The sequence below is a fragment of the Crassostrea angulata genome, chromosome 8 (assembly GCF_025612915.1).
Source record: "Crassostrea angulata isolate pt1a10 chromosome 8, ASM2561291v2, whole genome shotgun sequence".
NCBI classification, from domain to species: domain Eukaryota; kingdom Metazoa; phylum Mollusca; class Bivalvia; order Ostreida; family Ostreidae; genus Magallana; species Magallana angulata.
Window position 1 is genome coordinate 47,394,951 of NC_069118.1, and position 288,358 is coordinate 47,683,308.

The following is a 288,358-nucleotide window of genomic DNA, read 5'->3' on the forward strand; positions in this document are numbered from 1 at the left end:
ATCATCCATGAAAGTTTTGTGCTTTGATCACTTATAGTTTCTGAGATCTCGTTTGTACAAAATGTGTTTCAAAAAAGCTACCTGAGATATTTGAGATATCTCACCGGAAGTCGAATTTTTTTGTTGAGTTAACATCGCATAGACAATCTATGCATAGATTTATACTTATATATTTATTTTATCGAAAATAAATTTTATGCGAAAAAATAGTTATTTTTGAAGTGCTTCCGGTGACGACCGGAAGTTACGACGAACAAAACAAAATAGTTTAAACACATCTACAACTATAGGTCTATCATCCCTCAAAGTTTGGAGGTTCAAGTCTTTATCGTTTCTGAGATCTCATTGTCCATAGCTTTTTGTCGCGGGACAGGAAACGGACGACAGGAAGTGAATTTTGAAAAAATGAAAAAAACGCCTAGAGATATTATCATTTTCTATCAGTCCTGAAAATTTCAACAAAATCCATCCCGCCATCTCTGAGAAATCTTGTGGACAAAAAAAGGAAAAAAAAAAATAATAATAATAATAAGAAACATTACAATCACTATAAGGTCTTCCGTTGGAAACGGAAGACCTTAAATATACATGTATCAATTTAACTGTAAGACCCAGGAAAGTCAGTTAAACTTGTTAAAAACATGATTTGTTTGAACCCTTCCGGTAAGAATCGGAAGTGACAGTTGACAAAATTAAACCCCTTAAACACATCCCCAATCAAATTTCTATCAATCATGAAAGTTTCGTGTATTAATTGCTTACAGTGACAAAAATTTCGCGGATATCAAATTTGTAAAAAGGAAAGCTACATAGAGACATTTGAGATATCTCACCGGAAGTAAAATTTATTTGCTAATTTAACATTATATAGATGACATATGTAAGATTGTAAACTGATATTTTCATTTTATGTAAAATCAATAAAATATGAAAAAAAAACAAATTTTTAAAGTGCTTCCGGTGACGACCGGAAATTACGCCGATCAAAACAAAATAGTGTATACACATGTACATACATAGGTCTATCATCCCACAAAGTTTGATTGTTCAAGTCGTCACCGTTTTTGAAATCTGTAGGAAACAAGGTTTTTTGTCTCGGGACAGGAAACGGACAAACGGAAGTGTTTAATGAAAATGACAGTTAGTATTTCTTAACCATTATACAACATGACTTTACTGGCTATCAACATATCTTATATTGTCAAACAAAAACAGTAAAACTCTTAACCAACTTGAATTGTTTGAACTCTTCCGGTGTTAACCGGAAGTGACGGTTGACAAAATGAGAGCGGTTAAACACATCTTCTATCAAATGTCTATCAGCCATGTAAGTTTTGTGTCTTGGTCACTTACAGTTTCTGAGATCTCGCCGAAATAATATTTGTTTAAAAATAGTATCTGAGATATTTGAGATATCTCGCCGGAAGTAATTGTTTTTTGTGTATTAATCATCGGATAGATGACATATGAAAGCGCTTATTCTTATATTTCAATTTTGTGTTAAAGAAATAAAATGCGTAAAAACATAATTTTTGAAGTGCTTCCGGTGACGACCGGAAGTTATGACGAACAAAACAAAATAGTTTAAACACATCTACAACTATAGGTCTATCATCCCTCAAAGTTTGGAGGTTCAAGTCTTTATTGTTTCTGAGATTTCATTGTCCATAGCTTTTTGTCGTGGGACAGGAAACGGACGACAGGAAGTGAATTTTGAAAAAACAAAAAAAAAAGCCTGGAGATATTATCAGTCTTTATCAGTTCTAAAAATTTCAAGAAAATCCATTCAGCCATCTCTGAGAAATCTGGTAAAACTTTTCAAAAACTTGATTTGTTTGAACTCTTCCTGTGTGGACCGGAAGTGACGGTCGACAAAATAAAAACGGTTAAACACATCTTCTATCAAATGTCTATCATCCCTGTAAGTTCCGTGTCTTGATCACTTTCAGTTTTTGAGATCTCGGGGTTCAAACATTTGTTTTAAAAAAGGCTACATGAGATATTTGAGATATCTCACCGGAAGTAGAATTTTTATGTTTAGTTAACATCGGAAAGATGCAATATGTAAGCATTTATACTTATATTTCAATTCTCCGAGAAATATATTAAATGCGTAAAAGCATAATTTTTAAAGAGCTTCCGGTGACGACCGGAAGTTACGACGAACAAAATAAAATAGTTTAAACACATCTACAACTATAGGTCTATCATCCCACAAAGTTTGGATGTTCAAGTCTTTATCGTTTCTGAGATCTCATTGTCCATAGCTTTTTGTCGCGGGACAGGAAACGGACGACAGGAAGTGAATTTTGAAAAAATGAAAAAAACGCCTAGAGATATTATCATTTCCTATCAGTCCTGAAAATTTCAAGAAAATCCATCCAGCCATCTCTGAGAAATCTTGTGGACAAAAAAAGGAAAAAAAAAAGAATAATAATAATAATAACTAGACTCTTGTTGCAAAAGCAACAAAAAGGTCTTCCGTTTTGATATAGAAGTATCAATTTAACTGTAAGACATTGCTTCTCTAACATAAATAAAAAATGGATACGAAAATTATTGTGAATGATAAAAATATCAAAATTGGGTGTACTTCCTGTGACGACCGGAAGTTACGCAGGATAAAACAAAATAGTGTTAACACATGTACATACATAGGTCTATCATCCTACACAGTTTGGTTGTTCAAGTCGTTACTGTTTTTGAGATCTCGTCGAAATCAGGGTTTTGGTCTCTGGACAGGAAACGGGCAAACGGAAGTGTTTAATTTAAATTGTATTCAATATTTCTTGTATACTTGCCTTTTGTACATTATTTTTCATTTATCTAACTAAAATATATCAAAGGAAAACAGTTAAACTGATAGACAGCTCTTTTTTTTAACTCTTCTGGTATGGACCGGAAGTGACGGAAGACAAAATGAAACCGGTTAAACACATCTTCAATCAAATGTCTATCATCTATGAAAGTTTCGTGTCTTGATCGCTTATAGTTTCTGATATCTCGCGGGTACAAAATGTGTTTTAAAAAAGCTACCTGAGATAATTGAGATATCTCACCGGAAGTAGAATTTTTTTGTTGATATTACATCGCAGAGATTTCCTATGAATAGATTTATTCTTATATATTTATTCTATTGACAAAAAAATTGATGCGTAAAAAAAATATTTTTTAAGTGCTTCCGGTGACGACCGGAAGTTAAGACGAACAAAACAAAAGTGTTTAAACACATCTACAGCTATAGGTCTATCATCCCACAAAGTTTGAATGTTTAAGTCTTTACCGTTTCTTAGATCTCGAGGTGACAAGCTTTTTCTCGCGGGACAGGAAACGGACGACCGGAAGTGAATTTAGAACATTTTTAATTACAATCCTCTTGATCTTTTTATTTTCTGTCATTCCTGAAAATTTTATAAAAATCCATCAAGACATCTCTGAGAAATTCACAAGAGAAAAAGGGGAAAAAAATAATAATAATAATAATAATAAAAAGAAACATTACAATCACTATAAGGTCTTCCGTTGGAAACGGAAGACCTTAATAATAATAAGAAACATTACAATCACTATAAGGTCTTCCGTTGGAAACGGAAGACCTTAAAAATCGTTACAAAATGTAATTATCACAGTGATGACGCAGCGGGGACCGCAGTATCTAACGTTGTGACAAGGACGCCATGTGACTATTTTTTTCTTATAAGCACTTTGAAAAAACATAAAAACATAAAAACAATAGAAGTATGTATTTGTGACCAATTAAATTTTTTACCAACGTCCAACACGTACACTTTAAAATCGTACCTGTTATATTACGGAAATATGTATAAAATTTATAACAAATTAAATCGCAAATAATTCAATTCTTTTTTTTCTAATTAGAAGACAGTATCATCAAGATTTCTTCGCACTTGTCGAAGTGCGACTGGAGATTAAACAGATCGGGATCGAAGTTTGCGCAATTCGTTTTAATATAAACAATCTGTAACACGTGAATTCGCTTCACGCAGGTACAATCGATAAAGCGTGTTGGTATGTATAACTTGTGCATGTCTTGTGTTTATTATACATGTACATAATAAGACCAAGATTTGAACTACTATTTTGCTACCACTGCCTGATTTTTATTATTTTTGTGCTTTATGAATAAGACGGCGTTGCAATACATGTATCTGCATACATTTACATTCACCGAGTATGATTCCCGCTATTTCTTACTTCTTCTACCTCTACTTCTCCCAGATTGCGGTCACCAACAATCACTGATGACACTGCCACTTTGTTGCGCATACCAATTTTTTGAAAATTTTTAAATGTTTGTGTGGTTTGGGGCATTTCAAATAGCTAGGATCTCACCAACCCCACCCCCCCCCCCCCCCAAAAAAAAAAATTTTAAAAAAACCCAACAAAACCCACAACAAAACATGCATAACATGCTTGCTTGAAATCTTTATTTCAAACTATGCATCATACGTACGCATGTAGTGTTACTGATTTTACAAAGTAAAATCAAGGTACTGGAAGTACCAGTATTGTAAAATTAACTGCTGAGTGCAAAATAAAAAACAAGCCTCTTAGCCAACTTTAAATGACATGATGTACTTTTTTATGCTGCACATGTAATATTGTAGGTCACAGGAGTTAACTTAGAGTTTCACAGTTGCCATGGATACCAGAGATAGCAATGTGTTACTTCCAAGAGAGAGTGCCAAATTGATCGCTAATAACAGTAAGGATGTTAAGATACATCCTGAAGGTGTAGACAAAATCGCCAATCATGTATGTATACTAACTACTAGTTTTAATTTTATAACTGTATATGAAAGCATGTGTTTCCTAGATCATCTGTCTTGAAGTTCTGGTCCTGCCGTCACAAAAATGTTCATATCACTCAACTCGGTCCTCAACTAGAATCCTTATAATTTATGAAAAGTGCATTAATTTGAGGTCAACTCAGACTTGAAGCTGAGTATTGACTTGAGGAAAGTTGGTGACGGTTGGGCCTGGTAACTTATTGTTTAATTCCATGATCAAGAAAACCTGTTTACAGCGCATACATGTATATGTATCACATCTTATGGTTGTTCTGGTTTTTCGTCTACAAAGCAACAAACTACATCAAAAAACCAGAGCACAGTTGTGTTGTCATCGTTGGAACCCACAGGTTTTCTATCCACTATGCTGTTGAAAGCAGTGTAACGGATAGAAAACCTGTGGGTTCCGACAATGTTTTGTTGTACAGTCAAATAGGAATTGATATATTAGTTGTCAACCAAATTTTTTAACAGACAGCGTTAGCATGTTAGCAAGTCTATCATTTATTTGAAGTTTGCAAGGCTTTTGATTTGTATTTGTACATGTACCTTACTGCAACGTGTAAGATACAATGTACAACCATAAAATGATATGATACATATACGAAAATGTACTGTAAAAAAGAGCTGAGTAAGGAATCTGACTTTAATCAGATATAAACATGTAATTTAATTTTGCCAAATGAAAGCTTTAAGATTTTTAAAATCATTATCAATTGGCAATCTTCGAGATGAAGTGTATCTGAACAACTTATCTTAATTAATAATTATTAATCAGATTGCATTATGGTATAGTAATGGAAACCATGCATGCAGCCTAACACTGACTGTCATTGAATTCTTTTATTTGAAAGTACTGAAGTGTATTTTTATTTGTTGGATCAGATGTATGAATGTGCAAAGAAGAACACATACAATCTACAATCCTGGCGAACAGAGCATGAATTAAATCCCCAAAGTCAAGACGAGTCAGCCCTTGATTGGTGAGTTTAAGGTCAGACGACATGTTCCTCGAGCATCTTTTTTGTATCTCCTTGCAAAAAAGAGTTTCATTCTCTTGGCCTTAAATTGTGATACATTTTTAGCTCACCTGAACCAAAGGTTCAAGTGAGCTTTTCTGATCACCCGTTGTCCGTCGTCCGTCCGTCCGTCCGTCCGTCTGTCTGTCTGTCCGTCCGTCTGTAATTTTTTCACATTTTCAACTTCTTCTCAAAAACCACTAGGCCAAATTTAACCAAATTTAATACAAAGCATCCTTATGGAAAGGGGGTTATAAATTGTTAAAATAAAGGGCACAGCCCATTTCAAAAGGGAGATAATTGCGAAACAGTAAGTATAGGGTGCATGTCTTTAAAAATCTTCTTCTCAAGAACCACTGCACCAGAAATGCCAATATTTACACAAAAGCTTGTATATATAGTGAAGATTCTAAATTGTAACAATCGTGACCCTCGGACCAAAACTGGGGCCCCAGGCGGGGTTCAAAGTTTAACATAGAAATACATAGGAAAATGTTTAAAAAATCTTCTTCTCAAGAACCACTGCACCAGAAATGCCAATATTTACACAAAAGCTTTTATATATATATAGTGAAGATTCTAAATTGTAACAATCGTGACCCTCGGACCAAAACTGGGGCCCCAGGCGGGGTTCAAAGTTTAACATAGAACTACATATGGAAAATGTTTAAAAAATCTTCTTCTCAAGAACCACTGCACCAGAAATGCCAATATTTACACAAAAGCTTTTATATATAGTGAAGATTCTAAATTGTTTAAATCGTGACCCTCGGACCAAAACTGGGGCCCAAGGTGGGGTTCAAAGTTTAACATAGAAATACATAGGAAAATGTTTAAAAAATCTTCTTCTCAAGAACCACTGCACCAGAAATGCCAATATTTACACATAAGCTTGTATACATAGTGAAGATTCTAAATTGTAAAAATCGTGACCCTCGGACCAAAAATGGGGCCCCAGGCGGGGTTCAAAGTTTAACATAGAAATACATAGGAAAATGTTTTAAAAATCTTCTTCTCAAGAACCACTACACCAGAAATGCCAATATTTACACAAAAGCTTGTATATATAGTGAAGATTCTAAATTGTAGCAATCGTGACCCTCGGACCAAAACTGGGGCCCCAGGCGGGGTTCAACGTTTAAAATAGAAATACCTTAGGAAAATGTTTTAAAAATCTTCTTCTCAAGAACCACTGCACCAGAAATGCCAATATTTACACAAAAGCTTTTATATATAATGAAGATTCTAAATTGTAGAAATCGTGACCCTCAGACCAAAACTGCAGCCCCAGGCGGGGTTCAAAGTTTAACATAGAACTACATATGAAAAATGTTTAAAAATTTTCTTCTCAAAAACCACTTCACCAAAAATGCCAATACATACACAAAAGGTTGTATATATAGTGAAGATTGTAAAAATTGTGACCCCCGAACAAAAAGTGGGGCCCCAGTAGGAAACATATATAGGAAAATGTTTTAAAATCTTCTTCTCAAGAACTATAGTGCAACTGTTTGGGATATTACTATGCATACATGTACATCCTTAAATAATGAAGATTCAAAAAATTGTAACTCCCGGACAATTGATGGGCACCAAGAGGGGGTTCAAAATTTAAACATTTTAAAAAACATAAAGGAAAAGTTTAAAAATTTTCTTCTCAAGAACTACAATGTTTTAGTTTGTGGAATTTCTATGCCTTCGCTTATGTAGATTCCTAATTGGTAAAATCGTGACCCCCGGACCAATACTGGGGCCCCAAGATGGGGTCAAAGTTTATTATAGAAATATAAAGGTAACATGTTAAAAAAATCTTCTTCTCGAGAACTACAATGCTTCAATTTGTGAGATAACTATCATGCATACAACCTTGGATAATGAAGGTTCAACAGTTTTAAAATAGTGACCCCTGGACTAATACTAGGGACCCAAGATGGGTTTAAAGTTAAATGTAGAAGTACCGGTATATATGGAAAATGTTTAAAAATCTTCTTTTCGAGAACTACAATGCATCAATTTGTCAGATAACTACGTAAGCACCCTCAAATGTGTAGATTCGAAATCATAAAAGCCATGACCTCAATCTGATACTGGGGCCCCAAGAGGTGTTCAAAGTTTAGCATAGAAATATAGAGGGAAAATATTGAAAGAACTATAATGCTTCAGCTTGTGAGATAACTATGCAAGCATCCTTAAATAATGTAGATTCCAAATAATTAAAACTTTAGCCCTTGACTAATACTGTGGCCCCAAGAGGGGTTCAAAGTTTAACATAGAAAGATAATGTTTTTAATAAGTTTTTCTCGAGAACTATAATGCTACAGTTTGTGAGATTACTATGCAAGGATCCTCAAATTGTGTAAACTCTAATGTAGTGGAACCAAGAGTTATCTTTCTTGATGTTCTTTACAGTCTGAGAGTTATTCCTCTTGAAGTGGAACTCTGCTACGTTCAGTTTTTCAGGTTGTGTACGTGCTGTCCCACCGCAGTGCTACACATTTTCATTCCTATGTTACTATTTATGTTGTTCAAGCCAACCATAAACCTCGGACCATAACTGGGTCCCCAGAAAGGGGTTCAATGTTTAAAATAGAAAAAGCATATGCTACGAAATGTAATGTTACAAGGAACTGCTGTTCAGGTGAGCGATGTGGCCCATGGGCCTCTTGTTGTTTTGTTTTATATATATTTCCTTTCTACACAGGGTATTTGTGGCTGACACTCTTAACTTCTCCTTCTGGTCTGATGACGAATCACAAAAGTATCGCATCAAGTTTAACGGCAAAGAATACACCGGATATTGGTCATGGTGTGCCGCCCTCAACAGAGCTTTGAAGGTCAGAGGCCATAGGTCAAGGTCAATGTTACAGTGTCCACATTCAGATTCATGCAAGTATAATAATCATCATAATTATGATATTTTATCCTTTTTTTTTAGAAATTAATGTAGAACAGTCCCAGCTTGTTATCGCAAACTCTACTGAATCTAACAATTTAAGATTTAGGTCATCTAAAAAATCAAAACAATGTTACTACATGTATATAGGGAAATGGTTTTCAATATCCTTGTATATTGGTATTCAAGATTTCTGAAATGCAGCGGTTTACTCTAAGAAGAGAGATTTTTCAACTAAAAATGATTTTGATTGCTTCCACCTCCCAATACATTTTACCGGTATACTATATGTAAGACTATTCAAGTCTTTGAATATTGTTTTTTGTTTTTTTTGTTTTTTTCTTTAAATCTTGCCCCATTTTGAAGTGGACAGGATGTTGATGAATATATTGTTTGGTAATTAAAAACACATTCAGGTTTACATATTGTCCAACTGATATCTTGAGAGTGTTTGCTTTGTCTTGATCCACAAACAAAAATAAAACATGACAATTGGATAATTCTTACAGATTCCAGGGTCAAAAGGTTAAACGTCACTATTTTAGTTATACTCTATGTTCACGTATTGTATGAAATTCATTTTACCTGATCGAGGGATGGGAGTTTTATACATTTGTCAAGCATTTCTTCTTTTTTGAAATTTCAGAATGATGTCAATATTACGGATGCCAACTTTTACGCTAACATAACTGAGAAAAAACTGGCTGAGATTCTTAAATCCGACTCGGACACGCCCATACCTCTACTGGAGGAGAGGGTGGCTGTACTGAGGGAAGCGGGGAAAGTCCTGTTAGAGGTAAATGAAAAGAGCAAATTAATGTATACATCAATTGAAAGATGTTTTTACACAACAGTAAATCTGGTTTTGAAATTCATTGAAATATAAAAAAGTGTGTAATTGATGTCAATGCCAAAATAATTAGTGGCAAATCAAGGATTTTTTTTTTGGGGGGGGGTGATTGTTGTTATTTTTATTTTGTTTTGTTTTTTGTAGAGTTTCTATACTTGTCTTGAAAATTATATTAGATCTAAACTATAAACTTAAGATATATTGTACATTAATAAAAATGTGGAGCACATAGCACAGTGATCATAGGCATAACGCCAGTAACCCAGAAGCTGCAGGTTCAAACCCTGCTGTGGTCTCTTGATGTTGTTAGCTGTGCCCATAGAGAAAAGGGCATTTTATTTACATTTGTCACTTCACCCAGCTGAAACTGGGTACCAGCATTTTATGGGAGTTGACCTGCAATGTACTGATGCCCCTGTCTTTGACTCCAGTGGGAGTCAGTTGCTCTCATCTGCTTAGCACCACAGAAACTGGGGATAAGCATTGGCCCTTTGCACCTCCATGGCTCTGAGAAGGATTTAACTGATTTAATTTTTTTTTAAATCAAACAAATTTTTTTTAATTGTTATCGGATTAAGCAAACTGTGAAATTTTCACCGTTATCATTTCAAACAAGATAAATATGTGCTAAAACAGGAGGTTTGTTTTTATCTTTTTTTTTTCAAATTAAATGATTTTTGTCTTTTATAGAAATATGAAGGAAAGTTTTTAAACTGCGTGAAGGCCTGTAACAAGAGTGCCCAATCTCTGCTTCAGCGAGTGGTCAGGGATTTCCCCTCATACAGGGATGAGGCAGATTACCAGGGAAAACGAGGTAGGAGGCGTTTTCTTTCCAAATAGATTAACCTCTCAAAACAGTGATGAATCTTAAGTTTATAATTTTTTTAAATATTATCACTCAGCAGGAACATACTGTAAACTCTTAATTAAACGCGAGAAATTTTTATCCACGTAAAATAGCTAGAAGCACCCCTCGCGGATTTTAAAATCTCGCCATTTTTTTTTTGTAAGAGTTTGGAACTATAAGAAATGTGGATAAATGATCAGCGTTCGCGATGTTATATTCTCACGATTTGATACAAAACAGTGGGATCGCGGAAACAAGTACTCACATAATATAAGGAATTTACAGTAATGTAAAATTTTGATTTAAAGGTGTATGTTCCAGCTTGTAATTTTTCTTTCTCTCAAGATTATGGACAGAAGGCCTGAAAACTATAGTCAGTCCGAAGATATTTATGCTGCACTTTTTGATGATTTTTGATAAAAATGCACATACCTGTGAGAAAAGTGGAATTAAAATTGATGAAAGAGAAAATGTCCCAGATATCTTTATCTTTATGCACTCATAAAAACTCACAGAAACGAAAACCGATTTCGTACAGAGATTTATAATGGGGAATGATTACGTCTTTTCTCTGTTCAGAAGTCACTCGGAACACCTTGCACAGTTTTTCAAAATTATCATCCAAGCTATTTCGTAGCTGATGCAATGCAAAATCCCAGTAGACTTTCTATTTTTAGCTGTGTTTTGAAACCTGACAAGCTAGAGGGGACATTTCAAAGGGGGAAATCATGGGATTTTTTCATACTATTGAATGAACATCGATTGAAACCAGAGGTATTTATAAACATAAAACAATTTAAGTAAATATGTGGCAAAATATCTGTGGACAAACTATAGTTTAAAACCAGGCTTCGGGGCCATAAAACGTAGACGTGCTCACTTTTGATCGCAGTCTCACTTTTCCACTATATGTTCCTTTTGTAAAAGTGAGACTTAGATCATAAGTAAGCTCGTCTAAGTTTTATGGCCCCGGGGCCTGATGCAGATTATTCCTATTAATCAGTATTCAATGACCTCTGTTTCTATACATGAAGATTATGAGTTAATTCATGTATGTAAGGCTGCAAAGCTTTTTGGATTTTTTTTCAAGTATCTTTCTACAAGAGGGCTCAGATTTTAGTAGCTGATATTTGGGCCTGCTTTGAAGGGAAGAGCTATGGGGAATTCCATGATATAGACACCATTACTATGTTTGCTGATTATAGGTAAATTTATTTAATGTTGAGTACTACACATGGAACATCAGCTGTTACATGAGATTCTTAATTTGAAATGTTTTAGAAACTGATTTTTTTCTTGAATATTATTGAAAGTAGCCTATATGTTTCATCTAGAATAATAGTTGAATTTATTATAGATTTATTTATTTTTTGATAAACTTATATTTCTTTACTTTTTATGCTACAGGTTAACAGCAATACACATGTGCAAAGTTGCATGATGGTTTTTTTATTCAAAAGTAATTTTCTTTTTTAAAGTTTGGTACAATATATTTCAGTTTAACGATATAATTCAGCTTGAAAAGCACTCTGCTTTCAACAGTTTATTTCTCATATTAATACATGACTCTAAATTAATACGTGCGCATTTGCCTTAAATTTCAATCTAGTAGTAAGCTTATTTGAACAATGTTATAGAGAGAACATGTATAGGCTATATTGCTTGCTGTTCAATTCTCTTCAAAGTATATACTTAATACTTCTTAAAACAAATTGTTCAATTTTGTCATTCACTAAACAAAATCATTATATATGTAACTCATCATTAACATCAATTACTTTCAATTATGGGCTTTAAGGCAGATCATTAAAAGACTATCTAAAGTTATCTGTATGGTTTAATCTGATCCATATGAACTAACAAAGAACGCATCAAAATAATATGTTCAAATGGTTAAGAATAATGCAATGAACTTGATTTTCTGGTTGTGACCTCAGACCTCGACCTTTGCTAAATATCAAAAACACTTCCGGTTTGGTTGAATGTCCCTCATAGCTTTTGGATTGTTTTGAGTTGCAGTTGGGAATGACATTCAGCTTACGGAAGAGAAAAATTAATATTTTAAACAATGTCGAGGACAAAATAAATAGCAAATTTAAAGTAGATCTATCGTAGAAACAATGCAGACAACAATATTCCAATGGCTCTGGCTGTTTTCTTAATACTGTAAATTCCTAATTAAACGCGAGGAATTAATATCCGCGTAAAATCGCGAGAAGCCCGTCTCGCGAATTATAAAATCTCGCTTTTTATTTTGGGAGACATGTAAACTACATGAAACTATGATGACATTTCGCCATTCGCGATTTTATGTTCTCGCGATTTGATGGTAAATCGTTGAATCGCGGAATTAAGTGCTCGCGTAAAATAAGGAATCTACAGTAATCATTTTAGCCATGTTAAGTGTTTTTGTTTTTAAACTATCCCCAAAGACTAATATCAATTCCCAAAAAATGCCATTCATATTAAGCACAGTCACACAGAAAAAAAAACAATTTTAATATGTTTTGAGGTTTTGTCAAGGGTAATTGATTTCAATCGTTCTTGTCTTCTTTTTTCTGTGCTTTTGATAATTGATTAAATGATATATCAGTTATGAAATGCTGAAAATTTCATATTATTTTATTTTAAAACTTTTTCAGGGTGAACACTTAGAAGTTTAGTTAAGTGTACATATAAAAGTGAATACTGTAGATATGTCAGAATGTAGATTTTTTTTTTTTTTGGCAAAAATAACAATTTTATTTACATTAAATAGTTTGATTCAGTGCTAAACATTACTTGTAATTATTTGCCAAAGTTATGGTTTAACAATATGGTTCAGGCTCTAGGGTGGGGCCAATATGGCCATATAGTAAAAATGTATTAAATATTAGAAATTCTTCTCTACTCCCATATATATTTCAATGAAGGTACTCATCTAAGTTTGCTTTTGTTAACATTCTGCATGATAACTTTTATTATGATATTTTACATTATTTTAATGCTTTTAAGAATTTTTGTACTTCATTTTGTGCATTTATTTACAATAGTGGAATTCTGCTTTGCTTATTGACTTTTATTTTTGCCAATACTGATAAAACAGTTATTCACCGACAGTGGTAGTACATGTATTTCAAAGAAAAATAATTATTGTTAAAAAAAACAACAACATGGAAACTCCTAAGGATTATTTTAATAGTAAATACTGAGAAATTTAACATGTAAGTTCAAGTGTTAGAATTTGCATATTACATGTATATATACCAGACATGTTAAATATTTTATACATCTAGTCAATTGTTTCTTTTCCCAGAATTCCTCAGGCATTGTATCATTTTGGAGCTTTGTCTTACAGTGAAGAGCTGATGAAATATCTAAAAGCAGGTTACTATTTTTCAATCATTTAAATCAACTAATGCATGTGCAAGTTTTAAATCTTGCAGTAACTAGATATACATGTATGTTTTATATGTGTATGAAAGTTTTATAATTAGGCCCCATTCTGCGGGTGACACATGTTGATCTGTCTGTCTTTTAAGATTTTTAGTCATGAGCATATCTTCTCTCTCATTAGCCCAATCTCATGCTTATTCTTCCCCCACAGAGTGCCTTGGGGTGTGCAGTGACTTTAAACTAAGTTTTTAGCATTGACTGGGTCATATGTTCTTTTCCTTTGTCTAATCAGACTCATTCATCACTACTAGATTGCCTTTGGTACTTCACCCAAAGAGTGCCTTTGGTCAAATGATGTTCAGTGACCATGAATGAAGTTTTTTAGGTCAAGGGTCAAGATTATATCAGGCCAGTCAAAAAATGATTGTTTAGAGGAAATATACTCTTTTCTTAGTTGTAGCTGACTCACACTTCCCTTAAACAGAGCTCAGAGTAAAGGGTGTGCAGTGACCTTGAACCGCGTGTTTAGGTCATACATGTATATGAAGGTCAACATATTTCTTTAAAGATTTTTTAGACCATTCAGTATTAAAATTGTTATATTATGTTACAGTTTGAATGTCAAATATAATGTAAATGTAATTTTATTAATCTGTGTTAATCTTTTATTAGAGGAAATGATGCAGACAGGGGATCGATATGAAGTAGAAATTCGTGGTTGCAGTATTTGGGCAACAGAGGTAGGCAAAATGGAATCCAGGGTTGTTTTACATGTAGCTCGACTGAGCTTATAAAACTCCCATTTGGCTTTTCTGATCACATTTCATTCAATGTCTGTTTGTCCATAAACTTTTCACCGTAAACGGCCTATCTGTAAAATTTTCACATTTTTTACTTCTTATCCAGAACCACTTGACCATTTTTAACCAAACTTGGCACAAAGCATACTTTTGTGAACAGAATTAATTTTATTTTTTCGATAATGGACCAGGCCCTATTTCGACAGGAGATGATTTAGAGTGTTGATAATTTTTTAGCAATATTCTTTGCTGAAAACCATGTGGAAGCACCTCAGTCCGTGTAGATTCAAGGATGTTAAAATCTACATCCCTAGTTGTAGGGTAGCTAGGGTCAAGTTTGAGGTTGAATTTGTACATAATACTTAATAAATAAAGATAAATTTTCAAAAAATTTTCATAAATCATTTGTCCCATCAAGCTGAAACTTGTGTGGAAGCATCCTCAGTCAGTGTAGATTCAAATTTGTTCTAATCATAACCAACGAACATAAGATAGGGACACAATGGGGGTTGAATTGCATATAGGATTTGATAGAGAATCTTCTTTTCATAAAACATTTGTCCAGGGAGCTTTAAACTTTATTGGAAGCATCCTCAGGTGGTATACATTTATTTAGGATGTTTAAGATAGGAATACATGTAATAAATGTAGTATGTTGACAAAAACTTGGAAGATCTTTAGACTAGTATACAAGGTCTACTCTATTAAGATATTTTGTTTTTAATACCATTAACCTGATTTGATCAGACTAATGGCTTTTGTTGCTTAATTAAGTGATGTGACCTCTGGACCTATTTTTTTTTTGTTAGACATTAATTATTGATTTGTAAATATATTTTCGGTGTTATAGAATGAATCCCTTGGTAGAAAAGATATGAAATTATAAAGTATTATTTTAGTCTGTATTATTATATTATACTGCCATTAAAATATAATTATAGAACTGAATTGTTTACATTACATTGCAAATGGTACTGGCAAAGACATTCATTTTTAATTAATCATTTATTTTTATTTCAATACTCCCAAAGTTAATTTGTGATTCATTTACAGATGAAAAACAACACATAATTTTACATGCTTATACTGTATCAGAGAACTAGATAAATACATTGAGATTTTTGTTGGCATACTTTGTCTTTCATTTTACAGATGGTTGCAGTAAAAACACGAGAATTAATAGAAAAAGACTCGTCACTGAAAGATGTCTTGATGAATTCTATCCTTATAGATCACTATCTATGGGATTTCAGACGTGACCATGCTGAGGAAATGCGGGATAATATCCCATTCCATCATATTCGATGCATTTACTACTGATTATTTTATTTGACTTATACATGTACTTTCAAAATAAAATAATTTTCATTCTAATGAAAAGAATGTGTGTGTTATTACGTACAATCTAATTATTACGTATATGGATCGGCGTATGTACATCCGTGCATCCATGCCAACCTCCCCCCTCTTTTCACAAAACTTGATATTTATATTTAATTAAGCATATGTTTTCGGTTTAGATGTGAGCTAAATGGATTGAACTGTTGAATTGAATGATGTGTTCTAAGATATACCACAGAATACGCGGCTGGCTAGTCGATACTTATATTGTAGTGAAGCTACTCCTTTTTATAAAACTTTTCACTTTCGGTGATCGGAACTTTAGGCCCGAAAAGCTTTAATTTTTCGTAAAAATTGTGTTTACTTGTATACATACCACGTGTATACGTTTATACATACTAGTTTTAAAAAAATGGTTTCAAAAGCAAAAAAAAAAAAAAAAATACAGTTGAAACACAAATAGTAAACCAAAGTTCATTATTAAATACGTCAGAATTCGTTGACTTAAGCACACCAGAATTCGTTGACTAATAATTTTGTTTCGTTTCTGCTAGCTTTGAAAAAAAAACCCACAATATACGGTGAATTGACGTTTCACAAAAGAATTTACGACCAAATCACTATTTGCTAGTTAATCAGACACGAACTAATCATTGTTTTATTCTAATTGCTGTAAAGTATATTTATGGATATCAAAAGTATCACCGCGTGAAATGTTCCCCTTGGACATTACACCTTTTCCCTATCACGGGCGTTGGGTGACACAGTTTATCTAAGTAATCCGTTAATTGAAATAACTCTTTATATTTACAATTCTATTATTGTAATCTAAATGTAATTTTTGGTCATGTCCAATGATTCGGCAGTTGGAGTGCGACGGTGAAGGCGCTCGTACCACCGACTCCCGACCTCGCGGAATATTGTCTTAAGTTTTCGGAGTTTTTAATAAATCTTATAAAACAGATACCGGCTTGTGCATTTTCCATGGGTCACAATTTGTGTTAGAATCCGGCCTATCAAAATTTTAGCTTGATACACGATCACATGAAATACTTTTCAGCTACAATGTGCATGTGAATTCCCCAAAAATGGATTTGCACCAGTGCTCGTATGGACCAGCGTGAACTACGCCCGTAAGTTGCCCAACGCAGTACTTCGTACATAAATAGAAAACATCAATGTATGACAAGGTGTGTTTATATTCATTCTTTAAGGCAGCATATATTTTACGTTCATGTAAACTCCGTTTCAGTCGTTCATATTTCTGGTCACGATCATGCTACATTGAAGAGCTACTAGTACCGCTGGCAAGCAGCCGTATGCCAAGCACAATCGTTCCCCTGTCGTCTGCAAGAGTTATGCTGAAAGAAGCATGAAACGTCATCATTTGGTCCGAGTACGCATGAGTTTTGATAACTTGGTGGATAGCACTGACCGTTAAAGCAAGGCCTCACCTAAAAGGGACAAAAGAAAATTTAAAAAGAATCATACGATTACAAGGCATTGCATTGTTATTTTCAACATTAATTACTTCTTCATGGTATGTTGATATATATTTTTTATTATTAAGGGGATCGAGGAGGGGGGTATAAAAATCCAGAAAAATATGTTGCACAATTTATTTTAGTTTAGGCTGTCCAAAGTTATTGCTTTCATCACTTTTTGATGATTTATAATTAAAATAAACAATCTTTCAACGATGTACATGCAAGGGAAAATTCAAGATTTCATCATTGATATACATCGTCTGTTTTACCCGGAAAATTTCACAGGAACGAAAACAAACATCGTGTACATACGGAGATTCAGAATGGGATTTTTTTTTCCATTCGGAAGTTCTCGTAACACCTTGCATAATTTTTAACATTATCATCCGGGACACTTTCATGTCTTTTGTAATGCAAAATTGGCGTAGAATTTCTATTTTTGGTTGTGTATCGAAACTTGAAAGGGTAAAGGGGATGTTTTAAAACAGAAACTAGTAATCTGGACTTTTCTAGTGATAATATGTAAATAAATTTTAGCGCAAAGGTATGTATGATTATCAAGATATTGCACAAAAGGTGGTGGAAGCAGAAACTTGGGATAGAGTATAGTAATATATTTACATCTACCAAGAATAATTTCCTCTATTTCTTATGAAAAATTATAGTTAATTCATAGCTCAATAGAAACAGCCGACTGAAATCTACACGCCCTATTTATCGATTGGTCGAAATCTACAGCGGCTGAAAGTGACAGCACTGAAATTGACACGCCCTGTTTATCGATTGGTCTAAACCTACAGCGACCCTAGTAAACTCTCGGACTGCCTAAAATAATCATGACGATGCCAGACTCAAAGTCTCAGTAGACGATTTGGCTGTTTCTTTTTTAGCTAAGTTAAACGTACTTTTGTACCTTAACAGTAATTAAGTGAATTGTACTAACTTTTCATAATCAGTCTATTAATTAGTTAAAGAAAGATTTTAATATAAACAATAAAATGCTTTCTTTGATGATTCATGCGGGGTATGAAGGTAGCGATCATTGCAGGAAAAAATTACATAACCCGCGAACGCGGGTTGTGTATTTTTCCTGCAATGTCGCTACCTTCACATCCCGAATGAATCACCAAAGAAAGCATTTTATTGTTTAAATGTAGACAGTGGCGTTCATATACATGTACGTCCCTGATGTTCATGTATATTATTTTGAAGATCCAGGATTCAAAATAAGTTTGACGATTTGAAGTCGTAATTTCATGTACATGTACATTTTCAATGACACAGAGAGAGGTGCAGAAAATCATCAGTCACGCCCTTAGCCTGTTTGAAAATTTAGCACATTGTATAACCTTATACATTTATCCGCAGATGATGTAAATTATGTCGTGCTATATACATGTAGATGTATATCATTAAGGGACTTACAACACAACCACAAGTTTGCTTATAATATCCCATTTCCAAAGCATCCTTTTGGTATGGAGTAAGTTGAGATGATTGGAAATTCCAGCTGCATAGATTTGTACTCCAGTATTGATTCCGAATGTCTCCTGGAAAAGGTCAATGTTTATACCAACAAACATTTTGTAATTCCTAAGAAATTGAAATCAGTTTCAAGTTTAATAATATGCCAGGCTCCTTAATCACCTGTTATGATGTATTCCTCCCCAATTCTGAAGTACGCCCCGCAAGCCGCCGAATCGGATGCTGTGTATATTCTCTGTACACTGGGTCGCCTATAATACTGCCCTCCGGGTCTCTATAAGAACAGTATTTTATAAAATTAGAGTTTTTGTGGATATGGTATAAAAACATCCGCCGTCGAGAAATCTTGTTTTGTAAAACCCGAGTCGTTTGTCGAGGCTGTTGTTTTTTTAAACAAAATTTCGAGACCATGCATATGCTGGAGGATTTACCTGCTTAAAAGTTTAAGTATGTGAAAAATTATTTGATGAGATACATATAGATCTACTAGTATATTTGATATAATTATAAAAAGAATTAGTGTAAGTGTTAATGATAATTTAACGTTTGTTATTTTAAAGGAGAAGTTATAACAATTTAATGATTTTGATAACAGTATATAACGATTGAAGGTTATGTTTCAGTTGCTTTTTTCCCGTCCCTTTTATTTGCGATAATTATACTTGTATACAGGAATAAAAGCCAAAAAATGCTAGATCTAACTGTTTCCAACAATTTATGAAGAAATGAAAGATTAGGCGTGGTTACATGTCGCTTCATTTCAACAACATTTAATTAGCAAGGAAGAAAACAGAATCTTTAATTACCGTATAATCCTGTATTATTCTAACTGTATAGGCGATGTCCATAGAATTCCTGTTGTCTCCTTCCCGCTTCAAAATCTTTGCTTTTATTACTATTGTTAAAAAGAGTATGAATAAATACATATTGTGCATAATCATAGCTATGATAAATTTAAAAAGCAAGTTTTTGTCGGTAAATTTTCTTAAGTAATATTCTTATGAAAAATCGATTTACACGTATGTTACAATTGTTCACTGTAGCTGGCACTAGCTAGATGAATTCTTCTAAAAGCTGCTAAATGTTCCAATGAACACTTTTACTTAGTGAACAGTGTTTACACTGAATGTAATTTTGATATAAATTTACATGCAGTACCAATCAGACCCAACCTAACACCAGAGCAGGCCCCAACTACATGTAAACCCCAGGCTTATTTTGGGGTTTACTTAAGGTCTGCTTTTTAAAAATTTGCGTCCACTCGGGGTTTACATTGAGTTTGTTCGGAGATTGTTTTTAGAGATGTATAAACCATGTTCTGTCATCTAAAAAATATCAGCAAGTGATATTTCTTTTTCGAACATAGTTACATTTAATGCGATAGAGTTTCAAATATCTTATAGAAAGTGGTTTTAGAGGATTTTCAATTTTTTTTTCTTAATCAAAAAATATTATGAATTGGAATTCATAGAGAAAAGAGACTTACCAAAACCTTGGCCTGACCCACAGAAATACGCCTGGGGATGTGTTGGTTCCGGATTGCACGTGCATGCTTCAGAGTAGGTGCATACAAAGATGATGGTCAGTACAACACACAGAATCACCGACTTAGTCATAGTGATAGTGTCACCTATAGCTAGCTATTGAACTGGGTGAACGTTTCCAAAAAATTGTGTTATTTATATATGTCAAGTATACTACCGGATGTTGAAATTAACACGAGAAAAAACATTCATTAATGTTAGGTCAATTACATGCATAAGTTTCATTTGTAGGGCATTTGTAGGACATTTGGAATTTTGAATGAAAGACATTCAATTTATAAATGCAATGATTACCTGAACATTTAATTTATATCATTTATTAGTTACAATTTTTTTAAAGAATCTGAAATGCAATTATTTTTGTTTGTGTAATGAAAAAAAATCATATTCCAAAAATATAGGCTTAAATTATAAACTTAAACATCCTTTCGAGTACTAATTAGATGTTTTGAGTACTAGTAGTGATAATTTAATTGTTAGTTTTTAAATTTCGAGTATTAGCTGAATTATAATTGCCCGTGAGTTAATTGTATATTCCAGCCAAGGCAGTTATAATGGAACAATGTGATTTACAAATTCAATTTCCATTCAATGTATAGCATTGCTTTTTAGCTCACCTTAACCGAGAGCTCAAGTGAGCTCGTCCATTGTCTGTAGTCGTTGTTGTCGTTATCATAATCATAATCCCCGGGGGTAGGATGGGGCCACAATAAGGGAATGAATTTTTATGCACAAATAAAGAGAGAAAATTTTTTGAAATGTTGTTCTCAAAAACTTTTTGGCCAAAAAAGCTGAAACTTGTGCGGAAGCATCTTCAGGTAGGGTAGATTAAAGTTTTTCAAATCATGAATCCGGGGGATAGGGCTGAGGTACAATGGGGGATCGATTTTTCTTTTAAAAATAGGAATACATATAGAAAAAAACCCCTCTAAAACTCTTCTGGAAAAGCATTCAGCCCAAAAGCTGAAACTTGTGTGAAAGCACAGGGTGTGCAAATTAAAGATTGATCAAATCACGGTTCCCTAAAGAAGGGTGGGGTCACATAGGAAGGGTGGGGATGAAATAGGAATAGAGAAAAATCTTCTCACAAATACAGAAAAAAACAAAAGGGGCTTGAATTTAAACATAAAAATATTTGGATAAAAATAGGAAGATATTTTTAAGTATTATGCAAGATCTACTGTACTTGGTTGTCAAGATATTTTGAATTTATTTCGATACTGCAATGCTGATTTGATCAGAGTCGGTGAGCAATGTGGCTCCTGGGCCTCTTGTTTATAACGTTAACTTTATTGCTTAATCAATAAAATGCTTCTTTTGGTGATAATATTTTACACAATAAATTGCATTTCTTTGGTATTCCATATGGTTATGTGTAGGTACTTATCATTGTAGAAAAAAATGCTTGCAAACATGTACGTATGTAACACACGTTTAGCGGGTTATGTGGTTATTTTTGAATTCCTGCAATGATCGCTTATTGTATTATTTAAATCACATACTAGCACAGTGTGTTTTGTTTTAGGCCTCTTTGTCTGTTTAACGAAGTACAAATCGTGTTTCATTAAAATCGCAATTAAATTTATGAAGCGTTACATTTACATTTAAGAATAAAACTGCCTTTAAAACAACCATCGTTCCATTCTTCGCTATTCATTTCATCAAAGTTATTCATAACTAGCTAGCTCGCAACTACTTGGGTTGGTAGTTTAAAAATGCATGCATCTGTAGCAACTTCTAAGAAAAAAAATCACAATTATAAGTTCTGATGAGTTCATCGTATTGACACCTGCAATCTTGTACAGTCCATGCATTTGACACAGTTGTGTGAATTAACATGCGGATGTTACTTAAAAAAACATTACCTTTACATGTCAACATGCACTTCAAGAAAGGTTAACAGAACGAATATATGCAAAAAAGCTGACTTTTGATTTGTTAAACCGTTGTCTAAATTTAAAGGGAATATATCAAAATCTTGTGACTTTTGTAACATCTAGACGTTTTAGTCACTTTGCGCGTTTAAATGCAAAAACAATACCTGAAAATGCACCGCATGTTACTACAATAAAAACAGGTCACTAGTTTTTACTTTTTCCCTTTCATTACATTATACGTTTACATTCGATTAATGTGCAATATCAATTAGTTTGCATGCATGTAAAGCTTTATCTATATGTTAATGTATATATTCTGAGTACATGCATATATCATGACATGTACATGTAAAAATAATACTCCGACAAGTAATAATACGTGTAATATCGATCAAGTAGCATGTGTATGCGTATTTTTCATCATTGGGGTTGTTACCCAATTCACACTAGTCTGGAAATGTAAAATGCATACATTAACATGTATAAAAGATAATAGGTGCATATATCAGCCCTAACCCCCCCCCCCCCCCCCCCCCGGTTTCGAAAAGGGGACGAGAGCGAAACAGTGATGGGACATATCAGCCCTACCCCCCCCCCCCCCCCCCCCCCATTTCGAAAAGAGGACGAGAGCGAAACAGTGATGGGACAGTAAAGACAGTACCTAAAATGGTAAATGATTTTCTCGTTTTGAAATAAGTAACTATCAAACGATTATTAATATCCACAAATTAATTAATGAATTACACAAATACAAGAATACTTGCGCGCGGACCTATAGCTATCCGTGAGTGCTTATAAAAAAACACATATATAAATATAATTTCTCATTGCCCCAACTTAACCACCCGAACTTCGTGTAGGAAGTGCCCTTAACACCCCCCCCCCCACACCACCACCACCACCACCACCCACCACCCATCACAACCATTGAAGGAGCACTCCTCTAGATCCACCAAGGAACCCGGAAATAAATATATTTATCGAGCTAGTTTTATATACTACTGTGAAGATATTATTTCCTGATTAAATTTAAAGAAAAAAGGATACCTGTCTGGTGACATTATATCAAATACAACAGGTAAATATAAAAATGACTATCAGAATAATTAAATCTAACCAACTGGTGATATTTCAACAGGTAATTATGAATATAAAAATAACTCTCAGATTAAGTAACATATTAATCAACACGGACTGACGGAAGGAAATCAGCCTGTCTATTTCATTTATCAGTTTATTATGAGTGATAATGATCTATAAATAGTTACATATAAGGATGTGAGACTGTACTACACTGTAGTGTATGTTATATATTATACCTATACTTACTCGCTATGAGGACGATAGCAAGTTTTAACTTAAATTGTCCTTCTCGACAGCAACTATTTTTCGCAGTGAGGGGAGAAATAAACTTGATATTTATTATGACTAAATCCACCATAGGCAGATAGCAAAAAACTATGGTATATCATGGGGGAAAAGGAGCATGTTTATTCATTGTAATTTTACATTGAAAAAATATACACAGTATAATAAATTGGAATTGGTTTGAGCCAACATTGGGGCATACATGAATGATCTCCAGCTTACCTATATGTACATGACATTTATACAAATGAATACATGTAGTTGCTACAGTTAAATGAGAAAGAAACAAGTATAAAGAATATGTGTTTTACTATTGTTTCAAGCTAAAAAAAAATGAGTCAATGACCTTTAACATTTGAACCAGTGCAGTATTGTGCAATTATTTCAGCATGTTCAGGTATCTGGAATGCCATGCAATGACTCAATAAAATCAAAGTACTGAAGTACTAACGCTAGTTGATTTTATTGATGATTATTTATTGTAAATCAATGATATGTTTTTAGGCATGGAAAGTAGTTTCTTAAGGTGGCTCTATACACCCACAGTTTATTCCAATTTTCAATAGAAGACCAAAAAACAAAATTAATCAAATATTAAAATGATGATAGGGATACTATGAATATTTTTAAAGAATTTTTAAATGTTTTTTCGCGTTTTTGTAAAATAATTTTTAAAAAGTTAACTATTAACAAATTAAGAGAATTTTTTTTTGTCATATGATGGATATTTCCTTTGGACACTTAAAAAAAATATAACACTTCTTAACATTAAAAAATTTTATTATTGCAATTTTTTTTAGTATTTCCCCAAAACATAAATTTTCATATTTTCTTACTCTGTTGACAAATCATCTGAAAAGGCTGCTTGATGTTATAAGAAAATGTATTTTAATAAATGTGACATAAAAATTTGAATGAAAATCAATGCAAATAAACACAAAAAATATTTTAAATTTATTTGGTATGAAAGTTCCTCAGGTAAGAGTTATCGTTCCTAAGTCCCAAGGCCCAAACACATTGGGGACTTTTCATTTCCGAGATGTAGAAAATTTCCTAAACATCATGTTGGAATGATAAATACATACATATTTCATTATAGGCCTATATAAGTAGGTATATTTGCTTTAATGCAAAACTAAGTCAAATAAATAAAGGAGAAAATTAACTAATAGGATTTATGTATCCCAACCTAAGAGAAATTCAAAGCCACCCTCCCATCCCCCTTAAGGTGGTAATTAGGAACACCTGTTGATATTAATGTGGATAAAAATATATTTTGATTGAAATACTTTCACTGGTTTAGAATTTTCTTTCACAATATTCAACCAAAAAATACGTTTTAGAAAATTTTGAAAAGTCAAAAATTTAATTGTCCTCAACGGGATTCGAACTCATGACCTACAGGTTAGTAGTGAACCCACTAAATCCACTGCGCCAGGCTGTAAGATGAAGGTGATGGGAAAGAAAGTATTCAAAAAATTATACTTGATTTTATTCTTTATTTCGATAAATAATACGACACAACGTGAAGGTGTCATATACCGCATTATTGTAAGTATTGAATTTTCCAATTATCAAGTTAAATCTATTCATATAACAAATTTTTCAAAAGAGCTGTCCCCACACAATTCGCCTCAGGTTAAATCAGCCAGCACCGGAAATGCATGATTCCTAGTGATGGGAAATCGGAAAAATTTCATAATCGATTATCGGAAATAATCGAAAGTGTATAATCGATTAAATAATCGAAAATTTTCAAATTATGTTGAATTGAATGAAACTCTGAACAAAAACTTGCGTCTTGCGTTGTATATACAGTAATATATACTTGTTTCAGTTGTTTGAAATTATTAAACATTTTTTCAAATAAATCAAATAATATATGTTAATAAAATTTATATATTATTACATGTATGCACACACAATCTTATTTACTGCACCTGGTTAGATAAAAGAAAAGTTAGAAACAAGTTCAAACTTCAAACAATTAACATATTAAACAATTTAAAATATAACAAATTAATTTGAAATTCAGAGTTCAAATTCTATTTCAAAAACATTAAACCAATTTAATATAACATTTAAACATCGTGACTAGAAAATTTACTACTGGCCGAGTCACAAGACATACATGTACCACTTCAATGTTTCACCAGAACATTTCAAGGTTTTTATTCAAGAAAATAAGCAAGTCAACAATCCAAAATACTTTAAAGTTTGTATTTGGATATGGAAATATTTCCTGAGTCATGTTATTGTTGGGATCTTGATTAGTGGCATTTGCCTCGTACCCGAAGCTTGCACATCGCGCCGCCATTTTGTTAATAAACCTATTTTCGTTTTGATGTTTGAAAAAGTCAAGTCGTACGAAGAATTTTCGTAACTTACGTTTGTATTAAATTTTTTTTAAAATAATCGATTATGAAAATCTTAATCGATCATCGACATCGGGAGACATTTAGCGACCGACTTTAGATTGTCGGCGATAATTGGCCCATCACTAATGATTCCAGATTTACTTTTTTGCGTACTGCGTCATCAAAAAGTGGTGTATAGAGCCACCTTAATGCTGTATTTGAATAATAACGCACATTATTTTTAATATGAATTATCGGACTTTTTCGAAAAGAATTCTAGATTAAAGATTGAAACCTCATAAATATAAATATCTAATGTTTAAAGATAAAACTAACTCCATCAAACTCTACAATGCATTATGTAGCAGTAATCATGGTAATCGAAACATTTCTGGGAAATTGTATCCAAGCAATATTGAACTAAGGTGCAGGAACACTTTTCAACAATAAAAATTATCTAAATTGTTTAAACCATATAAAATCTGACTATTTTCAAGGCATTTATAATTAAATTAGTTTCCTTGAAAAGCAATGCCTCAAAATATATTACATCAAATTTATGGATTATTTTCAAATAATAAGTCTTGTCAGCAGCGATGATTTGTGCTAAAGTCCAAATACTGTTTCACTTCAGGTTTACCAGAGTAACTGCATAGAAAGTTGATTTAAATCAATTCCCAAAAAACAAAAACAAAAAACTAACATCTGTTTTTTAATATATTTATGTTTGAATGTGTGACAGTTAGGGTGAGTGCCGCTGGAATTTATTCGCCAATTTTTTCTTGGTTAATTGTGTTATGTAACCAATGGCAACAGCTGCAGCTTACATGTACCATTAATTTAACCTGATGCTTGTTCCCAAACTGTTAACAAGTCAAAGGCACAATATTGACACTATGCTATTAATGCATGAATTAAAGTGCACATGTTAGGCTTGAAAGTTACTGAAAAAAGCCCCTCAGAACCCCTATTCCTCTCTGACATGACCCCCCAAAAAAATAACTGCTATGAGGATTATGCAATTACAAATAAATTTCTAATGATTATCTAAATCTTTTTTTGTAGAATAGAATGCCAAGTAAGATAAACAACCCTATTTCTGCTGAGGATACGCAACGAATAAAAAAGAATTGGATTTTTCTAAAATCAGAACTTGAGCAAGAAGCAATAAGGGATAATTTCATGGTGGAAGATATATGGGATTTGCCCGACTTCCAAGAAATAGATGCGGAGAAAACACCTCAAAAAAGAAATGAAGTTTTCTTGAAATTACTTTTGAGATCTGGACCAAGGGCGTATAAGATATTTATTGCAGCATTGAAAAATCACAATTCGTATCATATTGTAGAAAAGCTTGAGAGTACGGAGATCACAGAAAACAATCAGGCAGTATTAGGTAAGTTTACAAAATGAAATTTAATAAATGATTGAAAATTTGAAATGATTTTAGACAATGGATAACTGTACTGTTCTTGATATAGATTCGTTTTGTTCAGTATACAGTTTAGCTTAAAAAGGCCAAACATTTGGGAGTAGAACAAATTCAGATCATGAGAGAGAAAGGGGAAATAATGTGAAGTTAATTTATGCCTTAATTTGTTGAACTCTTTAATAAAATAATTTGATCTATATACATATTTAGGCCGCTTTAAGTCAGCTGGAGAGCAGTCAGACTTGAGGACTGATATACAGTAACCAAGAGCTAAGATTGTATGTCAAGAACTTGGTTTCTTTTACTTGTATATAAACTTTCCTGTCAATCTGTGCCAAATGTTTGTATAGAAAGTTGATGTCAATATAACCATTTGACAACATGCTCGGACAACGGAATTGAATGATGCATACCAATTTCTAAGTCATAATATTAACTGAAAATGAATAGACTTAAATAAATTTTGTAACAATAAGAATCGATATCCGAACATAAATATACCAAAACAAAATTATTATCCATTCCAAGGGTTTATGATGCATGGGTAGGTAAATTTCAATGTCACCATAGTGACTCAGGTAACTTATTGCAATCGTCTACTTCTGTCGTCGTGTGTCGTATGTTAACAATTTTACATTTTTAACTTCCTCTTGACAATACAAGGCCTATTAATACCATATTTAATATGAAGCATCTTTATGGTAAGAGGAATCTTAACTGTGAAATTCTAGCCCTATCGTCCTCAGGGTGTCATAGTTGGGGCCAAATATTAATGTTAAAAAAATGTCTTCTTTACTCCCAAACATTTGAGGAAAAAACTGAATGCATAGTTATAATGATGTCCATGAAGCTCTTTACCAAAATTGTGAAATTCAGGACCCGTGGAACAGGGGTTCAGGCCCTAGGGTGGCCATTATAGCCATATAGTGAAAATGTATTAAATCTTAGAAAATCTTCTTCTTACTTCACACATGTTGGGAAAAAATGGATGCCTGATTATAATGTCCATGAACTCCTCTACATAAATTGTGAAATTTATGGCCCCTGGGTCAGGGGTTCAGGCCCGAGGGCGGGTGTAGATGGCTATATAGTATGAATGCATATTAATATGTTAAAAAATCTTCATCTCTACTCCCACACATCTTTTTAAAAAAACCTGAATAAATATGTAGATCGGGAAACCCTCTACCAAAATTGTAAATTTCAAGTCCCTTGGGGAATGGGTTTTGCCAAAATGGTCACATAGTTTAAATGCTTATAATGTTTAAAAATCATCTTTTCTTCTCCCACACATCTGTAAGAAATCTAAATTGATTACATAATTTTGTAGACTAGGATGCCGTTGATCTACCAAGATTGTAAATTTCATGTCCCACAAGGTACATGTTGGAGTTCTAACTCGAGGGTGGGGCCAAAATGGTCAGATAGTGTTAATGCATTTATTATTAAAAAATTGTCTTCTTTACCAAAATGGTGAATTTTATGTCCCCCAAGGTAGGGATTTTGAATCTAGGGCGGAGCCAAAAGTCATATTTAATGTATAGGGAAGGGTTTCTTACTGCAGGGTGTGGCCCAAAGGGTCATGGAGGTGGTAATGTATATAATGTTTAAAAATGTCTACTAACACAGAAATAGAACTGACTGCATAATTTTATTTAGAAAAAATATTAAGCTTTCATCTCTAATTATATTTCATGTCACCTTCATGTAAGGCAAGGGTTATGACTTGGGAGGTATATTTCTTATTTGTTAATATTCTGCCCTGGAATTTCAATTAAAGAACAGTTAATAGAGTTATCTCCCTTTGCTTGTTCATAATGGACTTATCTTTCCTTGTATGTTCATATTTAGTAATTAATCATCAAAGATAATGTGATTAAGAAGTTGTAAATTCAGACGTAAAGATAAGTAAGCATATATATTTTGAAACGGCGATTGTATTTTATCACTAATGCACTATTACTGTCACATTTAGATACTAAAGAAGAACTATTTATACCTTAATCATGTTAATATACTTCTGATCACATTTTGTCTGTCCATCTGTCTGTAAACTTTTTACATTTCACCAATTTCAACCAAACTTGGCACAGAGCATTCTTAGGCAAAGGGAATTCAAAGTTGTAAAAATTTAGGATTACACTATTTTTCAAAGAGAGATAATTAGGAATTATTGAAAATTTTTGAGAACTTTTCAGAAATCTTCCTTTCAAGAACCATTTGGCCAGGAAAGCTGAAACCTGAAGCATCTCCAGGTAGTGTCAATTCAAAGTTATGAAAATCATGATCCCCAGTAGTAAGGTGGTGCTACAATAGGGGGGGGGGGGGTTGTCAAATTTTAATATAAGAATATATAGAACTAGACTCTTGTTGCAAAAACAACAAAAAGTCTTCTGTTTTTATATACATGTATCAATTTAACTGTAAGACATTGCTTTCTCACACAGAAAAATAGTGGATATGCTAATTATTGTGAATGAAATATCCAGACTTTACTTCCATGTAAAACAACGAGAATGGAAAAGAAATCAATTTTTGAAGTACTTTCTGTGACGACCGGAAGTAACGCCGAAAGAAACCAAACGTTTAACATTTTTACAATCCTAAGTCAATCTTTCCTCAAAGTTTGGTTGTTCACGTCTTTGCCAAATCTGCTATCTCGTTGAAACAATATATATTTGTCTCAGACCAGAAATGGACGAATAGAAGTGATTAATAAAAACAAAAGCTGGTATTTCTAGTAAATTTATCTAGCGTACATCACTGTTTATCAGGCTAGATGAAACACCCAAGAAAGTCAGTTAAACTTGTTAAAAACATGATTTGTTACAAAGGGTTCAGAGTTTGATGAAGGTTACTATCCCGTATATAAACGATTGTCTAGGTTCTTTTTGATAGCTGCAATCCTCAACATGTGATATGACTATAAAATCAACCAGGTAGAGAAGTATAGAAGTATAGAAGATAATAATCATAAAAATATCCAGGGGGAAAATGAATTTTTATTTATACAGGATCTACACGTATTATACATTGACCAGCTAGTTTGTATTATAACTCCAATAAGCTGATTTTATCATACCTATTGTTATTCAGGTGAGCGATGTGGCCCATGGGCCTCTTGTATAATTTAGAATGCTTTAGGAATGAATATCTAGTAATCAATTGAAAATTGAGGGTCAGTCATAGAGTTTTAAGCAAGATACAGGGCTCACAATTCTTTGTCATGTATACAAGGCTCGTGCATTGATTTTGTTTACACAGGGTCAATTTACCAGTAGAAATATTTTTTTAAGCTGATTTGTCTATCTTTTAGTTCATTTTTCGCAAAAATACAGTAAACTCGGTTATAGCGAAGTCCTAGAGACCGATGGATTTGCTTTGTTATATCCGTAATTCTTTATATTCGTATAACGAATTCTTAATAATAACTATAGCGAGTTCACTATATACATTTTTCTTAAACCAGACTTTATTTTTTGCTAATTGAGGCTTATTATGAAAATACATTCTTTTGATACCTTTACAAATCGAATTGTAAATTAAAGAATTTATATGAAAATAATAATAATTCAAACGATTATTTTTTTTAACTGTAAAGAAATTCGTTATAAAAGTCTTAAATTTTGTTAATATTCACTTCTACAGTACTCAAAATCAGTTCGCTATATCCATAAATTCGTTATATCCGAATTTGTTATAAACGTAAAATTTTGCAAAGATTTCATTAAAATTTATCGGGGACTAAATGAAAGATTTCAGGCAGAGAGGTGATCGTCATTATAATTTTAATTTTTTTAACTGCACAATCATACTTATTTAAATGCATATATATGAGATTCCATAACAGGTCTGTGAATGGGCTATGGTACTGAGGTGACCGTTAAGGCCTGTTGGCCTCTTGTTTGTTTCGTATTACACTGGGCGAAAAAGAGTATAATTTTTAAGTATAAGATATATTAAAATCAATAGTGTTTTTAAAATTTATGAATTTGAACATTATTTTTTTTTTTTTTTTTTTGTTTTTTTTTTTTTGCCATCAGATCATTTAACTAGTTTGACAGACAACCAGAAAACTCATGTTCTGACGGAAGCAACCCTGCTCAAATTCAACAAAGTTGTGGGTAGTGATATTGAAATATTCGGGAAAGCCTTACAATTGAAACAAGCAGACATTGATTCGACTCGAATGGAAAATTCACACTCAGTGGCCACCCAAATCCACAAGATTATACTCAAGTGGAGGAACAGAAATGGTAAAATGGCAACCTTAGGAACATTTACTAAGAGTTTGATGGACGCGGAGGCTGCAGGGGCTAGTGTTGATTGGGATGTTTTTGATCAAGGTGTGAAAGAAGTGACTTCTTAAAAACTCAGCAGGATCATGAATCCAAAAAAAAAAAAACAATAATTTGTGCAGAGTAACACATGGTCATCGACCATTGCTACTTTTTATGGCATTGAAAAACACTTTTATTCCTGTTTGAAATCACCCACAATTTCAACACTGGTACGGCACGATTTTGCTTCACTTCAAAATGCTTATATGCAGTGAGTTTGGAATTTGAATAAGGATAGAAAAAATGGTGCCTTCAGATAGAATTTATTTTAGGAATAAGAAATCATTCCTCAACATTTATGGAGAAATCATTGATGTCGGGCACTTGATCAAATCCAATAAAGCTCGTCGGAGATTGAATCATGTACGGACTGTGTTTGTTTCCCCACAAAAGTCAAAGAAAATTTTCGTGCTATAGCGACTATTTATTTTTTTTTCAATTAGAGAATGTACAATTAAAAGTTTACACAGAAAAAGACACTGAAAAGAGTAAAAAAAAATTCCTTGAAAGATTTTGTTAAATACTAGTACATGCATGATTATATCATTTTCTTATTTCAACAGCAAGAAACTTTAACAAGTTAATAAGTTGGTAGTGATAACTATGAAATTTAAAAAAATCAGAAAATTAATAATTCATTTAAACTTACTAAGTTTTGTTAACTCGTATCATTTTCCTGGAGAAAATATTTATTTTGCAAAATGTGTAAGTTCTTTCACTTTTTATCAATAACTTATAATATTTGATGAATCATAATTATTTCCTATATACACTTCAATGGACAGAAATAATGCAGTTAATAGATTCAGATTCATTAAAACAAAATTGATAGTAGAAATGTAAAAATTACTTCCTTATTGGACGCGTATTGTGTGTATGGTACATTTATGTACAAGTGCTATGCATATTTGAGTCCCATAACGTATAATATACAATTTTCCACTTGATTGCTATTTACATGTACCATGCTTACCATATACATAAATATTTACAATAATATTGTATTGTATTGTGGGCAATACTATTTATTCTAATTAATACATGTAAATCAAATTGGAGTAAAAATTTTACATGTAGATGGAAGGTTATGTTTTGTGTGAATGAAATTGTTAAAATGTTTGGAGGATTCTTTTTGTTGATGTTTTGTTCTAATCTGGCCCTCTTAATGGTTTTTTATTACCCCCGCAAACAAAGTTTGGGGGGTTTATTTGAATCGCCATGCCCGTCTGTCTGTCCATTTGGCTGTAGGCATAACATGTTGAACACCATCTGAAGATTTGCACCTGCAATTTTTATTTTAAGATCAGAAAAGATTTAATAATCTTATTAGTTTTCATTTTCCGTATCCTGTATATTGTACACTGATGTTGAAAAGTAAGGGAGTTAATCCTAGCAATGTTTGTTAATTAATTTATAGTAAACGCTCTAAAATATATTTAAATAAGAACATTCAGAATGAGTTTTTTTTTGTCTTTATTTCTTAATTTAATAATTATATGTTTAATAAGTATGCTATCAACTCAAAATGCAAATTAGTTGTTTGTAATTGATACATCCTTAGGACCTAAATTTTAATAAATATTTTATTTTGTTTTGAATACAGTTTCAAATAAACCAAAAGGTTCTATCATGATAGGGAATTATTTAATTCTGGTTGTAACACTTATTGGTTAAACAAATTCATATATATCCTATAACATACATAGCCTACGAAGATGCAAAACATATTAACCCGCTTGACGTTATGTTTAAGATTTGTTAAAAATTAACATCACTTTACTAAATTATGGGTCTTATATTCTGATTTTAGTTGTAAAAAAATTAAATTATAAGGAAAAGATTCCATTTATCACCTATGTTATACAAGTATAGCATAACTTTGGAAAGATTACGTTTTTTTATAAACTGCAAAGCGGTTTATATTAGCGTGAACTGTCCCAAGTTGTTATACTGTATAACATAGGCAGAAAAATTTATTCCTTAAATAATTTATATCATTTTTAACAAAGAAATGAATTATTTTGAATAATGACACGTAGAAGCTGTTCAAATTTAGTGGTCAAATAAATTGATCCTATAGGCCATTAATGTAAGTGAAATTCAAAATCATTGGTATGAATGTAGTGCTATTAATATTTATATACAAAAATAATGCAAATGTGATAAGGCAAAATGATATCAAAATGCAAGCTCATTCATAGTTCTATGGGATAAAATTTCTGAGAGTTGCATTGTACCATAAAAGAATAAGAAAATTTTAAGACAATTATATGCATCAGTCAAGACTCAAATTACAAACGTATTCAATTTAAGGTTATATTAAAAGGGGTATTTTACAGTAATGTGAATTTTGACTGTTTTATTCTTTGTTGACTAAAATTTTTCTTAACAAATATAGAATATTTTTTTTATATACGTGTCAAACCTAAATGAGTCAATTATATTTTTAAGTTACTTTAATCAAATTCATATTTGTCATCTTTTAAATAAGCATTGCTGGGGTGTAAGTCCCATTAGGACAAGTCTAGTTGAATGCTATTGTACAAATATATTCCAGGCTTTGGATATATTTATGCACATAATCCAAGAGTAAGTCCCTACTTTTTTGTTAAATAAATGCGTGGGGATTTTTTCTCTTCAAATTATTTGTATAGTATCTTGTAAAATTAAAAACAAAATTATATCACAACTGATTAATACTTTTTTTCACCAGAATTTTCTTCATATTTTTTTCAAAATTATTACGGAAATTGAGATATCTTGACATATTTGTGTAAAGTCAGGTTAAGGTGGTATGGGATATATCCATATTTTTACGAACTTTATATCGAAATACCCAATAAAAGAAAAATTATAAAATGTTTTCTTTCAAAATAGATGTATTGTTATATGTTTATGGGTTATAACGTTAACTATGAATCTGTATGTCATGAGTTTGAATCCTGCTTGGGCTTAATGTTTTTTTACATTTTCAAAAAGTTTTTAATCACTTTTTTGGGGTCAAATATTGTAAAATTTGGAAATTCTAAACCGGTAAAAGTATTTTGGTTATAATGTACTAGTATCCACATTAATATCGACAGATGTCCCATAACACCTTATATGGCTTATCTTTCTCTTTTAAACTTAGAGTTATACATTTATCAGTTGCACATTAATTGCTTAAAATGCAGAAAACTATTCAAGAATTAAGTTCTGTCATGGAATACGACACATCACGTGAATGCCGTCTAAATTTTTTAGATTTTTTAAAAAGCAAGCGTCAAAATTTAGACGGAAGGGTAACCTCTTTATCTTTAGATTCTTAGAATGATAAGATTGATCAGTTGATGCATCTTTGATCTTAACATATGATGTCCCAAAAAGTAAGTTTCTTTTTAATTTTATGTTTTGTTTTATGTATATGATCAAATTTTGAAATATATTAGAGGTTTACAATGTTTTTAAAGAGTAGTTTAAAAATAACATTAGAATCTATATAATGTTTTTACCTCACCCAAACTCGTGTAAGAAGCGCCGTTGACCCCCCCCCCCCCCCCCCCACACACACACACGATACACGCCTCTGGAATATCCCTTACCAGCCACTTCTAAATACAGTTCACATATTCCGGAAATAGATAAGTTAATCGGGTTTGTTTTGTATATTACTGAGAAGATGTCATTTCCAGCTTAAATTGAAAGTAGAAAAACGGATACTTGTTGATATAACAACAGGTAAATGTAGAAATAACTCTCAGAATGAGTTTATATAACCAAGAAGTTATTTTATTTAAGGAATAAGGAATCATTCTTTGAGTATTATGAGGTGATAATTTTGGTCGGGGTGTGATCAAATCCAATAAAGCCCGACGGGCTTTATGATACCGACCGAAATTATCGCCTCATATTATTCAGAGAATGATTCCTTATTACTTACATTTATAAAATTTTAAGCAATTGTACGATTAAATATTTAAATATAAATATGCAAATCCCGCTGGCGCCTCAATTTGGCGTCATTTGAAGTTATGGGTTATACAGTACAAAATCGACACGTAGTGTTATCACAGGCAAGACACTGGAAAATGTAAATATTTAACGTTATAACATGCCAATCAACATTGAAGCAAAGATAGTTATTCTGTTGGAAATCAACCCATTGTCTTTTTCATTATTTGAGGTAATTTAATAGTCTGTGAAAATGTAGTGATATGTACATTGTTTACTAATACATGAACCTGTGGAACATGTAAATGACCTCTGACCCTGGTCCACTGCCCACCCCAATACCTGGAGCTCCAGTGGCCAGTCCAGTCCCTTCCACTCACCAGTATACACCTACCTGTTTTGTCTTTGTGATGTTCCATGCATGATCCATATTTGTTCATCATAAGGTATTGCTTATATTGCCTTATGTACATGTACGGTGTAATGTTTACATAATATCGGTTTTACGACAACAGTTATACATGTATATATGTTTAAGGGTTTGGGATTTGTAACATTGTTCAAATGAAGACTGAAGTGTACCATGTAAATGTATGTTATATATCTATAAACGGGCTTTGAGGACGATAGCAAGTTTCTTGTCCCCCCTCAACAGCAATATTTTTAGCGAGGGTTTATATAAACTCGTTTTCATCCTCATATCAAGTAAAAAAATCTGTATTTTATTTTACCGAAGAAAACTTTATTTTTTGGCAATGCCTATTTTCTTGATGGTAACGTTAAACAAATTAGATCTAGTCGTCGGACTTTAAATTAAATATAGTAACACCCCTTTAACTAACTCGGATAATATCAGAGGTGTTCCGAGATTATAAACAAGGAAATTCGAATACTGCTGGTGCATAATTTTCATGACTTTGTACAATTAATTAATTATGAGCAGATAGCAAGGACACTAAATCACAGTAAGATAGAATAGCATGTTTATTTTCTGTTATTTTATATTTAAAAAATACACAGACGTTAGAAGTACATGTATAATAAATCGGTGTATCGGTTTGAGCAGAAATTTGCGCACATAACCTTATCTGTAAACTTAAGGATGTTTATACAAAAGAACACTATTTCTACAGATAAATGAAAAAGAAAGAAGTAAAAAGAATACGTGTATAACAATTATTTCATGCTTAAAAGAATGACTTTTAATATTTGAAGTAAGTTTGCCACCAGTGCATTCATATGCAACTATTTCAGCATGTTCAACTAAGTTGAGTGCCATGAATTGACTCAATGAAAAACAAAATCCACTAAACATCTGTCTAGCTTCTTACCTATTCACAACTCGCACACTATCAACACGATGCTAAATATATATTGTTGTATAAAATTAATCAACTTGCCTAATTATACAAGCCAATTATGGTGCATTAGTGAGTCTACTCAAGGTACAGAAAAAAACCTATGTATTATGTACCTCTCTCATGGTAAAAAAAATTCCCTCTCTTAGGATTATGCAATTTAAAAAAGATCTTTTTTTCTGATAACGTTAATCTTGTTTTGCAGACTAGTCAACAATGCCAAGTAAGATAAACAGCCCTATTTCTGCTGATGATGCTCAAAGAATAAAGAAGAATTGGGGATTTTTAAACAGAAATCTCGACCAAAATTCAATAAGGCGTGATTTCATGGACGAAGATGTATGGGATGAGCACGACTTCCATGAAATAGATGCGGAGAAAACACCTCAAAAACGAAATGAAGTTTTCTTGAAATTACTTTTGAGATCTGGACCAAGGGCATATAAGATATTTATTGCAGCATTGAAAAAGCAGAGTTTAGATTATATTGTAGAAAAGCTTGAAAGTACAAAGATCATACAATACACAGGGGTATGATAAACCTGTTTAAGGGTTATAGCGAAGTTTTATTGAGTCCCTGGTAAAATTCTTAATAAATCCTGGCAAAATGTTACGATTAAAACGAATTCGAATATAACGAATTTACGGATATAGCTAACTGATTTTGAATCCCGTAGAGAAGAATAGTGAAGAAATTTAACACTTTAATAAAAAAAAATTGCAGTTTAAAAAGGTTTGCATTACCATTTTGCGTAATAGTTTGAAAGAATTTATTTTCATATAATTTTTTCAATTCACAATCCAAGGTATCAAAGTAATGCATTTTTATTTTAAGCCTCAGTTAGCAAAAATTATAGTATGGGGAAAGAAAACATTTATATAGTGAATTCGCTATAAGTTTTATTACGGATTCATTATACAAATGTAAGGAAATACGTATATAACAAAGTAAATCCATTGGTCCCTAGGACTTCGCTTTAACCGAGTTTCAATATCTATCTATCTATCTATCTATCTATCTATCTATCTATCTATCTATCTATCTATCTATCTATCTATCTATCTATCCATAACAAATTACCCCTCTGAAGATTATGCAATTTTAAAAAAAATCCTCATTATCTTAATGTTGTTTTGTAGACTACAATGCAAAGTCAGATTGACCAACCTATTTCTGCTGAAGATGCACAACGAATAGAAAAGAATATGAGTTTTCTAACTCAACAACTCGCTCAAGACGAAATAAGGGATAATTTTATAGAGCAACTAATATGGGATGTGCCGCACTTCGAAGAAATAGATGGTGAAAATACACCTCAAAAAAGGAATGAAGTTTTTTTAAAATTACTTTTGAGATCTGGACCAAAGGCGTATGAGATATTTATTGCAGCATTGAAAAATCACAATTCGAATCATATTGTAAAAGAGCTTGTGAGTACGAAGATCACACAAAACAATCAGGCAGTATTAGGTAAGTTTATAAAAAGAAATATATGATTGAAATGATTTTAGATAATGAATACATGCACTGTTTTTTTTAATAGATTCATTTTGTTTAGTAAACGGTTAAGCTTGAAAAGTTTTAACAGTTAGCCATAGAATAAATTCAGATTATGAGAGAAAAAGGGGAAATAATTTAAAGTTATGCCTAAACTTGTTAACCTCTTTAATAAAATAAATTGATTTTGATAGATTATTGCATCATATTTCTTATATCACATCCTATAGTAACCCAAGGCCGCTGTTTATCAGCCGGAGAGCCATCAGGCGTAAGGGTTGATTTACACCAACCGAAGGCTGATATTGGATGTAATATAAAAATGCCATGTCATGATTTTTCCAAATAGAAAACATAAAAAAAACAATATAAAATTATGTGATCGATAATTATTGTCAACAAATCCGTCGATGTCTATCGCGTTTCTTTCCTGTAAATTTGCGTCAGCTGTTTGTGTACCAAGTTGACGTCGACGTAATGATTTGACCTGATGCTCGGACAACTGAATTGAACGACGCATTCCAATTTCTAAATGAAGTCTTAAAAACCGAACCTTTATGGAACAAATATGGCAGGAAAGGGGTGTTTAATCAATTTTATTATACATAGAGGGTGCGTTATCATTAAACACCCCAAGGGTGTTGATACATGGTTATGCAAATATTCGGTTTATATTGCAAGATATATATATATAAAATATAAAAAATATAAAAGAGCATATTTTTCTTCAAGATGTAATAAAATTAATTGTGTTTATTAAAATTATTAATTCCTTTATTTTTATCTTTTTATTTATTTTTTTTTTTTGTCATCATCAGATCATTTTGCAAGTTTGACAGACGAACGGAAAACCCACGTTCTGGTGAGCACAGACCTGCTTAAATTCAACAAAGTTGCGGGTAGTGATATTGAAATATTCGGAAAAGCCTTACAATTAAAACAAGCCGACATTGATGGGATTCGAATGGTAAATCCATTGTCGGTGCCCACCCAAGTCCACCAGATAATTCAGATGTGGATGAACAAAAATGGTAAATTGGCAACCTTAGGACGTTTTACAAAGAATCTGATGGATGCAGAGGCTGCAGGGGCTAGGATTTATTGGGATGAGTTTTATAAAGGTGTGGAACAAGTGACTTCTTTAAAATCATGAAGCAATAAAATGGTGATAAACAAGCACGAGTGCAGGGTAACATATATGCTCCAACTATTTTTTTTATTGCATTGAAAAACAATTTTGTTCCTGTTTGAAATCACCTTCAAATTTACTTCAGTTCAAAAGATCTAGTGCGTTGTGTTTGAAAGTTGAATAAAATTAGAAAAAAAGTTGCTGATGAATGAGAAATAATTCTTTTTATCTTTTATGGGAAGATCATTACAGTCGGGCATTCAATCACGATTAAATTAATCATTATGATTGAATTAATCATGTTCTGACTGTACTCCCCATTAAAGTTGAAGAGTTATTTCTTGTTACTTATATTTTTTCAATATTAAAATGTAATACTTGAATTTAATACACAGACAAAGAGTGAAAAAACACTGAAAAATATCAATATTTCCCTTGAACGATTTTGTTAAAATGCATGCATTATCATTTCAGTTTCTTTATTTTAACCCATTTTTTCACCTCTATAGAAACATGTTTTGATTTAAATTACATTTTCTACAAATTTCAAAACCGAATTTGCTTTCTATTAGTAGTATAGGCCATTTATTTATACTTTTATTGATATTTTAAATCAATAGCTTATTACATGTATATAAACACTCTGCTGGAAAAAACTTTATAGTTATATCTATTAATACAAAATTGATTGTAGAAAATTTTAAAATGATTTCGCTACTGTTTGTATTGTACATGTACAGTTGTATACAAGTGCTAAGCCCATTTGAGTCCCCAAAAGTATGATTCTTAAAAGATGCTGATTTGAATGGGATTTATCATGTTTACCATATACATATATTTACAATAATTTTGTATTGTTTTCAATATTTGTTGTTCTCTTAAAATATGTAAACAAATTTAGAGTAAAAATTTGCAATTGTACTTGTAATTATAATTGTTATAAAATTGAGGATTCGTTTTGTTGATGTTTTGTTATTATTTAAATAGTAAGTAATCATTGTTTGAGTATTATGAGATGATGACAGTTGCTCTCTGATGACCATAGTTCAGTTACTACATGTCCTAACTTCAACAAATGCATGGCTGGTGGATCTTTTGATACCAATGCACACTACAGTCTTGGATGGTGAAGTGTAGTGTAATGTTGACGGATGCAGGATAAGGTTATTTTTTATAGTGTATCATATGGTATTGTATCTTATGTTATTGAATCACTGATAAAATATAAAACATGTCTGATTCAATATCATATTGCATAAAACCAAATTGCATCAAATGATATGATTAGTTATTTAATACAATATCCTACGTGTATCATATGATACAATATCATATCATATAATACAAACTGATGTCAATAGATAAAATATATTGATAAGAAATCATATTTTTATTGCATGATTGTGAGGGAGATAGGAAGATTTATTCCTGCAGGGAAAATCATATTTCCCGAGGGCAACGTTATATCAGTAAACGTCATACAGTTTATTTTAAAAACAAAGTTTTGTAATTAAAACTTTTAAAAAGACGCGTCTCGTTTGACCTGATGATCCGAACCTGATCAAGTTACTGTTATAATAATATATATGTATTAAATGATATGCCCTCGGTCAATATGAATTTAACTGGGGAAAACATCTTCATATCTCCCTCATAATCATGCGATAATAATACATGATAATACATGATACTTGATACAATATCATATAATAAACTATCATATAATACAATATCACATATCGTATAATACAATACAATCATAGGATATATAATAGTAATATCATCATGTTATTATTATATTTTCTTATATCGCATATGAAATTGCTTTTAAGCATTGGATCCTTATTTTTTGAAAGATAAAGTCTCATAATGCAGCGGTGTGTGCATAAAAACTGAATAACAATTAAAAGTTGTCTGCAAATGTGAATTATACATAAAAATTACTGTATTATCATATGGGTAATTTCAAATCAATTGAAGAGCCACTGTAACAGCCACAAGCGTGATCTTTGATTTTCGCTTTTGACGTTGCACTTAACAGCGTTCAACGTTTGTGACATCACCATTTTTGGGAGTTGATTTTTAATCAACTCTTCTTTGCAGTTACTCTAGCAAACCGAAACTGAAACAGTGTGTGGACCTAATCACAAATCATCACCGCTGACAAGACTCAGTTCTTGAAAATAATCGTTTGATTTGACGTAATGTTTGTTGAAGCATTTTTTTTAATGAAACTTTTTTAGGAATACCTTAAAAATAGTCAGATTTTAAAGAGTACGAACAATTAAGATATTTTTTGCAGTCGTATGTATTCCTACGCCGCAGTTCAATATAGTCTCGTTTACCTTGTGTTTAAAAAAAACTAAATCAAGTCACTGACTACTGTAACTTTTAAAAAATCCAATAAAAACTCTGGTACGAAATATTTATTTACGCCTTTTAAAATTAGAAACAAATTGCATTGTGTTCTCAAAAATTAGCTCTACAATGGATAGATGAGCTACAAATATCGATGATATCACGGAGTTTCAAATAATTTTTCAGCTGGGTTGGAATGTGTATGGTATCAATAGCTGGAAATATCGTTGTATCTTTAGAACTTTTCCTTAAACGTTGTCTTATTGCTGACCTACACATCTGCTTCAAACTGACGGGTTCTTCAACATTAACGTCAATACGTTTCAGGTTTTCTCTGATGAATCGATTGTTTATGTCGGCGCTAGTTAAATGATACCCAGCCCCCAAAAACGTTTCCAATAAAGTACTAAACTGTACACAATCATTATTCGAGCGAAAACAATTGTGTCCACTAAACTGGAACCAAACATCACTGAGGTTATACATGTTTGGATCCACACCGTGCTGTAGAAGTAGGATTGCCGTGTCACATTTAAAATATGGTCCAGGAATATTTAAAGTCGTTGGGCGGTTGGCCTTAAAGACTCTCCCTCTCCTATGTGAAAAAGAACAATCGTGCATAAATCTGTATACATATATATGAAAACCATAAACGCAGTTAGTGCAATATAATTTTTTGGTAATGATTAAGCATTTTTAATTTGTTTCATAGAAAAGTTAAAATACCACGGTGTGGTGTAGTTAAATGTTACCAGATACTTGTTGGTGTGACTTCAAGTTGCGTCACACTCAGTTTTGATTGCTACGGCGAGCAAAAAAAGTAACCAGCTCTGACCACAAACTTTTTTTTACTTTTATCTCACCAAAGGTCGTGCTTTGCAAGCTTAGTCTAGTAGGGATGACAATTTAATGACATTGCCGTTTTTTTTTTCGTTACAATTATGTAAATATTAAAATTCATTTCAGAATTTTACGGACTACCATCGACTAGGTTGATGAGGCGAAGAAACCGCTGGGCTCCAAAATGTAGGTCTTATTATACACTGATGAAATTTGTGTACAAAATAGATCAACGAAGGTTTTGTGGGTTTTGTTTGTTATTTTAATCGTTCTTTCTCAGTCTTTTTATATGTGTCGCTTACTGAATTTAATTTTATCAAATTAAATCAAATGCTTAAGTTGATAAGATAGAATAAAACTCCGGAAAGGACTCATGAATACCTTAAGTACAACGTATCTAATTTGTTTTGCGTATTGCGCACCTTAAAGATGGGTCTGTACATTGTAATAAATATTTGAATTTCAGTAATCCGACACGATCACTAAAACACTTGTAAAAATCGCTATTGACGCCATCTTTAACTGCTCTACGTCATCAATGCATATTTTTATGGTACAAGTATTGGCTAAACTTGGTATGACTGAGACATACTAAATGTGCTTTTTAACATTACTTAACATTCACACAAATTTCCTTTTTACCTGACAATGTTTTAAAGATAGAATATAACCACCCCTGTGCTCTTGATTAGAAGTATTTTATCATAACAAATGTTAAACCACCCTCAAAATGTTCTGCATAACTCTTAGAATGTTCACAGTACTGTTTATGAAAAATTTAGGAAAATCAACTCTCCGCACTTTGGCATCCCTCCGAAAAAACGAAGTCGATGACATTGTCACTTTTGAATGATACATAAATCATCATGTAAGTATTATGTCTCAATTCGTTAGACAGTTCATTGTTGATTTTTTTTAAATCTATTGTATTTGCAAGAATGCCTTTTTCCATTATATTCAATTTAGAAACAAATTTTGAAGTGGTCCCTTTTAAAAATCTAAATCGATAATTTTAACTTAAGTAAAAATTTTATGAAAAAATCACCATTGTGAAATAAATTGGGTCCGTCGTCCTTAAGAGATCACATTTAACATAAATAATATATAGAAATAACAGCACAAAACAATCCAAATTATTTACCCATAAAACAGACAAGGTCCCCATCGTGTGGTGTTTAACTTTGCCCCGGCCTCTAGATAAAGTTCCACGAGAACTTGAAGAGACGCTTGCGGTCGACTACAGCTTTTAGCAGACCTGGAATAAGTTCCTTGGTTGATATCAAAGATACTGTATAGTTCGTTTACTGGTTCCTGGAGGTTCAAATACTGCTGACGACCTTTGAGACCATTTACATCCGCCCCTGTTTAATAAATCAAAGATATATTTTACTTGTAAAACGTTAAACAATTAACACCAAACAATAATGTATTAATGAAACAAAAATAATCTAGGAATGAATATGCAATTTTCTCTAAATTCATTTCATTTTATATTACGCATTTTATACATCTGAACAGACATAAAAAGACATTTTATCATAAATCCGGACAACTAACTTTATTGTGTTGATGAATATCATTGATGCAGTGAATAAATAAAACTATAGATAAAACAACATCAATTCTATGTTTCTTTACTAAGTAAGTAAAACTTTTAAAGTAAAATCTCTACCTGAATTGAACAATAATTTAACCATCTCAGCATCTCGCGCATTTGTTGCATAATACAATGGTGGAACGCCCTCTTCAGACGCAAATCGGTTTTCCTGGGGACATAGGTTAACATCTGCCCCAAGTTTTATAAGTGAAGTGGCCAGTTTCAAATCCCTATACCTGAAATTCAGTTAATTTGCATAACATGTATAAAAAAAAAAAACACCCGCGGAATACTCATATTTTGGAACTTTTTAATCACACAATGTGCAAGAACAGAACCAGATTAATTTTAAGGGAGTATTTGACGCTTGTTAATATTAATGTGAATTAAAGTACATTATAATTAAAATACTTCACCGGTTAAGAATTTTCAAATTTTTCAATATTTAACTAAAAAATACGTTTAAAATATTTAGGAAAAGGTATAAATTTTAAAATCACCAGAGGGATTTGAATTGATACGTAGTGAACCTGTTTAACCCCTGCTCTACGCTGTTAGCTGACAACTTTGGGAAAGAAACTATTCATAAAATCATACTTGATTTAATGCATATTTCGATAAATAATACGTCACGACATGAAAGTGTTCCATACCACCTTAATCATAATATTTTCAACTGTAGAAATAATCAAATCGCCATTTATGAGGTGAGCCTGTTTGTTCTATTTTGAAATCAACGTGATAAAGTGTACATTTGATGATGTATATTTAGAATGGGTTAAGGTCTGGACAGTGTGCACATTTACCGTAAGGTGTAGTATAACTATATTTTTAAACTATGGTTTACAAAAATAATTATCTTTTAGTAAGAGGGTCAATCAATAAATACGAAGACAATTGGGTTGTCTATCATAATTGTTTCATAAAAGTCATAACTTACAGATTATGTTATACAGCAACACATATTTTATAGATATATGTAGTTTCATTCCATTTTATGAAAAGGTATTTCCGTTAACCGATTTTAAAACCAACATGTTTTGTCACCACGGCGCACGGTAACGTTGAAAACACGAAGTCATGGTCACGCACGTACAGTTAAAAGAAATATCCAATCCTTATATCACCCTGAGTCTTCTGTGCTCTTCACCATACAATTTAAATCGGCACTATATCACTTGTCGTCTAATTTATTCACATTTGTTCGAAAATCATTCATGAGTTTGTTCCTCAAAGTTTTCTTCTTTTTTACCGCATGTCTCTTCGTTTACAGTAAGAAAATCCCTAAATGTCAGATGACGCTGTTTATTCTTTTGACAAAATATTTACAGATATTCTACTCTCTTCCGGTCTGTTTGAAGTCCAAAATACAGCTACCACAACCCAAGCAAAATATGTAAAAGTTAAAAACAAATGTGAAAATAACCTTATACTTATTTTTCAACCATTGAGCATTCCACAGTTTTTATCGGCTTTTTTTTCGAGTTAAATCCATACTGTTTATACTTTTCGTTGCGCCGTGACGTTCGGCGACGTTAACGTTTTTAATCAATTTTAAGGACGACTAAATGTCTTTTGTTACTTATATCTGTTCAACAAATCTACATATCCCGTCATTATTTGGTACAAAGTATATCATGACAATTCTTAATTTTAGGTTTCAATATTATTTGTTTTTAAGCCCAATTTATGGAGATATTACTTTCAACATAATATGGTTTTTTGTTGACAGAACACTAAGTTTGACCGTGCGCCGTGACCTAATTTTTGCAGGATTAGATTCTAAATAATTCTTAGAAATAAAGGAATATATAAACTTTTTTTTATTTCAAATGGTTGAAAAAAATTATTTAAATATGTCTACTTAATTTAGTAGTGATATGATGCTAAATAACATAGCTATGGCAAAAGTCTTCGTATTTTTTGATGGACCCTCGTAGATATTTGATGTATTTTGACTTTATTGTTTTTACACAATTTAAGTTCAGGTATCGTCTATTACAAAATGAACTCACATGCATGCTATAACAAGGGGAGTATATTCTTTTAGGACCTTTATTCCATTGTTCTCGGAACATCCATACATTCCTCGCATCTTCAAGGTAACTTCATTTTTAACAAGAGTGTCGACACATTTTAATCGCACTGTAAATAAAAGTAAAAACAAAATGTTCAGAAAAAAGTAGATATTGCTTCTTCAAAATATAATGTTTTCAAGATGTTTATATTGGCTTACTGTGTCTTGATACAAATTAATTTTGATGCTTATTCGGAGTTGTTAAAGTAAGCTTACCTGACTTCCAGGCGTAATTTAGTAAATCCTCTTCATTTTTACACACTGGTGGTTCACTCGAGAAATATTGCAAAATTTGTCCCATCTTCGAACAGCTAGTACATCAATCATGAAAATCTGTTTATAATCTAATAGTATAAAGCAAGCATAATATTATTATTTTGAGAATTAAAAATCCAAGCTCTTTTTAAATAAATGAAACACATATATAACTGTTTTAAATTTTTAACAATGCGATTTTTTTTTCTCAATTTTAAATGATCTATCTTGAAGTTTGCAGAAAGGGCCCCCCTTTTTTAACAATAAAAATATTCAAATTTTTTGACAAAAATATGTACATCAAGAACACGCTCTTAGTAAAAAAATATAACCTAACTTAGACGAAATCAGAATATTTTATTTCTAAAGTCATTGATGAAATGGGTTTCCATACAATTTAATCTTTCTCAGTGTTTACTGAATTTGATGTATGTAAACATGTTATTCAAAGCAGTTTCTGATTAATTAAGCTTGTAGATGAATGATTTTTGTTTCAGGAATGATTTTAGGTACAATATTTATTCTATAAAAATACATAATCATGTTTAAATACAAATACTTACCTGAAAACGCACCACAGGTGTGATGATTAGCTGTGTGTGTTTGTATACACCTTCACTTTATCATTGACTTGCCTATGTAAATCTCCGAAATGTGTCATACAAAAGTCAAGTCAGGTGACCGACAGGTTTCTATTTTTGGAAATGACAGCTTTTTCTTTGCATGCATGATCACAAACAAATAATCAAGTGATTAGATAAATGGAGGTCCGTGTTTGCTCCATGTTGGTATTTTGACCATCACAAACAAACCAAATCATCAACGTTTCGTTTTTTTTCCTATAATGACATTTTCCCAATTTTAACATTTACCTCGATGACATGCTCGATTGTGACAAAGCGGCGGGTGTGACTTGTCAACAGAGGATACTCACTCCTCCTAGGCACGTTATCCTACTTCTATCTTTTTAGAGGTCCGTGTTGCTCTGTTTTGAAATTGTATTTCGTTTTATGGATTTATGAGATGATTGACAGTTTGTTATTGTCTTGCCCACATCCTATATCAAGCACTAGAATTAAATCGTTAGCCATACCTTGAATTTTGTAAACAGATGTACGGCAGCCATGACTTGGTATAATATCCCTGTTATTTGTATGCTATAATACATTTATTTATACGAACCTAAGAATGGACCAGTCAAGATGCAAGACTTTACCCATATGCGAAGTGCCAAATGAATCTTAGTTTTTTGTCAATTTTTTTTCCAAAGCATATCAGCTTTCAGCTCAGGTGAGCTAAAACAAATGAGACCCAGGGAAAGATAATTAAATCATCGGTTTCTTTCACTCTACAGAACCTTTCAAAAATAATCAGGCATTTATCAAATTTGCATCACAGATTTACATAAATGTAGCGTTCCGTTCAAAAAAGCCGACTTTGACAAAATGACTGGTTTTAAACTTAAAGCAGCTCTTGACTCATCATCAACGTATCAAGATTAAATCATAAAACTTCACCCGTATCCATTGGGCGTGATAAAATTTTGATGTAATTAAAATGTTCAAATTTTTATCTAAATATTTTTATAATGGATAAAAATGTTAAACAGAGTAGGTGCAATGCCATACATTTAAAAAGACAGAAAACTATCAAATGTCATACTGTAAAGTTTTAGGCAAAATATACAAAGCATAATACTATTTGTTATATTAAAAAATATCCTGTTTTGTAAACACAGTTGCCAGATACAAAGTTCCATATTTAAAATAAATAAGACTTTGAAAACATTAGATAATATTAAACTATCAAACTGAAAAGATAGGTAACTTGCAAATGATAAAAAAAATCTAAATCAAATGAAGTGTTAACGAATATTAATACTTAGTAAACAACCGACGTAGCCAAAAACATTATACAAGCTCAGTTTACAAAACAAAGGTTTGTGGGCATCGTATCTCTATTGTACCTGGTTGTTCATGGCATTCAAATTCAGGTTACTCATAACAAGTACCTTAGAAACGCATTGTAAATAAATAATAATGGAAAAAAGGATGAAAATTTGTAAACTTAAACAATTCATATGGAGATCATGCTTCCTAAATCTAATACTTTCTAAAAGTTTGTGAGATTTTTGTATTTATTGTATTACAGTAAAACACGCTTATAACGAAGTCCCAGGGACGGGCAATAGTACTTTTTTAAAAGCGTAATTCGTTATATCCGTCAAGTTTACAACATGAAATAGAGACTTAGGGAATTAAATTCACTTTGCTGTAAGCGTCAATTCATTATAAGCGTGTTTGCTATAACCGTTTTTTACTGTATTGTATTTATACTTATTTATGTCCTTTGAAGATAAATTGCACTATGTTATACAGGACCACCTCGACAATGACCATCTAAGCTGTAAATGTCGATGATATCACGGAGTTTTAAGTAATCTCTCATTAATGTTGGAATATGTAAGGTACCAATGGCTGGAAATATCGTTGTATCCTTAGTACTCTTCCTTAAACGTTCTCTTATTGCTGATCTACACATCTGTTTCAAGCTGTTTGGTTCGGCAACATTTACACCAAAACGTCTCAGTTTTTCTCTGATGACTCGATTGCTGTGGTCAACACTTGTGAAATGATACCCAGCCGCCAAAAACGTCTCCAAAATAACGCTAAACTTGACACAACCACCGAAACACGAATAGCGAGTGTGTCTAGAAAATTGAAACCAGACATCGCTTATGTTATACATGTTTGGATCCACACCATGCTGTAGAAGTAGGATTGCACTATCACATTTGAATTTTAGACCAGGTGAAATACTCGATGTTTGGTGTATGGGTTTGAAGACTTTTCCTCTCCTATATATTTTGGAATAAAAACACGAATTAATCGTTACAAACGTTATAAATCTAAACCCCAAACACATTCAGAGTGTCTTATCTTTCATTAATAACTGCTCTCGTATGAGTGTAAACATGTTAAAGTTGTGTATTCAACACAAACATGCTTTGTCGAAGATTGGATCTCATAAGGTTACCTACGTATAAAATAAAGTATATGATCGATATAAGATAATAAAATTGCAATCCTCTTGAATCCTGTTCCATCATTTTTTGACATTGCCGTCCTCTAACAAATTAGAGGATTTAGTTCTTATTGTCATGATATCCATTTATCAATATAAAGAGTTTCGTTTGAAGAAAAGATGAAACCGTTGTGAAATGAATAATTTGTATGTAATGATTAAGCAGTTTTTAACACAAGAATAATTCTGAAATCTTGATCTGTTTAAATAAACAAGCATTCTTCGAGCATTGCACAAGAAATACGTGTCCCCTACTAACACCAACCCACGCCCTAATTTTAAAGCAATTGTATTTTGTGATAAATAGGTCTGGAGCAAATTATTTTTAAACGTACAAAACCAAAAAGTATTAAAAACCGAGTCTTTTTGAATGAATTTTTTCATCAACTTTGAATTCAGCTGTATGTTATAATCTTAGGATTCATTTTGGGTCCATTTGCGTAAAACAACACACCGGCGTACATGTGAACCTGACCATAGTTGCGAGAATTTTTCAAAAATAAATAACTTTAACACTTGTTAATAAAAAGGGAATCGTAGTTGAACTCAATGAATGAAAATGTCTGTTTAATGGAATGGTACAGATAGATTTGCACCATAAAATCTCATCCCGCCTCTCAATGCCTTACCTTCATTTATATGAACACTGATCGAGTCTATAACTAACCCGATCGTAAATGAGTGCTTATTTAAAATTGATAAGTAATACGTAAATACTTGAGGATAAAAGTAACAAAAGTCAAATGTTCTCTGAAGGGCACACATGAGGCTGCTCATTAAAACCAATTTAAAAAACTAATCAAAATGTAACTATAATCGGGCCATTATATATAAAATCATGCAAACAAAGCGAGGCCATAATTGGGGTAGGGATGACCAAGGGGTCGTGTGATGTCCTAGTTCACAAGGAACAACAATCTTTTTTGTTTCACTTCCGATGATGACTGGAAATGACAGACAACATTCCATGATTGTGTATTCAACAAATCATATAATATATAGATTTTCGTCACCGAAAGCAAGATTTTTGTCTTAACAAGATGGACGAGTGAAAAAAAATACGGTTGCCGCTAACTGCTAGGTAAGTGGGTTCCAGAGGTCTTGACTCCAAGGCCGGGCAAAGGTAGAGCTCCAAGATGGTGAATTTCCCTGTGCTGTATGTATATCTATTTCATTCTCTATGGGTAGATATATGTCAATTTGAGTGCTATTTCAATGTTTGTGCCTATGTCTTTTGAAGAACATCTATTTATGCATTTTCGTCACATTACATTTTAAAGAAAAAAAACTTGGCGAACGGAGGACCTTGATATTAAGAACTGAGCAAACAAAGAAAGTTTTCAAACTTGTTTGGAAATCGGAGTGGGGACAGAATGACTGACAAACTGTGATAAAGACGAAAGTCTCTCCCCCTTCTTTTTTTCGCATAATAAGAAAGAGGTGATATTTTAAGAATGTAATCTGTTATAAATACCCAAAAAACAGACAAGGTCCCCATCGCGTTGTGTTCAACTTTGCCCCGGCCTCAAAATAAAGTTCCAAGAAGTGTTGTGGGCGGTAACAACCTTTATTATACCGAGAATAAGTTCGACCAATGTGATCAAAGATACTGTACAATTCTTCCTCGGGTTCCTCAAGTTCGACACACTGTCGACTACCTTGAAATCCATTTACATTTGCCCCTATATATTCAACAAATATATAAGTTCATGACAAGAAATAACGTTGAATAACGAACCAAACAACCCAACCCCCCTTTTAAAACATTGTGTTCATTAATTGAGAATTTTAAAAAAATGATGAACATAGAATCAAGAAAAATCATTTGATTTGAACTTACGAACAACATATTATAAAACATGCATGGAGAAACATTTCATTACAAAACCAGACAAATTACTAATTGTAATGATGATATAGATCATTGATGAGATCTATAAAATAAAGATTGTCAAAAAAAACCATTCCTTTCTTTTATTTCATTTATATGTTAAACAAACAAAAAAGGGGGGAAAAACGAACTCTACCTGAGTTCAACAATAATTTGACTATCTCTGCATCTCCAACATTTGTTGCAAAATACAACGGTGGGACACTCTCTTCGGACGGAAATTGCATATCCCTAGGACGAACTTGTAAGTTTACGTCTGCGCCAATTTTTATAAGTTCAGCGGCTAGTTTTAATTCCCTATACCTGAAATTCAGTTGGAACATGTATTACAAACAGCTGTCCATCACGTCGTTACGTTATTTCAAAACTGTTCAAGCACAAAATAAACATAAATAAAATCTTTATAAATTTAATTAATTTTTTTGATTAATCATCTATGACATTATTTGACAAATGTCCCATTTATATAAATATATATATATATATATATATAGAGAGAGAGAGAGAGAGAGAGAGAGAGAGAGAGAGAGTAGGCTAACATATGCAAACTAACAATCTGTTATAAAATAAAAGGAAATAAAATTAATCCTTTCAGAGAAGATATGTGATATAATAGCATCTATATGCATGCTATATAGATGTCTTTATCTTATGAGGATATTGTTGTGTTCTTTTGGCCAAGACTCATCATTCTTAACGGGCTCAGTATACAAACCCTTTTCAAAATCAACCGGGGCTAAAAGGTAGCAAAAAGTTTAGCTCGTTCAAATTTAAAAAACAAAAATATTACAATCTTTTTAATTTAAAGTTTTCCAAAGACAATAGTCCAGCCACTATCATTAATGTATCGGATAAGTCCAACATGTTTTTAACCATCAGGCAATCAAAGGACGAACAATTTGGCAGAGTCTGAGAGGGGTAGCTTTTTGCATTGAAAATTCTTCCAGTTTTCTTTGTCTAAAAGGTATATGTTAGCCTTTTTGTCCATGAGGCCCTGAATTAATGGTCTATTATTCTGTCAATCTGATGGTAGCCCATTCACTAGATTTCAGTTCTCAGCAGTTATAAATAAAGCCACTAGGCCTAATGCGCTAGGATTGCATAACCATCGATACAAAGTACATTCTTTTCGGATGGGGGTTGCCACCGCTGCATATCAGCAAGGTTGCCATTCAGATTCTTTTAGAGAGGCAGGCAGATGGAAATCATAAATTTATAAATCCTACATTCGTTGCAATATTAAACAAGTTAGCTGTTAAACTTTCTGCTTTCAGATTCTGCTGTATGGTGTGTGGGGTCTTCCATTATTAAACATGTCTTTCCGGCAGCCATGCTTAGAACAGGAGGGATTAACTTGGGGTTGAAAAGATTGAAAATAAAAATATGGTGGCAAGGTTATGCCGGATTAAATTTCACCGACCTATCATTGTGGGGGTAATGATTTCGGCGACCTTGACTGGCTCCTCGCTGAGTTAATAGAACATATGTCCAAGAGCATAACCAGCCTACCAAAGACTAGGTTAGTTTGGTCGCAAATATTGCCACGCAAGTCTAATAGATATTCTTCAGACCTTGAAGCTATGAAGAGGACTCATAAACGCTTCAATGGGGCAACATCGTGTCAGATACAGGGCTTTGAGGGGGGGGGGCATATATTAAGCACCCAGATATTATTAGGAACATCAACCAGTTTTCGGGGTAATGGTAATGTGCATCTCAATCCTTTGGGTAACAACAAATTCTTGAGTGACATTCATTGAGACCTTGAATATTTCCGGAAAGGGCTTGAGACCGTATTTCCGGCCGCACGCCAATGAAGGGCTATTTCACATACAAACAATGCAATTTAATACTAAATAGGGTATCCCTAAAGCATTATAATCATAAATTTAATAGATGGGTTTTGGTCGTGGGTTAGTTGAATTTGGCTCCCCTTGTCGGGCAACCTTAAACCTTTAGTGTGCCCGTCCATTCAACTAATGTGACAAGTTTGTGTAAATAATTAACGAATATATTGTTCGCAGTTAACCCGGAACAATCAAATACTATTGATTTGATGCTGCTGTTCATTTTGTGCTTGTTGCTGCTGCTGCTACCATCTTACATTTTAATTGTAAATATTCACATGTTCAAACTGCTTTTATTGCCATGACCAAAAACGCCAAACAATAAAAATCTAATTACACAATTACTTGTGTTTGGTAATTTCTTCCATATAGATAATAGCATCTATATGCAAGTTAATTTTAAGACACAATTATTTGTGTTTGGTAATTCTTTCTATATAGATAATGTGGTTTTGTTTGTTTATGCACCATTTTGTTCCAGGCATTATATAGCGTACAATTAACTCACATGCAGGCTATAACTAAAGGAGTATATTCTTTGTAAATTTCCATTCCATTCTCCTCTGTATATCCAAACATTCTCGTCCATAAAGTGTCCTTATTTATGATAAGAGTGTCGACACTTTTTAATCCCACTGTAAAACAAAATCTTTAACATAAATCATATAAAATAAGAATATGAGCAAAATATTAAAGAATTTTTCTTATATGTAAAATTCGCCAATGATTGTGCATTATTATAGATCAACGTATTTTTCATTATTTTACTTACGAATTTTTTTTATTTGGTCAAATTTTCTTAAATTTACGGATAATAATCATAGAATTACTTTGTTTGCAATCAAAAAGCATTTTGGTTTTCATTTTTGTTTATGATTCAAGAAGTATTTATTCAATGATATTTGAATACAATGAAAACGAATTGAACGGGTACCATACCTGTACGTATTTTGTCTTACAGTCAAGGAACACTAAACAATGTTTTTGACAGAGTATAAGTCTGTAATACATGTACATATAGAACTTTGTCCAGTGTGAGATGTTTCTGTTTAACACCGTTTTTTCACAAAGTCGCTATTAAACATGAAAAATACAACGTTTGCTGTAATAAAATGATAATTGATGGAATGTGCTAATCCATGAGGTAACTGGTTTTTTTACTGATTAATTCAAAATATATTTTTTGAAATAATACTATGTGCTTCTTTTTTTTGACTTGCATTGGATGTATATGTAGCACTCGGACGAATGCGTCATAACAATGATTTAAATGAAATGAGATTATGACTCAGAGTTTACTCATTGGGTGTGTAAAGTTTGAGACATGCTGTTTATTATGGTACTTTAATTTTTATAACTGAAATGAATATAGAAATTCATAAGAATATAAATTTTGAAATGTTGTGGCCATCGTTTTTCATCAGTAAATAAATTAAATTGCAACTCTAACATGCATCTGTTTCTCACATTCATGTAATACTTGATTAAAAATATAGATCTTTGTATAACAATCTATATTTAACAGCAAAAAATCTAAATCAACCGAAAACGTGTTATGACACATGGGTGTATATACTGAAGAGATTCTGATCAGAAAATACATGTAACCCAGATAAGACATGTTTTGTTAAGTATTTATTTTTTAAATTGTATTTATTTTACAATATATCATACTAATAATTTAATTGTATTTAACATTATTTAAACCTCTGAGTTGAGGAGGATTCATGATTTGACGTCAGGGGCCGACAGTAAAAACCAGTGGGTCTGGGGTCAGCTCTGAGGTCCTATTTGATCGAGGGCAAAGCCTTGGTAGTGACAAAGGGGATGGAGCCCTTTAGCAGGTCATTAATTTTAGAGATTTTACAGGGTACAGATTAAAGTCTCGTAAGTAAACATTTGTACTTATTCTTTCATGATAAAAAAAAGATAATCAAAATTACGATTTGTTAAGAATTGCAACCAAGCCATCAGAAGCTGCTTCTGCCTTGATTAAATTCTAGAAACGTATCCTTTCATTTCTACATCTCTTTGATTAATAAATGGGTGTAAATTATATTTGTTTTAAGATTCCAATCTTTAAAACACTATCTGTTTGGTTAGATTTTCTTACCAATTTTAAAATGTAGATGATTTGAAAATATACTGCAAAGTGCAAATATATCAAAGAAAATCATCATAAATTGAATGAGGATCCTTAAACTTTGGTGGAACATTGTCATAACTAGTTATATCACTGTTTACTTTCACAGTAAACTTTGTAATAAAGAATAGTTTAGTGATAAGAAACGATGTAACATACTTACAATTCTACTGTGTAAGCTTTGATTACATTAAACAAGTTAATTAAGTCTCTTAACATTGGAAAACATACTATCACAATCGATCAATTGTCTTAAGTGGTTGATACATCATGTAATTCATTGTAGGAACTATGTTTTATAGGTTTTCTTTATATTACACAACTGGACACACAGGATTTCTATGTAGAAAAGGCTTTAGTTTCTGACAATGTCGATAGTAAGACCCACGATGCGTTTCATTTCGTTGGTATCTTAAATTTGAAAATTGAATCCGCCACTTTAAATTATAAAAATATTGCTGAGAAGGGAGCCACATAAGGGACATTGGACAAACTGAGCAAAAATGACGATACATTTTGCAGTGTTTTTTTTTTAAACCAAGCATTTAATTTGCACGTTTAGATTTTTGAAGTTATACTTGTACTCTACATGTCCGGATCTAGATGGAAGATCGTAATGAAAACAAATCCGAAACTCAGATATCCTCCCACCCCCCATCCGACAGAATATTCATACTTATTAATTCTGAATTCACAAATAACCATAAATAGGGATCAATCCCCCCTTGAAAACAAAACATTTCCTCTAAATCATACCCCTTAAAAGAAATATCCGGATCCACGCATGCTAAACACTTGCATGGTACAATGTACTTTAAAATGTAGAATTACAATTTGTTTGTCTTACGTGAGTTCCAGGCATAACTTATTAAAGTGTCCTCAAGTTCTGGTGGTTCACTTAGGAAATATTGCAAGATGTTTCCCATCTCCAAACTGCAAAACCACCAAGAAAGTTTGTTTGAAATCTATTTATCAATCAATTATTTTATTAATTTGAGATAATTTCAGTAAAGAAAAAAAACTGGAGCGCTTTTTTTAAAAAATAAGATAGAAATGCACACCTTTTATTCTTTAAAATTGTGTATTTTAGACTTATACATGATTGTACACTTGTCAGGTGATATCTCAGAATGAGTCAATAAATTCAATTAACTTCAACCAAAACGCTTGAAATTCTTTTAACTCGAATAATTTATTTTTCAAAAGTAAATCTTAATAGAGAGACATTTGAAAATTTCTACCCTTTCTCTCACGTAGTTAAAAAAAATTCAATATGTATATATCACACGTAAAACCGTATTTTTTTCAAAAACGGAAGATATCTTTCAATTTGATACACCTTTTGAATGGTCAATAATTTGTCTACTAATTTTAAAGGACAGTTCTTTTTATTAATAAATATCGCGCGCTTTATAAATAGAAATAACACGACCACCATTCTCTAACAAGTTTTCTGCGGGAATGGTAATGCAACTCTCAGGGATGAATGAGGAAAAATTCCTCTGATCAATAAGACGTCACAATAAGCAACATGATGTAATATTTCACTCAAGAAACCTTATATTAAGAAACTCGTGAAATTTTGTCACTGTCAAACAGATCTTATAATCTATATATCAGTTTAATCAAATTTGACCTTTCGCATAAAGGTCCAGTCAAGGTCACATTAATTTCCCTCAACTTAAAGGAAGATAAAAATGAATGTAGTTATCTGCAGTTATATAGACATCTGTTTAAGGTATGAAGTTTCTATTCTTCAATGAAATGAAAGAACATTAGAATGTCTATCAGCGTATACTAATTAATCGGAATAAACATTAAAACTTAAATGCTATTGCTTAGACCGCATTTTCTCTAATTTTCTTAAATTTTGAAGATATTTCTATTATTTTGATGCTCCCAATATTACAATATTTTTTATTGTTACACAAAAATCTATTTATAGAATGAGCGCTTAAAAGCTTATAAAAATGTAATTTGAAAGGCAAATCATATCTTAAAACATATTCTGAACCGCAAGTATCTTATCATTAGTTCATATTAGAAAAAAATTAATTTTATTGTTTTCAAAATGCTAAATAGACTCATGAATCTACAGCAATACTGTATTGCAAAAACATGATATTTTCCTACGCCAACGTTCCGTCAAAAATATTGTATTTAAAACTTTGATTACTATTTCTATGGCAAGTTGTATGATAGTTAAAAAAAAGAACGAAAAATATGATATTTTAATTTTCCTTCATCTTGATTTAAAAGAACATTAATTTTCATCAATTTTAATTTTGACATGTCGAAAACCAGAAAGACTCTTTCCTTTACTGTGAGGTTCTACCATGGCACGACAGCTTCAAAGAGCGACAGGAGCAGTAATAAAATTCGGTAATAAACATTCACTTGATATTAACATTCAGCATTGTTTTCATAAAAATAAACAATTTTTTTAAATGACAATAATATCGACGATTACTAAACTCGGAGTTGCCTCAACCTACCCGCGTATGTGTTAAAAAACTTCTATGACGCCACCCATTGTATTTAGTCAATGTTTATTTTCACTATTCAACCAGCAGGTGTTGGATATATAAATATCCAACTGATAGGGGTTGGATATTTTTAATATCCAACCGTCAATCAGTTGGATATTCAAAAATCCAACAGGGCTTTAAACAACAAAAACTGAAAAAAAAAATGTTGAATTGTGTATTTCCAATATAAATCCAAATTTATAAAACAGAGTTTTGTCATCCATAAATGTATATCCGATAAGCCACGAATAATTTTTTCATGAAATATCTCCTTTTCTTCATTTTGATAGATTCGGGATCACATATAAACCACTTTCATAAACTTTTAGACTTCCTCTTTGAACCTTGAACCATATCACTCCTTCTAATTACAATATAGGAAATATTGTCGCACTATGACTTCATAAGACTCTTATCAATTTTGTAGATAAATCATCGTCTGTTAATTGACGTCAAAATTCTGATTTTTCCTTTCTCCTTGCAAGTTTAAAATATCATTCAAACGGTATCCATGTCTTTCCAGGAACTGTGGATCTCTATATACATTGTACAAGTGTGTACTTTGCGTTAAAAAATTCATCTTCTAAATCTATGTCTGCTCAGTACAGCGGTATGGGTTTCTATAACATGCGCACCTGTTCACTCGTCCATGATTAAAAAGGTGTGTTTGGTTAGGCTATTGTGTATGGTATTGTTGGAATTTTACTTTTGTATGACACTACAGTTGGATATATGAATGGGTCAATGCTTCTTAGAGGCTCAAATGGGGGACTTTTTTTAAGTAAGATAAATAACTCGATAGTGTTGAATAGTTTAGAGAAAACATCCCTTCCTCGGGCCTTCGGCTCTCGGAGGGAATGTTTTCTCTAAACTATTCAACACCATTCCGTTATTTATCAATTACTTTAATAACTTTTATTTCTTGGGGTTTATGTTTGTCGGTATGAAAATTCCTCCTGGCTCGTAGGACGTTATTTCGTTGGTTGCAAGTTCGTGAGAATTTTAGTAAATATAAAACAAATGATTGTAAATACGTTTGTAGGGAGGATGTAAATATATGGGCAAGGGTTACCCACAAAAGTCACGAACATTGGTCCTCCACGAACAGTAATGATTCCACAGCATCAAAAACAAATTATTTTTCCGTCTGGAGATTTTTTTCTCGAACTATTGATAAAACGGGTTTCCATACAAATATGTTTGTATTAGATGAATGTAAAATGAACAATGATTTTAACTGATGACTTAACACGTCTTTTTAAGATTTTTTTGAGCAGATTCTTGTAAACGATAGTTTTTAAAAAATGAAAGTTTTCAAGAAAATTTAAAATAAAGCTTACATACTTACATGTTACTAAGCTCACAGGAGATGAAACTGAACATAGTTTTGTGCAGTATGATTCATTTGTTTATATAGTCTATTTCTGCAATGTGTCATACCAATTAAAAGTCAGGTGACAGTCAGCGAAATTCTATTTTTTGAAATGACAACTATTTCCCCACATGCATGACTACACATATAATATATGAATTTGTGTTTTATATCCATTGGAGAGCAAAGTTAAAGCAAAAATGTTACGTGCACCGAAATTCTCTCCATTTTTTTTTTATTCTTTTGTCCTTTCCTTTATTTTGATAAGTGTATAGCAGCCATGACAGAATAGTATTTCCTTTTATATCAACAAATTCAGTTTATACAAGCACCGAAAATTCACCGGAAGGTAAACCAGGATGATTTTAAGTAATGTGAAAATATTTCTAGTCAGTATAATATTTAGTTCATTTCTGGTAAGCTGAAAAATTTGCTAGAGACTCAGAGCAACCGCAAAGTATTTGCAACGGCGTTTTAAGGTAGAATAAAACATTTTTCTATTTGACGAGTTTATGTCTGCACCGCATAACCCGACCATTGTTTATGTACTGCCAAAAACAAAATATCAAATATTTGTCAATATTACTTTGTTCATTTTTTTTTTTAGAGAGAGAGAGAGAGAAACACGTGAAATTTAACGTATACTAATAGCACTTGATATAAAGGGGCTAGTCAGGAGGACATTTGATGATAATTGAATTACCAAAAACAAAAATCAAAAGTTATTCAAAAACTAAAACTTTTAGAGTCGTACACCCGATCATAACAAGAGTGAACAAAAAATACGTTTGATTACAATGAACTACAGCATGTGCATATTGTTGATCATACTGTAAACATTGGAAAAATGCATTTGAATTTATATTTAGTGGACAATTCCTAGATCTTCCCTTTTCACCTTTTCAGAGCTGGCTAGTTAAGAGATTTTTCGGATAAAATAAGCCTACATGTTAAACGGAAAATTTTTATAATTTTAAAAGATTCAATCTATTTCGTGTTTTTCAAAAAGTAACAAATGAGCTTGAATTTGGGATTCTTCTTTTCAAAGAAAAAAATGTACGTGAATTCATAAAAGTGTGGAAAGTAAACTATGAGCATATCTATGACAAGTGGCATTTTGGGGACTTTAAAACGACTTCTGCTTATCAAATATAGAAACATAAGTTCCTAACCATCTGCATCCTTTTTTTTGGGGGGGGGGGGGGGGCAATAGAGAGAGAGAGAATATTTAAAGATACTAGATACACTCTCCTATTCATCTTCAAGGAAAAGGATTTGATGTATTGGGGGGGGGGGTCGTATAGATTTTTGGGTCAATCTGTTGGGTTTTTTATTTTGTAATCCGTGGGGGGATAGGTAGAACCAAACAAACTTCTACCTTAACGTTAATTTTGTTTATATTACAACGGTTTTCAAATATGTTCACCTTCAAAATGGGGGACTCCAACACAATTCAATTTGCTTGATATATCAATTTTATAAACAAATTGTGTTATTCCATTATTTTAGATCTTGAAATCAATCACATGATAATGGTATTGAAGTTAGTGACTATTAACTTAACCAATAATAAGTGCAGGTCTATTTAAATATAATGTCAAACTTTATAGTTCGACGTACTGATAGGTCTTCAAAGAAATGGACAGGTAAATCCTAAATACATGAAAGCATTTATTCCTTTCTATAGAACATAAAGCCGCGCTCGAATCTACGCCCTCTACAATGATTATTATCCTTATCGCATATTATTGCATCCTTATTATTGGTAAATGGTACAATTCAACACACGAATTTTTGATTTGTTCTACTGTTTCTGTGATATAGCTTCATCATTTAAATTTGCACATTTATCTAACATTTGTTTAAACTGATGAAAATATATGCGCTAAATAAGGAGGATAAAATTCGTTAAGTGATCGATAACTCGAGCTAGGAAATACGGATTTCTTGATGGCTTTCATAACTAATTTCAATGTAATTTTATTCTTTGGATGATCTGTTCTTTGGAGGACACGCGACGCTTTGTAGAGATACTGAATGCTGACCTACAAACCCAGCAACTTATATTCGTGTGTGACGTATGTATTGATGTAGGACTTTATGCTGTTGTGTCTTTTTTGTTATAATTCAAATTAATATTTGATGTAATAAAAGTTCTGAATTAAAAACGGTCAAAGATATCAATCGGTTCGAAATTGCATTCAAGGTGCAATCCTTTTTTTTCTTTTTTTCTTGTGTTTTTTTTTTCAAAGACTTTACAAGTGCCGAATTAGTATGGCTAAGACTGCAACGGAGGAAAGGGAAAATGAAAGTCAACCCTTCTGGATCCACACTGTACTATGAGAACTTAAACTAAGATGTAAACGAATTTTAATTATCATTTATTGCCTTGAATTAATTAATGTATATATGTTATATCAATTTATATCATCAAGTCATCAAACACTGTACCTTTTCAAAAGCAAGGAAAGAAGAGATTAAGGTTCGATATATTCCTTGACGCTTTCTGAAATTGAAAACAAACCAAATTGTGTTCTTAACAATTAGCTCTTCAATAGATAGATAAGTTATTAATGTCGATGATATCATGGAGTTTTAAGTAATCTTTAAGTTGCGTTAGAATACGTAAGGTATCAATGGCTGGAAATATCGTTGTATCCTTAGTAATTTTCCTTTTACGTTCTCTTACTGCTGATCGACACATCCATCTGCTTCATGCTGCTAGGTTCTTCAACATTTACACCAAAACCTCTCAGTCCTTCTCTGAAGAACGATTGTTTATGTAGGCGCTAGTAAAACGATACCAAACCGCCAAAAACGTTCCTAATAAAGCGCTGAACTGAACAGTGAAAACTGGAACAAGACAAATACCAAGGTTATACATGTTTGGATCCACGCCGTGCTGTAGAAGTACGATTGCCGTGTCACATTTAAAAAATTGGTCCTGGGATATCTAAAAAGGTTGGCCTCAAAGACTCTCCCTCTCCTACATGTAAATGTTAAAAAAATAATCATGCGTAAATCCGTATAAATCAGTATAACCTTCAAACGCATTATGTGCGATATCTTTTTTATGATAACTTAGTATTTGCTATTTACCTCATTGATGAGTATAACGTTCACGGTGAAAAGTAGTGGTTAACCATTATCAAATACTTTTGATGTGACTTTTCTAATTGCTCACGTTCAATTTTGACAGCTACAGCGATAAAAAAACATTAACATCCTCCTGACCACAACCTTTTCAAATAGTCGAATCTGAATATCCCTGATTGACTGATCTATTGCAAATAAAAGAGATTGTCATATAAAATTGAATTTTAATGCTTAAATTTTGTTCTACACCTTTGATTATACACATGGAGATACACATTTCAAGTTACTGAATATTTTTTTAACAATAAGCTTATTATGTATGTGAAAAATTCTATAACTTCATCCACCCTTATAGAAATATATATTATACAAAAGACGAATAGGGCCACAAAAAAAATATCTTGTTATTACGACAAAAGATCTCGTAAAAAGGAGAAAAGATCTCCTAATTACGACTAAATTATCTCGTAATTACGAGAAAATATCTCATAATTACGAGTTCATTTTCTCGTTATTACGAGAAAATGAACTCGTAATAACGAGAAAAGATCTCCTTATAACGACTTAATTATTTCGTAATTACGAGAAAAGATCTCGTTTTTACGAGAGAAAAAATATATAAAATGGAGCGCTTTCGAAAAGTCCTCCAAGTCGACTGATTCACCATTTCAGTCTTCATTTTTCATTCTATTAACGTTGATTCAATTTTAATTAATTTTTAAATAACAACGGCCAATATTCATCAATTTTTAAAAATAAAATGAACGGATTTGACATTTTCTCTTATACGAGTAAGTGGAAAGAACTTCATTTAATTCTACTTTACAGTTTAAATCCCACTCCGAAGTAAATACCAGGCAGTCCTAGTGAAAACACCATTCTATTGCTACAGATGACATAAATTACTATATATATGTAGTTTCAATCATGGATACATGTATACAGGATTTCCTGTATATATATTGAATATAATTGATTTTGAATATTAACATTTTTGAGTCTGAAAACAAATAACGTGTATCCTTCTTATTAATAAATAGTTCGATTAAATTAATCAATCTGCTTTGCTCCTTTTTCTGAAAATTCTTTGAAACTGCTTGGTCCGATTTTATACCGAATCTTGTGTATGCATCTCAACGATGATTATACTAAGAATGTATATTATAAAAGAGATTGCAGTAGGTCATACACTTTACATTAAGAAAGTAAAAAAAATGAAACGCCATTTTGAATAGATCTTTTTTATAATAAAGAGATAATTAACTAATAATAACGAGATCTTTTCTCGTAATTACGAGATCATTTCTCGTAATGACGAAATTATTTACTCGTAATAACGAGATCTTTCTGCGTAATAACGAGATATGTTCTCGTTATTACGAGATAGTTAACTCGATTACGAGATAATTAACTCGTTATTACGAAAAAGATCTCGTAATTTAGAGAAAAATCTTGTTATTACGATATCTTTTCTCGTAATAACGAGATAATTTACTCGTTATAGCGAAATCTTTTCTCGTAATCACGAGATAATTTTTTTCTGTAACCCAATTCGTCTTTCCTAAATTTATCTAGAAATTTGGTCATATTCAAATACTCTCTCTCTCTCTCTCTCTCTCTCTCTCTTAATATTGAATATTATTAATGAGAAAAAAATCATTATATTTATTCTTAAAATCATTGATAAAATGGGTTTCCATACAAATATACACATTGTTTTCAATGTTTACTGTTTGATAAGTTTTTTTATTCAGAGCTTGTGTGGTGTTTGTAACACGAATGGTTTTAGGTAGACGTGTCTTATAAAGTACATAAGCATGTCTACATTTGAGTACTTAGTACTTACATAAAAATAAAATCACATAAGATGTCCACTGTGTGTGTTTGTGTCCACGTTCACTTAATAGCATATATGTTAATCTCGGAAATGTGTCATATCAAATTAGAGTCATGTGAAAATCGGCACGTTTCTATTTTTTTAAATGACAACTATTGCTTTGCATGCATGACCACAAAAAAAAATTGTGGATTTGTTAATCTTTGTGTGTTCGTATCCTAGTATGTCAAGCATCCACAAAAAAACGTTCTCGGCTAAGAAATCGTAGCCTTACCTTGTTTTTCGTAAATAAATGTAATGCAGTAATGACGTGGTGTAATTACCCTGTTAAAAATGTAATAGATTTATGGATGAACCTGGTGGGACGAAAGGCACTACCCACATGCCAAATGTAAATGCAAGCTCTCGTTTAATTGTATATTAAATCAATTAAATGTATTTGTCTGCAAACAGTTTTGAATAAAACCTGTAAGATACATGTATATCAAAGTTAAAACAAATGACGCTCAAAAGAAAACATATCAGGCCAAAATAAAATGATTGTTTGTTAGTTTGGTATTGCCTCCCGCCTAATTAGAATACCCCCGCTGATCAAATTTTATTCGCAAAAAATAAACTTTTTAATTGAAGAAAAATGACAAAAACAAAAAATCTAGCTTTAAATTTCTGTTTATTGAGATTTTTTAATCCAAATTTTAATTGGGTAAACTTCCAGTTTGAAATTAAAAAAAAAAAATGATCGGCGTGTGATATATCTTTGGCAAGCTCTCTAAATGTAATGCGTAAGCATTACAGTACATGCAATAAACATTATTAATAGTAGGATTTATTCCATCGTTTTGTTGATTTCTGAAATAGCAAGGCATGAATAAACTTTACTCTTAAAGGGCAAAATGTACTTCCGGTTGATATTCTTACGCATGAAAAGAAAAACAGAATTTTTATCATTATTTAAGTGTGTAGATGTTTTACTATAAAGGCAAAACATTAGAATACTCATTTTAAGTAAATATGAATATTTAAATAAAGATTTACATGAAGCTGTCACTGCATAGTAAATAAACTAGTGCAGGGCACAATGTGTGTGCAAATAGTAAAATTTGCCCGATACCTCATAGGGCCCATGACCGAAGCCGATCAAAAAAATCTGAATTAAATTAAGTGTTAACGAATTTTGATAACTAATATTCAATGCAAACAAAAACATACAATAAACAAGATATGTTTACGGTAGAACGATTTGTGAGCAACGTATCTCTCATGTATTTCATCATTAATGGCATTCAGATTTTAATTTTCCATAACAGGTACCTTAAAAACGCACTGTAAACAAACGCAATGGGAAACAAATTAAAATTCTAAAAACTACACAACTCAAACTGTGATTACGCTTCTTTATTGCAATCAACGGACTATATTTGGAATGGTCAAATATACCCCAACCCAATTTAAACCAAATTTTAAATTGTTTTGTATCAAAATCATATTGTGACGGGTATTACATTTTTTATGCATGGAGTACATAGTAGTTTGGCTTAACCATAATATGTATGCACTTCTGTCACTTATCAGTCGACTTACCTTAGTTCAATACCATTGTTTAAACAAAGAAGATTTTGAATGTATTTAGGACAAAGTGTTTAATATATTGTAAGTTGTTGGACATATTCTCAAATTTGTGTCTTTTTTACAGACCCAATTTTAAAAGCTAAAATTATCTTAAGACGAAAGTGTGAAGGTGCGAAGCCCAGAGTGTCAAGTTCGATGACAAAGGATAATTTGTATTTAATTGTTATATTAACAAATTCAGCAAATCGGTGGCATTAAACTGTCATTCAGTTAACAAACTAAATACAAAGTCGCTGAGAAAGCGTACTGTAAATCAATGTTAAATTAGAATATAATTATCTTCTTTTTTAAATTCAAGTGGAGACTTCGTAATATTATACATAAATATGTATGCTATGCAAATACTTGGAAATGTATAGTTTATTATAAAATACAAAATAGGGTATTTAAATCAGCCCACAACACTTTTCTTCAGGGGTCACTAAACGGAAACCAATCTGCTCTGCTACTCCCAGCAGCAAATCTATTATCAACATCTATGGCATAGGTCAGCAGAACTAGGTAATAAAAGTAAACGATTGATTTTTTTATGTTTAATGTCTGAAAGGTTCATATAATCTTGTTCTTATTTCAATAGATATACAGTCTCTTTGTAAGAGAATATAAAGAAAGTCTTTGTCACTGGCAGGTTGCAAATTTTTAAAGCTGGTGGGATTTTTTTAATGTCAATATGGTAATGGTGTTGATTTTCTTATCATAAAGCGCTGTAAGGTAAAATTGTGTGAATTCCTTAACTATTTGTAAATGTATCACATACTCGTGATTGATAAGTCGTGAAATACTATTATATGTAATATGTATCATTGTCATTTTTAAACAAACAAAAACAAAGATAGCATTTTGATTTAGGAAATATCATATTTATCCTTCTTTAACATTAATAATTTCCAATCGCAGTATTTCGTCCAAAAACTTCCTAAAAAGTGAAAATTAGTGAAAATATCATGATATATCACCATTCAATTCAATACTGTGTGTTTGATAGTCGCATACACAGCAAAATGTGCCACATACGTTTCACATACGTGTGTTAGACATACGTGATACATTCCATACGTTTTACGTATATGGATCCAACGTACGTTTTTCACATGAATTACATACATATCACATGTAAATTGCTTAAAATTAAATTACTTGAATATTTTTAATTTTTCAGTTCATTCTTGATATACTTCATTTTGCTGCTTGAATCACTTCAATTGATTACTCAGTGGATCTTTGAAACATTCATTTTGCATTTCCAGCTACTTGTTAATCTAAAATTAGTGTTACAGAAAAAAGACAGTTTCGAGATTAAAAATGAATTTAATTCCTTGACTGATTACATTTAGATTTATATCGTTGTCATTTTTCTGTGCTTTAGTAGTTTCTGGTAAAAAAACAAAGAATTTTACATTAAATTTCATTTTATGATAATTAAAGTAAAATTTACAAATGCCTCGGTTGCTTTTTTATTCAACAATATTGTTAAAGAATAACAGGATCCATTTAGATTTTATTGCAATACAACATGAAGAAAGTTTACAATTGTTAATAATTTTTTCTTTTATTTGCAAGCTCATAGAGAGAGAGAGGGAGAGAGAGAGAGAGAGAGAGAGAGAGAGAGAGAGAGAGAGAGAGAGAGAGGGGACAAAATAGAAGGTCAATCACATGTATTAATTTGACAAAATAAGTTTTTACCTCTAGTATATTCATCCTGATTTTTGTCCACCTTCAACTTCTTCCTTTTTAATGTTTTCCCATGACAATGCTTGTTTGAACTTCTTTCTAAAATATTAATACAAACTTAAGTACATACAATCATTAGAGTTTTTGAATACACGATAAAAAATATAATTCATACATGTAAGCGGAAAACAACGTATGCAGGTAAATATTTTTTTATGCAAATAAGCCTGAATCATTTGGGTGAAATGATATTCTAAAGTACACTTACACATAGTTTCACATAGTCCCTAGCAAAGAGAGAGTGTGTGTGCATGCATTGGGGGGGGGGGGGGGGCAACTCCTTGATAATTCACTTTTTATCTGAAAATTTAAGAAAAATCTTTGCTGCAACAAAAAAAAAATTAGAGGGGTATGGGGTTGGAGGGGGGGGGGTGACTGGATACATGTCTGTATTAATCCTTATCCTTATCTAAATTGAATTACCTTAATCTGTCACTAAATTAGCAACCACATTGCAACTGTCTTCCCCTGCGAGATGAAATTCATGATTTTAAGAACTTTAATGAACCGTTCATGAAGTTTCATGATGTATTCATGACTGGTTCATAACTGGTTCATAAAGGTGGTTCATGAATTTTATTCATGAATATATTCTTAAAATGTAATTCATGAACAAATAACGAATATACAAGAATACAGGAAATACCTGGTATTCAATAGTTCTAGGTATTGAACATTCGTGAATTTTCATGAAGTTCTAATTTACGAAATTTATAATTAATTTCAAATACTTTTATAAATAACATAGTTTTCTCTAGTATTCAGAACACTATCTTTTTTTTTTTTTAAATTATACATATTAAAATATTAATATTAAAACACAGTCTTCATGAACATTCATGAATATTCATGCAAACACCTATATAAATGTGGCATCTTTAATTTTGAAAAAGAAAGATGTGATATATTATAGTTACTTTATTTATTCAATTCTAAGAAACATGTAAATTCATTGACAACAGCGAAGGTCTCAGACATCATGATCAAATGGTCATTACTAGATCCTAAATTTGACGCTTAATTTCTTCATTGTTCAATTTATATTTTTTAAAAAAATGACATAATTTATTAGTGAATAATCAAGCTTTGCAGATGATACATTATGGCAATTTTATGTTGTTAAAAATCTTGTAAACTAAACTGAAAAAGTGAAATAATTTAAAACTTTGCATATTTCTTTGGAAAAAAGATTTAGAATACGTTGAATTCTAACTTGTTAGAAGTACATTGTATATCAAGTTTATTAAAGACGTGGTAGGTTGTCAGTCTATCATAGAAGCATAAATACACACAAGACGAAGTGCATCTGTTCCTGGGAGAACGACAGAGAAAATGTTCCGAGCACATTCGGTTGAAATTTGGAACCCGTCGAGTTTAGAACCTTTGCGGTTTCTTTGTAAAAGGCATTACTGTTGCACACATCTGAAAGCGATTCATTCTAAGAAGTTACAAATCCGTTATGTAAATATTCCGTTGAGAACTTCCAACAATTCATTTCTGATTAGCTGTTTAAACTCAGACAACTACCGTTACTACACTCCGAGTTTCGAGGAGTCCGCCATTGTTTATGAGGTGTCATGTCGATTCGCCTCCGTTACAAAAACACACTGAACTTCAATTTGTCAATTACTTAATGATAAGCAATAATGAAAATATTACTTTAAAACATTAATGCAAATTATAGAAATAAAGTATGAAAGAATATTTAATTGAGTGTAAATAATTTTTAAGTTCCAAAACCTTGAGGGTTCAAAAACGAAGGGGGTTGAAGTTTAAAAGACACAACTTGTGTAAACCGAACGATGTTAAATCGTACGTTTCTTCAATATCAAATATAATAATAAAAACTTAAGCATTTTATAATTAGTTTCATTTAAAGATATTTTTTGATTATTATTAACATATGTTAAAAAAATTATTTAACTAAATGAAAGAGTCTCAGAATACACAGTCAACGAGTTGTTTTGATTCTATTACGTCTCTTCCGCCCAGTGATTACGCGTTTTGAATGAAAGCAGACGGATCTTCAACATGAGCAATGGATTAATTAAGCATGGAACATGCTAGAAGATAATGCAGCAGATGTAGTTCAAAGTAATGGTATTAAAGGTAATATAGTATGTATACATGTATATTGAAATAACCTTTATGAGGGAGTCAAAACGTAAGATTAAGTTGTGTTCATTTTTTCAAACATTTCAAAATGGCGGTTTTTAATTTGTAGTGAAATTCTTTTTTGACTAACTTATAAGTTTTAACTACATAATTGATAATAAATTACACATTTGATATACCTAAATCGGTGCAATTACAAGGTAAAGTTATATGCTGATGTCATTTGAGTTAATACAAATTTTTTTTTACTCTAGAATTATGCAGTGAAACCAGAATATTAGACAGCCCTTAAGATAGTGATCATTGAACATAAATTTCAGTAAGTAAAAATAAATACTATTGCAAGTAATTGAAAATTTCTAATAGAATGGCCAATATCATTTACAAATTTGAAAACAGTTATAGTTTCATCGTAATAAATTAAAGAAGTATTTTATTCGAGTATATAGATACATTGAAATGGATTGAACAACAGGCATAATGCCTATTTATGTTTTCTCCTGAATTTTTCATCTTGTTTCATCTTGAGTTGTTTTATTTTTCTGCGATATCACTTTTTCTAGGGTAGGCACTCTCATTCTTAAGCTCTAGTGCAATTTCAGCATTATCATTTGATAAAAATATTTGAAATAAGAATTAAATGATATGATTGAATGATTAGTTGATGTTCCAGATGTTTTAAACGACAGGTCATAATTATACTACTATTTGTCATATTATTTTTGTACAGTACAGAGGTACAACTCTTCTGCCACCGAAGGGGCTATATGTGAAGCCTGAAGAATTGCCACCAAGAAATATTGTCACCAAGACACCCTGGGTTTGTAGAAAATAATCATTTAAAGAATGGAGCATTTTACCTACCATGCAGTAAATGCACATTGCAATAAATGGAATACAAGTGAAATCAACATGAGCAGAGGCAAGGAAGATGCAACAAAGGAAGATTTCATAAAGAACATATTGATAGTTATCAACTAGTAATCATATTCTAATGTCGCTTATATTTCAAATCATTGCATATTAATATGTCAATTCTAATATTGTAACATTCCTTTAATTTAGCTAATGAGTTAGTATTGATATCATTACCTGTTGTGTTTTAAAACAACTTTATCAAACTTGCTTATTATTTAAAGTGATAGTCAGCTAGTACATACGAATTATGTGATACTTAAGATATTGTCTCATTATTCTTCAATTTTTTATAATAAAGTATTTTATATTTGATTTTTTAGGAGATTTTACCTTTTTATATACAAAATGTAGAAGGTAGGAATAGTTCATGAATTTTATTTATGAATTATTCATGAATAAATTTCATAATGATATTCATGAACAGTTCATGAAGATTCATTAAACTTATTCATGAACAGTTCATGAAGATCCGATGAACTTATTATTGGACATTCATCAAATGATGAAGCTTCATGAATATAACTGTTCATGAATTATTCATGAAAAATTATATTCATGAATATTCATCAACATTTTTTCATGAACAAAAATTCATGACTTTAAAATGTCCAATAATAAGTTCATGGGATCCTCATGAACTGTTCATGAACATTTCATGAATATAATTCATGAATCATTCAAGGGAAAATCATGAATTGTTCATGATCATCTCGCAGGGGTTTGAACTCCGCGAAGATCTTTTGGATCCTGGATCAATCATTACAAAATCTTCAGGCTACATCAAAACCGATCTTTGAAACGTCTGTATTATATCAATTTGCTACAAAATATAATACATGCATTAGATAAATAGATATATCAAAATTTTACACTTACTTACTAAGAAATACAAATGTACATGTAGGTGTCATGCAACAGATTATCATTAATGATCATGAACACCCAGTGACTTCTACTTTTAATGAAGTATGTCATAGAAATCCATACCTTTGAGTTATTTATTAGGTTGGATTTGTATGGAAAAAAAAATTCCCAGCGGTGTTGATGACCCTTAAAAAATGTTTAAATTGTGAAATGCAATGGTATGTGTACTTACATTATGATTTTATCAATTCAAAGAGACATCTGTCATTGACTGTGTTAGCTAATTGATGTCCTCTTCCAGGGATACGTCAAGCAGCCAATGCATGCCTATAAAAAATTTCAATTACCATGCAATAAGAATACAACTTAATAGAGGCAATTCAATAATCATTTCACTAAGTTGCAATGGAAGACCTACTCGTTACTTTGCCTAGGCTTTGCTTTAGTTTTTCTCTACTTTAAAATATTTCAGTTTTCAAACGCGTCTTATCCAAGATCGACATATATTCTATGGGTCTTAATAGCGAGCGCAGCGAGGCGGCGCGAAGCGCCGCTCGCGTAGCGAGCTCCATAGACAACGTGTACGAACGGAGGAAATTCGAGTTGAAATCTGCACATTGTTCAAAGAAAATTTTGCGGACCCGCGTGAAAACGTTCTACTATCCCAGTGATCCTTTGCGGTGCATAGCAACTTGGCGGAACGGAAAGCGTTTCTAAGGAAAATTTATACCTGTAAATCGCATACATCATTTTCATTTAACAATAAAAAATCCCTTTAAAAACATGAAAGTAAACAACACATATGCTTACGTAAAAAAACTGTACCTATGACGTCATTTCCTTCCCCGAATTTGTCCGACAATTTACGAAAACTGTCGAGCGCAGAAAGTTAAGTATGACGTCACGGTGATCTCGCGTTTTATATTCCCGCGATACATTTAGAGGTGGATCAAGTATGGAACGCCATAGCTGACTTATGTGGCTATTTTATATGTGGATGGTGCTTTATTATATTATGCTGTGGTTATTTCATGTGAAGATGGTGCTTTATTATATGAAGATGGTGCTTTATTATATGAAGATGGTGCCTTATTATATGACGGTGGTGCTTTATTATATGAAGATGGTGCATTTTTATGTGAAGATGGTGCTTTATTATATGAAGATGGTGCTTTATTATGTGAAGGTGGTGCTTTATTTTATGAAGGTGGTGCTTTATTATATGAAGATGGTGCTTTTTTATATGATGGTGCTTTTTTATGTGATGGTGCTTTTTAATGTGAAGATGGTCACTCGGAACTTTATTTTTGAAGACTGAGTTAAACATTTATCATCTCGAAATTTTGAAACTAGAACAAAATTAATACAGTTAAAATCCATTTAATACACAATTGCTAGTTTCTCTTTTTTAGCATAATAAGTATTTATGTTACGAGATGAACTGTACGACTTAATCTCAACTGAATTGACAAATATGATTAATTGAATAATACAATATTTTGTCAGTATTTCTTGACATTTTACTTTTGCCTTTACCACTTATAAAAGGGCCTTCTTTGAGCTATATTTTAGTATAGTAGACCTTTCCCTTACTTTATCTTCAAGTCAAATCCTATCACCTAGGGCATCAGTCTGTTTAAAATCAGATCCTCAATCCGTTCCTTTATTTGTTTTGTTTTTTTTTATAATATTTTGTTTTGAAACACTCAGAATGTGAGCTCTTCCTCCAACTCACCACTTAGGTTAAAGAGGAACGGTCATCAATGACGAAGACCGACTGGGCGATGACAATAACAAAATCAAAGTACTGAAGAACTGACGAGAGTTGATTTTGTCGATGTTAATTTATTTTAAAATCAATGATATGTTATTTTGCATGACAAGTACATGTAGTTTCTAATTTGTATTTGAATTACGCACATTTTTTTAATATGAATTTTTGGATTTTTTCTACAAGAATGTCGAGAAACCCCCCATATGAATCATCTTAAATAAATTAATTCAATCAAACTATGTATCAGTAATAGAAATATTTCTCGAAAATTGTATGGATCCAAGCAATATTGAACTCTATAGTCTCGTTCAACCAAACGCTCGGCTGACACCGTAAATCTCCGACAAGCAAGGGAGACTCTCTGCTTGTCGGAGATTTACGGAGACAGTCGGGCGTCGAGTTGAACGAGACTATATTGAACTCTGGCGTAGGAATACATACGACTACAAAAAATATCTAAATTGTTCGTACCATTTAAAATCTGACTATTTTCAAGCTATTCATAAATAAGTTTCCTTGAAAAACAATGCTTTAGCATACATTACATCGAATTTATCAATTATGTTCAAGAACTAAGTCTTGTCAGCAGCGATGATTTATGATGAGGTCCATACACTGTTTCACTTTCGGTTTGTCTGAGTAACTGCATAGGAGAGTTGATTAAAATCAACTCCCAATTAAGAGCGGATCAAAGATCTTATTTTAATCAGAATGCTAGGACATAACCTTCGCTTAAACACAAATAATTATTAAATTCAATTTTCTGCTTTTAAGGATAACGTTACTAGGCTTTAATTCTTGTAATATTCCGTCATTATATAGTTTTCACTTAATAGATGTAAGTTCGGTTGGGGTAAAGTCGTACACAGCTAGATCTTCTCGATAGCTTATATACTAATCGTGCTAGAAAAAAGAGGAACTAGCAGTAGTGTATCAAATGGATTTTGATCGCATCAATTTTTTGTTTTACTTTCAATATTTCGAGATAATACATAAATAGTTAACCCAGTATTCAAAAATAAGAGGAGTTCCGAGTGACCACCTTCACATTAAAAAGCACCATCATATAAAAAAGCACCATCATATAATAAAGCACCATCTTCACAAAAAAAGCACCTTCACATAAAAAAGCATCATCACATAAAAAAGCACCATCTTCATATAATAAAGCACCATCTTCATATAATAAAGCACCATCTTCATAAACAAAATCACCACCTTCATATAATAAAGCACCATCTTCATATAAAAAAGCACCACCTTCATATAATAAAGCACCATCTTCATATAAAAAAGCACCATCTTCATATAATAAAGCACCATCTTCATATAATAAAGCACCACCTTCATATAATAAAGCACCATCTTCACATGAAATAACCACAGCATAATATAATAAAGCACCATCTTCACATGAAATAGGCACATAAGGCAGCTATGGCGTTCCATAATCAAGCATCTGTACTGAATGTAACGTGTAGGAAGTACACAGTAGCCTGAGTCACCGTTAATACTGATACTGCGCTCACTATTAACGGGAACTCTTTTGCTGATTAGTTTTGTTTTGATGATTTTTTTTTGCTGAGTAAATACACATGCAAGTTCCATGCTAAATTTATTGTCATATTGATCCAATCATTGTATACGTTAGGTAGGTGACAAAAATTTATTAAAAAAGAAAAGTCTATAATCATAATCATTATTAGATCTACGTGTAGCCACGTCATTTTGTAATGAATAAATAAAAGAAAAAAATTAAGTGTTAAAATATCTACATGTATTTGTTATACTTGCATATGTGGTCAAACCTTTCAATAATATTGGATATCACAAACTAAAAAAAGGGAGAGGGCACATGTCTACAACGCTTATATAGCGTACAAAAATTAAAAAGATTAAAAACAAAATTGATGTCACAGAGGAAAATTAAAACACCGGTAACAACAAGGAACAAAATGAGAAATAACACAGACACACAATTTATTGATTTTAATGATCATTATTAAAAGGTAAAGAAGAGATAAAAAATAAAAAAAACCGGCTTTGTGTTTATCAAAATATTTTAACAAGTCTGTTTAACATTTTATTAATGCTCAGTGGTAGTTTTTTGTTTAAGTGTTTAAACCTAGGAAGGGACCATTGGAATAAAAGTTTGATATCTTCCGGTTCCTTGCGGTGGTAAAAGTTTTCGAGACAAAGCCAAAGTTTTTTGGTTTGGTTAAGTCCACGGGTTGCATTTAACAATGATGACAGATGTGTGACTCCTTCTGCGCTCGCCCCAACGGTCACACCGTAAAACATATTAAGTATTGATTCATCTAAATTAACTAATTAAAACCAAATAGCTGCTTAGTTGTAGCTCTCTGGGAACCATCATTTTATCGTTATTAATTCAACCCGAATTTTCCCGGAGAACACAGTTACAGCTCCGTGCTACATGTTTACTCTTTTGACATCGGTAATTGTACGATGTAATTTTCAAATGCAAATAATAACAACGAATGCTTGACAATCATTACCTCTGCTAAATTCATCCTGCAGTTCGATCTTCTGCCTCCGTGACGTAAAAATGTGACGTATATTTTGTCATCGACAAAACTAAAACCGATTTCGTATTAATTCCGGATTTGTTATCGAATTAATTTTAAGGATAATTGTGTTTGCCTGGGGGAGGGGGATCCGAGGCATATTTGCGATAATTTTACTGTGTAAATTTCATTAACTTTCATTTTCGGGGGGGGGGGGGGGGGGGGAGTTGGGATCCCTTCGACCCCCCCCCCCCCGCCCCCTCCACGCATGCAGATAATTTTAATGTAAAGTTATTCAAATGCATGCCTTCACACATATATAAAACATGTATATTATTAACGCACGTGTTACATATGGTTTTTAGAACTCATGTTAACCATGTGTTTATTAACATATGTGTAACATATGGTTGAGATCTACATATGTAAAACATATGGTTCACATATGTTTAACATCTGTAAAATCTAACGTATGTTAAACATATGTGATGTTGAACGTAATGTTATCACACGTATGTTAACCATGCGTTTCTCAACATATGTGTAACGTACGGTTTGACTTCACATGTGTGTAACGTACAGACCCTGAAACGTGCTACTACACCTCTAAACGAACCGTACCGTTCCGTGCAAGAAACGAACCGTACCGTTCACAAAACGAAACGTACCGTTCACAAAGCGTACCGTACCGTTCACAAAACGAACCGTACCGTTCACAAAGCGAACCGTACCGTGCAAAAAGCGTGCAAGATAATTTATGCAAGACCCGCCTCCAAACGGACAAAAAAGCGTACCGTACCGTGCAATAAGCGTGCAACTTCCATATACGGCTTATTGACCTAATGTCTTTCGATGAATACGGACGGATATCATCGCTGACCAGATAAGTTCAATATTTTGCTAGATTTTTTATACGGATTAGATAACACATACAAAGATTTAAAACTGTTATTCTTATTAAAACAGTCACAAAAATATTTCCTTTCTTAGACCGTAATCATTTCTTTGTTTTTCGACAAAACTTGCATCGCCGATTTCTTAAACACTGTAAACTATTAACGTTCACACAAGTCGTGGTTATACTATTTTGATTGTTTTTATGAAATGTTTGAAACATTGGGTACAGACTGGAATTCTCAGGAGAGAGAGAGATCGTTACCGAGACGTTAAAAAAGTAGCGTATGTTTAGAAATAAATACACTATGACTAAACAAAGGTTGAAATTTATATAATTTTATATCCTTTTTAAATAAAAAAAAGAAAAGAATGTCGACTTAAGTTACGCAGACCCCAAAAATTGTCGGGGCTTTCAACGTGAAGTTGTGATCTGTAATCGTAAATGGGTATCTTTTAATTAATTTGTTCTTAGATAAATTCAAATTAATTTACCAAATATATTTATTAGTCAATTGATATATTATCAAAATTCAAATCAATTTAAGTCATGCGCTTTTTTTCTAAACAAATTAAATATATGTGATGTAGTGAATGACGACCACATATTACCGGTGACTCGAGTGATTTGTTCTTGAGCTATTTATGTACCAATAAATAAACAAAAAATCACTCATATGATAAATTGTAAATAAATACATGTACAAAATCTTAGTAAATTAAATGCAAGCATTGAACGGGAAAAAGTACACGCGTTCTATATTATTGATTTCAACTTTATTTCCTGCTTAGCTGGTAATGGCGTCGTGATTTCACATGAACAAAAATCACCCGTGCGAAACACGTGTACAGAAGCTGATCTTTGGTTCTATACACAATAGGTGTTATTGTCTTTCTTTGTTTTTTAGCAGTTAGTAACTCTGTATATTTGGACGCTTAAACAGGTGTACACGAGATGCCGGTATTCACACCTTTCCACGGACACGTGTTAGGTAGGTCATCACAATCTGTCGTGTGTATAGTCTGAATATATCTTACTTCTACTTTGTTAGTTTCATGGTTTTTCTTAATCTCTATAAAACAAAAGAACTGTCTGTAGAAATGGACACAAACAACTACACGTAAGACTATCGGCGCGTGGATCCGTAGAACAATTCAGCGACTCTATACATGCGGGATTTTCACATATTAACTTGCGATAAAAATATCATTTACTGGGTACATTAATGTACCAAAAAATGATTAATTACATCATAAATAGTTGAATGATATAACAAGTACATGTAAGCACAAACACAGCTCTTTTAAAATTTATTTTCAATCTAATATGCTGTGATGTGAAATAGCGTCGAAATTTTAACCGTCGAGATCAATCTATATGTACATCGTCCACTGTACAAACTAGTCATTGTGTTGAACTCGTTGTGAAAACCATGTGTCTAAAATAAATGAATTCAATTCATACAAATAAAAATCTAATAATTCCAAATGGTTTGCACACAATCACATACACCCTCAGATTGAGAGAGAGAGAGAGAGAGAGAGAGAGAGAGAGAGAGAGAGAGAGAGAGAGAGAGAGAGAGCTTGTGTTGTGTTTTGATTATAATACAATGTACTTTAATTAAAGTTTTATCACTGAACTTAATTATTTCGCTTTAGGTTGCTATAGTTGGTCATTTGACCGGGATTTTATCTCAGGACTCCACGTGCTTCGCCTGTCAATCAGTTGAAGTGTAACAGTACAGATCACGTCATGTGCCGCGTGCTACTTGGCTCCTCCTATATGGCTAGAAGAAATTTGTTTTATGTTATCTTAAATCCCTATTTAAAAGAGTGTTCTTATTCTAAATTATTCAAAATAATTTCTTTCCGATTTCATGAATATAATTCATGTACTGGCGATCAGAGTCGTTTTCCCTCGCTGTCGTATTATTTTTGTTACTACATAAATTCTTATATATCTATCACTTTTAAAATTCATTTGTTGATTACCGGGTATTTTTTCGTGTCCTGTTTACAACAAGTATGTGTGTAAAAAGGTAAATAAAATATGAACTGGTCAGTCAGCATTTGTAAAACGTTAGCTAAATCGCATGCACACAGTGAAGAGCGGACACTTGTTCAACAGAATGATAAATATCGCCATTATATATATAAAAGTTATTGACTTGTTGTGTATATCCAGTTGTGTACATATCGTAAGAGATATGTTACATGTTCATGTATAGTTTAACGGAAAATCAAAAACTAATAGTCATATTTTGACTATACACGCGATCTTAGTTCAGATAAGAGAAGCGATAACGGTTACATGTAGATATGATCTGTGTATACGAACAAGTGCAGAAAATCATAGAATCAATATTTAAATGAATAAAAATTCGTGTCAAAAAACTATATAACAGTTGAATTCAAGATTTCTTATCTGAAATTCATTGTTTGTCTTATCATTAATTTTACATCGTCTATTCACTAGAGCAATCGGCGATCGACAATAGTACTACAGTAATACGCAATAAAGAATGATTATACGAATTATGAATAATAACAACTAGCCGAGAATCAAGACAACGATAAACGAAACTAAAGAAATATCGGAATAAAGTCGGGGCAATTTTTCATAGCAATTTTAAATTGATTAGAAATATTTATTGACTTCAACTCAAATACATATATAGAAATAAAAACTTAAGATGCTTTGTAAAATTATCGACAGCTCGCTGAATTAACAAAAATATATCGGATTAAAGTCAAACACCAAAATATTATATATCATACCCAAATGTTTTAAAATTTGAAGCATTGTTTAATGTATCAAACAAAAACAACTTATAATTATTGAGAGAGTTAGCTCTCTTGGTTAATGTACATGTACTAATCCTTCTTCACAATGTAATTTTTGTATAGATCTTCTCTACACTGTAAACACAGTTTATCGAGAATAAAGTTCATTGTCATTGTTTCTCCGTTTTTGATACGTTGCGTGAAACGTATACTCAGTGACAACCGGGAAGCGGAGGTAATTTTAATTTTGATCAGTCTGTTATTATAAGTTTTTAAGTCTTCAGTGAACAAAAATATATCATACCTAAATGGAAACCGTTAGGCTCACTAGTAGGCTTTCTTAGTTAATAAATTTAAACAGAGTAGATATACGTTCATCTAATTTATAGCTATAAAAATGTAAGAAAGAAAATGAAATCATTTCTTTTATTAAATGCATTGAAACTATTAAGGTATTTGTTCAATTTCCCGCAATTTCCCGGTTTTAATGATCGCGGCGCCGTTCCAATATGTTTAAATATTTTTAAATTGTGTACATGATTTTTAAACTATCAATTCGATAACAAACAATATTACCAATTACCGGTGACGTATTTACTGCATGTGGCAATTGCAAATGATGTATACATATACTTGTACATACAATTGTGTGATGTACCAGGCCGGGTATGTGACATATTTTACCCATATACATATATTTAAATAATTAACCCCTATTTATGATCACCGGTACATTAATTAATTAGCCTCAAGATTTTACTCTTACTTACATTTATCGTTAATTTGTAGACGTAACATTTTTGAAACCCAGAGGTAGGAAATAATAATTTGAAAATGAATTACAAATGTAAATTAATTTTATTCACTAGACTTATCGTATACTCGTACATACTAAGATTCAACGCCTTTAGAAACCCTGACGTGCACCTAGGCACACGACACACCTGTTGTGTATATCTTGTATATCCTGTGTTAGTTCCAGGGGTTTTCTTAAGTTGGAAAAACAATAGACTTTAATTAGATACACACACACATGCACATGGGCACACAACACAACTGTTGTATATATCTTGTATATTCTGTGTTAGTTCCAGGGGTTTTCTTAAGTTGGACAAACAAAAGACTCTAATTAGATATACACAAACGAACAAAACTATGTCTAGACAAACAAAGCAGTAATATCCTGCTCGATATAACAAAGGCAGTTGAGAGTCTTTTCATCTTTAACATGTATCTAGCAGATCTAGAGTTAGACCTAGAAATAATGAAAATTGAAAAAAATACAAACCTTAATCCGATTATCAAATTAATTCATGCATTTTTGGTTCATTATCTTTATTTTGTTTAATAACCGGATGAACTGAGAGAGAGAGAGAGAGAGAGAGAGAGAGAGAGAGAGAGATTTATTTCACCGATTAATTTATAATAGGAAACAAACATGCTTTAATTAGTTTTAGGCACAGATTAAGATACAGAGACTGCGCTCACCCCTACAATAATTTTGAAACCCCCCAAAAATTATTAAGAATTTTATGACGGCAATCTGTGTCCATCGGAGCGGTGTTGATGATAGCGATCTGTGTTTAATGGAGTGACAATTAAAACCGCCTGAAATACCCCCTCCCCCTTCCTTGGAAATTATATTATCACTCGGATGACCCCCTCCCATCCCTATAAAAGAGCTTTTGCATTTAATAAATGTTTTTATTGTTCAGCTTGATCAAACTTGACTTAAAGGGAACTTAAAGATGGTTTAAAGACAAATTAAAGGGAGCGTAAATGCCACTTAAAGATGCTTAAAGGTGGCTTAAAGATGGCTTAAAGGTGAATTAAAGAAGTTTGGACATTAAGGACCTATAAGCTCAGCTTAAATGTGATTTAAAGGTGGCTTAAAGATGGTATATCCTTTAAGCCACCTTTACGCCACCTTTAAGGACTTGCTTAAAGATTGTTTTTCGCCCTGTGTATATCACATTGTCTCGAGTCATTCCGAAAATGTATCTATTTTATTATATAAAGATTACAAGCAGAATTGTCAAAAAATCATGTTTGGTAGCAAAATAAAACTATAATAGTACAGATTATATTTATCTACTCGAATGGAAATTTTGAATTTGCCAGCAGTGTGAATGCTTATCAATACTTTGTCAATATACCTGTGCATATTAAACTTTTAGATAGTTATACTCATATAATAAGAACGTATTCACTTAATATCAGTTATATTAGTTCATTGCGGTTCATTGTGATTCATTGTAGTTAAAAATCATCCCCCAAAATTAGGGATAGCGCGGGGTTTTGCCTTGAAAAATGATAATAGCAAATTATCAACCATCTCAAAAATCAATAAAACGAAATACAAATTCAAAGTAAAGCAACATTGACCTTAAAGAAGATAGAGGTAGGATAAGGTGCCTAGGAGGAGTAAACATCTTCTGCTGACCGGTCACACCCGCCGTGATAAAACGGAAAAGTCCGTAGACAATTAGGTAATTAAATATGGTTTAACAATTAGTATAAAAAATAGCCAGTCAGCATGCGCCCCAGTCGAAGATTGTATTTGGTGACAAGGTCGTTGTATCGACCATAGAACTTACGAAAAGATTACTTCAAACTAGACCGTTGATAGTCCTGTTTAACAACTTAATTGTCAGTAGCTTGCCTCGCCTTAAAAACTGTTCATACGACGAGCTTGCCCTTGTGTATTGAATTGGCTGAGAGACAAAACCATATGTGCAGATGGTGAAGTTTTACTACTACATAAGTAAGGAAATTTGACTATAGAAAAATTGAAGTAATCGCGTTTATTATAACGTTTTTTTATTAGGTTACCATCAATATCTCGCAAGCAGTGGACCAGGTTTCGTGCCCTTGCCCCAGAATCCAATCTACATCCGATTCCTATTCTGGAAGATTTTAAAGGAATGATATCACAGCTGAAATTAAACGCCTGACGCTCAATTCAGTTGCTTTGAATACAAGTAATACTTAATCAACTAGCCTTAAGGGTTTCGAGCAATTTAGATCGTCATATGAACTACGTCAATTTTGGCCTCCCCCCGTTTCACACATATCAATGTTTATTGCTCATCTGTCGCTAAAAGGTTTAGCGCACGCTACAATTTCATCATATATTTCAGGAATTGGTTTCAAATGCAAGTTATTGGGGGTTTCTGACAACACACAAAATTTTTTGATAAGAAAATTATTGGAGGGAATCAAAAGGTCAAAACATTCAAAAGATTGCAGACTCCCTATTACAAAACACATTTTTGAGAAACTTGTTAAAACAACATCTTTAGTATGTTCGTCAAATTTTGAGGCTATTCTTTTTTCAACGGCATTTTCAGTTGCTTATCATGCTTTTTTGGGAGTTGGGGAATTTACTTTAAGTCCAAACCAAACCAATCAAGTTATTGCCTTTGGTCATTTAAAATTTGTAACAAATCGAAACTCCACGGTAGATTACATAGAGCTTATAGTTCCTTTTTCTAAAACGGATCAAACTGGAAAAGGGGAATCCGTAATTTCGGAACCAACAAAAAATTATGTATGTCCTGTATTGTGGTTGACAAATTATATAGCTATGAGACCAAAGATAGGTGGTCAGTTATTTGTGCATTTAGATGGCAGTCCTCTCACAAGGTTCCAGTTTTGTTCAGTATTAAACAAGTCGCTTGAAGATGCTGGTTTTCCAAAATCTCTTTACAAATCTCATTCCTTCCGTATTGGGGTGGCGTCAGACAGTTTTTCGGACGGTCGTTCAGAATTGGAAAATAAAAAGCAAGGTAGATGGAGTTCCAATGCCTTTAAAAGCTACATTAGGATTAAGTAACTTTTGTTCATATATAGATCTATAAATATAAATATTCTATCTATATAGGTAGTGAAAAGGTTGTTTGGATTGTTGGTTCCTCACTAATTAAATGTGCGTTCTACTCCACAAAGAACTCCATAGATGTTGTTAATTTGGGATTAAGACGAAGAAATTACAGAGTTTTATGGCAAGGAAAATGAGGCATGAAATGGTTTGACCTTATTCCAAAAATTAGGCTTTTGTCAAGGTACGAATCCCCATCTGATATTTTGATTATCCATTGCGGTGCAAATGATATTTTTTGATAATATATGGCATTTTTATACTAGTATTTGAAGCATTTTTGTTTAGTTTGTTTATATTGTAAAGAAAAATTCATCTGCTTTAACATTACTATATAATTTAATAAAAATAAAATCTGTTTAATCTGTTTTAAGTTTTTAACATATTTTCTATTATTTTGAGAATGCAACCACGTAAGAAATCCCATTCCGTTGACAAAGGGACAGGGGAGTCAAGAGTAAAGCGTAGATCTGTTTACTCGGGAAAGGCCAGATTACCAGGCAAAAAGAAACCCCAGACTTCAAATGCCGAAAAATCTGGAGGACTATACTTCGACCACAACAATCAATGGATACAATCGCCTTTGATACGGATGGAGCCGCCACAGGTCTGGAACAAGTAGTGTCATAGGTGGCAGAGCGGATGTTGCCGGAAATAAATAAAAAGATAGAAACGATCATTTCTCAGCGGCTGGACACATCCATAGATGAAGGTACCAAAATCTCGTCTAATTCAGATTTATCTGTTTCGAGCGAAGTTATTTGTTTCGATACAATTGAACCACCTTCATGTTTATCTGGTTCACCGAGTATAATTAGTTTCCATGATGATCTAGCTATGCACATTCCACAGTTAGTTAAGCAAAAAATCATGAAAGGTGAATTCATTGAGCTGAATACACTCCTGAATAAGCAGGCATATTTTGACACACAAGAAAGTAGAGTTCTATTCATGAATGGGCAGCTTACTTTAAAACCTACAAATGTAACCAAAATTACTAGTATTGATGCTTGGTTAGATGCATTTTATATATATATATATATATATATATATATATATATATATATATATATATATATATATATATATATATATGAGTATTTATTTGTCATCACATGTCGATCAAACCCTCTGTCTCATCAAATACATGGCCAATGTCAAACTCGGTGCTAGCCGAGTTTCTGGGGGTTTAGGCTGGAGAGAATATGACCGACAATTTCGTTTAAAAAGAGCAAAAGACAACAATATTTCATGGGGGGAAATTGATCAAGAGTTATGGTTACTTTATATTACCCCCAAGAGCAATACTCAGTGTGTATATAAAAATACTCTGAGCAAACCAAAATTCTGTTATGAATACAACAACAAAGGTTTCTGCCGTGTTCAAAATTGTCAATATCAGCATCAATGTCTCAAGTGTCAAAGCAAACATCCTGCTATTCATTGTTCTGATAAGCAAGTTGTACATAAGTTACCAAGATCAAGAGCTTTTCAAGCGCCCCAGCCAATCTCATCAACTTTTCGCCAGTCAGGCAACAAATATCAAGCAAACTCCTTTCGTAAGAATAGGTTCAACTCCAGTTAAAGTTGACTTAATGTGCCCATATTTATCAGTATATCCAAACAAATCTATAGCTGATAAATTAAAAAACGGATTTAGATTTGGGTTTTACCTTCATTATTAGGGCCCTAGAATTTCTACGACCTGCACAAATTTATTTTCTGTTAAAGATTACCCAAAAGTTGTTAAAGAAAAAATTGATAAGGAAATTGCTTTGGGTCGTATAGCTGGCCCTTTTAATTATGAGCCATTAGGTAATTGAAGATTATCACCTATTGGTGTTGTTGCAAAGAAGGATGGAGGATGGCGTCTGATCCATCACCTATCTTATCCCTTTGATTATAGTGTTAATGATTTTATAGATACAGAAGATTGCTCAGTGCATTATACCTCTTTTGACGAGGTTGTAGATATGATAGCGAAACTTGGATCAGGAGCCTTTTTAGGGAAAATGGATGTTAAATCAGAATTTAGGCTACTTCCCGTTAACCCTTCAGACCACCAGTTACTTGGTTTCAAATTTAATAATGATTATTATTACGATATGTGTCTACCAATGGGCTGTTCTATTAGTTGTGCCTTGTGGGAACAATTTGCACATTTTATACAGTGGGTAGTTGAAGAAAAAACTGGAATTCACACTTTGAACCATTATTTAGATGACTTTATATTCGCTGGGAGTATATTTGAAATTTGTGATTTGTTAATGTCTTCATTTAAAAATACGTGCGATGAATTTTGCATCCCACTTGCAGAAGAAAAATCAGAAGGCCCTAAAACTGTTCTTACATTTTTGGGTATTGTTATCGATACAGATAAAATGGTTATCAGAATTCCAAACGAAAAAATAATCGTTTTGGAGAATTTACTACAAGTTATGTTACGGAAAACAAAAACTTCGCTTAGAGAATTACAATCTTTGGTAGGCACTCTAAATTTTTGTGCAAAAGCTATTCCATCAGCAATGGCCTTTAACAGAAGATTCTGTGATGCCATGTGTGGAATTAAACATCTTGGTCATTTTATTAGATTAACGCTGGGAATGAAATCAGACCTCCAAGTTTGGTTAGATTTTTTACACAATTTTAATGGTAAATTAAATTTTATGGATGTCAGTTGGTTATCAAATGACCAACTGCACCTCTACACTGATAGTACAGGCAATCATCAGTTAGGTTGCGGCGTATACTTTCATGGTCAATGGGCATATTTTAGTTGGCCTCAAAGTTGGATAGAGCAAAATATTATGTTAGATATAACATTTTTAGAGTTGGTGCCGATTGTCCTTGCCTTTTTCTTATTTAAAACTCAATTTCACGACAAAAAGATACTATTTCACACTGACAATAAGGCTTTGGTTTCTATTTTGAATAAGAAATCATCTAAATCACTCAGAGTTATGGAATTGGTTCGACCTTTAGTACTACATTCCATTGTGAACAATATTTATTTTAAAGCTTGTCACATTAATTAGACAATCTTCTTCTCTAATATCATATATATTTGTTAAAATCTAAATGCATGATAATGATATCCATGAAGCCCTCAACCTAAGTTGTGAAATTCATGACCCTTTGGTCAGTGGTTTAGGCTCTAGGGTGGGGCCAATATGGCCATATAGTAAAAATGTTTTACATCTTAGAAAATCTTCTACTCTACTCCCATATATTTTTGTTAAAAACTAAATGCATGGTTATGATGTTCATGAGGCGGCTCTTTACCTTAATTGCAAAATTCATGACCACCCGGTCAGGGGTTCAGGCTCTAGGGTGGAACCCAATATGGCCAAATTGTAAAAAAATGTTATAAATCTTAGAAAATCTGTATATCTACTATCAGTTATATTTGTTAAAAACTAAATGCATGGTTATGATGTTTATGAGGCGGTCCTCTACCTTAATTGCAAAATTCATGACCACCCGGTCAGGGGTTCAGGCTCTAGGGTGGGGCCAATATGACCAAATAGTAAAAAAATGTATTAAATCTTAGAAAATCTTTTTATCTACTATCATTTATATTTGTTAAAAGCTAAATGCATGGTTATGATGTCCATAAGGCCCCCTACTAAAATTGTGGATTCATGACCCCTCCGTCAGTTGTTCAGGCTCTAGGGTGGGGCGAATATGGCCAAATAGTAAAAATGTTTTAAATCTTAAAAAATCTTCTTCTCTACTCCCACACATGTGGGCAAAAAACTGAATACATGGTTATGATATCCACAATCTCCTTTACCTAAATTATGAAATTCATGGCCCCTGGGTCACGGGTTCAGGACATGAGGGGGGAGGCAATATGGCAATATAGTGTTAATGCATATAATGTTTAAAAATCTTCTCTATTTTCACACATCTGTATAAAAAGCTGACTAATACATATGTTTACCAGGAAGTCATCTACTGAAATTTTCATTTTCATGTCCCCTCAAGGATGGGTTTGGACTCTAGGGCAGGGCCGAAATGGATGTATAGATGTTAATGCATAGAACGTTAAAAAATTATCTTCTTTACTCCCACACACCTGAAAGGAAAACTGAATTCATGATTTTGTAGACCAGATCTTTTAGTTTTTCACAAAAATTATAGGTTGAAATGTGGTCGTCATTACAAATTTATAATTTTTCTACTCAAGTATGAAACCTGATTAATTAGATGCATATATGAGACTCCATGACAACTTTGTGTATGGGATAAATGCTACTCAGGTGACCGTTAAGGCCAATTGGCCTCTTGTTTCAAAATATCAATGAAATATCATATTTGATACTTGTCACAAAATATGATTTCATGGACAATTTCGAATGATAATATAATATGTACTATCTATATATAAATCATAAAGTGAAAACATGTATTTCAAAATCACTTTTCTGAATAATATAAATTAGTACCAATACGGCAAAATAAGTTTTGGGTTATAAAACTTGTGCCAGTTGTATCTTTTAGGAAAATCAATTAAGAGGCCGTGATTGAAGCAAAATACATATAAAAAGAGAACTGTTTTCTTCTGATAAATTTGATGATTGTTTCAAATTTTTTATCATTAAGGTTATTTGCTCTATTCATAATAATCTTAAAAGCATGCTAATAGCAAAAATAAAATACTGAAAAAATAAAATTGTTTTAAGAGCATTGATTTAAATAACAGGATCCGGTTGTATCAACGGTTCATTAAATTTAATGTGTTATTAAGCCTAATGAATCATTAAATTCTAAACAAATCATTAGTTAATAGTCACATTAAAGGTTGTTGTACAAAACCGTTATTAAAGGTTTGTAAGTTAACGCAGCATTAAAATATTAATGAGTCATTAAAGCTTTCTTATTCTTTTAATATTACCCATAATGCTATGCTCGTCAACTTCCGGGGCGTCTGCTTTGTTTGTAAACATTCTGGCAGGATGACAGACGCCGACGTCCAAACAAAGTCAGGTAGAAACAGGGGGAAAAATTTTTATACAAGCGAAGTTCAGCTACTTGCTGACCTGGTGGAAATAAATATCAACATAATTAATAGCAAATTTACGAATACCATCACTAACGAAAAAAAGAAGAAAGTATGGGAAAATATCACGTCACAAATTAATGCTTTGGGAATTTCAAATCGATCGATTAAAGAAATAAAAACAAAGTGGACTAATATGCAACAGACAGCAAAAAAAGAATTCAGTAGCAACAAACTGTCCCAGAGAAAGACGGATGGAGGCCCTTGCACAAAGCTTGTATGTAAGTAACGTTATTGTATTTTGTGTATATGTGTGTATCTCATTGAAGCAGTAAAATGAAGCAGCTACCGTTATGGATGGTCTTAATACAGTACATGTAACTCCGTAAACACATTACTATATATGAAAATGACTCAAATATTTTGGCATCTAAAACGAGTTTTCTTCCTTTGTTAAAGATTTGTTTACAGCAGTAGCGTAAAATCGCAAAGAAATGAGGAGCTAAAATTGAATTATGAAATTTCTAGAGAATTGTGTGGTATTTTAACTGTTCAAAATATTTATTGCTGTTTGCATTCAATTATTTCATATTTGGATAAGAGAAGAAAGGTTTGGTATAAATATAACCGTACATGTATTCACGGTACACTTACGATGTTGCTATTTGTAAGTCTGGTATCCTTATTTTTAATTATTCTATCTTTTTTAATTTAAAAAATGCAAATTTATCAAATGGAAATCTTTCTAAATTCTAGGTACCATATCACTTAATAAATTTATATATATAACAGTTATTTATCAAAATTTGGTTGACTATTAGAAATGCGTTACTGTAGTATTGTAATATAAAAAAAGGGGAAAAATTGACCAAAATCGTGACCTTACCCCTTCAATAAATTTCTATAAGTAGTAAAAGTAGTATTTGGGAGAAAAAAACCCCGTAAAACTACATGTATTCAGAAATGACAATAAATAACAACAATATTGCATAAGTTAAAATTCTTTCAAGTCTTCAGATACGTGGTTTATATATTGTTTATATTATTTAAATGTTTAACCTTTCACAACAAAATATACTGTAAAAATTACATCAAAATATTTACATTTTCCAGTGTCTTTGCCTGTGATAACACTACGTTTCGATTTTGTACTTTAAAAGCCAAAACTTCAAATAACGTATAATTGAGGCGCCAGCTGGGTTTGGTTATTTATATTTTATACTTAATCGAACAATGGCATAAAATTATATAAATAATATGTTTTACGGTGCTACCGTTCTGGCGAGCGCAGCAAGAATTACACATACCTGACATCATTGTCAACCTAGTGTTATTTAGGTATTAACGAACGTCAAAGAATTTTTGAGAGAGTATTGCTCTACTATAGTTTGTATGCCAAAGGTACTAATCTTAATGGTAATGAGGTTATGATACATACAGCGCCACCCCCTACCCCGGTCTTTGTTTGTAGGTGTGTAATTTCCCACTTTTAAATTTATGGTCTGACTATATGCAATACAGTGCTGCTATCCTGAAAGTTGACAAGGATATTAGGATAGGATAGGATGCAGGATGCACAATACAGGATAGAAATATAAAAATTAAGTTCTATCCTATCCTATCCTATCCTGCATCCTGTAGCCAATCAGATTCGAGTATAAATTTCAGAGTTATTTTCCGAAACGTAAATTGGCTAAACAATGTATTTTCAACGTCAATTTAAAACGTTTAACAAGTTAAACCATTTAAGAATAATTATTATATCAAGAACGCGGTGCATAACATAATGTCGGCGCTACATTTTTGTCAATTCGTACGCAAGTACGGAGTTACTGCGAAAATTCGTTGCAACATTTGACAACGTCAGACATATATTTCTGTATTTACTTCATTTAAAGTCTGCAAATTAATAAAAGCTTGAATTTATAAACGACTAATTTGGCATTTTAAAAGATAAACATGTATACAGGAATCAGATATTGATTCACGTTTAATATAATTTCTTCGAAGCCCAGTAACAGGGACGCATATTTTTGTCCGATATTAACCTGAACATATCGAATTAATAAATGTTAGCTAGCTATAAATGCTTAAGAATTTATACTTTAAAAATACCTCCGAGTGGTTTAAACTATAAACGATATAAACTTCCTAAAGGAATTACTTATTTTCAGATCGTGTTTACATTTATCGCCGAACGAATCGCTCGAATAATGAGAATGACGCTCAGTTGTATGTGATAAGAAAATAATTTGAAAAAAATATGTGACTAAACAGTTCCTCAATAAGTGCATCGAAGTTATTTATCTGTTTTTTATGCATAAATATAATTAAATCAAAAATCTAATCGCTTACCTGTTTGTTTACGTTATTGTGTCCATCTCGCGTACGATTTAATTTTACCGTAGCACAGGTAAGTAAGTTATCCCGCTCGATGAATATTTGGTTTTAAGATTTAATTATTCATTTTGAGTACTACATTAATTAATAAAATCATTTTATCATTAAATTTCGTTTCATTTAACTTGCATTCCTATATTTTGAAAGTATTGGATAGGATAGGATAGGATAGAGCTTATTTGCAGGATAGGATGCAGGATACAGGATATAGGATAGGATAGTTTTGTCAACTTTCACGATAGCAGCACTGTATCTACATAAATTTGTTAACTGTTCATTTTTTCATTTTATTCCTTTTTATTTAGTTCAAAATGTCCTATTGTTTATTTCCTTTCTACTCATATACTTACCTGCCTACTGTACATGCATGCACAATGACCTTAAAAATGTATTGATATGACAGTAAAGTATGGCTCTTGCTAGTATATATTTATATAATCTCTATATAAAAAAAATCAAAAACAAATCATATGTCAATGAGGCAGGTATCGAAGTTTATACTGAAATAGCTAGTACACTAATTACAGATGTTTGATCCACCTCTAAATTTATCGCGGGAAATATAGCGCGAGAGCACTAGGTGCGTTCAGAGTTCACTAGATTGTTACCAACGGCAAGTTCGGTCCCAAATGTCTATAAATGGTTTCCAATGGTAGCAATTGGTTACCAACGTTGACCATTGGTGTAGTTTCAATTTCAAATGAGGTCACCAATTCTACCAGCAGCCTAGAGCTTAGGCAAGTTTGGTAGGTGACGTCATTATGTTAATTCAACATGGCGGGTTATAAGATGCCTCTAGATACTGATGTAAATAAAGACTTTAGAATAAAATATATGCATATCTTATTGAATGAATATTTTGAAGACAATTTTAGACATCTGAGGGCTTATAAAACCCGCTTCTATACCCAGAAACATTGTTCATTATTTACGAGTTAAAAGTCGGCCATTTTTGGCATAGCACCACGGGTGAAAACATTAGAGAGCATTATGGGACGAAGACAAAAAATTTTGTTTGATGAACTGTAGGTTTAGCTCGTTCTTTTTCCCGTGCACACTGGGTCTTACTATTAGGAACAAGGAATCATTCTTTGAGTATTATAAGGTGATAATTTTGGTGGGGGCGTGATCAATAAAGCCTCACGCCTGACCAAAATTATCATCATTCCTTATTCTTTAATTAATTGTATGACCGGTAGGCTTCATAAAAAACCGGGAAATCTTCGTTCTTAGCATCTGTCATTGTGATCATTTATACATTTATACAAAGGTGGATAACTATAATAATTCGGTATCACTTTTTATGTTATATTTTATAAACAAAATCAAAGTGTAGACAAAATCTGAAAAAAAACGTGGAGTTCCATTTTTTGGTGTGACAAGTTAAATCAATATTCTTTAGTATCAGCAGTAAAAATTTCTATAGGATCCGCCACAAAAATGACGACATGTGTGACGTAATCAAGTTAAACAAAGGGAAGCCAGCCCTTGTTGTTGCTTGACAGAGGCTATATTGACAAACAGTATACATGTATGCCGAGGCTTATGGCAAAATCAGTTTTATTTGTCAGTGATGTACCTGTAACTCTGTAGAGAGAGCTTTTGATCTTTTGGTTTTGGGGCCGATAGTTAGATCAACCATATCAACAATTTGCTTTATGGATTCTTTACTGAACCGATATCTCCTCCGAATTTCCTCTTCACACATATTCTCGAGGGAAAAACGTTCCCGAAAAATTCTGTCGGATGAAACATCACGTTGGCCGCCATTGTTACTTAGCGTTATTAAGCGTTAATGAAGCCCCATTGGCATCATTAAAATGTGAGAATTTAATGAAGTTTTAATGAACCGATTCTTTCATTAAAAGTTTGATACAACGGAAATTAATGACTCATTAAATATATGGAGTTTAATAACGCTTTAATAAACCATTAAATATTGATACAACCGGATCCAGATCTTTAATAATTATTAAGTAAAAAATATCTTGTTACATATTATACAAAATATGTTTTGCGATCATTGCAGAAATAAATTACTTCACACGCTACTGTGGGTAATATAATTGAATTACAATATTGCCACTTAATTATCCCACATGAATCACGAAACATCAAAATTTGTTTTTAGATAAGTTTGCTGGATTTTTTAAATTAATGTGTTTTATTTCGAAAACTAACTCATTCACAAAATTATAAAGAAACACACAAATAGCGATAAGAAGCAAATCAAAACGTAAGGTCCCTTGGAAAGAGTTATCGTTCTTTTGTTTCACTGTACATGTATATGTACCCTAGGCTAGTGCTGATTAAACTAGTTCCTTGAATGACATACAGCGTCACGCAATCCCCGCCATCAAACTATTCAATCTTGCATAATTCTGGATAACAAGAGGCGATCCAGTGAGGTCAGACCAAGGTAAACTATAACCAATTGACAATTTTATTGTTAAATGGCCGTATAATGGCAAGTCAATTTTTTAATAATATCGATGCTAATAAAATTCTAACAATGCTAAAAAGAAAAGAGGAAATATCTAAAAAAAATGCATGACTTTAGTCTATCTATAAGTTTTGTACTACATAATGCAGTAACAAAAGTTTTTTCGTTTCAACAAAAACTGCGCATGCTGCAACATCTTTATATATATATATATATATATATATATATATATATATATATATATATATATATATATATATATATATATATATATATATATATATATTAAGGATGGTGTGGAGTTTTTTGCAACTGTGCCAACCATGAAACTGCAATTTTTGCAGTGATTCTTGACAAAAAGGTTGAACTCCAGTTTCAAAGTGACCTTGAAGAAATTTATTGGTATGGCACGTATGTCTTGTAGCCATTACATATGGTGAGGACAATTGTTCGGGGGATTTAATCCTTGGATTGTTATGCTTGTGATGAACCATGTCAGCTGTTTGAAACGTTTGCTATTCCAGGTGTCAGATTTTATTGTTTTGTTGTAAAAAGAGGGGAATTGATTTGATAAAACCTTGTAAAACAAAATATATATCGTATCTAACTCAGATTTGTTTTTTAGTTCATGCGAACAAAACATTTTACAACAGCTGCATTTAATTGGTCAAGGAAGTTAAAATACATGCCATTCATAAAGCTTCAGATGTAACCCAATTTTTTAGTTTCAAAACTTGTTTCAATGCCAAATATGTTTTGTGCTAGAGAAGATTGGGTTTAATATGTACCTATTGAGAAATGCGCGTGACTCTAAAAATAGCGATACCGACATTTGGCCTTCCCATATTATGTAAGTGTTGATTTACTGATTACGGTATTAAATTTCGACAGAGATAGTAAGTTAGTAAAAGTCGGAGTGAAATTAAAGACCATGGCGAGACAGACACCGAAAAAGGTGGTGATGATATCGGTGGGTCGGCAAAAACTCGTGAATTTTCTACAGAAATGCATTAAATGCGGTAACAATTTTCAAACAATTTTCATGCTGAAAACAGACAAGGAACATTTCACATTAGGTGTATTACAAAATTAAAACTAATTGACGTTATTGAAACTTATATGTATAAAGAAAAAACACTACATTTAATGCCATAATGATGCCAAATCAAGACGATTATAACTGCTCGACCGATTTATTTCCATTTTGAATTGTTTTCTGTTTTTTAAATATAGTCAATGAAATACACCTCATGATAAAATACCTTTACCTTTTCTCTTTAATTAAGATTAATAATTTGCGGTTAGTTAATATCTTAACGAAATCAAGTACTAACGGAGGCATAAAACTATTACTCTGTTGGTAATTGAAATCCACAGTTGCTGTACAACCGTTTTGTAAATAAATGTTAGATTAAAAAATTGTATTTATTCTTAGTTCTAGTAAGGACTTCGTAATACTATACAAAAAATATGTATTCTTAACAAAGACTTAGAATTGCATAGCATTTTTTCAAAAATCAAAATATGGATTTTTTATTGACCCCATAACTCTATTCTACAGAGATCACTAAACAGAAACCAATCTGCTCTGCTACTTCCGCCAGCAAATTTATTATCAATATCTATGGAATAGGTCAGCAGAACTAGGTAGTAAACGATCGATTTTTTAATGTTCCATGTCTGAAAGGTTTTTTTTATTATTTTCTTCTTATTTCAATATAATAATATATAAAATCGATATGTTAAGAGTTTAAAGTCTTCGATACTGGCATTTTTTTGTATGTATACCTAGTGGGATTTTTTTAAATGACGCTATATTGATTTTTCCTATCATAAAGTGCAATAAGGTTAAATTGTTAAATTGATGAATGATAAGTCGTGATTTATAATTATATGTAATATAATTCATTGTCATGACTAAATTGCAGTATTTCCTCAAATAATTTAAATAACATAAATATTAATGAAAATATAATAAAGTCATCATCCAATTAAATACTGTGTCTTTGATAGTCGTGCGTGTGTGTTTTTGTGCATGTCTTACTGCACAAACTATTTTTGCATTCATTTGTCATTCATAGATTGGAAAAGCCAATTCTATCGATATTTTTTTATCTATACCTTGTATGGTTGAAAAGAAATGCCAAAACACACAGAAAAAAGATAGTAAATGTAAAAAATATCCTATCGATTCGGAGCTTTGTGAAAAATGCAAAAAGCTATTTCAGAAGGGTAAGACTGACACACTAAATTTCTAAAAGTTGCATTGATAAGTTTAAGACTGCTACTGAATATGAAATAGGTCCACATTGGAGTATTTTAAGACAGTGTGTTCTATTAAGACATTATTACTTCAAATTGCAGTAACAGGATAAATGATGTTTGCTTTTAGCGTAATCAAGTTTAAACAGAAAGAACTATTTGGGGTACGGATGAAGAAAACAGAGGTGTAAGTGATTTGTGTTTGAAATAGTTTGTTTGAACTTGCTTAAAATGTGAGGCTAAAGGATGATTTAAAACAAAATCTATTATTCAAACTACACTAAAGTATTAGTATATTTACCATTCAAAGGCGGACAGAACTCATTAAAAGCCTTAATATATTTTTCAACCCCTCTAAACTCCGTTTGGCCATAGTGTTACGGTAAACCTAACACTAATGTCTAAATATTATATCTGTAGCATAAATGCATTAAACTATTATCATCAACCTTCGTTGTTGTTAGACATGTTTCTGTCTTTTTTCCTCTTGCTCCAAAAGGACATATATATATATATATATATATATATATATATATATATATATATATATATATATATATATATATATATATATATATATATATATATATATATATATATATATATATATATATTTATCACATGTTTATCCCAATATACGGTGGATATCACTCATGGGATAAATTTTTGATATTCCACTGTGTGTTCTTACGCCACGTGACGTCATAGTTAATCATTACGTAGGTTTAGACGGTTGATTGACGTAGAATGAAAAAGTAAATAATTAATTCAGTTGAGGGGTGTTGAGATGTAAATTTTAAACATTAAATGTTGTTTCAGTTATTTGTCATGAATTCATAAAAAAATGTTCGAAAATGAATGTATGTTTGTTATACTTCAAGGAACTTTTTTTCCATGCGTAACGTTGTTGACGTGTTGTAAATAATGTGTTGTGCGGCTCACAATCACAATTTTTACAGAAAAAGTTGGGATTAACAAAATACTTCTTAAAACATGTGATAAAAAGAATCTCTCATGATTTGCGATGGTATATGATTTTTATCCAACTCGTTGTGTGTTTTCTATCCCCTCGCCAAGGCTCGGGGATAGAAAACACACAACTCGTTGGATAAAAATCATATACCATCGCAAATCATGAGAGATCCTATATATAGTGTTGATATTTCATTTTTTACAGTGTTCAAGAAATCTGAATTATTGCTCATATTTTTAAACCATATTTGTCCAAGTTGTCTAAATGTATTTTCAAATGAACACTAAAACAGATGAAGGTCTCTGCAAGAGTAGCCTCTGTTTTAAAATTGTAAAAAGTTTCGTAAGATTGGCTTTTATCTTCAAAATAAAAAAAGGACTTCTATTTTGCCATTTCAGTATAATAATTAATGCAATCGTTACATTAAGGTATACGTTTACTCAGATTGAAAAAAAAATCCACTGATGATATTATGTGTTAATGACCTATCATGGTAGTGCTTTTTTTCACTTTCAAAAAAGTAGATCAATGACCTACTTTTTTAGATAATGGGCTATGGAATATTTTTTGAAAATTTAAGAAAAATTCCTTAAAAATTTACACTATGATTTAAATGTTTTTAATTGTAAAAATATTACATATTGCTTAACTCTTTTAAAAATGAAATACGGTTTTAAAATGACAGCGACACTAAACAGACACAAGAACTCTAATTTTCATTCACAATTTTTATAGATATTCCAGTCCGAATTTCCTCGATCAGTTTTCAAATTCTTACCTTTTTTATTCAATTTAACAAAACACTGAATGATGATAATACTAAAACATTTATAACATTAAACTAGGTTTAATGAAATTACATTGCATGCATTAAACTAACATACATGTAAGGTCAATGATCAGAATATTGAGATATGATGTCTTTTACCATTTGTAGCATTTTTCAATATTTTTTAAGTGTATGCCATTTAATTATCGAAGCAAAAAAAGGAAGATAAAACCAGCAGAAAATATGCAAAGTTATGCTGACTTAATTACAAATAAAATCGTAAATTTTAATATTACAGTACTACCAGATATATTTCTGTGCAAAACAAAATCTGAAAATGTTAGTCCAAATTTCCTCTGTTTTTCTATGAGTCCTTATCCAATAATAAAGAAAAAATATCGAATGACATCTCAATAATAATTCTTTTCATAAATCATAAATCATTATTCATTAATAAGTGTTTAGAACAATTTTACTCATGACATTGAACTTCAAAACAATCCGAATATAAGAACTCAAACCAAGAGTAAGAGCAAATTTAAATTAAAATGCTGAAAAAAAAATAAAATTGTTTTATGAGCATTGATTTAAATAAAAGATCTTTAATAATTATTAAGTAAAAAATATATTGTTACATATTGTACAAAATATGTTTTGCAATCATTGCAGAAATAAATTACTTCACACGCTACTGAGGGTCATGTAATTGATTTACAATATCGCCAATTAATTATCCCACATGAATCACGAAACAACAAAATTTGTTTTTAAATAAGTTTGCTGGATTTTTTAAAATAATGTGTTTTATTCGAAAACTAACTCATTCACAAAATTATAAAGAAACACACAAATAGCGATAAGAAGCAAATCAAAACGTAAGGTCCCTTGGAAAGAGTTATCGTTCTTTTTTTTCACTGTGCATGTACCCTAGTGCTGATTGAACTAGTTCCTTGAATGACATACAGCGTCACGCAATCCCCGCCATCAAACTATTCAATTTTGCCTAACTCTGGATAACGAGAGGCGATCCAGCGAGGACAGACCAAGGTAAACTATAACCAATTGACAATTTTATTGTTAAATGTCTGTATAATGGCAAGCTTTTTTTTTAATAATATCGATGCTAATAAAATTCTAACAATGCTAAAAAGAAAGGAGGAAATATTAAAAAAATGCACGACTTTAGTCTCTAAGTTTTGTACTACGCAATGCAGTAACAATAGTTTTTTCGTTTCAATAAAAACTGCTGCAACATCTTTATATATATATATATATATATATATAAAATTTGAAGAAGTTATTACAAACAAAATTAAGGATGGTGTGGAGTTTTTTGCAACTGTGACAACCATGAAACTGCAATTTTTGCAGTGATTCTTGACAAAAAGGTTGAACTCCAGTTTCAAAGTGACCTTGGAGAAATTTATTGGTATGGCACGTATGTCTTGTAGCAATTACATATGGTGAGGACAATTGTTTGGGGGATTTAATCCTTGGAGTGTTATGCTTGTGATGAACCATGTCAGCTGTTTGAAACGTTTGCTATTCCAGGTGTCAGATTTTATTGTTTTGTTGTAAAAAGAGGGGAATTGATTTGATAAAACTTTGTAAAACAAAATATATATTGTATCTAACTCAGTTTTGTTTTTTAGTCCATGCGAACAAAACATTTTACAACAGCTGCATTTAATTGGTCAAGGAAGTTAAAATACATGCCATTCATAAAGCTTCAGGGGTAACCCAATTTTTTAGTTTCAAAACTTGTTTCAATGCCAAATATGTTTTGTGCTAGAGAAGATTGGGTTTAATCTGTACCTATTGAGAAATGCGCGTGACTCTAAAAATAGCGATACCGACATTGGGCCTTCCCATATTATGTAAGTGTTGATTTACTGGTTACGGTATTAAATTTCGACAGAGATAGTAAGTTAGTAAAAGTCGGGGTGAAATTAAAGACCATGGCGAGACAGACACCGAAAAAGGTAGTGATGATATCGGTGGGTCGGCAAAAACTCGAGAATTTTCTACAGAAATGCATTAAATGCGGTAACAATTTTCAAACAATTTTCATGCTGAAAACAGACAAGGAACATTTCACATTAGGTGTATTACAAAATTAAAACTAATTGACGTTATTGAAACTTATATGTATAAAGAAAAAACACTACATTTAATGCCATAATGATGCCAAATCAAGACGATTATAACTGCTCGACCGATTTATTTCCATTTTGAATTGTTTTCTGTTTTTTAAATATAGTCAATGAAATACACCTCATGATAAAATACCTTTACCTTTTCTCTTTCATTAAGATTAATAATTTGCGGTTAGTTAATATCTTAACGAAATCAAGTACTAACGGAGGCATAAAATTATCACTCTGTTGGCAATTGAAATCCACAGTTGCTGTACAACCGTTTTGTAAATAAATGTTAGATTAAAAATTGTATTTATTCTTAATTCTGGTAAGGACTTCGTAGTACTATACAAAAAATATGTATTCTTAACGAAGACTTAGAATTGCATAGCATTTTTTTAAAAATCAAAATAGGGATTTTTTATTGACCTCATAACTCTATTCTACAGAGATCACTAAACGGAAACCAATCTGCTCTGCTACTTCCGCCAGCAAATTTATTATCAATATCTATGGAATAGGTCAGCAGAACTAGATAGTAAACGATTGATTTGTTCATGTTTCATGTCTGAAAGGGTTTTTTTTATTTTCTTCTTATTTCAATATAATAATATATAAAATCGATATGTTAAATGTAAGAGTTTAATGTCTTTGATACTGGCATTTTTTTGTATGTATACCTAGTGGGATTTTTTTAAAATGGCACTATATTGATTTTTCCTATTATAAAGTGCAGTAAGGTTACAATGTTAAATTGATGAATTATATTAAGACACTAGAGACGAGCTCGTTGCAAGCAACGATTAGGTTTTCCGTCGTAGCTGCGTCATACTTGTGACGTATTACAAAAAATTAATAGCTGACCATAGTACAATATTAGATGTGTAAACACTGAGAAACAAAGTATTATATTTCTGTGACCGCGTAGATTTTACGGTGATAGAAAATTCGTCTTGATCTGCATCGGTCGTGTGCAGTACGAACCGGGTGAGGGAATGTTGGCGTAAATTGTAAAAGGTATAAGGTTTTGGCGCGCTGTTGGCCGTAGGCTAAAACGAAGGGTAGGTTTGCCGTATTCCCGAAGGTCTACCAGTATACAGTTCCACAGAAATAAACAGGCAATTGATGCAGGATTCCACATTATTGGACTAGACTCAACGATGGCAACATTATAACAATTTAACAGACAGACATGTTACAAACAAGTCGGATATGGCCAGTAGTGGCCTCCGGACTCAAGACTCTGGGAGAGTCGGACGTGGCCGGGGCTGGCCGCCGTATTCCTGACTGCGCATTGACAATTGTACATAACTATTTATAAGAATCTTAACAATGAGTATAAATTGACAGGTAATGATATAAGTAAGCTGAGTGAAAGGTTCACAGATATAAAACAATTAAATAAACTCAATGGGTCTTTGATGTCCAAGAAATGAAAATCTGATAATTGCACAATGTTGTTTTAAGAGATTAACAGTCCTTGAGACATGACACTCTGTCTCTTTGAAATCACATATAAAGTCTGAAAAGTGTAAATCACTAAATAAAAAAATAACTTTATAAGAAATAAACTGTGAGAAAAAATAACGAAACAGATGTTGAATTTTACAAGTAAAGTAAAAAAAAAAATATAATTGAACAGTGCATTTTGCACGATGATACTACATGTTTATAAGCAAATACAGATCTTAACACGTTGTCTTTAGTTTGATTCGCCGCATTTTATTCACAGAGTGGGACTGTGGTTATGCCCGGTACGAAGGTAAAAAGACCATTGGCAAACGTTTTACACGCATTTTTATCGAACGCAAGCGCCAATGAATCTCTTAGTATATATGCGGAGATCCTGGAAATTTTACAGGGGGTTTTGAATAATGATTTTGTATTTCGAGTAGGGGGAACATGCGCGGATCAGAAAATTTTTCCGGGGTGGGGGTTGAAAAGTCAGACGGTTATTTGAGTTTGCCAAGGGATATCCGAGGCATATTTGGTAAGTTTATAATGTACACGTAATTGAAAGAAATTTCGCTGGGGGGGGGGGGGGGGGTCTGGAACCCTTCCCCTTCTAGATCCGCGCACGGAGAAGACCGATGCCGGTAATTTTACATCTTCGCTAGCCAAGTGTTTTCGGTCCACTCTGCTCCCAATAAACCCTTGGTGGATTTCATTACGAAAACTCGGTGACAAGCTCCGTTTTATGATTGGCTGCAGCTGCGAGTAACTGATCCAATCACAGTGCTGGTAAATATAAACTTTACAAGAATACACAAGTGTGATCTTTGGTAAAACATTCTGTGCTTTCAACAAGTTCAGACACAAGTTCCGAGTATAGTGCCTCCCCAACGATGGTCTAACCAGATTGTTTTAAAAACCTATATATTTTACTGTGATTGAACATAGTTCTACAAACTCGTCAAGGCTCGCGTGATAGCATGGGAAGTAAACATGGCGAATGTAGAAGTTGCCTATCCCGTTAGTATATACGTTAATTCCTGCTAATGATTATTACTTTTAAGGGTTCAATGAGCTGTGTTTTATTTAATTTCTTTGGTCCGCAATATTCACGACAACGATATCTGGTGTTTTCACATAAATCGGCGACTTTTTCACTCCTGGTACAGGAGTACCGAAACACTATGAATAAACATCCCGTGCTTTCCCTAGGTTATAACTTAGTAAATTCGTATTTAATAACATCGTTAATTACATGTATGTTCCGATATTCGGTAGTCAACATGTTTTCAAGTTGTATTGATGCCGCAGTGTGTATATAACCCGTTGTTTAATTCGATTAAAATGTAAATATGCAAGGGGCGCAACTCAAGTTGCAAACTCATCCAACAAATCTTGACAAGCAAAAAAATATAAAAAAAATGAATTTTCCAAAATTTTCAAAATTTCACTCATAATTTCATGATTTTCATACCATTTTTTACATGCTACCAAAATGGGGGGGGGGGGGGGGGGGCAACTCCATAATAATTCAATTTTTTTATGACAATTTTATAAAAATAGTTGCTTCGAGAAAAAGTGGGGAGTGGACATCTTTATGTCATATAACATGTGAAACTGATTTCATTCCACCCACAAGCTTGAAATAATGAAATAATTTTAATGAAAACAATATAAATAGACGTCATAAATCCCATATCAAACGACATATTACCACTTGATTCTGCGCGTCTTTTTAATGAATTTATAAACAGCGGCAAATTCCAAAATGTATTTTAAAAGGTAATGTTAGCTGCAAGTCTGTAGACCTTGTATGAAACATTTCGGTTGGTAGTCAATTTTTCCGGGATACAGACCGAGCGGTACATATATGCAGCTAAGGTAACTAAGAATGATTCCAATGAAATACTTTGTTGCGTAAGCTAGGCAAGCTTTTAAGAAAGCAATACTTATATTTGTTTAAAATATAACACCCAAATACCTCGTCTTACATTCGCTATTTGTAGAACAAGCAGAACCAGTATCAGTCTGACCGGCCTCACCATATACATTAATGGAATTTAATTGTCCTAGCATTGCATTGCTCTGCATGTAAACAATTTCTTTTAAAATTTAAACACTTAAAGTGTTCATCTATATGGCTACACATATCGTACACACGTGATTCAAAATAACCCAGACGGAAAACGGTAAAGAATTCAGTCATTGAGTCTACATTTTATAGAACTTGTAAAAAAACACATTGCGGGTCTGAATGTTTGTTGATATGTCAATCTATCAATATACAGTTTGTTAATTATTTTCGATTGCTAAGGCTACAGCGTATTTGATGAACATTGAACAACATTTTTTCCATGCCACTTTTTTCCATGGAAGATAGCGAATACAAGTATAAAGCATTTATAAGATTTATTTAATTACCTCTTTAGAATTGTGTATGGAATAAATAATTTATAAGCTGCTGCTGAAGGTTGTTTGGTATTTTCGTTTGTAGATGTTTTGCAAGTAAAAAAACCTGAAACGCGGGGCAAGTCATAATTAATATCCCTAATAACCGTAACTTAAAACTAGCGGCTTTGGATTCAAATATTATCGTATACGAATATTAAGTTCACTTTTTAAAATCATCTCCACGATGATAATTATATTATATCCATCGCAAATCAGTATTTTTTTGTTTTGCTTTAAAAGAATTGTTCTATCGGGAGCAATCCCGCGTTCGTATTAAATTGCCAGCGTACATTTGTCATGTCAGTAATACACATTGTGCTTTATAAGACGGCCGTGTATACGTATTGTAGAAAAGTTAAGTTTAATTACCATGCATTGGAACCATTTTATTAACACATCTCCCAGTACTGAAAAAATTCAAAATGTCTCTGTTACAGTAACACAGTGGGGCGTTAAACGTGTACGTCCAGCTCTACAAGCACATGCACTATCGTCAAGGCGACGGCCTGAATACAGCTAGCGACTCTCCTATCGATCGGTTACCTGAGTCTCGTAATGCATCTAAATATAGACAGGGGCACAGTTATGAAACAAACAACAAAAATTACGTCAAAGAGGTTCATCTTTATGAAATGAAAATGTACATATGAATAAAAACATTTGGGAATTTTATGTGGAATTATTTTTGCGCGCTACATGTATCAGTTAGTGCATTACAAGAAGCCCTTTCATAACCTCATAAACGTGCGCACCCCCACAAAAAATGGACCGAACTGACAACAATTGTTTCTGCAAAAATTGACTATAAATAACGAAAATATTATATATTGAATACTATAAAAGGATTCAAAATTAATTTCTTTACAACTTTGCTTCAATAATGCATTAGAAATTTTTATTCCTTTTTAAGTAATTGACAAGAAACTTTGGACGCCTCTAACTCCCTAATTATAAGGGCCAGCCCCTTTTTCGGTATACCGAATGAAAGGTCTGGGTAAGACCAAGAACTTTTAACATACATGTTATAACAAATTTTTATCAGGTAGAAAACTAACACGGAAAATACGTGAATTTTTTTGATTTTTTTTTCTTACCTTTGTTTCAACATCTATACCACCCCTTTTATTTGCATTTAAATAATAAATAAAATATATCTCGCACAAATTCAATGTATTAGCTTCCAAACTAGCCCATCTTTGAGACTCTGCCAGTCATCGTTAAAGCTAAACCCCCTGGACAAAAGAAGTCGTTAAATTTTACTTAAAGGGGAATAACTCAAAACCGGATGTGTATTTTCCTCAACTAAAATATGCAACGACAACATCACGCAGCATGTTATCAGTCCTGAAAATTTCAAAACAATCGGTGAACAAACGAGCGAGATATTTAGGATCAAAGTTGGCGTCTAGAAGAAAAAAAAAATAATAAGAAATTTGAAAATGTTTCAGAATAATAGTAAGGTTTTCCGCTCTCAGCGGAAAACCTTAATTATTACTTCAAACTGCAGTAACAGGATATATGATGTTTACCTTTAGCGTAATCAAGTTTCAACAGAAAGAATTTTTTGGGGTACGGATAAAGAAAACAGAGGTGTAAGTGATTTGTGTTTGAAATAGTTTGTTTGAACTTGCTTAAAATGTGAGGCTAAAGGATGATTTAAACAAAATCTATAATTCAAACTACACTAAAGTATTATTATATTTACCATTCAAAAGCGGACAGAACTCATTAAAAGCCTTAATATATTTTTCAACCCCTCTAAACTCTGTTTGTAGCATAAATGCATTAAACTAACATCATCAAGCTTCGTTGTTGTTAGAAATGTTTCTGTCTTTTTTTCCTCTTGCTCCAAAAGGACACACACACACACACACACACATATATATATATATATATATATATATATATATATATATATATATATATATATATATATATATATATATATATATATATATATAAATAGTATAAATCCACACACGTAGTATTATATGAAAAAAAATCACAACACCGAAATAAACTCAACTAGTTTCATTTTAAATCATCAGGAGTTTAACAACATGTTGCTAAGTTACACAAATACACATACATACGAATACATATTTCTTATTGTGACGTCATAAAACGCTAGTATTATGTTACGTTATGTAGCCGAATAGATTATGACGTCATAAAATAAAGATATACATTAAGTACGGGAAAATAAAATTCTCCATACAAATAATAGAAATATATAAAATGATTACGGGAAACAGTTTTTATCTGATACATTATATAATTATTAGGCATTTAAAACGGGTCTATATTTGTTGATAAACAGTTTTTCTTTTGCCTCACGTTCTTTTTCTGTGGTATCCCTCAGAAACTTGTAAAAAGGAAAAACGGTAAAATTAGGACTTTTATTCCTTGCACAGTTCCTTATATGTTCACTGACGGATGTACATTGGTATTTAGGTTCCCTGATTTGTTGTCGGTGCACGGTCATCCTGTGTCTCAAGGTGTCTCCTGTCTGACCGATATCATTTTCACCGCAACCAGCGCAACGTATGACATAGATAAGGTTTGAACTGGTGCATGACATGGAGGTTTTGATGGAAAAATCGCTTCCGGTTTTAAAATGAAATGTGGATCCTTCTGTCAGATATGGGCATGTACTACATCTGGGATTTTCGCATTTTTTGATGATGGGTGGTTCCTGGATTTTACTGGAAAACGATGCTCTGGTAAGAATACATTTAAGAGAAGGGCTTTGTCGTTTACTTTTGATGATATGTGAAGTATCTAGTATTTTCTTCATGTCTTGATCCTCCTCAAGGATAGGTAAGTTATTTCTAATGATGTTGAACACTTCTGGATTTCTAGGGTTGTGCGTAGAAACGTATGGTATAACATTTTTGACGGGTTTAATCTTAACTAAAAGAAGATCCTTTCGTGCATGGGATTTGGCTTTGTTAATTCCGTTTTGAATCAGTTGTGTGGGATAATTTCTTTGAAGTAGTAAATCTTGTAATTCTGTGAGACGAAAGTCTAAGATATCTGTATCGGAGATTTGTATTGAGGATTTGCGGGAAATCAAGATCAAAATGGATGTAAGTGAAAATGAACGTAATAATTTAGAAAAAATCCGCAGTGACACATCTGATATCAAGGATTTAATGCAAAATGTTGAGCAATTTAATCATGCTCAACATTACAAGCAGCTTACTATGACGACTCCATCAACAAGGGAGGACAGCAATTGTGATTTTGACACGGTATCATCCGAAACAACAAATGAACAGGACCCCAACGAAATGAATGCATTGTCGGAGAAACAACGACACTTACAGTTCTGGAATCAACAATTAAAATTCAGAAGGATAGCGTTCTGGAACATGATGAAAAACGCGGAGAAAGCAAAGATATACAATACTTGGCTTAATTCTGGACCAAAAACTATTCCCCGGAAATTGCAAATTCCTACAATAAGAGGGGAGCCCGAAAACCAGAGAGTAAGAAGAGAAAGGTTAGTACTGGAAGAATTTAAAGCAGAAATAGATTTACTACAAATGCGGGCAAAATACAATGAGGATAAATACCAGTCCATTGACAACAAAGTCAACTCATTCTTTAAAAATAAGACGTCAGTTTCAACTTCAAACATACTGACACGCATGTGGAGAGATGAATGTTTATATGAAGAACAGAAATCAATACAAAGATGGGAGAAATCAGAAACATGGCTACTCAAGTATGAGACACAGTTCAAACAAGAATACGAAGGCAAAAATCCTTTCATGAAAGCAGGAGATCCACAGTCAAAGAATAAAAGCAACCCAGAATCGAGAAATCACCAAGCTACGACAGATTGTATTCCAAACTACAGCAGCAACCCAAGCACAAACAGAAATCAAACACGCCCGAGTATTCCTTTCCATCAGCCACCTTTCAGACATAACAGGAAACAACGTAGAAATTATACTACACCTAGGAATTCTTTTTTAGGACATGGCCCCAGACAAAACCAAATAACATAACACAAAACAAAGAACCGGACCAAATACACGAACCAAAAGTGATAAATCTATCAAATCGAATTCTTTCTGACATTGAAATTAAAGTACTTGAAAAGGGATTAAAATTTACACCGACGCCTCGCTCAAAACATATAGAGGAAATTACCAATGATACAGATGCTTTTTGCAGAAGATTACGATTGGCTGAATTTTTCTTAGATACAGATAATGATGACGAATCTATTGTATCCAACAAAAGTGACTTTATGCCACCTAAAGGTAGGAACCAATATTTGGATAAATTTATTGATACAGTGAAAACGTTCCCTATAGAACAACTTAGCGGTAAAAATACCTTTAGGAACAACATAAACAAATTAGAGTGGGATGCAATTGAAAATTTAAAAAATGATGAAAGCATTATCATTAAAGAAGCAGACAAAGGGAGCGCTGTGGTCATAATGGATCGTGAATACTACAAATCATTATGCCTCTCTGTACTTGAAAATAGTACATACTATGAAAAACAACCATCATATGAAAGTAAGGAAGTCATGCAAAAACTAAAAACTATTATTAATGAATACGGACAACAACTGACAGTGAAGGAAACCAAATATTTGTTGTCATTTAACATTAAAACTAGTAACTTTTATGGTTTGCCTAAAATACACAAAAGCCAGACCATTAAGGACAAGTGCAAAGTTTCCGAATCTACTTACATCAACGTAACAAGTCCAGATGATCTCACTATTAGACCCATAGTTGCAGGACCCACGTGTGAAACCCACAGAATCAGTAACCTATTGGATATTCTATTGAAACCTTATATTTCCAAAGTTCATAGTTATATAAGAGACACTGTGGATTTTCTTAACACCATTCCTGAGAAAATCAACCCTCAATCAATTCTTGTTTCATTTGATGTCACCAACCTGTATTCCAATATTCCACATGATCTTGGACTTACTGCCATAGAGCATTGGATTGACAAATTTCCCAATCTTTAACATGACCGATTTTCCAAAGACTTCGTTTTAAAAAGTCTTCAACTTATATTGGAAAACAATTATATGCATTTCAATGATATTATTTACAAGCAAAAATTAGGCACAGCCATGGGAACCAAAGTTGCTCCAACTTATGCCACACTTGTCCTAGGCTATTTAGAAGAAAAACTATATTCAAACATTCAAGACAAATTTGGTCACGACTTTGAAACCTTCATAAGAAAGTCATGGAAACGTTATTTGGACGATTGTTTTATTATATGGGACAAAAGTGAAAATCAGTTAACTGAGTTTGTTAATATCCTCAACACTTTGAGCACTACTCTGAAATTCACTATGGAATGGGATAACAATATGCTACCCTTCCTTGACGTTATGGTACTTAAAATAGAAGACCGGATAATAACGGATGTTTTCTACAAAATAACGGATACTAAGCAATATCTTTTATTTGACTCGTCCCACCCTAGACACACTAGGAATAATATTCCTTACAATTTAGCAAGGCGTTTATGCACAATAATCTCCGATACAGATATCTTAGACTTTCGTCTCACAGAATTACAAGATTTACTACTTCAAAGAAATTATCCCACACAACTGATTCAAAACGGAATTAACAAAGCCAAATCCCATGCACGAAAGGATCTTCTTTTAGTTAAGATTAAACCCGTCAAAAATGTTATACCATACGTTTCTACGCACAACCCTAGAAATCCAGAAGTGTTCAACATCATTAGAAATAACCTACCTATCCTTGAGGAGGATCAAGACATGAAGAAAATACTAGATACTTCACATATCATCAAAAGTAAACGACAAAGCCCTTCTCTTAAATGTATTCTTACCAGAGCATCGTTTTCCAGTAAAATCCAGGAACCACCCATCATCAAAAAATGCGAAAATCCCAGATGTAGTACATGCCCATATCTGACAGAAGGATCCACATTTCATTTTAAAACCGGAAGCGATTTTTCCATCAAAACCTCCATGTCATGCACCAGTTCAAACCTTATCTATGTCATACGTTGCGCTGGTTGCGGTGAAAATTATATCGGTCAGACAGGAGACACCTTGAGACACAGGATGACCGTGCACCGACAACAAATCAGGGAACCTAAATACCAATGTACATCCGTCAGTGAACATATAAGGAACTGTGCAAGGAATAAAAGTCCTAATTTTACCGTTTTTCCTTTTTACAAGTTTCTGAGGGATACCACAGAAAAAGAACGTGAGGCAAAAGAAAAACTGTTTATCAACAAATATAGACCCGTTTTAAATGCCTAATAATTATATAATGTATCAGATAAAAACTGTTTCCCGTAATCATTTTATATATTTCTATTATTTGTATGGAGAATTTTATTTTCCCGTACTTAATGTATATCTTTATATTATGACGTCATAATCTATTCGGCTACATAACGTAACATAATACTAGCGTTTTATGACGTCACAATAAGAAATATGTATTCGTATGTATGTGTATTTGTGTAACTTAGCAACATGTTGTTAAACTCCTGATGATTTAAAATGAAACTAGTTGAGATTATTTCGGTGTTGTGATTTTTTTTCATATATATATATATATATATATATATATATATATATATATATATATATATATATATATATATATATATATATATATATATATATATAAAGTTATAGTTGATATTTCATTTTTTACAGTTTTCAAGAAATCTGAATTATTGCTCATATTTTTAAACAAATATGTCCAAGTTGTCTAAATGTATTTTCAAATGAACACTTAAGCTGATGAAGGTCTCTGCAAGAGTAGCCTTTGTTTTAAAATTGTAAACTGTTTCGTAAGATTGGCTTTTATCTTCAAAATAAAAAAAGGACTTCTATTTTGCCATTTCAGTATAATAATTAATGCAATTGTTACATTAAGGTATACGTTTACTCCGAATGAAAAAAAAAATAAATCCACTGATGACATTATGCGTTAAGGACACAGGACGAAAAACCACCTTTAAGCAAGTCCTTAAAGGTGGCTTAAAGGTGACTTAAAGGAGCTTAAAGGCTATACGACCTTTAAGCCGCCTTTAAGTCACCTTTAAGCAAGTGCTTATAGGTCCTTAATGTCCAAACTTCTTTAAGCCACCTTTAAGCCACCTTTAAGCATCTTTAAGTGGCATTTACGCTCTCTTTACACTGCCTTTACACTGTCTTTAAGTGGCCTTTAAGTCAATAGTGATCAAGCTGAACAATTAACACATATATTAAATGCAAAAGCTCTTTTATAGAGATGGAAGGGGGTCATCCGAGTGATAATATAATTTCCAAGGAGGGGGGGGGGTGTTCCAGGCGGTTTTAATCGTCGCTCCATTAAACACAGATCGCTACCATCAGCACCGCTCCGATGGACACAGATTGCTGTTATAATATTCTTTATAATTTTTTGGGGGTTTCAAAATTATTGTAGGGATGAGCGCAGTCTCTGTATCTTAATATGTGCATAAAACTAATGAAAGTATGTTTGTTTCCTATTATAAATTAATCGGTGAAAAAAATCTCTCTCTCTCTCTCTCTCTCTCTCTCTCTCTCTCTCTCTCTCTCTCTCTCTCTCTCTCTCTCTCTCAGTTCATCCGGTTATTAAACAAAATAAAGATAATGAACCAAAAATGCATGATTTAATTTGTTAATCGGTTTAAGGTTTGTATTTTTTTTTTCAATTTTCATTATTTCTAACTCTAGATCTGCTAGATACATGTTAAAGATGAAAAGACTCTCAACTGCCTTTGTTATATCGGGGAGGATATTACTGCTTTGTTTGTCTAGACATAGTTTTGTTCGTTTGTGTATATCTAATTAGAGTCTATTGTTTGTACAACTTAAGAAAACCCCTGGAACTAACACAGAATATACAAGATATACACAACAGTTGTGTCGTGTGCCCAGGTGCATGTTTGTGTATATCTAATTAAAGTCTATTGTTTGTCCAACTTAAGAAAACCCCTGGAACTAACACAGAATATACAAGATATACACAACAGGTGTGTCGTGTGCCCAGGTGCACGTCAGGGTTTCTAAAGGCGTTGAATTTTTATATGTACGAGTATACGATAAGTCTAGTGAATTAAAGTTAATTTACATTTGTAATTCATTTTCAAAGTATTATTTCCTAACTCTGGGTTTCAAAGATGTTACGTCTACAAATTAACGATACGTGTATGTAAGAGTAAAATCTTGAGGCTAATTAATTAATGTACCGGTGATCATAAATAGGGGTTGAATATTTAAATATATGTATAAGGGTAAATATGTCAAATATACCCGGCCTGGCACATCATACAATTGTATGTACAAGTCATTTGCAATTGCTACATGCAGTAAATACGTCACCGGTAATTGGTAATTTTGTTTGTTATAGAATTGATAGTTTATAAATCATGTACATACAATTACATGTAAATATTTAAACATATTGGAACGGCGCCGCGATCATGAAAACCGGGAAATTGCGGTAAATTGAACAAATACCCTAATAGTATCAATGCATTTAATAAAAGAAATGATTTCATTTTCTTTCTTACATTTTTATAGCTATAAATTAGATGAACGTATATCTACTCGGTTTAAATTTATTAACTACATGTCAGAAAGCCTACTATAGTGAACCTAACGGTTTCCATTTAGGTATAATATATTTTTGTTCACTGAAGACCAAGTTCCGTATTTCATTCTAAATACATGCATGCATGTAATTTATAAATTAGATATAATTGATTGTTACAAACTGAATGGTTTGTCAAAATCTTTTCAAGTAAACACATTCAATACAGTGATTCAATATCAACTGATATATAGGATATAAAAACGCTTATAAATATCTAAGTTGCCGTGGCGCAGAGGATGTGTGGTGATGCTAGTAAACTAAGGGTCCCGGGTTCAATTCTCGCCGTGGCCGGTTTTTTGTGTTTTTTTTTTTTCATTTTTCTTTCTAGAACAAAAACCGTTTTAATACCTTTTCTTTCATAAAGTTAATATATTTTGTTGGAAATTAAGCACAACATTGAATTAATTTTTTTTTTAATGGCTTAAAGGTGGCTTAAAGGTAGCTTAAAGGTGGCTTAAAGGTGGCTTAAAGAAGTTTGGACATTAAGGACCGATAAGTTGTCCTTAAAGGTGGCTTAAAGGTGACTTAAAGATAGTCTTTAAGCTGCCTTTAAGCCATCTTTACGCTTTCTTTAAGCCACCTTTAAGCAATACATATAGCTTAAAGGTAGCTTAAAGGTGGCTTAAAGATCGTCTTTAAGCTACCTTTAAACACCTTTAAGCTATCTTTAAGGAGGACTTAAAGATGGTCATTCATCCTGTGGGACCTATCATGGTAGTGCTTTTTTTCACTTTCAAAAAAGTAGATCAATGACCTACTTTTTTAGATATGGAATATTTTTTGAAAATTTAAGAAAAATCCCTAAAAAAGTTACACTGTGATTGAAATGTTCTTAATTGTGAAAATATTACAAATTGCTTAACTCTTTTAAAAATGAAATACGGTTTTAAAATGACAGCGACACTAAACAGACACAAAATTCCTAATTTTCATTCACAATTTTTATAGATATTCCAGTCCGAATTTCCTCGATCAGTTTTCAAATTCTTACCTTTTTTATTCAATTTAACAAAACACTGAATGATGATAATACTAAAACATTTATAATATTAAACTAGGTATAATGTAATAACATTGCATGCATTAAACTAACATAAGGTCAGTGATCAAAATATTGAGATATGGTGTCTTTTACCATTTGTAGCATTTTTCAATATTTCCTCTGTTTTTCTATGAGTCCTTATCCAATAATAAAGAAAAAATATCGAATGACATCTCAATAATAATTCTTTTCATAAATCATTATTCATAAATGAGTGTTTAGAACAATTTTTACCCATGACATTGAACTTTAAAACAATCCGAATATGAGAACTCAAACCAAGAGTAATAACAAAATTAAAATACTGGAAAAAAATAAAATTGTTTTAAGAGCATTGATTTACATAACAGATCTTTTATAATTATTAAGTAAAAAATATCTTGTTACATATAGTACAAAATATGTTTAGCAATCATTGCAGAAATAAATTACTTCACACGCTACTGTGGGTCATGTAATTGATTTACAATATTGCCACTTAATTATCCCACATGAATCACGAAACAACAAAATTTGTTTTTAAATAAGTTTGCTGGATTTGTTAAAATAATGTGTTTTATTTCGAAAACTAACTCATTCACAAAATTATAAAGAAACACAAAAATAGCAATACGAAGCAAATCAAAACGTAAGGTCCCTTGGAAAGAGTTATCCTTCTTTTGTTTCACTGTACGTGTATATGTACCCTAGGCTAGTGCTGATTAAACTAGTTCCTTGAATGACATACAGCGTCACGCAATCCCCGCCATCAAACTAATCAATTTTGCCTAACTCTTGATAACAAGAGGCGATCCAGTGAGGACAGACCAATGTAAACTATAACCAATTGACAATTTTATTGTTAAATGGCCGTATAAAGGCAAGTCTATATTTTAATAATATCGAAGTTAATAAAACTTTAACAATGCTAAAAAGAATTAAGAAAATTATATTTAAAAAATGCATGACTTTAGTCTATAAGTTTTGTACTACGCAATGCAGTAACAAAAGTTTTTTCGTTTCAACAAAAACTGCTGCAACATCAAACCACCATCCCGAGAAAGGAAAATTCAACGCTTCGATATTTGTATCTAATAAATTCATGCTCAACTTACGATTAAAATCTGTGTTTGCATTTCTATCAGCAACCTATGACAATGCTTTGTGAAGTTCTAGGAAGGATAACTCTATCTTCCTTGACCCCGATTTTATTTGAATTTTGTTTACATTTTCTCTCAGCTCGGTTTTTTTTTTCTTAGCCGACTTGGCTGAAGTACATGACTGACCCGGACTCATTTCAGACTTTTCCGTTCTTGTAATCCACAAATGCACGGTAAAGAATCGGTGTCTAATCACGTGCAATGAAAAACAGCATGAGAATGTGCATCAGTAAATCCAACGTGACATTCCAACATCTTAAATTGGCAACTCGCGACAAGAATTTGACCTGGCGTGTTTATTTCTTAGCCAAAGCTCTCCGGCCACATTGTTTTTATGCAGCACTGATTTTTTCTTAAATAAAATGAGGTCATTTAAACCAGTCAACTACGCATCCCAATATTATATAACCGCGCCCGCGTGGCTTAGATCCGCCGTGTTTACATTGTCGAAAGAGTATTCTATTGCGTCACATCACATTGATTCAATTGACATTTGATTAAATCTTTATCATTCATCTTTTAAAAGTCATTGTGGCTGAGTGGTTAGCTTACTGAGAATGCAAAGCTATGGGTCGCAGGCTCGACTCCCCCCCCCCGTCTCCCCACCACCCTTTTTTTTCCTTCAAATTTGTGAAACTGTAGTACAAGTCGAAAAGCACTCTGTCTTTTTGTTGAAGACAAAAACATATCTAGTTTATCATTAAGGTTATTTGATACATTTATAATAATCTTATAAGTATGTTAAAAGCAAAAATAAATTACTGACAAAAAAAACTAAAATTGTTTTTAGAGCATTGATTTAAATAACAGGTCTTAAATAAATATTTAGTAAAAAAAAATCTTGTTACATATTGTACAAAATATGCTTTGCAATTATCGCAGAAATAAATTACTTCACACGCTACTGCGGGTATTGTAATTGATTTACAATATCGCCACTTTATTATCCCACATGAATCACGAAACAACAAAATTTGTTTTTAAATAAGTTTGCTGGATTTTTTTTTAAATAAATGTGTTTTATTTCAAAAACTAACTCATTCACAAAATTATAAAGAAACACACAAATAGCGATAAGAAGCAAATCAAAACGTAAGGTCCCTTGGAAAGAGTTATCGTTCTTGTGTTTCACTGTACATGTACCGTAGTGCTGATTGAACTAGTTCCTTGAATGACATACAGCGTCACGCAATCCCCGCCATCAAACTATTCAATCTTGCATAACTCTGGATAACAAGGGGCGATCCAGTGAGGACAGACCAAGGTAAACTATAACCACGCGGGTAGGTTAAGGCAACTCCGAGTTTAATTATGATCAATTTAAAAAATGTTTATTTTTATGAAAACAGCGCGGGATATTAATACCAAGTGAAAAAGTTCACCAAGATATTATTTTTCTACTTCGGAATCGTCTCGATCTTTGAAGGTGCCGTGCCATGGTATCACGTAACAGTTAAAATAGATCACTTTTTTACCTTAACAAAAAAAAAAATTAACAAAAAATCAAAAAGTGTAACACTACCCCGAAGTTCATTTGTATGTTTGCTACAATAATTCGATTGACAATTAGTTCATGTTTATTAGTATTACGGCTAGAATCCTATTGTACATTGCATAAAATAAATATTGTAAATATTTATCGGAAACCCTCTCAACTTCTAAAATTTCATTGAAAATACTACGTATTTTTCGTTTAAAACAACAAAGCACACGATTCTTGCAGCACTTTTCAGGTAGTTTAGGTCATATACCGTTGATATTTACCAAAATCATCTTTCCTAATATCCGGGGTAGTGTTACACTTTTTTGTACACACTTACAGAGGAAAGGCTGGTCAAGCCATATAAATGTCAATCTGCTTACCTTATAACACTCGCTGATTAAACAAAAAATCCATGCCTGTATAATCCTGATTATATTCTGACACTCATCTAAATCTTAGGTATCTGTATTAAATAAGTCTTATTTCGGCATTGTTTACACTGCATTCCGATAATTTGTCTCCCGACATGAACTTCTCTTTTAAACATGCTTGTGACGTCATAAATGTTAATTATACGTAATAGAGAGAAATCGAAGATGTATTCAGTTAGAAGAGTTTCTAGTGATATTTTATGTCTGTAGTTTCTATAATTTAAACCAGAGATAAAGTTAAAATCGACATGTTTCTGAGTAAGATATGACATCATGCTGCTTATTGTGACGTCATATCGATCAGAGGAATTTGATCGCTGTTAGTTGCCTTATCATACCCGCGCAATTGACAATTTTATTGTTAAATGGCTGTATAATGGCAAGTCTATTTTTTAATAATATCGGCGTTAAAAAAATTCTAACGATGCTAAAAATAAAGTAGGAAATTATAAAAGAAAAAAAAACACGCATGACTTTAGTCTATAAGTTTTGTACTACGCAATGCAGTAACAATAGTTTTTTTGTTTCAACAAAAACTGCTGCAACATCTTTCTTTGGCCTATTGATTATATATATATATATATATATATATATATATATATATATATATATATATATATATATATATATATATATATATATATATATATATATATATATATATAGTTTATTTGAACAAGTTTTACCAAACAAAATTAAGGATGGTGTGGAGTGTTGCTACTGTGACAACCATGAAACTGCAATTTTTGCAGTGATTCTTGACAAAAAAGTTGAACTCCAGTTTCAAAGTGACCTTGGAGAAATTTATTGGTATGACACGAGTGTCTTGTAGCCATTACATACGGTAAGGACAATTGTTCGGGGGATTTAATCCTTGGATCGTTATGGTTGTGGTGAACCATGTCAGCTGTTCGAAACGTTTGCTATTACAGGTGTCAGATTTTATTGTTTTGTGGTAAAAAGAGGGGAACTGATTTGATAAAACCCTGTAAAACAAAATATATATCGTATTTAACTCAGTTTTGTTTTTTTAGTTCATGCGAACAAAACATTTTACAACAGCTGCATTTAATTGTTCAAGGAAGTTAAAATACATGCCATTGATAGAGCTTCAGAGGTAACCCAATTTTTTAGTTTCAAAACTTGTTTCAATGCCAAATATGTTTTGTGCTAGAGAAAATTGGGTTCAATCAGTACCTATTATCGTGATATTTTCCAAACACAAATATCTTTCTTTAGCACATACCTTGTTGAGAAATGCGCGTGACTCTAAAAATAGCGATGCCGACATTGGGCCTTCCCGTATTATGTAAGTGTTGCTTTACTGGTTACGGTATTAAATTTTGACAGAGTTAGTTAGTTAGTTAAAGTCGAAGTGAAATTAAAGACGATGACGAGCCAGACACCGAAAAAGGTGGTGATGATATCGGTGTGTCGGCAAAAATCGAGAAATTTCTACAAAAATGCAAGAAAAGCGGTAACAATTTTCCAACCATTTTCATACAGAAAAGAACATTCCACATTAAGTGTTTTACAAAATTAAAACTAATTGACGTTATTGAAACTTACCAAAGAATTTATCAAAAAAAAGCAACCGACAATCACACAGTTTTTGTCTCTCGTGAAGTGAAAGTAACACGTGTTTAAGATTGTACGCGTACATATTGTAATTATTTCATGGTCATTTACATGAATACGCTGTAAGTATGTTACTTTTCAACATAGTTTAAATAAATCATACGTATTTATTTAATTATTACTTGTTTATAATCGTTATTTGAAATGTAAAGTCACCTTGGAAAAAAAGCAACACTAACTACAAAACCTAAGCGCTTTCATTGTTAAAAATCTTCAGACGTCTGAAGATTTTTAACAATGAAAGCGCTTATGTTTTGCAGCACTAACTGCTAAACATAAGCGCTTTCATTGTTAAAAATTTTCAGACGTCTGAAGATTTTTAACAACGAAAGCGCTTATGTTTTGCAGTTTGTGTTGCTTTTTTTCTTTTATTATATTTTTACCGGACACTGAGAAAATACTTTTGTGATATATATATATATATATATATATATATATATATATATATATATATATATATATATATATATATATATATATATATATATATATATATATATATATATATATATATAAGAAGCACTTACAAACCAACAACACTCTTTATCTATAATATCGGATCAAAAGATACACGGTTGTGAGATGAGATATAAAAAAGCACTAAAAATAACCAACGACACAAACAATAAAGTAAAATATTGTCAAATTTTCGGGACGACCCGTCCCTTCTTCAGGACAACAAAATAAAAACTACATATGAAAGAAGAAAAACATCTTCAAAACTAGCACTAAACTAAAAACTAAATAATATATAAAAACTAAAAAATGTGTAAACATTGGATCGAAACGTGGCAGCTACATCTTTGTATTTAAAGGGTACCTGCAGTGCCGGTCAATTTTTGATATAATGAAGATATATGTCTAAAAACATCATTCTGAAAATTGTACAGCGATTGCATAAGTAGTCTTTGAGATATTTGGGGAAAACCCGATTTCACACCTGAACGAGTTTTGAATCAAGCCGATTTGGCGCGAGATGAACTGTGACGTCACGGGGTCAACGCGACTGTATGAGAAACAGGAATATCGTATGAAAACTGTTCGTTTTCTTGCATTGTTTTATTGATATATGAACATTTTTTTCTGTTGTTTTATTTCCTTTTCAACCCTGGATGACTAAAAATGCTGTTGTTTGAGTTTAAACCCGTTTTTTATCGAACAAAAATGCCGAATTCGGAAAATTGTTTGCTTCATGAATTGAGTCAAATGTGTAACACATTTTGCATATAAATCCACAGCATATCTAGCAACATGGCAATTAATCAAACTTTTGTTTTAAGAAACATGTTTTTTTTAATATTGTCATTCTTTCCAGTGATTTTTCCGTGACATTATAAACTGATTATTAATATTGATAATACATATTTCGTAAAAGGTAACGCGGGGTCTTTTCCTCGTATAAGGCATAAAATTACAAATGATTTCGCCCGATTATTCAATAATAATGATATAGGACTAATAACAATCAAAATAGTATGCATTCTTTAACAAAAAACACGGGATTATAAACGGATCAAGGCGAAAGTCCAAGATAGGTGCATGATTAAGTCTGTCTCGTATTCTTTTAAAAATACGATATACCGGTAATAGAATTTCATTTTACATTTATTTACTTCCTTTGTCAAAATGTTCAAGTTTATTCAGATTTCATAATGATTCGCTATCAGTATAACAATTTAAGTAATGTGGAGTTAAAGCGTTAATTAAATTGCTGACCATAGCGCTCGAAAGAAAGTTGTACTTGATTAAATAAGAAATTAAGACCAACGTAAATGTAATTACTTCCGAATAATTACTTGATCACATAAAAAAGGTTTAAATTGCTGAATTGTAAATTTGGTCATTATTTCGGTGATTAGATAAGTAACAATAAAGGCATTTACCTCGAACATTAGTATTACTATTTGATAGTCTTTAATCACTGATTGACGGACTATATACATGTATTAGCTTACGAATGCTTGATTCACACAATCTAATTTATTTTTCTTTTTTATTGTTTAACAATTGAGTAGCTAATTATACACAATTCAATTTACCAGTCCAGACGTGTCAAACCCTCTCTTTGTTCACCAGCCTCGTGTACCATGTGTATACATAACCCAGATATACAATACGTGTGTCTGGAGCAGTGGCTTCGTTAGTTTACCTGTTTACCTGTGTCATTGTCTCGGATCACTCGTGTGTGAAAGGATATTATGTAATCAAAGAATGAATATTGAAAATAAATCTGCCCATGCAAGCGTTTTACGATATCGTATTGATCGGTAAAAGGGCGACGAGAATAACAAATTTTAAAATCCTTTAAAAATAAATCTGACTGTAATAAAATAATTACGGATACAAATTTCTAAATCTACAATACTTTAAATAACTAGATACGTCAAAACATCAGACCTATATTAATCATTTTGGCTGAAAAATCGAATTTAATTTGTAAAGCTTTGTAAAGAAATGTCCCTCCTGTTGACCTCGTGACGTCACTTCCGCTGATGCCTCGTTATCGCCTAATTCTGTTTTCTCTTGATTAGATTTCCCAAAGCAGGTAAAAATAGCCACTTTGAAGAGGCGTGTCTCCGTTATTTTTGCATCGATTTCGATGTGGTTTTTTGCATTAAATTTTGGTAATTAAACTCTTTGACATATGTTTCACATTGACTTGGCTGAAGGTACACTTTAAGATTTAAAGCCCGAGAGAAATTTCCCGTCCGACGCAGCGGACGGTCTGTGAAGAAGTGCTACAAGATAACGCGACCGAATTAATTTGCTAATTGGGGGTTGCTGTTAATTAAGTTGTACTAATAAGAGAATTGTAGTGAAGGTTTGTAGGGAAGATAGGCTCTGTATTTAACAAAATTTTACTTTATTGTTCGTGTCGTTGGTTATTTTTAGTGCTTTTATATATATATTTTTTGGATTATATATATATATATATATATATATATATATATATATATATATATATATATATATATATATATATATATATATATATATATATATATATATATAATCCAAAAAGAGTGAAAGGTGATATCAAACAGTATAAATAATCCCAAGAAAAAGAAAAAAAAACATTGCTTTCTATTGAACTGAGTTTAGTTCTCTTCTATACTTAATTCTCTGACCTAATTTATGGGCGGCGCCATATTACGATCACGTGATTTACCGCCATTACGGTGCTAACGACGGTAAACAAGTGTCATATTTACTACATCGACTTTGTCTCGTTTTGTGTGTGTGGAACATCACTGTGATGGACAAAAAGAATTGTAAATATATATTTAAACCTCATTTAATTCACGTTCTGTTTGTTTTTGGTCTTTCTGTGTTTGTACTTTTGTTTATTACACAGTAAAATTTGGATCCGTACACAGGGCGAAAAACCATCTTTAAGCAAGTCCTTAAAGGTGGCTTAAAGGTGACTTAAAGGAGTTTAAAGGCTATACAACCTTTAAGCCGCCTTTAAGTCACATTTAAGCAAGTGCTTATAGGTCCTTAATGTCCAAACTTCTTTAAGCCACCTTTAAGCCACCTTTAAGCATCTTTAAGTGGCATTTACGCTCTCTTTACACTGCCTTTACACTGTCTTTAAGTGGCCTTTAAGTCAATATTGATCAAGCTGAACAATAAAAACATATATTAAATGCAAATTTAAAGCTCTTTTATAGGGATGCGAGGGGGTCATCCGAGTGATAATATAATTTTCAAGGAGGGGGGGGGTGTTCCAGGCGGTTTTAATCGTCGCTCCATTAAACACAGATCGCTATCATCAGCACTGCTCCGATGGACACAGATTGCCGTTATAAAATTCTTTATAATTTTTGGGGGGTTTCAAAATTATTGAAGGGATGAGCGCAGTCTCTGTATCTTAATATGTGCATAAAACTAATTAAAGTATGTTTGTTTCCTATTATAAATTAATCGGTGAAAAAATCTCAATATCTCTCTCTCTCTCTCTCTCTCTCTCTCTCTCTCTCTCTCTCAGTTCATCCGGTTATTAAATAAAATAAAGATAATGAACCAAAAAATGCATGATTTAATTTGATAATCGGTTTAAAGTTTGTAATTTTTTTCAATTTTCATTATTTCTAACTCTAGATTTGCTAGATACATGTTAAAGATGAAAAGACTCTCAACTGCCTTTGTTATATCGGGCAGGATATTACTGCTTTGTTTGTCTAGACATAGTTTTGTTCGTTTGTGTATATCTAATTAGAGTCTATTGTTTGTCCAACTTAAGAAAACCCCTGGAACTAACACAGAATATACAAGATATACACAACAGTTGTGTCGTGTGCCCAGGTGCATGTTAGTGTATATCTAATTAAAGTCTATTGTTTGTCCACTTAAGAAAACCCCTGGAACTAACACAGAATATACAAGATATACACAACAGTTGTGTCGTGTGCCCAGGTGCACGTCGGGGTTTCTAAAGGCGTTGAATCTTAGTATGTACGAGTAAACGATAAGTCTAGTGAATAAAAGTTAATTTACATTTGTAATTCATTTTCAAAGTATTATTTCCTAGCTCTGGGTTTCAAAAATGTTACGTCTACAAATTAACGATACATGTATGTAAGAGTAAAATCTTGAGGCTAATTAATTACTGTACCGGTGATCATAAATAGGGGTTGATTATTTAAATATATGTATAAGGGTAAATATGTCAAATATACCCGGCCTGGCACATCATACAATTGTATGTACAAGTCATTTGCAATTGCCACATGCAGGAAATACATCACCGGTAATTGGTAATTTTGTTTGTTATAGAATTGATAGTTTAAAAATCATGTACATACAATTACATGTAAATATTTAAACATATTGGAACGGCGCCGCGATCATGAAAACCGGGAAATTGCGGGAAATTGAACAAATACCCTAATAGTATCAATGCATTTCATAAGAGATATGATTTCAATTTCTTTCTTACATTTTTATAGCTATAAATTAGATGAACGTATATCTACTCGGTTTAAATTTATTAACTAAGAAAGCCTACTATAGTGAACCTAACGGTTTCCATTTAGGTATAATATATTTTTGTTCACCGAAGACCAAGTTCCGTATTTCATTCTAAATACATGCATGCATGTAATTCATAAATTAGATATAATTGATTGTTACAAACTGAATGGTTTGTCAAAATCTTTTCAAGTAAACACATTCAATACAGTGATTCAATATCCACTGATATATAGGATATAAAAACGCTCATATATATGTAAGTTGCCGTGGCGCAGAGGAAGTGTGGTGATTCTAGTAAACTAAGGGTCTCGGGTTCAAATCTCGCCGTGGCCGGTTCTTTTTTTTTTTTTTGTTTTTTTTTTCATAATTTTCTTTCTAGAACAAAAACCGTTTTAATACCTTTTCTTTTATAAAGTTAATACATTTTGTTGGAAATTAAGCACAATATTAGCACATCTGCAGGAAAAACAAGTAACCCAAAAGATGTGCATCATGGAAATCATGATTTTGATTATTCAAAACCAATCAATATTGCTGATATTCAGTGTCAGCCTTGTAGAGATGTTTATAGAAAATATGTTCATCTGTCTGAAAACAAAATTGATGAAGTCTGTCTCAATACTAAGGAACAAAATTCTGACTTGTGGTTTGATAGTCGCAAGGTTAGAATTCCAGCATCTGTGGCTAACAAAGTACCAAAAAACAAGCAAAGCAAATCCACAAAATTTTGTTACGAACCATTTATATCCTAGATTCAAGGGCAACAATGCAACACAACATGGAAAAGTATCAGAACCAACAGCCAAAGAAATCTTTGAAAAGAAATCTTATTTAGAAGTTAAAAATTGTGGCATTGTTATAAATAAAGATTGACTGTTTCTGTCTGCAAGTCCTGATGGCACAAGTGATGATGATATGCTTTTAGAGATAAAATGTCCAGTAAAATCAATTGATGAACTTTAAAACAACAAAAGTTATGACATTTGTAAAGAAAATGATACTATCACTGTTAATAAGTCATGCAGAAATGAATATTATACAGAAATACAAATGCAACTTAGAAGGAAATGAACGTGCAAATATTTTACATGGTTTGCAAAAAATGGGGAATCGGTGTGCATTGATGTACAATATACCAAACTTTTGTTTCAAATATTTTACAAAGAATCAGAGCATTTTATTTCAATCATTTTCTTGTTAGAATTGTTGATGATTTCTCACAAGGCATATTTGTTTTTAGTGAGAAGTATGAAAAATTATGTTCAACTTTGTGAAAACAAAAATAAACAGTCTTTACACTTGTACATAATTTCTTGTTATCGTCAGGAAAGAGCAATGAAGTAGCAAAAAAGTAAAATGTAAAAATTCTACACTATGCATGAGCACCTCTAATCTTTAATAAGCTGAGGTCTCAAATTACAAAGAGCACCCACTACCTTCACTACTTTGTTTATTTTTTTGACTGACTTTATCGAAATAATGCTGTTCAAAATTCTGTAAGATTTAATTCTACGAATTGCCCTTTCAACATGAATGCTCACTGATGCTATTCTACGAGATTCGACAACTTCTTTTTCACTAAGCTGCTTTCTACCTCGTAAAAATGAAGGAATGTTAAGCCCAACATGTAAACTGAATAGCTCCTCACCTATTGTGAATCCCCTGTCAGCCATTACTTCATCATTTGGATTCAAATAGTTGTAAAAACCTGATTTTTTTAGTGATAAACCTATCACTTGCTCTGCCCCATACCACCTTGACAAAAACATGATGTAACCATTTGGTGCAATACAAACAAGAAAGTTTAATGTGTTTTGTGACTGCTGTAAGTTGCAGTCCTGGCTTTCAGGGACAATGGCCTCTGAAGGTACACTTCTGTACAATCTATGATACATGTAGTTTAAGGATATGTGTTCCTAAAAGAAGTTGGTAGATATCTCTGAATAATGTCCTTTGGCAACCACATTATCGAATCTTTCAACTGAACAGCTAGGATATATTATCCACGAATTAAAGATTCTACTAGCAAGCTGATGGGAAATTCCGAATCTTTTCCCCAAGTCTTGGAACTGTAACCCTAAACGCAATCTAACTAACGTTAACAAAACTTGTTCATCGATGGACAATAAATAAGGTAAATCGTTGCCATGTACCCTCATTATATCTAATAAAGTAGAGTATACTGTCAGTGATAACCCCGTATAAAACACTGAATCTTTCTCTGTCAAAATTTTGAAAGATGCAAGTTCACGTGTTGTTTGAGTACCTACAGTATTAGATGTTAATTGTAAACAATATAAGTGGTTATGCAATGAATCAATTGTCTGAGTTGTTGCATCTGATTTTGGTCGGTAGGCAACACAAGACACACCATACTGATGAACAATAACAGGTGGTATCTGGGTAGAAGCTGTTGCTGCTGAGGGAGTATTGACTTTCATGTCTGTGGCTTCTGCTTCATCTCCTCCTATGCATATAAGCCCACTTTCTTCGTCCTGCTCCTGCTCATCCTCCTGATTAGACATGTTCCTTACCAGTTTTCTCCTACCTTGCTTTATCTATTTAAAAATCATACATAGTAATATATCATATATATCTGAACACATATTGTGTTTTACATACCCGAGGATGATCCTGCATCCATAGTTAACTTCAATAATGTCCCACACAATCATTGTACCCGCCCGCAGGCAATCACTGGTCAACTCAAAATAGCTTCATGTAAGTTCAAACTGCTATTTAATATGACAGTTTGAAAATACTTAACTATTCTAATAATAGTCATAGTAATAAGTGAATCACATTAACTGCAAGTATCTCATTCTGAAAGTAGAATTAAACAAAATTCAAACTAAAATTTATGACAAACATGTAATTTTTTGCACCCTAACCTCTTTGTGATATCCCATACATGTATGTAATTGTGGGTCAGGGTTCAGTTTGGCTGGACACCCATCAAGGAAATGAATTGAACAGACCTGTTAACATTAAAAGATAAAATTATAATTAACCCTGATGAAAACTGTGAAGATGCACATATATCATATTTATACATAAACATGTATGTTAATGAAAACTTTATACGTCTACATATATAAAAGAACACATGTGGTATTTAGACATGCGTAGTGGTCAACATATATTGCATATTCAGCTGTTATTATCGAAGATGTAATTCAGATATGAAATTAATAAGATCAATCTAAAAATTAAAAGACAATAACTGATAAAATGCAACATGATAGATATACTTGATCCTTTTTTCCAGGTTGATAATTCTTTCTATTGATAGCTTTGAGCCATCGCAATCTGGCATCCACTTGCGCTGGAATGCAAAACATCCTGAAAGGCGCTTGACAGGGACAATCTTCGTGTCTTTTCCCGTGCTCAGAGCATTCCTCCATCTTCCATCTATACAACTTTCTCTGATTATTGGTACAGGTGAAGACAACACAATGTCTTCCTACTCCTTTTTCATACGGCATCGTATCAATCGAATGTTTACCGTAAGCACCGTAATGGCGGTCGACGATAGCTCCACCTTCCGTCTAAGGGCGATAACTGCGTTAATCTTACGTAATGGAATTATGTATAATGCCATTCACTAAGTAAAATGCGATAATTCTATTTTTCTTTTAATTATCTGTATTAACGTAACGGAAAATGTATTTCTTTTATTTTCAGTTTTTAGCACAGCGACCGTTGAAGATGCCGTTGTTTTCACGAAGAAAATTTCCAGACATAGTAAGAAAAAGCCATCATTATCATTGTGTATAGGAAATTATTGTTTACATGGTTTAATGTATGTAACTTACACACCCAAAACCTCATGGAGCTCATAACAATAGCTAACAGTCTTTATTTTACAAAAATATGAAGCATGCAGTACTTTCAAATCATATTGTTTGCATAACTCGAATTTTATTTAGCATTTTAGAATATCAATCATAATTTAAACATAAATTAAAAAAAACACCGCTGCAATCATGAAATTGAATAATCACCCAACTTATCTTTTGATTGATTTTTAAATGTTACCTTTATTTAAGATTTTTTTTAATATAAATATATATGTGTACAAGGGCTTTTATAGAATGGTTTCCATTTATTGATAAAATTAAATTAATCATGAATCTCTCAATGCTACTAAGCTACTTAGTATTATATTAAAGTCTTTCGTTTCCATTGAAGTATCTTATTGCTATAATTCAACGTTCCTTTATTATTTTGGTCCTACATTACGTTCAAAAGTCAAACTTAACAGTTATTGATTTGGGTTATTTTATCTATTGTAATAATTTTTCTCTCTCACGTTTTCTGCAAAACGCTTCAGCCGATTTCCATGAAACTATTTTGACGCTTTGCTTATTTGCAATATTTTTCAAAAAGTAATACAGGTAGAGCTTTCAAAGAATTCATACATACAGTGTTTTTCACATTTTAGAGCGTCTGGTGATACTTTCCGTTGTCACTGGAGAGTAAAAAACCCTATCTTTGTATTTTTGTTTTTTATTATTTTGTAAAGTTATTTCTAAATAAAATATAGTTATTTGTTTTATAATCGACCTACGCAATCTCCAGATTTTGGGCGTCAACGTCCCGAAGACAGAGTTCTTGTAGTGTAATGTTGAGTTGAGTACTTGTACCTAAGTGACTCGGGCTCATTCATTTTTTTTACTGAATTGTATTTCAGTTTGAGAATTTATCTCTGAAGTGTTGGGATTGACTATTGTCCATTTTAATTTTATTGAAAAAAAAAAATTATAATTCACTTTGTATGTCTAAAGAATCCTTAGAGAGCGTTAAATGGAATTTGAAAAAGTGTTAAGAAATGATAGAAAAAACAGCTATCCTGATAGTCTTTTGTAGGGTGCATTCAAACGGAAGACTCCTTCTTGCTCGCAACGGGATCGCGTTTAGTTACATGTATCATAATTATTTGTTTTCATACTAATTGTATGACCATAATTAATCACCTAATTGTCTGCGGACTTTTCCGTTTTTTCCCGATAACGACAAAGAGCACACGGCGGATGTGACCGATCAGCAGAGGACCATCCCCCCTCCTAGGCACCTGATCCTACTTCTATATTTTTGGAGGTCCGTGTTGCTCTGCTTTAAATCTGTGTTTCGTTTTATGGGTTTTTTGAGGTGATGTACGATTTGTTATTGATGCATTGAAGTCTTCCGTTCTAAACAGAAGACCTTCTTGTTTTGCTTTGTTTTTCTCCAATTTTTTTTCTGTCACTTTTTCTTCAAAATACATAAGCTGATTTCAATAAACATTTTGGTCGTCATTTCTGGTCCCGAAATATTGATGGTTTTATCGTTTTGCTTCTTAATGATTTTTTATTTCACAAAATATTAAATATATAAATTTAGTGATTTAAATTGTCTTTAGCTGCAATGGCCGTCGCATATCCGACCATCCACTGTCACTTATGGTCTTTAACGGAAGGAAACATTATCTCTTTTTAATGTTTAGAGCAATGCTTGTTGCGCAGCACAAGTTGGTTTTTCGTTCGTATTCAAAGTTAAAGTTTTATGCTCTCCTCGAAATTTTAATTCAATATTGTTCTAACAGGCATTCTTACAAAACAAATGATTGTTGGTATTACTTAACAAATCTACATACATTCTGATACGAAACTAGAACTGTCCTATGGGAATACAAGTTTATCCATTAAAAAGATTGGTGATCTAGCGTTGTAGCTATCATAAACATAAAATAGATTTCTAAACCATTTGTATCTTAGGCGATTGCTTATCAATAGGAGGGCACAGTGGTGTACTGGAATTTGGGTTGGGTCTCAATTTAGAATTGCAAATCTAGAGTGGGCTTCACATTGGTAATGGCTGAGCTCATTCACTGTGCTTAAATCATTCTGTCTCTACTGAAATTTCAATTTTGAAGTGAAATTATAAAGATCAGTAGAACCATTGGTACAACAGCTCTGTAGTAATCCTATCTTAGGTTGTTTTCCAAGCTTGAAGGGAGTGAACATAGAGCTCGTTGTTTATTATAATTGTAGAAATAACTTGGCCTTATAAGACCTAAGCTAATGTTAGTTTTTTACATTTACAATAAAACACGAAATTTCAGATCATGTGCAGATGATAAAATGAAATTCACATGGTACACTTTATCTACAGCAGTACAGTATTCCCAAAATCCCTTATCATGAAGTCGCGCAGGCGTGTTCCAGTAAGAAAGACTTACGTAGTTGCTAGCGCTCGAGCTCGCTAGCAAATATCTCCACAAGGCTAAATTCAAATGGGACAAACAATTGAATCTAATAATAACGGTTGCTACACGTGAATATAAAAAAAAACAGAATTGTAAAAGAAATCACAGGAGTCGGCGATTTTATCAATTTGTTGTAAATGAATGAGAAACAAGCAAAATCCTACGAGTGAGCTTTGCGAGCGTAGCGAGCGAAGCGACAGGATGGCAACGAGTTTTCTAGAATTTCTTTATTTCGATATCCAACTGATATTGAACACCAGACATCAACTCCGTGGTGTTATTTTATCAATCCCTCGCATTTATTTCCCTAAAATTATCCTTTAAAATCATTTTAAATCCATTTCTGCACATCTCGATCTTAAACAGCGGCCATTGCCAATTTCGTGTGACGTCACACTCAGAGTTGAAAATATTTCATTCATAAAATTGAAAGATGCGTTATTAAGACAAAAATAATTAAGTGCATTGATGCTTTCGTTTTAAAATAATCAAATAAACAGTAGCATAATTCAAAATTTTACCTTATACTATGTTAAATCCAACATTCTTGTTTGAAATGTAAGGGAGGGAATCCAGTGCTTGCCTTTGCGGGGAATTCAAAAACAGATATGGAAATCGTTTTGATCGGATGATTTTAAGACACCTATAAAGTGACACACTTTTGGAAAGTCTCTCTAGTAAGCGGATTTCCTTTCTTTTTATCGCACAATAACATATCATCTTAAAACACATGAGAAAAGAACAAATGTTGACAAGTCCAGTGAGTGTGACGTCACATGAAATTGGCAATGGCCGCTGTTTAAGATCGAGATGTGCAAAAATGGATTTAAAATGATTTTGATGGATAATTTTAGGGAAATAAATGCAAGGAATTGATAAAATTATACCACAGAGTTGATGTCTGGTGTTCAATATCATTTGGATAGCGAAATAAAGAAATTCTAGAAAACTCGTTGCCATCCTGTCGCTTCGCTCGCTACGCTCACGAAGCTCACTGGTAGGATTTGTGCCTGTTTCTCATTTATTTTCCAGAAATTGATAAAATCGCCGACTCCTGTGAAGAAATTTAGTAAACTGTTAACAAAGACAAAAGTCAAAAATTGTCAGAACTTCACTGTTAATCCATATGTAATACTTTAACAAATGTCTGTATCTCTTGATATTCTTTTATTTAATTGTTTTAAAGAGAAAAAATTGAGTGACAGTACCCACTCCCTTTTTTTGTAAATGAAAAAGACCGAGCAATGCTCCTCTATGAATAAAATTTGGTATATGTTTTTTATTAGGTCTTAACAGATGTTATTAGTTGTGTCAAATTTCCCTCACTTTTTCCAGTCGTATATGCAACACAATAATAAAAAATCGATCCCATATAGGTCTGTGATGTATTAGAGCAGCTTGTTAAACTTAGATGTACTCCAAAAATATTACCATAATTAGCATATGTAAAGATATGTAAAAAGGTGAATTTAATAATATAAACAACAATATTGTGAAATTGCAAAAACACTTTAGTCATATCCAAAACATGGCTCAGATAACCCCCCCCCCCCCTCGGGACAAATGAATTCAGCCACACTTGTCTTAGATTTTCTTATTAGTTCCTACGAATATATCATTGACAAACAAAAAGGTTGCATTGTCGGTTGATAGAAAACTTATAAAACATTAATTAAGTTAAGAAATAAAGACAAAAACCTCCATCTGGATGTATTAATATAAGTATATTCTAGAGTGTTTACTATCAATTATTTATTAAAATCTTTTAAGAATTACCTCCCGTACTTTTCAACATCAATGTACAATATATGGGATAAGGAAATTTAAAATTGTCATAAAATCATTAAATTTTGGGTTTTTTTTTATAAAACGTGCTGTCGCACATCTTCAGATGGTGTTCAACATAAGTGCATTTTCAGACTGCTCCATGTAGTATTGAAAAATTACATAGGGGGACACAATTGCGTCTACAAACAGACGGACAGACAGACAGACAGACAGACAGACAGACAGACGGACGGACAGGATACGTCTTAAATACCCTCTTAACTTTGTTTGCGGGGGTTTAATAACAAAAAACTTCAAATTCAAATGCTTGCCAAAACAACTAATAATTTCAAATAACTGCAGGTAACTTTAGCAGTTTAAGCGAATCAGTTGTGGTATGATTTATTTTCACCACAAACATGAAGTGAAACTATTTTTGTGATCGGCTTCAGCCGATCACTATTGTGTCCATATGAGGCATCCGGCAAATGCTTCCACGTGCGCACACATTCCGCTTGCATAAGTAGTTCTTATAAAAACTTGAAGCTTTGGTTTAGTATTTTTATAACATTTTACTCAGTTTTATTTCAATTCATGTACCTTAAGAGATGCAAACATACATTAAATGCAGTTCGACCTGTTAATTCAAGAATGCACATTTTGTCTAACGCGTAAGAATTTTAATCGAAATTCATTCAGTAATGCAGTTGACCCCGATGAACTGACTTCGATCACAAGAAGATGCTCCATGAACTGACCTCGATCTATTGATGTTGCATAATAGTAGCTAGGAAGACGGCTTGATTTATAAACAAGGTTACGTTATAATGCGACCTCAATTGCAAGTTATGATGGCATTCAATGTTTTTCAGTGGCATTAAATTATTTTAATACAACTCTTTCTTAAAGTGTATACGTGTTAATGCTCTTTGTAGAGCCCTACTTAGAATTCTGAAGAAGAAAATACATTAACATTAAATAATTACTTTAAAAATATAAAACTAAACAAGGAGTTTACGAACGTCTTTACCAAAATTTATTTCAAAATTAAATTTGTTGACGGTTTATAATAATGAAATTATGGTGTACAGATTCAAAATATTCTATATCTTGTAAAAATACAGTACTTTTTTAATTATTTTACATCAAACTGATCATGTTGATTGCTTCTAGCTATCTATTTATCATTATTGCCGATAATTCCTTTAAAAGGAATACTTGTTGAACTACTACAGCGTTAAAATATTAAGATAACAATATTTTTTTGATCGGGGTTCCTATTGTATGGAACATCCGATTTTGAAATGCCTGTTCCTTATACTTCAGGCTTAGCCTAAAAAATATTTAATATCTTTTTTTAACTCAAAATTGAACAATAATTTTAGATAACCTCATATGCATATTTTTTTGAGATAGTTAAAAAGCGAAACTGTTTTTTATTATCCCAATAACTATCTGGAAAAATTAAAGGCACGCCTATTGAGTACTCAAGTATTCAGGGGATATTGTTGGCACTCAAATAAAGGGGGCGCGTACATTTACCGTAATTCCAACGTTAAACATTCGGACGAAAGACCTTATCGTAACTCTTAACGGGATTGCCTCTAGTTCTTTTTTAATTTCATTATGAGCTTTAGGAAAAAAGACATTTTCTTAGTTTCTGAAACTAATTTTTTCTATAACAATTTCTTGACAATAATTCTTTAATAATAAGTTCAACTAGAATGCAAAAAATGTCATCTAATAAATAGGTCATAACTACATTATATGATTGTATAATTATCTGCTTGATCTAACAAGTTAAATTTTGTATATACCAGGGTTGTTTGATATATATTGTGTATGATATCACAATAACCATTCGACTCAAATAATGAAACGAAGATTAATCGTTTCAGAGTATTTCCGTGGTTTTAGATACATAATTTTAATATCTGAATCCACTTTGTAAATGCGTCACGGTGTGCCGAAGCAGATGGACATTTTTTAAAAGGCACTGACTGATAGTTATCCCAAGAGCTTTTCGGGGCTTCTAACGACGACCAGATAAGAACGCTTTAAGGTAAGGTTTGCGGTTACAGGGAGATAACTCACACATTTTCATTGTGACGTTACACCAACTACCCTTTATTTCAGTTATGACGTCATAATTGATTTCAGTTTTTTTTTTATTTTGCGGGGTTTTTTAGTTTCAATGAAAAAATAAGAGGACACAAGCATTTTATCAATTTCCACGAAAACGAAATCCGCATTATATGGTTTTGAATAGTGTTTTAGAAACATCAGATTACACATATTCTAAGATACGTTTTTCCTGAAATCGGTGGACTTGGAAAGGTTTCAAATTAGATGTTTTCGTTTACATAATAGTAGTCCAAAATTAAGACTTTTTATGCATTTTATTCTATTTTTAGATAGTTCATCAGAAATTAATAAAAGTGAATCATGATATTGATAGTGATATTATTTTCGAACATTTTAAGCATAAATAACCCCCATAACAGTTACATATAAAATGTACATATTTTGACGAAATTGTTTACATTTCATCTAAATGAAAATTGGAAATCATGAACTTTGACCTTTTGTAGTTATAAAACGGGACGGGCAAAATTCATTTGAATTTCATGAGAAAAAAGACTTTAGTATAGTGAACAAAATGGTATATAACTTTGGTACAACCTCTAAAAAATGCAAGCCGCAAACCTTACCTTAAGTTTATAAAAAAAGACGTTTGTGGCCGGATCTGGAGAGTATGGTAGGTCTAGCAACACAGTTACCCTCGCCGACTTAAACAACTACTTCGCAAGCTTAAATACTAGTATATGGGCGTCTTTACGGTGATGTTTCTTTATATGGCTCTGGAATTGAAACGACTAATTAGATACAAGAAGAATATGCAAACAAGTACCATCTTTGTACTTATGATTCTTTAAAATTGACATCTTCAGGCCCTCTGCCATGTTAGCCATAGTTCATTTCTGTTTTCTTACTGGTTTGAATTAGTGGACCAAAGTTCCTCACCAATAACACCTTTTGAAAATTGTCTTCGATTAAATTTGGGAAACACTGAAGCGTTTTAGTTATCTGTCACAAACTTTGGTTTTCATCATTCATAATGTATTGGGAAATATGCCTTATATTGGTTATTGTGTGGCTGTGTGAACCACTCACATTCAAAATTGAATATCGCATCTGAAGTGGCCAGATTCAAAATCCGTATAAAGTTAAAATAACGTTTATTATTATATTTAATAAAAATGATGCTATTGATATTGATTAATGATGAATATTATTGGCAAGCTAAAAGTGTTTGGATGCATGTGTAAACTAAGTTCTTATATATAGACTTATCAACCACAGCCTTTTTTTCATTGTGTCTTCAGCACTTGTAGTTTTCTTACCTATACGACTTTTTGTTTTCCTTCATTTTCATTTAACTAAAGTCATGTAAATGATATATTAAATCTTCCTATCAAGCTTAAAATTTGGAAGTATAAAAAACGATGAGAAATGTAGACCTAACGGAAAATCTTTTCAAAAAGCTTGGTCACTGTATTCTAACGTTGAAGCGAGGGGTAGTGTCAAAAATTGTTCTGATATTTGAAAAGGCATTGCGTTGATAAAGCAAATCTTCATCTCACGTGTAGTAAACACCACACATATGAGATAAATTAAAAATAATGCAAGGTAAAATACATGTACATGTATTTAACATCAACTCTAGACTCCGATATCAATCCGACGGCCAAAGGTCAGTAGGTTTTTTTGATACACATATGATGTGATCCAAATTTTGACATGCACCGTAGCTTTATTATACATTTCATTATACAACTCTTTTTTTTTTTACTTATTTAGGTCTTTCGTTATCAACGCAAGAATTTCTTGTTATTACATTCTTCCCTTATTAATGATGTCTTCTGGTTCCAACGTAAAACCTTATTATCGCTTTGTTTCTTTTTATTAAGGTCTTCTGTTTCCAACGGAAGACCTTATTGTTTTCGTACTGTTTCTTCTTATTATTTTTTCCACAAATTTTGTGCACGCGATTTATCAGAAACTATTCGGCCGATTTCAACCATTTTTTCACATATGATTGCCAGAGGTAGTATTTCTAGACTTTTTTGAAATTTTAAAATCATCACTTCCGGTACCGAGTTACCGCCGATTTTTTAATTTTTTTACGACCTATTTTGTGCAGAGCTGATCTCAGAATCTATCAGAGGTATAAATTCGAAATTTTCAGGAGCGGTAGACTATAGTTTGAAGTTGTGCACTATTATGTTGTTTTACGCCACTGGTGATTACTTGGAGTTCGCAAGGGCGCAAAAATTGCTTAGAAGTTTTGAAATTTTTTTCTCCTTTTTTTTGTCTAAAAGATTTCTCAGAGATGGCTAAATAGATGTTCTTGAAATTTGCAGGGATGATAGAAAATGATAATATCGCGAAGTTTTATTATCATTTTTTTTTCAAACTTCGTTTCCTGCAGTCCGTTTCCTGTCCCGCGGCAAAAAGCTTGTGACGTGGAGATCTCAAGAACGATAAGAACGTGAGCATTCAGGCTTTGTAGGATTATAGACCAATAATTGTAGATTTCTTTAAATTGTTTTGTGTTGTTCGTAGTAACTTCCGGTTGTCACCGGAAGCATTTCAAAAAAAAAAATTACGCATTTAACTTTTTTGAACATAGATTTGAAATATAAGTAAAAATCAACACACTAGTCGTCGATCTGATTTTAAATAAAAAAAAAAAACATTCAACTTCCGGTGAGATATCTCAAATATTTCAGATAGCCTTATTTAAAGAAATGTTTTACCCGCGAGATCTCAGAGAGTGCAAGTGATTAAGACATTAAACTTACAGTGATGATAGACATCTGTTAGAAAATGTGTTTAACTGCTTTCATTTTGTCAATCGTTACTTCCGGTTTTCACTGGAAAGTTTTGAATAGATCTAATTGTTTCAAATTCTAAACTGTTTTTGTTTGACAATTTAAATAAAATTGATAAACAATATAGTATATTTGTCTAATGTTCAGAAAATAACTAACTTTTATTTTCACTGAGCACTTTTGTTTGTCCGTTTTCTGTCAAAAGACAAAAAACAATGACTCCACGAGATCTCAAAAACAGTGACGACTTGAACAACCAAATTGTGTTGGATAATAGCCCTTAGTATGTTTCTGTGCTTACATTATTTTGTTTGATTCATCGTCAACAGAAGCACTTAAGTTTTTCTTTCCTTATTTTTTTTTACATGGAATAATATATATCAGTATACAATCTTATCTATATTACATTGTAACTATACAATGTTATTAACACGACATATTCTACTTCCGGTGAGATATATGACATATCTTAGGTAGCTTTCATTTTTACAAATTTGATACCCGTGAGATATTTAGTCACTGTAAGCGATTGAGACACGAACCTTTAATGAATGTTAAACAATTGATTGAAAATGTGTTTAACGGGTTTTATTTTGTTAACCGTCACTTCCGGTTCTGAATGAAGAGTTCAAACAATTCATGTTTCATTTAGCCTGACAATTAATGATGTACACTAGGCAAGTGTGCCAGCTTTTATTTCCATTAATCAGTTCCGTTCGTCCGTTTTTGGTCCCGAGACAAAAAACCTAGTTTCAACAAGATTTCAAATTTGGCAGAGAGTATCGATATTTCATTGTATCATATAAAACAAATCGGACAGAAGACCTACTCGTTACTCGTAACGAGACCTAGTCAATAATAACTTTTTCAAAATATACCCAGCCGATTTTGTTGTCGTTTTCAGATCTTACTCTCTTGATAAAATGTGTTCAAACAATTTTTAAAAACCCTTTTTTTTTCTTTTTTTCCCGTCACTTCCAATCACGAGATATTACAAATTTTATGTCTTTGCTTGTTCACAACTTTTCTCAGAAAGCGTCGAAGATAGAGCTTATAAATTTTTAGTGATGGTAGTAAGTCTTTAGCCGCAGTTCCTTTTCATATCAAAACATCCGCCTCACGTCCAGTTGTCACCGCAAAGACTCAAAAACATAAGTTTTCAACATTTTGGTAACTTTAGTCTCTCTGCTGACATATTGTAATTGGTCTTTGTCATTCGTCGTGTAAAGCACGTTAACCATTTTTAAATTGTATCTTCTTCGAAGCTACATTACCAAGTGCTACAATTTTTCTTGTGAAGCATCTCTATGGTAAAGTAATGGAAGATAAATCGCGTTTGACTTTAACATAAAAATTGTCTTCTGTACTACTGCTGATACGAAATAAAAACTGACTGCCTATTAAGAAAGAAAACAAAGTTATCTTACATATTTCATGCCCCTATGTAGGGATTTAAATCTAGGACGGGGCCAATGCACTCACTTATTTAGAAGATAAAGAAGGAAAATGTCAATCAAAGTTAAGACATGTGGAAGCATTCGGAAAGAAAACAGGGGGGGGTTAGAACATTGAATGTAGTTTTTCCCCTTGTTTCTTCATAAATAAGTTATCTTCCTTTGCTTGCTTATATTTTTAATTAACCTTTGATTATAATGTAACAAATATGTTGTATGATCTGAAGAGTTATGCAAGTATTTTTATACCACAGCAAACGAAGTTTGGGGGGTATATATGAATCACTTTATCCTTCTGCCTGTTCGTCCGTCCGTCCATCAGTCTGTCTGTATAAAATTCGTGCCCGGTCCATATCTTTCTTATGAAGAAACATTCAATTTGGTAGTTCTTACTTCAAACAATTATTGCTTACGAACTGAGTGTGTCATTACATTGGGTTAAGATCATTTAGGGCAAGGTCACTGGCAGGAATAGTACAAAATTCGTGTCCATTCAATATCCCTCCTATGGATAAACATTGTAATTACTTCACACAAGGATTGCTTATGATCTGAGTTTGTGTCATAACTTTAACCAAGGTCATTTGGGCAAGGACACGTCACTGACAAGAAAAGATCAAAATTTGTGTCCGTTATATATTTATTTGTGGAAACATTAGAAGTTGTTCTTTCACAAATAGATTCTTTATGACATTACGTTGTGTCATGACTTTGACCCAAGATCATTTGGACAAGTTTAAGATCATTGTTTAAAAATTCTTAATTCCTGTCTTTGGCATGACTTTTATTGATGGAAATTATTGGAAGGTAAAATTTGATACAAAGCTTGCTCGTGTCAGGTCACATTAAATTAACTGTAAGTTATATTATCATCCCCGCCCGCCCCTGTGAAAATAGCCCACCCCAATGTATTTTATTTCAGGCAAAAAAATCGGGCTCGATATACCAGAAATCGAATTATTTGATAACTGCTTAGCATGTCGATTATCGCATAATTTCATACTAATTATTATCATAAAGATGCAAATACTTTCATGCATTTACCTTTAAATTGAAATAAAATGAAAATTAATGAGTAAAAATTGTTAGAAAAGAATTTAAAATGGTGTACTCGTCTAAGCATTATCAATTTGTAAAAAAAAAGTTGTTATTAATAGAACATGGATGATACAATATATAGCATACATCATTATCTGTTATAGAAAAATACTTGATATGATTTTTTCTTAGCGGGGGGAGGGGTGAGGAGTGTATTCTATGTGAGCTTGCCAGAGTTCCTCTAGTTATTCATTAGTTTTCCTTGAAATCGGAAGTACAGTACCGTCGAGACCCAACCTTACCTCTAACTCAACCCTGGGTTTATTGTTTGGGTTTACTCCGGGTTGACTAGAGGGGGGGGGGGGGGGCAGAGTAAACCTAAAGAGTAAACCCAGAGTAAACCTGAAGTAAACCCAGAGTGGACACAGAGAGTAAACCCCGATCAGAAGTATACCCCTGGAAGCAGACGCTACATGTGTATTCAGAATATATAAGGGGCAGGAATTACGGACTGTAAGATGGTAAGATAAAATACAGGTCTGCTTCACACTTCAGTGTGTAAAGTTGACCCCAAAAACATTTCTCAAATAAACACAAAGTAAACCCCGATGAACCCAAAGTAAACCCCGAGTGGGCCTAAATATTTCAAAAAGTAAACCAGGAGTAAACCCAAAGTAAAGCAAGAACTCAGGGTTTAATTGGGGTGCATCTGGGGTTAAGTTGGGTCTGATCGGTACTGTAGTTCAAATTCTTTGAAATTTTTTCAATAACAAATTAATACAATACAGCATTGTTGTAAAATATATTTTGCAAAATAAAAAGTCTGAAATTCGTTTTTAAATAAGACAATGCAATGCAGAGATGCCAAGCTTTAAAAATAAATTTTTCAGGCAATTTTGATTCCTGTGATCTTAGTTAAGAGAACTTTTAGATTCAGTTATCCCTTTACAAAAACCAATTCGATGCTTTTTAATGCCTTTAATTATTCGGATTATTTTGTAAACTCGTTTTTGATATCGTTTGAATTTTTGTTAATTCTTTCTAAGGATATTTTTTTCTAAATTATTTTTGTTCTGTTCCATACATACTAATGTTGACATTGATGAATTCAGTTATCATAAATTTTATTTACATGCATACTCACCCACAAGTATTATTTACATTAATTTTTCAATATAAGTGTTAATGGTTACTTTGCTTAAAATAACAAACAAACAAAAACAAATAATAATGAGAAGAATAGTAATAATCATATCATAAACTAATCTAAAATATTTTTCCATGTAAACCACAGTCTTAAAAATTGTGCAGCTTTTGATTTTGGATAGTAGCATATTTTTCTGTACGATATTTTATTTTTAAGTGCCTGAGAAATCCAAAACAATTTTGCATCTTATTTTGCATTAAGGATATAAAAATGTACTGTTTAACATATAAAATTATGAAATTTATAACCCTATTATTGTTTGACATAGGAGCTAACCAAGACTGATATTCGAAGCATTAAAACAAACTCTTTCAGTAGTCTTTTGGTATATATGAAGACTTAAATCACTCTAAAGTGTTTGTACTTTATCACAAAAAAGAAAACATGTATTATTATTTCAACGTTTGTCATACAAAAACCACAGCAATCAGAAGTTTTAATTTTAATTTTCTTTAAGTATTTTCCAACAGGAACAATTATATGCAAAATTTGAAATTGTAACCATTTTGCAGAAAAATAACAAGTGGTTTTTCAACAAATTTAAAAAAAAAACATCATGTACTGATATTGTGTATACTCCATATGGCATAAGCTCTGCCTCCTGCTTGCTGATTGAGGTTGGAATAACCTCATTTTTATCAAACAAAAATTAGAAAAGATTATTGAATATTTTTCAGAAGATATGAGAGGTTCAAAAAATAAATATTTACATACGGATTAGGAAGTCTTTTTAAAGAAGACATATCTATCAACCATGATTTCAAATATTTTGAAATAGCTGTTACAATGCAATTGTATTGCATCACACAACTGTCAGCTAGATTGTATGTGTTTTTAAAAAATCCAAAGTCTAAAAGATTACAATCATCATCCAAAAAATATTGCACAACCTTTATTCCCTTTTCATACCAGGATTTTAAAAAAAAACTGGTTTGTTATTCACTTTTATATTAGAGTTATATCACACTGGAATGTAATGAAATTTGTTTTTAAAATGCGGAGAGTAAGTAGAAGATTTCATATAACAGGTCCAAGCAATTAAAACATCTTTCCAAAAGGCGTTATTTTCTTTTAACAAACAATCAAACACAAAACTATCTCCAAATACAATTTCTGTAAAATATCATCTCCTTTGAGAAGAACATAGAAAATATCCATCCATGGTTTATGTGAACAAATTAACCTTTTAATCCATGTACATGTTGAACCAATCCACACAATTTTTGACTTAGATCCATTAATTTTAAGTCCTGAAAAACTGGAATAAAAATTTATCGTTTTTAATGCTCCGACCAAGGAATTTGGTGAACCATGAAGGGCTAACAAAGTGTCGTCTGCATACTGTGATATTTTATGTTCTTTATTATTTACGAAAATGACCCCAATATCATTGTTTTGTTTTGTAAGAATTAAAAGGATTTCTGCACATATAACGAATAAATATGGAGCAACAGGATATCCTTGTATACAACCCCTTTGTATGTCAAATTGTTCTGATAAAAAACCACTTTGTAAAATGCAGGCACGGAAACTTGTGTTTTATCCACTGAATAATATATTCTCCAAAACCAAAATTATTTAAAACTTCATAAATAAACGACCATGACCATGATGAGTCAAAGGCTTTTTCGAAATCAATGAGGACCAAAAGACGTTTAATTTCATGTATCTTATCAGAGCACAAACAAAGCGAGTATTTTAAGGGGCTACAAGTACAATATTGTCATCCTATATATCTTAAAAAGGAGATATCCTTTTTTAAATCACAATTCACAATGAATTCCTGCAAAATTCACACTTTATATCAGATACTAGCGATGTTTTAAAGACTGTTTGGCATAGTTTTTGACCAATCATACTTTTTGTAGAAATATCACGGCTTATGTATGTATTTGGTTACGTTGTAAGTTTTAAGGTATTTTTTAATCATCTGAAAAGATTTACATGTAACACCTTAACACAATATATCTCAATATTCTATTCAATCAAAATCATTATCCCTTAAATCATGTTTATTCTAACATGACGTGGTTGGAAGTCCACGTTAAAAATAACGCGTGTTCTATTTTCACGTCATTAAAAACACAAGGCTTCTTACACGTCAATTAAGGCACGGTAATATTAGACACAATATGGGCGATGTATTTTCCTCAAAGTTTTGATTTCATTGTCGTGGATTCTGTTCTAAGACAGTAAGATAATTTTTCGTCAAGAAGAATGTGCTACGGTTCGCTCCGTGCTGCCCATTCTTCATGATGAAGATTTCTCTTCATATGATCTTACTATTGCTTAAATGCATTGTGCTGTATCTAAGGTAAAATGTTCATGCTATGACGTCATGCCTCAAACTATCTCATGTAATTAGGATATCAGCCCCGTACATATGAATAAAAATCATTCAAACGAGCAAATTTAAATAGCACACAATTATGAATGTTTTTTTCATTTCGTACGGTTGAAATAATATAAAGCTTTTGAGACAGCCCCACAAATGACGTAATTGATCTTGCAACGTTTTTGAAATTGGATTATTGTGATCTTGCGCAATATGATTTAATCCGTTTTCTCAAAGATAAATGTAATTGTCTATTTCTGATAATTTTTTGTATCTAAAGCTGTTTTTCTTAAAGATTAATCACTTAAAATACGAATACTAAAGACTTAAGTAGTGAAGCAACGACATGCACAAAGTTGCAAATATTAAAAATGGTATGAACATAGTTTTTGTTCCCTATGTTTAACAATAAACATACCATTGAAATAGGCAAAGGAAAAATATCCAATATTTTTTCATTTGTTTCATCTTTTGTTATCTTAGACTCAAGAACGAAAAAGAAATCTTAGATAGATCTATACTTCAAATATTGACATATCCACGTTTTTTGGAAGTAACCAGGGCACCTCGAAAAAAAAAACATCATTCTAGGTACATTTATGTGAACTGTAATTCAAAATCCCCGAATACTTTGTATTATTGGCCCTGTATTGAAACACGACAATATGGAGGGGAATATTGAGGCTATTTAAAGAGCATAGTTTGGACCTGAAGAATTATGAACATTAAAACTGATGTGCTGCATTAATATATTTGGTAAAAAGTAAAGTATGCATTGTCTCGATCAAGAAAAAGTTGTTTCAGCACCTGCATATGGACGTATGGAATTTTTGTCTCTTAGTTTATCCGATATGCAAGGGTATGCTCTACATATAAACAGTTTCTAGGACGAGGCAAGCTACCGACAAAGAAGTGAATAAAACAAGATTTGAAGCAATCTCTTTTAAAGGCATCATATTGTAAGTTCTAAAGTCGATACAACGACCTCGTCAGCAAAAACAGTCTTCCGCTAGGCCAAGAGCTAACTGACGATTTTCATACTTATGCCGTTATTAATCATCAAATTGTCTAGTGATTTTTTCCCAATTACGACAAAGAGCACACAGCGAATGTAACCAGTCAGCAGAGAATGTTCATTACTTCATCGCATTTGATAATTCCTATAAATTGTTATGGTCCGTGTTTGCTCTGCAACTGTTTTGTAAATTCCATTTAAAGTTTTTTATTTTGAACACTGTTCGTTATCACCACATTTTATTAAAACAGTTACTTAACTAGGTGTAAAAAATATTACTTTTGAATACACGTCTTCGGAGGTTTTATAATTAATAAAAAAAAAATTCTTGCATAAAACAGAACCAGAGCGTTCTGTTTTCGTTGTGTTGTTAATTGCAACCAGAATTAACTTATTGATAGCTTATGTAATTTACAGTTTACGATATTACAAATCTATGTGTTTCAGTGCTTTATTAAATATAAATCTTCCGCAAAATCCATTGAAAACTATTTTTGCATATAGATAAAATGATATGGAATCTTCGAAAACTAAGTCACGGAAACCTTAATTAAAGCTAGGGGTTGCGTAACAAATAAGTCAAAATTAAATCTGAACGGAAGTATTCGCTAAAATTTGATAAAGCGAAAAATGTCAAATTGGTATATTACACTATACATCTGATACATGTATAAATTAAGCAATACAACTGTTTGAAAATTAATAAATCTATTTAATTGACTTCTTTTTTTTCAGAAAGTAGACAATGTAGATGAAAAAACTCTATGCGATGTACTCACAGACCATAAAGACTTCAAGCTTTCCAATGAACAAAAAAGGGGTTATTTCGAAGTTCGAAATAACATTAATTGCACTCTTAAAAACCGTGCCAACAACGTTAAAGTGGTTATCTATATTGATAATGCGTACATTCAAATCATCGCAGGCAAAGCAGAAAACCATATAAATATCTATATAAACAGTGACGCCTCCGTTAAAAAAGAATGGGTAAGTTGAAAAGAATCATTAATCTGTTATAGTTTGTAAGTTTTGGTAGACTTTAAAGATTTCGATTCTTACTCATGTAGGTAATATTTCTGCATACTATACAATTGATAAAATTTCATATATGGAAAATTTTACGTCTCTTCCATGCACCATAAAATAAGGGAATGTAAACAATTTTTAAGCAGTTAGCGTATACGCTTAACGCTTTTTATCATGTAACCAAAACCCAGAAGCTTCTCGAAAAATCAAAGTACTGAGAGTTAGAAATGCTAGACTGTTTTGGCATATGAATAAGAATGACAAATTATCTCCATTTTAATTAAGTAAAATGAGTGTACAGTTTAATGAAGTTGTGTGTTGTATTGACTTTTGGGTTGGGTAATAAAACGATGTTTTTAAAAACAACGATTTCTTCATTTACAGAACTAGTACTTTGAAAGAAAACATATCTAAAGAAGGAATCTTTTTAGTAGAATATTTATTTAAACTAGATACGATCTCGTTACGAGTAACGAGTACATGTAGGTCTTCCGTTCAATTTTCAAACGATAAGATCAAAATATCAATGACATTTCAGAATTCCCTCTCAACCCCTCCCTTTTAGATAATGTATACGATTGTCAATTTCCTTTATAATACTTAACAAAGTGTTTTGCTTTTTCACATACAGCACCTTAAAGATTTAAGATTTTAGTTCCCTAAAATATCTATTTCTGCCGTCAAAAGGTGTGGCAATAAGTTAAACAAACTGATATTTTTACAATCAACAACTTTGCTTTTATAATTTTTTACAAAATCTTGATCGTTTTTAAGTTAGGTGTAAGAGATTTTACGAGTGTCTTGGCCCCTAAATGAAGGGACCAGTCCCGTTTACTTGAGTTCATTCAAAAGGTTTCACAACTACTAACATTTTTGTTCTTACACCTATCTTAAACTGTTGTTCATTTTGTAGATACAAATGATTGAATATTTTAGGGGGCAGCTTTTAGATCCTTAATGGGGACATTTAATTGGTGTTTCAATTAGTGGAATCGATCAGTATCATCAATACAGACATTTTCTGTTTTACAGTGCTTAAAAAAATATGTCTCCTACTCTAGATATCATGTTTGTTTTAAAGTTATTTGTAATAGAGTTCACGAGTAGCTTGACCCCTAATTTAAGGGGCCAGCCCCTTTTTCATGATGTCTTTGAAAAGGTCTTAAAAATACTAACATTTTTTGTTCTTACACCCATCTAAAATTGTTGATCATTTTTGAGATACAAATGTTAGAATATTTTAGGGGCCAGGCCTCTAGATCCTTAATGGGGATAGACATTTGTGTTTTGATTAATGAAATCGCCAATTATCATCAATGCAGGCATTTTTTCTCTACAATGCTAAACAAAATATGTCTCCTTCTCTAGATATATTACGTCAAAGTTTAAATACTTTGGCCCCTCAAAATCCCCAATTACGTAATAAATGGGCGTGGCATTGATTTTACCTGATGGATAGTATTACGATCAATAACTTTGTTTTTATAATGCATTACAAAATCTTGTTTGTTTTTAAGTTATTTGTAACAGAGTTCACGAGAAGCTTGACCCCTAATTAAAGGGGCCAGTCCCTTTTCCATGATGTCTTTAAAAAGATCTTAAGAATACTAACATTTTTTGTTCTTACACCCATCTAAAATTGTTGATCATTTTTGAGATACAAATGATTTTTAGGAAACATCCATCTAGATCCTTAATGGGGACAGACATTGGTGTTTTGATTAATGAAATCGATTAGAATTATCAATGCAAACATTTTCTCTTCTACAATGATTAACAAAATATGTCTCCTTCTCTAGATATATTGCGTCAAAGTTTAGGTACTTTGGTCCCTCAAAATCCCTAATTACGTAATCAATGGGCGTGGCAATGATTTTACCTGATAGATATTGTTACGATCAACAACTTTGCTTCTATAATGCATTACAAAATCTTTATCGTATTTAAGTTATTTGTAATAGAGTTTACTAGTGTCTTGGCCTCTAATTTAAGGGGCCAGCCCCTATTTCTTGGTTTTGTTAAAAAGAACTTTTAATTCTCTACTTCTTTTATTGTATATGTCTTCAGAAAATATCAACTCATAAAAAGATACAGATCAAAACGTATGAAAATTTTGATTCAAAATTCGTATCCATTTTTCGAGCCCAAGTGAGCTCCTAAACTTTGCTCCACTGGCGTAAAAAAACTGTATTGTGCACAATTTCAAACAATGGTCTACCTATCCTGAAAATGTTATATTCACATCTCTGATAGTCTCTGAGTTTATGTCTGAACAAAATTGGTTCTATAATTTACAAAATCGGCCGTAAATGGGAACCGGAAGTGACGATTTCAAAATTTCAAAAAAGTTTTAAAATTATGAACACTGGCAATCATCTGTGAAAAAATGGTCGAAATCGACCGAATAGTTTTCGAGAAATCGCGTGCACAAAATTCGTGGGGAAAAATAATAATAACTAGACACGATCTCGTTGCGAGCAACGAGGAGGTCTTCCGTCCGATTTTTAGAAGAGGAAATGACCTTGCCTTTTATCTTCATCAACGAAACATCAAGAAATGCAGATGTGATCTAAAAGAGCGATGGATGAAGGATTATACACCCCGTTGGATTCCTAATTTGAAGGACCAGCCCCATTTTATTTCATAATAAATAAGAGATTGTTTGACCTAATAACAGGCCTAATGACCTGTAATAAAAAGAAACCAAAGAAAAAAAAAGAAGGTGTTTCCTTTGTAAACGGAAGACCCTAATAACAATAAGAAAAGAAGGGTGTTCCGCTGAAGACGGAAGACCTTAATAATAAAAGACTGTTTTTGTTTAAATCTTAATTGAAGAGTGTTTCTTGACTTGTACTAAAGTCCAACAACCCTTTTATGTTGAATAGTTTAGTTAGAAAAGAAATAAAAAGGAGAGAAAGTAATAGAGAGAAAGAAAAAATCTTGGCTCCGGCGAGATTAGAACACACAACCTTTGCAGGTGTCTCAAAACATGGCTGACGCGAAATAATTCCCTAATTTGTCTTTGAATTTGGGGCGTTTCCGCCCGGGAGAGGAGCTGAGTTTTGTATGAGATTAAAAACAACGTGTAAGAAGTCTGACTATTCATGTTTGGTAACAGTGCGAGGTCATTTGAAATATTGATGCGTGTTTGTGTCTGGAGGGGGTTGAAAAGACCCGAGCTTGATTTTCGTCTTAAATAAATCGAAAATAAAATTTTGAGGTGTGGATGTCGGATTCGGTTAACAAAAATTAGGGGAAGTCCTAAAACAATGACTGATGCATTTTACCCATGTATTTAAGTGTTGAGATTTTTTCTCGTATCGTTTATTATTATGTTTGAGTGTTTTATTCAGCAGGATTGATAAAATCTTAAATTAGAAATAACGAAATCAGTAACACGTAAATTTATTCAGTAAAAATTTAATGACAGTAATTTCCACAGTTCTTACATTTATAAGTAGTTCACACGCTATCGTAGATACAGACAATTAAATTAGGTTGAAAATAAAAGTTCAAGATGAAAGATCCAGTAAATTAAGGCCTGCAAAACTAAATGATTTTGTGAATAGGAAGGGGGGGGGGGTCGGTGCGTGTACAGTGTGTAAATTTAATTTCCACGTATAGGCAATAAGCGCCGTTAAATCTCAGGAATTTCGTCTTAATTGTTCAATCTGCTGCATATTTGACAGACAATAAAAATGGGGTCAGAGGTTCATTTTCACGAATTTTCATTAGGATAGAGTGAAGGGCTTGGGAGTTAGAATTTTTTTACAGTACATGTCAAACACAACAAATGAAACTCAAATGCCAAAAACTTCATAACTCTGTAAATAATGAACGAATTGGTCTGGTAATTAGTACAGTAATCTAGAATGGTACTTAGTTGAAATTAAAGGTCCAAGATCAAAGATCAAGTAAATACGGGCCCTAAAAACTAAATGATTTTATGAATTGGGAGGGGGGGGGGTCGGTCGGTGACTTCTATATTAAACGTAGAATATTAAATTCTAAATATCACATATTGCAATATGTGATATTAAATAAAATACATATGTTAAAACAATGTATCAGCGTTGTTTGAAAGATGTAACTATTGATTTCTTTTTTACATCTGTTTATTTTTAGGCTCGAACACTCATAAACGGGTGGTCAGTTTTCAAATCTTGTCACAGTCACCTGATCGTGTGTATAGTTACGAGGATAAACTTCGGAGGTTTTTCTAAATCCCAGACAGGCAACAGATTTGTATCAGTAACTATATAGACATGCACAAAAAAGGAAAAAGTACACCATCGTTTATAAAAGTGACTTTTTAGCGTTGACTTCCAATCAGTAAGAAGACAATCATTATTAAACAATGAATTTCAAATTATTTGAATCCATAGACATTGTCCCGTAACTTGAAATAAATACATGTATAATTTTTGGACGCCAATGAACATTTAGCCTCTATCCAATTTACTGCATGTTACCTGTACTTAGTTCTTATGTACTTTAGAGAGAGAGAGAGAGAGAGAGAGAGAGAGAGAGAGAGAGAGAGAGAGAGTTTTTAGGGAAGCAGTATATCAGCAACGTATGTCAATTAACGCATGCATACATGCAACCGTGTATCTTTATATGTGAACAAATACTAATCAGTCCTCCTTTTAAAGCCATGTAGGATAACGTTTGTGCATTGCTAAATGTTGTGTACATACAGTCATTGAGATGGCGGCATTTCTTTGATGCCGGCAAAGCCACCCAGTGAACTCTATTGCGGTCGTACTGCAGGGGCGCTTCGGCGGCATGTCATTGATGCCGGCGATGCGAACTGCTTACAAAAACGAGCTCTATATTTGTACTAAAAAGCTGTTATTATTTTTATTTATGATAACAATAAAACGGAAAACAATCATCATTTTAAAGATAAAATCGTTAAACAAATCAAAATTAGGGAAAAAAAAATAATCGGCACCCGGGGACGCGGACTCTCGCTTCAGAACTTTTCAGCTCAAAATCTCGGGAACGCTTGGATCAATTTTAAAACGAATTTCATATTCTGAAGTGTTTTAAGTGTCTCTATCGAATAAAAACATAAAAAAAAGTCAAATCGAAAAATTAAAAACAGTAAAGTTTTTCATTTCCTTCCGGTGACAACCGGAAGTGACGGTGGACGTTCGGATATGCACAGGGCACTGCGGCCGTTCACTCACTACCTTCTCTAAAAAATTGAAGGTTCTATCGTAAATACGTTTTGAGAAAAATTGTGAACAAGCAAAAACGTAAAATCGTTAATATCTCAGTACCGGAAGTGACGACCAAAAAAAGCCTGTGTACTTTTTTTACAAATTTTGTCATGAATAAGATCTGAAAATTTCATGAAAATTAATTGAAGCATTTTTGAGAAAACGTAACAGAAAAAACCCAATAATAACTAGACGCTTGTTGCGAGCAACAAGAGGTCTTCCGTTTAAAAACATCTTTAAAGGGCTATTGGGATAGGTTTTTTTTTTTCATTTCTCAACACTTTCTCAAATTCCAGTAAGCCTCTTTAAGGATTTCAACAGACATATCTTCATATTGGGAAAAGGCGATGTTACTGTGATTTTTGATAAAATTCAAACAAAAATAAGTCCATTATTTAAGAGACACATTTTGAATCAAAGCACAATTAAGAAAGAAAAAAGAGTCGGCACTCGATGATTGAACCAATGCCGCTTAGAAAAAAGTCTACTACACTAATGTGGATCGATTTTTGAACAAAAATACATATTCTGCATTTATTAAAGCGTCTGCATTTTAATATGGCAGAAAAAGTTAAAAACAAGAACAAATAAAAAAAAATGCTTCTGCTTTCTTCCGGTGTCGACCGGAAGTGACTTCCGGAAGTGACGGCAGATGTTCTGAATAACGAAGTGCACTGCAGCTGAAGAATACAAATCATCACTGGAATTTTGATACAGAGAGAGAAGCTAGGTAGTAAGATTACTGAATTTAAAATCCAATTATATTCCCAAAAATTGACTTACATTGCCTGACATTTACTGTACATTAACTTACCTCACTGTACCTTTCACTGACTACCACTGTACCCCACTATACAGTCCTTCTGAAGCACTGTTCCCTCACTGTTTGGCACTGTACAGAGACCTGACCAGCACTGTACCCCACTGTACCATTGATTTGAAAATTAAAATCTTTCTCAAAATCTTCAGTACGATTTTTTCTTTGATATTCACTTTTCTAATATATGTATAGCATTAACATTAGGTACATGGAGAAGAGTGCATCAGGTCGTTAAATTTATTTAATGTTTTATTATTTACTAATTTTCATCGTTTTTAAATGTTAGGTTACAAAATAATGATATTTTCTCTAAAACATTTTCCCTATCTATATAAAAGATGAAAATCTAAATTTTGCATGCTGAACCTGGTTTTTAAAAAGTGCATGAATTTCATATAATTAATATGTTAATTTTGTAAACTGGCGGTCATAAACATATAAAAACACATCTCCCTCACCAGCAAGGATACAAAACAAAGATTGCAGAACATTAACTGACAAGATTGGAAATATACAGCTCACGTCACCTGTTACAGTGAAAACATTTGAAATGGGCGGGAAAAAATTGACGCGGACGTCTGAGAAAACACTGGATTGAAACTGTTGTTATAAGAAGCGTATTTTCAATCCACCTTAGCATTTTTAACTTGCTATTATAGTTAAAAAAACATTATTTCATCAATAATAGTCATTTTATTTATTCAATAATAATCGGATACCCATCCGAGAGAGATTATACGCAGGGCAAAGCATATTGTCCGATGACTTATCAAAAGTCTGAAACCAAGTGGGGGCGATTTTAAAGCAGGGTTTATTCCCAGGGGAGAATTATTAAATCAAATTCCGATTTAATAAATAAACACATATATTATACTCATATAACAATTTTCGCTAGGCTAATTTATACGGATGTGCACGTTCATTGTTTATCTAGCTATACACTGATTGATTCAAAAGTTTTTTATGGCGTCAGTTACTCAGACCAGTAATGCCCTGTTTTTATTGGGCCAGCAGTTCCCTGTAAATATGGTTTCCTATTTCACACTCTCACAAGAACAAGATAAAAATAATTAAAGACTATGTACACGCATTGTAAATATACTGCTGACACAACGACTTAATGACTCGGGGCCGGCCTCAAATTTTAGCACGAGAGAGAGAGAGAGAGAGAGAGAGAGAGAGAGAGAGAGAGAGAGAGAGAGAGAGAGAGAGAGAGAGATGAGTTATTCAAAAATCGATTCGGTAAAGAAATTGGAATTTTTTTTATCTGCTTCTTTGATGCATCGATTATTTTTCTTTTTGTCTCAAGTTTATCTTTGCCGACTAACACTGTGTGTTGAAAAAATCTGTTAAGTCGGAAAATAAAATAACATACATCTAACAAAAGTAGCATGGTTAATTATCCCCTCTTTTCCCGAATCATCTCGATACCCCAGTGTTATGTCTAAACGATCAGTGTTAAGCAATCGGTTAATAAGATAGGAAATTTATGAATTTTTGACCCCGCTGCTCTATCACTAAACCCGCTTTTGGGTGAACATGTACATGTTTGTAGACTTTTGTAAATACATGTAAATATAAACTTTATAAGACTGATTGTAAATGATTATAATCCCAATCCACCCTGCCGTAACGATTTTTTTTAAATCAAAAGTGAGCTAGATGCTGTCATTAGACAGTAATACCCGCATCATGTGTTTGCCCCTAAATAACACTGTTTTGTACCAGTTTAATTAAAAATGAAGGCTATATGCAAGCTCTGGTAATACAATTAAAATTTATACTTTGCATAACTGAAGGATGAGATCCCTTCCCATATGATAATACACATCGTGACATGAGCAGCACTTTATGTGCAATTTGGGGTAGAACTGTTTGCAGTGAATTTTCAGTTAATCAATAATCTTAACATTTTATGTCATAGAAAGTATAAGTCATAGAAATATAATGGTCTACATACGCGGGGGTGTTAAGGAAGCATATGGAATCTGAGTTACATGTAATTCCGTGAAATCACAAATCTTAGTTATTATGTACATATTCAAATATATAAGCAACAAAACGTAGACAAAAACAAATAAAAAATACTCAAAGACAATTTTTGCCAGAAATTAGTTTGTATTACGTAGATTTACACATTGATGACGTCATGACTAAAAGTTGAATGTCGTGTGAATTTGATCGGAACGCATTGTAAACATATTCAAAATATAACTAATCTAAGAACTCTAATTAAGTATTATAGTGTGATTTAGTGAGAATTGAACATAAGGATGCTGGGGGAGATGTTAGTTTTATCAATCATTCGCTAAAAGGTATGTAAATTTGCTTTTATTTCTCGGCCAGGCTTTCCTCTGTCGTTGTTTACGATATAAAAATCCAACTAGAACAACACTACCCCGTGTATGTTGAACTTGAAATTTTATACGTATCGTTAGTTTGATCAATGCTTAAATTGAAAAGTGCTGCTAGAATCCCATGTTGTGTGTTGTTTAAATGCAATTTGCCGTTTTCCGTGCAAACTTTATAAAAGTTGGGAAGGTTTTACGAGAACCGGATGAATAACTTTTTAATAAGGAAAACCATAGGATTCTAGCAGCGGTTTTGATTAAATTGAGATGTTTTGCCTTCACGTGGTATGTTTATTTTATTTTGGAAACCGCGGGGTAGTGTTGTTCTATCTCATTTTATGTTAAGGAATATACGTAAGCTATTTATAGTTGTCACGTGATAATGCACCAATGTGGCAGTGATGTACTACCCGATTTTATTGCACTGACATCTATTTTAAAGGATAATACTAAGTTTTTGATCTTATTCAAAATAATTACTTAATTTCACGATTTTGAATACAACAGTCAAAATAAGACGGCAAATTGCCCATATGCTTCCTTAACACCCCCGCGTAATTATTACAAACAAAATTAAAAATTAAAATATGCCCCCTCCCCGTGGCGGTTGCCGGTTTTAGATTTGCTTCTGTGTGCCTACATGAACATCATCGTGTGCACAGATTTAGAGAAGGGGTGGGAGTGAGGGGTCCAGACCCCCCCCCCCTCCCCATGAAAATTCATTTATATCAATTGTAAAATTACCAAAAATACACCTTGGACCCCAATGCTCTTACAGACATGTCAACGCTCAAACCCATTGCGCTTCAATGTTAGGTAACATTATTTGGGAGGTAAATATTTAATCAATATTTAATATACTTTATTGTTTATCTCAATAGAAAGTGTACATGTACATCGCAATATGCAGGTGTCCTGCACCACCTTAAAGCTGTTATTTACCTAATAAAATAGTGCAAGTGGATTTGAAGAATAGGTCATAAAAATACATGCATGCTACAGATTAGATGGGTTCACGTGTATATATGCATGGGTGTTGCTAAAACCGCGGAACGGAAAACTGAACGGAAAGCGGAACGGAAGGGAGAACGAAAAATCTTATCTAATGTTATTTACTTCATAGATTTGTTAATCATACTAAAACGATATACTTTATGTACCTTTTTAATTTTTTTGAAAGATTAGCAATATTAGATTATTTATTCAAGAATATTTATTTCCTCAAAATTAACAGTACATGCATTGACCACTATATTCTGTCCCAAAATATCTTCGATTCACTTTTTGCTGTATATTTATATATACCCAAGGGTTCAAGCAATTCTCTTTTAGAAGCATTTAACATTCTCATTATTCTTTCTTTAAAACGTCCTCTCCAGCTTATCAGCTTGTATAAATACACGGCTAAAAATAAAGAAGTCTACGGGGTTTTGCATTTCAACAGACCCGGATGATAGTGTTGAAAAATTGTGCAAGGTCTTTTGAGTGACTTCCAAATGGAGAAAAGATGTCAACATTTTCCATTATCAATCGTCCAAATGTGCTGCATGAATATTTTGGGATCGACAGACTATAGTCCCATGATAGTCCCAATATATAATCGGAAAATCAAACCAGGCAACGTCTAGAGCTCTCTATTCGGATCATATGTATAATTATAGCTTCTGGAATAAACAACTGCTTAATATTGCAAACGTAAACAAAATTGCATTGCTAAAAATACTAGTTTCACAAATTACTAGTTTCACAAATGACCGGGTATTTAAATGTTTACTGTATTTTAATTGTTAATGTCGTCAGTCCTCCGGTTTTTTCTTCTTCTATCTCAATGATACTGTATCGTCTGTATGATAAAAGATCATCTAGAACACCGAAAATTCAATTTTGATGTAAGTATATACATGTACATCATATTTGAAATATAAAAATACTCAAAACACGCATAAAACGCTTTCACGAACTGCGTTCGTTACGCTGACATGCCAGCAATACCATATTAGAAAAATAAGTAAAAATGTATAGCTAATTTGCTCGTTTAATCATGTAAATGTTTCACAATTCGTATACATTTGATTTTTCCGTTTCCGTACTCAACTAAAGCCGAATGAATACAATGCTATAATTGATAGACATTCATATGAATATTAATAAGATAACATCATGTTGATAATCATTCATTAGATATAAATAAAAGATACAAAGTAAATCGTTTCTGGCCAGTCTATACCCTTTTTTAGCGATAAACGTGATGATATTTTCCATTCCGTTCCGCTTTCCGTTCCGTTTTCCGTTCCGCGTTTTAGCAACACCCATACACACATGTCTGTGTTTTCCGTATGCAGAAATGGATTAGTTAAGATCAGCTAAAGGAATTCATTATTGTGTTTTAATTGGATTATCACTATGATGTTGACCAATTTACGTAAGCATAATACATGTAGTAGCAGTAGCACAATATAATGAGATGCCAGCATACATATATATGTTAAATATTCTACTTTCACTTTCTAAATGTGATCTTCCTTTGACAGCATACTGTATCATCATCTTTTAATATTTACATAAGCTTATCATCGTTATCTATCCTATCGCATTTGTAAAGTTTCTGTCATTTTAGTTGCAAAAGTTATTTTTTTCATTTGTCAGACTGCATGCACTATTGAGTTGACCCCATATTGACCCTGTATAAACAATTTCTTATTAAATTTGTGTAGTACATGTAAGTAGGTGTAGACACTTATCATTTTTATATGAGTTATAAGAGGAAGGAAGGAGTATTTCTTTCTTAATGTATTATAATGCATCAAATACAATGTAGGTCATGACCTTATGGGACTGTTCTGACCCCACGAAATAGGAAAATACAAAATATCTTCTAATGTCATTATGATGCATCAAATGGTGCAAAGTACATTAATGGCCCCCAGGTGTTGTCTTTAACCCCCTCCCCCCCCCCCCCCTCCGCCTTTATGAAATAGGAAATGATATGATACACTGTATATTTTGTTAACTTCTGAGATCTGAGATCCTCATCCCTAAACCATATAATTTTTTTTTGCTCTTTGTGTCATTGCGCGTAAAATTGTATGTAGATTATGCACCCTTTGAGACACCCTGACATTTTAGAACTAGAAATAATAATGTATTTTATCTTATTCATATGTTGTACAGTAGTGTTTGATCCATGTGGGTAAATCCTAGCCTATTGATGTCACTGCTTTGTTTAGGAGACTTTACAATTGCCCCAAATAGGCGAATACACATGGAAGTGATGCATATAACATTTTGTTTATAAATCTTAAAATTTGAATTAAGCAATTTCCAAAATGTTAATGTGAATCACGAGAGAAAAAGCAATCAAGAAATGATTTAAAATTTGCTACTGTCCACATGTAAGAATGTATTAAGAAGACTGAATCTTTATAACCAGGTTAGATTGAGGGGGGGGGGGGGGTGAATGTGGAGTATAAACATTTATAATTTGAATCATTTATTGTTATTAATTTTAACTTGTCAATGAATACTACTTATTGATTCCAAGGTAGAAATATGACCTCTGATCATATCTCAATAGATCATTTGTCAATTATGCAAGGTGTAATATAATTTTTTTAAGAATAACATTTTTTACCAGTTTATAAAAGTTTTTAGACACCCAAATTATATTTTGATTTTAATAGATCATTTGACAAGGGAGGGGGGAGGGAGAACAATTTATATTTGAGTTTGTTTGGGAGTGGGGGTTCCAAGTCATATATTTGACAATTTTTAATGTAATTTAAAATAAGACTAAGCCATACTACAGTCATGAACATGAATAGTATAGAACAAAACACAAACTAATACATGTACATGTATATATACATAGAAAGTATTACAAAACAGATGATTGATCTATATCTGGGTTCTTAAATTGAATCATATATCATGTACATATTATATTATTGTTTATTTGTTCAAGGCATTTAAGATGGTGTGTAGGTCATGATCCCAAGTGCTCTTCCTGAAATCATTAAAAATCATAAAAACCATTGAGATCCCCACTTTAATCCAAAGATATTATTCCTGCTTAGGTCATGCAGGCGCATCAGATCATTATGGCATGTAAGTCATGACCCTAAGGGGTCATCCTGACCCCGTTAGAATCAGAAATTGTCAATTATCTTTAAATTATTGATGTTTGATGATCCTATCTCTATTTAATCTTTATTATGAAGTCTCCCGAATGAAATTTGGAGACTTATTGTTTTTGTACGGTTCTTAATACATGTATTATTATTCTTCATCTTCTTTTTCTTCTTTCCTGCTCTGAACTTGTTTCTCAGAGATGGCTGAAATTGGACAAAACTCTAGGATATGATAGGCCTGCATATCTAGTTGTGCACCCTGGTTTGATTTTTCTCATTTTGGGTTAGACAACCACTTTTTGGGGGAGGGGGTGTCAAAAGGGTGTGGGGTCTAACAATTGAACCTTGTAGGGAGAATCGTAGACTCTATTGTTAATGGTAACTTGAAAACAGACAAAGATAATAATATAGGGTTTTCATAATCATATATTTGCTGTTACTGGCAATATATAGGATTTATTAGATCTGACCCCTGGGGTCATCCCCACCCCCAGGAATTTGAAATTACCATTTATCTCAGAAACTGTTATAATCATGACCCCTTAACCATATATATATTTATGTTTCTGATGTCAAGGAGCATCAAATGTTATGTAGGTCATGGGCCCTGTGGGTGGTCCTGACCCCCTCAAACAGCAAGTCCCTTAATATCTTCAAAACAGTTGAGATCCCCACCCTTAAACCATATATATTCTTGTCCCTTGTGTCAAGGGGCATCAAACGGTTTGTAGGTCATGGGCCCCGGGGGTGGTCATGACCCCCCTTGAACAGAAAGTGCACGAATATCTCGAAAACGGTTGAGATCCCCACCCCTTAACCATATATATTCTTGATCCTTAAAGGGCATCAAAAGGTATGTACCGGTAGGTAATGGGCCTTAGGGTTAAATTTAATTTTTTAAAACCGTAATGCACATCTATGGAACAATTCCTATCATATCCCAAGATATGATGTGTCTATCCATTAAATCATAAAAGGAGTTCTAGGATCTATGTTTTTTTTGAAGTGATAAACGTCAATTTTCTGCTACTTTTTGACTCCCTGGATGAAATTTAAATTTTGAAAACCTTACTGCACATCTATAGAACAGTCCCTATCATATCCCAAGATATGATTGTCTATCCATTAAATCATAAGAGGAGCTCTTGGATCAATGTTTGTTTTTTTAGTGTAAACGTCAATTTTCTGCTACTATTTGACTCCCTGGATGAAATTTAAATTTTTAAAACCTTATTGCACATCTATAGGACAGCCCCAATTATATCCCTAGAGATGACGAAGCTACTCCAAAAGTTATAAGAGGAGTTCTGGGAACCATATTTTTTTTTTGCCAAAAAACGTCATTTTTTGTTGCCCACTGATCCCCTTAGTAAAAACAAAAATTCTGGAACCTGATCACGCCTCAATATGACACCCCCAATCATATTCTAGAAGATCATTTGGCTACTGCAAAAAAAAATGACGTTTTTGAAACCAGTTTTTTGAAAAAAAAACAAAACAAAAAAAAAAAACGTCATTTTTTAGCCAATAAATGACCCCCAGGACAAAATTGAAAATTCCGAAACCTTATTGCGCATCCTTAGGATACCCTAAAACATATTCCAAAAGATGATTTGTCTACTGTTGAAAATGTAGGAGTTCGAGGAAGATAGTTTTTTGTGAAAAAACGTCATTTTTTACCAATTATTTGACCCCCAGGACTAACAGAATTTTTTAAAACCTTTTTACAAAACAACATGATAACCCATATCAAACTCCAAGAGTTCAGTTTGCTGGTTTATAAGATGTAAGAGCAGTTTGAAAAAGTAAAACGTGACAGACGGACGGACGGACGGACAGACGGACGGACGGACGGAACAGGGTAACAACAATATACCCGAACTTTCTTTAGAAAGTGCGGGTATAATAATCAGACTCTTTGTTTTAACAGTGTATTTCAACGATCGGTGTTTACTTCTGTTAATAACTAGGTCCAAACACAGATACACGGGTGATCAGTTTTCACACCGTATCGCAGTCACCCGGTCGTCAGAGAGAGAGAGAGAGAGAGAGAGAGAGAGAGAGAGAGAGAGAGAGAGAGATTTCATAGTGTTTTATAGTGTTCAATATATAAGTAAGATATGTCAATAAACGCATATATACATGCATACGTGTACATCTATATTATTATGTAAATAAATACTAATCTGTCCTCCTTTTAAAGCCATGAAGAATAACGCGGGTACATTGCTAAATGTTGTTGTGCATACAGTCATGGAGATGGCGGCATTTCTTTGATGCCGGCAAAGATACCCAGTGAACTCTAATGCGGTCGTACAGCAGGGGCGCTTCAGCGGCATGTCTTTGATGCCGGCGATGCGACGATTCACTCTAAGATTGTGACGTATTGGCATATAATTAGGTGTTTGTTGAAATCTAACCCTGTGATTTTCTACCGGTGGCAATTCTTCACAATATTGCGATGCAAAATATTGAGCTTGATTTTGGTCTTGGGATTCAAAACATTTTAGATCAATAACTTTCTAATTGTGTTTTGATATTCTCTTTTAAATTTTGAATTTGTGTTAACAAATGTTCGTAATTTTCCAACGTTGTACTCTGACTTGGTTAAAAATTTTCAGCTTAAATAGCAATTTTCCTCAATTGTTTAATTGAATTAGGATTTTGGGTAACAACATACGTTCTTATCTCAGATCTTAAACCATTCATTGCAACCAAAAGTAAAATATTGTCTGGAATATTGTTAATAGTTCCTTTCTTAATAAGTCTTGTCAAAAAATCTTCAACAGGTTCTGTTTTATCTTGTTTCAATTGTAAAATTGACAAATCCAAATAATTTTTTTATTCTCTAAATCTTTCCTGAAAAAGAGATGTTAGTAACGTTGGGTTATTTTTATGTTCATACGGTAAGGAATCATACCATACTTTGGCATGACTTTCTAAATAAAACGGAAACGCGTTAACCTTCTTGGAATCAGGTAAATCATGAAGTTTGGCCCACTGCGTAAAACTTTGTAACCATGCTTTGACATCTTGAGTACCATCTCCATTAAATTTTTCTAATTTGATAATTGAAGACATTTTAAAAGGTAGACAAAAAGAGTTTCTACCTGCTGTTTGCACTGTTCATAGTTTTCATAGATACATATTCCTAGCTGATGCGAGGGAGGTTCTCCAGTGCGTTTTTAATGTCTGGGACTTGGAGTGCGTCCGGAGCGATGTATCCGGCCGCGTTAATATGCTGTAGGCGTTGATTACGTCCAGGGAATCGCTTCGGTCCCGGGTGTTTGAAAAGGCTTCCGGGCGTCGTTTGCGTCCTGGGAATGATCAGACAATGTTGTGGAGGCGGTGTTGCTCTACGTTCGTGGCCCGATCGTGTTCGTTGGGTCGTTGATGGCTAGGACAAGTTGGAAACCCGGATTCCACCACTATATCATAACGTCCATTTCTATATCATAATTCCTCCAGTCTATTTTATAAAATTCGACTTGGGTTTATATGGACTGTTATGATATTTAATTTATTTAGATCCTTGAGATCTTTGTTCCGACATCCCCACACTTGGCGGGTGCCCTAGCCAAGGGTTTTCCAGAATGTCTCCTCCTCTACATGGGGAGTAGCCCGAGTCCCAGTCTGTATAAAAGAGGAGGCAGAAAGACAGCTTCCAGATGACTACTCTTTTATTAATTTAATATGACATTTTAACAATAAATATCAATATTAATTACAATGAAATTTATCAACATTAATATTTATTACAAAAATCTCTGAAAATAAAATATTAGTTGATTTCTGACCCGGCGTCGACAGGCTCATCACTGGACTTAATAACATATTTCTCCATGAACATAAATAAACATACGCTATCTATCTAACACATGCGCGGCTATGTTAAGGCTGCCCGATTAATTTCACAGCGATATGTAGAAAGTCACTTGTCTGTACTTCATAAGATATGACGTCATAGTTAACTTTGACGTCACGATCTGCATTCCTTTCGATCGTTCTTAGGGAATGTATCGTAACGTAATAAGTGATATTCATTGTGCATAATAAAACTGCTTCATTCCTTTACATAGACACTGTTGTAAATACTAGTGATACTAAATTCAATATCACCGATATGGAGTATAAAAAAATCAACAGTTTTAAAGCTTCGTAATATGTAAATAACTATTCATAAACTAATGGTTTTGAGACTCCCCATGCTACGTGTAATCTAATGAATGGTGATATGTATGTGCATATAAATAAGGGCTTGGCACAAGTGAAAGATAAAAACAATCTTAGTATATTTTACGTGAAATCGGGAGAGAAAATAAGTACCACTTTGAATCTTGCTGGGGGAAACCTATCGATTGACCCGATTTTGTGTAAATCGAGCCTTAAAGGTAAATATGTGCCTAATTTCGATGGCGGTGCGAAATGTTTTGACAATATTTGAAATAAACGAAATATTTATATGAACCCCCAGCAAGAACTGCAAAATACATTACTTATCGAAGGATTTTTCATAAAAATATTTTTGATTTAATGTCATTATTCATTTGTGGCGATGCGATTTTTATAGATTATTTACCGTGTTAGACTGCACCCGTCACGTGCTTAAGAAAAATATATGACGTCACAAAAATACATCAAATATAGTGTTGGATGCCACTGTTAACTTATGTAATAAAAGTTTAAAGAAACTCACTCGGTTAAAGCATTTTTCGATAATTAAAATAGTATCATTTTTCGATATATATTTAGCTTCGGACAGCCTTAACATAGCCGCGTGTACTTTAACCAATTTCTATAGAATTTCCGTTATGATAAGCGTCTGAATTATGCAAACTGCTTTTAGAAACGAGCTCTAAATGTGTACTAAAAAAACTGTTATTTATTTTATTTATGATAAAAATAAAACGGAAAAACAATAAAAACCATCATTTTAAAGATATAATCGTTAAACAAAACAAAATTAGGGGGAAAAAACCGGCCCTCGCAGACGGAACCCGGGTCACCTGGGCACAAGTCTAACACTCTAACGACTGAGCTACGCGGACTCTCGCTTCAGAACTTTTGAGCTCAAAATTTCGGATATTCTTGGATCGATTTTAAAACGAATTTCATATTCTGAAGTGTTTCAAGCGTCTCTATTGAATAAAATTCAAGTTTAAAAAATTGGTTTTTCATTTCATTCTGGTGACGACCGGAAGTGACGGCGGACGTTCGGATAGGCGAAGGGCACTGCGGCCGTTCATTTCCTACCATCTCTGATAATTTGAAGGTTCTATTTTAAATACGTTTTGAGAAAAATCGTGAACAAGCAAAAACGTAAAAAAAATTATTATCTCGGTACCGGAAGTGACGACCAAAAAAAGCTCGTGTAATTTTCTTACAAATACATGTACTGTCATAAATAAGATTTGAAGGTTTCATGAAAATGGGCATTTTTTGAGAGAACGTGACAGAAAAAAACCAATAATAACTAGACACGATCTCGTTGCGAGCAACGAGGAGGTCTTCCGTCCGATTTTTAGAAGAGGAAATGACCTTGTCTTTTATTTTCATTAACGAAACATATCAGGAAATGCAGATGTGATCTAAAAGAGCGATGGATGAAGGATTATCCACCCTGTAGGATCCCAAATTTGAAGGACCAGTCCCATTTTATTTCATATTAAATAAGAGGTCTTTTGAATTAATAACAGGTCTAATAACCTGTAATAAAAAGAAACCGAATTAAAAAAAAGAGGGTCTTCCTTTGTAAACGGAAGACCCTAATAACAATAAGAATAGAAGGGTCTTCCGCTAAAGACGGAAGACCCTAATAATAAAAGACTGTTTTTGTCTAAATCTTAATTGAAGAGTGTTTTTCAACTTGTACTACAGTCCAACAACCCTTTTATGTTGAATAGTTTAGTTAGAAAATTAAATAAAAAGGAGAGAAAGAAATAGATAGAAAGAACAAATCTTGGTTCCGGCGAGATTAGAACACACAGCCTTTGCAGGTGTCTCAAAACATGGCTGACGCAAAATAATTCCCGAATTTGTGTTTGAATTTGGGGCGTTTCCGCCCGGGAGAAGAGCTGAGTTTTTGTATGAGATGAAAAACAACGTGTAAGATGTCTGACTATTTAGGTTTGGTAACAGTGTGAGGTCATTTGAAATATTGATGCGTGTTTGTGTCTGGAGGGGGATGAAAAGACCCGAGCTTGATTTTCGTCGTAAATAAATCGAAAATAGAATTTTGAGGTCTGGATCTCGGATTCGGTAAAAACAATTTGGGGAAGTCCTAAAACAATGACTGATGCATTTTACCCATGTATTTCGATGTTGAGAATTTTATTTTCGTGCCGTTTACTTTTATGTTTGACTGTTTTAATTCAGCAGGATTGATAAAATCGTTATAAATGTAGAAATAACGAAATCAGTAACACGTAAAAATTTGATGACAGTAATTGCCACAGTTCTAACATTCATAAGTAGTTCACACACTATCGTAGATACAGACTAAACGGAAAACAAAAAATATACATACAACAGAAATATTACGCGGCTGCTTACACAACTTGTACTGTGTAAATTTTAAGTCCCCGTACAGGCTATACTCGCCGTTTGATCTCAGGAATTTCTTCTTAATTGTTCAATCCGGTGCATATTTGGCAGACAATAAGAATGGGGTCCGAGGTACATTTACATAAAATTTCATTAGGATTGAGTGAGGGGCTCGGGAGTTAGAATTTTTTTCTACAGTATATGTCAAGCACGCCAATCGAAACTCAAATGCCCAAAAATTCATAACTCTCTTAAAAAGGAACGAATAGGTCTGGTCATTAGTACAGTAATCTAGAATTGAACTCGGTTGAAAATAAAGGTTCAAGATGAAAGGTCCAGTAAAATTAGGCCAGAAAAAACTAAATAATTTTGTGAATAGGAAGGGGGGGTCGGTGCGTGTACAGTGTGTAAATTTCATTTCCACGTTTAGGCAATAAGCGCCGTTTAATCTCAGGAATTTTGTCTTAATTGTTCAATCCGCTGCATATTTGACAGACAATAAGAATGGGGTCCGAGGTTTATTTTCAAGAATTTTCATTAGGATTGAGCGAAGGGCTTGGGAGTTAGAATTTTTTTTTACAATGCATGATGAACACGACAATTGAAACTCAAATGCCAAAAACTTCATAACTCTGTTAATAATGAACGAATGGGTCTGGTAATTAGTACAGTAATCTAAATTGGTACTTAGTTGAAATTAAAGGCCCAAGATCAAAGATCAAGTAAAATCGGGCCAGAAAAACTAAATGATTTTATGAATTGGGGGGGGGGGGGGGTGGTCGGTGACTTCTATATTAAACGTAGAATATTAAATTCTAAATATCACATATTACACAATTTCTAAACTAAATACATATGTTAGAACCATGTATAAGCGCTGTATAAGCCATTGTACCATTGATTTAAAAAATCTCAGAATCTTATTTATGATTTTTTCTTTGATATTTACTTTTCTTCTAATATATGTATAACATTAACGTAAGGTACATGGAGAAGAATGCAACAGGTCAAAACGTTTGAAATGGGCGGGAACAAATTGACGCGGACGTCTGAGAAAACACTGGATTGAAACTGTTGTTATAAGAAGCGTATTTTCAATCCACCTTAGCATTTTTAATTTGCTATATATGTTAATAGAAAAACATTTTATTTCATCAATAATAGTGATTTTATTTCATCAACAGTAATCGGATCCCCATCCGAGAGAGATTATACGCAGGGCAAAGCATATTGTCCGATGACTCGTCAAAAGTCTGAAACCAAGTGGGGGCGATTTTGAAACGGGGTTTAAACTTTATTCCCAAGGGAGAATAATTAATTCAAATTCCGATTTAATAAATTAATACATATATTATACCCAGATAAAAGTTTTCGCTAGGCTAATTTATACGGATATGCACATTCATTGTTTATCTAGCTATAATGAGAGAGAGAGAAGAGAGAAAGAGAGAGAGAGAGAGATGAGTTAATAAAAATCGATTCGGTAAAGAAATTGTTAATTTTTCTATCTGCTTCTTTGATACATCGAGTATTTTTCTTTTTGTCTCAAGTTTATCTTTGCCGACTAACACTGTGTGATAAAAAAATTCTGCAAAGTCGGAAAATAATACATCTAACAAATGTAGCATAGTTAATTATCCCCTCTTTTCCCGAATCCACTCAATACCCCAGTGTTATTTCTAAACGACCAGTGTTAAACAATCAGTTAATAACAGGAAATTTATGAATTTTTTACCCCGATACTTAATCACTAATCCCGCTTTAGGGCGAACATGTACATGTTTGTAGACTTTTGTAAATAAATATAAACTTTATAAGACTGATTGTAAGTGATTATAATCCCAATCCACCCTGCCGTAATGATTTTAATAAATCAAAAGTGAATAATCAGACTCTTTGTTTTAACAGTGTATTTCAACGATCAGTGTTTACATCTGTTTATACATAGACCCAAACACAGATACACCGGAGGTCAGTTTTCACACAGTATCGCAGTCACCCGGTTGTCAGAGTAAGAGAGAGAGAGAGAGATTTCATAGTGTGTTATAGTGTTCAGGATATCAATATATAAGCAACATATGTCAATAAACGCATGTATACATGCATGCGTGTATCTATATAATTATGTGAATAAATAATCATCAGTCCTCCTTTTAAAGCCATGTAGAATATCGTTGGTGCATTGCTAAATTTTGTGTGCATACAATCATGGAGATGGCGGCATTTCTTTGATGCCGGCAAAGCGACCCAGTGAACTCTAATGCGGTCGACCTGCAGGGGCGCTTCGGCGGCATGTCTTTGATGCCGGCGATGCGACGAGCGTCTGAATTAAGCAAACTGCTGACAGAAACGAGAACTATATTAGAACTAAAAAAGCTGTTATTTTTTTTATTTATGATAAAAACAAAACGGAAAACAATAAAAACCACCATTTTAAAGATAAAATCGTTAAAGAAAACAAAATTAGGGAAGAAAAAATAATCGGGTCCAACACTCTAACGACTAAGCTACGCAGACTCTCGCTTCAGAACTTTTGAGCTCAAAATCCCAGGAATGCTTTGATCGATATTAAAACTTCGTATTCTGAAGTGTTTTAGGCGTCTCTATCGAATAAAAACATAAATAAAATTCAAGTTTAAAAAAATGAAAAATGAAGGTTTTTCATTTCCTTTCGGTGACGACCGGAAGTGACGGCAGACGTTCGGATTGCAAAGGGCACTGCGGTTGTTCACTCTCTACCATCTCTGAAAATTTGAAGGTTCTATCTTAAATACTTTTTGATAAAAATCGTGAACAAGCAAAAACGTAAAATCTTTAATATCTCGGTACCGGAAGTAAATACCAAAAAAAGCTCGTGTAATGTTCTTACAAATTTTGTCATGAATAAGATATGAAAGTTTCATGAAAATCGGCTGAAGCATTTTTGAGAAAACGTGACAGAAAAAAAAAACAATAATAATAATAGTGAAAAAGAAACAAAGCAATAACAAGAAGGTATTCCGTTGGAAACGGAAGACCTTAATAATAGTGAAAGAGAAAGAAAGCAATAACAAGAAGACAGTACGAAAACTATAAGGTCTTCCGTTGGAAACGGAAGACCTTAATAAAATCGTTTGTGGGTTCTGTTTTCATTAAAATTAGATTCATTATCAAAATAACGGTGATTATTTGATAAGAATATGCATACAAGATGATGCATACTACACTTTTGTTGTAAAATTCTAAATATTTTTTTTTTCTAAAGAAATGTGACTATTGTGTGATTGCCAGCACAGATTGATGATTCAGGGAACTGAATGTTAACTGAAAGATCTGGAAAGATGACTAAATGGCAGAACTATGCAATTCAGTCATCTTTCGGTTACATTTCATCAACATTCAGTTACATTTCAGTCACTTTTCAGTTAATTAATATAAATAGTAGAGATACTTCCTGTGCTGTCATAGACAACCGTTTCCAGCTCATATGTTATAAAATACGATTATTGGTGGTTATTTAAGATATAATATCCCTCTGCTAGAAATTTTACCATATATTTTTTTAAAAGTTTCATAAATATTTTTATGAAAGTCAGTATCAATAGATTCAAATAAAGCAAACGTGAAGTACAGGTAATGAAACGCTGTTGGATTTTTCAACAAGTATTCCTTTTAAAGGAATGATCGGTAATAATGATATATTGATAGCTAGAAGCAATTAATATGATCAGTTTGATGTAAAATAATTAAAAAAAGTGCTGTATTTTTACAAAATAAAGAATATGTTGAATCTGTACACTATAATGTCATCATTATAAACCATCAACAAATTTAATTTTAAAATAAATTTGCGGAAAGCCGTTCGTAAACTCCGTCTATAAAGTTTTATATTTTTAACGTAATTGTTAAATGTAAATGTATCTTCCTCTTCAGAATACTGAGTAGGGTTCTTCAAAGAGCATTAACACGTAAACAAAGAAAGAGTTGTATTAAAATAATTTAATGCGACTGAAAAACATTGAATGCCATCATAACTTTTGAGATCGCATTATAACGTAACCTTGTTAATAAATCAAGCTGTCTTCCCAGCTACTATTATGCAACATCAATAGATCGAGGTCAGTTCATGGAGCATCTTCTTATGGTTGAGGTCAGTTCATCGAGGTCAACTGCATTACTGAATGAATCTTTCGATCGAAATTCTGACGCGTGAGACAAAATGTGCATTCTTGAATTATCAGGCCGAACTGTATTTGATGTATGTTTGCATCTTTTAAGGTAAATGAATTGAAATAAAACTGAGTAAATTGTTATATAAATACTAAACTAAACTTCAAGTTTTCATAAGAACTACTTATGCAAGCAGAATGTGTGCGCACGTGGAAGCATTTGCCGGATGCCTCATATGGACACAACAGTGATGGGCTGAAGCCGATCACAAAAATTAATAACTTGTATGATCATGATATGAAGAAAAATAGACATAGTGAATTGAAACAGCAAAATTTTACCATCGCACCATAAAATTAAAAATATTAACTGCACATGTATATGAAAATAATGTATAGTTATATACATTGCCAATTCATATTACAAAACATGATAAAGCGTTGCTTTTTAGTTCAGATTAGCACTTTGTTGTTTAGGTTTGAAACAAAAATTTCTTTAATCAACAAGAGTTATATTTCTTTATCATAACGTATTGAAGGTTTTACAAACATGTTACATACAATACATGATAAATTGCAACCGTTTCTAGCTAACCCGATAGGTTTTCTGTTTTTAAATTTGGATAAGAAAATAGTACATGTAAATGGATCCGTTTGTTTTAGAAATGCTAAAAATGTAAACCAGTTGCGAGAGCATTTTGTTAAAACACAAAAAAGGAGATCAAATGCGTGATCTTCCAGTAATTGGTATGATCTCAATATATTGTTATGTTTGCAATTGTCTTGGTCACGTTTCTCTCAATTATAAATTATTAACCTTCGTGAACGAGCTATAAATAGAGAGAGAGAGAGAGAGAGAGAGAGAGAGAGAGAGAGAGAGAGAGCAAAATTTTATCTAAAATTATCTAACCTAAAACATCAAAAGTTTGCGTTCAGTTCGTTTCGCTTAAATTTTCTTTTTTATAATTGAATATTAAAAAAATCTCGCCTTCCAACATAAATTGGCCCAGCACTGCCTCCATTATTGCTACATGGCTTAATAATTGTGAGTTTGAGTTAACAGAAACAAACATAATACGTAATGTGTTGATTTGTAATTGATGAATTATTTACAAGAGAATAATTCCATAGAAAATATTTTAAAATTATCACTTACTTTTACCCTCACTCACACACTCATTCTCGATCAAAAACTAAATGCTCAAATCTCCCCCCCCCCCCACCCTCCCAACTCCCCCAAACAATTCTTCTTGACAAATAATAGACAGTTGTGTAGAATTGTCAAACACACTTAGACGGTAACGTTTATATTATTTATGTTGCCAAGAACACGTCTTATCTTCTAGTCCTATAACTATAATGTTCCACTAAGCTCAACCATCGATATCTTGATACGGACGCCTGAGCTGGCGGTTCCAAAACGACATTCACAAGTCCACCTGGATCACTATTTCTGTGGCTGTAGTCCTAGAGCTGATTATGGTGTGGCGTGGCCTATCGGATCCACTCATGTGCTACATCATGCTCATCAACCGCTGTCACAACGCTACAAAGTCAACACGAATAAATCAACTGTATCAATACGTTCCATATATATAAATCCATGTAGGCAATAACCATAGGAAATATTGTTATATAGAGAATAACACATACCCTTTTCCATATCACAGCCTGTATCAGCCCGAAACTCCAATATCAGCCCGAGGACCGAAGGTCCGAAGGATGCTATTGGTCGAGGATTGATACAGGCTGTGATATGGAAAAAGGGAACTGTGGTTTCATCAATATTCGTTGAATACTAATTTTCGTGGATTTCGTTGTTTTAAAGTTAATCCACGAAATTAAATGTTCATTGAAATGCAATCTCAACAAACATTTTGTATTGATAGGATCATTGGCCACGAAATTACGTATCCTTGAAACTGTGTTTTTAAGAAAATCCAGGAAAATTGATACCCACGAAAATTAATGAAACCACAGTATCTATTATTATATTTATTACATACTTAGTGATAAAAAAAACATCAACTTGACCAAACTGATTTTAAATATTATTTGAAAATAGTATGTACATTTATTGAATAAATATGTGATCTTAATGTTTTAACAAACATGAAGGTAAAGAACCTGAATTTCCTCAGATGTAAAAAATTAACTGCTCCAAAATATTTGCTAGCATTTAAAGTTTTCAACTGCACTTACAGATGTTGATGCAACAAATATTTTATTTTTCGTCTGTAAACAATTACAAATGCTAAAACGAAAAAAGGAGAGGAGTTCTGCAAGGGATGTAATACGGATCCATATCAGCACTATAGCTAATAACCTGTATTAGTCTCGGAGGCTGATACGAGTTTTATGATGCCATCTGTATCACATATGCACAAAAACTGTATTTATTACTAAGTATGTAATAGATTAATATAGTACATAATATTTTATAGTTCTCTATATGCTTTAAAGGGGAATGGTCACCATTTTGGTCAAATATTGTTTCTCCGATTTAAATGTTTACAATGCTTCAGTAAGGCATTTTTAATATGCAACCAAAATTTGAGTGTCATTTGTTGAGTTATGATATAAGCGAGTTACAGAGCTTACAATTCTTTGCTCTGTAAACAAATGTTTACATTTTGAATGTTGAAGTGGAACTTACAGTTTTAGACCAAAAAATTGTGTTAAAAGTCAGGGACTGTTTGTTTATGCATAAAATGAATAAGAAGATAGACAAATCAGTTTCAAAAAGATGTTTACTGATATATTTAACAAATGTAAACAAAAACAGGGCACGAGCCTTGTTTACATTACAAAGAGTTTTGAGCCCTGTATCTTGCTTATAACTCATTGATTGACTATAAAAATTCATTTGATCATTAAAAATGCATACCAAAAGCATTGTTTATGATAAAAACAGAAAAATAGGATTTGACCAAAATCGTGACCATGCCCCTTTAATATACTGATATTTAATTAAAAAAAAAACTACGTCTACGTATAAAGTGTATTGAACAAATACGTATCGTTCATATATCTAAATTCATTAAAAGTTGGGCTATCATGAAGCAGATACCTTATTTTACTAAACTGAAGTGCTGTTGCATCACGGCTACAAAAAATATTCAAAATTATAACAGAAAATAGATATTTATCCCGAGAGGCAATATTAAGACTTATTTTTTTTTTTTCAGAGAGAAGAAAATGACGATTTAGAGTATGAAATAGTAAGTCTTACTTATATTAATTTTTAGATTAATATCTCGAAAGTAAAGGGTTGTTCAATTAAGAATAATCAAGAGGCACAAGATACCGGGCAATGTCATCCGATTCTGCTTATATACTTTATGTGTAGTGCTCTTAGAGTCTTGATCTATATGTAAGCTCGTCTGTAATGAAATTTAAAGAAAATGTGCTTTGTAACATTTATAAAAACATCATCTTAAATGGTTAATATAGAATATGTAATGTTCTTAATAAGTTATATTCATTACTTTATTAAGATGCTTTTTTATTATGTGTATACAGTCATTTATATTCTGACGTTCTATAAAAACTGAATTGCTTATTTCATTCTCATTACTAGTGAAAAATGATTATTTTTATAATCCAATGATTTTGGGCATTTTCCGTTATCACCAAATGTCATTTAAAACTTTTCATTTCATATCAAATACCATGTCAGTGTTTTGGGGAAAATACCCTTGTTCCTAAAGTGCGTAGTGCGTAAAACATTTACTTCGAATATGATAAGCTAGTGTATGAAAAGCTACTGGTCGAAAAAGTAATAAGGATCCCACCCTCGAGATAAAATCGAACGACAACACACCTAATGCTACGTTACAAAAGTTGATAAACGGAAAGGGGTATGTAAAAACAATCGAATATTGCCAAAAAGGAATATATATATATATATATATATATATATATATATATATATATATATATATATATATATATATATATATATATATATATATATATATATATATACACAAATGATAAACGTATACCATATACTTACATGCATACTGATTTAAAGGCAATATGATTGACTATGATATATATATATATATATATATATATATATATATATATATATATATATATATATATATATATATATATATATACACACACACAAATGATAAACGTATACCATATACTTACATGCATACTGATTTAAAGGCAGTATGATTTACTATGATCTTATTTTAGCGATTACAAAATAACCATGAGTTATGAGTCATTGACAATACAAGAATTCTTCCGAAATGTAATTAAAGTCGATTAAAAGTAATGTTTTTTTAAACAATTAAATAATCATGTTTAAGCAAAACATATTTATTGATAAATATTCATGGATTTCAATTAATAATTCTAAACTAGTGTATATCAAGTTTTTTTAAATCAGAAAGCAGACATTTTAATAGACACTACAAATTAAAGCATTTTTCAATATTTCATCACTTTCAAACATTTGAATGTTCCAACATTGGTAATTTCAAACCGCCAAATTATCCCACGGGTATTAATCTACACCATGCATGTGCAAACATAAACTAATAACGTCGAATTTACAAAATTGTTCTCATTTATAATATTTACAATAAGACGAGGCTACGCTCACCGAACACACACTCTCTCTCTCTCTCTCTCTCTCTCTCTCTCTCTCTCTCTCTCTCGTTGATATTGAATGCCATTGGTGAAAAAGATCAAATGGTCATTGGCCGTACGGTGCATTTTTTATGTTGATGGTAACGAAACTATCATAATACTTTCCACTTATATTGAAACCTTTATCTCTTCTCTCATGTTCAAATACTTTATACTTGATTAGAACCACTAGTATGCAGTAATATGGTTGATGTTTAAAACCATGCATTTATTTTTTATGTCGTAGAAAGTACACACATTTTTATTTTCCTTCATCCATGACCACGGCAAGGTGTGAAAGTTGGCCACCTCTGTATATGTTTTTTAACCTCAGAATAAACAGATGTACATGTTAACAGCCGATATACATTGTCAAAATTAATACATACTTTACAAGGCCTGAAAGGGGCATGGTCACGATTTTGGTCAAAATTTATTTTCTGTTTTTGTTATTTGCAATGCTTTAGGAATGCATTTGTAATGATTACCCAAAATTTTACAGTCGGTTGTAAAGTTATAAGCAAGATACAGTGCACACAAGTTTTTGTCATGTAAACAAAGCTCGTGTCCTGTTTTTGTTTACATATGTTCAATATACGACTAAAAATCTTTTTCAACCTGATATATCTATTTGCTTATTCATTCTGAGCATAAACAAACAGTTCCTAACGTTTAAAACATTCATTTTAGGTCTAAAACTGGCATTTTCTTTTCAACTTTCAAAATGTAAACAAAAACTTTATTTACATAGCAAAGAATTGTAAGCTCTGTAACTCGCTTATGACTCAACAAATGACACTTAAAGTGTAGCTGCTTATTTACAATGCCTTACTGAAGCATTGTTAACAATAAAATCGGCAAAAATAATTTTTGACCAAAATCGTGACCATGCCCTTTTAATATATCAAACATCTGAAAGATAATCAATGAAAATTTAAGGATCCTAGATCCTTCATCTGTCGTCGTAATTTTATACATAACATGAATTTTGTTATAAATTACGCCAAACGATGGGCCAAATGTGTATAAATCTTTGGCACCCTATCAGAATGGGTTAAACAGGTTGGGCACACTTACCGCATTGAGGAATGAGTACGCTAAACGGGAACTATTCCCCGTTTCAGTATTTAAAAAAAACTCCCCCAAATGCGGGATTTTCTCGATGTATGCCAAATAAATAAAAATCCCACTTATGTGAAAAAAAAAAAAGAAAGCGCATGAGAAATGCAATGTGGTGCAAAAGTACTTTATACAACTGACCTTAGAGTCCTCCACACCTGCAAACGAATATAAGACGAACTCGTGAAAATCGTGAGTATTCTTGCATTGGTCGTATATTTTCCATTGAAAGTTTGCTTTTACTGCCTAAAATCCCCAAAATGTCAGAGTTTTTTGTTCAATGAGTTGACACAACTTGACCATGCAAGAAAAAAATTATAAATGAATGCAGATATTGTTGTTTATTTTGTATTAAATATTTTAATATCGGGAAGATCATGAAAACGGATTTGAACATACTTTATTATGTAATTACACAAAAGGATTGGAAACAAGTTCTTACAACATACATGTTCCTCTCCTATTGATAATACATACAATATACACAATTATCATTTTGATATTACATGTTACTTATAGTTATTAACTTTATAATGGTAATATTCATAAATATGCATATACAAAGTATTTGCAAATATAATATTAGTGTTGACATACAGTATGAAATAGCATAAACAAGAAAAATTAGTTATTAAATCTTCCAGACTCTTTAATAAAGTTTTGAACTGCTGAAAAAATAAAGCAGTTTGTATTATAAGAAAAATTGTCACTATCCCAAAGAAGCAAAGGTGAATTAATTAAGATTGTTTCTTCAAACCTATGAAAAAGTAGGTCAAATAGATTGTTTTTAGCATTTACATAATTCTTGCACACAAAGAAAAGATAATAAACATCCTCCTTTTGACAACAAATACAATTCAATAATGTTTGTTCTGTAAAGATCATAATTCAAAATACAACCGTGTCTCAATTTGGCATGCAAAATATTGATAGTGCGTTTACCGAATGAAAAATATTTCGGAGGTTAAGGAATATTTTCAGTAATATTTATCTTGAAAATGTTGAGAGACATTGCTTCAATAACTACTAAATTGAGTGAATTCAATTTTTGAACAGTGTCGGGTACAAAAGATTTTTTTTATAAAACTCTAATCTGCTGATTGGACCAATATAATTTTCACTATTACTTGTGTGATATATTTTGAAACGTTTTTGGTTACAGGAGGAATAATGTTGCTCAAATACTCACTACAACACAGGTACTTGATTTGTATGAATTTTAAACATAGTTATTAATTTAGTTTTATTATGTCGACTGACAAGAGGTTCCCAGCCAGTTTCTGTGTAGAGAGATTCTGTAGATACTAAAATGGGTAACACAGTAACTATCCTTGCAGCACTTAATTGAACATTTTCTAATATCTCCATGTCAAACATATTACAACCGTCCCATACTACAGAAGCATATTCAAGAACTGGTCTAATAAATATGATATACATTTTTGATAAATTTGTTCTACCTAGAGTAAACTTTAGTTTTTTCAAGTCCTAATTTTTTATGCACTATTTACTATATTATTAATATATTGAGACCAACTTAAGTCGTTAGAAAAAAGTAATCCAAGATGTCTGTGTGTTGAAACAAAGTCCACTTGACACCCTTGAAAAAATAATCTTGGAAATTCTTCTACATGTTTCTTTGTGAAAAAAACAGCTTTTCTTTTGGACGGATTAAATTTCAATAACCACTTGTCAGACCAGTCGCTGAGAATTTTCAAATCATGGTTCAATACAATTTCAATGTTTTTAGTATATAAATCACAATGTTGTAATGGGTTATCATTAGCATAAAGTCTACAGAATGATAACATATTCGTTGCAAAGTATATCAAAATCATGGACTTATGTATTAAGATAAGCTACCTTGTTTCATACTGCGAATGTTCAGATGTTAAATGTCGATGATATTGGCCATAATAGGCCCCGGGTTGACCTCAATATCACCGCAAAGTAGTAAAAGAAACATGGAAAATTGGTAATGAAATTAAAATAAAGTGAAAAACTGTTGACATACGAAAAAAGCATGTGAACGTTTTAAATGTTAACATTGGCAAAATATATTTGTGTTCAAAAATAAAACAATGAAAAACAACTTTTTTAAATACACAACCATTTGAGAAATAATAACTGCCGATTGCGGCTCGGTATTGTTCTAGTGTGTTACCCATTGTCGTACATAAAATCAGTCATAATGAACTGTTTACAAGGGTTACCGCAATCGGGGGGGGGGGGGGATGGGGGGTGATTATATAAACCAGTCAGAAAGCGATACATAATTGAAAAATGAGCATATAAGTGAAAGGTGACAATTGCGTACTAATTGTTAATGGTTAATAAGAAAAAAGAATACAAAAAACCAAAGTGATGGTGTTTTACCAACATGACAAAAGAAATATATACAGAACAGGCCGAACAAGTTGGGTGCAAGTTGATAGTTCATCCACAAAAAATGGGGACGGAAAAAGAAAAAAAATAAAGATTATACAGAACAAAGCGACATACATAATAAACGCTATGCAGAGTTGAGGTGAGATCATAGGGTGAATTCATTTTTTGGTTATGTAATTCATGAATTACTTGTTTGAGACCATAAATACTAGGTTAATACATGCATATGTTAACAGACAACACTGAGAAACACACGCACTTGACAACACTGTCAGTCAGGGAACTGAATGACATGCAAAAATCTTATTTTGGTTTTGAGAAGCTCGACAGCTGCAGCGACCTCCCTAGCTACAAGCTCTTCAATCTCCTCTCTCAATGTTGCTTTGACAGCTCTTGCTATACGTATTATGTCTTCTTCCCCCAGTACCATTTGAGTATTCGGCAATAGGGGATGGACGGTAGTATAATCTGAGTAGTGTATATGGTTTTCAGGGTTTGCGGGGTTTGCAGGGGTAGAACTATTTATTGGTAGCTTTGAGTTCATAGATTAATCAGCCTCGGGGTTGATTTCAGGACTCAGTAGCGAAGACTTAGATGTTTCCCTTTTTTCTTGGGCGTTCTTACCCCATCCGAAAAAGACCTGGATGTACATGTATCACTAAGATGACGTTTATTATCGGTATTGTTTACAGCTTTGTTTTTGTTGGCCATTGTAACACTGATATATGAAAAAATTCACAAATCAAATCACGATCAAGAATTTCACAATTTCTGGATACAGTCAGTTATCAAGAATGTTGTGAAGTGATGTTATTAATTGGATTTACGAGGGTTGTCCCAAAATAGCGTAGACAAATGGCGTTATTCAGTTAATCGAAGACAAAGGAAGATGAAATTTGTGCCACAAGAAATTTGCATTCATATGATGTTTTAAAACAAAATATTCTTTGAGATTAAATAAGTGAAATGAAAGCATGTTAGATTAGAAATTCGACATGCGGCGCAATGTCAGAAACAAAACGTTAAAATCAACATAATGGAAAGAAAATTGCGAAGAAAAGTACTTTTCAAATGAAAAAATTCAAATAAAACATACATTAATTTTTGATAATAATTGTATTATTTACCCAGAAAATTTTTCGGCTATAACAAAACTTTTAAATATTTTATAGCGCGTTTTGTGACAAGTCGAAAAATTAACTCGTAATAAAATGACGATGTAAGCGTTTAAGGGGGCGCAGCAGTGACTGATACAATTTTATAAAGACCATGAAATAAAAAATCCTAATTGCTTTGGAAGTAAATAAAATTAACAAAATCGACTAGAAATGCGTTGTGTGAATAAGTAGTTTAACAACATTGAAAATATTTGAACAAGTATGTTGACAATAAGTGGAAAAAAGAAACCCCGAACAATATCAATGGTCGTCAAAATGCTGAACGACACATTTCGGCAAAACGGACGGTAGACAACTAGTAATACAGGGCAAAGTTTGGAGCCGACAGATCGTTTGTTCTTAGAAATATTTTTTAAAAAACCACAAAACTAGCAATATTGAATGTGCACTCGGGGTACATGTTCAACGATAATATTTTTTCTAAGACATTTTCGGAAATAAAACCTAAATGTTATCGTAAACGAAGTGGAGGGTTTAGCAACAACGTAAAACTGGAAATTTTCGACGTCACACATCGCGCCGCCTGACAAAACTTGTTGTTACTAATTATTCATTTTCTCGAGAAATAAATAAAGTACAGATTTAAAATTTTCAGTGTTGTTTCTCAAAGGGTCATTGAAGAAAACAAGAAGTCTAATGAAATTGCAGTGAACATATTATAAATTATGTGTCCTGTCTACATTATTTTGGGACAACCCTCGTATTTATTCGTTAGTATTAAACGTGACAAGTGGTGAGGGGTAACTTAAAGTTACTACCCACCTGAGTTGTGTCTTGAATAGCCTAGCAGACCGGGGACGTCTGTACTATTCCAGGTTCTGTTCACAACTGAGGAACGTTCAATCAACTGATCAGAATACTGAACCCGATCCTCATTACATGTACTACAGTACTACATTCCTCTCATTTGAATAAAATCTTACCGTATGGCACAAATAAGAATTTCCGACTTAATGCCAAAATCAAATGTCGTATATTACACATATTACACATTTATTTACAACTAAAAATCACTATACACAATTATAAAATCAACACAATCTTCCTAGACATTCCTTAAAGTCCTCTAATAAAATGTCATTTCCCTTGTCAGACAAATGAATTCCATCTCCCCTAAACAATGATTTATTTTTCCAATAAATTGTATTCTGTCCTACTACCTTCCCTCCCTTTTCTTCAATGAATGTTCCTACTTCTTTACTAATATGGATTTTCTTTTATCCCTCCAAGCCATCAATTCAAAACCCCAAAATCTCCTGGATAAAACTTCCGAAAAAATCAAAATTGTATTTCCAAATTTTTCAGTAAACAAACTTATATCAGTTTTCGTTTTTCTTGATAAGAGGTAGTGAACTCCAAAAAGAAATATCATTAGATCCAAAGTGAATAAAAATGATATCAGGACTATTGTCCTTTGTTAGAGAAGTAACAGTTTCGACAAGGGGTAACCATTTCATTCCTCTGATTCCATGCCAAGTAATATGAGCATTGTTTAGACCAAGATCTGAGGAATTTAGCATTGTTTCTCTCTGATGTGCCCAATAAATAAATGAAGAACCCACAATAAGTATTCTCTTGTTTTTCTGAAGATTGCTATTTTTCAAATGAACTGTATGAATTTTATTCATGTCTATAAGAATGCTCAGTATTTTCCAATGGAATATACTTGTGAAATTTTGAGCTTGGTATGGCATTTTTGTTAATGAGAAATTTTGTTTTGTCTCGTTTAAATAATATAAGATTTGTTCAAAGTCATCCTCTTGCCAGATTGCTCCATGAGAGGACATGAATCGTTCATTAGTGTTGATGAAAGATAGTGTTTTGACCATGTCAAACTTGGCCAAAAAAATAGATATCTCTTCAATCCATTTTTGACCATGAATGTTAATATCATATCTGCAATCTGTGGAATCATCAAAATGTTCTTTTTCCAAATGTAATCTTAGAAACATTTCTTCGCCAAACCCTAGTTCACATTTCCCGCAAGATGTTCTAGGATAAATAAACCAAGGAATATGTTCTTGAATGACATGTCTTCTTACATATGTAAACCTTGAACTACATACAGGACACTTTTTCCCTTTTTACCTAATGTAGAACCTTTATATGGTCTGGGAGACAATCTTCATAATCTGGTTCAAAGTGACTCTCCTCTAAATCAGACATTTCTAAAAGAATTGTAATTTACTGTAACTTAACACTAGTTAATTAATATAAAGTATGAGTGTGCAACAAGAAAGCATAATGCCTTTTTTTTTAATATAATTAAGATAAAAACAAATAATTCATGGAATATGTTATTCACATGCAGAGATATTAATTTAATCCTGTACGAAATCCGCCAAGTATTTGGGTCTCTGTCTTGTTCTTTTTCCTCTTGTTATTTCTTGATTTGTTCTGTCTGCAGAATTAGAGTCTGAACAAGCATTGAAAAGTTTGATAATATCAGAAACTTTATCTTCAGACTCCAAAGCTGCATTTAAAGATCCCTCACTAGTCTTTTATACTTTGTCATTATCATCAAAAAATTTATTTCTGATTCTTTTAACCCAGCCGGGATAATCCAGATCTTGACAAAGTTTGATGCGGTCATGATGTACAACAGTTTCTCTATTTCTCTTATCAATGATCATAAATAAGACAGGTAATTTGACTTCAGTTACAATGTATGGACCTTTCCAAGGTGATCTTACTTTTGAACTTTGACCTACTTTTGTAGCTGAATCTATTCTAAGAACAACATCCCTTATATTATATGTATTTTGATACAATTTTGTGTCATAATAGCGTTTTTGTCTGTTTTGAGCTTTGACAATATTATCACGTGCAATTTGATGACATTCTGTTAAGTTTGTTCTTAGGTCCAGCATATACTCAGGAGCTTCTTTCTCTGGAATGTTTAAGTCACATGTATCTATTATTCTTAACTTGACCTGTTCTCCTATTTTGCCATTAATGATGTTATTTTTACCTGCTCCTTTTAGTATAATATCTTTCTGAAGTAGGGGCTTTTTAAACTATCAAACAGTTCATAATTCATGACAGTTACTTGGGCAGCAGTATCTATAACAGCATTGATTGTTTTGTTGTTTACTGTACAGGGAACATAGAGAGTGTTTTAATGTGTTTTTGTTCTTTAAAGGTTTTTTTCTATGGTTTTAAATTTTACTATAGGAGGAGGCCTACCTGATGTATCTGAGTAGGTTGAAGAATGGCCTACATCTCCAACCGGTTGAAGTTTAAAGGCTTTGTCTGAGGTGACGGTGACCTATTCCTAGCTGCAATAATATATAAAAAAAATCGGAGAGGGCTACATTATTGCAGCTAACCTATTCCTAGACTGAAATGGTAAACAACTACTTTTACTGATAGGGCATTCTCTCGCAAAGTGCCCTTCTTGGATACACTTTTAACAAGCTTGTTTTCTAGGACTGCTAGAAGGAAATCTTAACATTCTTGTATTTTCTCTACTGTTTGATCGAGATCTGTTTGTTCTAAGAATTTGAAGAATATCATGAATATTGTTTTTCATTTCCCTGTTATCTTCTTCAATTCTTTTGACCCTTGATTCTAATTTGAAGAGTCTTCTCTGACCAGTGAATTGATTTGATGCTTGTTTTGTATTGTAAACAGCCCTAACTTTGTTTATGTTTTCATCATCATCCTCACTCTCACTTTCAGAACTCTCAAACGTCACCCTTCTTGTCTCAGACTTTCCCACACCTAGTATTAGTTTGTGGTTTGTGACTGCAGTTTTCATGTAATTTGTTGCCATAATTAGTGTAAGTGGGTTCTTGTCCATGGCAATGAGGGCAGCTTTTTTGTTATAACAACTGTGATCCTTCAGTTGTTATTCTTTAGACTTTTGAATCATAAGTCAGTTAGAGTTTTATGATATTTATTAAGCACTGTAATCGTATAGTGGTATAAAAGCAATAAATCAATATATAATCAATCTGCTATCAGTCTAAAATCCATCTCCTCATTATTAATCAAGTCAAAAGTATAAAAATCAGTAAAATAAAATAAGCAATTGTTAGTACATCCTTTCGGGTCACAGTTCATAAGTGACTTATAACGAAGTCCATTGTTAAAGGTTAATTACAATTAAGAGTCTTGCATCCGTTGACCGCTTTCCAAAGTCCAATCATCATCGAGAGTTTTATTCTTCCTGGTCATTCCGCTAACACCACGAGTTCTAATTACGCAGTTGTCCCTTTCGGTCAATGACCTTTAACATTGTTCACTATACACTTATATCGTATCGAGTGCACAACAAGCTAATGACTAATTAACGTAAAGCAGAATACAATCATAAAATTATATTTCATATATACGGCTATCTGGTTACACAACCTCTCAAGAACGCATCTATGGTCACGGTTTGACGGCAGTTTTCTGGTGTGTCTGGGTAACCATCAGTGGTCATCTCCAGAACTTTGTCTGCAAACTCTTCAACTGTCTCCTCAGAACCTTGTTTGACATCTTGCAGTTGTCTGATAATGTGGGGAAGATCTTTTTTCCCAAACCGTTCATCAAGCTTTGCACTTAGCTTTTTGAAACTGTTCTAGTCTGATATTGGTCTAGAGCTGAAATATTTCAAAGCTTTGTCTCTGAGGCATTCAATCAATTTGTCCAGCTTTTGTTCTTCGAATCATTTATACCGGGATGAAATATGGTTGAACTGTGTGAAGAAAGGTTTCCAGTGATTTTTTCCGTCAAATTCTGACATATTTGGTGGACTATGACCCTTTGACTGAAGCGTATCTGCACATCCAGTTGGGTTTGATGATGCTTTCCAATACACCCCCTGTGGTGCCAACTTGTCGACTTCCCTGTTGATCTTTTCATCTTCGAGTTGTTTTAGCTTATTTTCTAACTGTTGCATTTTGTTTATCCACATACTGTCTTGGTCAACTAGTCTTTGCTTCATGAGTGCAAGTTCATCGTCCTTAACAGTCATTGTTTTACTTATTGTCTTTACATAATGAGATTTTGTATTTTCTAATTCTGTTAGAAATTTTTATTGTAATATATTCAGTCGTTCTTCATGTTCTAATGTCAAAGTCTTTTCTAAAGAATCTAATTGTTTTTGTTTAACAGTAATGTCTTTTTCAGATTGTGCAATTTGAATGTCCCTTCTTTCTCTATCTTTTGCTTGTCTAAGAATTTATGCTTGTAACTTAGATACCTGACTTGACAGATCTTCAACATTCAAGTGTTATTTTTCTTATTGTTTCACTCTCTCTCTCTGGAAACTATCACACCCTCACTCACAAGGGAATCCCAGATTGTGCTCGGAACTGTTGACATTGTTTTTTGGTCTTCTAATGACAAAGAGCCCCTATCATCTCTCAACTTAACAATAGCCTCAGCCCTTTTCTCTCTAATGTTTGGAATTGATTTTAATTTTGCCAAATTGCCATTGATTATGTCTACAGGGTTTGAACTACTCGTCAACTTATTTGATTAATGAACACCAATAAAGACAGAAGAAATAGACGTGTTGTTGACTTCTTTATCAGAAAATCCGACAGCCAAATCTCGAGTGAATTTTGTTTTTAAATTTGTTATCAGAAAATCCGACAACAAAATATGTAATTTGTATGAAAAATATACGAAATGAAAGAAAACTCCAAATGACAGAAATCAAAACAAATATTTTAATATACGAATTCACAAAGAACAAATATTTGGCGCGAAATCCAAAAACACAAATACACTTCACCGATCGAATAGTCCTGCCGTCAACGATAATGTTGTGAAGTGATGTAAGTAAATGGATTTATTTGTTCGTTAGCATTAAACGGGACAAGTGGTGAGGGGTAACTTTCACAGTTAGTTAGATTGTAATATACAGTTACGTGTTTGATAAATCGATTTCAGTGACCGACGACTGAACTTTGAGTAGTGGTCAGTACGAAGACAAAGACATGGTCTCTTTGAAGTGAACTATTTCATTTCTTCAATGTTTGCTAATTTTTGAGAGAATTTTTGGTTCAACTTAATTATACATAAAAAGTCGGTGTCTTTTTCACAATCACCCTATATCACGCACTTATGAAATCTGTGAAAATTTACAGGTTTTTTAAGAGCTTTAACAAAATCAAACCAAACTTCAGCACCATGAAAACTACGGAAGCTTGTACCAGCAATGCTTTTAACACATATCGTAAACTACAATTTAAAAGAAAGTGATATAAAACTAAGTTTAATTAGAAGAAACTTCAATTTAAAACCAAACAATGATTAAGAAAATTATTGTTCCATATGTTAATAAAAAATGAAAAAAATACTGAACGAAAAAATCTATGTACGACTGAACATGTGTACAGAATAACCAGATTAATATCCATAGAGGCTTCAGTAAGAAATTTGCGGTATAGATTTTGTTTGTTACTGGATTTCACTGAAACGCAGCTGTGAATGTTAAGAATTGAAGCAGATACATAGTAAATGGGTCCTTGTTGATATTAAAATGTAAAAATATTCTCGAACTTATTGTTCAGTTTAAAGAAAACAAGACGTGAATTGAAAAAATGTCAAAATCCCACATTTGCTGTTGTGTCCATATGAGGCATCCGGCAAATGCTTCCACGTGCGCATATATTCCGCTTGCATAAGTAGATCTTATAAAAATTTGAAGCTTTGTTTTAGTATTTATATAACATTTTACTCAGTTTTATTTCAATTCATTTACCTTAAGAGATGCAAACATGCATACATTAAATACAGTTCGACCTGTTAATTAAAGAATGCACATTTTGTCTCACGCGTCCGAATTTCGATCGAAAGATTCATTCAGTAATGCAGTTGACCTCGATGAACTGACCTCGATCATAAGAAAAATGATGCTCTATGAACTGACCTCGATCTATTGTTGTTGCATATGGTAGACTGATTTATAACAAGGTTACGTTATAATGCGACCTCAATAGCAAGTTATGATTGCATTCAATGTTTTTCAGTATCATTAAACTATTTTAATACAACTCTTTCTTTGTATACGTGTTAATGCTCTTTGAAGAGCCCTACCTAGTATTCTGAAGAAGAAGAAGAAGAAGAAGAAGAAGAAGAAGAAGAAGAAGAAGAAGAAGAAGAAAAAGAAGATACATTAACATTTGATAATTACGTTAAAAATATAAAACTAGACAAGAAGTTTACGAACGGCTTTCCCCAAATGTATTTCAAATTAAATTTGTTGACGGTTTATAATGATGAAATTATGGTGTACAGATTCAAAATACTCTATATTTTGTAAAATACAGTACTTTTTAAATTATTTTACATCAAACTGATCATGTTGATTGCTTCTAGCTATCTATATATCATTATTGCCGATCATTCCTTTAAAAGGAATACTTGTTATTTCTGAAACGGGGAATAGTTCCTGTTTAGCGTATTCATTCCTCAATAGGGTAATTGTGCCCAACCTGTTAAAAGCATCAGATGCATATTAAAATTTCGGATCTAACGACTGAGGGGTCAAATGAACATCATATAGCCTTCAGTTTTCAATAAAGCAGAACTGAGAAAAGAACTAAATAGATTGCACGACCTGTATGTATTGGTCCCTGCTGATAACATGAAGTAATCGCTCCAAATCGAGATTTAGCGATTCTGTAGGTCAAAATGGGTCAAAATGGGTCATGTTCATCTTTTCACAGCGCATGAAATGAATTTTTATAATAATCTGTTTAATTTCTTTTACAAAGCAGTTTTTTATAATGAATTCTTGGACTTTTCCAACAAGAATTTCGAGAAAACCCCATATGAATCATGTTGTGTAATATCTAAAGATAGACTTAATTCAAAACAATTAAACTACGTAACAGTTATCGAAATATTTCTGAATAATTGTTTTGATGTAAGCAATATTAAACATTTATCTCGTTCAACCAGACGCTAGGATTTCTCCGTCGATCTCCGATAAGCAAGAGAGACGCCCTGCTTGTCGGAGATTTACAGGGACTACAGAGCGTCTGGTTGAAGGTGACTTTATTGTACTTTGGCATATGAATAAATAGGACTACACTAAATATCTAAATTGCTGGTATTATTTAGAATCTGACTATGATGAAGGTATTTATAAATAAGTTTCCTTGAAAAACAATGCTTCATAATACATTTCATCGAGTTTATCGATTAATTTCAAGAACTAAATTTTGTCAGCGGTGATGATTTATTCTTATGTCCAAACACTGTTTAGTTTACGGTTTGCCAGAGTAACTGCATAGGAGAGTTGCTTAAAATCAACTTCCAAAACGGCCGACGGCTTAAGAGGCAAATATGGGATTATTCGGGCGATTATCGGCAGTTCATCATCCATTGCCTTCGCCGATATCGACATCGTTTTAGGGCGGCTTACCAATTTTGTGTCTGTCGGGTAAAGTTTTAATTTTTCGGGGTCGCTGGTCGATTCCTTCAATTAAAACAGTCGTTGACTGGTCCGTCGAGCCACCTTCGATCATCTCCCGACCATCGCCAGACAGTTTGATTTATTACCTAATCAAAGGAATTTTGATGTTTTATTACCAATTAAATATTTGCGTCTATTTTGAACTGCCGGTCATTTGACTGCGCTCTATTGGTCCGCCGGTCAATAGATTGCAATTTATTGGACCGGCAATGTATTTCAGAACGCTGGTATGTTAATGTTACATCCTTTCGATAGTTCTCAGGGAATGTATATTCCTTTACATAGACGTTGTTTTTTGGTACTTTGTGAAACCAAATTCAATGTTATCAAAATGGAGTATCAAATAATCAACAGCCTCAAAGCCTCAAATAAGGTAAAAGACTATTTAAAATCTAATGGGTTTAAGACCCCACTACGTTGTGTAAACTAATATTAAATTGAGATGCTGCCATGCGTGCAACAGGTTCTGTGCATGTAAAAGATGAAAAAAAATCTAAGTATATTGCATAATGGCACGAAAACCATCTGCAATATGCAAATTGTAAACCCCAAAAACTAAATAATAATTTTCAATTGATTAAATGCGGTAAACAAGCATATGAAGCCTTTCCATACAAAGGATATGTACTGAACTACGATAGTTTAACCTTATAAAAAAGTACCTGAATACCATTGGGATAAGAAACACTTTAATTCTCTCAAAGAAATTTTCTAGAAAAAAGGTGCGTATTATTGGCAAATTACTCTACATGTTAAGCGCAAGACTTGCCATTTAATAATTTTGTAATGAAAAATATAAATGCAAATGTGTTCAGAATGTTTCTTTATCGTTGCGAATATATATATATATATATATATATATATATATATATATATATATATATATATATATATATATATATATATATATATATATATATATATATATATATATATATATATATAAACCCAGAGGTGTTTGAATGAAAGTTCACGAGACTTCGCCGAGATTTGTGAAATTTCGAGCGGAAGTATAAGTGTTCAGATAATATTCTCAAAATACGTAAGTACTGGTCGTTTTTCATATCATTCCCTACTTTGATTTATGTTTAAACGAGTAGTGGTATATATGGTGCTCTACAACACACTTTATAGTTATATAGTAAGACCCGCCCAGTTTACTATATATTCTTACCAATTATGCTAATAAGATGAAACGCTTTTTCTATATATTAATACCAAAGGCTCACAATAGTCCCGCCCACTCAGAAAGGCTTACACTATATATTTATACCAAAGGCTTACAGGAGACTCCGCCCTCTTGGAAGGCTCACCCACGTCACCCACAATCCCGCCCACTTAGAAAGGCTTACACTATATATTTATACCAAAGGCTTACAGGAGACTCCGCCCTCTTGGAAGGCTCACCCACGTCACCCACAATTTATAGTTATGCGTCTTTAGACTCCGTCATCTCGGAAGATTCACCCTAGGTTTACTCTATATAGGTATACTAAAGGCTCACGATAGTCTCCGCCCACTCAGAAAAATATTCTATTTATTTATATAAAAGGCTTATAATAGTGTAACCCTTTAGAAAGCATTCATAAATAGATACTATATGTCAATTTATCATTTAAAATCATGGAACCAGAGAGTGACGACATGCGTAAATTAGCTCCTGGGACCATTCAATATAAATGGCAAGTGATAATCTACTCTTCTGTAAACCAAGATGATAAATGTTCTGTGTTGTTGGAATCTGAATGGTTTAACAAGAAATCTGATTGTATGTTAAACTATGAAGAAAACATGAAGAAAGGATATGATATCGTCGATTGTTTTTCTTCAAAAGAAGTAATTGTCAGGAGAAAAATTTTGACCTAAATACATATTTTTAAGCTAATGAAACTTAGTCAACCATGTCGCTTACACATACAGTATTAATGTTTAGATTTTTTTTGTGATGATTCATTATGCTGACATTTCACAAGATGGATAAAGAAAACAGGTATTTTAAATTATTTAACCAGCTTTGCATTGAACAATTATGGCAAAATATAAGCGAGCTATCTTCAGAGAGATGTAATGGATGTGAAATTGACCACCCATCTCAAACTGAACATTCATGTTTAATGGACTCTAAATATATCAAACTAATTTTATACTTTGAATTGGCTTTCACCAAGCTGGACCCAGAGAAAATTTATAGTGATTTGCTGGAAAAATATAAATGTGATCAACAAGAACTCATAATTTTTTGGAATAACATGAATGTCTACGCTAGTACGGACATATGGAAGCAGTTTTTGTTCACAAATTTGGAAAACGACGCTAAAGACTACAGTTTTTAAAAATGACTGAGAAAGAAAAGTTTTTAGAACAGTACTATTATGATATTTCTAATCCAGCAGCTTACACCACACCATCCAAACTTTATGACGCTTTGAAATCAAACAAAGAGTTTAAATTTAGTAAATATTTTATTAAAAAATGGTTACAAAAACAAGACGCCTATACATTACAGCGACAAGTTCGACGACCGACTAGAGTTCCAAACATTAGAGTTAGTGGACGGAATGTACAATGGAGCATGGATCTTATGGATGTGCAGAACCTGTCAAAAGAAAATGATGATATTAAGTACTTACTAATTTTGATTGACACTCTTTCTAAATATTTACGTGTGGTGGCGTTACGTCAAAAAAGTGCAAAAGATGTATTAAACGCCATAAAATTGGTATTTGAATCTGGAGTAAAAAGTAATTCTATTAGAAGTGATCGTGGAGGAGAATTCAAAAACCGTTTACTACAAAAGTTTTTAAAAGAAAAAGGAGTACGACTTTTTTTTGCCAATCAAAATTCAAAGGCGTCAATAGCAGAACGAGTTATACGAACAATACGGGGACGGTTGTTTAGATATTTTCAAAAAAACAGAACTTACCGATATATAGATGTCCTTCCAGATATTGTTGAAAATTATAATTCAACACCACACAGGAGTCTTGGAGGATTAGCACCTAAGGAAGTCACTTCTGACAACGAAGCAGATGTTTGGGCTCAACTCTATTTAAAAAAGAAAAATCAAAACAAAAGTGTTAACCCAGTAAAAAAAGAAAGAAACAGGAAAAACATTAAGTTTAGGTTTAAAGTAAACGACCTGGTGAGATTATCCCATTTGAAGCATATTTTTCGTAGAGGTTACAACCAACAATTTACAGGAGAAATTTTTAAAATTGCAAAACGATTTCACATGCAGGGTATACCACTGTACAAAGTAAAAGACTTTAATGATGAAATAATCGAAGGTGATTTTTATGAAAATGATTTGCAAAAAGTGCACAAAGAAGAAGACAGTTTATGGCTAGTGGAGAAGTTAATCAAAAAAAGGAAAAGAAAAGGAGAAACTGAATGGTTTGTGAAATTCCAGTCTTGGCCTGATAAATTTAATCAGTGGGTGAAGGAGTCTGACATCGTAGACGTAAGCAAAAAATAATGGAGAAGTTCATATTTGCAAAATCTTCTGATTCTAGCGAATATTTTCCAGACAACAAGTACTATGATTTTAAGATACATCTTGATAGATCAATAAATTTACAAGGCTATTGGAAAGTTGGAATAACTGAATTCTTTACAACGGCAAGTCCGACAAAGAGAAGCATGGACAAAAATTCAAAACCCATTACCACATTTAACAGAAAACCAGTTTATGTGTACACAAACATTTGCAGCTTTTCGAGTGTTCACGGACAAGAACAACCTTTATTGCGAATCATTCATGCGGATGCTTCGTACGGATGGAATGATAAATTTGATTCGGTTTATTATTTTCCTGTCAGAGTTCCAGAGATATCCGATATACATATATATTTAAAGGATGACACTGGATCACCAGCGACATTTATTGACTCAGACGTTTGGGTTACACTGCATATGCATAGATATCCTTTCTGAATATGGATTCTACTGGAAAATTATATGTACCAGACGCACAAAAGTGGACAAATTTTTACACACAGATAAGCAAGGGGAACGTGAATCCTTACACAGATTATACCATGAAAGGTTACCAACGTGGAGGTGGTTTAAGAAACAATACATCTCCATATATGGTATCCATTGACAAATACGCTAAACAGTCACTTGAAGGAGAGGTAAAACCTAAAATACAGATGACATCACCTTCAGAACAGGTGGTTGAACAAGCTAAAAGTGAAATAATTAGAGAAACGACCAAAAAGCGTAAACATCAGAAGAAACATTCCAGTGAGAAATCGACACGCAAAGGAGGAGAACGCCCTGAGAAGAAGAAAAAAATTGTTAAGCTTAATTCAGACGTTTTTGGAGTTTATTAAAACAAAATGTCAGTGTTATCAGTGGAAACGTTCAGGGAAGCAATGCCAAGTCAACTTTCTCTTTTTGATATGCCACCCACACAAACAGCAGTGGAAAACATTTACTTTCAAGATGTACGACCTATATCTCAGATTTCAGACAGTTCGCCAATTGAATTTCAATTATCAGCTCAAAATGGGATGGACTACATTGACCTTAAGAGAACTCGGATTTACATCAAACTAAAGGTCATGAATGGAGATAGTGCATTACAAGCTGCAGATATAGTTGGTCCAGTTAACTTGTTACTGCAGTCATTGTTCAGTCAAGTTGATGTTTCTATGCAAAACAAACCAACAACCAGTTCCGGTGCGCATTATCCATACTTGAGCATGCTAAATTCTCTAATTCACTATGAGACTGATGCCAAAAACTCGCAATTAACCTCACAATTGTGGGAAAGCGATCATCCAGGGGAATTTGATGATGTCGATGCAAAGTCTGGTCGAAATAGTGGTCTTTTAAAACGTGCTGCTTTCATCAAGAGTAGTAAAAGTATTGATCTAGAGGGACCTATAATGCATGAATTGTTCCAGATGGATAGATATATCTTAAATCAAGTAGGTATATCTCTAAAATTCTATCAATCTCGACCGGAATTTTGCCTCTTATCGACAACTGCAGCAGGCAAAAATTACAAAATCAAGTTAGAAGATGTCATATTGCGTGTATGCAAATGCAAGATCAATCCAGCAGTTATACTAAGTCATGCAAAAATGCTGGAAAAGACAACTGCCAAATATCCCTACAAAAAAAGCATTGTGAAGATGTACAATCTTGCCCAAGGTCTTCACAACATATCTTTAGAAAACCTATTTTCTGGGACAAGGCCGGATCGACTTTACATCGCTTTTGTATCTTCAAAAGCAGTAGCTGGAGACTTTACTAAAAATCCATTTAATTTTCAACATTTCGACATCAGACAAATTGGCCTTTATAACGATGGAAACCCGGTGGGTAATAGTCCAGTGAAGCTCAAATTTGATACAGCAAATGGTGATAGCATTGCATCTGCTTTCGTCATGATGTTTGATAACAGCGGGAAATGGCTGTATGATGGAGGAAATGCGATATCTAGAAAGCAATTTGCTGAGGGAGGGAATGTAATCTTTTGTTTTGATCTAGAGCCAACATTTGAACAAGGTGAATACCTCACATTACTTAAACAGGGAAACGTTCGTCTTGAAGTGCAGTTCGGGAAAGCACTGACCGAGACAGTGACGGCCATAGTTTGGGGGCAATACTCTGGTCTCTTTGAAATTAACCAAGCAAGAGACATAATAATGAACTGAGCAATGACAGCACTTACAAGTCCTCAGTTGGAGTGTATGATCACGTGTGATCTATTGATGAAATCTGACATTGTTGGCGTTGTTCCGTCTGATCGGATCACTAGACTCCAAGCTAATCAAGGATTAATTGTTAATACAGATCCTCATAACCGTGAAGGCCATCATTGGATAGCTGTATACAACGTGAATAATGAACGCATTGAAATCTTTGATAGTCTTAATAACAAGATGTTGCAAAAACATAAAAATTTCAAACATTTAGCTGATCATGTTCCTATAATCATAAACAACAGAGACATTCAATGTACAGATTCATATCTATGCGGCTATTATTGTATTTGCTTTCTATTTTTCAAAGTTAGACATATGTCTTTTGAAGAGTTTTTGAGTTTGTTTTCAAACACATGTAAAGTGAATGATGCCATTGTACTTGAATTTGTGAAGCGTAAATATTCTTTATGTTTGACTAACCATATGTAACGTCTTTATTTAATCGTATCAAAATAAAATAGATTATATTATAAATTAGTGTTTTTATTCTGAGTATTTAGTTGTTGTGAATCCTTTGACGATGGCAAGTTCTGAAATGGAAAATATAGCTAAGTTTAAAGCTAACAGTAATATCATTGTAAGTGGGCAATCTCATGCTGGAAAAACTACATTTGTTTTCTCTCTAATGAAGAATCTTGCTGTGTTTGAATCCAACATTCAGCACATTCTTTATGCGTATGGAATGTGGCAGCCATTGTTTGAACAAATGGAAATGGGATTAAAAAACATTACATTTTTTCACGGTATTCCAGACAAAAACGTTTTAGAGAGTTTCTCAAAGGACTATTCTAACATTCTGTTGGTGCTTGATGATGTTATGAGTCAAGGAACAAGCAGTCCAGAGGTGATGAATTTATTTACTACGTACTCACATCACATGGGAATAACTGTATTATTTCTCTTGCAAAACATTTTCCCGCCTGGAAAATGCATGCGAACTATATCGTTAAATGCTCACTACATAATTCTTTTTAAAAATAATAGAGATGAACAGCAAGTCAGAACATTAGGAAGACAAATATTTCCCAGCCAATCGAATTACTTTATGGATGCCTATAAGAAGGCAACGGGAAGAGCACATTCTTATTTGTGCATTACACTTTATCCTGGTACTGACGATAAACACAGGTTATCTACTAATATTCTTCCAAACGAAGAGACTGTATATTACCTTCCTATGTAGAGGGATGACTACCCAAGTTAAAAAGCATTTAGACTATTTAAAACTTTTAACTTCAACTCACGTCAAGCAAAGGAGACAGTTAATCAATACTATTTCAGACGAGCAGTTATCTGTGCTATCGGAAGCCATATTTAACGTGTTAAAAGGAGTGTGTCCACTGTCTAACGTTAACAAGAACAAACTTAGTAAAAATAAAACGATTTTACGGAAATTAGTTGATCCAAAACTTAGCAGGAAATTTAAAAAATCAAACCTTAAAAAGGTTCAAAACTTAATTCCAGAGCTGCTTAGACCAGTTATTCAATATTTTGCACACAATGGCAAAGGAAGTGGTAATGGTCCCACGAGAAAAGTACACCAAATTGATGGAAATTTACGAGAAAAAGGTGCAAAATCAGAGTGAGGAGGATCATATTCAGAGCAAAGGAACCATTAACCTAAATATTACTGACAAAAAAGATGAAACTCCAATTGAGGCGAATAATACCACTATTGAAGAGGGAAATTCTTTAAAGGACAATGACCTAAATCTTTTATCCAACACAACGGAGTCGAAAGAAACGCGATCCAACCCAGATGTCATATCACCCTCAAGTGACACGAAAGACGATGTAATCTTAGTAAGCAATCAAACGCAATTAAACAACTCACCTGACGTCAGTCCAGATTTCGGTGTATATAAATCCATTTCAAAGATTACTAAGGCTCGCAAACGATCTGAGAAGAGAAGAAAAATTACTCGAAAAACCTGGTTAAAACTTTGATAACTTCAGATATGGAAGAGGAAGAAAAAACTCACAGATGTCTTGAATGTCGTAAAAGTTATAAAAGAAAATCGGATCTAAACAGGCACATTAGATCGAAAAGAGCAAAATACACATGTTCGGTATGTAACCATGTATTCAACAGGAAGGACAATTTTTTTACTCACCAGCGACGGTTTCACAATAATATGCCATCCCGTCCTGATAGATGGAATTTCAACGTATCGCCTTCAACATCACATCAAATAGGTGGAGGTTCTGAATTGACTGAAACAGACTCTCAAAAACAATTAAGGAATGAGGATCAAGCTGAAAACAATCATGAAATTGTACGTGCTTTGAATGGTTCTGTTAATTCCATTAAAATATACCCAAGAGATGTGGAAAAATTTGACATGCTTGTATTTTATGGTAATATTAAGGAGAAAGTTCAGGACATACTTGTATCATCAACCCCACTCCGTAAAGGAATTAAATGGTATTTAATGACTCGAGTAGAATTTTCTCGTGAAAAAGAAGGTGTGTATGAAACTGCCAAGCCTCATTTTCGAAGCCTTACTTATGCTCACTTGTTTGCGGAAGATTTTAATATACACCATTTAAACGAAGCGTTTCAAAAAATGTTTACTTCTAAAGAAGAATTCATTATGAAAGGTTCAGATTGGGTTTTATCCAAAGTTCTCTACGTTGAAGTATGTTTTGTCCATTACTTACCTCTAAAAGGCGGAAGTTACATTGCAGCACCACCCAGATTGCAACATAGCAAATCTTTAGTTAACATTAAAAATCGAGATCAGAAATGTTTTCTTTACTCGATTTTAGCAAAACTTTACCCTGCAAGACATAACCCGTCAAGAGTAAGCAATTATCATCAATACGCTGAAAGACTTAACATGAAAGGGATACATTATCCAGTTAAATTGTCGCAGATAGAAAAATTTGAAAACCAAAATCAAGTGTCGGTTAATGTTTTTGGATACGAGGATCGAGAGATATTCCCAATGCGAATAACAAAAAAGAAAAAAACATCACACGTAGATCTTCTTTATTTAAAAAACAAGGATCAGGTTCACTACTGTTTGATAAAAAATCTCAACCGATTTTTGTATCGAACGTCTGGAGAGATTTATTGCCATTCAAAACATTATTGTCCATATTGTTTACATGGATTCGTTAAACGACACACGTTAAACAAACACGTTGACTTTTGTATGGCTCTCGGAGAACAAAAAATTGAGATGCCTGTACCAGGAGAAAATGATGTTTTACAGTTCACCGAAATTGCAAAGCAGTTAAAAGTTCCATTTACAATATATGCCGATTTCGAAACATACGTGAAACCCATTCAGACCTGTGATCTCGATCCAAATTCATCACATACTATCAATTTGTCAGAATTCGAACCTTGTAGTTTTGCATATCAAGTGATATCCAGCGACATTAGATATACCAAAAAACCAGTCTTATATCGCGGAGAAAATGTAGTAGAAACATTTTTGAACATGATTTTAAAAGAAGAGGAAGAAATACTTAAGTTACTAAAACGAATAGAGCCCATGGAAATAAGCGATGCAATAGAAAAACAATTTGAAGAGGCTACAAGTTGTCACATATGTGGTTTAGCATTTAGTAGAAATTCAACCAAAGTAAGAAACCATGATCACGTGAGTGGAAAAGTGTTTGGAATTGCACATCGCGACTGTAACTTACAATTTAAACAGGTAGAATTTATCCCAATTATTCTGCATAACTTGAGAGGCTTCGATGGACATTTAATCATGCAGAAATTAGGTCTATTCAAGAATAAAAAGCTTAGTGTCATTGCCAATTCAAACGAGAGATATGTGACTTTTAGCTTAGGTAGCTTGCGGTTTATTGATTCATTCCAATTTCTATCATCTTCCTTGGATACATTAGTACAAAACCTCAAATCAAGTGGAGACATACATTTTAAATACTTTAGCAGACATTTCAAAACCCAAAAAGAAAAGACATTGCTTTTAAGGAAAGGTGTTTACCCATACTCTTTTGTTACCGATGCATCAAAATTTATGACAAAACAATTGCCTCCAAAATCATCATTTTACAATTCTCTAAGCAAAACTGACATATCCGATGAAGAATACAAACATGCACAGCTAGTATGGAATGAAATGAGTATGACAACAATGGGCGACTATCATGATTTGTACCTATTATGCGATGTCCTTTTATTAGCTGATGTTTTTGAAAGGTTTAGAGAAGTATCAATAGAGAGCTTTAATCTAGATCCGGCACAATATTTTACATTGGCGGGAATGTGTTGGAGTGCCTGTTTAAAAATGACAAAGGTAGAATTGGAACTACTGACAGATATTGATCAATACCAAATGATTGAAAAAGGTATACGAGGAGGTGTAGCCATGATGACAACTCGACATGCCGAGGCTAACAATCCATACATACCAGAAACTTTTGATGAAAATAAGCCAAGAGAGTATTTAGGCTACTTTGACATGAACAATCTTTACGGGGGTGCTATGCTAGAACCGTTACCTGTTGGAGACTTTGGTTGGTTGACTGACAATGAAATATCCCAACTCGACGTAATGAATATTCACAAAAATAGTGACATTGGTTATATTCTAGAAGTCACTTTAAGCTATCCAGAAAATCTGCATGATCTTCATTCAGACTTACCATTAGCGCCGGAATCTATAACAGTGTACGTTGACGACTTATCTCCATATTGTCGAGAGGAGTTTCAAAAAATAAACAATAAAACAAAAGGAGTTGTTTCAAAAAAATTAATACCAACTCTTCGCAAAAAAGAGAAGTATGTGCTCCACTATCGCAATCTACAATTTTACCTTAAAGAAGGACTTGTGCTAGATCAAATTCATAGAGTCATTCGCTTCAAACAAAATGCATGGCTCAAACCCTACATTGAATATAACACCAACAAAAGACGACAAGCCAAGAGTGATTTCGAAGTGAAATTGTACAAAGACTACAACAACATAGTGTTCGGGTAAATAATTTTAAATACAAAAACAATTTCGTTTAAATTTAATAAAATAATTAATCATTCTTCTAATAATTTGTTTTCTCCTTTCTTTTTAGGAAAACAATGGAAAATATACGAAATAGGATGAACTTCAAATTAGTGAATACCAAAAAGGGCTTACTAAAAATGGTAGCCAAACCAAGCTTTGAAAATTTTACAATTTTTAACAAACATTTGGTTGGTGTAAAAAACAAGAAGGTTAAACTGCTACTTAACAAACCAATCTACACAGGAATGACTGTTTTAGACCTCTCCAAACTATTCATGTATCAATTTCATTATGGATATGTCAAAAAACAGTATGGTGACAGGGCAACTTTGCTGATGACTGATACTGACTCCTTGTTTTACAAGTTTCAAACGGAAGATTTGTATCAAGACATGGTTCAAAATAAAGAGTTATTTGATACATCCAACTACCCACAGAACCATTTCCTTTATAGCGAGACAAACAAGAAAGTAGTTGGGAAAATGAAAGACGAAACCGGTGGTGTGTATTAATTTTATTCACGTGGAATGATGATTGTTCTTATATACTTTAAACGTTTGAACTAATACTTTTGTCATAATTATGTTTGCAGGGTATCCCGTAAAAGAATTTGTGGGACTGAGAGCTAAAATGTATTCATTTTTGATTCACGACGAGAAAGAAACGCAGATAAAAAAGGCAAAGGGAATTACCAAAGCTATCGTCGCCAAGGAATTAACCCATCTTCATTACAAGAATTGTCTTTTTGAACAACAACGATGTCGACATAAGATGCAGAACATTCGTAGTGACAATCATATCTTATATCTAAAATCTATCAATAAAATATCATTGTCGCCTTTCGATGATAAACGATGGTGGTTAGCTCCATTTGGAGTCGACAGCTTCTCCTATGGACATTATAAAATTTACAAATGAGGAAACAAACGAAATGTCTAGTTGAGTTCTACTTTAATTTGAAATGCATGGACACTGTATTATATAATTATAATTGACTAATTTGTATATAATTATAAATGCTTATTTATAAAGAAAGAATGATATATAGTTTACTGAACATATATATAATTCATTATGTCAAATGCTTTTTTTAATTTAATATTAAATGATTAAGATTTTCATGAAAAATCATTCTTTCTTTTAAAAACCATAAACGTTACATTGCTTACTTATTAAAATTATTAAACTAAATAGTGTTGAATTTTATAAATGAGTTTAACGCTGATGGTTTTTTTTTCAAATTTCAAAATTCAGTAATATAACAAATCGACAATGTCATAAAAACTTTGGAAGTATACCTAAAATGCTTATGCATGGAGACAATGTTTCACCGTTATACTTTTTACATAGTTTTGCATGCTTTCACATTGCTCTTTTAATTTCATGAACTCGTTAAAATGATAGTTGGATTGGTTAAAAAGTTCGGTGGTGTGAAAGAGAATTTTTTCAAAGTCTTGAAATTCTGTCAATGACATCTTTACTTTCCCACAACTGTTACAGTTCTACAATTTAACAAAATTGACAACGATAAAAAATTAATATTTGAAGACAATTTTCGATAAAATATTTACATTCAAACTGTCTAATAATCTCTTTCTTACTAGTAGTAGTACAGTTCAATATTATATAGATTATAAATAAATCGTTTTACACAATTAATGAAACTTTTCTATATGGAGAAAGACTGTTTGAAAGGTGCATGTTTAAATTTCCCTGTGTGATTCATACCAGTAACAAATTATTAACGCGTGCAATAATTCTGTTAGAAAAGTTTCATTTTACAGATTACATATGAATAATATATATTATCTAAAAATAACAATGCCCCGGATTTCTTTTTTCTTTATCTCTTTAGAACTCATCATCTCCGTCTAAATCCACCACTCGCTTCTTTTTGCGTGGTGTCATCACAAGCTATTGATTGAAGAAAACACTCCCCATTGTACCCTGATATATCCTAATAGGAAAATTAATCGAATGTAAGGACTGTGATACTTACCAGTTCCGGGCTAGGTGGTCCTTGATTGGACTTCCTGATTTCATCCACCGCTTTATTTATTGTGAAGTATTGATTGTTCATAGTTTCAAAAACGTCGTCTGGGAGTGACACCTGTTTACCGTTGTTGTTGTCTAGAACGTTAAACGAAAGACAACTCTTTAATATATTAATCCAGTATTGCCGTTGTAAATTTACGTTACTTAATTCAAAATATCACTTACCCTGCAAATGCAAATACACCTTCCCTTTGTAGTAGGACAGTTGGATGGCATACTGTCCTCTGGCATATCTTGTAGACTCTTTCAGCACAAACTGTACATTCCCGTTGCTCTTTTCTTCTTTTTCAAATGACTGCATCTTAGTGTGAGTAAATTAATCGCAATAACCCCGCAAGATGAAAATTGTGAAAATGTACCCTCTTTATATAAGTATATGAACATGAACTGTCCCTGAACTTTTTTTTGTGTGTTTACTAAAAATTTTGGAAAACAGTAGTGAAACCATTGCATGAACTATCACCCCACCAGCAAACTTTATTTCCCACCCTCTAAAAGAGGAAATTATAAGTTGTTCACCTTTAGTTTAAAAAAAGGCATAGTGTTACAAGATGCTTACTTGGTCATTTTGTGAAGTAAACAACATTTTTGAAGTAAACAATATAATTATAGTTCGATCACGACTTCAGAAGATCTCATCACGAACCTTCTCCTGCAATGCTGCTTTTCTTACATCAACAACGGGACAAAAGACATCACCGAACACTCACATCAACACACCCAGAGTTAAAAGATAGCATAAATAGTCTATTTACTATACACACTATACACAGGAGTAGATTAAGTTCTTGTAGACCGCAATCTCTACTTAATTTCGTGGGAATAGTTTTATTTTACATACATTTATCAACATGTGATCTACACCAATAGGTATTTTTTATGAATCAAACACTGATATAGTTCACTGCTTTAGAAGACCTCATCATGAACTTCTTGCAAACAATGACGCTAAAAGAAGACTCCTGAAATTACATCAACAGCGGGACCAAAAATCCTCAAAGATCACTCACATCAACAGCGAAATTTTGTTGTAAAAAAATAAGTAATAAACTAATGATGATAATAACATTAAATATAATTTTTCAACCTTAAATACAACATCCCATCTAATGGTCTCATGTGTATACGACCGTAAGCCTAAATCCCCCCCCCCCTTTTCCACATGATCGTAAAAGACACATTTTAAATGTTAAATATTCAGTATAATATATGGTAAAAGCAATTAAATAGAGACAGTTTTGATGACTTAATGATTTATATAAGGTGATACATTTCCTGAAACTCGTTAAGCTACTCCTACTTTATTTTTAATGCATTGATTTTAATTGTAATTGATTGTATATAAGCTAACCCATTTAGCAGTATACATCGGGCTCGACATTCAAATTATTCCTAATAATGCGAAGCGCGCCTTGATTCGGAAGTATCATGATCATGCGGTTTTTCAAATTGTGGATTCTTTTGCTGTTCAGATGGGTGTGCTGTACTAAAGCTGTCTTTTACTTTAACGCATGTGATTCAGATGGAAATTGTGACTGGTATCCAAACAGCGTATACTCCGGATGTGTGGATTGGATTATTTTACATTTTTCCTATTTTGACCTCTCATCATCGTTAGATCTAACGTGCTCAACAGTTCAACAGATACAGATAGAGTCTAGCGACTGTAGCTGTGACAGTCTTAGGAGAGTGCTGAAAGGAGATCACCTTCCCGAACTAATCATAGGACGCTCTGTGTGTGTAAGTTCAAATTCATGTACTTTTCTAACCTATTCGATAAGTACCTCCAGCGTGTTAAGAAACCTCACAATTGCATTTAATGAAATGTTAACACCTAGCACTTCTATTTGCTGATATTTATTTATTTATTATTTTTGTTGTTGTTGTTTGCAGGTACCCATAACCGTCTCCAGAGAGTCATCGACCTTGATGGCGACTACGAGCAGACCTGCCGCTGGGGGTCATGAATCACAGGTAGATTGTTATCTCATACAATGGATATTTTCTGTACATTCATACAATAAATTTTCTGTATATTTACATGAACTATGAGCTGTTCCCAACAGTTAAACACTGAATGTACATTGTTTGAGTATGAAACCAAAACATATCCAGTTTGTTGTTATATACATGAACTTTATTTATTATTGTTGTTGTTGTTTGCAGGTGCCCATAACAAGCTCAAGAGAGTCATCGACCTTGATGGTGACTAAGATCGAACCTACCGCTGGGGGTCATGAATCGCAGGTACATTGTTATCACATACAATGGATATTTTCTGTACGAGAAACATACCTACTTTGTTGTTATATACATGAACTCATATACAGATGGTTATCGACCATGGATAAACTGACTACTTAGAACATACATAGCAAATTAAAGATAGCTTGAAAATATGCTTCAAATAAATTTGATATGCATTATAAGAAATTATTATTTATATTATTATTACTAAATACAATAATTTGTAAAGATGGAGATTTCAACACTTTGATACAGAACTCTAATTTTTAACAGAAATCCACACCCTTCACTCCTCTCACCAGCCCCTCGGTCACAGGATCAACAGAAAAGGTACTTCAAATTGTTTCACATAAAATCAAAGTTTTCATAGATGATGCTTTAAAGTTTAATATACCACAGTAAGTTTTAAATGGATTGATATGAAATCTGAAAAAGACTTCTCATGGATCCAGCACCTTTTAGTAATGAATGTTTATTTTTAGCTGCTGTTGACTACACATCAATCATCTAAAGACTCGAATGCCGATGGAGGTACCCCTGTGATGACCATTCTCATAAGTAAATACTTATCTATTTCTTCTTTTTGTTTGTCTCTATTTACATTATTTTTAACACTGACTATTCTGAGATTGTGTCATATCCAAAAAAATCAAAATCAGCCTCTAAGAAGTTCAATATATACTGGATCCAGAACAAACATTTCACTTGATTCTTTTGATTCTGAAGGTTATTTAAGACCACACACAGACATTGATAGCATGTATGAAGACATTGTGTAATTTTTGTTCTCAGTAAACTAATTTGTGTAGTTACAACTTTTAACCTTATAATCATAAACATCCAATAGATGTTATTAAGATAGTTCTTCCAATTCTTTTTCCAGTTGTCTGCACAGCATTGATTGTCTCCTTAATACTGATATTATTTATAATTACTTTATTATGGCTTAAAAAGAAAAGACAAGTTAATTTGTTATATTCAAACCCTTGTGATCAATTTGAGATGGAAATTAGAGACAGTCATTCATGAACAGAAATAAAATTCATTAAAATTGAAGGACATCTGACAATATGTGTTTATATTTCAAAATATATATGGTGACCGGGTTATATATAGGATATATAACTCTATGTTATTTTCTCTGCTTTCAGTAGTATCAATCTGCTTGAGTAGTCTATCAATTGGCAGCTTCTGCATTTATCTCATCTGCATGCTTAAAAAACATATAATTAGGACAAGACTTCAGCAAGCACATTTTGCCGATGTAGAGGAGCAGTTCAATGCACAAGAATTGAGAAATGAAAGTTTATCTGATGTAGAGGAGCATTTCAATGCACAAGAATTGAGAAATGAAAGTTTATTGTGACTTTGTGTGTATTCTTTGTAGGCGTAGTTGGCTTTCTCGCATATGTAAACAGACAACTTGACATAATAAGAAGAACACTTTTAGGTGTACATGATGTATTAAGTAGAATTTCTTTATCAGTCGAACTTTTCCTGGGAAAAATAATAGCCATGCTGCAACAAGTGCACCTCCATAATCAAGATCGTGTAAATGAAACTGTAAATAAACAAACACAGGAACTTGATAATCAAAGAAGATATCCAGTTAGAATTAGGAAAAAGACAGATTTTTATGGGGTGGCTAAATAATTTCTTATCACTTGATATACCAAAGGCGTTTAAGTTTTTACTTCAGATTTCAAGGTAACATGTGTAACTATTTTTTAAAAAAAGAAGGGGTGAGGGTGATAGTTAAATGTATTATTTACTATTACTATAAATAATCCTTTACATATTGAGTAGAGTATTTTTCTTTATTTTCAGTTGTCATTGTTGTGTTCATCACTTGCTTGGGTTTCATTTTTATATATTGCCGTTATGAAAATTACAAACGTCAGCAAAGAAACTTGAGGTTAAATTGCTTATATTATTACATAGAGGACCCAACAGAATTACAAAATTACATGGAAAGAAACAATCTAGGCTTTGGTGAAGAGGTTACTACTTCTCTTTAATGTGTCCTACTTCTCTGTGATGTGCTTTTAGAGATTTACATAGAAAATATGAAGCTTAAAAAATCGCATGACTTCTTTGCTTTAAATGTATTCATAGTCATAGCATATCATTCCTTTTAGATGTCAAAATAGGGAATGACATAAGTTGTATGCTCGCTTTGCTTAAAATATAAGCATAGATCATTGCACATCATTTCTTCTAATTTTAATTTTTTTTGTCTGCTTGCTGGTTACACATTTTATTGGTAAAAGTAACAATAATGTCATTTTGATTTATTATTGATTTTATCTGAAAATGTTACTGTTGACTAATTTAAGAATCATTTGATGTACATTATTGATTTATAACTGATTTGTTTACTTTTTTGGTGTTTACAATTTAAGCTGTGATTTTTAAATTTGTTATTGTCTCCTTTTACAAGATATATGCCATTTAATTATATATTGTACAAATTATGTACATTGTATTTTTCAAATAGTCGTGTTTTTTTATTTTATTTTAAGCTGACATGGTATGTTAAATGTTAACTGATGTTTTTTCTTTACTTCAAACAGTTTTATATGTGATTTATGTTGGTTTTTTTTAACTCCTTTACAAAGAAATGTGCCAAATTATTCCAATCATATTTTAATAGTTGTGTATATATTGTGATTTTTATTGATTTTATTATTTTAGTTGACATGGTATGTTAACAAAATGATTACTAAATAAATGTTTAAATGATATATTCTGTATTTTGAATTCTTGGACATGTTAAATACCTTCTGCATTATTAATAGGACATTTCCTTAACAAGAAAAAAAAAAAAAGTCAAAAAAAAACTATTTCCACAAAGTCATAAGGGTCATAGACCTTTTGGTAGAGAGACAATCCTGTGTTTTTGAAATATGTACTTCGAACCTGATGTATATTGATCCAATCATGCATTCCCGAATCGCTGGATTGTTTAAGTTAGTTAAATATTAAACAAAAACATGCGGGGATCCAGATATTTTTTTCCAACGGGGAGGGCAGGGGTCCGAGGCATATTTGCGATAATTTTTACTAAATAAATTTTCATTTTCCAGGGGGGGGGGGTGTTGGTTGGAGCTCCCGACCACCCCTCCCCCCCTCCCTCTAGATCCTCGCATGAAAAAGACATTGTTCAATTTATTCATAAAATAGAAAGGTCATGACCGGGAATTACCAATCTGATAAAAAAGGCTTAATGGAGGCATTTGATACACTGACGTATGAAGACGTGCAACCAACTCAAATCTTCACATGAGAAAATCTGTTGGATCTGGACTAGTGTCCTATCTCCCACAGAGTTGTTATGGAGTTTCGTCTCGGGGTGTGAGGGGTGAGACAATTATTTAAGAGGTCTTTAGGAAAGATTGACCAGGTATTGACTATCTGATAAAAAAAAGGCTTATAGGAATAAAGAAATTATTTGTGAGAAACAACAAATAGGTAACATATAAAACTTGGTGAGGAAATTATTTAATAAAAGTCTTCGGAAAAAATATGACTGAGGTATTGACTATCTGATAAAAAAGTAAGGTAATTAGGTTAGGGTATTGAATATTTTTTACCTATAAAGGTGTACAATGGCCAACAAGGTTCTTGACATCATATAAACTGTCATTGACTGACAAAGAAATTTTTATATTGAAAAACAATAAATAGGTAACATATAATACTTGGTGAGGAAATTATTTAATAAAGATCTTTGGGGGGAAAAAAAAAACATAACTGGGGTAATGGCCATCTGGTTTAAAAAGTAAGGTAATTAGGGTATTGAATATTTTTACCTATAAAGGTGTACAATGACCAACAAGGTTCTTAACATCATATTAGCTGTCCTTGACTGGTCATTGACTGACAAATGGATGTGGATATGTGAGAATAAAGTTTTTCATTCAAAATACATTTTCATTGTTGAAAGTATATAAAAGTAAACATTTTCAACAAGTTGTTGAATTTCCAAAATTCTTCCCATAAGCATTAAAGTCGTAATTAGGAGTCTACGATTGCATTTATATATACTAAGAGAATATGGATTATTACAGAAATTCTGCCGATGAAGAAGTCATTTGTCCGTATGACAAAACTCATGTCATTAGAAAAGGAAGACTGTCACGTCATCTACTTAAATGTGCAAGAAATAACAAAGCTCTTCTAAAAAACTTTACATCTTGTGAATTTAACCACAGTCACAAAATTAAAAGAGGTGATGGTAGTGACCATTACAAATATTGTAAAGAAAAACAGATTCATGAAGGTTGGTTCGAGCGGGATAATATGTGTACCAAAAAAGGTGATACCTCTCTCCCAAAATACAAGGATATTCAGATAGATGGTGAGAATTGGGATGAGGAATTGGAACCTTTCCCTGGAGAAAAGTACTATGGTTTCATTGCGGACATAAAGAAGCAAAATTAAAACATTATGTCTATTTGAATTATGTTCATACTACTTGTGTATATAGTGAATATATATTTAGTATTTGTGGATGGACTTTATTTTGTGCAGAGTTATCTCTCTTTGATCAGCGTTACACTCGTATAGCTTGAACTTCACAAGGATAGAGAGATTTCGAATTTTTCGTGGTGAGAAGTACTACGGACCAATTCCAGAATAAAGTGCCTTTAATTTGATCATTTTCTTCTTGGTGATATGTGTAGCTACATGTATATGTAATATATATTTCGTTTATATTGCTATTTTTTTTTTTTTTTTTTTTTTTTTTTTTTTAACCGATGATTGAAATCATCAAGGTTGACGGAGTTAACTGATCTTGGAAATTTGCTAAGAGTTATCATTCTTTGTAAGTGGCTTCGAGATAGGGTGGAGATTCTTCTAAAGAGTGTATCCTTTTATATAAATAACTAGAATATCCTTCTGAGTGGGCGGAGACTATTGTGAGCCTTTAGTATAACTATATAGAGTAAGCCTAGGGTGAGCCTTCCGAGAGGGCGGAGTCTCCTATAAGCCTTTGGTATAAATATATAGTGTAAGCCTTTCTGAGTGGGTGGGACTATTGTGAGCCTTTGGTATTAATATATAGAAAAAAGCCTTTCATCTTATTAGCATAATTGGTAAGAATATATAGTAAACTGGGCGGGTCTTACGATATAACTATAAAGTGTGTTGTAGAGCACCATATATACCACTACTTAAACGTGAAAATCTTTTAAGGTGTATACATGTTTTTTCACCATCTAGCAGTTATTTAAATTAAACGATGATTTTCAGAACAGAGTTATTGTTCGTGTTCAACCACGTGTATAGTGGTTGAAAATATAAACATTGAGTTGCTTAATAAAACCATAGCCTTGTTTGATGCTTGTTGTGTGCAATACCATGTTTTAAAAAAAAATAATGGGTGCCTTTTCTGCATAAAAACCTAGGATATCGAGCCATTTTCGAGGAACATTCTGCATAAAATAGTATAGTCTGTTTCACTATTTATGCTATTACAAAGTCAGGCGCGGATCGAAAATAAACGGGATCTCTACTAAGCATGTTAATTGTTGCAACAGCAGGAAAAAAAGCCTATTTGTTTGCATTGTCACATCTACATGTATTTCTAGAACACATTTTATCCACTGATCGATGAAGATAAAGTTTAAAATCAATAAACCTCTAGATTTTATATTTGACTACAAGTAACTATAGATTCTATGAAATAGATTATAAATACGATGCACAATTTTTACTGCGAAACTGAAAGGGTCAAACAAAACCACGTGGTTTAAACTTTGAATGACAATAACATTCGCAGGGTTGTTAGGAGGGATTGGAATAGTCTCAGAAACTTGAATTCTGGCACACCTGATATATTTATTTCTAAACAGATTAAACCTGCCAAATTATGTTTTCAAAATTTTCTTTTTGATATTTATTTCAGCATTCATCCTTTCTAAGAAATATATTCTCAGAAGGTTTACTTTTTCTAAACTTGCTTTGAGAAATTCTTGACAAATTGTCTGTCCTAATATATCCAAATCAATATCTGCTTTCCCATACACAATTATTATCAATTATTATCTCCCTTCCATCTGGAGAACTTGGATCAACATGTGTTTCTTGAACTTCTACCCCCAACATTTCATCTAATTCTTTCGTAATGATTGAAGAGGGGCTCATATCCCTGTGATTTCTGTTGTGTATAACTATTACATAACACTGTCTGTCTGTGGCAGCATCGGTACCCTGTCCACGTGCCGTGAGAAATCTTATCAAATGTTGAGAAACCTTCTCTCTCTCTCTCTCTCTCTCTCTCTCTCTCTCTCTCTCTCTCTCTCTCTCTCTCTCTCTCTCTCTCTCTCTCTCTCTCTCTCTCTCTCTCCTAAATCAAAATATAAAAATTTTACGAAATTTGAAAATTAAAACTTTCGTTATCTTAACATGGCTAGAGGAAGAAATGTATCATATATCGTGTAAAAAGTTTTTTTTTACTTATATGCACACAAACACACATATTATCTGTTATATGATTCCTAAAATGATTCAAAGTTAACATTTATTCAAATAATAATCACATTTTAACCATTTTGAAAAGTACAAATACTAGATGTATATATAAAATTAACTGTAGCTGTGTTCTAAATTACTATCCCCATTCCTGATTATAGTCTGTTTGTTAATTGTATTTTAATCGAGTGTAAAGTATATCATTAAGAGGTTATTTCATAGAAGTATTTTGTAAACATTTTGTTATAAATACGCAAAAGAATTTTTTTTTAATTTTAATTGAAAAACAAATTTTCATTCGTTTGAAATTAAATTATTATATCAAGAAAATTTCGCTGTTTGTAAGAACAGACTATATACTTATTTAGCGGACCCCAAGTCACACTAATTGCTGCAGGACACCCACCCCGACGGCAACCACCCAAATTCTGTATACACATACTGTATACGTAACGTTACGCAATTCCCCGTCCTCGGTTGGTCAACTGACACTGCGAAATTTTAACATGTGATGGATTCCCCAGAAATAAATGATCATTCATACTTTTAAATACCAGGTTTTGAACGACCAACATAAATTTTGGGCGACCCACTGAACATCATACTTTTGCCAAAACGGATAGGAATAAGTCAGCTTTTAAATACGAACGATTTTAACATTGACATTTTCTAATACTGACTGAACCTTATATATTTTACAAAAATTGATAAACAAGTTCTACAGCTTATATTCGTATATCTTTCGTTGGCACAGATGTTAGCGCGAGGGGTCATTGATGTGGGAGGAAGCCGGAGTGCCCGAAAAAAGAAACCACTTGTCCAAGCGGGCGACCCCTATACCCATTCACATTACATCTATCTACATGTATTTTGTTATTCATTAAACGAATTCTATAAACGTATTTAATAAGAGATATTACCAAGTGTAAGGCATGTTTTGAAGGTAAGAATTAATTATGAAAGATTGTAAATGAACCCATTTAGTATCCCCTTTCCTGTGGCTAAATTGGATATTTTGGTGAAATGTTTATAAATAAATTAAATTAATTGATAACCGATAATTGTCAGCGTTGAATGTTCCAAAATGAAACTATATGTAACGCTATCGAGTATGCAATTTTTAATTATTCATTCAAGACCAGTTCACTGGTATTTGAGGTATAAAAAAGTATAATTATACAAATGTATACAAAAACAGTCAAGGATCACATGTACAGTAGGAGTAATAATAATAAAAAAAAAGTTAAGTTTACAATACAGTAGGTTGTTAAAGTTGGTTTCTGGAAGAACAAACTTTGAACATTTTCTTAATAAATCTTGTCAAGTTTTTTAGTTTTTCTACATTAAAAGTATTCATGAACTCGTTAAATTTTATAATATTTGGGTTTTCATAATCATATCTCTTGGACAAAAATGTGTTTCTATCGTTTACAAAATGTGTACATTCTAAAATATAATGAAATTCATCCCCAATACTATTAGAGTCACACAATGTACATTTTCTTAAATTTTGTTTCAATATTATGCCATCTACCTGTTTCTATGGGTAATCGATGATTACATGTTCGTAATTTTGTAAACATGATCCGTAGATCTGTGGGTAAAATCAACAAGTACATTTCTAAATGGAAATTTGTTTTAAAACTTCTATAATAAATACATTTTGGTGTGTTATCTACTATACTTCTCCAATCTTGTGTAAACTGATTTTGTAATATTTCTTTAACTATTGACTTAAGCCAGTTATAACTACATATTGTTTGATTTTCCCATATATAAGACAACCCGCACGAGTTGAGTATATCATACACACATTTTATCCATGTATATATAAAACTTTTGTAACATCGATAAAAATATCAATAGATTACATTAGTGAGTTTACAATCGTGAGCTGTCAAAACTTTTGCCCAGTACATTATCATTTTAATTTTAACAAAGAGTGACAGCGGTTACCTTCCAGTTTCTCAATACACCATACAATTTGGAGTACTAGGTTTAAGATTAAGAATAAATTTCAAAAATGTCATATGTACCTTTTCGATAATATCTAAGTTTTAGTAACCCAACACTTCGCACTAGTAAAGTAAAATTGGGTTAATGACCTTGTCAAATAGGTCTTATTGACAATTAATTATTTGGTTAAAAAACGTATTTTTCGTAAAACACCATATAATGCTTTTGAATAAATGATGGTCTTTGTTTTGGCTATATTGACATTAAGTTTCCGTATATCACAGTCATTTGCATACACATCTTATGACTTTTTAAAATCAGACGCAAATTCAGATATCAAGAGAGTGTCATCAGCATAGCAAAGTAAACAGTTTCAACATAGCAAATAAGTCATCCTGTATTTGAAGAGAAGGACAAGTAAAACCCTCTATCTGGTTTCTTAATAAATAATCTTCCAAATCGTTAACAAAAAGAGAAAATAAAAATGGTGACAAATTTTCTTCTTGTTTTACACCTATGTTACACATAAAAAAAATCTGATAAATATTGACCAATTTTACCTTTGATTTAATACCCTTACATATTGATGATAAATCTCAAACATTTTCCATCTATATACAAAATAGTATACAAAATTCTGTATCTAATTTAGCATAATTACACGTTCCTTTTATTCCCCCATTTTTTTAATAATAATAAATTGTAACAATCAACTTCATTTATAAAATAAAGGAATATGAATTAATATTCATTGATACCCACGATCACATTTCCCATATGAGAAGAACCTGGGAGAGGTAACTCGCGTTAAAAACAAGAACAGTTTTCACCTGAGACTTGTTTCACGGTACCGCGACGGTGTGGATAAAGTGAGAAGCTGTACCGCGAGGATGCGCGGTTTTACCTGAGTTACCTGTGCTAAACCGCGATCAATTTCACACCATGAGGACTCGCGGTAAATACGCGAACCGCGTTGGCTGTAGTGTAGGTATCATTACAGCTAAAATATGGTACATGAATCATTGATAAGTTAATGTTGATCGGGTTAATTGTTCATTAAGTACATGTATATTCTTGCTTAAATGGGATTTATTTCTGTATCATTTGGAAAATTAAAATTCATCGGTGAATGAATCAGATAACAGAGCTCATTTCAAGTTTATTGTGGTTCGTTGAGAGTATAAACGAAATCTGGTTGGGATATCAGTGGGTTCACTGGGTAATCAATCAGTGAAATAACGCCGCGTAGTTGAAATTCAATTCATTTACGTAACATATTGGTATATAAAATTCAATAAGTCTATCAATTATGAACATACTAAGTATCATTGGGTTTTTGCAAAGTTCATTAGGTTATCATTGGGGTTCATCGGAGTATCATTGGGGTATCATTGGGGTTCACTGGGGTAAAAAGACGCGCCTAGAACATAATATGTTTCTGTAGCAGCTCTGACTCGTATCCAATTTAATTCACTAGTGTCAAGTGTGAATAGTTTTTGACGTATAATAGTTTCAAGTAGAACTGCTCGGTCAAACATCTTCTGATCGTTTAGACTGGGTATATGGCAAAAATAAATACGCTGCAAAAGGCTTGATAACTGGGCACAAATGCAGTTTGGGGATTTTTTTCATTTAGTAAATGCAGGCACACTATTCATATTTTTTATGAAAGGGTAAAACAGAATATCGTCTAAGAAGCCAACTTGTCATGTCTTTAAACTAGGATAAGGTAGACAGTTACGTCTGCAAACTGCAGATTTAAAAGATAACAGTTTGTGAAAATATAGTCATCAATACGCAAATTCCTTTTTGGGGGACTATGTTCGAAAAGTAGCATCATTGGCCAATGCGTTTAGACCTCAAAGTATGCTTAAACGATAGAAAAATACCGCTATTAAACGGAGAACGTTTTGTTAAACAGGTAGAAGAGTATCAAAATGGCAAGAATTGATGCTGAAAAATAATTACGTACGTGTATTTTTAATGTTTACACTTGCAAATATGTTCCCTTATAAAAACAATTTGCGCAATCCGCTGTTATTCCTGCATAACATCAACCTGGGTTAAGATCTCGAGGTAAAAGAACCACATGAATAATCTGGTTCTTCACTACCTTTTTTATATACTCAAAATAAGCAACTTACGTTAAAACAGTCCTAATATCGTATGAAAACACATATATTAGGCTTAAAGAAACGCTCGATCAACAATAACAGCATGGTCAATTCGACCAATTCCGAGTAACACAAATTACATCACAACACCGGCTTACAATTCCCGTAACATTATGTATATATCGGTCGACATCGTAACAAAGCGTCACTGAAAACTGCATTGGAATTGTTCAAGATTTGCCAGTAAGCTATCGAACTTGCAACTAAGCAAATTAGGCTGTACATTATCTTTATTAGATATTTCTATAAGAATTGTTATTATAGATTGAATGAGATTGTCGAGGTTATAATTCTATATTGTGTTACTAGTTGAATGTTAACTGTTTATTTATTTATTCACTCATTTTCGTCGATATAGTCCTATTTTGAATATACTGATGGTTGAAAAGTAAGGCATTTAAAGTGGATATGAAATGTGAAACACTTATTGTGATGACAAAGTAATAAATAGAGTACTTTTTAAGGAGTGTATCTTCAGATAACAGACGAGGGGGCTTTTGTCCCCCGAGTCTGATATCTGAAGATGCACGAGTTAAAAGTTACTCTATATGTTTTGTATCATTGTTTGCGAGCTTTCCCTTTGATGTCAGCTATTCATTTTTTCTTGATACAGTACAGTTTTATGTGGTGTATCTGTGATAGATCACACTCCATAATTTCTGATAGATCACACTCCATAATTTCTGATCACACTTTATTCATAAAATAAAATCAAGAAAAAATAACAAATTTGTATTTATTATTTACAAACTCATGTGCTTCATGAAGTTTAACAGAACAGTTACTAAATGTTTAAAACGAGATGTAAACATTATTACAATTGATCATTGTTTTCCCTGTTCACACAGCCACTCAAGGCTTAAAATGAAAAACACAATTATTAAAAATGGATTTTGGAACGGCGGCTCTTGTTACCATACTGTCGGACTGCGGATTCAAATTTTCCTTCCTGTTATTTTCAGACTCACTCATTTCAACCATAGTTGTTTCACATTTCATTTTCTTCACGTTGGGAGGATTCAAAACTTCGGATACACGCTCTTGCAGTGCCGAATTAGACCGCTTGTATTTTCTAACTGCTACTTCTGACCTGTGACCTGTTCGAGACATAATTTCCTGCTCATCGATTCCAGCTTGGTATAATTAGGTGGCACAGGTCCTCTTGCCTCAGTGATTGGTGAAATTTCCCTCCAGTCCCGCGTTACCTGCGATTTCCTTCATTAGTCCCTTGAGTTTGTTGACCCCCAGTACTTGTTCGCCATAGCGCACACAGACATTACCGGAAACGGCTAAGGGCCGGCGGTAGAAAGGTCCCTCATTACTGAGAGCGTCAAGATAGGTACGATAGAAATTGGCAAGGCATCGTTCACCTGAAAATTAAATAAAAAAGTTGAATGTTTCTATTCATAATTGTCTCTACATCAATAGAAAAAAAATATATATAACCAGAACCTTTGTAAAGTGAGATAATTATTGTAAAAACTACAAAAATAACGACAATTTGCCTTCTTGGCAGTAATGTTTCAAGTCTTTGTTGGATAGCTGCAGATGTTTTAGTCCTCCTTTGTATGTTTTACATGATCTTCCCGTAAGTCGAATAAATTTTCCTTGCTCATCTTGTCCAATTTCAAACTGGGAGCACTCTAAATTCCGGTGTTCGTCAAACGCCCTCAGACCGAATATCTTGTAGTTATAAAAGAACACTGTATACTGTAGAGCTTGAGAAGAGTGTAACCCGAATACTCCACTATTCCAGATTTTTTCCTCATCTTCCGGCAATATCGGATCAGCTTGTCGTACTTTGGTACCTAAGCCCTTTGATAATAACTCCTTCATGCGCGCATCTAAACCTTTCCGGAAAACGGCAAACCGGTGGTCATGTTCATCTAGAAAATTCATATTATGGATATTTTTCTCTCGCAAATGACGTAGTAATCCGCATACAATGAAATATAGAGTACGCGGGGGGGGGGGGGGTATTTACTGCCATCCTGTTTACGTACCTCCAACACAAAGCGTTGTAACCAGTAATTCAGCATTTCTGCGTTCATTTCTTTCATGCAGGGTACATTTTCCCGCGATTCGCGCCATTTATTAAACATTTCAACAGACCATTTCGTATTCCTCCGAGTATTAGGATTTGACTGAGATTCAATCAGCTGCTGCAAATCATTATCGGACACGGCTTCAGCAAATCTCCGATTCTGAAACTCTTTAACACAAAAAAAAGTTTCTGTTTTCATGTCAGCATCATTTTGTTCCAATGCATTCTCCCGGGAAAAAAATCCTAAGTCAAAATCTATAGTTTCAAAGTCCATGTTTGTTGTATCTTCATCCCCGAGATGCATATCAATAGATTGTGAAATGTTAAGGTTTTCGAATTGGTCTAAGGAATTTTCCATCATAATTTCGGTTTCTACCGAGTCCAAAATCTGCGATAGCATAAAATCGCAGCCGTCATCCATTGCGTTCTTACTTGAAAGGCCGAGGTAGATAGAACTTTCAAGAAATACAGCGCGCTTAACTTCTCGAATCACATGCTCTTATTTCATTGGTTGATAAAATTATGACTTTCGGCAAACCTCGACCGAGTCCGTAGCCTACATCAAAGTTAGATAAGGAACGAATCAGTCGAGGTCTGCCGAATGAAAATGTTGATAGATCACGGGTAACTCAGTGCAATGAGAACATACAAGAATCACGCGCTATTTACGTGAAATTTGATAGATCATAGGTAACTCAGTGCTCGAGAACAATGATACAAAACATATAAAGTAACTTTTTTAACTCGGGCATCTTCAGATATCAGACTCGGGGGACAAGCCCCCTCGTCTGTTATCTAAAGATACACTCGTTAAAAAGTACTCTATATATAACTTGTATCATTGTTTTCAATGCACTGGGTTACCCATGATCTATCAAAATTTTATTATGTACCATTTTATATGATCAATGAAAAAAGAGCATGTGATTCTAGAAGTTTTGTGCACTACATTTTAGGAAAGTTCCATCTACCTCGCCCTTTTAAACCAGATTGTGATTTTATGCTCTCGCAATTCTTGGATAGTTGTGTATTTCATTTTGAGCCATTAGCGGATGTATAAGCAGTTAAAACATGATCAGTTTTCTTTAATGATTTTAATAGCTGCTTAAAACATTTCACAGAAACTGTTATGTTCTTTGAACTTCATGAACAGAAGCACATGAATTTGTAAATGATAAATAAAATTACCTTATTTTTTGCTACTCTTTTTATTTAAAGTGTGATCTGTCAGAAAAAATAAAAAGTATGATATATCACAGATACAACACATAAAACTGTTGTGTATCAAGAAAAAAAGAATTGCTGACATCAAAGAAAAAGCTCACAAACAATGATACAATTCATACATAAATACCCCGTGCATTGCCCTTTTGAATTGATTGCACATCACTTCATACATAAACGGTATCTAATTTTCATTCGTAAGGCAATTTTTATTGAGAACAATGGGCTGAGAAATTTAGCTCATGGAAAAAGCGTACACAGGAAAAATGTTCAAATGCATGTGTAAAATAGGTGTATAATTTTACATATGTTTTGCACATATAATGCATGTGTATAACACAATATTATGTTTAACATATATATAAGATAATGTGTGTTCAATACATGTTTCAAACAACATAATTATGTTAAATATATTCTGTAACGTACACTTAAAAAAATGTTTGATTTATTATTCATTTTCATGGCTTTCACCTATCTTTATGCATTTATTAGTAAATACATGTAAAAACAAAATTTATATTTAACAAACTTTTCCCGACTAACTTACAGAAAAATTATTACTTAACCAATTCCGGATTTAAATCTTGATTGGTTATAATTTTGTCGTTTGCAATCATACGTCATTTTTTTATGTCACGGATGCAGAAGATGTTGAATTTGCAGATTCGGTTTGAGGCTAAAGGTAAGATTTGTCAACCACTCCTATTTATTTATTTGTATTGTAAAATTATATAAATATTGCTGGTAGAAACCTAGTCATTTTACAACGCGTAAAGAAGCTCAGGCCTTTTGTTCTCCAGGAAAATTCGGGTTGAAAACAAGAAACCTGTATTGTCGATCGATGCTAATCCAATCTTCTTACAGATGAAATTGATGAAAGTTTTTTAGATGAAATGTATAGGCAAATACGGTGATTTGATGTATAATTATATAGGCCTACACATAAAGGTATTTGTTATACCCCTGTAAAACAGTACTATATATAACTCTATACGAAAAAAATAAAGTATTTTGACTATTGAACTGGAACTGTTAGATTGGAACTGTTAAAATCGACTGTTAATAAAAGGCTGTTGACCAGTGACGTCACATTCCGCGAAAACATGTTATTAATTAGAAGAGATAAAACAAAACAGTTGTTGACTGTGTCCCTAGCAACAGTTGATCTGTCGGCCTTGGGCAACAGTTTGCGAGCCGGTCCGACAGATCAACTGTCGCCCTCGACACTAGTCAAGAACTGTATATTATACTACATCTGCTATATGTAAACGGTAGGTCTGTCGGTAAACATTTTCCACAAAGCTACATCTCGGCAGCTTTAGCTGGCAAAAAGTAGATTTATAGACAGAAAACAACGCTTGAAAATTAAGCCAACATTAAATATATGTTTATAAAATACATTTTTATTTAGATCAGACACATTTCAATCTTGAAAAGTGAAAGTAAAAAAAAACTATACTCTGTCCCGAGTTTTTGCTTCCACCACTTTTGCTTGATATTTCGATAATCATAAATACCTTTGTGCTAAAACTACGTTCATCCACTAATATAAAAAATGTCCAGATTATTTGTTTTGAAACGCCCCCTCTACAGCTTCAGGTTTCAATACACATCCAAAAATTGAAAGGGGATTTTGCATAGCATCAGCCATTATGAAGCCATTATGAAGCCCGGATGATAACGTTTGAAATTTGCGCGAGGTATCCCGATGTAAACATCCCGATGTAAACATTTCCCGTAAAAAATTTCTTTCTCGTTTCTGTGAACTTTTATGAATGAAAAATGATGATTGTTCAATGAAGATCGATATCTTGGATATTTCCCTTTTATCGATTTCAACTGTATTTCTTTCACAGGCCTAGGTATGTGTATTTTTATTAAAAATCATAGAAAAGTGATGGAACCAATAACATGGGACAGACGATAGAGTAAAGCTCGTTGTAAAGTAACGAGTAGGCATTCCATAAAACTTAAAGCTGCAAGTCGAAAGTTTTATATAATTTTGTTGTTTTGTTGTTGAAATATCAACACTGAAAATTCAATTGATTTTTTAAATGTTCCTTATTATGCAACAAGTTGCTAAAATGTTCAGTCGGTAACTTAATATAATACTATATATTAAGTGAGTTCTTATTGTATGCTAATTAACACACTTTATTTTCAGACAGGTCACGGAAGAGTTCAAGACATAAACTAACCCAATGAATAGCAAGATATGTCTCTCTAAACTGTTTATGCAATTGTAAGTATTATAAGGAAAAATCAGTTTTTTATCTTCAACACTGTTGCTTGACTTTCTTTTGAAAGTATTCATGATTTAAATTTTTGTAGAGGAAAATCATTGAAATTTTCATATCAATTCTAAATGTCATGTTTTTTAATGTTTTTTTTTATTAAACAAGCAATACTATACCTGCAATGTACTATGATATGCAACTTAATGTATACATACAACTATTGTGTGAAATTTCTTTTTTGTAGAAAATGGCTATAGTACAAAGTCTACCAATATCAAAGTCCCAAGATATACGGCAATATATTTTTCAAGATCTAGACATTCTTCTTGAGTTCATAGATAATTCTACTCTGCGGCTGTTATAAACGTGACAAATTATAGTAATTAAATCTAAATAAGAGTTCTGACTGTATTGTTAACATTAAGAATTTTTATATATTGAATTTTAAGTGTTGAAAATCAATCTTTTACAAATAATTCAGGTTAAATTGAAACAAATATTATGTTCATTTTCCTTCTCAAAATTATCTATTTTATGGCGATTTAAAAACCTCTGTCAATTGTATTAAGTTTGTATTTCCATTTTAGAAAGAAGTCCACACATGCATTGCTCAGGTCAATGCATTGAAAAGGAGGAAGTTATATCAACAGAGAGATGGCTAGATTTTAGGTTAGTTTGCCAGTTCTGTTGCAAAAAATATGTGCAATATCAGAATTCTGTTAAAGCTGATTGGTTTCCACTGATGGCTGCATGTTTGTTTCATTTTTTCTTATTTCAGACTTCTTAATACTGCTGTTAGTTTTTAACAATGAACAGCACTTGTAACAATGATTGTATAACATGTACATGTCCTCGCAAAACAACATTAGAATTACATATGAAGTTATGTACACACAATTCTGAAAATCTGGATGTTTCAGTATTTTTATAGTTGTAATAATGGTAATTCTAGGGTGTACAGCAATGGCAACTCTTACATTTGTTTACAATGGCTGATTTAAACAGATATTTTTTTTTTTAATATTGAAAGTCTGATGATTGTTTTTCTTAGCTGTTCCACTTAACAATGGACATTCAGGCCCTCTCCCTTGATGGCATGTGCAGTTATTTGTACAGGCAATTCATTACACCAAGAAAGAGTCCTGTGGACACTAGGAGGAAGAAGGTGACAGTAGCACTTTGTAAGTCTGATTTGTAATATCATGTGTATGATATACTAATATTAATAAAAATCAACAATACTAAACATCTTAAAAGTGTCGGATCTAATGTATAGATACTATAATTGGCTAACGACTCAAACGATTGAACTTAGGATGCAACCAGTCTCTTCTTTGGACATAATTATGTACAAATAAAGTGCGTCATGTACATGTGTATAATTATATATAACTATTTATTGAATTATACTTAATGAAAGAATTTTGTTTATGTTTTCTGTATTCTTTCAGTGGGCATTCTTAACAACAAAAAGGTTCTGGCCAGAGTTAAAAGATGAGAATTATAATATTATATACACATGGTTGTATAGTAATAACTACATGTATGCAAGTTCTGCTACAGAAATACATGTACTTAAATCAAAATGAAAATTTGATTCTCAAATGACAATTTAATTTATATCTTCAATCTATGAAATATACCATGACTATATTAGTTTGAGATTTGTTCCTGTCACCAGAGTTATATGCATCAATAAAAAAAGATCCCAAACATCTTGGAGCTTCGGCAGGAAAACGAAGAAAGAACATCAAGAGTTAACAAGAGGTAAGTTAAAAAGATTTGTTGTGATTTCTCTCTTTTACAATAGTAACACATATTCTGACCTAGATTACTTATCTAATATATTTCTGTATGGAGTCTAGTTTTAGATCTATATAATGTAAGTTCAGTGGATAGTGTAACAAGTATATCATGCAAAACAGAGACATGGAAAATAATAACTAATGGTGTTAAATTTGAAATAGAATCAATACATATGTACGAGGGTTGTCCCAAAATAATGTAGACAGGACACATAATTTATAATCTGTTCACTGCAATTTCATAAGACTTCTGTGTTTTCTTCAATGACCCTTTGGCAAACAATGCTGAAAAGTTCAAATCTGTACTTTATTATTTCTCGAGAAAATGAATAATTAGTAACAACAAGTTTTGTCAGGTGGCGCAATGTGCGACGTCGAAAATTTCCAGTTTTACGTTGTTGCTAAACCCTCCACATCGTTCACGATAACATTTACGTTTTATTTCCGAAAATGTCTTAGAAAAAATATTATCTTTGAACATGTACTCTGCGTGCACATTCAATATATATTTCTAGTTTTGTTTTGTTTTTAAATATTTTCTAAGTACAAACGATCTGTCGGCTCCAAACTTGCCCTGAATTACTTGTTGTCTAACGTCCGTCTTACCAAAATGTGTCGTTCAACATTTTGACGTCCATTGATATCGTTCGGGGTTTCTTTTTTCCACTTATTGTCATCATACTTGTTCAAATATTTTCAATGTTGTTCAACTGCTTATTCACAAAACGCATTTCTCATCGATTTTGTTAATTTCATTTACTTCCAAAGCCGCTTGGGATTTATTTCATGGTCTTTACAATATTGAATCAGTTACTGCTGCGCCGCCTTAAACGCTGACAACGTCATTTTATTACCTGTTAACTTTTCAACTTGTCACAAAACGCGCTATATTGAGTAAATGAAAGAATTATTATCAAATATTAGTGTATGTTTTATTTGAATTTTTTCATTCGAAAAGTACTTTTCCGCCCAATTTTCAATTCATTATGTTGATTTTAACCTTTTGTTTTTAACATTGCGCCGCATGTCGAATTTCTGATCTAACATGCTTTCATTTCACTTATTTAATCTCAAATGATATTCAATTTTAAAACATTATTTGAATGCAAATCTCTTGAACCCTTTGTGGCACAAATTTCATCTTCCTTTGTTTTCGATTAACTGAATAACGCCACTTGTCTACGCTATTTTGGGACAACCCTCGTATGTGTTATTTTTCTTTTTATTTACAGGAACAAAAAAGAGAGAAATGAATTGTTACTTGGCGATGAAGAATAAACTCATGAGAACAAATTGATCAAGTTTTTGTTATTAATCTATCTTTATATACCTGGTATGCATTTGCAATAGTTCTACTGATGATCTATTCATTGATATCAAGGAATAGTGTGCAATATAAAGTACACTGTACTTGATACTCTTTTTTTTTTTTTAAAAAGCTTAAGTAAAGATGTACCTTTATTAATTGAAATCTGCTGACAAAAATTTATATATGAATTTCAAATATATAGAATGCAACACATATATTACACATACAGAATATGTGTTTTACACATATAAAATATACTGTGTTTAATTTCACACATGTTTAACGCATATTAAACACATCTTAAACATGTGTGAAATTAAACACTTTACATTTGTGTGCTCTTTTTATGTGTTTTACACATGTAAAATATATGTTTAACACATATTGCACACATGTGGACATTTTTCCTGTGTACATGATTTCTCCAGAATAAGTCAAGTTTGTTTTTGTCGCTCAGTAAATTCGTTACACAAGGCCATGCTATGCGTATAAACAGTTTTTAAGTACTTCAGTACATTGATTTTTTATTCTCTATAAAAACAATCGTCTGTGTATGTTTTTAACAGAGGATAAATGGAATAAATAAACGCGAAAAATGTTAATCAGTCATGAAATTTACACTTTGTTATGCTAAATACTGTGGTCTCATCAATATTTTTTAGATACCAATTTTTAGTGGATTTTGTTGTTTAGTTGTTCCACGAAATTAAATGTTCATTGAAGTGCAATTTTTATTAATATTTTGTATTGATAAGGTCATTGGCCACGAATTTACGTATCCTTGAAACTGTGATTTTCACTTTAACCACAAAAATTGATGTCCCTGAATATCAATGAAACTACAGTATCGATTACATATCTACAAAATCTTATATATTATAATAGCAAACAAAAACACATTTAATTACTTTATAGTTAACTCAAAATCATTAAAAAGTAGAATAGTCCAACTCACACTTTGCAAAAGTTGTTCCCCTTTGCGGGGTCAACCCAAAGGTCAAAAGGGAAAAAACAACTTTTCCCTTCTCTATGCGACCAAACAGTTGCTTGCATTATAAACAGTTTCCTAGGCGAGGCAAGCTCCTGACAAACAAGTTGATAAAACAGGACTACCTGTTCTATGGTTCTACGGTCGATACAACGACCTTGATAGCAAATACAATCTTCCAATGGTTCGCATGCTGACTGACGTTTTTCATACTTACCTAATTGCCTACGGATTTTCCCGTTTTTCCGATTACGACAAAGAGCACACGGCAGGTGTGACCGGTCAGAAAAGGTTGCGCACTCCTCCATGGCACATGACCTTATCTTTAATTTTATTAGAGGTCCGTGTTTGCTCTGCTCCTGTTTTGTATTTTTCCTTTAGACTTTTGATTTTGATCACTATTCGTTAACACCACATGTCATCTATCTTAAGCTCATATTACATGTGATTGAGACAGTTAACTGAAAGAAAAATATATTGCCTTCAACTTGCTAATCTAATATAATTATCATCTTAGTGTAATCATTTGGGTCGATATCAGATGTCAAAATCGGAATTAAGTGTTTACATCATGACAGATATGATAGCACTCTATATTAAATGTCATGTGTAAATTTTTGTACGACATTTCAAGCAAAGTTTAAAATCCGCCAACCTCAATGTACATATGCTGTCCTTAGCTTAAACCAGGGTAAATGGATAACTAAGTATCAAATAATTCATATATTTAAGAGTCTAAAAAATCAATAGATCTCAATAGAAGCGGGATAATTGAGATAACCCTTTGCCGAGATATTGATATACCCCTGTATAAAAGTACATCACTTGCAATTTAATTATAAATTAATTTTTAATCTTCTAGTATTTTACACTCATTGCATAAGATTTAAGAAAAACGCAATTCCTTTTTCTGATTTCAGGATGTAGAAAAACTTAACGCAAAAAGTGTGCATGATGAAATGCAAAAGTTCACTCACAAATTCGAAGGAGCTGAAAAGCAGAAGCAGGGCTTCTACAATGTTCGAGAAAAAATTAATGGCCTTGTCGGATTTTTTTCGGACAATATACGTTTATCATTAATCGTCGACGATATTCTTCCCAAACCAATCGTTTTCAAGGCTGGAAAAGAGGAAAACCAACTTTGCATTTTCATCAAAAGCGATGGGACACTATATTGGGAGTGGGAAAAGAGAACGTGGAAAAAAAAAATTTTTGATTTCTTCAGACATGTATTTTCTTCAGAGACTTTTCATAGAATTGCACAGGACCTCATCAGGATATTTGCCCCACGTGTTGTTGTTGGTGGTTAACAAAGTTTGACAGGTTTATTGATCGATTTGAATGCAAAAATGTAAGATAAAAAAATAATGTGAGATGAAATTGCTTTAAGTTTTAAGGACTGTTTGATTTATCTACAACAGTGGGGAATATTTTAAAGAAGTGAGTTGTTTTCTATGTACTTTTGCGTGGCTTAGGTTAAAAAGATGTTACCTCTTTTATTGACCAAACTGCGCTCGAAAAATTTGCTTTGCCATCGATATTTCACCTAATAAAGCACTTTTTTATTAACAACATACAAGGTAAACAATCGATTGATAAAAAATGAAAAACTTTTTTTTATCTCACAACCATTTTATGCAAAGCAAAATTTACTAGTAAGAACTAATAATTAGAATGAAAATAAATATTGAAAAAGTTTTACAAATGATTAAGCAAGATAGACATTTCTACAATGCTTCATTGTATTGTACTTTAAATTGCTCAATTATTCATGTTGTCGGTCACCTGAGGCCCTTGGGTGACCTATTGCAATAGGTTTTCTTCCGTCGTCGTGCGTCGTCAGTTGTCTGTCGTCCGTTGACATATTTACATTTAAAACATTTTTGAAACTACAAGACCAACTTTTACCATTTGTTTTTCTTTGAAACACTCATAGGATAAGTAAAATATAAATATAAATTTATGAGCTTAAAACCCCCGGACCTCACAGACAGCAACAAATAGGGAATAAAAAAAAACCCAAAAGTATATTTATGATGTCCATGCAGTCCTCTGTCAATATTGTGAAAGTCATTGCCCCTTGGTCAAGAATTCATCATATCCTAGGGCGGAGCAAATATGACCATATAGTTCGTAACTTTCCATTAGTGACGACGTGATATTGATCGGCGAGTAATTATTCTCATCGCTTGAATTGTTTTGTTGCAAATGTATCAATACTGTGAACTTTACTGACTTTCCAGTTCACACAGTTTAAACTGCTAATCGTTATACGTTCTAAAGCATGATAAGAACTATATATGATATGAGTTAAATTTGGCCCCCATAAATCGCCAATTTCAAAGTGTTTCGGGTACAATGAAATGGCATGGTTTTTTTTTAGAAGAATTGATATAAAATATATTTTTCACCTATCATTTAATTTATTTGCACTTACCGAGAGTATCTGACGTCAGAAGTGACGCTATTTCTATAATTCAATCGAAATTAGTCAAAAATGGACATTGTTCTTATCTTTTTACGAATGGGAAATAATGAGCACATGCTTGAATAAAAAAAAATTGTCAATTACTAATCTTGGGTAGATGTATTTCTGATTAAGATATTTTGTTTGTTCAAGAATGTGCTCTATGTTTTCTGAAAGAAGAACTGCTTGAAAACATGTCGTTGTATGCAAAAAGGCGGGATTATGTCATATTTCTAAATTGTGGGTACTTGAATCAAAATTAACATTATGTAAAAACATCACATATATATGTGTACAAAGAAAACAAAGAATTACAGTAAAATGATAATGTTCTTTTTTTGGGGGGGGGGTTAGGGACATAACATATATATAGTCCTTTCTAACTTTTACAAGAATGACGTTGACGTCAGTCAGTTGAATACATTTGATCCATTTTAACAAGAGCGTGGACTTTGGGTAGTTGTGTCAAACAGCAATGTGACGTAGGCCTGACTATTTCATTGCTGGCCACTCAGCCATTGCTCTTTGAAATCAACAAGATTTGTCTGGCTTCTGAGCCAAGACTACGCAATCGGTGCATATTTTGCTTGAAATTGCGTCATTTTTAACTTGTTTTGACGCAAGAAATAGATAGCTAGGTCCAACCAAAAGTCCACGGTCTTGTTATAATGGTTCTAAGTTGGATTTATTTCCTGAAAATTTCCTAACATAATTTTTTTTTATATCATTAGAATTAGTTGTTATTAGTAGTATTAGTATTTTATTATCATTATGCTTGTCCCTATGTTTCAATTATCCAGAATACACAGTTATTATAATTTAGCTTCAGTATAGAGAATTTGTATTACGCAAGCTAAATAATTAACTTACTTGTACTGTACAAACAACTTTCAATATTTTCTTTTTGCTCTCGGAATTAATGAGTGAAACTATGTTAGACAAATCATCGGAATGCAGTGTAAACAATGCCGAAATAAGACTTATTTCATACTGATACACAAGATTTAGATGAATGTCTGTTTGGATATAATCAGGATAATACGGGAATAGATATTTTGTTTCATTAGCGAGGGTTATAATGTAAGCAGACAGACATTTGTGTGGCTTTGCCGGCCTTTCCTCTGTCAGTGTGTACAAAAAAGGCAAATGTATAACACTACCCTGGATATTATGAAAGTTGAATTCAGCATGTAACAAAAGCATATTACCAAAACTACTTGAAAAGTGCTGCTAGAATCCTGTGCTGTTGTCAATAAAAAACACACAGTATTTTCAATGAAATTGAAGAAGTCGAGGGGGTTTCCGATAAATAATGACAATATTTATTTTTTGTGATCAGCAGTAGGATTCTAGCAGTAATACTAATAAACATGAACTACACAGCAAAATGTGCCACATACGTTTCACATACGTTAAACATGTGTGATACGTATGTGACCTCACGTACGTTTAACGTGATTTAAGTACCACGTGTGTTTAACGTACGTTAATGAACATATGTGAAACGTATGTTACACGTGTGTTAGACATACGTGATACAGTCCATACGTTTTACGTATGTGGATCCAACGTACGTTTTTCACATGAATTACATACATATCACATGTAAATTGCTTAAAATTAAATTACTTGAATATTTTCAATTTTTCAGTTCATTCATGATATACTTCATCTTGCTGCTTGAATCACTTCAATTGATTACTCAGTAACTTCAGTGGATCTTTGGAAACATTCATTTTGCATTTCCAGCTACTTGTTAATCTAAAATTAGAGTTACAGAAAAAAGACAGTTTCGAGATTAAAAATGAATTTAATTCCTTGAATGATTACATTTAGATTTATATTGTTGTCATTCTTCTGTGCTTTAATAGTTTCTGGAAAAAAACAAAGAATTTACCATTAAATTTCATTTTATGATAAAGTAAAATTTACAAATGCCTCGGTTGCTTTTTTATTCAAAAATATTGTTAAAGAATAATAGGATCCATTTAGATTATATTGCAAATACATTACAACATGAAGAAAGTTTACAATTGTTAATAATTTTTTCTTTTATTTGCAAGCTCTCAGAGAGAGAGAGGGGGGGGGGGCAAATAGAAGGTCAATCACAAGACAAAATAATTTTTTACCTCTAGTATATTCATCCTGATTTTTGTCCACCTCCAATTCCTTCCTTTTTAATGTTTTCCCATGACAATGCTTGTTTGAACTTCTTTCTAAAATATTAATATAAACTTAAGTACATACAACCATTTAAATACATGATAAAAAATATAATTTATACATGTAAAAGGGGGGGGGGGGGGGGTGACTGGATACATGCCTGCATTAATCCTTATCTAAATTGAATTACCTTAATCTGTCACTAAATTAGCAACCACATTGCAACTGTCTGAACTTCGCGAAGAACATTTGGATCCTGGATCATTCATTACAAAATCTTCAGGCTACATCAAAACAGATCTTTGAAACTTCTGTATCATATCCATTTGCTACAAATTATAATACATGCATTAGATAAATAGATATATCAAAATTTTACACTTACTTACTAAGAAATACAAATGTAGGTGTCATGCAACAGATTATTATTAATGATCCTGAACACCCAGTGACTTCTACTTTTTTCAAAAAACAGTCAATGACAATGTCATAGAAATCCATACCATTGAGTTATTTATTAGGTTGAATTTGTATGGAAAAATTTTTCCCAGCGGTGTTGATGACCCTTAAAAAATGGTTGAAAAACTGTGAAATGCAACGGTATGTATACTTACATTATTCAAAGAGACATCTGTCATTGACCGTTAGCTAGTTGATGTCCTCTTCCAGGGATATGTCAAGCAGCCAATGCATACCTATAAAAATGTTTCAATTACCATGCAATAAGAATACAACTTAATAGAGGCAATTCAGTAACCATTTCACTTAGTTGCAATGGAAGACCTTCTCGTTACTTTGCATAGGCTTTGCTCTAGGTTTTCTCTACTTTCAATATTTCAGTTTTCAAATGCGTCTTATCCAAGATCGACATATATTTTATGGGTTTTAATAAGTATTGATTCTTCTAAATTAACTAAACCAAATAGCTGCTTAGTTGTAGCTCTCTGGGGAAACCTCATTTTTATCGTCATTAATTCAACCCGAATTTTCCCGGAGAACACAGTTACAGCTCCGTTCTACATGTTTACTCTTTTGCCATCAGTAATTGTACGATATAATTTTCAAATGCAAGTAAATAAAAACGAATGCTTGACAATCATTACCTCTGCTAAATTCATCCTGCATGTTCGATCTGCTGCCCCCGTGACGTAAAAATGTGACGTATGTTTTGTCATCGACAAAACTAAAACCGATTTCGTATTAATTCCGGATTCCTTATCGAATTAATTTTAAGAAGACACGTGGATTCTGTTAATGAAACAACTTCATTTATGCATAACTACATAAAAAATTTAAACCAATAAACATGCACAGTAGCAAGGCTTTTCTTCACACATGCATTCATTTCAGAGACAAGAGTGATAAAGCAACATGTACATGCAGATCATGCGCGGATCAAGAAATGTTTCCGGGGGGGGGGGGGGGGTCCGAGGATAAATGTGTTTTCCCGAGGGGAAGGATCCGAGGTATATTTGCGATAATTTTACTGTGTAAATTTCATTAACTTTCCACGCATGCAGATAATTTGTCAAGTTATTCAAATGCATGCCTTCACACATATGTAAAACATATATTATTAACGCACGTGTAACATATGGTTTTTAGAACTCATGTTAACCATGTGTTTATTAACATATGTGTAACATGTGGTTGAGATTTACATATGTAAAACATATGGTTCACATACGTTTAACATATGTAAAATCTAACGTATGTTAAACATATTTGATGTTGAACGTATGTTATCACACGTATGTTAACCATGCGTTTCTCAACATATGTGTAACATACGGTTTGACTTCACATGAGTGTCACATATGTTTAACGTATGTTGTACATGTGTTAAGTTCAAACATATGTGAAACGTATGTGGCACAATTAGCTGTGTAATTGCCGATCGAATTATTGTATCATACATACAAATGAGCTTCGGGGTAATGTTACACTCTTTGATTTTTTGTTAAGGTAAAATAGTTATCTATTTTTAACTGTCACGTGATACCATGGCGAGGCAGCTTCAAAGATCGACTACATTCTGAAGTATAAAGATAATATCATCGCGAACACATTCACTTGATATTAACATTCAGCACTCGTTTCATAAAAATAAACAATTTTTATATTAATCATAATATCGACGGTCATTACAGTCGGAGTTGCCTTTAACTATCCGCGGGTTAAATGGGTAAAATGCACGCACGCATGCATACACATACCACAACAACATATACTTTATTTTGCTATGATATACATGTACATCTGAAAATCCTTATTTAGTCCTTCTTTTCCACTTCAATTATCCCTTTTCACTTTTTAAAGTTTACAGAAACGAAAACAAATTTCTTACGGAGATTTTTATTGGGAAATGTTTACATCTTTTCTCCATTCGGAAGTACTCGGGACACCTCGCGCAATTTTTTAACGTTATCATCAGGCTTCGTTATGGCTGATGCAATGCAAAATCCCCGGAAGCAAAAACTCGGGACAGAGTAAAGTGACCTTGGGCTAAGTGTTCACATCGTAGAACAGAGCCAACGTAGCTAGACAGTAAAAATGTGTTAATTCTTAGACATTCTTCTCTACTCCCATATATATTTGAGAAACCCTAATGCGTGGTTATGATTTACATTAAGATCTCTACCTAAATTGTGAAATTAATGACCCCAGGATCCAGACCGTTAGGTAAGGCCAACATGACCAATTAATAAAAACACTGTATAATATTTTCATTACTTACGAGTTTTTTTAACATATATTCTTAAATCTAAGGGTATTAATCAAAAAAGTACTTTCTTTTCTATTAAAAATAATTATGGTTTGGAAAATTGCTCATTTTGAAGCATTTATTTCCTTCGAACGACTGAAAAATATTTTGAGAAACCTGTTCATATACTGAAAAAAATTGTATGATTTAAGAAGTATTATATTCCATTATTTTTTAATACAATTAAAATGAATTGAACAGGTATCATACCTGTACGTATTTTGCCTCAGAGTCAAGGAACACTAAACAATGTTTTTTAATACCACAAGTCTGTCACACATGTATAACTTTGTCTAGAGTGAGATTTTTCTGATTAGCACTGTGTTTTACAAAGTCGCTATAAAACATATAAAATACAAAGTTTGCTGTAACAAAATGGTAATTGATGGAATGTGCACTAATCCATTAAATAATTGTTTTGCTTTACCGATTACAATTTGAAATATTTTTATTGAAATAATACTAGTACTTTGTGCTTTATTTTTTTACTTGCAATATTTGTTTATGTAGCACACGGACGGTGGTGTCATAACAATGATCTAAATAAAATGAGATTATGACTGAGAGTTTATTTACTATTTGTGTTAAATTTGAGACATGATGTTTTGATGGTACATTTATTATTATGATCGGAATGAAAATAAAAATTAATAAAAATATATAATTTGAAATGGTGCGGCCGTCGTTTTTCATCAGTTTATAAATTACTGTAAACGTTTTATTTTTGGCGTGTACGATATTTGGTAAAATAAGTCTTTAAACAACTTTTTTGAATTTGATTTGAATTAGCGTATTCCTGAAAGTGACTATTCTTATACAAACATGTGCATGGCATTTACCGCTGTACTTGATTTAGCGGAAGCTGCATTCCGCCAAAAGCGCTAAATAGAATACACAGCCAAATGTAGTACGTTTACAGTAAATGACAACTGTTTCCTGCATGAGTTTTGCACATAATACTTGATTAAAAATATACTAGACTTTGACCCGTGCGTGCACGGGTTGACATTGCATATCGGACATTTACAAAATAGGTACATCGACACACCTTATTGTTGACATTTACATAACAAAGCTATAAGCCTACAATAATGCTATTAATTTCACTATACTTTCTTTAGTTTGAATAACATAACTGTGTCTCGGGAAAGGCCCTCCCTTATACCCGTAAAGTAGTAGAAAATTGCAGAATCGCTCCAAAGCGATTTAGGAGAAAGTGAATGAATGATGTTGCCTTGAAAATAACAATCAAATACATCACAACAAACCTTTATGAGACTGCAAATACCTTTCAACTAAAAATTTTAATCCATAGAATGGAAGAATTCAACACCTTTTCACCAACGTACACGTATATTCTTTGTAAAACTGGGTCTGTAGGACATTATTCATTTTTACGATAAAACATATTTTATCTTTACTCTCCTAACAAATATAATGTAACTTTTTGCATGTAATCAAATAAGTTTTGTCATCACGAAGATGAAAGTAAGTACCTAGTTGAAATGAATATTATATATAATTTATATGAACAGAATATATAGCAAACGTCCAATGAAAATTTACCCGTATTTGTATTATCATTTCTGAGTTTATACATGCAGATGTGATATTGTGGAAACATAAACTAAAGATCCCGTTAGCGTGAATGTATTGGGCAAGCGCAAGATTGTAAAATCAAAAGAATCCAGGTTATTTCCGAGATTTTTTGAGGAATTTTCGTAGATTATTAATTAGCGAAGCTTAACTGAGAAAAAATAAAAACAAATTGGTAATCTTCAAGTACCAATGATGTTTAAAATATATAAAACAAAAGACAGTATTCTTCCGATTTCTCGGTATTAAAAACTTAAAAATTCGAGTCTCTTGTTTTAATATAGTAGTATAGATATTTTAATTTTCTGTTGTTTAGGTATATATTAGGAACAACCAAAAATTAAATCGACCGAAAACGTGTTATGAAAAATTGGATAAACATACTGCAGAGATTCTGATCGAAAAATAACGTGTATTTTTTTTAATTTTATTCATTCTACAAGATGTCATACTAATAATTTAATTAAATTCAACCTTATTTATACCTCCGAGTTGAGGAGGTTCAGTGATTTAACGTTGCCACTACCATGAGATGAGGTCCCTACCAGCTCATGAATTTTAGCGATTTTACAGGATAAAGATTTTAGTCCCGTAAATACTCTTTCTTTTCATGATAACACAATAAAAAAAATTCGATTTGTTACATGTTGGAAATGCAGCAAAGCCATCAGAATTTTCTGCCTAAATAAAATTCTAGAAGCGTATCCTTTCATTTCTACATCTCTTTGATTAATAAATGGATGTAAATTATATTCATTTTAAGATTCCAATGTTTTAAACACTGTCTATTTGGTTAGATTTTCTTACCAATTATAAAATGTTCATGATTTCATGCACTACATAATCTGTGCAAAGGACTATATTTGGTATGGTCAAATATTTGTCCCCAATTTTAACCATTTTTAAAATAGTATTGTATACAAATCAAATCTTCATAAATCAGTGTACACAGAATGCCTATCATTTTAATCTTGGTTTAAGTCATCATTGATTTTACTCATTTGCTGTTTATCTATGACGTCACCTATAAATGACCCAATTCCCGCAAATTTTAAACTGCAGTAAAACACGGTTATTGCAAACACCCTTATAATGAATTGACGCTTTTAGCGAAGTGATTTTCATTCCCCATGACTATATAATAAGTTGTAAACTTGACGGATATAACGAATTTCGCTTATAACGAAGTAAAGTCGCCCGTTCCTGGCACTTCGTTATAAGGGTGTTTTACTGATTTACCACTTTGACTAAATGCAAAACATTGGATAAAGCTGTAATGAAAATATTGTCATTTTTTCTTTATATTGTGCATTCGGAAGTACAGAGGGCAGGTCAGTTCAAATAATATTTGAACATATGTTTTTCAAACTAGAAAATGACACTTGACCAAGCCTGCGCTTGATGTTCCCAGTTTAAAAAAAAACATCGGAAAACACCCACAGTTTGCTATAAAACATCAATTTATCAGAATAAGACAATCTTCATGACCTCCTTTCTACATTATAACGTCACTGTGGTGATAATCTTTTACACACTTGTTTTCGATATGATTTTAATAATTTTCCACCTTGTTTGAACAGCTCTTTATAAAACTTTAATTTTGGGAGCGAAAAATGCATAACAACGCACATAGTCCTTTATCAAAGAAAATATTTATTATAAATATAATAATTTATATATTGAATGAAGAACCTTAAACCTTGGTAGAGCATTCATTTGTCATTACTTATTATATTATTGTTTACTCTCACAGTGAACTGTGTAATGAAGAATAGTTAAGTGATAAGAAACGATGTAACATACTTCTATGTATACATACAAATCAACTGAGCAAGCTTTGATTACATTAAACAAGTTAATTAAGTTTCTTAACCTTGGAAAACATATTATCACAATCAATCAATTATCTTAACGAGGCTGGGTCTAATTTGTTCTACACTAGATTTTTGAATGAAATTTTTTACATGAATTTCTACTGAAATAATTATTATTTTAAGATAAAAAAAAATAAGACATTTACCATACCGTTTATTTAACGGGTCATCTCAAAGTTGTTTATTTATAACATAGGACCCTATGGGATTTTGCTTGAAATGTATAAAGAACTATATATGATACTAGTTAAAGTTGGCCCTCATAATTCGCCATTTTTTAAAGTGTTTCGGGTACATTAAAATGTTACGTTAATTTTTAGAAGAGTTGATACAAAATATATTCTTCACATTTTTATTTGATTTATTTGCACTCACTTGCAGTATATGACGTGGGAAGTGACGCTATTTCTATAATTCAATCAGAATCAGTCAAAAATTGCCGTTTTTCTCATCTTTTTACGAATGGGAAATATAGAGCGCATATATATATATATATATATATATATATATATATATATATATATATATATATATATATATATATATATATATATATATATATATATATATATATATATATGCGCTCTATATTTCCCATTCGTATCTGTACAAAGAAAACAAAGAATTAAAGTAAAATGAGTTAGGGGGCCATTTTAGGCCCATACCATATATAGTTCTTTGAAATGTATCAAGGAGTCTTATCAAGGTTGTTTTTTTATGCCCAAATTCCCAGATTTGTCAGATAATGGCTACTTTTTATTTGACAAAGGCGGAAACGGTGATCTTTATAGTATTATTAAAACATTCAGACATATTTAAGTAATAAATAAATATATAACATCACATATTAAGGGACATTAATATAAAATTCACAGGTACTTTTTTTAAATATATGAATTAAAGCCCAATCTTACCCATGGGGACCATGATTTGAACATACGTGAATTAACACTATCTGAGGATGCTTCCACACATGTTTTAGCTAGTCTGGCCTATTGGTTTTTGAGAAGTAAATTTTTAAGGTTTAACTCTATAAATTCTTATGTAAAGCTTTCACACCCCCACCCCTTGTGGCCCCATTTTTCCCAATGGGGACCATGATTTGAACAAACTTGAATCTACACTATCTGGGATGCTTCCACACAAGTTGCAGCTTTTCTGTCTAATTGTTTTTTAAAAAGCTAATTTAGAACGTTTAATTCTATTTATATACTCATATGTAAATCTTTGACCTCCCCATTGTGGCCCCACCTTATCCCCAGGGACCATTATTTGAACAAAATTGAATCTACACTATCTGAGGATGCTTCCATATCTTTTCTGGCCTTATGGTTTTTTAGCAGAAGATTTTTTTAAAATATCACCAAATTTTCAATAAATCCTAATCATTTCACCTTAAAAAAAAAACATGCCCCTTTATTTTATAAATCTTGAATTCCCTTTACCAAATGATGCTTTGTGCCAAGTTTGGTTGAAATTGGCCAAGTGGTTCAGGAGACGAAGTTGAAAATGTAAAAGGTTTACAGGCAGACAGACGGACAGACGGACGGACGAGCGGACACCGGACAAAAAGTGATCAGAAAAGCTTTCAGCTCAGGTGAGCTAAAAATTAAAGGTACTAGATAAACCCTCCTATTCATCTTCAAGGATAAGGATATGATGTATTTTGTTTTGTTTTGTTTTGTTGGGGGTTTTTTTCGGTTGTTTTTTTTTGTTTTGTTTTTATTTTTTTTTGGGGGGGGGGGAGTCGTATAGGTTTTTGGGTCAATCTGTTGTTTGTTTATTTTCTAATTCGTGGGGGGGGGGGGGGGTAGGTTTAACTAAACAAACTTCTACCTTAACGTTTATTTTGTTTATATTACCACGTGTTCTTTTCACATATGATCCCCTTAAGAGTGGGGGACTCCTACAACATTTAACTTTCTGTATGTAAGTTTAAAAACAGTAGTAGGGCCAACCCCCTCTCCCCTCATGGCCTCTCCCTCCTGATGATATGTGCCTGATATATCAATTTTATAAACAAAAATGTGTTATTCCATTACTTTAGATCTTGAAGTCATATGATTATGGTATTGAAGTTAGTGACTATTGAAATATTTGAATAAAAGCATTTAAAAAAGTAGGTTTCGCCAATAATAAGCTCAGGTCTACTTAAATATAATATCACACTTTGTAGATCGACGTACTGATAGATCTTCAAAGAAATTGACAGGCAAATCCTAAATACACGAAAGCATTTATTCCTTTCTAGAGAACATAAAGCCGCGCTCGAATCTACGCGCTCTACAATGATTGCATCCTAATTATTGGTATATGGTACAATTTAACACATGAATTTTTTAATTGATCGAAGATTTTTTTAATTTGGGGTCGTGTCTTTTTTAAAGACTTTATAGGTGCCGAATTGGTACGGCTGAGACTGCAACGGAGAAAAAAGGCAAATGAAAGTAAACCTTTTTGAAATTGAAAACAAATCAAACTGTGTTCTAAACAATTAGCTCTACAATAGATAGACGAGTTGTTAATGTCGATATCATGGAGTTTTAAGTAATCTTTAAGTTGTGTTGGACAACGTAAGGTATCAATCGCTGGAAAAAATCTTTGTAACCTCAGTATTTTTCCTATTACGTTCTCTTATTGCTGATCGACACATCTGTTTCAAGCTGCTTAAGGTTCTTCAATATTTACACCAAAACGTCTCAGTTCTTCTCTGATGACTCGATTGTTTATGTCGGGGCTAGTAAAATTAAACCCAGACGCAAAAAAGTTCCTTATAAAGCGCTTAACTGTACACAGTCATTATTCGAGCAAAATCAACTGTATCCAGAAAAGTGGAACAAGACATCACTGACGTTATACATGGTTGAATACACGCCGTGCTGTAGAAGTGGGATTGCCCTGTCACATTTAGAATATGGTCAAGGAATATCTTGAGTCATTGGGATGTTGGCCTGTACAAATTGAGCGTGTTTTACTTTTAAAAATGATATTAGTCTGTTCTAATTTCAATCGTAACGTCGAGCTAATTAGTACGTTTTTGACATAGGTGCATTGTGACGTGCAAACCAGGATACATAAATTTGAAGAAAAAAAATTATCCAATCAAATGCCGCGTAACAACTAGAATTAATATACATGTATTCATCGATATCCATTCGTCTCTCTCTCTCTCTCTCTCTCTCTCTCTCTCTCTCTCTCTCTCTCTCTCTCTCACACACACACACACACACACACACACACACACACACACACACACACACACACACACACACACACACACACACAACATGTACAAATAAAATGCTCGGTATTGTTTTTCAGTCAGTACATTTGTGTTTATTGATAAAACCGTTGTAAAGAAATCATTTTTTACGATTCTTATGAACAAGATGTCGGCAATATAATACAATAATGAAATGTGTACAATGTCTATAATAGATCAACATCATGTACATTTACAAATAATTCTTTCTCAGTCTTTCTATATATGTGTCGTTTTCTGAAATGTATTTCATTAAACATAATAAATTACATGTACTAAACAATCTCCGATCCTCAGAAAAGTTTGACAACTTTACATAATCCGGAACTTTTTTATTCGAACCATATATATGTTTTAAATATAGATAAATTTATTTAGCATTGTAGTATTCATCTTGCGCTCATCACAGGGCGAAAAACCATCTTTAAGCAAGTCCTTAAAGGTGGCTTAAAGGTGACTTAAAGGAGCTTAAAGGCTATACAACCTTTAAGCCGCCTTTAAGTCACCTTTAAGCAAGTGCTTATAGGTCCTTAATGTCCAAACTTCTTTAAGCCACCTTTAAGCCACCTTTAAGCATCTGTAAGTGGCATTTACGCTCTCTTTACACTGCCTTTACACTGTCTTTAAGTGGCCTTTAAGTCAATATTGATCAAGCTGAACAATAAAAACATATATTAAATGCAAAAGCTCTTTTATAGAGATGGGAGGGGGTCATCCGAGTGATAATATAATTTCCAAGGAAGGGAGGGGGGGGTGTTCCAGGCGGTTTTAATCGTCGCTCCATTAAACGCTATCATCAGCACCGCTCCGATGGACACAGATTGCCGTTATAAAATTCTTTATAATTTTTTGGGGGTTTCAAAATTATTGTAGGGATGAGCGCAGTCTCTGTATCTTAATATGTGCATAAAGCTAATGAAAGTATGTTTGTTTTCTATTATAAATTAATCGGTGAAAAAATCTCTCTCTCTCTCTCTCTCTCTCTCTCTCTCTCTCTCTCTCTCTCTCTCAGTTCATCCGGTTATTAAACAAAATAAAGATAATGAACCAAAAATGCATGATTTAATTTGTTAATCGGTTTAAGGTTTGTATTTTTTTTTTTCAATTTTCATTATTTCTAACTCTAGATCTGCTAGATACATGTTAAAGATGAAAAGACTCTCAACTGCCTTTGTTATATCGGGCAGGATATTACTGCTTTGTTTGTCTAGACATAGTTTTGTTCGTTTGTGTATATCTAATTAGAGTCTATTGTTTGTCCAACTTAAGAAAACCCTTGGAACTAACACAGAATATACAAGATATACACAACAGTTGTGTCGTGTGCCCAGGTGCATGTTTGTGTATATCTAATTAAAGTCTATTGTTTGTCCAACTTAAGAAAACCCCTGGAACTAACACAGAATATACAAGATATACACAACAGGTGTGTCGTGTGCCCAGGTGCACGCCAGGGTTTCTAAAGGCGTTGAATCTCAGTATGTACGAGTATACGATAAGTCTAGTGAATAAAAGTTAATTTACATTTGTAATTCATTTTCAAAGTATTATTTCCTAGCTCTGGGTTTCAAAGATGTTACGTCTACAAATTAACGATACATGTATGTAAGAGTAAAATCTTGAGGCTCATTAATTAATGTACTGGTGATCATAAATAGGGGTTGATTATTTAAATATATGTATAAGGGTAAATATGTCAAATATACCCGGCCTGGCACATCATACAATTGTATGTACAAGTCATTTGCAATTGCCACATGCAGTAAATACGTCACCGGTAATTGGTAATTTTGTTTGTTATAGAATTGATAGTTTATAAATCATGTACATACAATTACATGTAAATATTTAAACATATTGGAACGGCGCCGCGATCATGAAAACCGGGAAATTGCGGGAAATTGAACAAATACCCTAATAGTATCAATGCATTTAATAAAAGAAATGATTTCATTTTCTTTCTTACATTTTTATAGCTATAAATAAGATGAACGTATATCTACTCGGTTTAAATTTATTAACTACTATAGTGAACCTAACGGTTTCCATTTAGGTATAATATATTTTTGTTCACTGAAGACCAAGTTCCGTATTTCATTCTAAATACATGCATGCATGTAATTTATAAATTAGATATAAGTGATTATTACAAACTGAATGGTTTGTCAAAATCTTTTCAAGTAAACACATTCAATACAGTGATTCAATATCCACTGATATATAGGATATAAAAACGCTCTTACATATGTCAAGTGCCGTGGCGCAGAGGATGTGTGGTAATGCTAGTAAACTATGGGTCCCGGGTTCAATTCTCGCCGTGGCCGTTTTTTTTTTTTCATTTTTTTTTTCATTTTTCTTTCTAGAACAAAAACCGTTTGAATACCTTTTCTTTCATAAAGTTAATACATTTTGTTGGAAATTAAGCACAATATTGAATTAATTTTTTTAATGGCTTAAAGGTGGCTTAAAGGTAGCTTAAAGGTGGCTTAAAGGTGGCTTAAAGAAGTTTGGACATTAAGGACCTATAAGTTGTCCTTAAAGGTGGCTTAAAGGTGGCTTAAAGATAGTCTTTAAGCTGCCTTTAAGCCATCTTTACGCTTTCTTTAAGCCACCTTTAAGCAATACATATAGCTTAAAGGTAGCTTAAAGGTGGCTTAAAGATCGTCTTTAAGCTACCTTTAAACACCTTTAAGCTATCTTTAAGGAGGACTTAAAGATGGTCATTCATCCTGTGCATGATTGCAACGACCTGCTTGGCTTAGTGGCCCCACGGAGACCTAGTACCTAAAGGGAGTTCGAGCCACTGATGCACCCGTACAACCTATTTTCGTCTTTTTAATTTGATCTCAACTTGTATATTTATTCCATTATATTTATCTTGGCAAAAATTGCATTAACTTCGTAAAATGCATAGATACCATAAAAAATTTCATTTTATTTTATTTGATTTATAAAGGTTGAAGGATAAATGACATGTCTATGATGCAAAAAATACTTTGAGGCTGAGGATCGGATAACCTTAATTTAATTTGATAAAATAACATTCACTTTTTAAAATTCTCTCTTGTATACCAAAAAAAGATCTCATTCAAGAGGGGCTTCTTCGACCTTCACACTTTTGCCTATAGGGTGAAGATGCGAGAGTGAAATGTTGCAAAGGCGTAAGTGCGACGTTGCGAAGGCGATAGAGGGAACGAAGGTACGAAGATGCGAGGGCGAAGAGGCGAGGGCGAAAATGCGAAGTTGCAAAGGCGACTGAGTTATACTAGCTACTATCGCTCCTTCGCATTCGCATTCTTTGCAATCTTGCCATCGCTTCTTCGCCTTAGCGTTTTATTCTCTTTCTTGGTCGACAACATAATTATATTTGATGCTGGTATCGAACTCGCCCGAGGTTTGCTGAATGTTATCGGATGTTATTACTATGCATGCGCAGGGTAATTTGGCGGCCACTCTGCTTATGGAAGTTCATTAAATATTAAATATTTTATTGGGTTATATGACAAAACTTTTTACCAGTGCTGGCTAAGCCTTATTATTATGTAATCTATGCATATGCTATGCAATGCCCGCCATAATAGATGTGTACCATGCTTTAAAAAAAGAAACATTTGAATTTATTTATTGGACAAAGTGTTTAGATTTTAATTTATTAGAAATATTTTCTCATAATTATGTTGTTTTGTTTTTTTGTTGTTGTTTTTTTTTTTTTGGGGGGGGGGGGGGGGTTGCAGGCGCAATTTTAATAGCTAAAATTATCTTTAAACGATAAAGAACGTTGCATACGCACATAGCGAAGGCAGAAGTGCGAAAGCGGGAGTGCGAAGTTGCAAAGGCAAATGAGCGTTTACAGTATCATTCCTTCGCCTTCATATCTTTGCGGTTCGCAGTCGCATCTTTGCACTTTCGCACCGTTGCCTTCGCATCATCGCATTTTTGCCTTCGCAACTCGCACTTTCGCTCCTTCGCCCTAAAGGCGAAAGTGCGAAATTCAAAGTGGCCCCATTACGGACACCATACATAACTGTGAAATTCAGATTATTTTCTCAATAAACAGACAAAGTCCCCATCGAGTTAAATTGTTTTCAATTTTTCCCCAGCCTCCAGATAAAGTTCGACTAAGGTCTGAAAAGACGCTTGCAGCCGATCACAGTTCACACAAACCGGGGATAAGTTCTTACGACATCAAAGATACTGTACAATTCTCCTCAGTTCCTGAAGATTCAAACACTGTCGACGACCTTTAAGACTATCAACAACCGGCCCTGATGTATAAAATAATGTTAGCGTTATTCAAAAAACAACATTAATCAAACACAAAGCAATAATGGAATTATGAAGTTAGGATATTGATAGAACAAATATGCAATTCCTCAAAATACAACATTGATCTTATCTGGAAAAAAAAACACAATGAAAGGCATAACAAATAAAATTGCTTATGTTATATTATGTTACATTATTGTTCATGTACAATTTAGGTAAAAATATATATTACTGATCACAGGCGTGCTAAGATTAAGGTAGTATATTCTTTCTGAACTGTTATTCCACCCTTCTTTGCAAACAACGGAAACCAAACCCATGATAACCAAGTATAATCTATACACACAAAAATCTACGTTAATTCTGATTAACAAGGAAAGTTCATATGTTTGGTTACTTCTAAAAGCTACCTTTAAGCTTAATTAGATCACATAACAAAATTATCAAATATTAAACAATGAAAAATATTTATTTTTCTGTCAAGAAAGTTACATGCCTCCTCATGATCATCCATTTATTACGTGATTTTGACAGCTAAATTTAGTTTATCATACAAAAATTTATGAGTGTCTCACTTCCATAATTGTTAAAGTTTCACGAAGGATATAGTTTTTTCAGTAAAGCATAAATGTGTCCTATATACAAATACAAACAAAAGAAGAAGAAGAAAAAAAAGAGCGTGTGGGCATGTATATTTTACTTCCTCAACAATGACGTAGGCCAATGAGTTTTCCATATAAATCTTTATTTAGTTCTTGTATACAGTTAGTTATCCGATTTAAACATGCAAAAGTAAGGTTATTGTGAATGACAAACGTATTACACTGACATGATACATGTATACATTTCAAATTAAGTTAAGCATATTCTAAATTAAGACGGATATATAATTCTAGTAAGCAAAATATAACGATCACCTGATTTCCCGCAGACATGCGCATTTGGGGTCGCTTTTACTCTGCCTTCATCAATATTCATGAAAAGGAAAAACTTTCCAAAGGAGAAAACAAATGAAAATTTATATCTTTGTTATGGGATGGAATTCACCATTGTAATTCAAAGAATGAAGGTAACTTTTATAAGGAGACAAACACATGCGTTTTCATTGTGATTCAAACGTGACGCAAATTATAGCGTGAATAGCATTAAGGGTTTATAAAGTGCATTTTCAAATACTAGATTGTCCTTAAAAAATGGAGCAATATGCAACAAAATGATTTCTAATGAACATATTTGCCTACAATAAACACAAGAAAATCAGCAAAATGATCATTCAATGACGAAAAACCATAATCGATGGACCTTGAAGAGGAGTCGTGCCCTAAAAGTTAAAAAGTTAAAAATCAGAAAAATCATATTAAGAAGCCGAAACGCTCTTTGGATTTATAATAACAATATCATTTTATAACGTGGTCTAGAGTGTCGGGTCTTAATAAATTAACACCAAGTTTGGTTGATTGATGTCTTTTATTTCAAAATTCACATAGCACAGAACTGTGGGCACATCATCTTACTATGATCTTTCTTGTATAATCGTCATACGTTTGTTTTGTTTTCTTAATTCACTTAAAACATTTGGAATGCTACAGACCATACTAACGAGGCCGGGTCTAATTTGTTCTGCCCTAGCTTTTCCAATTAATTTTTTTACATGAATTTCTACTGATATAATTAGATAAAATTTGAGATTAAAAAAAAATAAGACAATTACAACAACGTTTGTTTAAAGGGTCATCTCAAAGTTTGTTAATTTTTAACATAGGACTTTATGAGATTTTGAAGTTTATCAATTTGGCACATTTTTTACATTTTTTTACAACTTCTGCCCTAGGGATTTCTTTTTCTGTTCTACATATTAAAGTTATTGCTAAATGGAATCAAATGGTCAAATAAAAAAAAAAAATTCTAATAGTAAAATATATAATAAAATCAATTGGGTTTTTAAAAATTATGAATTTCTTTTTACTTATTTATTAATTTTTTGTCATCATCAGATCATTTAGCAAGTCTGACAGACAACCAGAAAACTCATGTTCTGACGGATACAAACCTGCTCAAATTCAACAAAGTTGTGGGTACTGGTATTGTTATATTTGGGTCAGTTTTGCAGCTGAGACAAGCCGACATCGATGGGATTCGAATGGTAAATCTATTCTCGGTGTCTACCCAAGTCCTCGAGATAATTCAGATGTGGAAGAACAAAAATGGTAAAATGGCAGCATAAGGACGTTTTACAAAGAGTTTGATGGATGCACAGGTTGCAGGGGCTAGTATTTATTGGGATGTTTTTGATCAAGGTGTGAAAGAAGTTACTTCTTAAAAATCATGAAGCAATAAAAAGGTGATAAACAAGTATGAGTGCAGGGTAACAAGATATGCTCCAGCTATTTTTTTTTTGGCATTGAAAAATTTGAAATCACCCATAAATTTTCTCCAGATCAAATGATTTTGTGCAATGCAATGTGTTTGTAAGTTGAATAAAAATAGAAAAAAAAAGTTGTTGATGAATGAGAAATAATTCTTTATCTTTTATGGGGAGATCATTATAGTCGGACATTCGATCACATCCACTTATGCTCGGGGGGCTTTACGATTGATTTAATTATTATGATTGATTTATCATTATGATTGATTTAATCATTACGATTGAATTCATCATTACGATTGAATTAATCATTATGATTGATTTAATCATTACGATTGAATTAATCATTTTGATTGAATTAATCATTATGATTGTCAATCATTATGATTGAGTTAATCATTGTGATTGAATTAATCATTATGATTGAATTAATCATGTACTGACCGTACTCTCCGTTAAAGTTGAAGAATTATTTCTTGTTACTTATATTTTTCCATTATGAAATGTAAAATTTGAAATTTACACGATTGAATTAATCATTATGATTGATTTAATCATTACGATTGAATTAATCATTTTGATTGAATTAATCATTATGATTGTCAATCATTATGATTGAGTTAATCATTGTGATTGAATTAATCATTATGATTGAATTAATCATGTACTGACCGTACTCTCCGTTAAAGTTGAAGAATTATTTCTTGTTACTTATATTTTTCCATTATGAAATGTAATTTTTAAAATTTGAAATTTACACAGAGTGAAAAACACTGAAAAATATAAATATTTTTCCTGAAGGATTTTGTTAAAATGCATGCATTCTCATTTCAGGTTTTTTATTTTTTATTTTAGCCCTTTTTTCACCTCGATAGAAAACATGTATTGATTTAAATTACCTTTTCTTCAAATTTCAAAACCTTATTCACTTTCTAATAGTAGAATAGGCCATCTATTTATACTTTTATTAATATTTTCAATCAATAGCTTATTACATGTATATACACACTCTGCTCGAAAAAAACAACTTTATAGTTATATCTATTAAGACAAAATTGATTGTAGAAAATATTAAAATGATTTCGTATTGTTTTTAATATTTGTTGTTCTCTTAAAATATGTAAACAAATTTATAGAGTAAAAATTTGCAATTGTACTTGTAGTTTGTTATAAAATAGAGGATTCGTTTTGTTGATGTTTTGTTATTATTTAAATAATAAGAAATCATTGTTTGAGTATTATGAGATAATGACAATTGCTCATCGATAACCAAATTTCAGTTACTGTCCTAATTTCAACAAATGCATGGCTGGTGGATCTTTTGATACCAATACACACCACAGTCTTGGATGGTGAACTGAAGTGTATAGGTGACGGATGCAGAATTAGGGTTTTTTATAGTGTATCATACATGTATGGTATTGTATCTTATGTTATTGATTCACTGATAAAATATAAAACATGTCTGATTCAATATCATATTGCATAAAAACAAATTGCATCAGATGATATGATTAGTTATTTAATACAATATCCTACATGTATCATATGATACAATGTCATATCATATAATACAAAATGATATCAGTAGATAAAATAAATTGATAAGAAATAATATTTTTATTGCATGATTGTGAGGGAGATAAAGATTTATTCCCGCAGGGAAAATCATATTTCCCGAGGGCAACGTTAAATCAGTAAACGTCATACAGTTTAGTTTAAAAACAAAGTTTTGTAATTAAAACTTTTTAAAAGACGCGTCTCGTTTGACCTGGTGATCCGCGCCTGGCAACTCGAAGTGATTTGACCCTTTGGATCAAGTTACTGTTACAGTTACAATAATAAATATGTATTATATGATATGCCCTCGGTCAATATGATTTTAACTGGGGAAAACATCTTCATATCTCCCTCATAATCATGCAATAATAATACATGATACTTGATACCATATCATATGATAAACCATCATATTATACAATAACAGATATCGTATGATACACTACAATCATGTATGATAGGATATATCATACTAATATCATCATTAGTGTTATATTTTCTTATATATAATATGAAATTGCGTTTAAGCATTGGATCCTTATTTTTTGAAAGATAAAGTCCCATAACTGCAGCGGTGTGTGCATAAAAACTGAATAACAAGCGTTGTCTGCAAATGTGAATAATACATAAAATTACTGTATTATCATATGGGTAAGTTCAAATTAATTGAAGAGCCACTGTAACAGCCACAAACATGATCTTTAATTGTCGCTTTTGATGTTGCACTTAACAGCGTTAAACGTTTGTGACATCACCATTTTTCTATATTCTTTCATTTTTTTTTTCTTTCAGAGATTTTTTGATTTTACAAGTTGTTGCATGTAAATGGTATGGATTTCAACTACAAACTACAACGAGGAGAGTAGAGGGGCAGGGGGGGGGGGGGGGTAGGGCAATGCAAATAAAACTGCTTGTGGACCTTGTGTTTTAAAAACTAAATCAAGTCACTGACTACTGTAACTTTTAAGAAATCCAATAAAAAAACTCAGGTACGAGATATTTATTTACGCCTTTTGAAATTAGAAACAAATTGCATTGCGTTCTCAAAAATTAGCTCTACAATGGATAGATGAGCTACAAATGTCGATGATATCACGGAGTTTTAAATCATTACCTCTGCTAAATTCATCCTGCATGTTCGATCTGCTGCCTCCGTGACGTAAAAATGTGACGTATGTTTTGTCATCGACAAAACTAAAACCGATTTCGTATTAATTCCGGATTCCTTATCGAATTAATTTTAAGAAGACACGTGGATTCTGTTAATGAAACAACTTCATTTATGCATAACTACATAAAAAATTTAAACCAATAAACATGCACAGTAGCAAGGCTTTTCTTCACACATGCATTCATTTCAGAGACAAGAGTGATAAAGCAACATGTACATGCAGATCATGCGCGGATCAAGAAATGTTTCCGGGGGGGGGGGGGGGGGTCCGAGGATAAATGTGTTTTCCCGAGGGGAAGGATCCGAGGTATATTTGCGATAATTTTACTGTGTAAATTTCATTAACTTTCCACGCATGCAGATAATTTGTCAAGTTATTCAAATGCATGCCTTCACACATATGTAAAACATATATTATTAACTCACGTGTAACATATGGTTTTTAGAACTCATGTTAACCATGTGTTTATTAACATATGTGTAACATGTGGTTGAGATTTACATATGTAAAACATATGGTTCACATACGTTTAACATATGTAAAATCTAACGTATGTAAAACATATTTGATGTTGAACGTATGTTATCACACGTATGTTAACCATGCGTTTCTCAACATATGTGTAACATACGGTTTGACTTCACATGAGTGTCACATATGTTTAACGTATGTTGTACATGTGTTAAGTTCAAACATATGTGAAACGTATGTGGCACAATTAGCTGTGTAATTGCCGATCGAATTATTGTATCATACATACAAATGAGCTTCGGGGTAATGTTACACTCTTTGATTTTTTGTTAAGGTAAAATAGTTATCTATTTTTAACTGTCACGTGATACCATGGCGAGGCAGCTTCAAAGATCGACTACATTCTGAAGTATAAAGATAATATCATCGCGAACACATTCACTTGATATTAACATTCAGCACTCGTTTCATAAAAATAAACAATTTTTATATTAATCATAATATCGACGGTCATTACAGTCGGAGTTGCCTTTACCTATCCGCGGGTTAAATGGGTAAAATGCACGCACGCATGCATACACATACCACAACAACATATACTTTATTTTGCTATGATATACATGTACATCTGAAAATCCTTATTTAGTCCTTCTTTTCCACTTCAATTATCCCTTTTCACTTTTTAAAGTTTACAGAAACGAAAACAAATTTCTTACGGAGATTTTTATTGGGAAATGTTTACATCTTTTCTCCATTCGGAAGTACTCGGGACACCTCGCGCAATTTTTTAACGTTATCATCAGGCTTCGTTATGGCTGATGCAATGCAAAATCCCCGGAAGCAAAAACTCGGGACAGAGTAAAGTGACCTTGGGCTAAGTGTTCACATCGTAGAACAGAGCCAACGTAGCTAGACAGTAAAAATGTGTTAATTCTTAGACATTCTTCTCTACTCCCATATATATTTGAGAAACCCTAATGCGTGGTTATGATTTACATTAAGATCTCTACCTAAATTGTGAAATTAATGACCCCAGGATCCAGACCGTTAGGTAAGGCCAACATGACCAATTAATAAAAACACTGTATAATATTTTCATTACTTACGAGTTTTTTTAACATATATTCTTAAATCTAAGGGTATTAATCAAAAAAGTACTTTCTTTTCTATTAAAAATAATTATGGTTTGGAAAATTGCTCATTTTGAAGCATTTATTTCCTTCGAACGACTGAAAAATATTTTGAGAAACCTGTTCATATACTGAAAAAAATTGTATGATTTAAGAAGTATTATATTCCATTATTTTTTAATACAATTAAAATGAATTGAACAGGTATCATACCTGTACGTATTTTGCCTCAGAGTCAAGGAACACTAAACAATGTTTTTTAATACCACAAGTCTGTCACACATGTATAACTTTGTCTAGAGTGAGATTTTTCTGATTAGCACTGTGTTTTACAAAGTCGCTATAAAACATATAAAATACAAAGTTTGCTGTAACAAAATGGTAATTGATGGAATGTGCACTAATCCATTAAATAATTGTTTTGCTTTACCGATTACAATTTGAAATATTTTTATTGAAATAATACTAGTACTTTGTGCTTTATTTTTTTACTTGCAATATTTGTTTATGTAGCACACGGACGGTGGTGTCATAACAATGATCTAAATAAAATGAGATTATGACTGAGAGTTTATTTACTATTTGTGTTAAATTTGAGACATGATGTTTTGATGGTACATTTATTATTATGATCGGAATGAAAATAAAAATTAATAAAAATATATAATTTGAAATGGTGCGGCCGTCGTTTTTCATCAGTTTATAAATTACTGTAAACGTTTTATTTTTGGCGTGTACGATATTTGGTAAAATAAGTCTTTAAACAACTTTTTTGAATTTGATTTGAATTAGCGTATTCCTGAAAGTGACTATTCTTATACAAACATGTGCATGGCATTTACCGCTGTACTTGATTTAGCGGAAGCTGCATTCCGCCAAAAGCGCTAAATAGAATACACAGCCAAATGTAGTACGTTTACAGTAAATGACAACTGTTTCCTGCATGAGTTTTGCACATAATACTTGATTAAAAATATACTAGACTTTGACCCGTGCGTGCACGGGTTGACATTGCATATCGGACATTTACAAAATAGGTACATCGACACACCTTATTGTTGACATTTACATAACAAAGCTATAAGCCTACAATAATGCTATTAATTTCACTATACTTTCTTTAGTTTGAATAACATAACTGTGTCTCGGGAAAGGCCCTCCCTTATACCCGTAAAGTAGTAGAAAATTGCAGAATCGCTCCAAAGCGATTTAGGAGAAAGTGAATGAATGATGTTGCCTTGAAAATAACAATCAAATACATCACAACAAACCTTTATGAGACTGCAAATACCTTTCAACTAAAAATTTTAATCCATAGAATGGAAGAATTCAACACCTTTTCACCAACGTACACGTATATTCTTTGTAAAACTGGGTCTGTAGGACATTATTCATTTTTACGATAAAACATATTTTATCTTTACTCTCCTAACAAATATAATGTAACTTTTTGCATGTAATCAAATAAGTTTTGTCATCACGAAGATGAAAGTAAGTACCTAGTTGAAATGAATATTATATATAATTTATATGAACAGAATATATAGCAAACGTCCAATGAAAATTTACCCGTATTTGTATTATCATTTCTGAGTTTATACATGCAGATGTGATATTGTGGAAACATAAACTAAAGATCCCGTTAGCGTGAATGTATTGGGCAAGCGCAAGATTGTAAAATCAAAAGAATCCAGGTTATTTCCGAGATTTTTTGAGGAATTTTCGTAGATTATTAATTAGCGAAGCTTAACTGAGAAAAAATAAAAACAAATTGGTAATCTTCAAGTACCAATGATGTTTAAAATATATAAAACAAAAGACAGTATTCTTCCGATTTCTCGGTATTAAAAACTTAAAAGTTCGAGTCTCTTGTTTTAATATAGTAGTATAGATATTTTAATTTTCTGTTGTTTAGGTATATATTAGGAACAACCAAAAATTAAATCGACCGAAAACGTGTTATGAAAAATTGGATAAACATACTGCAGAGATTCTGATCGAAAAATAACGTGTATTTTTTTTAATTTTATTCATTCTACAAGATGTCATACTAATAATTTAATTAAATTCAACCTTATTTATACCTCCGAGTTGAGGAGGTTCAGTGATTTAACGTTGCCACTACCATGAGATGAGGTCCCTACCAGCTCATGAATTTTAGCGATTTTACAGGATAAAGATTTTAGTCCCGTAAATACTCTTTCTTTTCATGATAACACAATAAAAAAAATTCGATTTGTTACATGTTGGAAATGCAGCAAAGCCATCAGAATTTTCTGCCTAAATAAAATTCTAGAAGCGTATCCTTTCATTTCTACATCTCTTTGATTAATAAATGGATGTAAATTATATTCATTTTAAGATTCCAATGTTTTAAACACTGTCTATTTGGTTAGATTTTCTTACCAATTATAAAATGTTCATGATTTCATGCACTACATAATCTGTGCAAAGGACTATATTTGGTATGGTCAAATATTTGTCCCCAATTTTAACCATTTTTAAAATAGTATTGTATACAAATCAAATCTTCATAAATCAGTGTACACAGAATGCCTATCATTTTAATCTTGGTTTAAGTCATCATTGATTTTACTCATTTGCTGTTTATCTATGACGTCACCTATAAATGACCCAATTCCCGCAAATTTTAAACTGCAGTAAAACACGGTTATTGCAAACACCCTTATAATGAATTGACGCTTTTAGCGAAGTGATTTTCATTCCCCATGACTATATAATAAGTTGTAAACTTGACGGATATAACGAATTTCGCTTATAACGAAGTAAAGTCGCCCGTTCCTGGCACTTCGTTATAAGGGTGTTTTACTGATTTACCACTTTGACTAAATGCAAAACATTGGATAAAGCTGTAATGAAAATATTGTCATTTTTTCTTTATATTGTGCATTCGGAAGTACAGAGGGCAGGTCAGTTCAAATAATATTTGAACATATGTTTTTCAAACTAGAAAATGACACTTGACCAAGCCTGCGCTTGATGTTTCCCAGTTTAAAAAAAAACATCGGAAAACACCCACAGTTTGCTATAAAACATCAATTTATCAGAATAAGACAATCTTCATGACCTCCTTTCTACATTATAACGTCACTGTGGTGATAATCTTTTACACACTTGTTTTCGATATGATTTTAATAATTTTCCACCTTGTTTGAACAGCTCTTTATAAAACTTTAATTTTGGGAGCGAAAAATGCATAACAACGCACATAGTCCTTTATCAAAGAAAATATTTATTATAAATATAATAATTTATATATTGAATGAAGAACCTTAAACCTTGGTAGAGCATTCATTTGTCATTACTTATTATATTATTGTTTACTCTCACAGTGAACTGTGTAATGAAGAATAGTTAAGTGATAAGAAACGATGTAACATACTTCTATGTATACATACAAATCAACTGAGCAAGCTTTGATTACATTAAACAAGTTAATTAAGTTTCTTAACCTTGGAAAACATATTATCACAATCAATCAATTATCTTAACGAGGCTGGGTCTAATTTGTTCTACACTAGATTTTTGAATGAAATTTTTTACATGAATTTCTACTGAAATAATTATTATTTTAAGATAAAAAAAAATAAGACATTTACCATACCGTTTATTTAACGGGTCATCTCAAAGTTGTTTATTTATAACATAGGACCCTATGGGATTTTGCTTGAAATGTATAAAGAACTATATATGATACTAGTTAAAGTTGGCCCTCATAATTCGCCATTTTTTAAAGTGTTTCGGGTACATTAAAATGTTACGTTAATTTTTAGAAGAGTTGATACAAAATATATTCTTCACATTTTTATTTGATTTATTTGCACTCACTTGCAGTATATGACGTGGGAAGTGACGCTATTTCTATAATTCAATCAGAATCAGTCAAAAATTGCCGTTTTTCTCATCTTTTTACGAATGGGAAATATAGAGCGCATATATATATATATATATATATATATATATATATATATATATATATGCGCTCTATATTTCCCATTCGTATCTGTACAAAGAAAACAAAGAATTAAAGTAAAATGAGTTAGGGGGCCATTTTAGGCCCATACCATATATAGTTCTTTGAAATGTATCAAGGAGTCTTATCAAGGTTGTTTTTTTATGCCCAAATTCCCAGATTTGTCAGATAATGGCTACTTTTTATTTGACAAAGGCGGAAACGGTGATCTTTATAGTATTATTAAAACATTCAGACATATTTAAGTAATAAATAAATATATAACATCACATATTAAGGGACATTAATATAAAATTCACAGGTACTTTTTTTAAATATATGAATTAAAGCCCAATCTTACCCATGGGGACCATGATTTGAACATACGTGAATTAACACTATCTGAGGATGCTTCCACACATGTTTTAGCTAGTCTGGCCTATTGGTTTTTGAGAAGTAAATTTTTAAGGTTTAACTCTATAAATTCTTATGTAAAGCTTTCACACCCCCACCCCTTGTGGCCCCATTTTTCCCAATGGGGACCATGATTTGAACAAACTTGAATCTACACTATCTGGGATGCTTCCACACAAGTTGCAGCTTTTCTGTCTAATTGTTTTTTAAAAAGCTAATTTAGAACGTTTAATTCTATTTATATACTCATATGTAAATCTTTGACCTCCCCATTGTGGCCCCACCTTATCCCCAGGGACCATTATTTGAACAAAATTGAATCTACACTATCTGAGGATGCTTCCATATCTTTTCTGGCCTTATGGTTTTTTAGCAGAAGATTTTTTTAAAATATCACCAAATTTTCAATAAATCCTAATCATTTCACCTTAAAAAAAAACATGCCCCTTTATTTTATAAATCTTGAATTCCCTTTACCAAATGATGCTTTGTGCCAAGTTTGGTTGAAATTGGCCAAGTGGTTCAGGAGACGAAGTTGAAAATGTAAAAGGTTTACAGGCAGACAGACGGACAGACGGACGGACGAGCGGACACCGGACAAAAAGTGATCAGAAAAGCTTTCAGCTCAGGTGAGCTAAAAATTAAAGGTACTAGATAAACCCTCCTATTCATCTTCAAGGATAAGGATATGATGTATTTTGTTTTGTTTTGTTTTGTTGGGGGTTTTTTTCGGTTGTTTTTTTTTGTTTTGTTTTTATTTTTTTGGGGGGGGGGGGGGGGAGTCGTATAGGTTTTTGGGTCAATCTGTTGTTTGTTTATTTTCTAATTCGTGGGGGGGGGTAGGTTTAACTAAACAAACTTCTACCTTAACGTTTATTTTGTTTATATTACCACGTGTTCTTTTCACATATGATCCCCTTAAGAGTGGGGGACTCCTACAACATTTAACTTTCTGTATGTAAGTTTAAAAACAGTAGTAGGGCCAACCCCCTCTCCCCTCATGGCCTCTCCCTCCTGATGATATGTGCCTGATATATCAATTTTATAAACAAAAATGTGTTATTCCATTACTTTAGATCTTGAAGTCATATGATTATGGTATTGAAGTTAGTGACTATTGAAATATTTGAATAAAAGCATTTAAAAAAGTAGGTTTCGCCAATAATAAGCTCAGGTCTACTTAAATATAATATCACACTTTGTAGATCGACGTACTGATAGATCTTCAAAGAAATTGACAGGCAAATCCTAAATACACGAAAGCATTTATTCCTTTCTAGAGAACATAAAGCCGCGCTCGAATCTACGCGCTCTACAATGATTGCATCCTAATTATTGGTATATGGTACAATTTAACACATGAATTTTTTAATTGATCGAAGATTTTTTTAATTTGGGGTCGTGTCTTTTTTAAAGACTTTATAGGTGCCGAATTGGTACGGCTGAGACTGCAACGGAGAAAAAAGGCAAATGAAAGTAAACCTTTTTGAAATTGAAAACAAATCAAACTGTGTTCTAAACAATTAGCTCTACAATAGATAGACGAGTTGTTAATGTCGATATCATGGAGTTTTAAGTAATCTTTAAGTTGTGTTGGACAACGTAAGGTATCAATCGCTGGAAAAAATCTTTGTAACCTCAGTATTTTTCCTATTACGTTCTCTTATTGCTGATCGACACATCTGTTTCAAGCTGCTTAAGGTTCTTCAATATTTACACCAAAACGTCTCAGTTCTTCTCTGATGACTCGATTGTTTATGTCGGGGCTAGTAAAATTAAACCCAGACGCAAAAAAGTTCCTTATAAAGCGCTTAACTGTACACAGTCATTATTCGAGCAAAATCAACTGTATCCAGAAAAGTGGAACAAGACATCACTGACGTTATACATGGTTGAATACACGCCGTGCTGTAGAAGTGGGATTGCCCTGTCACATTTAGAATATGGTCAAGGAATATCTTGAGTCATTGGGATGTTGGCCTGTACAAATTGAGCGTGTTTTACTTTTAAAAATGATATTAGTCTGTTCTAATTTCAATCGTAACGTCGAGCTAATTAGTACGTTTTTGACATAGGTGCATTGTGACGTGCAAACCAGGATACATAAATTTGAAGAAAAAAAATTATCCAATCAAATGCCGCGTAACAACTAGAATTAATATACATGTATTCATCGATATCCATTCGTCTCTCTCTCTCTCTCTCTCTCTCTCTCTCTCTCTCTCTCTCTCTCACACACACACACACACACACACACACACACACACACACACACACACACACACACACACACACACACACAACATGTACAAATAAAATGCTCGGTATTGTTTTTCAGTCAGTACATTTGTGTTTATTGATAAAACCGTTGTAAAGAAATCATTTTTTACGATTCTTATGAACAAGATGTCGGCAATATAATACAATAATGAAATGTGTACAATGTCTATAATAGATCAACATCATGTACATTTACAAATAATTCTTTCTCAGTCTTTCTATATATGTGTCGTTTTCTGAAATGTATTTCATTAAACATAATAAATTACATGTACTAAACAATCTCCGATCCTCAGAAAAGTTTGACAACTTTACATAATCCGGAACTTTTTTATTCGAACCATATATATGTTTTAAATATAGATAAATTTATTTAGCATTGTAGTATTCATCTTGCGCTCATCACAGGGCGAAAAACCATCTTTAAGCAAGTCCTTAAAGGTGGCTTAAAGGTGACTTAAAGGAGCTTAAAGGCTATACAACCTTTAAGCCGCCTTTAAGTCACCTTTAAGCAAGTGCTTATAGGTCCTTAATGTCCAAACTTCTTTAAGCCACCTTTAAGCCACCTTTAAGCATCTGTAAGTGGCATTTACGCTCTCTTTACACTGCCTTTACACTGTCTTTAAGTGGCCTTTAAGTCAATATTGATCAAGCTGAACAATAAAAACATATATTAAATGCAAAAGCTCTTTTATAGAGATGGGAGGGGGTCATCCGAGTGATAATATAATTTCCAAGGAAGGGAGGGGGGGGGTGTTCCAGGCGGTTTTAATCGTCGCTCCATTAAACGCTATCATCAGCACCGCTCCGATGGACACAGATTGCCGTTATAAAATTCTTTATAATTTTTTGGGGGTTTCAAAATTATTGTAGGGATGAGCGCAGTCTCTGTATCTTAATATGTGCATAAAGCTAATGAAAGTATGTTTGTTTTCTATTATAAATTAATCTGTGAAAAAATCTCTCTCTCTCTCTCTCTCTCTCTCTCTCTCTCTCTCTCTCAGTTCATCCGGTTATTAAACAAAATAAAGATAATGAACCAAAAATGCATGATTTAATTTGTTAATCGGTTTAAGGTTTGTATTTTTTTTTTTCAATTTTCATTATTTCTAACTCTAGATCTGCTAGATACATGTTAAAGATGAAAAGACTCTCAACTGCCTTTGTTATATCGGGCAGGATATTACTGCTTTGTTTGTCTAGACATAGTTTTGTTCGTTTGTGTATATCTAATTAGAGTCTATTGTTTGTCCAACTTAAGAAAACCCTTGGAACTAACACAGAATATACAAGATATACACAACAGTTGTGTCGTGTGCCCAGGTGCATGTTTGTGTATATCTAATTAAAGTCTATTGTTTGTCCAACTTAAGAAAACCCCTGGAACTAACACAGAATATACAAGATATACACAACAGGTGTGTCGTGTGCCCAGGTGCACGCCAGGGTTTCTAAAGGCGTTGAATCTCAGTATGTACGAGTATACGATAAGTCTAGTGAATAAAAGTTAATTTACATTTGTAATTCATTTTCAAAGTATTATTTCCTAGCTCTGGGTTTCAAAGATGTTACGTCTACAAATTAACGATACATGTATGTAAGAGTAAAATCTTGAGGCTCATTAATTAATGTACTGGTGATCATAAATAGGGGTTGATTATTTAAATATATGTATAAGGGTAAATATGTCAAATATACCCGGCCTGGCACATCATACAATTGTATGTACAAGTCATTTGCAATTGCCACATGCAGTAAATACGTCACCGGTAATTGGTAATTTTGTTTGTTATAGAATTGATAGTTTATAAATCATGTACATACAATTACATGTAAATATTTAAACATATTGGAACGGCGCCGCGATCATGAAAACCGGGAAATTGCGTGAAATTGAACAAATACCCTAATAGTATCAATGCATTTAATAAAAGAAATGATTTCATTTTCTTTCTTACATTTTTATAGCTATAAATAAGATGAACGTATATCTACTCGGTTTAAATTTATTAACTACTATAGTGAACCTAACGGTTTCCATTTAGGTATAATATATTTTTGTTCACTGAAGACCAAGTTCCGTATTTCATTCTAAATACATGCATGCATGTAATTTATAAATTAGATATAAGTGATTATTACAAACTGAATGGTTTGTCAAAATCTTTTCAAGTAAACACATTCAATACAGTGATTCAATATCCACTGATATATAGGATATAAAAACGCTCTTACATATGTCAAGTGCCGTGGCGCAGAGGATGTGTGGTAATGCTAGTAAACTATGGGTCCCGGGTTCAATTCTCGCCGTGGCCGTTTTTTTTTTTCATTTTTTTTTTCATTTTTCTTTCTAGAACAAAAACCGTTTGAATACCTTTTCTTTCATAAAGTTAATACATTTTGTTGGAAATTAAGCACAATATTGAATTAATTTTTTTAATGGCTTAAAGGTGGCTTAAAGGTAGCTTAAAGGTGGCTTAAAGGTGGCTTAAAGAAGTTTGGACATTAAGGACCTATAAGTTGTCCTTAAAGGTGGCTTAAAGGTGGCTTAAAGATAGTCTTTAAGCTGCCTTTAAGCCATCTTTACGCTTTCTTTAAGCCACCTTTAAGCAATACATATAGCTTAAAGGTAGCTTAAAGGTGGCTTAAAGATCGTCTTTAAGCTACCTTTAAACACCTTTAAGCTATCTTTAAGGAGGACTTAAAGATGGTCATTCATCCTGTGCATGATTGCAACGACCTGCTTGGCTTAGTGGCCCCACGGAGACCTAGTACCTAAAGGGAGTTCGAGCCACTGATGCACCCGTACAACCTATTTTCGTCTTTTTAATTTGATCTCAACTTGTATATTTATTCCATTATATTTATCTTGGCAAAAATTGCATTAACTTCGTAAAATGCATAGATACCATAAAAAATTTCATTTTATTTTATTTGATTTATAAAGGTTGAAGGATAAATGACATGTCTATGATGCAAAAAATACTTTGAGGCTGAGGATCGGATAACCTTAATTTAATTTGATAAAATAACATTCACTTTTTAAAATTCTCTCTTGTATACCAAAAAAAGATCTCATTCAAGAGGGGCTTCTTCGACCTTCACACTTTTGCCTATAGGGTGAAGATGCGAGAGTGAAATGTTGCAAAGGCGTAAGTGCGACGTTGCGAAGGCGATAGAGGGAACGAAGGTACGAAGATGCGAGGGCGAAGAGGCGAGGGCGAAAATGCGAAGTTGCAAAGGCGACTGAGTTATACTAGCTACTATCGCTCCTTCGCATTCGCATTCTTTGCAATCTTGCCATCGCTTCTTCGCCTTAGCGTTTTATTCTCTTTCTTGGTCGACAACATAATTATATTTGATGCTGGTATCGAACTCGCCCGAGGTTTGCTGAATGTTATCGGATGTTATTACTATGCATGCGCAGGGTAATTTGGCGGCCACTCTGCTTATGGAAGTTCATTAAATATTAAATATTTTATTGGGTTATATGACAAAACTTTTTACCAGTGCTGGCTAAGCCTTATTATTATGTAATCTATGCATATGCTATGCAATGCCCGCCATAATAGATGTGTACCATGCTTTAAAAAAAGAAACATTTGAATTTATTTATTGGACAAAGTGTTTAGATTTTAATTTATTAGAAATATTTTCTCATAATTATGTTGTTTTGTTTTTTTGTTGTTGTTTTTTTTTTTTTTTTTTTTGGGGGGGGGGGTTGCAGGCGCAATTTTAATAGCTAAAATTATCTTTAAACGATAAAGAACGTTGCATACGCACATAGCGAAGGCAGAAGTGCGAAAGCGGGAGTGCGAAGTTGCAAAGGCAAATGAGCGTTTACAGTATCATTCCTTCGCCTTCATATCTTTGCGGTTCGCAGTCGCATCTTTGCACTTTCGCACCGTTGCCTTCGCATCATCGCATTTTTGCCTTCGCAACTCGCACTTTCGCTCCTTCGCCCTAAAGGCGAAAGTGCGAAATTCAAAGTGGCCCCATTACGGACACCATACATAACTGTGAAATTCAGATTATTTTCTCAATAAACAGACAAAGTCCCCATCGAGTTAAATTGTTTTCAATTTTTCCCCAGCCTCCAGATAAAGTTCGACTAAGGTCTGAAAAGACGCTTGCAGCCGATCACAGTTCACACAAACCGGGGATAAGTTCTTACGACATCAAAGATACTGTACAATTCTCCTCAGTTCCTGAAGATTCAAACACTGTCGACGACCTTTAAGACTATCAACAACCGGCCCTGATGTATAAAATAATGTTAGCGTTATTCAAAAAACAACATTAATCAAACACAAAGCAATAATGGAATTATGAAGTTAGGATATTGATAGAACAAATATGCAATTCCTCAAAATACAACATTGATCTTATCTGGAAAAAAAAACACAATGAAAGGCATAACAAATAAAATTGCTTATGTTATATTATGTTACATTATTGTTCATGTACAATTTAGGTAAAAATATATATTACTGATCACAGGCGTGCTAAGATTAAGGTAGTATATTCTTTCTGAACTGTTATTCCACCCTTCTTTGCAAACAACGGAAACCAAACCCATGATAACCAAGTATAATCTATACACACAAAAATCTACGTTAATTCTGATTAACAAGGAAAGTTCATATGTTTGGTTACTTCTAAAAGCTACCTTTAAGCTTAATTAGATCACATAACAAAATTATCAAATATTAAACAATGAAAAATATTTATTTTTCTGTCAAGAAAGTTACATGCCTCCTCATGATCATCCATTTATTACGTGATTTTGACAGCTAAATTTAGTTTATCATACAAAAATTTATGAGTGTCTCACTTCCATAATTGTTAAAGTTTCACGAAGGATATAGTTTTTTCAGTAAAGCATAAATGTGTCCTATATACAAATACAAACAAAAGAAGAAGAAGAAAAAAAAGAGCGTGTGGGCATGTATATTTTACTTCCTCAACAATGACGTAGGCCAATGAGTTTTCCATATAAATCTTTATTTAGTTCTTGTATACAGTTAGTTATCCGATTTAAACATGCAAAAGTAAGGTTATTGTGAATGACAAACGTATTACACTGACATGATACATGTATACATTTCAAATTAAGTTAAGCATATTCTAAATTAAGACGGATATATAATTCTAGTAAGCAAAATATAACGATCACCTGATTTCCCGCAGACATGCGCATTTGGGGTCGCTTTTACTCTGCCTTCATCAATATTCATGAAAAGGAAAAACTTTCCAAAGGAGAAAACAAATGAAAATTTATATCTTTGTTATGGGATGGAATTCACCATTGTAATTCAAAGAATGAAGGTAACTTTTATAAGGAGACAAACACATGCGTTTTCATTGTGATTCAAACGTGACGCAAATTATAGCGTGAATAGCATTAAGGGTTTATAAAGTGCATTTTCAAATACTAGATTGTCCTTAAAAAATGGAGCAATATGCAACAAAATGATTTCTAATGAACATATTTGCCTACAATAAACACAAGAAAATCAGCAAAATGATCATTCAATGACGAAAAACCATAATCGATGGACCTTGAAGAGGAGTCGTGCCCTAAAAGTTAAAAAGTTAAAAATCAGAAAAATCATATTAAGAAGCCGAAACGCTCTTTGGATTTATAATAACAATATCATTTTATAACGTGGTCTAGAGTGTCGGGTCTTAATAAATTAACACCAAGTTTGGTTGATTGATGTCTTTTATTTCAAAATTCACATAGCACAGAACTGTGGGCACATCATCTTACTATGATCTTTCTTGTATAATCGTCATACGTTTGTTTTGTTTTCTTAATTCACTTAAAACATTTGGAATGCTACAGACCATACTAACGAGGCCGGGTCTAATTTGTTCTGCCCTAGCTTTTCCAATTAATTTTTTTACATGAATTTCTACTGATATAATTAGATAAAATTTGAGATTAAAAAAAAATAAGACAATTACAACAACGTTTGTTTAAAGGGTCATCTCAAAGTTTGTTAATTTTTAACATAGGACTTTATGAGATTTTGAAGTTTATCAATTTGGCACATTTTTTACATTTTTTTACAACTTCTGCCCTAGGGATTTCTTTTTCTGTTCTACATATTAAAGTTATTGCTAAATGGAATCAAATGGTCAAATAAAAAAAAAAAAATTCTAATAGTAAAATATATAATAAAATCAATTGGGTTTTTAAAAATTATGAATTTCTTTTTACTTATTTATTAATTTTTTGTCATCATCAGATCATTTAGCAAGTCTGACAGACAACCAGAAAACTCATGTTCTGACGGATACAAACCTGCTCAAATTCAACAAAGTTGTGGGTACTGGTATTGTTATATTTGGGTCAGTTTTGCAGCTGAGACAAGCCGACATCGATGGGATTCGAATGGTAAATCTATTCTCGGTGTCTACCCAAGTCCTCGAGATAATTCAGATGTGGAAGAACAAAAATGGTAAAATGGCAGCATAAGGACGTTTTACAAAGAGTTTGATGGATGCACAGGTTGCAGGGGCTAGTATTTATTGGGATGTTTTTGATCAAGGTGTGAAAGAAGTTACTTCTTAAAAATCATGAAGCAATAAAAAGGTGATAAACAAGTATGAGTGCAGGGTAACAAGATATGCTCCAGCTATTTTTTTTTTGGCATTGAAAAATTTGAAATCACCCATAAATTTTCTCCAGATCAAATGATTTTGTGCAATGCAATGTGTTTGTAAGTTGAATAAAAATAGAAAAAAAAAGTTGTTGATGAATGAGAAATAATTCTTTGTCTTTTATGGGGAGATCATTATAGTCGGACATTCGATCACATCCACTTATGCTCGGGGGGCTTTACGATTGATTTAATTATTATGATTGATTTATCATTATGATTGATTTAATCATTACGATTGAATTCATCATTACGATTGAATTAATCATTATGATTGATTTAATCATTACGATTGAATTAATCATTTTGATTGAATTAATCATTATGATTGTCAATCATTATGATTGAGTTAATCATTGTGATTGAATTAATCATTATGATTGAATTAATCATGTACTGACCGTACTCCCCGTTAAAGTTGAAGAATTATTTCTTGTTACTTATATTTTTCCATTATGAAATGTAAAATTTGAAATTTACACGATTGAATTAATCATTATGATTGATTTAATCATTACGATTGAATTAATCATTTTGATTGAATTAATCATTATGATTGTCAATCATTATGATTGAGTTAATCATTGTGATTGAATTAATCATTATGATTGAATTAATCATGTACTGACCGTACTCTCCGTTAAAGTTGAAGAATTATTTCTTGTTACTTATATTTTTCCATTATGAAATGTAATTTTTAAAATTTGAAATTTACACAGAGTGAAAAACACTGAAAAATATAAATATTTTTCCTGAAGGATTTTGTTAAAATGCATGCATTCTCATTTCAGGTTTTTTATTTTTTATTTTAGCCCTTTTTTCACCTCGATAGAAAACATGTATTGATTTAAATTACCTTTTCTTCAAATTTCAAAACCTTATTCACTTTCTAATAGTAGAATAGGCCATCTATTTATACTTTTATTAATATTTTCAATCAATAGCTTATTACATGTATATACACACTCTGCTCGAAAAAAACAACTTTATAGTTATATCTATTAAGACAAAATTGATTGTAGAAAATATTAAAATGATTTCGTATTGTTTTTAATATTTGTTGTTCTCTTAAAATATGTAAACAAATTTATAGAGTAAAAATTTGCAATTGTACTTGTAGTTTGTTATAAAATAGAGGATTCGTTTTGTTGATGTTTTGTTATTATTTAAATAATAAGAAATCATTGTTTGAGTATTATGAGATAATGACAATTGCTCATCGATAACCAAATTTCAGTTACTGTCCTAATTTCAACAAATGCATGGCTGGTGGATCTTTTGATACCAATACACAACCACAGTCTTGGATGGTGAACTGAAGTGTATAGGTGACGAATGCAGAATTAGGGTTTTTTATAGTGTATCATACATGTATGGTATTGTATCTTATGTTATTGATTCACTGATAAAATATAAAACATGTCTGATTCAATATCATATTGCATAAAAACAAATTGCATCAGATGATATGATTAGTTATTTAATACAATATCCTACATGTATCATATGATACAATGTCATATCATATAATACAAAATGATATCAGTAGATAAAATAAATTGATAAGAAATAATATTTCTATTGCATGATTGTGAGGGAGATAAAGATTTATTCCCGCAGGGAAAATCATATTTCCCGAGGGCAACGTTAAATCAGTAAACGTCATACAGTTTAGTTTAAAAACAAAGTTTTGTAATTAAAACTTTTTAAAAGACGCGTCTCGTTTGACCTGGTGATCCGCGCCTGGCAACTCGAAGTGATTTGACCCTTTGGATCAAGTTACTGTTACAGTTACAATAATAAATATGTATTATATGATATGCCCTCGGTCAATATGATTTTAACTGGGGAAAACATCTTCATATCTCCCTCATAATCATGCAATAATAATACATGATACTTGATACCATATCATATGATAAACCATCATATTATACAATAACAGATATCGTATGATACACTACAATCATGTATGATAGGATATATCATACTAATATCATCATTAGTGTTATATTTTCTTATATATAATATGAAATTGCGTTTAAGCATTGGATCCTTATTTTTTGAAAGATAAAGTCCCATAACTGCAGCGGTGTGTGCATAAAAACTGAATAACAAGCGTTGTCTGCAAATGTGAATAATACATAAAATTACTGTATTATCATATGGGTAAGTTCAAATTAATTGAAGAGCCACTGTAACAGCCACAAACATGATCTTTAATTGTCGCTTTTGATGTTGCACTTAACAGCGTTAAACGTTTGTGACATCACCATTTTTCTATATTCTTTCATTTTTTTTTTCTTTCAGAGATTTTTTGATTTTACAAGTTGTTGCATGTAAATGGTATGGATTTCAACTACAAACTACAACGAGGAGAGTAGAGGGGCAGGGGGGGGGGGTAGGGCAATGCAAATAAAACTGCTTGTGGACCTTGTGTTTTAAAAACTAAATCAAGTCACTGACTACTGTAACTTTTAAGAAATCCAATAAAAAACTCAGGTACGAGATATTTATTTACGCCTTTTGAAATTAGAAACAAATTGCATTGCGTTCTCAAAAATTAGCTCTACAATGGATAGATGAGCTACAAATGTCGATGATATCACGGAGTTTTAAATCATTACCTCTGCTAAATTCATCCTGCATGTTCGATCTGCTGCCTCCGTGACGTAAAAATGTGACGTATGTTTTGTCATCGACAAAACTAAAACCGATTTCGTATTAATTCCGGATTCCTTATCGAATTAATTTTAAGAAGACACGTGGATTCTGTTAATGAAACAACTTCATTTATGCATAACTACATAAAAAATTTAAACCAATAAACATGCACAGTAGCAAGGCTTTTCTTCACACATGCATTCATTTCAGAGACAAGAGTGATAAAGCAACATGTACATGCAGATCATGCGCGGATCAAGAAATGTTTCCGGGGGGGGGGGGGGGGGGTCCGAGGATAAATGTGTTTTCCCGAGGGGAAGGATCCGAGGTATATTTGCGATAATTTTACTGTGTAAATTTCATTAACTTTCCACGCATGCAGATAATTTGTCAAGTTATTCAAATGCATGCCTTCACACATATGTAAAACATATATTATTAACTCACGTGTAACATATGGTTTTTAGAACTCATGTTAACCATGTGTTTATTAACATATGTGTAACATGTGGTTGAGATTTACATATGTAAAACATATGGTTCACATACGTTTAACATATGTAAAATCTAACGTATGTTAAACATATTTGATGTTGAACGTATGTTATCACACGTATGTTAACCATGCGTTTCTCAACATATGTGTAACATACGGTTTGACTTCACATGAGTGTCACATATGTTTAACGTATGTTGTACATGTGTTAAGTTCAAACATATGTGAAACGTATGTGGCACAATTAGCTGTGTAATTGCCGATCGAATTATTGTATCATACATACAAATGAGCTTCGGGGTAATGTTACACTCTTTGATTTTTTGTTAAGGTAAAATAGTTATCTATTTTTAACTGTCACGTGATACCATGGCGAGGCAGCTTCAAAGATCGACTACATTCTGAAGTATAAAGATAATATCATCGCGAACACATTCACTTGATATTAACATTCAGCACTCGTTTCATAAAAATAAACAATTTTTATATTAATCATAATATCGACGGTCATTACAGTCGGAGTTGCCTTTACCTATCCGCGGGTTAAATGGGTAAAATGCACGCACGCATGCATACACATACCACAACAACATATACTTTATTTTGCTATGATATACATGTACATCTGAAAATCCTTATTTAGTCCTTCTTTTCCACTTCAATTATCCCTTTTCACTTTTTAAAGTTTACAGAAACGAAAACAAATTTCTTACGGAGATTTTTATTGGGAAATGTTTACATCTTTTCTCCATTCGGAAGTACTCGGGACACCTCGCGCAATTTTTTAACGTTATCATCAGGCTTCGTTATGGCTGATGCAATGCAAAATCCCCGGAAGCAAAAACTCGGGACAGAGTAAAGTGACCTTGGGCTAAGTGTTCACATCGTAGAACAGAGCCAACGTAGCTAGACAGTAAAAATGTGTTAATTCTTAGACATTCTTCTCTACTCCCATATATATTTGAGAAACCCTAATGCGTGGTTATGATTTACATTAAGATCTCTACCTAAATTGTGAAATTAATGACCCCAGGGTTCAGACCGTTAGGTAAGGCCAACATGACCAATTAATAAAACCACTGTATAATATTTTCATTACTTACGAGTTTTTTTAACATATATTCTTAAATCTAAGGGTATTAATCAAAAAAGTACTTTCTTTTCTATTAAATATAATTATGGTTTGGAAAATTGCTCATTTTGAAGCATTTATTTCCTTCGAACGACTAACAAATATTTTGAGAAACCTGTTCATATACTGAAAAAAATTGTATGATTTAAGAAGTATTATATTCCATTATTTTTTAATACAATTAAAATGAATTGAACAGGTATCATACCTGTACGTATTTTGCCTCAGAGTCAAGGAACACTAAACAATGTTTTTTAATACCACAAGTCTGTCACACATGTATAACTTTGTCTAGAGTGAGATTTTTCTGATTAGCACTGTGTTTTACAAAGTCGCTATAAAACATATAAAATACAAAGTTTGCTGTAACAAAATGGTAATTGATGGAATGTGCACTAATCCATTAAATAATTGTTTTGCTTTACCGATTACAATTTGAAATATTTTTATTGAAATAATACTAGTACTTTGTGCTTTATTTTTTTACTTGCAATATTTGTTTATGTAGCACACGGACGGTGGTGTCATAACAATGATCTAAATAAAATGAGATTATGACTGAGAGTTTATTTACTATTTGTGTTAAATTTGAGACATGATGTTTTGATGGTACATTTATTATTATGATCGGAATGAAAATAAAAATTAATAAAAATATATAATTTGAAATGGTGCGGCCGTCGTTTTTCATCAGTTTATAAATTACTGTAAACGTTTTATTTTTGGCGTGTACGATATTTGGTAAAATAAGTCTTTAAACAACTTTTTAGAATTTGATTTGAATTAGCGTATTCCTGAAAGTGACTATTCTTATACAAACATGTGCATGGCATTTACCGCTGTACTTGATTTAGCGGAAGCTGCATTCCGCCAAAAGCGCTAAATAGAATACACAGCCAAATGTAGTACGTTTACAGTAAATGACAACTGTTTCCTGCATGAGTTTTGCACATAATACTTGATTAAAAATATACTAGACTTTGACCCGTGCGTGCACGGGTTGACATTGCATATCGGACATTTACAAAATAGGTACATCGACACACCTAATTGTTGACATTTACATAACAAAGCTATAAGCTTACAATAATGCTATTAATTTCACTATACTTTCTTTAGTTTGAATAACATAACTGTGTCTCGGGAAAGGCCCTCCCTTATACCCGTAAAGTAGTAGAAAATTGCAGAATCGCTCCAAAGCGATTTTGGAGAAAGTGAATGAATGATGTTGCCTTGAAAATAACAATCAAATACATCACAACAAACCTTTATGAGACTGCAAATACCTTTCAACTAAAAATTTTAATCCATAGAATGGAAGAATTCAACACTTTTTCACCAACGTACACGTATATTCTTTGTAAAACTGGGTCTGTAGGACATTATTCATTTTTACGATAAAACATATTTTATCTTTACTCTCCTAACAAATATAATGTAACTTTTTGCATGTAATCAAATAAGTTTTGTCATCACGAAGATGAAAGTAAGTACCTAGTTGAAATGAATATTATATATAATTTATATGAACAGAATATATAGCAAACGTCCAATGAAAATTTACCCGTATTTGTATTATCATTTCTGAGTTTATACATGCAGATGTGATATTGTGGAAACATAAACTAAAGATCCCGTTAGCGTGAATGTATTGGGCAAGCGCAAGATTGTAAAATCAAAAGAATCCAGGTTATTTCCGAGATTTTTTGAGGAATTTTCGTAGATTATTAATTAGCGAAGCTTAACTGAGAAAAAATAAAAACAAATTGGTAATCTTCAAGTACCAATGATGTTTAAAATATATAAAACAAAAGACAGTATTCTTCCGATTTCTCGGTATTAAAAACTTAAAAATTCGAGTCTTTTGTTTTAATATAGTAGTATAGATATTTTAATTTTCTGTTGTTTAGGTATATATTAGGAACAACCAAAAATTAAATCGACCGAAAACGTGTTATGAAAAATTGGAAAAACATACTGCAGAGATTCTGATCGAAAAATAACGTGTATTTTTTTTAATTTTATTCATTCTACAAGATGTCATACTAATAATTTAATTAAATTCAACCTTATTTATACCTCCGAGTTGAGGAGGTTCAATGATTTAACGTTGCCACTACCATGAGATGAGGTCCCTACCAGCTCATGAATTTTAGCGATTTTACAGGATAAAGATTTTAGTCCCGTAAATACTCTTTCTTTTCATGATAACAAAATAAAAAAAATTCGATTTGTTACATGTTGGAAATGCAGCAAAGCCATCAGAATTTTCTGCCTAAATAAAATTCTAGAAGCGTATCCTTTCATTTCTACATCTCTTTGATTAATAAATGGATGTAAATTATATTCATTTTAAGATTCCAATGTTTTAAACACTGTCTATTTGGTTAGATTTTCTTACCAATTATAAAATGTTCATGATTTCATGCACTACATAATCTGTGCAAAGGACTATATTCAATTGTCCCCAATTTTAACCATTTTTAAAATAGTATTGTATACAAATCAAATCTTCATAAATCAATGTACACAGAATGCCTATCATTTTAATCTTGGTTTGAGTCATCATTGATTTTACTCATTTGCTGTTTATCTATGACGTCACCTATAAATGACCCAATTCCCGCAAATTTTAAACTGCAGTAAAACACGGTTATTGCAAACACCCTTATAATGAATTGACGCTTTTAGCGAAGTGATTTTCATTCCCCATGACTATATAATAAGTTGTAAACTTGACGGATATAACGAATTACGCTTATAACGAAGTAAAGTCGCCCGTTCCTGGCACTTCGTTATAAGGGTGTTTTACTGATTTACCACTTTGACTAAATGCAAAACATTGGATAAAGCTGTAATGAAAATATTGTCATTTTTTCTTTATATTGTGCATTCGGAAGTACAGAGGGCAGGTCAGTTCAAATAATATTTGAACATATGTTTTTCAAACTAGAAAATGACACTTGACCAAGCCTGCGCTTGATGTTTCCCAGTTTAAAAAAAAAACATCGGAAAACACCCACAGTTTGCTATAAAACATCAATTTATCAGAATAAGACAATCTTCATGACCTCCTTTCTACATTATAACGTCACTGTGGTGATAATCTTTTACACACTTGTTTTCGATATGATTTTAATAATTTTCCACCTTGTTTGAACAGCTCTTTATAAAACTTTAATTTTGGGAGCGAAAAATGCATAACAACGCACATAGTCCCTTATCAAAGAAAATATTTATTATAAATATAATAATTTATATATTGAATGAAGAACCTTAAACCTTGGTAGAGCATTCATTTGTCATTACTTATTATATTATTGTTTACTTTCACAGTGAACTGTGTAATGAAGAATAGTTAAGTGATAAGAAACGATGTAACATACTTCTATGTATACATACAAATCAACTGAGCAAGCTTTGATTACATTAAACAAGTTAATTAAGTTTCTTAACCTTGGAAAACATATTATCACAATCAATCAATTATCTTAACGAGGCTGGGTCTAATTTGTTCTACACTAGATTTTTGAATGAAATTTTTTACATGAATTTCTACTGAAATAATTATTATTTTAAGATAAAAAAAAATAAGACATTTACCATACCGTTTATTTAACGGGTCATCTCAAAGTTGTTTATTTATAACATAGGACCCTATGGGATTTTGCTTGAAATGTATAAAGAACTATATATGATACTAGTTAAATTTGGCCCTCATAATTCGCCATTTTTTAAAGTGTTTCGGGTACATTAAAATGTTACGTTAATTTTTAGAAGAGTTGATACAAAATATATTTTTCACATTTTTATTTGATTTATTTGCACTCACTTGCAGTATATGACGTGGGAAGTGACGCTATTTCTATAATTCAATCAGAATCAGTCAAAAATTGCCGTTTTTCTCATCTTTTTACGAATGGGAAATATAGAGCGCATATATATATATATATATATATATATATATATATATATATATATATATATATATATATATATATATATATATATATATATATATATATATATATATATATATATATATATATGCGCTCTATATTTCCCATTCGTATCTGTACAAAGAAAACAAAGAATTAAAGTAAAATGAGTTAGGGGGCCATTTTAGGCCCATACCATATATAGTTCTTTGAAATGTATCAAGGAGTCTTATCAAGGTTGTTTTTTATGCCCAAATTCCCAGATTTGTCAGATAATGGCTACTTTTTATTTGACAAAGGCGGAAACGGTGATCTTTATAGTATTATTAAAACATTCAGACATATTTAAGTAATAAATAAATATATAACATCACATATTAAGGGACATTAATATAAAATTCACAGGTACTTTTTTTAAATATATGAATTAAAGCCCAATCTTACCCATGGGGACCATGATTTGAACAAACGTGAATTCACACTATCTGAGGATGCTTCCACACATGTTTTAGCTAGTCTGGCCTATTGGTTTTTGAGAAGTAAATTTTTAAGGTTTAACTCTATAAATTCTTATGTAAAGCTTTCACACCCCCACCCCTTGTGGCCCCATTTTTCCCAATGGGGACCATGATTTGAACAAACTTGAATCTACACTATCTGGGATGCTTCCACACAAGTTGCAGCTTTTCTGTCTAATTGTTTTTTAAAAAGCTAATTTAGAACGTTTAATTCTATTTATATACTCATATGTAAATCTTTGACCTCCCCATTGTGGCCCCACCTTATCCCCAGGGACCATTATTTGAACAAAATTGAATCTACACTATCTGAGGATGCTTCCACATCTTTTCTGGCCTTATGGTTTTTTAGCAGAAGATTTTTTTAAAATATCACCAAATTTTCAATAAATCCTAATCATTTCACCTTAAAATAAAACATGCCCCTTTATTTTATAAATCTTGAATTCCCTTTACCAAATGATGCTTTGTGCCAAGTTTGGTTGAAATTGGCCAAGTGGTTCAGGAGACGAAGTTGAAAATGTAAAAGGTTTACAGGCAGACAGACGGACAGACGGACGGACGAGCGGACGAGCGGACACCGGACAAAAAGTGATCAGAAAAGCTTTCAGCTCAGGTGAGCTAAAAATTAAAGGTACTAGATAAACCCTCCTATTCATCTTCAAGGATAAGGATATGATGTATTTTGTTTTGTTTTGTTGGGGTTTTTTTTCGGTTGTTTTTTTTTTGTTTTGTTTTTTTTTTGGGGGGGGGGGAGGGGAGTCGTATAGGTTTTTGGGTCAATCTGTTGTTTGTTTATTTTCTAATTCGTGGGGGGGGGTAGGTTTAACTAAACAAACTTCTACCTTAACGTTTATTTTGTTTATATTACCACGTGTTCTTTTCACATATGATCCCCTTAAGAGTGGGGGACTCCTACAACATTTAACTTTCTGTATGTAAGTTTAAAAACAGTAGTAGGGCCAACCCCCTCTCCCCTCATGGCCTTTCCCTCACGATGATATGTGCCTGATATATCAATTTTATAAACAAAAATGTGTTATTCCATTACTTTAGATCTTGAAGTCATATGATAATGGTATTGAAGTTAGTGACTATTGAAATATTTGAATAAAAGCATTTAAAAAAGTAGGTTTCGCCAATAATAAGCTCAGGTCTACTTAAATAAAATATCACACTTTGTAGATCGACGTACTGATAGATCTTCAAAGAAATGGACAGGCAAATCCTAAATACATGAAAGCATTTATTCCTTTCTAGAGAACATAAAGCCGCGCTCGAATCTACGCGCTCTACAATGATTGCATCCTAATTATTGGTATATGGTACAATTTAACACATGAATTTTTTAATTGATCGAAGATTTTTTTAATTTGGGGTCGTGTCTTTTTTAAAGACTTTATAGGTGCCGAATTGGTACGGCTGAGACTGCAACGGAGAAAAAAGGCAAATGAAAGTAAACCTTGTTGAAATTGAAAACAAATCAAACTGTGTTCTAAACAATTAGCTCTACAATAGATAGACGAGTTGTTAATGTCGATATCATGGAGTTTTAAGTAATCTTTAAGTTGTGTTGGACAACGTAAGGTATCAATCGCTGGAAAAAATCTTTGTAACCTCAGTATTTTTCCTATTACGTTCTCTTATTGCTGATCGACACATCTGTTTCAAGCTGCTTAAGGTTCTTCAATATTTACACCAAAACGTCTCAGTTCTTCTCTGATGACTCGATTGTTTATGTCGGGGCTAGTAAAATTAAACCCAGACGCAAAAAAGTTCCTTATAAAGCGCTTAACTGTACACAGTCATTATTCGAGCAAAATCAACTGTATCCAGAAAAGTGGAACAAGGCATCACTGACGTTATACATGGTTGGATACACGCCGTGCTGTAGAAGTGGGATTGCCCTGTCACATTTAGAATATGGTCAAGGAATATCTTGAGTCATTGGGATGTTGGCCTGTACAAATTGAGCGTGTTTTACTTTTAAAAATGATATTAGTCTGTTCTAATTTCAATCGTAACGTCGAGCTAATTAGTACGTTTTTGACATAGGTGCATTGTGACGTGCAAACCAGGATACATAAATTTGAAGAAAAAAAATTATCCAATCAAATGCCGCGTAACAACCAGAATTAATATACATGTATTCATCGATATCCATTCGTCTCTCTCTCTCTCACACACACACACACACACACACACACACACACACACACACACACACACACACACACACACACACACACACACACACACACATGTACAAATAAAATGCTCGGTATTGTTTTTCAGTCAGTACATTTGTGTTTATTGATAAAACCGTTGTAAAGAAATCATTTTTTACGATTTTTATGAACAAGATGTCGGCAATATAATACAATAATGAAATGTGTACAATGTCTATAATAGATCAACATCATGTACATTTACAAATAATTCTTTCTCAGTCTTTCTATATATGTGTCGTTTTCTGAAATGTATTTCATTAAACATAATAAATTACATGTATTAAACAATCTCCGATCCTCAGAAAAGTTTGACAACTTTACATAATCCGGAACTTTTTTATTCGAACCATATATATGTTTTAAATATAGATAAATTTATTTAGCATTGTAGTATTCATCTTGCGCTCATGATCGCAACGACCTGCTTGGCTTAGTGGCCCCACGGAGACCTAGTACCTAAAGGGAGTTCGAGCCACTGATGCACCCGTACAACCTATTTTCGTCTTTTTAATTTGATCTCAACTTGTATATTTATTCCATTATATTTATCTTGGCAAAAATTGCATTAACTTCGTAAAATGCATAGATACCATAAAAAATTTCATTTTATTTTATTTGATTTATAAAGGTTGAAGGATAAATGACATGTCTATGATGCAAAAAATACTTTGAGGCTGAGGATCGGATAACCTTAATTTAATTTGATAAAATAACATTCACTTTTTAAAATTCTCTCTTGTATACCAAAAAAAGATCTCATTCAAGAGGGGCTTCTTCGACCTTCACACTTTCGCCTTTAGGGTGAAGATGCGAGAGTGAAATGTTGCAAAGGCGTAAGTGCGACGTTGCGAAGGCGATAGAGGGAACGAAGGTACGAAGATGCGAGGGCGAAGAGGCGAGGGCGAAAATGCGAAGTTGCAAAGGCGACTGAGTTATACTAGCTACTATCGCTCCTTTGCATTCGCATTCTTTGCAATCTTGCCATCGCTTCTTCGCCTTAGCGTTTTATTCTCTTTCTTGGTCGACAACATAATTATATTTGATGCTGGTATCGAACTCGCCCGAGGTTTGCTGAATGTTATCGGATGTTATTACTATGCATGCGCAGGGTAATTTGGCGGCCACTTTGCTTATGGAAGTTCATTAAATATTAAATATTTTATTGGGTTATATGACAAAACTTTTTACCAGTGCTGGCTAAGCCTTATTATTATGTAATCTATGCATATGCTATGCAATGCCCGCCATAATAGATGTGTACCATGCTTTAAAAAAAGACACATTTGAATTTATTTATAGGACAAAGTGTTTAGATTTTAATTTATTAGAAATATTTTCTCATAATTATGTTGTTTTGTTTTTTTGTTGTTGTTTTTTTTTTGGGGGGGGGGGGGGGTTGCAGGCGCAATTTTAATAGCTAAAATTATCTTTAAACGATAAAGAACGTTGCATACGCACATAGCGAAGGCAGAAGTGCGAAAGCGGGAGTGCGAAGTTGCAAAGGCAAATGAGCGTTTACAGTATCATTCCTTCGCCTTCATATCTTTGCGGTTCGCAGTCGCATCTTTGCACTTTCGCACCGTTGCCTTCGCATCATCGCATTTTTGCCTTCGCAACTCGCACTTTCGCTCCTTCGCCCTAAAGGCGAAAGTGCGAAATTCAAAGTGGCCCCATTACGGACACCATACATAACTGTGAAATTCAGATTATTTTCTCAATAAACAGACAAAGTCCCCATCGAGTTAAATTGTTTTCAATTTTTCCCCAGCCTCCAGATAAAGTTCGACTAAGGTCTGAAAAGACGCTTGCAGCCGATCACAGTTCACACAAACCGGGGATAAGTTCTTACGACATCAAAGATACTGTACAATTCTCCTCAGTTCCTGAAGATTCAAACACTGTCGACGACCTTTAAGACTATCAACAACCGGCCCTGATGTATAAAATAATGTTAGCGTTATTCAAAAAACAACATTAATCAAACACAAAGCAATAATGGAATTATGAAGTTAGGATATTGATAGAACAAATATGCAATTCTTCAAAATACAACATTGATCTTATCTGGAAAAAAAAACACAATGAAAGGCATAACAAATAAAATTGCTTATGTTATATTATGTTACATTATTGTTCATGTACAATTTAGGTAAAAATATATATTACTGATCACAGGCGTGCTATGATTAAGGTAGTATATTCTTTCTGAACTGTTATTCCACCCTTCTTTGCAAACAACGGAAACCAAACCCATGATAACCAAGTATAATCTATACACACAAAAATCTACGTTAATTCTGATTAACAAGGAAAGTTCATATGTTTGGTTACTTCTAAAAGCTACCTTTAAGCTTAATTAGATCACATAACAAAATTATCAAATATTAAACAATGAAAAATATTTATTTTTCTGTCAAGAAAGTTACATGCCTCCTCATGATCATCCATTTATTACGTGATTTTGACAGCTAAATTTAGTTTATCATACAAAAATTTATGAGTGTCTCACTTCCATAATTGTTAAAGTTTCACGAAGGATATAGTTTTTTCAGTAAAGCATAAATGTGTCCTATATACAAATACAAACAAAAGAAGAAGAAGAAAAAAAAGAGCGTGTGGGCATGTATATTTTACTTCCTCAACAATGACGTAGGCCAATGAGTTTTCCATATAAATCTTTATTTAGTTCTTGTATACAGTTGGTTATCCGATTTAAACATGCAAAAGTAAGGTTATTGTGAATGACAAACGTATTACACTGACATGATACATGTATACATTTCAAATTAAGTTAAGCATATTCTAAATTAAGACGGATATATAATTCTAGTAAGCAAAATATAACGATCACCTGATTTCCCGCAGACATGCGCATTTGGGGTCGCTTTTACTCTGCCTTCATCAATATTCATGAAAAGGAAAAACTTTCCAAAGGAGAAAACAAATGAAAATTTATATCTTTGTTATGGGATGGAATTCACCATTGTAATTCAAAGAATGAAGGTAACTTTTATAAGGAGACAAACACATGCGTTTTCATTGTGATTCAAACGTGACGCAAATTATAGCGTGAATAGCATTAAGGGTTTATAAAGTGCATTTTCAAATACTAGATTGTCCTTAAAAAATGGAGCAATATGCAACAAAATGATTTCTAATGAACATATTTGCCTACAATAAACACAAGAAAATCAGCAAAATGATCATTCAATGACGAAAAACCATAATCGATGGACCTTGAAGAGGAGTCGTGCCCTAAAAGTTAAAAAGTTAAAAATCAGAAAAATTATATTAAGAAGCCGAAACGCTCTTTGGATTTATAATAACAATATCATTTTATAACGTGGTCTAGAGTGTCGGGTCTTAATAAATTAACACCAAGTTTGGTTGATTGATGTCTTTTATTTCAAAATTCACATAGCACAGAACTGTGGGCACATCATCTTACTATGATCTTTCTTGTATAATCGTCATACGTTTGTTTTGTTTTCTTAATTCACTTAAAACATTTGGGATGCTACAGACCATACTAACGAGGCCGGGTCTAATTTGTTCTGCCCTAGCTTTTCCAATTAATTTTTTTACATGAATTTCTACTGATATAATTTGATAAAATTTGAGATTAAAAAAAATAAGACAATTACAACAACGTTTGTTTAAAGGGTCATCTCAAAGTTTGTTAATTTTTAACATAGGACTTTATGAGATTTTGAAGTTTATCAATTTGGCACATTTTTTACATTTATTTACAACTTCTGCCCTAGGGATTTCTTTTTCTGTTCTACATATTAAAGTTATTGCTAAATGGAATCAAATGGTCAAATAAAAAAAAAATTCTAAAAGTAAAAGATATAATAAAATCAATTGGGTTTTTAAAAATTATGAATTTCTTTTTACTTATTTATTAATTTTTTGTCATCATCAGATCATTTAGCAAGTCTGACAGACAACCAGAAAACTCATGTTCTGACGGATACAAACCTGCTCAAATTCAACAAAGTTGTGGGTACTGGTATTGTTATATTTGGGTCAGTTTTGCAGCTGAGACAAGCCGACATCAATGGGATTCGAATGGTAAATCTATTCTCGGTGTCTACCCAAGTCCTCGAGATAATTCAGATGTGGAAGAACAAAAATGGTAAAATGGCAACATAAGGACGTTTTACAAAGAGTTTGATGGATGCACAGGTTGCAGGGGCTAGTATTTATTGGGATGTTTTTGATCAAGGTGTGAAAGAAGTTACTTCTTAAAAATCATGAAGCAATAAAAAGGTGATAAACAAGTATGAGTGCAGGGTAACAATATATGCTCCAGCTATTTTTTTCTTGTCATTGAAAAACAATTTTGTTCCTCTTTGAAATCACCCATAAATTTTCTCCAGATCAAATGATTTTGTGCAATGTGTTTGTAAGTTGAATAAAAATAGAAAAAAAAGTTGTTGATGAATGAGAAATAATTCTTTATCTTTTATGGGGAGATCATTACAGTCGGGCATTCGATCACATCCACTAATGCTCGGGGGGCTTTACGATTGATTTTATCATTATGATTGATTAATCATTACGATTGAATTAATCATTTTGATTGAATTAATCATTATGATTGTCAATCATTTTGATTGAATTAATCATTATGATTGTCAATCATTTTGATTGAATTAATCATTGTGATTGAATAAATCATTATGATTGAATTAATCATGTACTGACCGTACTCCCCATTAAAGTCGAAGAATTATTTCTTGTTACTTATATTTTTTCCATTATAAAATGTAAAATTTGAACTTTACACAGAGTGAAAAACACTGAAAAATATAAATATTTCTCCTGAAGGATTTTGTTAAAATGCATGCATTATCATTTCAGGTTTTTAATTTATTTTTTATTTTAACCCTTTTTTCACCTCTATAGAAAACATGTATTGATTTAAATTACATTTTCTTCAAATTTCAAAACCTCATTTGCTTTCTATTAGTAGTTTAGGCCAATTATTTATACTTTTATTAATATTTTAAGTCAATAGCTTATTACATGTATATACACACTCTGCTCGAAAAAAAACAACATTATAGTTATATCTATTAAGACAAAATTGATTGTAGAAAATATTAAAATGATTTCGCTACAGTGCGTATTGTACATGTACAGTTGTTTACAAATGCTGAGCGCATTTGAGTCCCCCAAAGTATGATTCTTAAAAGATGCTGATTTGAATGGTATTTATCACGTTTACCATATACATATATTTACAATAAGTTTGTATTGTTTTCAATATTTGTTGTTCTCTTTAAATATGTAAACAAATTTATAGAGTAAAAATTTGCAATTGTACTTGTAGTTATAATTGTTATAAAATTGAGGATTCGTTTTGTTGATGTTTTGTTATTATTTAAATAATAAGAAATCATTGTTTGAATATTATGAGATAATGACAATTGCTCATTGATAACCGTATTTCAGTTACTGTCCTAATTTCAACAAATGCATGGCTGGTGGAACTTTTGATACCAATACACAACCACAGTCTTGGATGGTGAACTGAAGTGTATAGGTGGCGGATGCAGGATTAGGGTTTTTTATAGTGTATCATACATGTATGGTATTGCATCTTATGTCATTGAATCACTGATAAAATATAAAACATGTCTGATTCAATATCATATTGCATAAAAACAAAATGCATCAGATGATATGATTAGTTATTTAATATCCTACATGTATCATATGATACAATACCATATCATATAATACAAAATGATATCAGTAGATAAAATAAATTGATAAGAAATAATATTTTTATTGCATTTTTGAGAGGGAGATAAAGATTTACTCCCGCAGGGAAAATCATATTTCCCGAGGGCAACGTTATATCAGTAAACGTCATACCGTTTATTTTAAAAACGAAGTTTAGTAATTAAAACTTTTAAAAAGACGCGTCTCGTTTGACCTGATGATCCGCGCCTGGCAACTCGAAGTGATTTGACCCTTTGGATCAAGTTACTGTTACAATGTAGTATATGATATGCCCTCCGGAAATGATTTTAACTGGGTAAAACATCTTCATATCTCCCTCATAATCATGCGATAATAATACATGATACTTGATACAATATCATATGATAAACTATCATATAATACATTATTATACTTTTATGTTAAATACTGAAATCTGACTGGTTTTGACGCAGTTGATAATCCGCTCTATTACCCTCAGCGTTAGCAACACAGTTGGCAACGGGTAACACAACGAATTGTTACATGCGCGGAAATTATGCGCGTACGGTTCGCCATAGAATTTACGTCATTTCTATATAAAAGCAGTACAGTTTTCTTTGAATTTAAGACATTCAGTATAATAAAATAAATATTGCCTGTTTTGGAGGGTAAGAGTTGAAATTCACACCCCTCGAAAACCATTGTCAATGGTTTTCTCGGGGTGTCAATTTCAACTCTTACCCTCCCAAACAGGCACTATTTATATAATATCACATATCGTATGATACAATACAATCATGTATGATAGGATATAGTATAGTAATATCATCATTAGTGATATATTTTCTTATATATAATATGAAATTGCTTTTAAGCATTGGATCCTTATTTTTTGAAAGATAAAGTCCCATAACTGCAGCGGTGTGTGCATAAAAACTGAATAACAAGCGTTGTCTGCAAATGTGAATTATACATAAAAATTACTGTATTATCAAATGGGTAATTTCAAATTAATTGAAGAGCCACTGTAACAGCCACAAACGTGATCTTTAATTGTAGCTTTTGAAGTTGCACTTAACAGCGTTCAACGTTTGTGACATCACCATTTTTCTATATCCTTTCAGTCTTTTTTCTTTCAGAGATATTTTGATTTTACAAATTGTTACATGTAAATGGTATGGATTTCAACTACAAACTGCAACGAGGAATGTTTTAAAAACTAAATCAAGTCACTGACTACTGTAACTTTAAGAAATCCAATAAAATCTCAGGTACGAGATATTTATTTACGCCTTTTGAAATAAGAAACAAATTGCATTGCATTTTCAAAAATTAGCTCTACAATGGATAGATGAGCTACAAATGTCGATGATATCGCGGAGTTTTAAATAATCCTTCAGCTGGGATGGAATGTGTAAGGTATCAATAGCTGGAAATATTGTTGTATCTTTAGAACTTTTCCTTAAACGTTCTCTTATTGCTGACCTACACATCTGTTTCAAGCTGACGGGTTCTTCAACATTAACGTCAATACGTTTCAGGTTTTCTCTGATGAATCGATTGTTTATGTCGGCGCTAGTTAAATGATACCCAGCCCCTAAAAACGTTTCCAATAAAGTACTAAACTGTACACAATCATTATTCGAGCGAAAACAATTGTGTCCACTGAACTGGAACCAAACATCACTGAGGTTATACATGTTTGGATCCACACCGTGCTGTAGAAGTAGGATTGCCGTGTCACATTTAAAATATGGTCCAGGAATATTTAAAGTCGTTGGGCGGTTGGCCTTAAAGACTCTCCCTCTCCTATGTGAAAAAGAACAATCGTGCATAAATCTGTATACATATATATGAAAACCATAAACGCAGTTAGTGCAATATAATTTTTTGGTAATTATTAAGCATTTATAATTTGTTTCATAGAAAAGTTAAAATACCACGGTGTGGTGTAGTTAAATGTTACCAGATACTTGTTGGTGTGACTTCAAATTGCGTCACACTCAGTTTTGATTGCTACGGCGAGCAAAAAAAGTAACCAGCTCTGACCACAAACTTTTTTTTACTTTTATCTCACCAAAGGTCGTGCTTTGCAAGCTTAGTCTAGTAGGGATGACAATTTAATGACATTGCCGTTTTTATTTCGTTACAATTATGTAAATATCAAAATTCATTTCAGAATTTTACGGACTACCATCGACTAGGTTGATGAGGCGAAGAAACCGCTGGGCTCCAAAATGTAGGTCTTATTATACACTGATGAAATTTGTGTACAAAATAGATCAACGAAGGTTTTGTGGGTTTTGTTTGTTATTTTAATCGTTCTTTCTCAGTCTTTTTATATGTGTCGCTTACTGAATTTAATTTTATCAAATTAAATCAAATGATTAATTTGATTAGATAGAATAAAACTCCGGAAAGGACTCACGAATACCTTAAGTACAACGTATCTAATTTGTTTTGCGTATTGCGCACCTTAAAGATGGGTCTGTACATTGTAATAAATATTTGAATTTCAGTAATCCGACACAATCACTAAAACACTTGTAAAAATCGCTATTGACGCCATCTTTAACTGCTCTACGTCATCAATGCATATTTTTATGGTACAAGTATTGGCTAAACTTGGTATGACTGAGACATACTAAATGTGCTTTTTAACATTACTTAACATTCACACAAATTTCCTTTTTACATGACAATGTTTTAAAGATAGAATATAACCACCCCTGTGCTCTTGATTAGAAGTATTTTATCATAACAAATGTTAAACCACTCTCAAAATGTTCTGCATAACTCTTAGAATGTTCACAGTACTGTTTATGAAAAATTTAGGAAAATCAACTCTCTGCACTTTGGCATCCCTCCGAAAAGACGAAGTCGATGACATTGTCACTTTTGAATGATACTAAAATCATCATGTTAGTATTATGTCTCAATTCGTTAGACAGTTCATTGTTGATTTTTTTAAACTCTATTGTATTTGCAAGAATGCCTTTTTCCATTATATTCAATTTAGAAACAAATTTTGAAGTGGTCCCTTTTAAAAATCTAAATCGATAATTTTAACTTAAGTAAAATTTTTATGAACAAAATCACCACTGTGAAAATAAATTGGGTCCGTCGTCCTTAAGAGATCACATTCAACAGAAATAATGTATAGAAATAACAGCACAAAACAATCCAAATTATTTACCCGTAAAACAGACAAGGCCCCCATCGTGTGGTGTTTAACTTTGCCCCGGCCTCTAGATAAAGTTCCACGAGATCTCGAAGAGACGCTTGCGGTCGTCTACAGCTTTTAGCAGACCTGGAATAAGTTCCTCGGTTGATATCAAAGATACTGTATAGTTCGTTTACTGGTTCCTGGAGGTTCAAACACTGTGGACGACCTTTGAGACCATTTACATCCGCCCCTGTTCAATAAATCAAAGATATATTTTACTTGTAAAACAATTAACGACAAACAACAATGTATTAATGAATCAAAAATAATTTAGGAATGAATATGCAATTTTCTCTAAATTCATTTCATTTTAAATTACGAAATGTATACATCTGAACAGAAATAAAAAGACATTTTATCATAAATCCAGACAACTAACTTTATTGTGTTGATAAAGTTCATTGATGCAGTGAATAAATAAAACTATAGACAAAACAACATCAATTCTTTGTTTCTTTAATAAGTAAGTAAAACTTTTAAAGTAAAATCTCTACCTGAATTGAACAATAATTTAACCATCTCAGCATCTCGCGCATTTGTTGCATAATACAATGGTGGAACGCCCTCTTCAGACGCAAATCGGTTTTCCTGGGGACATAGGTTAACATCTGCCCCAAGTTTTATAAGTTTAGTGGCCAGTTTCAAATCCCTATACCTGAAATTCAGTAAATTTGCATAACATGTACAAAAAAAAATAAAAACACCCGCGGAATACGCATATTTTGGAACTTTTTAAGCACACAATGTGCAAGAACAGAACCAGATTAATTTTAAGGGAGTATTTGACACTTGTTGATATTAATGTGAATTAAAGTACATTATAATTATTATAATTATAATTTTCAAATTTTACAATATTTAACTAAAAAAATACGTTTAAAATATTTAGGAAAAGGTATAAATTTTTAAATCACCAGAGGGATTTGAATTGATACGTAGTGAACCTGTTTAACCCCTGCTCTACGCTGTCAGCTGACAACTTTGGGAGAGAAACTATTCATAAAATTACACTTGATTTAATGCATATTTCGATAAATAATACGTCACGACATGAAAGTGTTCCATACCACCTTAATCATAATATTTTCAACTGTAGAAATAATCAAATCGTCATTTATGACTTGAGCCTGTTTGTTCTATTTTGAAATCAACGTGACAAAGTGTATATTTGATGATATTTATTTAGAATAGGTTAAGGTCTGGACAGTGTGCAAATTTACCGTAAGGTGTAGTATAACTATATTTTTAAACTATGGTTTACAAAAATAATTCTCTTGTAGTAAGAGGGTCAATCAAAAAATACGAAGACAATTGGGCTGTCTATCATAATTGTTTCATAAAAGTTATAACTTACAGATTATGTTATGCAGCAACACATATTTTATAGATATATGTAGTTTCATTCCATTTGATGAAGAGGTATTTCAGTTAACCGATTTTAAAACCAATATTTTTTGTCACCACGGCGCACTGTAACGTTGAAAACACGAAGTCAAGGTCACGCACGTACAGTTATTAAAAGAAATATCCAATCCTTATATCACCCTGAGTCTTCTGTGCTCTTCACCATGCAATTTAAATCGGCACTATATCACTTGTCGTCTAATTTATTCACATTTGTTCGAAAATCATGAGTTTGTTCCTCAAAGTTTTCTTATTTTTTACCGCATGTCTCTTCGTTTACAGTAAGAAAATCCCTAAATGTCAGATGACGCTGTTTATTCTATTGACAAAATATTTACAGATATTCTGCTCTCTTCCGGTCTGTTTGAAGTCCAAAATACAGCTACCACAACCCCAGCAAAATATGTAAAAGTTAAACACAAATGTGAAAATAACCTTATACTTATTTTTCAACCACTGAGCATTCCACAGTTTTTATCGGCTTTTTTCGAGTTAAATCCATACTGTTTATTCTTTTCGTTGCGCCGTGACGTTCGGCGACGTTAACGTTTTTGATTAATTTTAAGGACGACTAAATGTCTTTAGTTACTTATATCTGTTCAACAAATCTACATATCCCGTTATTATTTAGTACAAAGTATATCATGACAATTCTTAATTTTAGGTTTCAATATTATTTGTTTTTAAGCCCAATTTATGGAGATATTACTTTCAACATAATATGGTTTATTGTTGACAGATCTAGAACATTAAGTTTGACCGTGCGCCGTGGCCTAATTTTTGCAGGATTAGATTCTAAATAATTCTTAAAAATAAAGGAATATATAAACTTTTTTTAATTTCAAATGGTTGAAAACAATTATTTAAATATGTCTTCTAAATTTAGTAGTTATATGACGCTAAATAACATAGCTATGGCAAAAGTCTTTGTATTTTTTTTATGGACCCTCGTAGATATTTGATGTAATTTGACTTAATCGTTTTTACACAATTTAAGTCCAGGTATCGTCTATTACAAAATGAACTCACATGCATGCTATAACTAAGGGAGTATATTCTTTGAGAACCTTTATTCCATTGTTCTCGGAACATCCATACATTCCTCGCATCTTCAAGGTAACTTCATTTTTAACAAGAGTGTCGACACATTTTAATCGCACTGTAAAAAAAGAAAAAACAAAATGTTCAGAAAAAAGTAGATATTGCTTCTTCAAAATATAATGTTTTCAAGATGTTTATATTGGCTTACTGTGTCTTGATACAAATTAATTTTGATGCTTATTCGGAGTTGTTAAAGTAAGCTTACCTGACTTCCAGGCGTAATTTAGTAAATCCTCTTCATTTTTACACACTGGTGGTTCACTCGAGAAATATTGCAAAATTTGTCCCATCTTCGAACAGCTAGTACATCAATCATGAAAATCTGTTTATAATCTAATAGTATAAAGCAAGCATAATATTATTATTTTGAGAATTAAAAATCCAAGCTCTTTTTAAATAAATGAACCACATATATAACTGTTTTAAATCCTTAACAATGCTATTTTTTTTCCAAATTTTAAATGATCTATCTTGAAGTTTGCAGAAAAAGGCTCGCTTTTTTTAACGATAAAAATATTCAAATTTTTTGACAAAAATATGTACATCAAAAACATGCCCTTAGTCAAAAAATATATCCTAACTTAGACGAAATCAGAATATTTTATTTCTAAAGTCATTGATAAAATGGGTTTCCATACAATTTAATCTTTCTTAATGTTTACTGAATTTGATGTATGTAAACATGTTATTCAAAGCAGTTTCTGATTAATTAAGCTTGTAGATGAATGATTTTTGTTACAGGAATGATTTTAGGTACAATATTTATTCTATAAAAATACATTATCATGTTTAAATACAAATACTTACCTGAAAACGCACCACAGGTGTGATGATTAGCTGTGTGTGTTTGTTTACACCTTCACTTTATCATTGATTTACCTCTGTAAATCTCCGAAATGTGTCATACAAGATTCACGTCAGGCGACCGACAGGTTTCTATTTTTGGAAATGACAACTTTTTCTTCGCATGCATGATCACACACAAATAATCAAGTGATTAGATAATTGGAGGTCTGTGTTTGCTCAATGTTGGTATTTTGACCATCACAAACAAACCAAATCATCAACGTTTCATTTTTTCCTATAATGACATTTTCCCGATTTTAACATTTACCTCGATTATGATGTGCTCAACTGTGACAAAGCGGCGGGTGTGACCGTTCAACAGAAGATGCTCACTCCTCCTAGGCACCTAATCCCACCTCTATCTTTTTAGAGGTCCGTGTTGCTCTGTTTTGAATTTGTATTTCGTTTTATCGATTTATGAGATGGTTGACAGTTTGTTATTGTCTTGCCCACATCCTATATCAAGCACTAGAATTAAATCGTTAGCCATACCTTGAATTTTGTAAACAGATGTACGGCAGCCATGACTTGGTATAATATCCCTGTTAATTGTATGCTATAATACATTTATTTATACGAACCTAAGAATGGACCAGTCAAGATGCAAGACTTTACCCATATGCGAAGTGCCAAATGAATCTTAGTTTTTTGTCATTTTTTTTTTCCAAAGCATATCAGCTTTCAGCTCAGGTGAGCTAAAACAAATGAGACCCAGGGAAAGATAATTAAATCATTGGTTTCTTTCACTCTACAAAACCTTTCAAAAATAATCAGGCATTTATCAAATTTGCATCACAGATTTACATAAATGTAGCGTTCCGTTCAAAAAAGCCGACTTTGACAAAATGACTGGTTTTAAACTTAACGCAGCTCTTGACTCATCATCAACGTATCAAGATTAAATCATAAAACTTCACCGGTATCCATTGGGCGTGATAGCATTTTGATGTTATTAAAATGTTCAAATTTTTATCTGAAATTTTTTATAATGGATAAAAATGTTAAACAGTAGGTGCAATGCCATACATTTAAAAAGACAGAAAACTATCAAATGTCATACTGTAAAGTTTTACGCAAAATATACAAAGCATAATACTATTTGTTATATTAAAAAACATCCTGTTTTGTAAACACAGTTGCCAGATACAAAGTTCCATATTTAAAATAAATGAGACTTTGAAAACATTAGATAATATCAAACTATCAAACTGAAAAGATAAGTAACTGATAAAAAATTGATAAAAAAAATCTAAATCAAATTAAGTGTTAACGAACATTAATACTTAGTAAACAACCGACGTAGCCAAAAACATTATACAAGCTCAGTTTACAAAACAAAGGTTTGTGGGCATCGTATCTCTATTGTACCTGGTTGTTCATGGCATTAAAATTCAGGTTACTCATAACAAGTACCTTAAACTGATTGTAAATAAATAATAATGGAAAAGGGATTAAAATTTGTAAACTTAAACAACTCATATGGAGATCATGCTTCCTAAATCTAATATTTTCTAAAAGTTTGTGAGATTTTTGTATTTATTGTATTACAGTAAAACACGCTTATAAAGAAGTCCCAGGGACGGGCAATAGTACTTTGTTAAAAGCGTAATTCGTTATATCCGTCAAGTTTACAACATGAAATAGAGACTTGGGGAATGAAATTCACTTTGCTGTAAGCGTCAATTCATTATAAGCGTGTTCGCTATAACCGTGTTTTACTGTATTGTATTTATACCTATTTATGTACAGGACCACCTCGACAATGACTATCTAAGCTGTCGATGTCGATGATATCACGGAGTTTTAAGTAATCTCTCATTAATGTTGGAATATGTAAGGTATCAATGGCTGGAAATATCGTTGTATCCTTAGTACTCTTCCTTAAACGTTCTCTTATTGCTGATCTACACATCTGTTTCAAGCTGTTTGGTTCGGCAACATTTACACCAAAACGTCTCAGTTTTTCTCTGATGACTCGATTGCTTTGGTCGACACTTGTGAAATGATACCCAGCCGCCAAAAACGTCTCCAAAATAACGCTAAACTTGACACAACCACCGAAACACGAATAGCGAGTGTGTCTAGAAAATTGAAACCAGACATCGCTTATGTTATACATGTTTGGATCCACACCATGCTGTAGAAGTAGGATTGCACTGTCACATTTGAAATTTAGACCAGGTGAAATACTCGATGTTTCGTGTATGGGTTTGAAGACTTTTCCTCTCCTATATATTTTGGAATAAAAACACGAATTAATCGTTACAAACGTTATAAATCTAAAACCCAAACACATTCAGAGTGTCTTATCTTTCATTAATAACTGCTCTCGTATGAGTGTAAACATGTTAAAGTTGTGTATTCAACACAAACATGCTTTGTCGAAGGTTGGATCTCATAAGGTTACCTAGTACGTATAAAATAAAGTATATGTTCGATATAAGATAATAAAATTACAATCCTCTTGAATCCTGTACCACCATTTTTTGACATTGCCGTCCTCTAACAAATTAGAGGATTTAGTTCTTATTGTCATGATATCCATTTATCAATATATAAATATAGTTTCGTTTGAAGAAAAGATGAAACCGTTGTGAAATAAATAATTTGTATGTAATGATTAAGCAGTCTTTAACACAGGAATAATTCTGAAATCTAGATCTGTTTAAATAAACAAGCATTCTTCGAGCATTGCACAAGAAATACGTGTCCCCTACCTGCACCCACCCACGCCCTAATTTTAAAGCAATTGTATTTTGTGATAAATAGGTCTGGAGAAAATTATTTTTAAACGTACAAAACCAAAAAGTATTAAAAACCGAATCGTTTTGAATGAATTTTTTCATCAACTTTGAATTCAGCTGTATGTTATAATCTTAGGATTCATTTTGGGTCCATTTGCGTAAAACAAAACACCGGCGTACATGTGAACCTGACCATAGTTGCGAGAATTTTTCAAAAATAAATAACTTTAACACCTGTTAATAAAAAGGGAACCGTAGTTGAACTCACTGAATGAAAATTTCTGTTTAATGGAATGGTACAGATAGATTTCACCATAAAATTTCATCCCGCCTCTCAATGTCTTACCTTCATTTATTGGAACACTGATCGAGTCTATAACTAACCCGATCGTAAATAAGTGCTTTTTTAAAATTGATAAGTAATACGTAAATACTTGAGGATAAAAGTAACAAAAATCAAATGATCTCTGAAGGGTACACATTAGGCTGCTCATTAAAACCAATTAAAAAAACTAATCAAAATGTAACTATAATCGGGCCATTATTTATAAAATCATGCAAACAAAGCGAGGCCATAATTGGGGTAGGGATGACCAAGGGGTCATGTGATGCCCTAGTTCACAAGAAACAACAATCTTTTTTGTTTCACTTCCGATGATGACTGGAAGTGACAGAGACATTCCATGATTGTGCATTTAACAAATCATATATTATATATAGATTTTCGTCACCGAAAGCAAGATTTGTCTTGCCAAAATGGCCGAGTGATAAAAACGGTTGCCGCTCACTGCTAGATAAGTGGGTTCCAGAGGTCTTGACTCCAAGGCCGGGCAAAGGTAGAGCTCCAAGATGGTGAATTTCCCTGTGCTGTATGTATATCTATTTCATTCTCTATGGGCAGATATTAGTGTAGCGGTTTAGGTCAATATTTCAGCAAGATATTTCACTTGTGGATACAAGCACCAGGTTTTGTATGAAGGTTCCATGAACATTACTTGATCAAAAAATATCGTTGGCCAATCAAGTTTTAGTCATTTTCAAGATGGCCGCCTCTTATTTCAAAATGGCGCCTTTTTTCATAATGTTTTCATGATATTTTAAATATTTCTGGATAATGTTTTTTTTCTGTGAAATTATGAAGAAAAATTTGTTGTATAATATAATTTGATGTTCATTTCATATATGAACACTCTGCGGATGCGTTTAAAAAGATGCTGCAGCTCATTTTTTAATGTACATGATCTAATCGTCTAAGTAGTTGCACTGCAAGGAGCAGTGCAAAATAATTCGGACTTGAAACATTTGCATTCCCCAGAACAACTAATATTACATCAACATTTCAGTAGTGTTTGACATGAAGCCGCAATTGATGGTAAGGATGTCCCGTGTGAAACCGAAAAACCGTAATCTTATCCCAACCCTATCTGGAAGGGGATGCTGTGGTTTTTTACTTTCATAGTAACTGACCCAATGTATTGTGACCCATAGAAAATGCACAAGTCGGTCGGTATTCGTTTTACAAGATTTATTAAAACTCCGAAACTTATTTTAATATTCCGCGATATCGGGAGTCGGTGGTACGAGCGCCTTGACTGTCGCTCTCCAACTGTCGAATAATTAAACATGGCCAACAATTACATATAGATAACAAAACATTTTTAACAATAGAGAATAATAGAAAAGTAAATATAAAGAGCTACTTCAATTAACGGATTACTAAGATAAACTGAGTGTCAATAAAGGGTGTCCGGATCAAAGTCACTCAACGCCAGTGACAGGGGAAAAGGTGTCATGTCCAAGGGGGACATTTCACACGATGATAGTATGTCAAGCTTGCAATACAGATCTCTTAATATGCTCTACAAGAGCAACTCTTGAGGGATCGAGGGATGCCATTGTATGGAAGCTGCTTACGAGCAAAGAGGCCAAGGCGCGTGTCATTTACTGTATTGGAAGTGCTAGACCGAACGTACATGATGTGTACAAATTCTTCTAGTTTATAAATTATATGTTCTGTCACACTGTCATAAGGAGAACTAAAGAGTCTGAGTACCTCTGTTCCGTTCTCAAACACATTTCAGCCTGCCATTCTGTCATTTTACCTTTCTCAAAAAATGCGAACTCTGTATCCCAGTCCGTGAATGCATGAAAGAATGACAATGCTTTGATCTTGGACCCAGTGATCCAACAATGTCATGAACTGGTATCCATCGCAAATCCTTGCCCTTTCCAAATGTCACCCATAACTCATCATCATTTTAATCATCAAAAATAACCACACCAATAACAACAAGAATCTGTATCCGAACTCACTGTGATGATTGAATTGATAGTACCCACGGCTGCATGTTTTGCATTTGCATTTTGCATTGATTTGCATTTTTTCCTTTGTTACAACTATAGTAGTTTCTGTCGTAATAGTAGCAGATACGATTTGGTCTGCTTAAATCCAGATGGTCTTGTTTTTTTCTCATTACACCGAAAAAAAGTGTTCCAGGAGTTTGGCGGTCTAGTGTTTCTAGTTATCTTCCATCCAGATCTAATGCCTCTTTTTCTTCTAGTTTCACCTACAAGTTAATGGTTATCATCTTTGTAAACATCGAAGACAATAGCCTTGCGCAAGCGAAGTGCGCTAGGATAATGTCATTGGCATAGTTATCAAAGGTTTGACATTGTTCGGTTGTTTTGAATTGACAATAATGATGGACCGTCAATAACAAGTGAGGGAACTGTCGGTACACTGTTTGGCAATACTTGACTAGCTTCCAAAATAGGCATCGACTTAGATTTCACACCAGTATTCAAAAAAACATTTTGAGAAAGCGAGGGGGGAATTTCTGGTTTCATATTCCAAAAATTCTTGTAAATCTCATTGCTCTGACAGGAAATAAAAGTCTAGATAACAGGCTACAGTCATCTTCTAAATTTGCTAACTATGTCTTTGAAGAATCAGCTTTTTGTTTGGAAACTTTACCATTAGAAAAACTGAATCACTGAATTTTTCAAGCATAGCCATTGCACAAGCCCATGAGCAGAACAGTGCAAATGTAAAAGGTGATGATGGTGCGATATTGCTAAATATCAAAGAATCTAGAGGGTAGGTGACTGGAAAAAGTAGACTTGGAACTCTTTTTTTCGGTGTATCGAGAAAAAACTGAACTATTGGGTTTTTAGCAAACAAAATCGTATCTGTAACTATAACGACAGAAACTACTATAGTTGTAACAAAGGAAAAAATGTTGTCAGTAACAGAGCTATAGATACAGACTTTGTATCATCTTGAAACCATGAAGAAGCTGACATTTGTATGTTCCTACATACAAAACATGAAGCCTTGGGTAGTATCAAATTAAGTTCGGATACAGATTGTTGTTGTTATTGGTGTGGGTGTTTTTGATGATTTGAAGGTTGATGAGTTATGGGTGAAAGGGCAGGAATTTGCGATCGATACCAATTGATTATAATATTTGATCAGTGGGTCCAAGTTCAAAAGCACTTTAATTCTTTAATGCATTCACGGATTGTGATACAGAGTCCGTATTTGATGGAACATGTAAAATGACAGCATGGCAGGCTGAAATGTGTTTGAGAGCGTTGCAGAGGTATTCGGATTCTTAAGTTCTCCTTGTGACTGTGTGACAGAACATATAATAAATTTGTACACTTCATGTACGTTCGGTCCAGCACTGCCAATAGAGTAAATGACACGCGCCTTGA

General features: G+C 32.5%; 12 protein-coding genes, 1 long non-coding RNA gene and 5 pseudogenes across 22 annotated transcripts in view; 7 read left to right on the top strand and 11 right to left on the bottom strand.

Annotated features, from left to right (window-relative positions):
- The first annotated feature begins 3,969 nt into the window (after nucleotides 1-3,969).
- LOC128157696 (queuosine salvage protein-like) lies at nucleotides 3,970-15,964 on the top strand. The gene is made up of 10 exons (XM_052820289.1): nucleotides 3,970-4,029; nucleotides 4,629-4,776; nucleotides 5,697-5,794; nucleotides 8,532-8,664; nucleotides 9,370-9,519; nucleotides 10,264-10,387; nucleotides 11,511-11,625; nucleotides 13,716-13,786; nucleotides 14,468-14,535; nucleotides 15,748-15,964. The coding sequence occupies exons 2-10, from the start codon at nucleotides 4,663-4,665 to the stop codon at nucleotides 15,913-15,915; spliced, it is 1,041 nt and encodes a 346-aa protein (XP_052676249.1). The 5' UTR covers nucleotides 3,970-4,029; nucleotides 4,629-4,662; the 3' UTR covers nucleotides 15,916-15,964.
- A 1,153-nt stretch (nucleotides 15,965-17,117) lies between these two features.
- Nucleotides 17,118-19,968, bottom strand: LOC128157739 (metalloproteinase inhibitor 3-like). Its single transcript, XM_052820344.1, has 5 exons — nucleotides 19,926-19,968; nucleotides 19,715-19,803; nucleotides 19,071-19,182; nucleotides 18,849-18,973; nucleotides 17,118-17,390 (listed from the first exon to the last, which is right to left on the bottom strand). Exons 2-5 carry the CDS (start codon nucleotides 19,754-19,756, stop codon nucleotides 17,232-17,234), a joined length of 438 nt encoding a protein of 145 aa, XP_052676304.1. The 5' UTR covers nucleotides 19,757-19,803; nucleotides 19,926-19,968; the 3' UTR covers nucleotides 17,118-17,231.
- A 3,310-nt stretch (nucleotides 19,969-23,278) lies between these two features.
- LOC128158265 (death domain-containing protein CRADD-like) lies at nucleotides 23,279-35,234 on the top strand. Its single transcript, XM_052821027.1, has 3 exons — nucleotides 23,279-23,407; nucleotides 27,120-27,450; nucleotides 31,530-35,234. The coding sequence occupies exons 2-3, from the start codon at nucleotides 27,126-27,128 to the stop codon at nucleotides 31,853-31,855; spliced, it is 651 nt and encodes a 216-aa protein (XP_052676987.1). The 5' UTR covers nucleotides 23,279-23,407; nucleotides 27,120-27,125; the 3' UTR covers nucleotides 31,856-35,234.
- A 243-nt stretch (nucleotides 35,235-35,477) lies between these two features.
- Nucleotides 35,478-40,701, top strand: LOC128158261 (uncharacterized). Of its 3 annotated transcripts, none has more exons than XM_052821021.1 (4): nucleotides 35,478-35,543; nucleotides 37,320-37,645; nucleotides 38,255-38,585; nucleotides 39,431-40,701. In XM_052821021.1, exons 2-4 carry the CDS (start codon nucleotides 37,331-37,333, stop codon nucleotides 39,763-39,765), a joined length of 981 nt encoding a protein of 326 aa, XP_052676981.1. In that variant the 5' UTR covers nucleotides 35,478-35,543; nucleotides 37,320-37,330; the 3' UTR covers nucleotides 39,766-40,701. The 3 variants fall into 3 exon arrangements, with proteins under 3 accessions (XP_052676981.1, XP_052676980.1, XP_052676982.1); XM_052821020.1 differs by lacking the exon at nucleotides 35,478-35,543 and adding an exon at nucleotides 35,552-36,202; XM_052821022.1 differs by lacking the exon at nucleotides 35,478-35,543 and adding an exon at nucleotides 35,552-35,988.
- A 1,457-nt stretch (nucleotides 40,702-42,158) lies between these two features.
- LOC128158259 (uncharacterized) lies at nucleotides 42,159-47,823 on the bottom strand. Of its 3 annotated transcripts, none has more exons than XM_052821016.1 (6): nucleotides 47,432-47,823; nucleotides 46,830-46,957; nucleotides 46,552-46,681; nucleotides 44,612-44,772; nucleotides 44,081-44,300; nucleotides 42,159-42,694 (listed from the first exon to the last, which is right to left on the bottom strand). In XM_052821016.1, the coding sequence occupies exons 2-6, from the start codon at nucleotides 46,912-46,914 to the stop codon at nucleotides 42,211-42,213; spliced, it is 1,080 nt and encodes a 359-aa protein (XP_052676976.1). In that variant the 5' UTR covers nucleotides 46,915-46,957; nucleotides 47,432-47,823; the 3' UTR covers nucleotides 42,159-42,210. The 3 variants fall into 3 exon arrangements, with proteins under 3 accessions (XP_052676976.1, XP_052676977.1, XP_052676978.1); XM_052821017.1 differs by having other exon boundaries at nucleotides 46,830-46,946; nucleotides 47,432-47,536; XM_052821018.1 differs by having other exon boundaries at nucleotides 46,830-46,924; nucleotides 47,432-47,493.
- A 1,415-nt stretch (nucleotides 47,824-49,238) lies between these two features.
- On the bottom strand, nucleotides 49,239-56,759 carry LOC128158260 (uncharacterized). The gene is made up of 5 exons (XM_052821019.1): nucleotides 56,681-56,759; nucleotides 54,199-54,325; nucleotides 51,980-52,146; nucleotides 51,427-51,634; nucleotides 49,239-49,725 (listed from the first exon to the last, which is right to left on the bottom strand). The coding sequence occupies exons 1-5, from the start codon at nucleotides 56,757-56,759 to the stop codon at nucleotides 49,239-49,241; spliced, it is 1,068 nt and encodes a 355-aa protein (XP_052676979.1).
- Nucleotides 56,760-84,186: 27,427 nt separating this feature from the next.
- On the top strand, nucleotides 84,187-85,368 carry LOC128158266 (uncharacterized; annotated as a pseudogene).
- Nucleotides 85,369-115,686: 30,318 nt separating this feature from the next.
- LOC128158264 (uncharacterized) lies at nucleotides 115,687-222,903 on the top strand. The gene is made up of 5 exons (XM_052821025.1): nucleotides 115,687-115,769; nucleotides 126,716-126,775; nucleotides 143,725-143,976; nucleotides 170,418-170,450; nucleotides 221,122-222,903. The coding sequence occupies exons 2-5, from the start codon at nucleotides 126,740-126,742 to the stop codon at nucleotides 221,509-221,511; spliced, it is 711 nt and encodes a 236-aa protein (XP_052676985.1). The 5' UTR covers nucleotides 115,687-115,769; nucleotides 126,716-126,739; the 3' UTR covers nucleotides 221,512-222,903.
- On the bottom strand, nucleotides 177,596-178,730 carry LOC128158258 (uncharacterized; annotated as a pseudogene).
- Nucleotides 192,659-196,746, top strand: LOC128158257 (uncharacterized). 2 transcript variants are annotated; one of them, XM_052821013.1, is made up of 3 exons: nucleotides 192,659-195,657; nucleotides 195,750-196,183; nucleotides 196,275-196,746. In XM_052821013.1, the coding sequence occupies exons 1-3, from the start codon at nucleotides 192,659-192,661 to the stop codon at nucleotides 196,598-196,600; spliced, it is 3,759 nt and encodes a 1,252-aa protein (XP_052676973.1). In that variant the 3' UTR covers nucleotides 196,601-196,746. The 2 variants fall into 2 exon arrangements, with proteins under 2 accessions (XP_052676973.1, XP_052676975.1); XM_052821015.1 differs by lacking the exon at nucleotides 192,659-195,657 and having other exon boundaries at nucleotides 195,742-196,183; nucleotides 196,275-196,707.
- LOC128158267 (uncharacterized) lies at nucleotides 196,832-198,388 on the bottom strand. Its single transcript, XM_052821028.1, has 3 exons — nucleotides 197,903-198,388; nucleotides 197,682-197,812; nucleotides 196,832-197,596 (listed from the first exon to the last, which is right to left on the bottom strand). Exons 1-3 carry the CDS (start codon nucleotides 198,036-198,038, stop codon nucleotides 197,534-197,536), a joined length of 330 nt encoding a protein of 109 aa, XP_052676988.1. The 5' UTR covers nucleotides 198,039-198,388; the 3' UTR covers nucleotides 196,832-197,533.
- LOC128158263 (uncharacterized) lies at nucleotides 198,533-202,917 on the top strand. Of its 2 annotated transcripts, XM_052821024.1 has the most exons (6): nucleotides 198,533-199,477; nucleotides 199,631-199,711; nucleotides 199,904-199,984; nucleotides 200,258-200,314; nucleotides 200,467-200,542; nucleotides 200,868-202,917. In XM_052821024.1, the coding sequence occupies exons 1-6, from the start codon at nucleotides 199,166-199,168 to the stop codon at nucleotides 201,011-201,013; spliced, it is 753 nt and encodes a 250-aa protein (XP_052676984.1). In that variant the 5' UTR covers nucleotides 198,533-199,165; the 3' UTR covers nucleotides 201,014-202,917. The 2 variants fall into 2 exon arrangements, with proteins under 2 accessions (XP_052676984.1, XP_052676983.1); XM_052821023.1 differs by having other exon boundaries at nucleotides 200,467-202,917.
- A 129-nt stretch (nucleotides 222,904-223,032) lies between the features above and the next one.
- Nucleotides 223,033-226,245, bottom strand: LOC128158268 (uncharacterized). Its single transcript, XR_008239941.1, has 5 exons — nucleotides 225,935-226,245; nucleotides 225,446-225,526; nucleotides 225,022-225,160; nucleotides 224,798-224,884; nucleotides 223,033-224,542 (listed from the first exon to the last, which is right to left on the bottom strand). It is a non-coding gene; the product is annotated as an uncharacterized LOC128158268 (long non-coding RNA).
- Nucleotides 226,246-232,954: 6,709 nt separating this feature from the next.
- Nucleotides 232,955-239,107, bottom strand: LOC128161033 (uncharacterized; annotated as a pseudogene).
- A 4,454-nt stretch (nucleotides 239,108-243,561) lies between these two features.
- Nucleotides 243,562-256,731, bottom strand: LOC128161034 (uncharacterized; annotated as a pseudogene).
- A 4,451-nt stretch (nucleotides 256,732-261,182) lies between these two features.
- Nucleotides 261,183-272,053, bottom strand: LOC128161035 (uncharacterized; annotated as a pseudogene).
- A 4,135-nt stretch (nucleotides 272,054-276,188) lies between these two features.
- LOC128161441 (uncharacterized) lies at nucleotides 276,189-282,554 on the bottom strand. Of its 4 annotated transcripts, none has more exons than XM_052824723.1 (6): nucleotides 282,166-282,554; nucleotides 281,257-281,373; nucleotides 280,980-281,109; nucleotides 279,041-279,201; nucleotides 278,517-278,736; nucleotides 276,189-277,129 (listed from the first exon to the last, which is right to left on the bottom strand). In XM_052824723.1, the coding sequence occupies exons 2-6, from the start codon at nucleotides 281,339-281,341 to the stop codon at nucleotides 276,646-276,648; spliced, it is 1,080 nt and encodes a 359-aa protein (XP_052680683.1). In that variant the 5' UTR covers nucleotides 281,342-281,373; nucleotides 282,166-282,554; the 3' UTR covers nucleotides 276,189-276,645. The 4 variants fall into 4 exon arrangements, with proteins under 4 accessions (XP_052680683.1, XP_052680685.1, XP_052680682.1 ...); XM_052824725.1 differs by lacking the exon at nucleotides 282,166-282,554 and adding an exon at nucleotides 281,859-282,130 and having other exon boundaries at nucleotides 281,257-281,351; XM_052824722.1 differs by lacking the exon at nucleotides 282,166-282,554 and adding an exon at nucleotides 281,859-282,130.
- Nucleotides 282,555-284,042: 1,488 nt separating this feature from the next.
- LOC128161442 (uncharacterized) overlaps nucleotides 284,043-288,358 on the bottom strand; it is a 12,152-nt gene continuing 7,836 nt past the window's right edge. The window contains exon 5 of the mRNA XM_052824726.1: nucleotides 284,043-284,125. Within this exon, the coding sequence (XP_052680686.1) occupies nucleotides 284,070-284,125 (56 nt within the window). The 3' untranslated portion in view covers nucleotides 284,043-284,069. The remainder of the gene's footprint in view (nucleotides 284,126-288,358) is intronic.

Coding starts and splice junctions, on each gene's coding strand:
- LOC128158267 (XM_052821028.1), bottom strand. CDS start 198,038: ATGCAGTCATTTGAAAAAGAAGAAAAGAGCAACGGGAATGTACAGTTT. Junction 197,813..197,902: donor GGTGTATTTGCATTTGCAGG/GTAAGTGATATT, acceptor TTAACGTTCTAG/ACAACAACAACGGTAAACAG. Junction 197,597..197,681: donor GACCACCTAGCCCGGAACTG/GTAAGTATCACA, acceptor TTCAATCAATAG/CTTGTGATGACACCACGCAA.
- LOC128158257 (XM_052821013.1), top strand. CDS start 192,659: ATGGAAGAGGAAGAAAAAACTCACAGATGTCTTGAATGTCGTAAAAGT. Junction 195,658..195,749: donor TACAACAACATAGTGTTCGG/GTAAATAATTTT, acceptor CTTTCTTTTTAG/GAAAACAATGGAAAATATAC. Junction 196,184..196,274: donor AATGAAAGACGAAACCGGTG/GTGTGTATTAAT, acceptor TTATGTTTGCAG/GGTATCCCGTAAAAGAATTT.
- LOC128158261 (XM_052821021.1), top strand. CDS start 37,331: ATGCCAAGTAAGATAAACAGCCCTATTTCTGCTGATGATGCTCAAAGA. Junction 37,646..38,254: donor AGATCATACAATACACAGGG/GTATGATAAACC, acceptor GTTGTTTTGTAG/ACTACAATGCAAAGTCAGAT. Junction 38,586..39,430: donor AAACAATCAGGCAGTATTAG/GTAAGTTTATAA, acceptor TGTCATCATCAG/ATCATTTTGCAAGTTTGACA.
- LOC128158265 (XM_052821027.1), top strand. CDS start 27,126: ATGCCAAGTAAGATAAACAACCCTATTTCTGCTGAGGATACGCAACGA. Junction 27,451..31,529: donor AAACAATCAGGCAGTATTAG/GTAAGTTTACAA, acceptor TTTTGCCATCAG/ATCATTTAACTAGTTTGACA.
- LOC128158260 (XM_052821019.1), bottom strand. CDS start 56,759: ATGGGAAACATCTTGCAATATTTCCTAAGTGAACCACCAGAACTTGAG. Junction 52,147..54,198: donor CCTTTAGTTATAGCCTGCAT/GTGAGTTAATTG, acceptor ACTGAATTTCAG/GTATAGGGAATTAAAACTAG. Junction 51,635..51,979: donor CAAATTATTGTTGAACTCAG/GTAGAGTTCGTT, acceptor TTGAATATATAG/GGGCAAATGTAAATGGATTT.
- LOC128157696 (XM_052820289.1), top strand. CDS start 4,663: ATGGATACCAGAGATAGCAATGTGTTACTTCCAAGAGAGAGTGCCAAA. Junction 9,520..10,263: donor CGGGGAAAGTCCTGTTAGAG/GTAAATGAAAAG, acceptor TGTCTTTTATAG/AAATATGAAGGAAAGTTTTT. Junction 11,626..13,715: donor ACTATGTTTGCTGATTATAG/GTAAATTTATTT, acceptor TTCTTTTCCCAG/AATTCCTCAGGCATTGTATC.
- LOC128158259 (XM_052821016.1), bottom strand. CDS start 46,914: ATGGGACAAATTTTGCAATATTTCTCGAGTGAACCACCAGTGTGTAAA. Junction 44,773..46,551: donor CCCCTTGTTATAGCATGCAT/GTGAGTTCATTT, acceptor ACTGAATTTCAG/GTATAGGGATTTGAAACTGG. Junction 44,301..44,611: donor TAAATTATTGTTCAATTCAG/GTAGAGATTTTA, acceptor TTTATTAAACAG/GGGCGGATGTAAATGGTCTC.
- LOC128158264 (XM_052821025.1), top strand. CDS start 126,740: ATGCCGTTGTTTTCACGAAGAAAATTTCCAGACATA. Junction 126,776..143,724: donor GAAGAAAATTTCCAGACATA/GTAAGAAAAAGC, acceptor CTTTTTTTTCAG/AAAGTAGACAATGTAGATGA. Junction 170,451..221,121: donor ACGATTTAGAGTATGAAATA/GTAAGTCTTACT, acceptor TTCTGATTTCAG/GATGTAGAAAAACTTAACGC.
- LOC128158263 (XM_052821023.1), top strand. CDS start 199,166: ATGATCATGCGGTTTTTCAAATTGTGGATTCTTTTGCTGTTCAGATGG. Junction 199,712..199,903: donor CTGGGGGTCATGAATCACAG/GTAGATTGTTAT, acceptor TGTTGTTTGCAG/GTGCCCATAACAAGCTCAAG. Junction 199,985..200,257: donor CTGGGGGTCATGAATCGCAG/GTACATTGTTAT, acceptor AATTTTTAACAG/AAATCCACACCCTTCACTCC.
- LOC128157739 (XM_052820344.1), bottom strand. CDS start 19,756: ATGGACATCGCCTATACAGTTAGAATAATACAGGATTATACG. Junction 19,183..19,714: donor GAATAATACAGGATTATACG/GTAATTAAAGAT, acceptor CTGTTCTTATAG/AGACCCGGAGGGCAGTATTA. Junction 17,391..18,848: donor AGCAAACTTGTGGTTGTGTT/GTAAGTCCCTTA, acceptor TGTCCCTTTTAG/GTGAGGCCTTGCTTTAACGG.
- LOC128161441 (XM_052824723.1), bottom strand. CDS start 281,341: ATGGGACAAATTTTGCAATATTTCTCGAGTGAACCACCAGTGTGTAAA. Junction 281,110..281,256: donor AAATTACGCCTGGAAGTCAG/GTAAGCTTACTT, acceptor CTTTTTTTACAG/TGCGATTAAAATGTGTCGAC. Junction 277,130..278,516: donor GGGCCTTGTCTGTTTTACGG/GTAAATAATTTG, acceptor TTTTTCACATAG/GAGAGGGAGAGTCTTTAAGG.